The sequence below is a fragment of the Strongyloides ratti genome, scaffold srae_chrx_scaffold0000004 (assembly GCF_001040885.1).
Source record: "Strongyloides ratti genome assembly S_ratti_ED321, scaffold srae_chrx_scaffold0000004".
Classification (NCBI taxonomy): Eukaryota; Metazoa; Nematoda; class Chromadorea; order Rhabditida; family Strongyloididae; genus Strongyloides; species Strongyloides ratti.
In genome coordinates, this window is record NW_020171512.1 from 354321 (window position 1) to 642678 (window position 288358).

Here is a 288358-nt window from a genome sequence, read left to right on the forward strand (position 1 = left end):
AGATATAAAGAAGTAATAAAAGTTTTATAAATACAGTATTAAATAAAATAAAACATTTATTAAAGATAATTGCTTCTTAAAATATAAATAAATCTTTTTATTTAAAAAGGATATTGGTATAATAAAATATTAAGGTATTATGATTGATGTAAGTAGACATCTTTAAAAATGAAATATTTGGTTATCTTTATCTCTTTTTTTAGATTTTTATTTCATTTTTTTTTTATAAAATTTGGAAGTACAAGATATATAAGAACTAAATAAAAATAAAAGATATTGTTAAAAATATAAAATGAATCAACAATTCTATTTTGATAAAGCAAACTTGAAACAAATTCTTTATTCTTATTATTTTTAATGTAAAATTTCTTTGATTTTCAATGAAAATAAAAGAATATTTAATAATGCGCAAAGTTTTCTTTTGCATACCAGCAAAATTTAGTTTAAAAATACATAAACAAAAAAATTCTAGTGAAATTTGAATAATATAATAAAGAAAAACAAAAAATATTCTCAAAATACAACTTTTTTTTAAATAACGTATCACGCAATTTAATGATATTTAGTGGGCAATAACAAACTTTATACTGTAATTTATTATTGTTATTCAAGAAAAATTTTTTAAATCTTTATAAAATGTTTGCAATATAATAATTGTATGATATATATATTTTTTTTATAATTAAATGAAGTTACAATATGTATTTAAGTAAACAATTTATATGTAAATAATGTTAGGTTAGTTTACAACAATCTCTAATTTAAAAAAGGGTAGAAAGATTTTTTATGATTTGTTTTTTTTTTAGAGATAATTCCTGCTTTAAAAATAACTTAAAAAAAATAGTCACCTTTTTATGGATAATTTTGAAGATTTAATTTAATGGTATTGAAAAAAAAAACATCTGCTGTTTATTTTGCTAATGTATTTTAAAGAATTAATCTTATTGGTATTATAAGTTTCATTGTTAAAATTTTTGTTTTGTATAAATACATATATAATTTAAAGAAAAAAAAAGTTTATATTTTATTATAAACAAGAAATTATTTTTAGAATTTTAGCTGTTAAAGTTTTATATTTTAGTTTGAAAGATTTTAAAATATTTGTAACAACTTTATTTAAAATTATCTGTAATGTGAATTAGGAATAATTTTTAAGATATATTATTTATAAATTTTAACAATATAATGTTGCAAACAATTTTCTTTCATGATTGATGTAATAACATATTATATGGTTTTTCTTTATAATATATAATATGTAAAAAATTTGATTAATTATTAATAATAATGTGAAAGTATTATAAATAATAAATATTTTTACTATGTTTTAAAAATATCTTTTCAGATTTAATTATATTAAATATATTAATATTAATGATATTTTACTTTTTATTCTTTATTTTTATAAGATTAAAGGTTATTTATCAATTCATATTTAAAGTTCAATTATTTAGGTATACATATCAGTCGTTATATTATTTTATCATATAAATATAACAGTTGATTAAGTGTTTCATTTATATATTTATAAAATTATTTAATAATATTAAAGTTTTCTTTTTTCTGGGTGGCTAAATTTATTTTAAATATGTAGTTTATAAAAATATTAAAATTATATAGTGAAAAAAATTTTATTAATGAATATTAATTATAGTATAATTTAAAACATTTGGAAATAATTTTTGACCGTAGTTTTAGGTACAACGACAAGTTTCAACAAACATATGATCAATTGCTTTCATAACAACTCCTTTTTCTGTATAAATATAAAAGTATTGTTTTTCAAATGCATCAGGAAAACAACAAGATGTTTTTTGTTTCGTTGAAATACCAGAAATTCTTAATAATTTTGCATTTGGAAATTGATTCTAAAAATATTTTATAAGATAATTAAGTTATTTTAACTTACATCATTTAATATACAACTACCAATACAATTTCCTATATCAACATTGATGGGATTTAAAATAAAATTGAATCCAACAGAATGCAAATTTATTTTTAATTTTTTTTTGCAACAACTTTTTCCATCTTTACCACCGCATTCATTAATAGATCTAATTTTTCTATTATTTTCTAATAAAGTTTTTGTTAAATTAAAATTTGTAATAAGTTTTCCAGGTATTCTTGAAAGTGTCCTATTAAATTCATATAAAAATTGGTTAATTCTAAATTCATCTAAAATTTCTTTAGACAATTTTGATTTGCTACATTCACAAATTAATTTATTTACTAATAAAGATAGAAAAAATATCTAGAAAAATGTATATTTTTATATTGTTGAGGGAAAAAAAACTTACAGATTGAAAACTATAAATTTTTACTTTCATAGTTTTAAAAATTATTTCTTTATTTAATTTTTTACTTTTATTAAATAAAAGAAATATTTTTATAATTTTTTCTACCTCTGACAATAAATTTGCGCTCAAATCACTGGCAGTATATCTATTTTACAAAGTGAAGTTAAAAATGGCCGCCCAATAAAACTTGTTGATATATTCTAGAAAATTTAGTTTGACGGCACATATTGTCATTTGTAAGCGCATAATAGATAAAGTGTATTGATGACTTTATTTTCAAAGTACAAATCATTTATAAACTTCAATCTTTAGATAAATTTAGATCACTCAAGAACGACTAACTTTAATAAATTTCTTAAACGGAATAATAAATGAAAAAAAATTCAAAGTATAATGAATGGACATTAACAATTATGTAAATAATTTTATAAATTCCATATTGTTATAATGTGCTTTTTTTTTATTATCACAATCTAAATTACTACGATACAAATTAATTGTTGTTGATATATATATATATATAATATATAATTATTTTTCCTCTTATAAAAATAAAAAAAATTTATATAAGCATAAAAGAAAATTAATAGATAAAAAGTAATTAATTATATGATTTTAAATTAAAATGCTTATATTCGTATTTTTAATAATAAACTAATTATTAGCTACAAAAATAAAAAATTATATAAATAATTAATTTCAATATTTTTCTTTACAATTATTTTTCATTTATCATATTTATTTTGTTCAAATACAGTTTATTAAAAAATGATGTCATCAATGTTGGTATAAAATCATTTTTTAAATTGATATGTTACAAATATTTGTTTTGAAAATAATCAGTTAATTAATTAAAAAATACATATCATTATAAATCTTTAACTTATTCAAATCCTAAAATATTACACATTAATATTTAAACACGTGTCTGAATTATTTTTTAGACTAAAAGAAAATTAGTTTATCAAAAAACATTTTTTTTACATACCACAATTTTAACAAAATAATTATCACATAAATTTATCTTATATAACTTATACTGGTAAAATTAGTATTTTAATGTTAATAAATATTATTTTATTATTTCATACTAGTAAAAAACGATTAACTTTAATGTGTATTTTAAAAAGAAATTTTCATGATTTATATGATGAATGTTTACAATTTAAAAAAAAAATTTCCATTTTATAGGCATAAAAATATTAAAAAGAAAATCGTTTGTATGTCAAGAAAAACTTATATTTAAAATAAGATAAAAGATAACGATAAAAATAATTTGATAAACATTACCATTATTTTTTAATTATAGTACAATTTCAATAAATTATATTTATATCAGATTTTTTTATTACTTTTAAAAATAATAATATAATAAAAGATTTTACTACTAAATATATTTATATAAAAAAATGTCCATTTGTTTATGAATAGTATTATCTTCCTCAATATTAGAAAAATATTTAAACTTTTCTTTTAAAAAACTTAATAAATTTACAAAATAAATTTTGTTAAATTATAAAATTATATTAAAATTGTAATTTTTATCATAAACAAATTATAATAATTTATTAAAAGAATTTTTTTATTGTATAAAAACATTTGTAATATAATAAAAATATTATATTTATTTTAAAAATGTGATTATATTAAATTAACCATAATATAAAAATATTATTGTGCAGTTTTTTTTTTAAACTCTGAATTTCTTTTTAAATTTTTAATAATTAAAATTGATAAATATATTTATATTGTTAAACATTATATAAAATTTCTTTTATATTAGAAGTATAAATAAATTTCATTTTATAAATAGTAAATTTTTTATTTGTGATTTTTATTCTACTCAAATATTTCCATCTTTTATCTACATCAAAAAAAATTAAATTATGATAAATCTACTGAAACAATCCCAGTTTATAAAAAATAATCAGAATATTATATAACAAATATATATAAATATAAGATTAAATAAGAAGATAAAAACAGCCAAATTGATAATGTAAATGTATAAAAGATTTGTGATATGTGAACAAAAGTAATATCAACTTTCAATTAAAAATATGATAACTTATAATAAAAAAATAAAAAATTTTTTCAATGAAAAGACTTTTAAAAAAAAATTAACTTTATCTATTTTTATCTGCATAAATAACTCAAAAATTCAATTAAAACTTTGACAATATATAACCTAAATATAAAAAAATTAGATTTTTGTTTGTAAAAAATCTATATGATAACTGCGTTAGATTTAATATTGATAAAAACTAAAGAACTTATTTATATTATAATAAATAATTTTTAACATAAAACTATTTTTCTTTATAACAATTTCAAAGATTATTATATTTATTTATTAAAATTTTAAAAAAATGATAAATCTTTATAAAAGTTCATTGTAATTTTTTTATTTATTAGTATAAACTGGATATTCACAATTTAAAAAATTAGAATAGCAAATTAAAGATAAAAACTTTAGTGTTACTTTTTATGTAAAAATAATATATTGCACTTTGCTTTTTTTATTTTTTTTTATATGATAATGATCCTTTAAAAAAATGATAAAAATTTTTTTTTGTTATTTATCAATAAAATATTGCTTCTAATTTGTTTATATTTGATTAACAATCAAAACAAGTTTTTTTTTTTAAATATTATTATAATAAAAGTATGCATGTAAAAAGTAAAACTATTTTTAACTTTTTGTACTGAATAAAGTAAATTTTCTAGAATGTTTTGAAATATAGTTTCATTTAAAGCGAAAAACTTTATTTAAACTAATAATTTATCGATGAAACTGATACACCATAATTGTTATTCAATACATTTTAACTGGATTTTTTGTTTATTAAAATATAAATAAAGATAACAAATATATGATATATTTAAAATTTAATAAAATCAAATTAGAATTTTTTCTTTTCATTCAAATAAATACTAATAAATTATTTAAAAACAATTGTTAAAATATTATATCTTATTCTTTTTTATTATTTAAGTCAACTGAATAGTGTATGTTATTATTTTAAAGTTAACAAAAACAAGCATGAAATATTAGTATATAATAAGTATAAAAAATATTTTAAAATAAAAATTTCAACTATTTAATATGTTTTTATTAGTTTTCAATTCTTCTTATCAAATGATAATAGCATTCTTTAAATTTCAAACTTTGTTATCTTTTTATTTTAAAATAAGATACTTTATAGATTTAATGAGCAGGATAACGTCATAAGTAATAATGTTTTGACAAATTTTTATCAATGATTCAGAAATCTTGACAGTTTTTATAATAATTACGTAATTTTTTTTTGATAATGTTAACGCGTTAAAAAATTTTTATCTTTTAAAATAATGATGTTTTTTTAATTTTTTTTATTAATTCTGTTATCATATTTGCCTTCAAATATTATAATATGAAAAAAATTTTAAATAAAAAAAAATTTTTTATGATTATATTGTTAAATAATTTTAATAAATTTTAACAATTTTAGACAAAATTTAAAAAAATTATTTATCCAGATAATTCTATTTTTTCAAAAGGTCATTAACATGAAAAAAAAAAAATTTAATTGTAAATATCTAACAATTTCTGCTTTTAACATACTTATCCCAATCATGATTACGAATATATAAAGTACAATATTAGTACAAATGAAAATTAAAAGTTTCATGTTTTATTCAATAAATGGAAATTTAAAAAACCAAAGAAGAATTTTTTAATTTTAAATAAGTAACATTTTAATTTAATTAAATTTTAAATGTTTCTAAATTTAGATAGATAAAAATATTTTGTAAATAATTATATTAAAAATTATAATAAAATGTGTTGTTTCTTAAAGCATTTTATATTTTAGATAGTTCAACATTATAAAAATTAATTTAATTCTTTAATAACTAAATAATGTGGAAAATACTATTAGCTTAATTAAATTATTGTAATGGAAAAATAAAATAAAATTCAATAAATTTTGTACAATAATATTTAATGAAATCTTAAATATAATGTTTCAAAATGACAAATTTTATTTAAAAAAAGAACTTATTTGAATTTATAAATTGCTTTACGAAAAAAAATCAAATAAGAACAGAAGATAAAAATTAACAGACAATAAATATATTAAAAGAATTATTAAATTTTTTTAGTTATTTTTTATTGATAATAATGATTATTTTGATTATTTATAACATAACCCAATTGTATTAATTTTTATATATTAGAAATAATATTAAATTTTAAAAGAATAAAGTATAATTTATATATTTTTTTTATATCATATTTAAATATTCTTACATTTTGTACTATGTACAAAAAAATATATTAAAATAATCAAAAATGGTAATACAAAATGTATATTAACACTTACATTATTATTTAAATATATATAACCTGTGTTTTATAGTAATACATTTTCATAATCTTAAATATATAGGAGAATAAAAGTAAAATAAATTCATTATTATCTTTAAGAATAAATTGTATCGCTCTATATACTAAAATATTAAATTTTCATTTTGCGGGACGTTAACATTTAGTTAAAAATTATTTGTAAAATGCAATATATAAACACTTTTACACTGTATATAAATTTTCAAAAAAAAAATTTATACGTTTTATACTATATGATAAAAAAAATTAAACAAATAAAATTTTAAATGATTAATTTTTTTGAATTTTAATATAAAATTAAAATATTTCAATTTTTACAATAAATAAAATTAAACAAGCAATTTATTTAAAATTTATCATTTTATCATTATTTTTTCATATTAATATAAGTATATTTTAAAAAAAATTTATATTTTGTGATAAAAAAAATTACCTTATAATATGTTTTTATTATTTTTAAAAAACTTTTAAAAATTTTACTAATGTATATCTAAACCGATAATATTTTTATTTTTAAGTTAAATATTTATGATTTCAAATTTAATATATTATTTATACATTGAAGAAACTTCGTCATTTTAATACTATATAATATACTTAAACATTTTTTTAAACTTGTTGAGATTTGTTTACAAAATAATGTTACTTCTAAAAATAGATTGATATATAAAGAAAATGTATATAGTACTTGTTTATTTGTTAATTAGCTATTATTTTTGAAAATGGATAAATAAAAATATACTAAAGATAATTTTTTTTTACAATACAAATTTAAGAAGTATATTCATATTTGAAAAATTTTTTAAATACAAAGTTTAAAAAAGATTTTGTATAAAAAAATAATCAAAAATTTTTTTTACTATAACTGGTACTACAATTTTTTAATTTTCATAATTAATTTTAAACTTTTAATTTATTTTTAAAAACAAAATTAGTTACAGAATATTAAGCTTTCATTTAATACCGTAATATTTATATTGAGTGTATATTTAATAATAATATAATATTATACAACAACTGCAAATATTATAAATATAATATTATATTTTAAATGAATTTTAAAAAATGATAATAATTACAAAACTAATTTGTTAAAGCATATTTTATTTTTTTAAATAGCGTACAATGAAGTAAAATGTTATTTAAAATATAACTGTATATATACAGACAATAGTAAAATGGTTTTAAAGCTTCAAATATTTTACTGATAATATTTGACTATATTTAATGTTTTCTGCAACATAATTTATCTGAAGCACAAGAAGTGTAATCAGATGGACATTGACATGAACCTTCATTAGTTGTATATTGACAAGCAGTTATAACAGGTAATGTACATGTATTATTACAAGTTTGTTGACATTGTGGACGACATTCAAGAAATTCTGCTGCAGAAGATTTTGGTTGTTGGAAGCATATTTGTAAGCATGTTGATTGACATTGTGGAACACATGTATTATCTAATGCTGGTTGCATCGTAGTTGTAGTAGTTGTAATAACTTCTGTTGTTGTAGGTTTTACAGTAGTTGTGGTAGTTGTTGTAGGTATTTCTGTTGTTGTAGTTGTTGTAGGAATAGTTGTAGTTGTTGTGAATGGTATAGTAGTTGTAGTTGCTACTGAACATCCAGCGTTACATGATGATAAGCAAACATTTATAGGTATACTTTGATACATACAATTATTTTGGCATAAAGTTTGACAAGGATTTGTTTGTTGAAGAGATATACTTATTTGATATGATAATTGTTCATTACAACTTTCTCTACAAATATTTTTACAATCTGATCCAGTAACAGTACAGAAAGCTTCACATGCTTTTTGACAGAAACAAGATGCTGTTTGTATATTTGATTCACAATTTAGTGTTGAAGAAGGTACTGTTTCAATATTTGAAACTGATGATATATCATTATTATTATTTTGATATATTTGTTCATTTGTTAATGTAGGTTGTGTTGTATATTGAGAAGAAATATTGCATGATGCTTTACATGTTTCTAAACAATTACCATCTACAATATTATTTACAAGACAATTTTTGTTGCATATTTCATAACAATTAGCTTCTTTTAAACAATAATCGTAACATTCATTCTCACTTTTTCCTTTTGATAAACATGTTACTTGACAATCATTATTAGTTTGAATTTGTTCATTAGTAACAGTTTTTTCTACTGTTGAAGCACAATAATTTCCACAATTACTTTTACATGCATAATCACAAATATTATAATCGTGAACTTGAGCTACACAAACATTTTGACAACTATCAGTACATACAGGGAGGCACTCATTTGTCTTTTGAATAATTTGCTCAAAATTTTGAGTTGGTTGTTTTGTTGTTGTAGTTGTTAATGGTATTTCTGTAGTAGTTGTTGTTGTTGTTGCTGTAGTTGTAGAAGGAGTTGTAATAACTTCTATATTAGTATTGGAAATTGGTTCATTATTTAAATTACAAGCACTTTTACATGCTGGAGTACAAGTATTTATTGTTTGATTATATAAAGTAATACATTGATTCTGACAACTATCTTGACATGTACATTCATTGTGGCAAGCTGTTTCACAAGCAATGTCTTTACATTTATTTGAACACCCAGCATCACATGCAAAATGTTGAATTGTTATGATCAATGAATCTGATTTTGATAGATAATTATTGTTAGAATTTTCTGGTACTTGTGTTGATGTCTCATTTCCTGGATTAACATAATTTAAACATGATGATTGACAAGAATTTAAACATGATGGTGAACATGCACCTTTATTTGAAACATTAACTGATGAAACACAATTTTCATTACATACATTTTGGCATGTATTCATACAACTTATAATTGTTATTGGCATTGTATTACTATTAGTATTACAACCACAATCATTATATAATGGAGCCTGAGTAGTGGTAGTAGTAGTAGTTGTTGTTGTTGTTGTTGTTGTTTCTACAATAGGAATAATTGTAGGAATAACAGTTGTTGAAGTTGTTGAATAAGGTGTAGTTGGTGTAAATGTTATTTCAGTTGAAGTTATTGGAGTTTCTGTTGATGAACATCCACATGATATCATAACAGCAGCATTAAATTGAGCCTGATATCCTTGAGAACATTGACAAAATGGAGTAGATTGTTGATAATTATTACAATTGCATTGTTTTTTATATCTTAATAATCCTGCCTGAAAAATGAAATTTAATAAATTATTATATGAATAAATTTATAACTTACATTTATTGAAGATAAAATTATTAATACTAAAAATATGCTATGAGCTGATTTTCTAAAATTAAACATGCTGGTTCAAACTAATGATTAATTCATTGGTGGTAGAACTTTTATAGTTATGGGAAAGTTCTTATCAAGCTTGTTTAATTATTTTATACAACAATAGAAGTACACTTGTTACAGAAGCAACTGGAAACAACTTTTTCCTTAACCAATCAAATTACAAACATCAATGGACAATTTTTTTGAAAAAGTTTCTATATGTTTAATCATAGTGAGAAATACTTGAAAAATTATGCGTTAAATATGATAAACCACAGTTAGGTACTTGCTGCTTTTAATTTAAAGTTAGTATGTCAAATTCTTGTCGGAACAGAGGTTTTAACTTGTTAAAAAGACTAGTGTTATTTATTTATTATTACAATTATATTTGTAGAAATATAATATTTGAATACAACATTTTGATGTATTAAAAATAAACAATAGTAATTTAGTTGAAGGATTTAATGACCTAACTGTCAAGTATAAATTATATTAAATTATTTAAAACAAGATAACTTGTACAATAAAAAAATTTTTAACTTTATTTTAAGAAAACAATAAAAATGATAAAATAAAATAACAAGATTAATTTTTTTTCTCCATATTTTAATTAGTGTATTTGGGCTTTGATAATGCTCTTGGTTTTAAAATACTTTTTGGTGGTTCTTTCTTGAAATCCACAGGAACAAAATCTTTTGGTGTTTCAGAGCGTGGTAATACAATATCATTAGTTTGTCTTGATTTACCATAGTCACGATTCAGAGAAACTTTATCTGGAACTACAAATGCTCCTTTCGAATTAAAACTACTAAAATTTGCTTTATTTCCTTTTTGAACAATATTTTGTTGATTTAAATGCATATCAGGTAAATTAAAGTTTGTAAACATATCATTCTCAATTTTTATTTTTTTAGTATTATTTTTTTTACCAATACCTGATGAAGATTTTTGTCTTGTATTTGTTATAGGTTTTATTGGTATATCTTGAGAAAATACATCTTCAAATATATTACTTTCATCATTCTTTATTATTTGAGTAATTTCAAATGGATCAAAAATTTCCTTACTAATTGGACTTATTCCTTTAGGTTGTTTAGATATTGTATTTTTTTCAGATGATATTTTATTACTTCCACCTTTATTTGTTAATGTAACATGATCATCAATTTTCAATCTAGATTTTTTATCCTCTTTTACAAATGTTTCATTGTCTTTTGAAACTAGATTCTCCTTAAATATAAATTTTTAAAATTTTTATAGAAAATGGCTTTACTTACACTTCTATTATTGTCTTGAATATTTTTTTTATTATCAAACTTTTTATTTTTTAATCCTTCGCTTTCATCGTTATTATGATAAAGAATTTTTGTAGTTTCATTATTAACAGTTTTATCAAAATCTTGATTATCAACTTCCTCATTTTTACTTGTTGAAGTTGTTGGTTTTATTTCATTTGAAATTTTGTTTACTTTATTATTTACTTCATCATTTGTTGGTTTTTCTACCTCAATGTTTTTTTCAATTAAAGTGGCATCTATTGTAGTTGATTGTGGTTTTATTACTAATTTTTCATTTTCATATGCGGACACATCAACATTTTTCATACAATTTAACATTTCATTTTTATTGGAAAATTGAATATCAGTATGTGTAATTGTTAATTTATCATGTTCTAAACATTTTTCAGTAATACACTTAACTGTTTTATCTTTTTCAAAATTTGATTTTTCAATAATAGTATCTAAATTAATTTCTATGCTATTAATTTTTGAAATATTGGAATCTAATTCATCATCATTACAAATATTAGTTGTTTGGTGATCCTTTGAATTATCTTCAATAGATAAATTAGGTGGAGATGATTCAGTTATTGATGTTATGGGTAAATCAATTTGACTACAAAATGCATTTTCTGCTTCATTATTTTCATCAGTAAGTAGTTCCATTTCTTTTTTTTCATGATTTTCCACTTCTGAATTTTTTAAGACTTTTAATGATTGATCACACATACTATTTTCCTCTAGTGACTCCAATTTTTCTTTGTAGTAATCTAAACGATTTTGTAGAAGAACATTTGTATCTGCTATTTCTTTATTTGCTCTTAATAATGCATCATTATCAAGCATCTTTGTACTAAGTTTTGCCGCTAAAATTGAGATTTTCATTTTGATACCGATAGGAATAGATGATAAAACCTCTGGTGCTATAAAAGACAAGCTTCGTAAGGAACTGTTAGGAAAAGACAGCATAAAACAAAACAAAAAAAAAAAAACAAAAAATAATGGACAAGAATGATAACATTAATTAACATGAAGATTTAAAAATTTACAGACACCAAAGTTTGAAATAAAAAACTTACGAATAACAGTAATCGCTGAATCTCCTAGAGTTTTTTGCAATTCGTCTATTCCTCTATCCTCCAATAATTGAATTGTTAAACGACTAATTTGTTCTTCTGCTGCTCGAAGTTTTTCTTCAAATGACATTCTACAATCATGTTCAATTTTATAAAAACTTTCCCAATTTTGATTATTCTCACATAATTTATTTTCAAGTTGACGAATTTTACAATTTAATTCATTAATATGTGGATTAATTGTTGTATTTATAGAGTTACAATTTGTTTCTTTTGATGGAATTAATTCAATTAATTGAACAACTGCCTTTGCAATATTAATCATAGAAGGATAATCAACTTCAGGTAAAGTCGGGAATGGTCTACTCATTAGTGATTCTAAAGTTATAGATACACGATCAACAAAATCACGTAAATCGCTTATCAACATTTGAGAATCACATAAAATTGTTTCATATATTTCTTTAGAAATCATTGAATCACCATCATTTTTATGATCATGTAAATCATTTTTTCTTATTTCTCTCTAAAAATGATATGTTATTATTTTCTTTTTATAAACTTACACTTAATTTTTCTTTTTCAATTTCTAACAATAATAATTGTTCATGATGTCTTGATAATTCTTGATCTTTAACAATAAGTTCTTGATTAACAGAGCATAATTGTTCTTTAAGACAGCCTATTTCTCTAGAAAATAAATTATTATCATTTTCTAATTTTTTAATTTTTTCTCGCATCTCATTTTCACTTGTTTCATGTTCCAATCTTTCATCTTCATAAACTTCAATTTGTTGTTCAAGTTGTTCAATTTTATCAGAATATGATGTAGCTTGAATATTAAGACCATTTATTTGTTTTTGCATGAAACTTATTTGCGAAATTAAATCTTGTGCTTTATAATCCAATGTTGAAATATCTTTTGCTAATTTTTCACAATTTTTACAAACTAATATATTTTTACTATCCTCTTTTAATGTGTCATTTGTTAAATACTGATTTTGTATAGTTTCTTTTTCAATAACAGAAGAATCTTTATCAGATACTTGATTATGATTGTTACAATTATTAAATTCTTTTACTTTTTCTTCAAAAGCATTTATAATTAAATCTTTTTCTTCTAATTTTTTTGTTAGAAAATCCGTATAATTTTTGCCCTCATTGATAATTTTTGCCTGATTATCAAAACTTAATTTAAGTGAATTGTACGCATCTAAAAGTTCATTAGAATACCTTTTATACTCAGATAATTCATGTAAATATTGATCTGAAAGAGTATTATTGTTTTGTTTTTCATTATTTGTAGAAGTTTGTTGCATATTATTATCTCGTTGCATTCTTAAAAATTCAATTTCTCTTTTCTTTTCTTCCAATTCCATTTGTAGACTTGTGTTAAGTGTATATTTCTCAACGTATTGTTCTTCAAGTTTTTTATTTTGTTCAGTAAGTGAATTAATTGTTGGTTCTAGAACAGTTTCTATTTTATTTTTATAATTTGTTATATTTCCTTCTAGCTGTTCAACAAAAGATATATAATTATGCAACTCTTCTTTTGTAAATGACAATGATTTATTTAATTCCGTACATTCATCACATTTTTTATTTAAATTTTTTGTATATATTTCTTCGGCATCTCTAAGTTCCTCCTCTCTACTTATTTTTTCCTCCATTAATTTTTTATTTTCAAGCATTAATTTATTCAATTGAGTTTCATAATCTTTTACCTGACCCTTTAGTTCTTTTATTTTATCTTCTGAACGCCTTGTTGCTGCAATTGCAACAATATCTAATTGTTCATTAAATTGCACTTTCAATGCATCAATTTTCTCTTCATCTTTTTTATGAATTTCGACTATTGCATTTTTATGTTTTTCCTCCATTACCTTCATCATTTCTTCATGGTTTTTGATAAGTGTTTCCCTTTCAATGTAATTTTCTTCTTTAATTTTTTCCAAATGTGCTTTATTTTGATGAATAATGGAAGAAATTTCTTCTTGTAATCTATTTTCATTCGATAAATATATACACTCTTTATTTTTCAATTCCTCATTTAGACGTATATTATCTTCATTTAATTTATTATTTTCAGCTTTTAAAGACATTATTTCTTTTTGTTGTTTTTCTATTAGTTTAACTTGTTCAACTACTTGATCTTGGAAATATTTTAAATCAATTTCTAAATTAAATATTGTACCTTTAAGTTGTTTAACAGTTTTATCAAGATTTGTTTTTTCGTCTTTTATGGCAATTAAATCATTAAGGAGTTCATCATTTTTTTTCTTTAATTGTTTTATTGATGCATTGCATAAATGTAATTCAATATTATTACTATCTGAATTTGTATTTTTAAGAATTTGTTTTTGCAATTCTTTTTGTAAACCCGATAATCTTACTTCTAAAATATCTTTATCTTGAACAAGAACTTTAACCATTTCACCATACTCTTTTATCTTTTCTTCATAAGAATCTAATAAAATAATTGAATCTTTTAATTGAGCATTTTCTTCTTGAACTTTTTCCATTTCTTCTATCAAGTCATCATGTGATTTTAATGTTTCACTAAGTCGTTGTTTTACTTCACTATCATCTTGATCTTTAATTGTCAAGTGTCTTTTTAATAATTTTATCTCTTGTGTTAACTTAACGTGAGAATAGTCTGACATACGAATAGAATTTTTTAAACGAACATTCTCCTCTTCATAAGAATTTGTTACATCGTCAAGTTTTTTTCTAAGTTCTTCTAACTTTTCTAATGCATCTTTATTTTGTGCAGTAGCATAATCATATGCATTTCTTATTTCTTCTATATAAAGTTTAACATTTTCTAATCCCGGTTGATTTAATAACTTTTCCGACACACCTGCTGCAACAATACTTCTATTAGGATCAAATTGTATTGATACTCTTTTATTTGAACGTAATTTTCCTGTTGATGGTGAAGATGACTAAAAAAAAATCATATTTATTTTTTTCATTAAATTTTTTAATCTTACTTTTGATAATGAATTTAAAGATATTTCCAACTCCGTACTATTTGATGTATCATTCATTATTTTGGTTGATTTTATGGAAGCCCAACTTGAACTAAAATAAAATTATAATTAACTAACAATAAAAAAAATGGGATTTTACAGTAGATAATGTATATTACATAAATCACACGTGTCGCAAAATACTAAATGCAAAATGAACATTATTTACTTTTATGAAGAAAAGTGGAATTATGTCTCTGGAGTGATAAAAAATAAATAAATATATACAAATATTTAATAATATTATTTTTTTATAAAAAAAAAAATTGTTGTCATAGTAAATTATTATTTAAATCAAAAAGAAGTCAAAAAATAGGTATTAATAAATATAAAATGATATAAAGAATAACTATGTAAAAAAAAGAACTTCTTAAATAATTTAAAAATATAAAAATATTATTCTCTTATAAGATACATTCATTTACTTAAAATATTAAAAAGTCATTTATATGTAAAGTTATATAAATTTGAATAAAAATATAAAAAAGAATAAATTATTATGTTTAACAATGGCAAATAAGAATTTAGTTTTGTTATATATAATTATAATAAATGTATAAAATAATTCTTTACTTTAAAAAAGTAAAATTTACATATTTTCTAAGAAAAGTCTATAAATTATCATGCTATTTAAAATACAATCTTTGTTTTAATTATAATACTAAAAAACAGTACATATTATAAATATTATTTATGTATCTTAAAAAAAAAATTCTTTATTAAAGAATATCAATTTTTAAGTTTTAGTAGTAAAATATAAAAAAAAATATATATATATAATATTTTTTAATAATATAACAATAACTATTGTCTATTTGTATACATCTAATTTATTAAGATTATTTTAATTATATAATATCTTGAAAAATTTTAATTTATTTTTTTAATTAGAATATAATTTTATTAATAATAATTCATTTATATATTTTTTTTTATTATTAATTAAATAAAATATTTATTTATTCAAAATCTTTGTCTTTTTTATAAAATTATTTTTAAATATAATAATATTAATGCTTGCTTAAAATTATATACATATATATATTAAAATCACTACTAATCTTGAAAGATATTAAGTTAAGGTATATAGTAAAAGAAAAAAAAAAGTTTATAAAATGAAATATAACTGTATGCTATAAATGAAATATTATGCAACATTAAACTTTCAAAACAAACTTTATAATATGCATGTATTTCATATCAACTTTCTTGAGAGTAATTTCTTGTATATAAGATAATTATTAATGTGCTTAAAATAATAACTAACTATTTTTTTATATTATTTAAAACAATAAACAGTATTTTCAATTGAAATAAAGACAATTTATATATATTAATGATTTCAATTCAACTTTTTACTTCCTAAATAACTTATATCCAATTCATCTTTACCATTTATATATGAATGTTTTTTTTTTAAACTTTTAAAAAAAAATCTAAAAAATTTTAAAACATTTATAGTTATTGATTTCATTTTTACAGGTATTTTTATTTTACTATAAAATAATAAAATTTTTTTTATTCATTTATTAATATGATTGCAATAAAAAGGACTTTACAATTAATATTATTTTATTATATTTACTTCTATTTTTAAATTATACCTAAAATTTCTTTCTATATATATTTATAAGATATAAAAAAATTACTCATTAGATTATAGATATTAATTTTACAAAAAAAAAATAAATAAATAAAAGATAAAAAAAAATTTATTAAAAAAAATTGCTATATTGTAAACTAAAACCTATGTCATAATAAATTATATTTTATATAATTTACTTAAGATAAAATTTTAAACAATTCTAATAAATAATTTTAACTAACTTAGTTTTAATTGTATATAAATTAATTAATTATTAATTGTTTTTTCTATAATTCACGCATATTTATCAAAATTATTTTTGAATTATCAATATTTATACAAATTTAATTGTACAATCCTAGATAAATATCTTGTTAAAAAAAATTTAGAAAAATGTTTAATATATTTGTAGGTTAAAAGGTTTTAACAATGTTTAAAGTTTTTTTTTTTTATATTTTAATACATATAATATTTTTATTTTCTTTAATAATACATAAGTTATAAGCTATTAAAACATCTTTTTAAATAATTAATTATACATTTTTTATTTTTATGTAATATTTTATTTTAGTCTTAGTATATTAATAGATTTAAAAGTTTTATCTCAAAAGAAACCAATTTGATTATTAAAATGTTTCTGTTTTATTAAAAAAATTTACATAAAAGGCTATTATTTAAATTATTTTAAAAAAAAAATATTTTTATAAGTATAATATACAAGTATAATGTAAATTGCTGCTTAGTTGAATAACGACTAAGCAAGTTTTATAATGCAAAAATTTTATTAAAAAAAAAAAAAAATTTTTAATTTTTATATGTGAATTCAGATATTAATTATTATATTTCTATATATTAACATTTTTATAATTAAAAAGATAAATAGTTATATAATAATAAGAATAAGAATATAAATTATTATTATTTAAAAGTTAACACATTACATAATGGAACCAGCATATGCATTTCCTGAATGGACTAAAAATAAATATTATGGTGAAAATGACACAAAGGCATTTCAAGATGATGGAGTTTGGTTATTATCCTGTTCATTTACTATATTTACAATGACATCAGGATTTGGATTATTAGAGTCAGGAAGGGTTTCATCAAAAGATGAAGTTAATATTATGGTAAAAAATGTTATAGATGTTGTATTTGGTGGTTTATCATATTGGAGTTTTGGATTTGGATTTACATTTGGTGATCTATGGCCAAATCCTATTATAGGATTAGGAAAATTTTTTTATGATCCTGAAGATGATTATGAACCATCACATCAAGCATGGAGTTATGCTACATTCTTTTTTCAAATGTCATTTGCAACAACAACATCAACAATAGTATCAGGTATATAAAAATTATTATATTTATTATTAAATTATCATTTAATTAATTTATTTTTTTTTATAGCTTCAATGGCTGAAAGGATACGTTTAAGACCATATATTATTGTAACATTTTTTATGACTATAATACATTCTATATCAGCACATTGGGTTTGGTCGGAACATGGTTTTTTAAAAAAATTAGGTGTTGTAGATGCAGCTGGATGTTCTGTAGTACATTTAGCTGGAGGCGTTGCTGGTTTAGTATCAACTATATATTTAAAACCAAGAGTAGGAAGATTTGGTGAAAAAGGAGGGCATAGTATGAGTAATCCTACAAATGCATTATTAGGTACATTTATGTTATGGTGGGGATGGTTAGGTTTTAATACAGGTTCTGCATATGGTATTGCAAATGGTAGATGGAGACTTGCAGCACGTTCTGCCATGGTTACAATATTAAGTTCTATTGGTGGTGGATGTACAGCTTTAGTTGTATCATTACTTACAACAAAAAAATGTAAAGTTGATTTACTTATTGATGGATTATTAGCTTCACTTGTTTCAACTACAGCAAGTTGTTTATGTGTAAGACCAATGCAATCATTATTAATTGGATCAATTGGTAGTGGTCTTGCAGTTTTTTCTTATCCATTAATTGAAAAATTTGAAATTGACGATCCTGTTGGCGTTATTCCAGTTCATGTTATAGGATCAACATGGGGAATGCTATGTGTTGGTATATTTGGACAAAATGATAAATATGTTCCAACAAATACTAATGGTCAATCAGGATTATTATATAATGGCGGGATTAAATTATTAGCTATACAAAGTTTAGCTATAATAGTTATTTTTATTTGGGCTGGTAGTGCAACATTAATAATTTTAATTGTAAATTTATTTATGAAATTTTTTTTTATTTTTATAATAATAATTATATCTTTAGATACTTGATCATACACGTTTAGGTGTTAGATTATCTAAATATGAAGAACAATTAGGAGCTGATTTAGTTGAACATGGATTAGCAGGACACAATATTGCTAAATATAGTGTTGAAAAAAAATTAAGCGCAAAAATGGTTACCATTTTAGTAAGCGTTTTTGTTAGATGGAAAAGATTAGTTAAAAAAAGAAGACTTCAAAGAAATGAAAATAAACAAAATGAATTATCTATTGATATTTATAATGACAATGAAAAATATAATAATGGAGCTCTTCCTACAATGTTAAATTTAACAAATACAATGTCACCTAATTACGATAATAATAATTTAGGTAATTTATCACAAAATACCACGTTAAATGATAATGAACATAGAATAAATGAAGATGGAAAGATAAAAAATAAATATTCAACGAATACTTCTGCATTAAGACATCGTGAAAATGTTGATATGGAATCTCAAAAAAAACACAATGAATTTTTTAGCAATATAATTACAAAAAATAGTAACAATTTAAATCAATTATGCGCAAACAAAGTTTTTCCAGCAAATACGGTGTATTTAAATCCATCATCATCAAAAAGAGATATGTTGGATGATAAAACAGAAATATTTGAATTAAAAATTCATAGTAAAAAATCATAATGAAATAATTATTTAAAATCATGTATAATTAATTAAATTTTTATCAAAAGTATTTTATCACGTAAATTGATATATTAGTTATAATTTTGTAATAAAATTGAATTGTTAATTAAAGTTAACATTTTAATTATAAAAATAAAAACCCGTTTTGTTAGATTTTAAGTATAATTATTATACAATTTGATAATTTTTGTGGAATTTATCTACTTTTGATCTTCTTTCTGATCCACTACTGGGACGACTAGGTCGCCTTCTTAAACTTTTTGAACGTTTCTAAAAAGTAAATTTTAATAAGAATAAAATAAAAGTAAAAAAAAGTTACATACCGCGACTCTTCCAACGGCTTGATATTTTGTCGAATTAGAAACCCAATAATGACATATTATAACGGCTGTTAATATAAAACAAACGCCAACTAAAACTGATCCTAGAAGCATCATCCCACTAAGACCATTAACAATTCCTGTTCGTTCTTTCATTTTACTTAAATGATCCAACCATACTCCAGTTGTAATAACAGCCAATAAATTACCAACAGCTGATATAATACACATTAATAACCACATTATTAACATAGTTTTCCAGCGAAACCTTAAAAATAAATAAAAAATAATAATTTTTTTTATTTATAAAAAATACAATTACCTATGAACTGCACCTAAACCCATTCCACCTGTAAATATTCCAACTAATGCTGCTACAATATTCATATGACATGTACCTTGATAAGCGGCTTCTCTTTCAAATCCAGGACATGTCATTCCATGAACTAAGAAACATGTTGATATAAATATTTCAGCTTTACATAAATGAAGCATTATTTGAACATATTCTGTATGTTGAAAACCTGATCTCTGCATAACTGTATATGTTTTATAACGACGACGCATTGTACTTGATTCCAAGTATATTTCATCTTCATCATCAGAACTCTAATATTTTTAAATATATATATATATACATATATTATATAGATTTTTTTTTATTATTATTAATTTTAACTTACAATTTGGCTACCATTTTTATTTTCTTGAGCCATTATCGAGGTGTTTGAATCATTTGCTGAACGTGTAAAAGTAAACATTTATAAAAAAAAAGAATAATAATTCCTGATTTGATATAATAGAAAAATGAAAATAAAATTTTATCTATAAGTAAAAATATTTTCTATTACATTTATACATAGTAAGTAAAAAAATAATGTGAAAACTTTTGTATATAAAACTTGACTGTATCTTAAATTTATTAATTGTTACAATATTTATTATTTGATAAAATCTTAATTGTCTGGAAGAAAATATATCATATATAGTAACAAAGTGTATATATTAAACTTAAATTACCTAAATATATTTCTTTGTTGTTAATCTTTACTATTTAAGTATATAAATATATTAGAATGAAAATAATTTAATGAAATGACCGATTTACAATGTAAATGTATATATTATATAAAATTTGGCGATTTGTCTTTAACTAGAAAAAAAAAAAATAAAAATTTTATACAGTTTGATATAACATAAGTTGTGCACTTCATTTATCTTTATTTTTAAATAATATTATAAAGAATTTTAAAATGTTTATTTATGAAAATATCATGAACATAGATATATATATATATTGATATATTAAAATTGATCTTTGAAGTAAGGATAATCATTAATGTATTTTATATTAATAATTTTACTATTAATAATTACATACAATAATTTTTTTAAATGTTAGAGATAACTAATAATGTAACAGTTTATGAAGAAAATAATTTTTTTTAACTACATAAATATATATTAATAAATTAAATAAAGGTGGAAAAATTATAAGTTAGGAATATACAGGTATGTGATATTAAAAATAATATATATATATATATATATATAAACATCTAACTATATTTGTTCTATTTACTGTAGTTAAATATGTCCTTGTAGTCCTTTATTACTAAGGTCATATAAATATGAGGTCGAATTATATGCTTGTATATTTTAACATAAATATAGAAAAGAAAGACTTATATATTATTAATTTTCTTGATAATATTTAAAATATCATATTTATTTAAGATACAAATTAAAAAAATTAGATATATTAATAAATAAAAGTGTTTACAAGTAATAATAAAGAAAAAATTTTAATGACATTTCTAATAATAATTTGTTTTTTTTTCATATTATTCTTTGTTTATTTGACACCTAACATTTCTAAAAATATAAACATTATATTTTTTTTTCTAACAACTACAGGCAAAGTTATTATGATCACTTAAATCAAAAAAAAAAAGTTTTTATAAATTTATTGGTAAATTTAAAAAAAAAAGTCATATTGTATTACATTAAACTAATGTTTATATTAAAGATATTTATTATTTCACTACAAATATTATATAGTACAACTTAACTAGATATAAAAAATTGACAGTTATATTTGTATTAAAAAGAATAATTTTCTTAAACATGAATTTTTATGAGTAAAATATAATTTTAGCTAAAGTTATTACATAAATATTAAATCAAAACATGACTTCTTCTAAATCTCAAACATCCAATGATTATAGAATCAAAGAAATATTACTATTTTTGAGTAAAATTACTAATATTTCCCAACTATAAGCTTTATTTTTTAAATATCTTGTAAATAATTAATTATTTTTATAAAAAGTATACCATATATTTTAAGTAAACATAACTTTTTCTGCAATTATTTAATTTAAAAAAAAATTGTAATAATTAGATTTTGTTAAACTGTGAATTTAATATAAAGATAGAATCAAAAAAAAATATGTTTTTAAAAAAATTTTTTTAGATTTTTCAACCCCATTACTTTTCTATGATAACTTATATAGAAAATATATGAGAATAAAATATTTTGACATTTCAATTCGAGTACTTTGACGTCTGAATATATCATGATAGACAAGAGCAGATGATGTTTTGTCAATATCCAAATGATAAGAGGTTGGATATTTTTCATTACTTATAAATATTCAAACTTTTTATATGTATTAATTATGATTATGTCCATAAAATTTTCTCCTATATTTTTTTTGCTATTTATTAACATCAATTATGTATTCTTATATGATGCTAACAGAAATAAAGGTGATATAAAAATCGTAAGTTAAAAAATGGTAAAAGACTTAAAAAAATTTTTTTTCTCATTAGATATATATTTCACAATGGAATATTAAAATAATTAAAGACTTATTTCGTTATAATGATGCTGATCATATGGATATATCTAACAAAATGATACATATACCTTTTCATAATATGGAACGTAGAAATATAAGAAGATATGGCTGTCGTTTTAAGTTTTGTAGAATTATTGAATCTGTATAAAATTTATTTAAAAAAAATTTATTACTTTTTATAAAATTAACATTAAAAGAATTGTTTTTATTTATCATAAATGTTATATGTTAAATAAAAAAGATGTTTTGTTATTTAAAATATTTAATGAATATATAAAGAAGTTATGATTAATGATAATTTTGGTGGTTAAAAATATTATTAAAGCTAATTCAAAATAAAAAAATGTTAAATATTAATTTATTGACATTTTTATTAATCATAATTAATTTATATGACAATTCCATAATTTTTTTTCTTCAAATATAGATAAAACAGGCTTTTTTTAAAAAAAAATATATATATAACTTATTTTTTTTTAATATTTAATGTAGTTAAAATGAATTTTTTATTTGGGATACTATTATTAACTATTTTTAGTCTTGATTATTTTTTATGTTAGATTTTATTATTATAGAATTTTTTCGTGATATTACTTCTTTTTGTTTTGATAACTTTCTAGATATATCATCATCATCATCATCACTAGAATCAGATTTTACAAGGTACTCTCCACTAAATGATCTTTGTAAACGAGATTTTTCTTTAATTGATGTTGTGTCATCTTTTACTTCTCTTTTTTTAATATTTTCATGGTCTTTTTGTAAACCAAAAAGTTTGTCATATTCTTCTGATCTTTCTAATTTTGAAAATTTTCTTAATGCTTTATCCCATTTAATGTCAATATTTTTAATTTCTTCTCTTCTTTTTTCAATACTGATAAAAATCTCCCATAAATTTGAGATTAAATCAACAGTAAGAACAACATCAGCATGTTGTGAAATTAATCTTAATACTAATATTCCATCCCAACCAAGATAACGATTAACAAATTTGTTGACTTTCCTTGAAAATTCATCAGATTTAGAGTCTCTTTTAACATCACCCATGATTAAATTATTAATAATAAAATGAGTTCTTGATGTTTCATTGTATAAAGAAAATATCCAAGCAAACATATTACAAACAGTTATACTAAAGAGAAGAGAAAACCAAAACCATAAAATAATAAAAACTTTTTCTGTAAATATATTTATAACTAATACACATTGAACTGTATGCCTTTGTCGTTGTCCCATTTCACGAACCTCAAAATCACAAATTGATACTCTTGGAAATATACCATGATCTTTCCATGTTATATTAGAATCTAATAATTTTGTTAATGCATCTAAACCAAATGCCTCAGTTGCATCGGGAATTAAATATTTTTGAAGAAGATCTAATTGAAAAATATTATTTAATAAAAATCCAAATTTAGCCAAAAAATATATTAATGTTACATAATATCCTGAATATTTTAAATTTAAAAAACGACATATTTTATGAGGAATTAAATTTCTTTTTTTTAAACGTTTATGAAATCTTAAAGCTCCTTGTAAATGTAATGATAATGATTCAACTGTTGATTTTCTATCTTCAGGATTTGAATTAACAGGATCTGTAGCCATTCTTAAAATTTCACCAACTCTCATACCAGATTGACTTGCAAAATATTTCCAAATAAATGTTGGCATTTTAAAACATGCTGCTTGAAATAATAAAAAAAAAGGCATCCATTGATAATAACTAACTTGTTTTTTTTGTGTATGATTACTTGTATAATTTTCAACATTTTCATTTGTTGGAACAAAATATGTATCCTCTGCCCAACAATATTGTTCAGCATACTGTTCCCAAGCTCCAGAAAATCCCATAGGTAACATACATTCTAATGGTCTACCACCAAATTGGCGATATGATAGTAATACTGCCAATCCAATTAACAGGTTACATGTAAAATAACTATGTAAATTTGCTATTATATCTTTTACAGACTCCCTATTAGTATAGGGGACTGCATGCATAACACGAAATAAAAACATTTTTTAAATTATTAATATTTGATAAGAAATACAAAGTACAAAAGATAAGAAACAAAATTATATTTAAATTATTGAGTATTTTATAAAAAGGTTGTTTACCATTAACTCTTGGTGTAATATCACTTTTATGTTTTTATAAGCATATATACATTTTTGTTGTTATATTAATCAAATAAAAATTTATATATCTTCAAAAGAATAAAATAAAAAATTTTTTTTATATACATTTTTAAAGGTAATATAAATAAAAAAAAAATCATTTACTTACATTTTATTATTTCTTTATAACGTAAAATTATCTTTAACCATTATTATCTTTGTATTTTTAATACTTTTTAGTTAGGCGGTAAGAGAGACATATATACATTAAAGTATAAAGTATATTTATGGGAAAAGTTAGATAAAATAATTTTATTTTATTATTGAAATCAAACCATAATAATTTTTAACTAAAATATCATTAATGATTTCTAATATTTTAAATATAAAATGAACACATCATACTACATTTCTTAATAATTTCTCATGACCTTTAAACAGCATTTTTTTTAACGTTCATAGTTTCACATGAATCATATAGTATAAATAGAATGGTTATTTTACTATTCTATCATTTAAAACAATTTGCCATTAAAAATATTCGTGTTATATTATTTTACATTTTTTTTATATATAATTTTTATACTCTGTTAAAATGATGATATTTATTTTAATATTCTTTAAAATTATATATCTATTAAAAGATATTTTTTTTGTTTTATTTACAATTTGTCAACAGTTATCATCGTTTTTTTTTTCATAAATTTTATTTAAGTATATATTAATAATATGATATATTTTGTCTTGTGATATTTGATTAATCATAGCATACACCATCTTTTTAAGATTATGTAATTATATTTAGTATAATAATATAGTTTAAATACTTTTGTGTGTATAGATAAGAGTAATTTATATTTTATAATATTTTAACAGTTCATAAATAACTATTTTAATGTGTTGAAAACATAAGAATTGTCTATTTTTATAATATTTTTACCAGCGTGATATTATAAATAATCATAAATTTGATCATGCTTTATTTAAAATATCTTATCTGAGAATTTTTTTTTTATAATCATTAGTATTTAAAAACGTAATTCTATACTTATGATTAAAATTTATATCTCTATAAAGCACCATTAGATAAGAATTTATCATCCTTTTAATTTATATAAATATATGTATATACATATATATTCACTTAATTTATTTACATCATTATTTTAATAATACATAATGAAATAATTTAGATATATAGAATTAATTTTTTATATAATATATATATTTCTTATTTTAGAAATGGTTCATTCATGTGGTAATTTACATGACACCTCGTCTGGTTCAAATTATCAAAATTTAACTATTAACAATATCCATCTTGATTGGGAGATTTCTTTTGAAAAAAAAATTATTAATGGAATTGTTAGACTTGACTTCACAGTACTTCAAAATACATCAAAAATTTTATTAGATGATAGAGATCTAAAAATAAAAAGTATTAAATATTTGGATAAGGAGTTAAATTTTACTTTCTCATCTAAAGGAGTTGTAGGTGGTACAATTATCATTGATACACCACTTTTGGAAAAAGGAACAAATGGTTCATTAGTAATTGATTACCACACAGATGAAGATGCTTCCGCTTTACAATTTATGTCAAAAGAACAAACTATTGATAAGAAAGCACCATATTTATATAGTCAATGTCAACCATGCCATGCACGAAGCATTATACCATGTATGGATACTCCATCAGTCAAACAAACCTACACTGCTTCTGTAACTGTTCCTAAAAATTTTACAGTATTAATGAGTGCTCTTAGTAATGGACAAAGTGATGTTGTAAATGATAAGATTACCTATAATTTTTATCAACCTATACCAATACCAAGTTATCTTTTTGCTATTGTTGTTGGTTATTTAGAAAAAAAAGATATCAGTGATAGGTGTGCTGTATGGTCAGAACCAAGCATAATTGAGAAAGCACATTATGAATTTATTGAGACAGAAAAGATGCTTCTTGCTGCTGAAGAAGTTTTAGGACCATATAAATGGGGTCGTTATGATTTAGTTGTCCTTCCTGAATCATTTCCATTTGGAGGAATGGAAAATCCATGTTGTACATTTGTAACACCAACACTTTTGGCTGGTGATCGTTCATTAACTAATGTTATTGCTCATGAAATTGCACATAGTTGGACAGGAAATACTGTCACAAATGCTAATTGGGATCATTTTTGGTTAAATGAAGGATTTACAGTATTTGCAGAAAGAAAAATAATTGGAAGATTATATGGTGAAAAAATGAGACAATTTGAAGCATTATCAGGATGGGAAAGTCGTTTAAAGGTTGCTGTCAATGAAGTATTTGGTCCTCATCATGAATTTACAAAACTTATACCTAATTTAGCTGGTATTGATCCAGATGATGCATTTTCTACTATTCCATATGAAAAAGGTTCTGCTTTTCTTATGTTTTTAGAACAAATTGTAGATGATAACGAACGATTTGAGCAATTTATTCGTGATTATATTAAAAAATTTGAAAATATGTCAATAACTTCATATGATTGGAAAAATTATTTGTTTGAATATTTTGAGGATAAACATATATATTTGAATTTAATTAATTTTGATCAATGGTTTAATGATCCAGGTATGCCACCAAATGAACCACTTTATGATGAAAGTCTTATGACTAAATGTAGAGATTTAGCAGATGTATGGATAAAAGCATCTGAAGAAGATCTTGATAAACCATATTTTACTGAGGCTAACATTTTTAATTCAATGTCATCGGCAGAAAAAGATACAGTTTTAGACTACATTCGTCAATCCAATGAACAAATTACTATTAAAAAAGCTAAAAAAATAACTGAATTATACAAATTGGATGAAACACAAAATTGTGAAATTATTATGTCATGGATACGTATTGGACTTAAAGCTGAATGGGAAGATATAATTGATCCTGCTTTAAAATTTGTCACTAAATATGGACGTATAAAATATGTAAAACCATTATACAAGTAAGTTTTAGAATTAATATAATAATTATTTTAAAATATTTTTAGTATATTATTTTCATGGCCACAAAGTAGAGATAAAGCCATTGAAACTTTTATGAAGAACAAAAATTTCATGCATCCCATTACTGCACATGTCGTAGAACGAATGCTTCCTAAAACTGATGAATCTTGAAATGTCGTTAAATTTTATTAATTGCAATTAATTACGACTTTTATAGCATGTTATACAAATTGTCTTCATTAAGCAATATTTCATTTATTTTTTTTTATCTATAATTTAAAATTATTTCTTAATTATTTGGACAATATTTATTGTACAGATGATTTATTTTACTTTAATTTTTCTTCATATTGACATTTTTAATTTCTTTAAATAAAATTTTTCATTTAAACTTTTGTGCAATTATATATTTTAAAATTTAATATCAAATAATCAACTTAACACATTATTAATCTTTGAAATATTTGTTTTATCATTAAATAATGAGTCACTGAAAGTTCTATTATTAGAAAACATTTATTGAATTGATATCTTTAAAACAATTAAAAAAATAAGTATAAAAGAATGATAAAAGATACATTAGAAAATCATTTTTAGATACTAAGAATATATAATGTTTAAATATTTATTATTTAAAAATTTAATAATTGCCGTCTTAATTTGCTTAACAGGTAACATTTAATATAATATTTTATCATTTATTTTAAAAATAAATTTTAGTAACTTTTAAGTTAAATAACACATTGTATGGGAGTAATATAGAAAGAATAAAAAGAAATACCAATGATACAACAAATAATAGATATATAGGATATAAAGGTGTACTTCCAGTAAATTCGCAAAATTCAAATAATGAAAACACTTATAATAATACAGTTACAATATCTCCTGATGATTATGATAATAGCACTTTAAATTATGGCAATGTAAGTATTTAATAATTTAACAAACAAATTATATTGTATTTTGCAGGATACTATTGAATTGATAGTATATGAAGATTATGACAGTTTCCTTTCACCATTTCTGGGAATACTTCCTGTTGGATTAAATTAACTGTAAAATTAATTAGAAATTTATATTAATACATCATTTATTTTACCTTATCAGATATACTATTTTTGAAAAAAAATCTTTTTTTATATAAATTCATTATTTTTTTCCATTACAATGAACATCCATTATTTTTTTTTTCTAATAAAATTTTGTTAACATAATGAAGTACTATATTATTTTTTGTATAATGAGTTTTAAAATGTTCATTATGAGCAACCATACATTGTAAACCAGAAATTTCTGGGATATCACAACGTATTGGTCCAGGACATAATGTTGGAGTTTTGTCAATACTATAAAATATTCTATTATAACATTTAGCAATTTTTAAATAATAATACATAGTTTTAGGTAAGTATTTTAATTCAGGCATACTTTTATAATTTTTTCTCCAATTATTTTCTATTTTATTTACTACCCTTTTATCTATGATATCATAAATTTGCATATTAAATAATGGTGATTGTGATTTATTAGTTTTTTCAATTAATGTTTCTGTTCCATTAATTAATTCTTTTATTTTCCATTTTCTAAAATGTAACATAACATTTTTTTCATTTGGTATTAATTGCATATGATAACCAAATTTTATTCTACCTGGCCAATGAAGCCATGCAGTATCAACTCTACTTGTATTAACAACATATTTTCCATCTTCCCATTCATTTAATACAATTGATGAAGATAATAAATTATTCATTTTAAAATTTTCGACATTTTTATTTGCAGTAACTTCAGTATTATATCTATCATATATAAAACCTGCAGCTGAAGGATAAATTTTAGAAAAATAAGTAAATTCATCATAATAATTTCTACCCATACGTGGAAATAATACATCATCTATATCTCCTACCATTATAAATTCAGCAGCATTTTTATATTTTAAAAAACAATCAGTATGAGCTGAAGCTTGATTTCTCCAATCTAATTCATGATTAACATCATAACCTAAATCAAATTCATTACCAAAATTAATTTTTGCCCATGGTTCTATTTCAACATAACCTTTTATTTTATATGCATTAAGAGCTTTATATACATCATATACCATAGATTGAATATAATATATTTGTTTATCAACACCAAGTTCTTTAAATATTTCTAATGTTGCAATCATTAATTGCCATCTTTCATTATAAAATAATGGTGAAAAACATGAAAAAACTTTTCCTTTTTTATCATATGCTTTTCTATATGGTAATGATAAAGCATTATTATCTATATCTGATTGCATTGACAATTCAAATTTTTCCATATTTTCAACAACATCACATTTACTTATAAATGCAGTCCATTTACATACATGTATTGGATGAAATGCATGAACAGTTAACGCATAACTTAATTTTTTGCTTGTTTTATTTGTTGATATACATATATATGGATGAAGAGAGTCAAAATTTTTATGTGCATTTAATAATATTGTAACAGTTTTGTCTTCTGGATAATGTGTTGTCGATAGAATTGCAACATGTTGTGGTGCTACAAAATCATCATACATTGATTTTGTATATAATATTGTTAAATATATAAACATATATGTTATCAAAGGATTAGATTGAAAAAAATTACACATTTGTCTAAAATAATATTATAAAATTATTCTATTAAACATACCTTATAACTTTTGATTGCCTTATTTTTAATTTAATATGGTTTAGAAAAAAATAAAATTTCGAATCCATTTCTAACAATTAAGATAAGTTTTTTTTTTAAAAATAATTCAATGTTAAACTTCGATCTTTCAAAATATTAAATTTTTATAGAAATAAAGTAAATTTACCTTAAATAGTTATGGATAATTTGTAAAACAAAAAATTTTTACATCCTCTACGTTCCTTTGATCTTTATCAAGTATTTCTTCACTTGACCCAAAAATTTGAAAGACTTATAAAACGTATCATGACATTATCTAAAAACTTAATTTAAATACCGTTACAATATTTGATAAAAAGATAACAGGATATTAAAATAAAATTTAATTTATGAATAATAGTAATTTGTTATAAAACAAATATTTTAACTAATAAATTTAAGTGAATTTAAATTTAATAAAATGTTTTACATTTTCATAAATATATATTATATATTGTTTAAAAAAAATTTTTTTTTTTACAAATAGTTATTATTTTTATTATTAACTTATAAAACATTTATAAAATATTGATCTTCATACCATATCAATGTTTTATTATAAAGCATTTATTATAGAAAAATATATACAAGTTCATTTTACATTTAATAAAAAAAAGGTACATGTTAAAAAAAAATATATATATATATATAAATATATATATATGTAATTATCAGAAATGTGTGCTAAAACAAAAAAAAAGATCAAAATTTTTTTATAAAAAAAAATGTTGTGTGTTAAAATTTAATAATTCAATGAACCGTGGGAATAATAATTGAATTATTTCTAAGATAAAAATTACTTTAGATAGAATGAAAATTATTCGATATGCTGTAAAATTAATTTTTTTTGCCAATATAATTGATATAGAGAAGAAAAATGGAAGTAATAAAAATGAAAAAAGTAGACAGTTGTTAATAACGGTTAAATAATTTTTTACTATATCTTATTTAATAAATTCATTTACGTTATTATTATTATTATTTTATTGTAATAAGCTTCTTAATTAAATCAAATGTTAATTTATCCAAAAAAATATTTTAGTTTAAAAATGTAATAAAAAATTTATTGGAATTATAAATTATCTGGATTTTATTTTTAAATCTAATTAATATATTTTTTTTTAACTTCAGATTAATTATTCATAAAAATTGCATTCTTTATTTAAATATTCTTCTGAAAAAAAACGTTTTTCAATTATATAATGTAAAGAAAATTACATTTACATTTCTTTTTTGTTTTATCATATGTTCTTTAATTAATTAAAAGAATACCATGTGATAGATATCTTAAATATATATTTTTTTACTATAATAAAATTAAAATATCTTACTGCTATAATAAAACAATTTACTACAAGATCATCAAGGATATTTTGTATATATATTCTACTTTTTTTTTGAAAGGAAGTGATATATTAATAATAAACAATCTATTGGAATTAAAATATAAACAACAAATTTACAAAACATTCCAACATTTTTATATATTTTACTGCTTTTTTTTAAATTTCTGTTATTAAGAAAAGATTGTAAATTCTTATCTTCAGTTTCTCATTGACTGCTTATACTAAAATATTTTTCTCTCATTTGTAAAATCATATTTTCTATACGTTCATCTGATGCATTCTAAATAACATTATTTTCTTCACCAACAATGTAAAAATTAGAATCAGAATTTTTTAATCTTGATCTATTTTCTTTCTCAACTTTTTATCTTCTAAATGCTCCAAAAGTATCTCATTGTTAAAATAAGCTTCATTGTGAATTCTCTTTAATAAAATGTATGTTTCTTTATTATTTTTTAATAGTTTTTCTAAGTTTTTTATTTTATTAACTTTTCAACTTAATAATTCAATTTTTATATTTTTAGTGTTTATATTTTCATTTTACGGTTCTCATAATTTTTTTAAAGATGCAATTCTTTATTTTCTTTTTTTTATTTATGAAATCATTTCATATCTCCATATTATTTTTTTGCTTAATAATTTCACCTGAAAATTGGGAAACATCTGATTTTTCTAGTATTGTTAGTTTGTCTTTAGATTGATCTTTATTTTGTTGATTATTATCATTTAAAATCAAAGATGAGTTAAATTCATTGCATTTTTTCTCTAAATGAGAAAAACATTACAGTTGATTTATTTTCTATAAGATGATATTCTATTTTTCTTTGATGAATTTTTTTTCAAAATCATCTATTATCAACTTATGCTTGAAATTTTTTTCTTCATCTTTCTCTGCCTCTCTTATTAGTTGCATTAAATTCATTAACACTTGTAACACTTTGATCTGAACAAATTTTTTTTGATATTAATCTCTGAATCTACTTCTACCAGAAAATTTATTTCTTTAATTGGTTCCTAAAAAATTGTTGTTTTTTACTTTGATTTTTCATTGTAAGACTATCTTTTGTAAAAAATTATCTTTTAAAAGGGAAAATATTTTAAGAAATGAAATATGTATAAAAACATAAATAAAATTTAGTTTAAAAATATTTTTTAATAAGCATTCACTTTCAATTTGTATTAAAAGATTCAAAAAATCTGTTTTATTAATTATATTAGTTGTCACGCATGAAATGCAGTTTTTTTTAATAAAATTTTTAAACGCTTATAACTCAATGATAAATTAATATTTTTATTTAAAATAAGAACCGTTGGATAGAACATATTGCACTTAACGTGATACAATCTGATTTATTCCATTTTTATAAAAATTAGGTTCTCTAGAAGCAATAAAGTCTTTGAAAGCAGATTTTATACCTTCATCGTTCTTGAAGAATTTATTCTTCAAAAAAAGATCTAGATGCTTGAAGAAAAAAAAGCCCGTTGGGGCAAATTCTGGGGAATATGCTGGATAAAGGAGGGTTTCAAATTTTAGTCCGTTCAGTTTCTGAAGCGTGTTCTTCGAAACGTGCGGCCGGGCGTTGTCGTGGAGAAGAATTGGTCTTTTTCTGTTAACCAAAAAAGGTCTTTTTTTAGACAAATCCTGGTAGACTTTTTCTAAATGTAAACAGTACAGTTGAGAATTTACTGTTTCACCAGGTTTCATAAATTCATAATGTAAAATTCCATCCTAAAACCACCAAACAGATACTATAATCCTTTTTGAAGTTATCTGTGGTTTCAGGAATGGTTTGGGAGATTTTTTTTTGTCCAACCACTACCCATTTCTTTTCCTATTGTCATATAGAATCCATTTTTCATCGCACGTTACAATTCTTTTCAAAAAAAGGGTTGTTTTTGTTCCTTAACAGCAAAGAGAAACAGATTTCAAAACGACGATTTTTTCGATATTCGTCTAATTCAAAGGGTATCTATTGATCTTCCAATCTGTCTCAAATGACGGGAAACGCTAGATTTAGATACTCCCATTACTTTAGACACTTCTCTAACTGCTTGACAAGAATTAGCTTCAATAACGTTCTTCAGCTCGTCATTATTAACAGTTGGAGCTGATCTTTTACAGTTTTCGTTCTCCAGACTTTCATTTTCTTTCTGGATTTTATGAACCAACGTTGTACTGTCGTTGGATTCACCAAATTCTCTCCAAAAGCAGCATTGATATTTCGAGGCGTTTTTGTTGCTTTGGTCCCTCTTTTGAACTTTTAAAGAAATATAATGCGAATATCGTTTAAAAACGGCATTATAAAAATTGATAAAAAAAAAGTTTTTTTTTGTCATTTTTATCACTTTTTATATATTACTTTGTAGAGCAGATTCTGGTGAATCAAACAATATACTTAACTCTTTAAAATTGTCACTAAATTGTTTAAAAAGTTAACTGGCAATTTAGGTATTAAAAAAACTGCATTTTATATGGGACAACCTAATATTATTTCATTAAATACAACATTTCGATTAGAGATGATATAAAAATATTAGATTCTGCATTGTGTAGTAGAAATAAATCTACTAAAAAATTAGAAAATTGAATTCAAAAAATCTTTATTGTTGGGTTTTCTTTTCATACATTTCACATCTCAAAAGGATGAACAGCAACTTTTGTATTTCCAAAAATTGTGGATGATAATATAAAAAAAAGCAATAAATTTAATTTAATAAATAATAATTTTGTCAATTAAAATAGCTCATTGGAAGAAGCATTTTTGATTTTTTTATTAAAACCGACATAATTAATCTTTTTAAAAGATTTTAGCTTATCATTGACAAAATTTGTGTTTCTCTAATTTTTGAACTAACATTGGAATTCATCTTTTTCAAAAAAAAAATTTAAAATTTTTGTTCTATTAATATTAAAACATTTTTGAATAAGATTATTATGTAATTAATGTACTTTTATCTTAAAATTTTTTTGTTAAGAACAGTATTAATGTTTTACAAATGTTTGTCCTTTTGATTCAAAATATGCCAGACTTAATTTTCATACTTTTAACAAAAAAGTTTTTTAAGTATTAAATTTTTTTTGTTTGATTGTAATCATTTTTTATTACTAAATGTAGATTTGTAAATTTCTAACAAAAATATACAAAATAAAAAAAGAATGTAAATTAAAATAAAAAACATGCAAATATTAGTATATAAAAGTGATTAATTTATGCAATCACAAATAATAGCATTAAAATTTATATGTTTTGATTTAATTTATAAAATTATTTTTCTAGTTTCCAATATAAAATTTCTTTTTTTAATTCTTACTTTTTTATTTCAATTAACATTATTATATTTATTTTTTATAGCTTTATATTATTATTAGCTACAATATTAAAAAAGTTATATTGTAATATATAAATAATTAACAAATCTTGTTAGAAAATTGTTGAATGATTTATAGTTACAAAAAAGCATATAAGAAACTTAAAAGATTACGCAGATAAAGAAAGTAAAATTATAAAAGCAATTTTATAGACAAAAAAAAAGATGTTTTTAATAGTGAATCACAATTTATTAAAAATAATAATTTAAAATAATCAGATGTTGAAAAATAAAATTTAAAGTTAAAAAAATAAGTGATGAAAATGATTCTTCATTATTTGAAAATTTAAATATTTCACCAAAATAATTTACTTGTGCATTAATTAAAGATAACGTATTTTATGAAACCAAAATTTAAATTTTTTATTTTTTAAATTGAGAATAATACTTCAGATAAAAAACATGAATCATATTTAAAATAAATATTATTAATTTTTCATCAATAATTTTCAGATTAATACAAAAAAATTATCACAAACCTAAGAAACTTTTGATATTAGTTTGTTACAGATAAAATAAGCTATTTTATATATGTAGCACTTTAAACTGACATTATTAATTAACTAGTAATGATAAAATGATGTCAAGCATCACGTTTGATTCGTCATAATCTCCTCGACAAAATGACATAAGAATCATAAAAAACAACCACATTATCACCATTTTTTTTATCAATTTATTAAAATGCTTTCTACTATAAAAATTCGCACTATTTTTTATATGCATTCAAAAGAGGAACAAGTGCTTCAAAAACAGCACGAAATATAAATGAAGCGTTTGGAGAGAATTTAGTAAGCCGTGCGACTGCGAAAAGATGGTTCAAGAAGTTCAAAAAAAGAAATTATTGCTTGGAGAATGAGGAGCGTGGGAGACTGAATTCAGTAGTGGATAACGAGAATGTGAAGCGCGTAGTGAAATCAAATCCACGTCAAACGGTCAGAGAAATTGCGGGAACATTAGAAGTTTCAAAATCTAGCGTTTCACGCCATTTGCAGCAAATTGAAAAGTTAAAAAGCTAGATCAATAGATACCCCATGAACTGACCGAAAATCAAAATATGTTACGTCTTGAAACCTATTCTTCTCTTCTTTTGAGGAACAAGATAGAATCATTTCTGGATAGAATCGTGATTTGTGATGAAAAATGGATTCTTTACTACAACAGAAAACGAACTGGTCAGTGGTTGGACAAAAATGAAGACCCAAAACAGTTTCCAAAACCACAGTTAACGGTAAAAAAATTATTGGTTACTGTTTGGTGGTCTTCTAAGAAACTTCTTTATTACGAATTTATGAAACCTGGTGAATCTATCAATTTTGAAGTCTGCTGTCAATTATTGGATAAAATTCATCAAAAATTGTCCCAAAAATGACCATCTTTAGTCAATAGAAAAGGGCTAATTCTTCTTCATGACAACGCGCACCCACATGTTTCAAGAATCACGCTTCAGAAGCTGAATAAATTAAAATTTGAAACTCTCCTTCATCCTTCTTATTCTCCTGATCTTTCTTCAACAGACTTTTATTTTTTCATGCAGTTGGATCATTTCTGAAAAAGAAAGTCTTCAAAAACGAAGAAGCAATAAAATCTGTCTTTGAAGACTTTATCGGCTCCAGGAACGACAGTTTCTATTCAAATGAAAAAAGTAATTTACCATTGCGTTAGCAACAATGTGTAGATTCTAATGGTTGTTATTTTAAATAAAAATCTTTATTTATCTTCGAGTTATGCTCGTTTAAAATTTTTTAGTATAAGTGGCTCATTTCATATGGGACAACTCAAAATTTGAATATTTTTATAAATTGTATTGCATTTTTTGTTTATTTTTCACCTTCTCAAGAACATTTCAATTATAAATTTATTTTTCCATAGAAAAAAAAAAAAAATATGTTAACAAACTTTAAAAATTGTTAAGAAAAAAATTAATTTATTAAAAATTTATCAACAAAATAAAAAGTAAAACATTAATTAAAATAGATTTTATAGTTATTTGTTTTAAATGTATTTACTATAAAATAAACGGTACTTTTCGGTTATACCCCCCCCCCAAATTAAAATGAATGAAAACATTTGATAATTGATAAAATTTTCTCAAATAAAAACTTAATCACATAAAGGAAATAGAATGAACCCAATATAATATAAAAAACATAAATAAACTTTTTTAAAAATTAACTAATAATAATAGAAAACATGATGAGATTTGATATTTGAGTCATTTTTTTTTTTTCGTTTCATGATACAAATTAACGGCAATTTTTTAATTTTAAGATAAAAATTAATGATGAATTTAATTTTTTTTAAAATTTTTTTTCCATCTTGTAGAAAAGAGGATGGAGAATCTGATAGACCTATTTATTTTTCGAAAAAAATATTTTTTATATACGTTTCTGTCATTTTAAGCAAAAAAAGGGTTTAACAGAATTGTACCAAGAATAGTACCAAATAAATAATAAATTTATTTTTTTTTTTAATTTTTTTTTATCCATCTTGTAGAAAAGAAGATGGAGAATCTGATAGGCTTTTTTTTTTTCAAAAAAAATATTTTTAAGGCAAGTTTCTATAATTTTAATTTGGGAGAGGGGTATAACCGAAAAGTACCAAATAAACATTTTAAATACGAGTTTTCATAAATAGTAAAGTACAAAATATAAAAATTAATGATAAAAATATGAACTATATTTGAAATAAATAATATACTCATTTGTGTATAAGTGATCAACAATAATTAAAAAATTAAATCAGAATAAATCATAAAAAGAATTAATAATCAGTTTAACAGTTAAGTAAGTCACTTAAATTTATTAATTTAATAAAAAATAAAATTTCTTTTTCATTGGTCATTTAAATTAAATTAAATTAAAATAACTTCAATTTTTGTATTTTTAAAATTTTATTTACTGTCAAAATCATATAAAAAAAATATCGAAACTTTTATTTTTTTAAATCTTTAATTATTTTTTAGTATAACTTTACGATTAAAAAAACTTTTATACAAATCTAGTATAAAAAATATAAAATTATTTTCGCTTTATTTAATTTTATATAAACAATAATAAAATAATAAAAAATACATATTACTAAGTAAATGTTTATGATAAGACAATTGAAAATAAATTCAAAGGTGATGATGATGATATAAGATGGAAAAAAAAATTATACTTTTACAATAATATATATAATTTTTGATTTCTTTTTAATTATAAATGCAACACATTAACTTGAAAAAATTAAAAATATAATATGAAATAACGACAATTATCTCTTAAAATATGATTTTTCAAATAAAATATATTTATTGGAAAAGATAATATAAAATGATTATAATCATTTTTTTAAATTTTGCTTTTTTGCTTAATCAAATTATATCATTTTATGATATTTATTAATTTTATTATTATTACCAATAAAAAACCAATATACTTTTTTACAAGGACAATATCTTTTCTGATACATGAATTCACACAATAACTTTGGATAATATGCGTTATATAATATTTGAAGTAAGATGTATATTGTAATGTTAATTGTATTTTAAAAAGATTGTCTCACATGTTAATATCAAACGCTTTTTTGATATAATATTAAAAAAGAAAATAATTTATACATCTTTTTTATTTTAATTGTATAACTTTGATAAAACTTTATAATAAATGTAAAAACTTAGTGAACCATGTATATAATATTTGAATTATTTTTGACAAAAAAATTTATTTATTATATTTTTGACGTCGGAGAAATTTTATCTATACAAAAAAAAATAATAATCCGATGTCGAAAATATCACAGATATCATGTCACTAATCTGCTAATTAAAAATGATTTGCTATATATTTTTTATACTTTCATTTTACAAAAAAAATTAATAAATACAAAAAAAAAATATTCATATTATCTGGTAATTTACCTTTTACTTTATAAAATAAAAAATCAATATCAAACTAACAAGTAATTAATGAAAATATTTGTATTAAAAACAATTATCTTGTGTGTATTAATAAAATTCTTATTTTGAAATTATTAAAAACTTTAAACTTTTCAAAGTATATAATTTGAATTGAATAATTTGTTTTTAAATAATAGAAATTTAAGTAAACTTGAATTTATAACATTCAGATTGTAAAAGATAAGATAATTAAAATAATAATATTACAAGTTTAATATTTTTCAAGAAAGAGTATCTTTTATTAAATGAGAAAGAATTTGAATATAAAGATTCTTCTTGTTTGATTAATAGTTTACTATTTAGCTTTAAAAACTTTTTTGTATTAATATGGTATTTAAAATATTACAACTATTTTTTATAAAAATAAACATTATATTTTTGATATATGAAACATTTTTGTAAATAATACACTTTTACACAATCTAAAATATATCAAAAAAACTCCTTTGAAATAAACTTCTTTTTTCATAATAAAAGAATTTCAATAACAATTATGTATGTGAAAACTAAATTTAACCATTAATGATACTTTTTAAAGTATATAAGGATTATTATAAATCATTATTAACAAAACTTATCTTTTGCTATTAGGGTTAACTCAGATAAATGTAAAATTAAATTTGTAAGAAAAAATAAGGTACTTTAATGGTATTAAACGCATATATCAATTTTATCATAGCAGACGTGACAAATTTTAATAATATCGTATTTATGTGTATGAAAAAAAATAATTAATAAATTAAAAATATGGTTGTTGTGAAATGTTCCGATTATCTAATGCGATTTAAAGTATTTCTTAAGTCATATTGTTAACAGAAATGCCAAAGATTTTAAAATAAGAATAATGTAATATTTTTTAAATTTATAAAATAAAAAATTCTTTAAAAACAACATAGTATCCTTATTTATTTCGAGAAAAAAAAACATGTAAATATTTATAAAATGTAATTTTTTCGAAGTCATTTTTGAATAGTACAAATTAATAATTAAATTTTAGAATTGTATAAAAAAATTAAGTAAATTAATATTTTGATTATAGACAAATATTTATATAAATTCATTTATAAATTTGCTAGAGATCTATACTTTTATGGTAAGTAACAATGTTTGATATATACTGTAACACATGCATTTATTAGTTATTTTGACATTTACCATATATAATGTTTTGAATAAATAAAAAATATTAACAAAAAATATTGATAAAAATTATTGCTTTATTTTTATTTTTCATCGTCTTCATATATTTCAAAACGCATTAAAATAGATTTTATTAAAATTTTTAAAAACATTTTTTTGATATAGAATCATTTTAAAATATAGTCAAGTTTATAAAAACATTAATTATATTAACATTTATTTATTCTTAAACAATATTTTATAAATTGTTTTTGTAACCAATTAGGCAAATTAAGATTTAATTAATATAAATTTATATATCAATAAAATAATGAATGGAAAATTAAAAGTTAAATAATATACATAAATTTCATTTTTTTTAAAATAATTACGATTTTATATCAATAAATCATTAAAAATAAATAAATCAAATAAAGTTTAAACAATGTCTTTAATATTCTGTAAAAATTTGTTTTTTAAGTTTGAAGTGAAATATTTATACATAAACATGATCACATAAAGCTTATATATTTTACTGTTGTAAGCATAATGAAATAAGAAATGTTAAAAAAAAATATTAAAAACTTGAATATCTTCTGTATGATAAACAGAGAATAGATCAATATATATGTTATTAATTTATTCTTTTATAACTTTAGAAATAAACACCAAATAAGAAGTGATGTAAAATTTAAACGTTAATGATAAATTATTAAGAATAACATATAATTGCAACAAAATTATGTGTCAAAAAGTTAGTTATTGAAATTTTAAATTTGATTTTTTTATCTATTGTCACTTTGTAGGATAGTTTTAACAAAATCAGATAGTTTCATTACAATCAAACGGATAGAAATAAGTTAATAATATGTAGTTTTTTTTGATAATTTACATTTTTTTAGTTATTTTTAAATTTATGTTTTTTATTTACTTTCTATTTGCTTGTAAATTAAAAATTTTTATATATCAACATTTAATTTATAGAAAAATTAATTTTTTCTAGTTTTTATTAATGTAATATCAGATTGATGCTTTAACTATTCTAAGCTGTTTAGGCTTTACAAACAAATGTCAATAATTTATTTTTTTAAATTATTTTTTCTTTATTGATATTATTAATTGTAAATCGTTAAATTTCATCAGTATTAAAAAAGTTAAAATTAATTTTATATTATATTTTTATATAACATCAACTGTTAAATTTATAATTTTTTACCTTCGTTTGTTGTAATTCAATTTTAGTATTAATTAAAAGTTTTATTGTTTTTAAACTATAACTTTATATTACTTTATCAAAAACAAATTAAATTTAAATGAAATTAATTAATATTTTTATAATATAAAGTAAAATGAAAAAAAACGATTTTTGAATTTTAGTAACATGTAAAAAGTTTTTTGATAATATATTTAACCCAAATTGTTATAGTTCATATATTAATATGTTTTACTAATTTGTTCTCATTTTTTATTTTTTTGTGTTTTTTAATGTATCAATTTATCATTAAAAAATCTGTTATTAATATATTATAGACATATTAAAATTTTAAATTTTATAGTTAAATTAATTAAAAAAATAGAAAAATATAACTTTTATAATCTTTATTATAATATTAATAAACTATCCATCTTCTTAAACGTCAATTTTTTTAAAGCTATTAATAATTATCAAGGTATTATATCTGAAATATTATTTGATTCTATAACATAAAGCAGATTTAATGCTTCTTTATATAAAAACTTTAACTTTAGATGTAATCAAATCTTTAATATCCTAAATTTAAATATATAAAAACATTAAATTTAGTTATTATATAGATATTTAATAATAAAACTTTATATTATCCTCTTTCTCTTAAAATATGATGTAAATATAAAAAATTTATATTATAATACAATATTAGTAAAAAAAAACAGTAAAGTATATAAAAATGAAAAAAAAGTGCATGACATAAGATAATATTAGATAATCTTTATTAATGTTAGCCAAATAAAATGATTTGTTTTATTAAAATTCTGCCATTTTCATTTATTATACCATAAAAATAATTCAAATGATCTATTTTTACCTTGTTTTTTTTATTCCAAACATTTATATTAAATGCCTAGAAATTGTAAAATCATCAACTGAACAGCCCTCTTTCAACACCACTATAAAAAATAGTGCTGAAAATAAGATTATTGAATCTTCTACATCATATATAAATAAGATATTAACCAAAAATGTAATATCTAAAAAAAATAATACAAATATTGTTAAAATTGGTTATATTGGATCATCGAATGCAATGCCTGGAGCTGAAGCTATTCTTAAAATGTGTCGTAATGAATTATTAAATGATAAAATTTTAGATCATAATTTTGATATTCAATTTGTTTATTCACATTCTAATTGTAAAAATTATGAAGGTGTAGGTGTAGCTGTTGAAATGTATCATCGTCAAAATGTAAAATTTTTTATTGGACCATTTTGTAATTTAGAAATGGAAGCTGTATCAAAAATGTCTGCATATTGGAATATTCCTGTTGTAGGATATATGACAACATCAAATATTTTTTCTAATAAAAATATTTATAAAACATTAGCAAGAGTTTTAATAAAAACTAATAATAATTTAGCAATTGCTGTAAGTGTTGTATTAAAATATAAAAAATGGAGAAAAGTAATACTTGTTATTGGTAGTGATCCAACATCTTATGAAAGATTAATTCCTTTTGAAAAATATTTTCAACGAGAAAATATTACTATTCTCAAAAAAATAACATTAGATGAAAATTTAAATAGTAATGAAATTTTAAAATCAGGAATATTAAATGAAATTAAAACAAGTGGTCGTATTATTATATGTATTTTTAGTAAAACAAGTAAAACATCTCATAGATTTATGGATGCTGTTTCTCAAGCAAATTTAAAAACAAATGAATTTGTATATATATTTCCATGGCTTCAAAAAGAAGTTAAAGAATCATTACCATGGATAGGAGTAAATGGAGAAACAGATCAAACTGTAAAAGATTTATTTAAAAATACTATTATTGTTGATGATATTTATAGTTTTAATAATACATTAATGTTACATTTTAAAGAAAAAATGTTAAAAAATAATATTGATATTAATGATTTAAATTTGGTAAGATTAAATATTTTTTAATAAAATTACTTTTTTCTAGGATAATATTTTTGGTTATATTAATTTGTATGATTCATTGAAATTATATGTTTTAGTAGTAAAAAAATTACTTCAACAACATAATGGAAATTTTAGTGTAATAAATAATGGAAGTTTAATTTGGAATAAAATGAGAAGATTTAAATTTTCTGGTTTTATATCAACTACTGGAATGGCTTCTGAATTATTAATAATGGATGATTTGGCAGAACGAATGTCATCATATGCAGCTTTTTTTGTTTCACATAAAAAAAATAAAATTATAAAAGTTTTTGAAATGGAACCAATATTGAATGAAAATTGTGATGGTCTTAAATTAGAATCAGGATGTTTTAAAATGAAACTATTTGATGTAGTTACAAATTTCTGGCCATCCAATGATGGTAAATTACCATCAGATGAACCTGAATGTGGATTTAGAAATGAAAAGTGTAACTACACAATTTATATAGTTATTGGTATTGTTGGAATACTTCTTATTGCTATTTTAATTAGTATATTTCTTATTTTAAAAATTCTTGAAAAAAAAGCTTTAGAAAAAACACCATGGAGAGTATGGAGAGATGATATGAGATTAATTTCAGAAGATGAAATGAAATCAATTTTATCAATGGAATCATCTATGACACGAATGTCTAACATGAGTAAATTTATTAAATATCATGCTATTCTAGGAACAAATACACATGCATCTTATCATTTATATCCACAAAAAAATTTTATTCAATTTTCACGTGAAGATATTATTTTATTAACAGAAATGAAACAATTAGTTCATGATAATATTAATCCATTTATAGGAATATCATTTAATGAAAAAAATGAAATGTTAGTTCTTTGGAAATTTTGTTCACGTGGTACTATACAAGATATAATTTATAATGAAAATGTTACATTAGATAGTAAATTTCATGCTGCTTTTATTCGTGATATAACTAATGGTTTAGAATATTTACATTTATCATCGATTGGATATCATGGTTCATTAACACCATGGTGTTGTCTTATCGATAGAAATTGGGCAGTTAAATTAACTGATTATGGTATTGCTAATCCAATAGAAAAATGGATAAGAAAAAAATTAATTGATCCTGAAAAAGTTAGATTAGATAATGATAAATCAGCTGCAACTCAAAAAACAAATGTATTATATTGTGCTCCAGAAGTTTTAAAAACAAGTGAAGAAAATAAAAAAAGAAGAATTGATCAATCATGGATAAAACAAAGTCAAGCTAAAAGACAAGCTGGTGATATTTATGCTTTTGGAATATTAATGTATGAAATATTATTTAGAAAGCTTCCTTTTAATGATGAAGTAGATATATTAGAATTAGTTGATCTTCTTAAAAATGATCATAGTTCTGTTAGACCTATTATTCATGATTATAATTCAATACATTCTGATATAGCTGCATTATTATTAGATTGTTGGCATCTAAATCCTGAAATTAGACCAACAATTCGACGTGTTAAACTTAATACAGAAAATTATTTAAAAGTTAGAGGATCATTAGTTGATCAAATGATGAGAGTAATGGAACAATATGCAAATAATTTAGAAAAATTAGTTCATGAAAGAACTGGAATGTTAGAAGAAGCTAATATTAGAGCTGATAATTTATTATCACAATTATTGCCTAAATATGTTGCTAATGAATTAAAAATGGGAAGAACTGTTCCACCAAAAATGTTTAAAGAAGCAACTGTAATGTTTACTGATATTGTTGAGTTTACTAAGCTTTGTAGTAATTCAACTCCATTAGAAGTTGTAAACTTTTTAAATAGTGTATATTCAGGATTTGATGATATTATTAAAAAATATGATGCATATAAAGTTGAAACAATTGGTGATGCATATATGGTTGTATCAGGAATACCTGAAGAAAATGGAAATAGACATTTGGCTAATCTTGCTGATATAGCACTTGATATAGTATTTTCATTACAAACTTATGTTATTCCACATCGTAAGGATGATAAACTTAAAGTTCGTTTAGGTATTCATTGTGGACAAATAGCATCTGGTGTTGTAGGTTTGACAGCACCTAGATATTGTTTATTTGGTGATACCGTCAATACAGCAAGTAGAATGGAAAGTACTGGAATAGGAAATCAAATACAAGTTACAGAAACTTACAAAGAAACATTATTATTACATTATCCAGAATTTGATTTTTCATTACGTGGATTAACTGAAGTCAAGGGTAAAGGAAAAATTATTACATATTGGTTGATAGGTAAAAATAGTGATGAAATAGCTTCAAAAATCAATAACGTACCATAATTTTTTCTATTTTTGTTAGTTAAATTTAAAAAAAAATAAAGAAAATGATATAAAATAAACATTTCATTAAAAATTTAAAGAATTATTTATGAAACATTTGAATATATAAACATTTTTATCGACTTTTAAAAATATTATAACTAAAAATCTACCATTGGTATTATAGTTTACAATAAAAATTTTTTATTATTATAATATGTTATATATATATATATATTGTGATATCATATTTTCTATTTTAAAAAGAATGAAAAATATATTGATAAATATTTTTCATAATTATGGCAAAAAAAAAGTTTATAAATTTGTAAGATTTTCTTCTGAAAATTTTGCTCTTGATGCCCATTCATCCATTGATTTTATCATAGAATGAACTCTTCTTCTTGGTACTTTAAATTCATCTGATAATATATCGATTAATTCAGAAATTTTTATATGTTTATCACCAAATTGAACAAGGTATTTATCATTACGGATAACCAAATCACCTAAATTATGTATCTAAAATTAAATAAAAAATTTAATTATTTTATAATATTTTATAAATATATATATATACTTTTTCAATTTTTTCAGAAATTGTTGCGACTATCATAGCACTCAATATACATCCCCACATTAAAAAAAGTACAACAGCAATTGAATGTATATATCCATTAAAATGTGGAACCATATCACCAAAACCTATTGTACTGAATGATATCATTTGAAAATATATATTATTTACAACATCCCAATTATTAGGATCATAAACAATATAACTTCCATAAATAAATGTTAAAAAAAATAATACTGACAATGGAAGTATTGGTAATTTTGCCACACCTCTTGGAATTTTTTCAAGCATCTAAAATATTAAAATTTATTAAAACTTTTTAATATAATAATACCATTCCTAAACAAATTAAAACCATCCAATAACATTTCATATTTAATTTTCCAATATTAGCTAATGTAAGCAAACATAAAGGAATTCCAATAAATGTATAGAAAATTGTAAAAATTTTACCACATATTGTAATTGGTGCAATATTTCCATATCCAATAGTTGCTAATGTTGTAAAAACAAAAACAAAAATTTTCCAAAAACCTTCTTCTTTCATTGATGGTTCAATTGACATATAAATATATGTACCAACAATCATATATACAATAAACATTATAAATATAAATAATTGTGGACCAATTATTCTACAAAGCTACAAAAAAAAAATATATATATATATATATATATATATATAAATATATAATAGTCATACCTTTACTAAATTAGAAGAATTATCAATATAATTATCACTTGATACTTGATCTTTTTCAACTTCCATTTAATTTTACTAAAAAATTGTTTTTTAAATTTATTAGAAATTAAAATTAAAACTTAGAAAACATGTAGTTTTTAACTTATTTTTTATTTTTTTCCGACTATAGAAAATTAAAAAAAAAATAATAATTTGATTAAAAAATTAGTGATGACGGAACAAATGTTAATTTATTAAATTATACTAATTAATGTTAAATTAACAATTTTATTATAATGTTAAAGATAAAATAACAAAAACCTGAAATTCTTATAGGTTGGGTTAATTATTAACAAAAAGATAAATCAAAATTTTATATTTTATTAAGAGCAATAAACAAAATTTTTAAAACATACTTTCTTATTAATATTTTAAACATTCTTAATGTTGAAAATGTTGAAAATCAGAAGATGATTGCTTTTTAAGATCGCATTAAGTAATTTTATTATATTGCATGAGTAATCGTTAACAAACAGATTCTTTTTAATATTAGTTTTATTCAATTGAATTTTATTTTTATTTTTTTTAATATTTAATGTTTTATAATAAAAAAAGTTTAAGACCTTTTGTAGATTTTTTTTAATAGTTTATTGCAATAAATAAAAGAAATGTTGATTATATAATCAAACAAAATTTAGGAGTCAAAGTAATAATAATCATGTACCACCAAACAATTTAATACATAATTTAAGATAATAGCATTTTGCAAAGCATAAAAAGAGAATAAGGCAAGAAATTTTTTTATATTTTACTTTTTTCTTCAGATATTATAGTAGATTCTTCCATTTTTAATCTTTTATCTCTAGAATTTGATGAAGATTCTTCTACATTTGATCTTTTTTCTTTATCTGCAGATGTTTCATTTTCTATTCGACTACGTAATTCCTAAAAAAAAAATTAAATTATAAATTAAAAAAAAAAATTTACAGTTGATTTAACTTTTGTATATAAACATGATCCTACTAAAACAATTATATTACTTGCCCACCATAATATTGTTTTTATTTCAGAATACCATATAACTCCAATAACTGTTTGTGCAGCAGCTTTTGCAGTTCCAGATATATTATGTGTAAGTGGTGATGTTACTTGTATTTGCCATCCTGTAACATAACCCATAATAAAACCTAAAAATCCAGATAATGTCATCATTGACCAAAATTTAAATGTCCATAGATATTCAAAATATGGAATTCTACCAAGTTCTCCAGATACAAGTAATAAGGGTAAAAATAATATACATGCATTAATATTATTATGTAATGTTAATAACCAAATAGACTGATTAACTTCAGGTAAACTTTTTTGAACAAAAATTGATTGAAGTGCTACAAATAATGATGCTAATACTCCGCATATAACACCAAATATTGATAATGATCCACTGACACCTTCTTGATTAACACCAAGAAGAAAACCAAATATTATTAATCCACAACATAATAAAGCTTTGTATGATGTTTTTTGCCCTAATATAAGATAACTACATACTACATTAAATACAGTTGTTAATGATCTTCCAACATAGTAGAATGAAACACCAACATATTGAAGACATAAATTATTAAATGTAATCATTGCGACAAATATTATTGATAAAGGTGCTATTTTTCTTGATACACTTATTTTAAAATCCATCAATGGAAATTTGATAATATTTGGAAATAATGATCGTAATAATGCAAAAAAATAACAAAATCCTACAGTACAAATACATTGATACCATGTTATGAATAATGGTGCATCAAGTTTTAATTCAGGGCTACTCAATAAATATTTATTTACAAACACAAGACCAATTGATGTTATCCTTAAAGTATAAAAAATCTTTTTTATTTTTATTTAATTTTTAAAATTAAACTTACCAATATGCAGATACTGCTAATGTTATATTTAAAGCGGCAATAAAAAAATTATTGTCTTTTCCTGATTTTATATGGGACATTATTTTATAATCTATAAAATATCAATAATAAATAATATATTATTAGTTTAAATTAAACAAAATTATCTTTATAAAATTCTTAAAATGTAACACATTTCCACGTATTTATATTGTTTTATTGGGACTACGACTATACTAGCATTATATATATATTCAAATTTTATGCTTTTACATTAATATTTAAAATATTAATAAAAATTAGTATTTATATTTTAATGTTCAATAATAAATATTATAATAATAAATAATTATAAACTTTATTTATATAAATATTTTTAAAATTGTGAAAATATAATTAATTGGAATTATGAACTAGTTTAGTTAAAGTACATGATAATTTATTATAATATCCAGTAAATATAAATATTGTTTTATCATTAAACAAAGAAAATTAATTTGAAATAATCCGTTTATTTTATTGAAATAAAAACATTGATAAATGAAGATGTAGTTTTACTTGTTATTAACCATATAAGAATATTTTATAATAATATATGTATTAAATAAAAAGTATTATTATAATAAATGTTTTAAAAATGTATATATGAATTGGTGAAATAAAATTATAGAAAAAAAAATGTTTTTTTAATATAATTTAATTTTTTTTTTTACTTAACTAGATATTGCGCAAATTAAGTATTTAAAAAAAATAACCCTAATATTGATTTTAAAAATATATTTATATTAGGAACAAAAATTGCCATTTCTATTCTTTTTTTAATTCATCAATTAATGTTTTAAAATCATATACATACCAGTTAGCCAATTTTACAACTGGCTCACGTATAACATTTCCTCCAAAACCTATAAAAGCATCAGCTGGAGGGCACGCCTCGGCATCAGTTGCGCCATCACCAATCATAACTAAATTTTTATATCCATATTTTTTTTTTAACATTTTACATACACCAGCTTTTCCAACATTCTCATTTCCAGAATCACTAGTATATTCATTTTTGTCAAACCCAATATAGTTTCCTTTATCATCAAAAATTATTTCATTAGCATAAATATTTGTTTCATTAATACCTAATAATTTAGCAACAGGTATAATAATTTTTCTAAAACCACCTGAAACTAGATAAACTTTAGCTCCTTTTATTTGTAATGCTTTTATTAAATTTATAATATCTTTTGTTAATAATGGTTCATAATTATCTACATATCTCATAAATTGTTCTTTTGTTGGTTTCATAATATCTAATCGTATTTTTAATGCTTCTCTAAATGTCATTGATCCACTCATTGCATTTTTTGTACAATTTGAAACTTTTTCACCACATCCAAGATATTTAGCAAACTCATCAATAGCTTCATCCTTTATGATAAAAAAAAATATTATATAACATGAAAAAAAATATAATAAAATACCTGGCAAACAGTTGAATCAACATCAAAACAAACAGCATCCACATTACGCCATATCTTTTTGGTGTCCTCTTTAAATGAATCCTCTTCAAATGAAGTTAATTTTATATTTTTTAACTTTTTTTCAATTATAATAGATCCATTGGTATTAGATTTTTCAAAAACCATATTTAAAATTGTTTTATGATAAAGTAAACTAAAAATTATATAATTTTATATAATATTTCAATGAAGAACATATATAAATTTTAATATATTGATATAATGATAATACTATAGATATTTTTGATAAAATAAATTATTCACGTGAATAATTTGTGACATATATATATATTCATTGTATATAGTTAGTAAATTTATTATTTCTTAGAAAATGCTTATAACTTACTATAAATGTTTGTATATAAATGGATAAGATTTATTCGTTGTAAGAATATGTGAAAATAATGTCATTTAATAAAGTTATATATATTGATAACAGTTTTAAATTGAATGTTTTTAAATACCTGAAGACCAGAATAATTTAAAAAAAAAAACATTTTAGTTTAAAACATTTGTTTAGGTAAAAAAAAAACAAATAAATGAAAAAAAATTATTATTATATTTTAACAAAGATAATTGATTTGTTTAAAGAAATATTTATAAGTTAAAAACATTAATTTAAAAAAAAAAAATAAAAATATATAGATAAATTTAATAATTATTATATTAATTTATATAATTTCTAAAATATATATTATAGATTTTTATTTAATATGAATAAAATCATCAAAATATATAATAATTTAACTATTGTCATATAAATATATAAATGTATACTTTACTAAGTTTATTTGTTGACGTTCGTCTATGTCTATAACATATCAATTAAAAACAGATAACAATATAATATAATAAAGTTACAATATCTGTTGTCAAAAAAAAAAATATTTAGAGTAATTTTATATAAAAATTTATAAATAATTCTTAAAAAAAAATTGTTTAAATAGTTAACTAATAATTAAAATTATTAAAATTATAAATAATCTTAAAAATGGTACCATTATTTTTATTTCTAAAAGCTTCTTGTTATATCAAAGTATGTAGTTTGTGTGTTCTTTGATCAAATGTATATCATTTCTAAACATCATTTTATTAAATAAAGAAACTAAGTATTTTTTATATACATATATAAATATAAAAAGAAATGTATTTTAATAAATATTAAAAGTAATTTTATAAATCTTTTTATCTACTACATTATTTTAGTAATTTTTATATAAAAGAAGAAAAAAAATTATAGTAGTTTTACTATTTACATCTTTAAAATCTTTAAAATTATAAGAAAAAAATTTTTTTTATTAATTAAAAAATTGCAACAATTAAAAAGATAATAAACAATAAATTTTTATGTTTTTTTAAAGTTAAAAAAACAAACTTGTTATGAATATACATTTTTGACAAAGAATTTAAATATACATCATAATTCTGAGTTTTAAATAAACAATTTTATTATAAATTATAATGACAAATTTTAAAATTGTTTAACATTTGTTGGCATAAAAATATAATTACAAAAATATTTTAAATTATGAATTAAATAAACAAATAATATATATATATATTTTTTTTTAAGTTCTTGATAATGGATAATTAATCGCGTCATATCACAATAAAGAAAATAAAATTGTTTTTTTTTTTGCGTTTTTAGACTTGTAATCTAGATCCTAAGGGTGCTTTCAATATATTATTTAAGATGTATGAAGAACTTCTTAAATTTGCTGGAGGTTTTGGTGGAATAGTAGTAGCAGCTTTTGATAACATTTGAAGATTAAAATTATCATCTTTTTTTACTTTGTTTAGTTTCATATTTTTATCAATCATTTCCATTTTTTGTTTTAAACGAGCATATAAAAAGTTAAGTTTTAATGAATCTTCAAAGTTAACTGAAATAACAGTATTTTCAAGGCAAATAAATGTAACAATTACTATAATAAAATTAATTAAAAAAATAAAAAATTATAAAACTTACAGAAAAATAATAAAATAGACTTCATGATAATATTAAATTATAAAATAATTTTTTAAATCAAAATTAAGAAGTGCTTCTTTTATATACACAAATTAAATATCTATAAAAACAATAAAATTAATTTTGAAATTGTGACAAAGAGGAAACGCCTTAATTCGTAACTAATCATCTAAAGTTCACAGTAAATTAAAATGTACTTAATGTTGAATGTTAAAAATAACTTATTTTAATATAAATATACATGCAAAATTTTATTCATGTATTAAAAATTATATATTAATTGATAAAAAATATTGCCGCCCTTAGTATTTCGTCATTACATGTTTATGTCATTGTGAAACAATAAATCAAATTAAATTATCAAATATAAACCTAATATAAAATATTAAGAAAAATATTTAAAATTGTGTAATAATTTGAAGTTAATTAGATTATTTTATTAAAGTTAAATTATTTATATCAACATAACATTTACTAAAATGTAATAATAAAAAAAATTATTTTTTTATTGATAATTCTTTGCGCAATAATTATTTTATAATACTAAATCATTTTAAGAATTTTTTATTTAAAAAAAATTTAACAAACTGAATATATTTAGTAACCAAACTATTTTTAAATAATAAAATATTTATTTTAACATCAATAATTTTTGATACTATAATTAAATGTAATTAATAATAATAGACATTTTGTATATTTGTAGAAAAAAAAAATTTTTGTTCTTACCAAAATATCGTAATTTCTGGATGTTTATAAAATTAATTATATTCTAAATTTAAACTTCCGATTACATTGAAATGTTGTCTTACTAAATAGTTGTCGGAAGTAATTCTTTTATATATATTTGATAAATTAAAAATTGACACTAAAATTTTCAATAATAAAAAATATTTTGTAATTTATAATAAAAACAAATTTTCATTTTTTTTTCAGGCTTATTTTTTTTCTTGTTAAGTGTAATATTTTGAGTTATTCAAGCATTTTAATTATACTAATTTTCTTGATATTTATTTATAAATGATAAATAAATCAAAAATTTTTTATCTTTTATAATTTATGTAGTATATAAAAGAAAGCAGCAGATACGATAAATGTAAAAAATGTAGAATATGTTGTTTTGATAGAAGCAGGATTATTAATATTTTCATATTCTAAAGTAAAGCAATATTATAAAAAAATAGTTTAAAAAAAATGATTTTTTTTAATAGAAAAAAGAAAATTATGGTTGAATTTGTTCTTGATTTTGTGATGCCATTTTCATTGCGTCATTTGGATTAAGTTTTATATCACCAATATATTTTGAAATATCAATTGCTGCATTTGATTCAAAATTCATCAATGAAAATAGTTCTTCATTTGTTTTATCAATTTTTTTTTCTAAAAATGTCCAAAGTGCTAATGTTTGAAGGTAATAAGGATGTTGCATACCAAAACAAACTTCAAAAATTGTCATAGCATCAAAAGCATAAGGAATTGCTTCATTACGTTTATCTTGTTCTATAAGAGATTTAACAATATGTAAAAGTTGAAAACCATTATGTCTATCCATAGTTGGAAAACATAATTTATAGTTTTCATAAACTTGCTTTTGAACAAAATCAATATTTCCTTGTAATGTACCATTCATATGTAATAAAGCTGTTGTCAATCGTGATACATAAATATTTTTATTGTGAAGTATATTATTAACTTCATCTAAGTATTTTTGTATTTCATCAACCTTTAAAGTAGGATCAATAGAAGATGGTAAACTTTTCATTAATTCCTGACCTTTTTTTACATATTCACTATCGCATATTTTTTTACATTTTGGGCATTCAATATCTTTAACTTCACCTAATTCATGGGTAATTATTGGTTCATCACAATCCATATTTTTACATTTCAAACTTGTTAATATGTCATCTTTTGGATCAATACAACGTTCACATTTACAATCAAAATACCATTTTGTTTTTAAATCTTCTTGACGACGATATCTTGATCTTCCAACATCAATATAAGATATAAAAGCAGACTTAGGATCATAAGGATTAGCACTTTGAGTTAATGGACGAATATAAACTTTGAATCCATCAAATACTAATGAACAATTAGGACGACATGAATGATCATAAATTGAAACACCAAGATCTAAAGCAATTCCAACTTCACTTCCAGCATTTGTATGAATTGAATGAGAATTAATTGCTGTTCTGCAATAAATCTAAAGAAAAAAAAATAATAAATTTGATTTAAAAAAAATAATAAAAAACTTACATCAAAAAATTTGTCTTCAGGTATCATTTCTTCTTTACGATATATTTCCATTTTTTTAACTAATTTTTTAAAATGTTCAATTTTAAGTTTATCATTTAAAATGTCTTCTTTATGTGACATTATATCAGAAAATTTTCTATAACGTTCCCAACCAAAATGATCACCATGTCTCTCAAGGAATAAAACTTTATCAATTATTCTACTTAAAAATAAAACTTCTGTTAAAGGTAAATTAGGAAAAACAGCTTTTAATCTTCTACATTCAGCTCTATGTGTTTTCCAGGCTAATTTTTGGCACTCTTTATTACAATAGCATGCAAATTCACATGCACCACATCTCATTAATTTTTTTCCATAAATTGGTGGTTGTAAACAGTAAGAACAATAACGATTAACTTCTTTATTTATAACAAGATATGCAAATGGTGAATCAAATAATCTAACTCTATCATAAGTTGATGTTAATTGAGCTAAAGGATTTGGAATATCCTCAGAAATAGAAGAGTTACTAACCATAATTAAATGTTATCTATAGAAAATAAAATAAAAAAAATTATTGTATTATGGGATAAAAATATTATTTATAATATAATAATATTATTTTTAATAAATATTAAAAAGATAACTAAAAATAAAAATATAAAAGTAAGTTAATGTTAAAATCAAAAAGTACTATATGATCTAGATCTAGTGATTATAAATATATATTTACTTATACTTCAATAGTTATAAAATGGTTCTGTTAGACCTCACTACAACAGCTATATCAAAATCTATTTATAAAAAGATATTCATTATACTTTAAAGTTGTATAGTCGTTAGTTAGATATATCTTTAGGAAAAAGGGGACTTTTATTATATACAGTGTAATATCTAAATAATATTAATATATTTTATAAGATGATTCAGTGGATATATAAAAATAAAAGTTAAAGATAATTACTTAACATATTTTTAACCAAAAATTATAAACATTACGTTATTATTATTGTTATTTTATATATCATTAAAAGCATTATCCCAAGTGCAATATTGAACGTCTTATATCATTGTATTTTAATTATATTTAGTATACTTAAAGTACACCATCATTTACTAGTATTTCTTTTTTATTTTTTTTATTATATTTTATTTGTTTTTTTTTCTATCATAATTTTCTTTTTTCCATTAATATATTATATTTTTTTTTGTCAAATATAAACTTACCGTATTTTGTTATATTATCATCATTTAATATTCTTTCCATTGTTATAAAATGTTTCTCTTTTTTTGAATGATTAATATGTTTATTTTTTTTGTTTCCAAAATATTCATCTGAATCATAATCATTATTATCAGGTAAAACATAACTATTTTTGTGAAATCTAAAATTTTCATATAATTTAGAATCATTTATTGTATCTTCAACTTGTCTTTGAGTTTCAAATTTTTTAAATTGTTTTTCTTTAAATAATTGAATATTTTTTTTATCAATGTCAGATAAGACATCAGATTGTTCATTAAATAATAAATCATACTCTTCCGATGTTATAACATCATCATCATCCGAGGGTGGAATTGATTCTACTTCATTATCATTTTTATCAAACTGTTTTTCATTTAAATTTTTATGATGGTTATTATATTCCTCTAATTTCTTATATAAATTGGTATTATAATCTTTTTTTAAGTACATTGTTCCTTTCTTATCAGTCTGCCTAAAGTCAATAATATCATGATTAAATTCTTCTGATTGTCTAATATTACTATTGTAATTTTGTAATTTTATTTTTTGCTTTTCATAGTCCTTTTCGTACTCCGAAATTTCATCAAATGTTGATTCCTTAAAATAAAAAAAATAAAAATAAAATAATAATTTTTAAAAAACAGACTCTTAAAACTCTTAAATGTAAACGTAAATTTTTTGTTTTACAAAGTCCATCTTTTTTATTATGAAATCCATCTATATTTCCTGTACTTGTAGTTATAAAATAAAAATCTCTTAATAATTCAGTTGCATGTCTTGCTGTTATAAAATCAAAATGTTTTTTTTTATTATTATTTATACATTCACCAATTAATTTAGATGATTCAGTTAATTCACATTTTATAAATGACCGTTTTGAAACAGCATATATTTTTGTATATTCATTGAAATAATCTGTTTGATGTTTGCCTAAATTAATTTTGACATCTGATTTTTCATAATTTTTACTTTCCGGACAAATAAACCGAAATATTGTAGATGCATTAATTTTGATTGTTAAATAATTTTCCTTATCTAAAACATTTTCTGTCTCCAGATAATTTTCATTGATAGCTTCTTGCAATCTAAAAAATTTTTTTGATAAAATATATTATAATATAATTAAAATATATCATTATAAAAACATACTTGGGATTTTTAGAATACCATTGGAAATTGAAATAATTACCATTTTCGTCATTTTTAATGTCATATATTTTTTCTGCAATATACTCTTGATAATTACCATCGACATCTTTATCATGCATATTTAGTAATTTTACACTTTCAATATCAATTTTCTGAGGTATGAGATCTTTCTTTGTTATCAAATGATGAGATCTTCTTTCTTGATTTGAATATAAGAAAAAATGACAAAAAAATAGAATAAGTAAAAAATTTTTGTTAACCATATTTTACAGTTACCTTTCTAAAATCAAACGTCTAATGAAACAATAATTTATAATTTATGGTGTTTAATTAAATATTTTACTTAATTAATTAATGATAATTTTTAGAAAATTAATGAAAAAAAAAGAAAATAATTCTTGATAAAATTTAAATGTCACATTTTAGTGAAACAAAATTACCACTTTAAATAAATAAATGAAAAAATAATAAAATAAATTTATAATTAAATTTTTTTAATTTATTAATTAAGTAATCATTTTTTTTTTCTCAAAAGATAAAAGATAAATAAAATTTAAAAAACTGTTGATAATTTATATTTTATAAACAGGTAAGATGATGATAAAAAAACATTTAACTATTAAGATTGCCTCTTTTATAAAACTAACATTATGATCATACAAATGTAATATTTAATACTTTGAACAGAAAATGTTTCGCTAAAGAATCTTAAGATAAAAAGATTAAAAATAAATGTTGGTAAGTGATTGCTTATAATGAAAATATAGGACATAAAATATGACAAAATATTTAGCTTATAGTATACTATAATTAAAAAAAAAAATGATTAAATATTATAATATTTAAGAAAAATTAAGAATTAATATTTGCATAATATTTTCATATTTGTATAAAAATATTTGGTATATGTTTGTCATCTTTACTTTTATTATTAAAAAAATCATTTTAAAATAAAAAAAAGAGAGATGTATGTTGAATAATTTAATATATAAAAATCTCTAAAAAAAAAAAGAGTATTAGTAAAAAAAAAATATTATTTTAATGTTAATAGCTAAACAATAAAAATATTCTTTAATAGACATTAGTTTTATAATTAGGAAATATAATAAATTTTTTATTTATTATAACTTCTATTTTCTTCTCTATTTATATGTGAAAATAAAAATCAAGCAAATTTAAATAAAAAAATTATGTATTAAAAAAAGATAATTATGTTTTAACAAACATATTAAACATTTTATTATAAATAAAAAATAAAAATATTATTTAAACATGTTTTTCTAATTTTTAAATGTAAACGTTGTTTTTGAAAAAAAGAAAAAATAAGTCCGATTTCACTTTCATTACCGATCATATATATATATTTATAAATAATTTTTTTTTAAAATAAAAATACTTGAGAAAATAATAAAAAAAAATTTTTTATATAAATATAAGAAGCATGATTATAATGCCTTTAATAATGTAAAAGAAATAATATTTTTAAATAATTTAAAATGAAAAAATTTTATTACATACTTTTATCTTTTACAATAATTTTATTGGAAAATTTGCTTAAAGTTCAAATATACATTTTATATGTCACTTTGATTTGTAAAGATAACTTTAAATGGTATTGAGAAAGCATATAATGTAAAGACAAATGAATAAATGTAAAATAATCACAAATTTTTTTTTAAAATGAAATAATTTTAATTTATAATATAAATAATTTATTTATTATTTTATATATTAATATATTTAAATAGAAATATTATGGTAAAAATATTTTATAAGATAATAATATTCTATATATACATTTATATACTTCTTTAATAATGTTTTAAATATAAATTATTTTTTAGAAATTTATTAAACTATGAAAAGAATTTACATTACGTTAATTTAAATATGTTAAGTAATTGTTTAAAAATATCCAAAATTTTGCGTAAAAATTGGTAATTTTTTTTTGTCATTTCAATGATGATATTATAATATAGAAACAATTATATATATTTTAATCTCTATAAATCACTAATTGTAAGAGAAAAAAAAAATTTTTTTACATTTTCAAGATTTTTAAAGTAGGTGGACGATTACTTATTAAATTTATAATTAATTATATATCACTCTTTTATTTAATAGTAATGTTACTTTTAAATACCATAATTAAATAAAATATAAATATTCAAAAAAGGTCATTAAAAGAAAATGAATAGAAAATCTAATAATGACAAAAAAATCATATAAGTACTTTTTTTTATATTTAAGAAAAATTATACTCAATAATAATAATATATCATTTAATAAGTCAATTGAAATAATATTCATGAATAATAATTTTATATTACAATAAATTAAGGTATGATACGATGAATAAATTTAACAAAATGCTCTAAACAACAATAAAATATAAGACTGTTTAAGTAAAAAAAAAATAAATTTTATAATAGTAATATTTTTAATATTATATTACATAATCAAAAAAAAGAACCCTTTTATCTCTCCGACACGCTATTATGATATATTTTAAAATAATATCAATATTAACTATAAAGAAATTCTTTGACAAAAATACAAAGGGGTCTATTAATTAAATGAAATGCATGAACATTAAAGCCATAAACATTATAATCTTGAATTTCTTCATTTAAATTGTCACAAAGAATTTGGAGAAATTCTTCCTTTGTACCGGAGACACATCTTAATGATAAATTTCCAATTGTTGGTTTAAAATTTGTTTTCTAAAAATTAACGTCATTAAATACTAATGATAATCATATTTGTAAATTTATTGAACTCTTTAATCTTAAAAAAAAAGAAGAAAGGTCAAGTGACTTAAACATACCTTTATAAAATCAACTATACCCATTGGTGTAAAAATTGCTCCATTACATTGTATAATAACATTACCAATAGTATTATTTCTACTTAAATTTTTTGAAATATAATATAATGATTTATCTGAAAGTTCACAATATGTATCTTCTGTTATAACAATTTCCTGTACATAATTAGATAATGATTTAAAAATCTTATCTCCATATCCAATAATATTTGTATTACATATTTGTAGATATTGACAATTAAAATTGTTTAAAAAATTAATAAGTAAAGAAATTTTTAAATGTTTGATATCCCATATAACTGCACCATTTGCAGATGATATATTATTATATGGTATATATTTTAAAAAATTTAAATCAACATTTTGAGTATATATTACTCCTGTAATATTAATATGTTTGCATATTTCAATGAAATCATCAAAATTCTAGAAAAAAAAAAATAATTTTTTTAATACTATACAATATGAGGAAAAAAAAACATACCTCAATTTTTACGTTTTTATTATTTAATGTAATATTTATATTACATTTTTTTTTTGCGCTTATAATAAAATCAGTTACATTTAATTTACTAAGTTTCTGATGATTGCGTGAAATCATCAAATAAGTACATCTATTTGTTGATTTTAAATTCATTAAATCATTCACTTTTAAAAATGACATTGTATGAATCTTTAAATCAAATGGCATTAATTGCCAATTAAAATTGTCCTTTTTTTGTATGGTAGTTTTACTATCATTTGATTCATCTTCTTCATTATATATATATTTCATCTATCTTGATTAAATTGTTAGTAATCTAAAAAAAAAGTATGAAAAATTTAGAAATATAAAAAATTGTTATAAATCAAAATTTTTATAATAATAATAACATTATATATATATGAATAGTTAAGTGGAGCATTATTAATAATATAATCATATTAAAAATGTTTATGATCTTGAACATGTAACTCATTAATAAAAATCACTATATATTCATTTAAAAATGTAATGATATATAAAAAAAATTTTAAATTATTGGTGTTCTAAGTAGACTAACTCGTTATAATGATGTGTCTTCAGTATGTAGTGGTGATACTTTGAAATTTATTTTTAAATCACCTACAAAAAGTAAATATCATTTTTCTGTCAAAGTACAAAATAACATTAAAATATAACTTTTTATTGTTTAAAAAAAAAACTTTAACATTTATATTTTATCTTACTTAGAAAAGAATTTTTTTTATTAACAATTATTGTATTATAAATATTATTATATTTTTAAAATTTTTATTATAATATATCCATACATTTTGGTAATTAATATTACAATTAATCAACAAAAAAAAATACTTATTTTTATAAAAAAAAAAATGTTTAAATAATGCACGACGAGAAATGATGTTTTCATTGTGTAATATTATTCTTTTAGATCTTTTATTTATTACAACATATAAATAAATATTATTACAATAATAATTAAATTTTAAAGTATATTTTTTATATAAATTTACATATATTTATAAAATAAAAATGAATGTTACTTAGATAAAAATAGATTTAATTCAGGAGGGAGATAAAAAAAAAATCTAATATTTATAGATAGATTAATGTGTTATAATAAACAACAAGTGTTACAAACATAATTTATAACAAAAAAAAAAGTATAGTTTACTGACCCGCAATGTAATAAAATAAAAAAAAAAACTAAAAGTTTTAAAATAAAAAAAAAAAATGTTTGTAGTAGATTTATTATTATATAAGCTTGTATATCTTTTTTATAAGTGTCAAAGGTCATATTAAAAATAAAATATATATCTATAAAATATAATTTATAAATTTTGTTATATTTTATAATTTTAATGATATTTATTAACTAAAAATTAATTTTATTGTCTTGGTAACACAATCTAAATTTAGTTATTATAATATTGAATAACATTATCATATATAAATGTATAAATTTTATCAAAAGTATAAATAACATGATTATTAAAATTATTTTTAATTAATATAATCACTAATTATAATAATATATTTAATTAATATTTTTAAAAATAGAAAAATTTTCATGTTAAAGTTAATTTCTATATTAAAAAGTATGAAAATATTTAAAATTAAAATTTACAATAAATTTAATCTATTTATATACATGTAGTAAAACTTTAGGATTATATTTATCCTTATATAAAATGTTAGATTATAATAAAAACTTCTTATAAAATATGTATATATGAATTATTTGGATGTAAAATTATATTGAAAAATTCTGTAAAATGAGTGTAATCTTTTATTATATGATTTGATCAACATCTTTTAAAATTTTATGTATCAGGTCTTTTTATATTCAAATATATTTAATGAATATTAATATAAATATATATATATATAGGTAGACTAAATATATATTGACGTCAATCATTAATATGTCATCAAGTATTTTAAAAATAAAAAAAAAAATTATTTTTAGTAATCAGGGAAAATAAATTTGTTGACCTTAGTTATTTGAATAAACTTGTTGATTTTTAGCTTTTATTATTTTTAAAAGAAAATAAAAATATATTTCAAGTTGAAACATGTGTTTATAATAGTGTAAAATCAAATTTTAATAAAATTTTTAATTACAAGTTTATAAATAAAACTTTTTAATGTCAAATTATTTTGTCTATCATTTTATAAATATGTTTTTATGGGTTTAAAATTTAATTTTAAAAATAAAAGTCATTTTACAATTTGGTATTTAAAAGTACTATTGATTATTTATTATAATTTTATATCATAGTAAAATAAATTTTCAAAATTGCAGGATGCAAACATTTAGTAAATTTATCATATACATATATTACAAATTTCTTGGTAGAATGGTGATATAATATTATAAAAAGAATTTCTTATAAATTTTAATAACAAGAAAATTTATTAAAAGAATTAATATATTAAATAATTATATATATATTTATTTTATCATTATATCCAATGTTTTATAATTTATTTTTTTGTAATATATTATAAATTTAACAACTAACAATTTTTACAAAAAATTTTTTTTTTTTCATATATTTTATCAAAATAAATGTTTGTTTCTATATATATATATAATATATTGTTAATGTAAGATAAATAGATATCTGGTGACGTGTCTCAAATTTTAGCTTTCTCAAGTAGAATATTTTTTTCATGAATAGTTATGATATATTTTAATTAAAATAAAAATAAAAAAAAAAAACTATTCTATTTTACTATTTATTTTGTCAATTTAAAGGTAAATATATAATATAATTAATGATATATGGCTACACAAGTATTACTTTTTCAACTTTTATTAGTTGGAATATTATGTGGTATATTATTAAATAAATATAGTAATTGGAAGAAACAACATAAAATTGTCCTGTTATTAACATTTATAGGATGGTATACTTCATTTATCATAATTTTTATACTTCCATTAGATATTGGTATTGTAAGTAATAAAATAATATTTATAAAATTTATATTATAAGACATTTTATCATAAATGTGTATCAGAAGTAATATCAGTTAATTTGACTAAAGATAACTGTGAATTACCAAAAGGATTTATTAATGATGATATATTATATAATTTATGGAGAATTGTTTACTGGACATCACAATTTTTGACATGGATTATATTACCATTAATGCAAAAATATTCAACTGCAGCAAATTTTACAACTATGCAAAAATTAAAATCAGCTGTTTATAATAATGCTATATACTATATAACTTATTTTATAATATTTATCTTTTGTTTGCTTTATGCTTTATCTAAAGGACTTTCTCTTAACTGGTATATTAATAATTTTATTATTATTTATCAATCATTTTAGGGAACATTTAAAAACATTAGCAGTCACAGCATCAAATACATGGGGATTATTTCTTTTAGTTGTATTATTAGGGTATGGTTTAGTTGAAATACCAAGAAAATTATGGTTAATATCAGATCCTGATTATCGTTTAAATAAGTTATATTTTGATTTAATGAATATTAATCAAGAAAAAAATGAATCAGAAGAAGTTACAAAAGAAGTTTATAAAGAAGCAAAAGAAGTAATATCACTTCTTCGTAATGATAATGATGCTGTTGTAAAAGCAAAAGAAATTATATCAAAATTTTCTAATGAATTAGTAAAAGAAATTCAAGCATTAAAAAGTCAAACAGATTATGCATCAATGGGAGTTAGTTTAGCTGATAAATCTTTAATTCGAAGTAATCCATATTTAGTATGTTTTATTTTTAAAAAAAAATTAATATATATATATATTTTTATTAATTTATAGATTAAATTAAATGGTAAAGTTATTGAATCTGTTCAAAATTATAATAGAAGTAATGCAATATATAATGCAAAAGTAAAAAAAATTCATTTTTTGGAAGATGTTGAGATGGCTAAAAAAAAAAGATCTTTTGTTAATTGGAAACATAAATATATTTTTAAAAATTATATTAATTTACCACCTAAATTTTTATATATTTGGTATGTTAATGTAAAACCTTGGTTGATAAGATTAATTGCTTTATTATGTACAACAATGACATTAATTATTATATGGTCTGAATGTACATTTTTTATTTCATCCCATAAAATATCATTTGCTGCATTAATATTATCTACAATTGCTGAGGGAAATCATTATAAATATGTTCAATTATTATGTATTATTTTAATATCCTATTTATGTACATGTGCATATTATTCATTATTTAGATTGAAGATTTACAAATATTATCATTTAGATTCTAATCATCAAACAGATGAAAATAGTTTATTATTTAGTGCTACATTACTTTGTAGATTAACACCACCAATATGTTTAAATTTTTTAGGAATGATACATATGGATTCACATGTTATTTTAACAAATAATACTTTTAAAATTGAGACACAATTTACAAAATTAATGGGTCATTTAGATGTTTTACCTTTAATTGGAAAAGGAATAAGTATTTATATGCCATTGACAATTGCATTTTTTTGTGTTGGAACATATTTAAGAATTGTTACAAGATTTTTACATTTTATTGGTATTGATCAATTTATGGAAGATGATGAATTAACTATTGAAATTATTAATACAGGAAGAAGAATTGCAGATTTAGGTAAATTTTATTTATTAAAATTTTAATAAAATTATATATAGAAAGAAGTAAAATACAAAAAAAATATAAAAAAAGAAATATAAAAGAACAAAAAAGTAGTGAAAATGTTTGTGATGAGGAAAAACATAATATTTTTACAAATATTGAAACGAAACCATTAGTAAAAGTTAATGACGATATTTTAATTGAATTAGAAAAACCTGATTCACCATTTTTAATTGAATTTAATGATACAGATAAATCAACAAACACCACTTGTTCACAAAATATATTTGATGATCTCTAAAATTTTATATTATTTTAATCTTTTTTCTTAAAAATAAATTTAATCTAATGAATGGGTATTACATAATTGAAATGTACATTGTTTTAAATTGACTGGTTTGCATTTTTGATTGGATAAAAAATGAATTGGATCAAAGTCAATTTTTGTGTTATAATTGCTTAATGAATCCATTTTAATAACGTGTGTATTTTTAATTGGTGTTTGATTGCTTAAATCTTCATCTGTTATTGTTTCTTCTTTTATTCCATAACCAATTGCAAGAGGTAAAATATAATTCTTAAAAACTTTAATTAATTTATAATTTCGATCTTTTGATTTATAAACACCATATTTTGTACATAATAAATGAAGATAATCAACAACATCTTCACTATCAACTATTTCTAAAAATTTTGCTATAAAGTCATCATATATATAATCTAAAATATATTAATTTTATTTAATTTTTATAGTAATTTATATTTACCTATATCAGTTTTTAGTCTGTAATTGAATAATTGATATGCACACAAATTTCTAAATATGGAAAATAATGGAATATGATCAGTTTTACATAATATAACATCTGGTAATACATCAACATCACTTTTATGTCCAATTGGTACATCTGATACAGATATTTTTACAATTATATTAGACTTATTATTATTTTCAGTATTATTTTCTGTTATATTATAATTACTTGTTTTATTTGAAAGAATAACATTATTTTCTTTATCAAGAAGATTTACAACAATGCTCCCTAAAAATTCATCAATATTTTCATTATTTTGATTTTTACTAATTTCAATAATATTCATTTTTAATACAACCTCTGATTGATTGTAATTTGATCTTAATAAAAATGTAGGGTAATCATTTTTTAACAAAAAAAAATTATTTTTATTATTTATTGAAGAGAAAGATAATTTATGAATATTACTAACAGTTTGCCTTCCAGCTTTTGAACCACAATCATAAAGAAAACATTCTACCATATATTGAATTTTTTGTTTTTCTTTTTGTCTATTAATAATTGAATTAATTCTAATAAATTTGCTTAATTTAACTTCACGTTTACGCATAGTATTATAATGATCTCTCCAAAAAATATCATGAAAATTAAAATTTGATTCAGATAGACGAGGATTTAAATGACAAGCTAAAGAATAATGATTCCTTTTTGGTAGTAATAATTTATCTATATGATTTGAATATAAAAATCCCATTGGTACCCATCCAACATATCCATCTTTAATTCTCCTAACAAGACAATTATTTTGATTAATATCTTTAACTTCAACTATGTCATATTTATTAAGAAGAATGTTACCATTTTCAGTAGAAGTAAAAGATTTAGAAATAATATAATTGTGTTCTATCTGAATATTTGACATTATATTATAGAATGACACTTTATACAAGAAATTAGATATATAACAAGTTAATGAATAATACAAAAGTATTGTTGCTAAGCAACATATTTTATACTTTTAAGTCTTTATTCTATTTAAGCAATCAACCAATGCTTTTTATCTTTTAACAAAAATAAATTTAGATCATTTATTTAAAAAAAAAGTATATAATATCACTATATAATTATTTTAATATAAATTGTTTATATCATCAAATCATTATATAATAATTTGAAAAAAAAGTTAATTGTATTTAAAAGTGAAAAATAAAGGTTCTAAAAGGAATATTTTTGCAAGTTATATAAAAAGATATATTGATTTTAATTATTTTAAAATAAAATGGGTATTTTTCGACAGACTCAATTAAGTTATTTAAAATCATCAACATTAAAAAGACCACGTGCTCTGTTAAGAATACTATCCTAAAAATTAATATAAAAATTAATAAAGTAATTAAAGAGGTATTTTTTTTTACCTTAGATGGATCATATGGCATTTCCTTTGATGGAATTTCTAAAACAGCTGGAATACTTTTAGTGTGATGGTCAATTGCGTAACGAATAAGTTCAGCAACATGTTGATTAATGAGAATAATAGCAATATCCTCTCTTTCAACAAAAGCTTTGAAAGCTTCTTCAATTTCAGTTGGGCTAGTGGTCTTTTCGACAATAAAATAATTTGTCTTTCTAGCTTTATTTAATTCACCAATACCACCAAGTAAAAAGCCGACAACAGTATCTTCATCACCAATAACAGCTAAAACACGTCCTTTTTGTGAAGAATGAGCCATTGTTATACTAAAATTAAATATTTAAAAATTTATTGATAATCGTTAAACATTAATTGAAATAAATATAAAAAAATTTATTATAAAAATTACATATTTTGTTATTACAAATATTTAGGATTGATAAAAAAGAGAGCATGAATTGTAGTTAATATTCATTTTCGATCTTTCAATGCTCACTTGCGATCAAGTATTAATAAAGGAAATCGTTACGAGAGTAGTTGTTAATGCAAGATAATAATTATCATTTAAAAGTTATTTATATTTTTTGTGACACATAATAATAAATTAGTTTTTTCTTTTTTTTTTTTTAACCAATAATAAAAAAAACTATTATTTAAATGCAGATGAAATAATATGTTGTTAGATGTAAATAATTGATTATATATTTTTAAAAATTGGTAAACAAATAGTCGTGTAAACATGGAATATTTGGCAACTATAAATAAAATAGACATCATTATTCCACATCCATAAATTATAAAATATTCTAATTTTATCATTTATATATATATAAGTTATATACTTATTTAATATAAATTTTTTTTTACATATTATAAATAAATTTTAATATAAAATTTTTTTTTATTAATTTTCAGTTATCATTTATTAAATATTTTGTTTAAACAATTTTACTATCTATTTGATTGTATATTACAAGATATGAATATTTTTAAACAATGATATATTTTATTTTAAATGATAATATTAAAATTTTACGCTTATTTCTTAAAAAAAAACATGCATTGTTATCTTTTCATTTGATCATTAATAATTTTTTTCACTAATAATATTTCTTTTATCATTGTGTATACATTTTCTTTACTTAAAACATTCTAAGTAGAAATGATTTTTGAAATTTACATCTTTAAATATTTATTTAACATTTTTTTTTTCTTTTTACCTATTTACATATATAAAATAACTTTTTTAACCATATTTCGCACTTATATGCTTGTTGTTTGTTTATTTTTATTTGATGTTATATATAATACGAAATGAAAAATATATTATAATAAATGTAATATAACAATTTTAAATTATTTATTTGCTGTTGTTCTTGTTAAATTTTGAGAATAGTATAATATTATTTAACTTTATACTATTTTAATTTTATTTTAAAGATTATAATATAAATTTTGACAGCCTTTACAAATCTTATAATAAGAGGAATAAAAATATATCTTTTGTAAACAATTATATTATTGATCATTCATTCAATATCAATAAATTACATTGTAAAATTATATTTATACAACACTTATATAACTATATTAATTAATCACCTATACTATATTGAAATATGATATAAAAAATTTTTCTTTATTAAGAAATATTGTATTAAATAAACATTTTAAATATAATGAACTATATCACATTTTAATATTATTAGTTAAAAAAAAATATTTTGTTCATTATAATAGATATTTTGAATATAATAATGAAAAATTTTTAATTTTTTTGAACATTATTATACTAGGAAACGTATAAATATTGAAAATAATAAGTTTTAAATAAATATTATTAAGTATATTGTTTATTATTATTTTATATATATAAAATATCTATTATGTCATATACTACATTTTTATTTTTTAAATATATATATATATATATATTTTTTTTTATAAAATAGTTGTTAATCATTTTAACGTTAAAAATGTTAATGATATGTGCAATTTTCTATAAAGTATTTTATATGAAGTATTATTTAAAATCTTATTACTCTTATTCAACCTCATTTCAAAGCATAAAACTATTTTGTATCATAATTTTGTTTATATTATACCCAAATATATTCTGTATATTCTTTACAATATAAAATAAAAAATCTATTTAAATATTTTTTCTAGTTTATTTAAGTAACATGATTTTATCACCGTTTTATATTTATCATAAAAATTTTTCTTTTCCTACTATATATAGGTTATATATTATGGTTATTAACATTTAAAAATGATTAAATTAGAATTATTGAAAAAGTAATTATTTTCTTAATATATGTTATAAATAAAATTTAAAAAAAAAAATTTTTATAAAAACAATATATATTAATATGATTTACTTTTATATAAAATATGGACAAATAATCTTTTTTACTCTTATTTTTGTTTTTAACAAAATTTTAAAATTGTATTTTTTTTTTTAAATAAAAAAAGCTATCTTTTCCTTTTTCTTTTGTTCTAAATATATATTTATGTATATCTATCTATTTATTTTCTCATTTTTTTAACTAGAAAAGAGAAAACTTTAGGGTATCGTATATTTCAAGCATGTTAAAATATATTATAAAGTATTATATATAACTTTTGATAACATTTTATGTAAGATGTTTTTAATTATTTTTCGCTACTTATCAATTTTACTAGTTGAATTATTTTTAATTTTAACATATTTTTATAGTTTTTTTTACTATGGTAACTGATGAACTGGGACCAGTGGCTGATGATTCATTATTTGAATTATGTGATTGTCTACTACATTGTAATAATTCTTTTTTAAAACAAAGAAATTTAAAAGGATACATTCCATATGCATCAGTATATGATTCATTGGAAGAAGTTCGCAAAAGAGGTTATTTTATTCCAGGAAAACCTGTTGTAGCTAAAATAATTGATGTTAGTAAAGATGAACAAAGTCATGTTCATGTTATTAATGCTTTTCTGTAAGGTTTTTTTTTATAAATAATTATTATTTAAATATTACTAATTTTTAGATATACAATACAATTAACTCATGGAAAATATGTTTGGACTGTCACAAAACGATTTAGCGACTTTCTGAATCTCCATCGAAGGCTTATGGCTCATCGTGCTGTTGAAAAAGTTAAACAACCCATTTTTAGTAAATCATCAAAATTTGAAGATGTTTTAAAAATTGTTGCTGCAAATAATTACCATCGTCATGATTGTCCATTATATCGATTATTTGATGAACAAACAAATAACATTCAAACATTAAGTTATACTAATGATAATATAACTGATAAACCAAAAAAAAAAGTAGATATTGAAGGTGATATTAAAACTCCTACATTAGCAACACCAGAAAATTTAGATTCACCAGAAATTGCTAAAATTTTAGTTAATTCAAATTTTTCTTTACCAAAAATGCCTAAAATTCCTGAGATTGCATTATCTGAGGAAAGTGTAGAAGAAAGAAGAATTCAACTTGAAAAATGGATTCAAGCAGTTTTAGCAACACCTATTAATAGAAATTATCATGAGACAGCAGAATTTTTAGAAGTTTCAAGATATTCATTTATTAATCAAATGGGAAAATATAAAGAAGGTGAAATGAGAAAAAGACCAGGTGGTGCAAGAGTTTTTTTAGGATGGAAACAAACATGTGTAAGATATTTTCTTAGATGGTCTCATAGATGGCTTATATTAAAAGATACATATGTTTGTTATATGCATCCTGGTAGTAGTAAAATACGATTAGTTTTATTAATTGACAATTCATTTAGTATAAATTGTCCATATCTTGAAATTGCTTATAAACCAAAAGATCTTGTTATATCAAATAAACAACATATACTTCATATGAAATGTAGTTCTGTTGATGAAGTTGAATATTGGAAATCAGAAATTAGAAAAATAATGGAAAATTCTGGAAAAATTTGGCTTGAACGTCATCCTCATCAATCATCATATCCAATAAGAAACGATTGTTATTCTAAATGGTTTGTTGATGGTAAAGAATATTGGGAGTATGCTGCTGATATGATTGAATTAGCTCAAGAAGAAATTTTTATAGCTGATTGGTGGTTATGTCCACATATATATATGAAACGTCCAATGAATGAAGGTAATAAATGGAGATTAGATATTTTATTAAAAAGAAAAGCTGAACAAGGAGTAAAAATATTTATTTTAATTTATAAAGAAATGGAAATGGCTTTAAATTTAAATTCATTATGGATGAAAAAAACAATGCAAGCACTTCATCCTAATATAATGGTAATGCGTCATCCAGATCATTATCCAGGAACTGGAACATTTTTCTGGGCTCATCATGAAAAATTACTTGTAATAGATCAAATAATAGCTTTTGTTGGTGGTTTAGATTTATGTTATGGTCGATGGGATGATAACGTTCATAGATTAACAGATTTAGGTTCTATTCAAATGCCTACATATGGTACTATTAATAGTAATATTGATTGTAATTTAATATCCGGAATGAGACAAGTAGCTGGATTGTCAGCATCATTATGTCCATCTGGTAAAACATGTGAAAAAAATGAAGATTTTGTAGACGAAAATACTAATCAAATTGAATCAGAAGATGATGTAAAGGATGATGATAATGATAATATAAAAAAAGATGGAAAATCAAAATTATTACATAAAAAAAGTAGTAGAATGGCTGCTATAGTCACTAAATTTAAACCATCAAGAAAAAATAAAAAAAGGCATTCATTTCCTGGTAAACCACAAGTTAATTCACATGTTGATGTTAAAATGAATGATGCATCAGGAAAACAAGAATTAAGTGTAACAATAAAAGATGAAGGAAAATATAAAATAGAAATTGATTATGATAATAAAAATAGAAAATCTAAAAGTTTTTCTAGATCTAGATCAAAAAGTCCAATGGAAAATGATGATAGTCGTGATATTCAAAAATTTGATGGTAAAGAAGATGATGAACAAAGAACACTTACGGGAGAAAAAAAAGTATGGGGTAAAGTAACAAGAAATATAAAAGATCAAACACGTTCAAAAGTTGGAAAAATTGTTTCACATTGGGGAACAAATAAAATGAAAAATAGATGGAGAGATGTATTAAATGAAGATAGTACATTAGGTCAATATGAACTTAATTGGATTAAATTAAAATCATCAAATGAAGAAAATAATAGAAATCTTCAAGGTGGTGGTAAATTATGGCCTGGAAAAGATTATGTTAATTATAATAAAAAAGATTTTATTGAAGTAGAAGAACCATTTAAAGATTTTGTTGATAGAAGAAAAGTTCCACGTATGCCTTGGCATGATATTCATTCTGTTACTTTTGGAACTGCAGCAAGAGATGTTGCTAGACATTTTATTCAACGATGGAATGCAACAAAAACTGAGAAACTTAAAGATGAAAAAAAATATCCATATATTTTACCTAAATCATATGATTCTGTAAGAATTCCAAGAATATTTTTACCTATAAGTATTCCAACATCAGTTCAAGTATTAAGATCAGCTGCAACATGGTCTGCTCTGGTAAGTGAAACAGAAGAAAGTATTCAAAACGCTTATATTGAATTAATAAATACTGCAAAACATTATATTTATATAGAAAATCAATTTTTTGTATCAATGGTTAATAGTACAGATGTGTTAAATAAGATTTGTAAAGCACTTGTTGATCGTATTACATTAGCACATGAAAATAAAGAAACATTCCGTGTTTATATATTAATACCACTTTTACCTGGTTTTGAAGGAGAATTATCAAGTAATGCATCACCAACCTCACTTCATACTGTATTACATTGGACAATGGTTTCAATTGATAATTCTGAAATGTCATTATATCATTGTCTAAGAAATAGAGCAATTAATCCTGATGATTATATTTCATTTTGTTCTTTAAGAACACATTCCGTATTATGGGGAAAAATGATTAGTGAATTAGTTTATATCCATTGTAAATGTATGATAATTGATGATGAAAAAGTTATTATTGGTAGTGCAAATATTAATGATAGATCCCAAGTTGGTAATAGAGATTCAGAAGTTTGTTTACTTATTATTGATAATGAATATTCTGATGGAAAGATGAATGGTTTAGAACACAAATCTGGATTATTTGCAAAATCTTTAAGAGTTCAACTAATGAGAGTAAGTTTTTTTTTTCTTAAAAAAATAAATGATAATAATTTTTTTCTTATAGGAACATTTAGGATTACTTAAAGATTCACCATCAAAGACATCACTTTCTATAGATCTTGATGATCCTACAAGTGATAAATTTTGGAATCAATGGAATGATATTGCAAAATCAAATACAGAAATTTATGAAAAAGTATTTCGTTGTTTTCCAACTAATAAAGCTGAAACAATTGAAGAATTAGATAAATGGAATATGCAAATGCCTTTAGCAGAACTTGATCCTAAAGAAGCTAGTGAATTACTTAAAAAACTTTCAGGAAATTTAGTTATATTTCCAAGAAAATTTTTAAGAAGACAAAATCTTCAACCAGCAATAACATCTAAAGAAGGACTTGTTCCAAGTTCTGTTTTTACATAATATAACATTTGCTAGTTTAAATTTTTTTTATTTGTGCATAATAGATAAAAAAAAATTTAAAGCAAAATATACTAGATTAATTACAAAAATAATATTTCTTTTTATAAATTAAATGAATTAAAACATATATAAATTTATAGTATGATAATTAAAATATGAAATAAATAATTTTTTAAAAATCTCCTTTAATATTTGGATTTACTTCTAAATATGATTTAAAACATGTTCTTATTCTATCAAATTGCCCTAAACAAACGAGATATTTTAAATAGTCGGTTGGTACACCATTTGTTGTTTCACAATAAGCCATACAAGCAGGTGGTACTCCAGAAGCTTGACAACATCTTGTATGATCAGCTCGTGATGAAGCGCAATCCCACATTTGTCCTACAGTTGGACCTTTTGATTGGCATGTTGTTAAGTAGGTTAATACAGTACTTGAACTAAGTGCATTAAAGTCACAAAAACGACGTTTACACATAGCATCAGCTTTAGGAAGTTTATTACAACATGCTCTTAATTTTTGATTAGCATTTCTTTTTCCTGGAATACCTTCTGGAAGACGATTATGATTTTTAGGTTTGTTAGAACGTATTTTTTTTGTTTTATTACCTTGCATATTATTTCCTTGTACTGAAGAACTATCTACAACAGGCCAAAGCATATTTTGTGGTTGAACATTATTAAACCATAAACCATCATGTAGATTTTGTGGTTGATGTGTAAAAGCATTATTAGTAAAAACATTACTTGATTGTGGATTATATATATTAGATTGTGATTGTTGTGGATTGCCAATAGGAATTACATTTCCTTGGTTATTCCATTGTGCATTTATTAGTGTTATAAGTGATAAAAGAATAGTAATTGTATAGTTTAAAAATTTCATTTCTATTTTTATATAAAATAATAATATATAGTATAAATAATAATTGAGAATAGAAAAATATATAAATATTATTTTATATTTTAGAAATTTATAATCTTTGGTACTATTAGTATTTAGATTTTTATATGATAATAAAAAGATATTAAAAAGAAATGTTAATAAAATGTATTTCCTATAAGGTATTGTATTTCAATTAAAAGTAAAAATATTTATGATGAATATCTTACTTAAAATCCTGTTTTATATTAAATAATCCAGGTTATCGATAAATTAAATTAATGATAGTTTATTATATTTATAACTTCTTTATTAAATTAAAAATAAATTTTTTTTTTCTTCTTTGTACAAATTTAGTAAATGTTAAATTGTCATGAAAGGACAAATGTAATACGGATTTTAAAGTTTTATATTATAATTTAATTGATCTTTTCTGTAACAAAAAAAAAGTATTTTTGTGAAATCATGTTAAAAGTTAAATTATTATTATTCCATTTTTAAATGATATATGCTTTCAGAATTTTGGAACGAGTTTTTCTTGTTTATAGAAATTTTATTTCTCTGAACATAATTTATTTTATCAGGATAAACTTTTCTTTTAAAAAATAATTTTGAAAAAGCTAATATATTTTTTTTATCAAAACATGTTTACATTATATTTTTTAATATTATTATTTTCGATTATTAAGAGTACAATTTATATTTAGATATTTTATAATTGCTACAAATTATATAATAATTTATTATTCTTCTTTTTTTTTCAAAGAAAATTTATTGTTTACTTTATTTTGTTTCTTCAAATTTTTATATAGAAATAATTTAAAATGATAGGGAAAAATGTTTATGTAAAGATATATTTCCTAAAATAGAGTATTGAATAAAACTAAAATATAGAAAAAAAAAACCAAATTGAACAATTTTATTTTATTACTTTCTCAATAAATAAAAAATTATTCATCATTATATATTATTAGTATCTTGATTATAATTGTTTAATATTAAATACAAATTAATAATTTAATATATTTATATATTTATGTGAGAAAATAATATTCATAAATTAATAATTTAAATAGTCATGCATTGGTTTATCATTTTCATACAGTCATTTTTAAATTTATACAAAAAAAACATATTTTTATTGTATTTAAATTCTATTATTATCACTATATTATATTTAATTACCTTTTTATATATAGTTTTTACAAATGTATATTACATTTAATTATATATTCTTCTTATGAAACTAATTTTTAACTTTATAAAATTACGATATAATTTCTTAAATATTTAATAATGATTTTCTTTATATTGAATTGTTTAGTTATATCTTTATTTTTAATGATTTTTAAAAAAATACATAAATATATGCTAAAGAATAGCATTGTGGAGTGATGTGTCTATAAGGTTTTTATATTCACATATTATTAAATATTAATATTTAGCAAGAAATATAAAATAATTTTTATTTAATCATTTCTTCTTTTGATTTAAATTGTTAGTCTTAGTTAAATTTATAAAATATATATAAATATAATAATTGACTTATTAATAATATTTATTTTCCTAATATATTGAATATTATTTTTATAAAAATATTAACAATATTATAATAGCTAAAAAAATTTTTATATTTTCCTTTTAAAGACTACTACATTTAAATATTAAAAAAAAAAAAGATTTTTTTTTTGTGAGTCTTATTTATGTACTTGTGGTTGTCACAGTCAATCAAAATTGATAAAATTTTCTACATAGTCTTTGATCTTAATGTATTTTATTTACAGCTTATGCTGTCAAATTTCATTAATACATTTTGTCAAAGATAATTATCTTTTAAAAGGTATAGGGTTTCTGTTAATAATTTTTTTTATACTAATTTTAACATTATGTATTACTTAAAATTTTTAATAATAAAATGTTTGAAATATTATTATGTAGTTCATAATTATTGAGTCATTTTATATATTTATATAGTAAAAATTTTATAGTAAGTATTTAATTTTTATAATATATAGCAATCAATTTAATATTATGATCAAAATGTAGACAAAAATTTTTATATATTTTAAATTTTATTTAGTAAAGTTAATTTTAAAAACATTTTAACTATAAGGTTACGATAAAATTTTATATAATTATAAATTCTTTTTAATAAAATATATACATATATAATGTTTTTACTTCCTTTAATAAATTCTTTAGTAACAGTGATCATTACATATTATGCTAGAGATAACGGACAACTTGAACTATTTTTATTACTTCTATATTTCACCATTATAGCAAATGATATTGTAATCGGTGGTATAAACATTTTCTCGAAACTTATCATGATTTAAAGATTTGCTTTATATTTTAACATTTTATATATTTAGTGTCTATATATAAATATATTTTGTTATTTCTCTCGACACTGACTAAAATTCTCTAATACATATGATGCTTCAAATATTTTAGTTGAATTAACGTATTAACATATAATATAATATAAAAATTAGCATACATTTTTCCTCATTTCTTTATATTATAACATAATATTTATTTTAATATGTTATAAAATTTTGATTAATTATATTCTATTTAAATATTTTTATAGATATTACTATTGTTTTTTTTTAAAAAATAAAAATATATTTTAATAAAAAAAATTATATTATTTTTAAATATGTTAAAAAAATATATATTATTTTAGAAAATGGATAATTTCTTGTTAATAACAGCTAATGTTGGATCATTATTTGAGGAGGTATTTTAAAATATTATTTACTTATTTTTTTTTCTTTTATTTAATATAATAATTTTTAGAATTGTAAAATAAAAAATTCATGGAAACAAGGATTATTAAATGTAAGAAAAATTTTTTTAAAATATATAATATATATAATTAATTATAGGTTATTAATTCTCGTGAGGCAAAATTTATTGCTATTCATTTTCAAGAAGCTGGTGGAAAACATTTTAAAGAATATTCAATTCATGTTGAACCATTTATAAAAGAATTATTATCATTATTACCTCAATATTCATCATCTTATGCTTTTTTAGATTTAGAATATGATATTTTTGATAAATATACAGCACTTGGAAGTTTATATTTAATACATTCATCACTTGTAAATTGTACTAAATTGTACAATTTTAATACATTAAATTTTGAAAATGCTCAAAATGGAAAATTTATATATTCAAAAAATCTTACATCTGTTCCATATATGATAAGAGAAAAATTTCCAAAAGAGTTATGGCCAACAATAAAATGGGGCCGTAAAGGTTTTTTACATACTAAATGGAATTTTAGAAATAATGTTGTTAATTTAATTAATGTGCATTTATTTCATGATGATTCTAATATAACTTCTCATGAAAATCCTCATATATATAGCAATAATCGCGCAAATGCTTTAAATTATGTTATTAAATATATAGAAGATAATACTAGTGAAAAAGAAAGTTTCTTCTTATTTGGTGATTTTAATTTTAGACTTAATTTACAAACATTTATAGATGTATGTTAAAAAAATCATTTTTGAATATATTCATTTTAAAAAAAAAATTACTTTTAGAAATTGATTCCAAAAACTGTTAAAAAACAATTTCCATCAAATTATGAATCAGAGACAAATTATAATGATTGTCTTGATAATACAAATATTTTTACAATTGATAGTGGAAATTCAAGTAATAGTAATATTACTGAAACAATAAGTAATGTAGAATGTCCACCATTATCGGCAATTGAATTTCATTCTGAACCAAATCTTTGTACTCCTGAACTTTATACATCCATAACACGAGTATTACGTTTAGAAAAAAAACGTTTTGTTTATCGAGATCCGCAATCACTTATTAAAAATTGGTCATTTTATAAGAGTGATGATCATGAAGTTCAAAATTATTCCTATTTACATGAATTTGAAATAACATTTCCTCCAACATATCCCTGGAGTGAAGATCCAGAAAGTCATAATAAGTTGATGCCAACAAGACCACCAGCATGGTGTGATAGAATTTTGATGAATCAAACTGCTTGGAATTCATTAAAAAATGCCAAAAATATTATTTATGATAGTATTGGAAAAGATGTTTGTATGGGTGATCATAAGGTAAATTAATTTTGATATTTTTTATATATATTATTATTTTTTTTATTTATAGCCTGTATTTTTATGCTTTACAATTTAAATCTTCATATTATATGCAATGTTATTAAATATACTATGCAAAGCATAATCTCATCAATAAATGTTGACTTTATATTGTGAATATTTTTTATTATAAAAACAATTGTTTTAAATAATAATTTAATTTTTTTTTTTTACAAATTATTATTAAAAATTTATTCAAATATTATATTATTTTAAATACTATATAATAATAAAAAAATATATATATATAGCATATTATAATATTTTTGATTATAATTTTATACATAAAATTTTGAAAATTTTTTAAATCCTCTACGATATCTTCCAATTTTATGATTACAATTAGAACAGTAATGAAGATAATCAGCAAAAATTGTACAATGAATAGGAAGTAATGCACACGGCCAAAGAAATAATATAATGAATATTATAGTACAAATAATTGCAAATACTCCTACTATTGGCTTTACTTTAGTCGTCATAAGAGCCTTAAAAATATATATAAAATGTTACATTTTAAAAATATGTAGTTAAAAAAAACATACTCTACATCTGCTACAATATATAAATGTAGGATTATTTCGAAATATAAGTTTTGTTGGATTAATCCTATAATTCTTTCTTCTTAAAACGTCATTTATATATTTTTGACGAGACATTTCATGATAAGACAATATTGTATTTAATGAATGTGAATGTTCTGTAGTGTTAAATTTTTCTTTAAATGATTCTTTTGGTGATAATAAATTGATATTTGAATATTTACATAATGATGTTTCATGTTCTGGATATGTAAAATTACAATTTTTTATCCATTTTTCAGCATATCTTCTAGCTATTTGACTTTGTCTTTGTTCTTTTGTTTTATATTGTCCATATATTGATTCAAATATACATAAAATACAACCAATTAATACACCAATAATAACAAGAATAAAAATATCTCTCATATTTTGAAGACCTAATCTAGCTGGACTAGAACGTTCTCTTGGTTCACAAATAGTTTTACCTGCATTTTCTATCCATTTTCTATATAATTCAGTCATTTTACCATTTTCAGATAATCTTAATATACCCATTGTTATATGTGGTGTCCAGGGTGAATTTTTTTGTAAACCAATACCATAACCATTTCTTCCAAATACTGCACCTCTTGTTCTTAATTCACAATGTTTAGATGCTTCATATTCAAGACGAACAGAATCCCATATAAAAGCATCTAATGTATCATTTAATAATGAATTAATTGCACTTTCTGATGTAATAACATTATGTGTTTCCATTTTTCTAAACATTGTTGATAATTCAACATGTCTTTTAAAATATTGATAAGTATTTGTATCATAAACAGTTGCATATGAATAATTAGCACTTGGATTTCTTAATTTAGGATCATTAATACCTGTTAAACCTCTTTCAGGTTGATCAAGAACTAAAAATGCTGCTAAATTAGCTGTATATGATGCAACAATAATCATACAAAATCCACACCAAACTAATCCTAAAACACGGGCAGAAAAACTTCTTGGTGTTTTTTCACATACACCAGAATTTAATAAAACACCCCAAACAAACCACATTGCTTCACCAAATGTAACATTATTATCTTCATCATCACTTGCTAATACAAATGAATTAGTTCCAAAAATATTTTCATTTTTATCATAAAATTTTTTAAATGGACTTTTATAATCTAATATATATATAGCACATCCTATACCTATAACTATAATACATAAAGCACCCCATAAAGAATTTTTTAATGGTTGTATAAATGATTCCATTGGTGAATCTTTAGGTCTATATTTTTCCATTATATGAATACCATGATATAACCATGGTTCAGTAAAATCAATATATTTTTCTCTTTCAGCATTAATTGATAATGCACCAATAGCAATATCAGCCATATCAGAATCTAATTCACCAATCATTCCTGATAATGTATATCCATTATCTGTTAATATTGGTATGCCATATGTTGTATTTAAATGTAATTCATATGTAAAATTTGTTTTTAATGAAGTATGTGGTTCTGGTTGTGATAAATAATATATAAGATCAATAACCAAACCACTGCAACAAAAAATTTCTTTAAATGTTTCATTAATACGTTTATAACATGGATACCATTCACTTTCTTCAACATCTGTTATTGATGTTGATGTAAAATTAATACAGACATCTTCTGAAGCAACTGGAAATGTATAAACAAATGGTGGATCATGAACAGTGACAACTCTTAAATATTCTGGTAAATGAATTTCTTGTGGTTTATCTTTTTCACCATTAATCCATTCAATTTCTTCTGTTATATAAAGTCGTCCATTATTTGCCTAAAAATATAAAAAAATATATATATATTATTTAATAACATTATTATATTTTATATACAATATTTCCAACTGTTTGCCAACGATTATTTTTTTTATTTAACACTTCATAATCAGCCGTTATTCGATCTCCTTTATCATTAAATTTTATTTCACCTCTTGCACCATGTACTTTTTTTTCAATTATATATTTATAAAAATTATATCCAACACTTTCTATCCACTTAGTATTTTCTTTTATTGAATTACAATCATTTGTTGGTATATCAGTGGCATTTAATGTTAAAAGATACTCTCCAGCATTACGAATAACTAATAATGCATCTTTAAAAGCTGATTTTGGATCTTCACGTAAACGTATTGATAAAAATCCATTAGGAATAGAAGATATATATGATGCTTTTTCATTAATTATCCATACTTTATTTTTTCCAAAAATTTTCATACCAGCTTGTATAATTAATTCAGCTTTTGATGGTTTAGCATATAATATTATTATATTTGATGTTGTCTCTTCAAAATGTGATGCCATATTATTTTCTAATGATTCATTAACATGAAGGGATATATATTTTTGTACATGTATTTTATTTTTTTTACTATTTTCTTCAAAAACAGTTTTAAATTCATCACCATTAACATCACCAAATACTGTTGTTAAAATAACTTGTCTATAGTCTAATTCTTTAAGTAATTTAATAACAACATATGCTTCATGAGAATAAGGTGGAGAAGTTCTTAAAAACATTGGATAAACATTCTAAATGTTAATATTTAAAAAAATTTTTTTTTTAAAAAATAATAATTACTTTTCGTGAATACTCTGCATCTTGAATCATAACACCAATTGTTGGAAGACGATAAAAACTTAATGCATAGGCAATTGCTGCAAACTCATCTCCAGCACTATCCTGATTTTCATAATTTTCATGTACTAAAATAACAGCAACAGCATTTTTTAACATTGAATTACAAATGACACTTTGTGTTATTCTTAGTCTATTACATTGTCTTAAAAAATTTGTATAAACAAGTAATTTAAAAAAAAAAAAACTCTTTTGATTTAAAAATATAGTTAAAAATAATAATAAATATCTAATGGTAACTTAATCATTGATGTTTAGTTAAAAAATATATATATTAAAATATATTACCTTATTTTTTCACCAATTGTGGGAATTTGTTGAAAAAATGATTGTGTTATAATTTCTGCTGTTAAATTGATTTGCGAATCATCTCCAACAATAAAAGTATTAATTGTTGCCTTGATTAAATAAATAATAAGAAGAAAATTCAATAAATAATAACTTACTTGATATTCTGATACAACATTTAATTGATTTTTAAGTGGATTTGTATTAATTATAACGGCAATTTTATAAGGATTAATAGTTAAAGTAAGTACTGTTGAAGATAATCTTAGTAAATAAATTAAAATTCTTAGTTTATCAAAATAAAATTTCATTGTTTATTGACATTTATAAAAAAATTTTTATAAAATGCAAAACATTATTTTTATCAAATATTTGTTAAAAATATTTTTATTCTTTGTTAAAATTTTTGATAATACTATAAATAACTATTTATTATAGTAAAACCATTTATGTACTTTATTTAAAATATATAAATTTATTATTTATTTATTAAATTGTATACAATTCTCCTTTGGGATTAAGAATTCATTTATAAACTATTATTTTCATTACTTTAATCATATATTTTTATTTACTCTTATTTTCTATTTTCTTAATTCAAACTATTATAAGATGATTGTTAGATTAAACTTAATTTTACTTCTGTAATAATATATACTTTTCAATTTAAATTTTTTTTTTTAAATTTAAATTACATAAGGTATTTTTTTAACATGTGTATATTGATATTTTAACCTGTAAAAAAAATGATAATAATGATTTTATTTAAAAATATATTTGTTAGTTAGACTTGTCTGTAATATATATAAAAGATATATTTTTTTTTTATTGTTAATCATATGATTATTTTATCTATATACATTTTTTTATATGATTAAAAAAAATTTATTAACATTATTTATTTTTATAAATTAAAATAAAACTTTTCTTACAAATTGTATTAATAAAAATTGTTAATAAAAATGTTTTTATTATAAATACAATTAAATGTTGTTTGTAATAAACAAAGTATTACACATTTTTGATTTATTAAATTAATGCTTAACATTCCGGAGGAAAAATAGACTGATAATTTTTAATCATATAACTATTTTAATGTAGGAGGGCATATAAATAAAAGTAAGTGTTTATTTGTCAGGATTTTAAAAGATGTTGAAAATATATCTTTAAATATCATTGTCACAAGAATATCAGAAGATATTTAAAAATATAAAGGTGGGGATAAAAATTTTGAGTTAAAACAAAACATATTAATAGATTATAAATTGCCATTTAATATCATTCTAATAATCTTATTAAAATGAAACAACTATTATTTTTTTTTAAAAATAATATATCTATATAATAACACATTTTATTTTATTTTTTAGGTTATTATTAGTAATACTCAAAAATTATCATGGTTTCTGAAGAAGTTCTTGAATTAAAAAAGAAATTTCCCGATGTTGATGAATTTCTTCTTGAAAAGTGGGAAAGAATTTTTACACTTTTTTTTGATAGAAATCATTCACACTCTGTAGATCACAATGATTTTTATCTTGTTATTAGGGTAAATTTGTCACATTTTGCTATTTAATTGACATTTATTAAGCAAATTAGAGATATCTATGGTGCTGAGTCTGTCCAAATGGAGTATGCTCGCAATACAATGGAAGCACTTTTTACAGGACTTTGTGAAATTGCAGATAAAAACAATGATAAATTAGTATCAATTGATGAATGGATTACTTTATTAAGAAATGCTTACAAAAAGTCAAATGAACCATTACCAAAATGGTTTGATAATTATCAACATTTTATGTTCAAATTGTTTGATGTATCTGCTGATGGTGTCCTTGATTTAGCTGAGTACACTGATGGAATGTGTGCATATGGATTCAAATATCAAGATTGTCATAAAGCATTTGAAGCATTTGCTAAAAATGAAAAAGGAGAAGCACTTCATACAATTGATCCAGCACGTTGGAAAAAATATTTTACTCAACTTTTTTTTAGTACTGATAAATCTGTACTTGGAAATCATTTATTTGGATTACAAATTGCATAAATTTTTTTTTTCTAATTCGTCAAAATTAATTCATCTCAATATATAAAATATTTCCTTTTTATACAATTTTGATCTTTTTTTAGATTTATTACAGAAATAAAAATTTTTCTATTTTTATAATTTTAATAATAAAATTTTTTTTAAATTTAATATAAAATATCAATAAAATTATTAAAATCAAATAAAAATTATTTATTTAATAAGTATTCTGGTCAAATAACAAAAGATGTAACTTAAGAATTTAAAATGAATCTTATTTGTCATGTTATCAAACGATCAATTATATTTGTTCCTTTAATTATTTGATAATTATTTTTATTATTATCATTGAAGAATGAAGTAAAATGATTTATTATTTACATTTATAACATTTCTATAGCTTTTTGTTGATAGACATAACAGTATATCTATTAAGTAGACTTTAACATTTATCATTAATTAAAAGTTTAAACTAAAATTTAGAATAGTAATTTTGAAGTTAACTACAAAAAATATTATTTTAAATTTATTTAATATTTTAAAGATTTTTATTCATAATGTCTGTAAAATATACTACACTTTAAAATATAAATAATTATATATAATTAAAAATATTAATATTAATGCTTTAATTAAAACAATTTTAAAATATTGTTCCGGTATGTTAAATCAAATTACATAAGTTTTAATTTTTGATGTCTTATAAATCATCATTTAAAGAAATTTCAATTATGTTTATAAAAAAATTATTAATATAAGATAACTTTTTAGACTCATCTTTATAATCATTTTTTTTATTATTAAAAAAAAGATAAATAGAATATTTATAATTGAATTGATATATTTAATATGTACTTTAGAATAATTTAAATTGTAAACAATTTTTATAGTATTTTTGTAAAATAAATTTAGTATTACTAGTTAGAAGTAATATACTTTATTGATAAAAAAAGATTTTATAAGTACTTTATATAATAAGATTGTTTAGTCGTTTTTTTTATTATATATCAAATAATTATAAGAGAATTTTCATTTAAATAATTTTTTATAAATAATTTTATATAAGAACATATGTATTTTGAAAAAAGTTGATTTTTTTTAGTAAACTTTAACAAAAAATACTACTTATAATACTATTTTTATATATAATAACGTTATTAAAACATAATAAATTCTAATACATATATTTTATAACATTTTAAATTATTTAAATTTTTCTTCACTACATTAATTAGTAATTTTAAAAATACTTTTATACTTTTTTATTTATACTGTTTAAATCGTTTTCTAAAAGCATTGTTTTAACATCATTAATATTTTCTTCTTCAATGATTCTTTCCATAGTATTACAATCGAAAAAAAAAAATATTTTTATATTATAATTAGAAAAATAACTTACTTTGATTCATAAAACCAAAAATAATGAAAGCAAATAAGTGTAAAATTCCATAGGAATAAAACATAATATCTAACCATATTTGAGGAATTATTGTTTTGCTTACAATTGTATCACATCTCTATAAAAATAATATTTATAAATTTTTCTTTTTATAAAGAATAAAATTTTTTTAAATTACCTGAGATTTATGAACTTCTTTATCTTCATCATTTATACAATTATATTTTTCAACAATTGAATCCCACAATGATTCTTCATGGATGGCATTATAATATTTTTCATGAAACAATGCATATGGTTTTGCGCAACTAATCCAAAGATATGTAATCAATGAAAAATTAATAAAAATAAATATAATTAAAAGAATGGCAGAAACAATATTTATCATTTTATGATCCATACAATAAGGATATGTTTTATCAGGATCATTATTATATTCTATTGATATAAATTGACTACTAACATATATCATTGTAAGTAATACTACAAAAACTGAAACAACATATACATAAATTAAACCATTTTGATACTATAAGAATGATAATTATTTGTTTTATTAAAAAAAAATTATCTTTCACTTACAGATAACAATTCATTTTCCATTTCCGGTGTCCATGTAAAATCATTTCTTCCAGCTAAATTATTACTTTTAACTGTATTTTGAAATATTATAAACATTGTTGGAAGAATATTAGCAGATATCGAATAAAATTTCCAACCTATATTTTTTTAAATAAATTTATTTACAAATTTTTAAACATACATATTGTCATTACACATGTTGTAATAAAAAATTCAAAAAATCCAAAAAAAATTACTGCATGTGGCCAGAATGGAGCTTTAAGTCTAAAACCTTTTTCTGAGATTACTTGATTATTCATGCTTCAAAAATTGATTATTATTATGTAGTAATACTACTATAAAAAAATTTTTTTATTACAAAAAAAGGTAAATATTTTAGTTAAAAAAAACGACAAAATAATTCTTTATTATTAATTAAAACAAAAAAAAAGGTACAATAATATTTATTGTTTTGTATAGTTGTTTTTAATAGTATTTATATAAAATATTTTTAAAACTTATGATCATGAATTTTTTCTAATTTTAAAAAATATAATATGATCAATTATATTTTTCATACAACTAGCCATTTTGGACATTATATTATTTTATGTACTTATATAGATCAAACAAAATAAATGACATAGATAAAGTCTTTTAAAATCAATATCAATAAAAGATAAAAAATTTACATTTAGAATGTATAATTTTAATCAGAAGAAAAATGTATGAAATAGAAATTGTGTTTAAATGAAAAATAATTAGTGCTTTGATATTGACTATAATAAGAAAAATTAAAAAAAATTTTATTTAATAAAATTATTTTCAGCATTTTTAAAGAAAAAAAAAGGAAAAAAAAGCAAATATCGAGATAAGAAATGGTTAACGTAATAAAATGATAACAAGTAGCTAAATACATGTTGTCAAGTAAATGAGATATTTAATTTAACTGATACGTCAAGTAAATGTTATAGTCTCAATTTGATAAATTATTGTATGCCTGCGATAACAAAAATTTTTAAAAATACAATTGACCATATTAATAACATATATTAAACGTGTTTTATTTTCGTCAAATTTAGATAAAAATCTATTTAAATTATGAAATTCATGCAAAAATTCATGTTAAAATTTATATAAAATATTTTTAAATATTGTTTTTGAAATACTGGTAACTCATTCATTAATAAATGATAATATATATGTAATATATAATATATTAAAATAATAACTTACATTTAAAATCAAAATGTTATAAAGGTAAAAGATTACATTATTCAGTTTATAGTTATTATCAAAATAAACCATATTCAACAATTTTTAAGTTTGATCATATTATGAGATTATATCTTTAATAAATATAAAATGGTTATAAATTGAATTTAATTATTATTCATTATTAAATATATTTATTAAATACCTTAGTATATATAAAAATTTTATTTAAATACCATTTAGTAATTAAGCATTTATAAGTATATAATTATTATTATATTCATTAAATATATATATATAATTATTAAGATAATTATATTTTTTTTCTAAGGAAAAAAAATACATACAAAATATTTTAGTTTTATCGTTATTTGTAATATTTTTGATCAAATTTATTTTGTTAAATACTTAAACATTAGAATTATAAACTTGTATTTAAAAATTATTTTCTTTTCTTTTATTATATAATATTTTATTTTTCATATTTTTTTAAAAACTAATTATAAAAATTAAATATTATATTTTATATCAAATTATAACATTTTTAATCTTATAAATTTATTTTTTCTTTCAATGTAAATTAAAATAAAAATAATCAGAATAAAACTGATTTAGGCTTATTTTTTTAAGAATAACAAAAATAATATGGTAAAAAAGTTTATGTATAAAAAAAAAGTAATTTAATAAAGTAAAGACAATTTTAAATTAAAATGAGATCGAGGAAAAAAAAATAATTTCTAATTTTGTCCTTTAGATTTTACTTTTAGTTATTTTTAAACTATATATTTGTTAAATTATATTTTTTAAAAATAAGTAATAATAAATGAAACATTATTTCATTGTCATTAATAAATATTTTTAGTGTTAATTATAAAAATGTTTCTATAAATATTAATATTTTTATAATTTTTTCTTATGTAATTACGACCATTAAAAATTAAATGTAATATAATCTTACTCTTGAGGTACTAACAAGTTGATCGTCATCATAAAAACTAGTTTCAATCACAACATTTCCATTTAACAAAACTGCTGGTAACATTTGCCCCTCCGGTGCTGCTTCAATTACATTTTGCCAGGTATTTGTTGATTGTGGTATAACAAATCCAAAATCAAAAAACCATTCCTCAATAATGTTATCTTTTAAAAAGACTTTTTGTTCTAATCTAAATTTTTCAATTTTTTCTTCTGAAGTAAAATTTATTTCACGAGATACTGTTTTACATTTTAGTATACTTTTGGGAATTTTAGCAGTATGCTCTTTAGATGGATCTGCCATATCATCTGTACTTTGCCAAAGAATACGCCCATTTTCTGCATCACGCAAATTCATCCAATTTCTTAAGAAATATGAAAAAAAAAATTATTTTTAAATATTAAATTTAGTATTATATATATGTATATATATTTCAAAAAAAAAAAACATACAATTTAAAGCCATTCATCATTTCGGGTAATGTTTTCATAACAAAAATAGGATTAAATTGAATGATAACTTATTTAACTGTTATTGTAGTTTCTTCAATTAAAATAATATACTCTATTTATAAATAATAATCTAAAAAAAAATAATTTAAATCATGAAATGTTTATACAGTAAAAGTTTGTAAATTTTAAAATTAATAAAACAAAAATATTACGTATTGAAAACGATGATATAAATGTTTATATAATGATTATTAAACACGGAAATTTTAAGTATTTTACTTTTATTAAAAATTTGCACTTTATAATATACATCTTATCAAAAAAAAAGTAAATAAAAAAAAATATACTATAAAAAAAATATATTACATAAATTAAAAGGCTAAAAATTATAGTGTTTTAAATAAAAGAAAATAAACCGATTTTCCTTTTCATGTTATTAACAGATTAAAAATTTTTATAAAATTGATACTAATGATTTTGGTATATTTTATTATTAATAAACCAGTTAAATTCTTCTTTAAAATAGTTTTTTTTTAGAAACTTACTTTTCTTGAGAATATGTTATATAATAAAAAGTAAATATACTAGTTTTGGATACTTAAAAAAAATCAGGAAATTATTTATAAGCAAAAATATGAACTAAAATTAAAAACTTTTTTTTTTAAGAACACTATATGTAATAATATAAGTATAAACAAAAAAAAGTAATAACATAATAAACAAAGATAATACGATTTTTTTATCAAAAAGTAATTTCATAAATTGTATATTAGATAGATGGACAACAAATTTTATTCTCAATGTGGATGTTAATGATAAAAATTTTATTATTTATTCAATTTTATAAATTTTAACTACAAGTATTAAAAAATAGTTTTTTTTTTTTTTAATAATAATAAATTAATTCTTTAAAATTAATATATATAAATATTATATTAATATAAAATAAGACTGTTTTATAGAGAAAATAAAAAAATTTAAAAACTGAAAAATCTTTCAATAATGATTGTACTTTCATTTTTCAATCTTTGCTTTTATCAATACGTAATTATTGACGTAAATATATATATTTATTTAAGCTTATCCCATTTTGTTAAGCTTTATTTTGACATTAGTGCCGTATAATATAATATTTTCGTTAAATTTGGTATTATAAATCGAAAAAAAAAATATTGATTATAATTTATATAAGGCATTTTTGCCATTAAAATTAAATTTTTGAATATTTGTTATTATATAAAATAAGTAAAATAATGTTAAATTTTTTTTTAAAAAGAGATGATTAAAAAGCGATTATAAAAGATTATAAATAATCAAACAATTTATTATTTTTTTTATAAAATTTTGTATAAATATAGATTAATAGAAATAAGCTATTAGTAAATATTCATCTAATTATTTTATATATAATACTTTTTATTTTCGTAGGTGGTATTTATAGATATATATATATATATATAAATGAAGCATTACATAAAATCTTTAATAATATATTTTTAATGAAGTGTTGATGTTAAATATACATACATCTTTACAAAAGCCATCTACTGCTAAATTTGCCTTCCTTTTAAATGTTCCTTTAAATAATTTACATTTTTTTTAATAACAGACTTTTGAATGTCGTGCGATTGATAAATATATGAAAACCTTAAAACCATGGAAACAAATATATTTAACTAAAATTTTTGTCATTAAAATTTATAAAAGTAATATTCGTTTTTAAAAATGATAAAAATAATATTAAAAATTATTAAATGTAATACCAAATTTACTTAAAAATATAGTTTCATATTAATAATAAATTTTTAAATTTATAAATTATTTAAATATTATATGTAATATAAAATTTTATAAATAAATAAAAAAGAAATTTTTATTAAAAAAAAAGTAATTAAAATGGTAAAAATTAAAAAAAATAGAAATTAATAATTTTAAAACTTTTTTTATAATCATTATTTAATTATCATTTTCAATTTAAGCTTATTTTTCTTAATTTTTTAGTATTTTGGTGATGATTTATCTAAAATTTTACATAAGCTTTGCGAACGATTTTTTATACTAATGGTATTACCAATATCAATTTGAAAATCTTCATTTTTTTGTACTTTATTAATAGGTGAATAACTTGAACCATATCTTTCAGCTCTATATTCATTTAACTCAGAATAATCAGTTGTATTTTTAATTGATTTTGGTAAATCTTCATTATTATCGTCATCTTCTTCTCTTGGCATATATAATAATTGTGTATCATAACATGTATAACCTTGAAAACTTTCTTTTTTTTTAACAAAATTTTTAACCTTATCTGTTAACATTAATACAATATTTGTTTCTGGATTTTCTCTTATATTACTATCATCTTTAACAATTGGAAAAAAATTTGTTGTAATATCAACAGCTCCATCAACATGACGATATTTTGGTAATGAAGGTTTTTTATTTTTAATATTATTTTCAAGTATAGAAGTTTCTGATGATGTTGAAATTTTTGATGATGCTGTTGAACTTTTTTTACTAAATATACCAGTGTCTGCACTACTGTATTTTTTGTTTTTACCTAATTCATTAATACTTATTACATCTTTCAACTTAAAAAAAAAAGAAAATAATTTTTATATTAAAAAAATAATAAACAATAATTCTTACATCTTGTGAGGGAAACGATGTTTTTTTATGAGTAACTTTTTTTAATTCTTGTAATGCATTATTACCATTATATGGTTCCCCTGCTATAGATATACTTCTTAATCTAGGAGTTGAAAACAACAATAACTCATTTGAAATTTTGTTATTTTCATTTTCAGCAATTGTTGGTATAAAAGAATCACGTTCAGTTGTTCCAAACATATTTGGTTTAATAATTTCAGGTAATATATTCATATTTTTAATTATTAATTCATCTGTTTGTCCAGTAGAAATTTTAATATTTTCTAATAAAGGATTTATTTTTTTTACTTTTATACCTTCTAAATATTCTTTAATAGCTAAATTACATCCTTCTGAAGCTAATTTTAATGGTGTTTCACCTTTTTTATTAGTTGAATTAAGAAGCTTTAAAAATAAATAATTATTATAATAATAAAAAAAAATTTACCCTTGTAATAGAATTTGTAGTATATGCTTTTTTCATAATATTTTGTACAGCTAATGGCCTATTGTCTTGTATAGCTTTCATTAAGCTTGTATTTCCATCATTGTCTTTATCAAATATGTCTAATGACTTTGATTAAAAAATAAAACAACTTTATGTTAATATAACTTACTATTTCAATTGCTTCAATATTATTATATTTAGTTAAATTATCATTAACCGGAAATGCTGCTATTGAATATCGTTTTCTTGTTGGAGTATTTGAAGTACCAAGAAAAGATAAATCTGAGTTCATTTTATTTTTAATAAATTTACCTATCATTAAATATATCATAAATAAAATATTTTTAATAAAATAAAACATATGGAAATAAATGGTAAAAGAAAATTATTATAATATAATATTTAAAATAAAAAATTGATATATATATATTTCATTATTCATTACTTTAACAATAAAAAGTAATTTGGATAAAAATTAGTCTCATAAAGTATATTATAAAGCCTTAGAATTTTTTAAACATAAAATATAACAGACAGTTTTATTATATTAAAATAAATACATTTGATTTTTAGTCATTTAATGTCATTTTATATCTGTTTTCTTAAAAATAAATTTTTTTAATAAAAATTACATGCTTTAATAACTGTAAATTATTTTATATAGTATTAACACGAGTTAATTACTAAGGCATTTAAACATTTTTCATTTCATAAAAATTATTGTAATTTTTATATATTTTAAGTATTATAAATACACAAGTTTAAAAAAAAATATAAAATTTAAAAAAAAATGAAATAATTGCAACTTATATTTTTTAAATTATGTTTTAATAATTTTTTTATTATTTTATAATGACAAATAAAGACCATAATTTAAATTAACATAAATCTTTGATAATATTTTTAATAAAATAAATCCTATGTGAATTTTAAAAAAAAATATTTTTGCCATTAATAAATTTACTATACTCAAGTAATTTTTATTAAATATAGGAAAAAAAATAAAATTAAAAGAGAAAATATTTTAAATAAATGAATAAAAAAAATTAATGTATAAGTTATTTATTGAATGTAAAAATTGTTTGATATTATTATTATTTTTTTTTATTTTAAATAACAATATTATGTAAAAACAATCAACAATTATGTGACTGTTGAAGGGAATGAAGTTGAATTGTAAATTTTTGCGCAAAAACCATCCCTATCTTCATATCCTTCAGGACATTGATAAACACATTTTTTTTCATATATATATTGACCTTTTGGACAATAACATATCCAATCATAACATTTAGCATTAGAATATATACTTTGACATTGAGTATCACGTTGACAACCAACTTCCCCTGGTTGAAATGATTTAAGTAAAAACAATTTAGCCTGTTTTTCAAATTCTTCTGGAGAATTGAATGTTGTTATTTCAGTAGTTGTACAACAAACATATTGCCAATAATAATTACTATAAAGACATTTAGAATTAGATGGACATGTATTTTGTGATGTTGTTGTGCATATTAATGGTTCATTTGTATTAACTTTTGTTACTAATTTCATTCCTAAAGGACAATATGACATTTCATCCATATTCAACATATTATTAAAAAGATTTAATGAATCAATATTTTTTATAAATTTTTCACAACATTGATATCTTCCCATTTCATCATTATATTCACATTGATACTGTAATGGACATGATAAAAATATATATGGATTACATATTCTAACATTATCATCTTCAATTAATGGACTTGAACCATCTTTACAATTACCTATTATTGATTTTTTTAAATAATTTTTATCAATTTCAATATTTTTATCTTCAGAAGAAAAACCCAATATTCCATTTGTAAAAACTTGAAGTTTATTACTTTTTCCTGTATATTTTGGTTCAAAATATGGTTTATTATATTTTTTAATAATATTTTCTTTTATAGCATTATTATTTTTAGAGGTATCAACTTGACTAATATCTGAACAACAAAAATGTTCATCAAAATATGGATTATGTTTACATATATAACCAAATGGACAACTATTTTGACCATATTTTTCATTACATGTTACTGTAACATCACCATTTAAATTTGATTGAATAAGTGGTCGTGATGGATAAATACATGGTTCAGATAATTCATTTTCTTCACAACATCCATATATACCATTACTTAATTTTAAACATAAATAATTAGTTGGGCAATCATCATTAAAATTAATATTATTTGAACACGTCAAAATATTATTTCTTAAAACATTTTTATTTTCTTTTTTTAAAAGTGGTTTATTACCATTAGGGCATAAAATAGATTCAGAACAACAAAATCCAATACTATTATTAGTATATAAATCTATTTTTTTATCTAAATTACATGTATATCCATTTGGACATGTATTTTGATATTTACTACATGAAATAGGTAAATATGTTGTTGTATCACGATATGGTGTACTATCTTTGGGACACATTTCTTCATCAGAAATACAAAAATTATCACATTTTTCTTTACTTATAAATGTTTTTTGTAGTTCTAAAGTATTATTAATAATAACATTAACACATTTATCTATTGTTTCATCAAATTTATATCTATGTTGTGGATTAATAAGATCATTTATATTAGATTCTTTAAATAAACAATAATTTTCTGGTTTAGGACAACAGACATTCTCATTAACATTTCCAAAAGTAGTACTTATACATATATGATTATCATCACAACTTGTACTATTATTACAATATAATAATTGACCATTTTCAATTTGTGGAAGTCCAGCAGGACATAAATTAACAAGACAACTTTTAATACATTGTTCTTGTGATATAAATTTATTAAAATTACCACCACATCCTCTATATTCAAATGGTAAACAACTCATTTCTAAAATATTATAATACCACATTAATATTGGTTCATTAGTATTTTCAAAATCTTTTGAACCATCACAATTTTCACCATGATCAACTGGTAAACTACATATCATATCTTCTCTTGGACAACAATAATTTCTTTTAGTTGTTTTTATACAATTATAACCTGATAAACATGGATTACTATCAGAACATGATTTTATTTCACCAGTTAAATCAATTAATGGATAACCAATGTTACAAGTTTCAAATAAACTACATTTTTTCATACATTCATCTTTATTTTCAAATTTATTATCATTTCCAGAACATCCAGTATATGTAAATTTTTTACAAGTTTTAGTTTCAATATTATAATAATATTGTTGACTTGGTGGTGCTATTTCACATAGTAATCCTTTAACTAATGGTAATGAACAGATATGTTCTGGTGCTGGACAACATAATGATATATTAAATCTTTCTTGACAAAAATATCCTTTAGGACAATTATTATTATTACATAATATTGCTTTACCATCATTATTTCTTAATCCAATACCATGATCACAAAGTGATATAATTGGATCCTCACTACAACATGTACCATTATTTATTTTCTTTTTTTTTATACTATTAAATATATAATTATTTGATGAATTTTTATTTTTTTCATAACAAAAGAAATTATTTGGGCAACCTTCTGTTTTACTACACATAACAGGTAAATTGGTAACTGGTGATATAAGTGCACCTGAATTATTTGGACAAACTGATATTACACCACAACATTGATGACGTTTTTTTGATACTGATTTGTAGCATTTAAAACCTGGTGGACATGTATTTATTATATCTGGATTACAAAATAATATATTATTTTTATTTAAAATATCCAAAAAAGTTCTTTCCATTAATTTACAACCATCTTCATTTTCTTCAATAATTTTTATTTTTTCTGTTGATGTTTTAATTTCTATTGACAATTTTGTTATTTCTGTTACATTTTCAAAAATATTTTCTGTTGATGATACATTTTTAATAATTACCTGTGTCTCTACATTATTAATTTTTTCTAAAATATTATTTTTTGACCAATTATTAAATGAGTATCCTTTTTTTGTTGTATGAGTTGTTTCAGAAACAATTTGTGGTACATTATCAAATGATTCACAACAATGATAATTACCATATATTTCATCAAATATACATACAGCTTTATTTGTTTCATCATTTTTTGTATCATTTTTTTTAATTAATGAACAAAAATTTTCAATTAATGGTGAACAACGATATGGTGTTAATGAATATTCATTTGTTTCTTCTAATAATGATGATGGAAGATATGGATGCATACCACTAGGACAACGATGATCACTATAATTTATATTAGTACAACATAATCCTATATCACTATTAACATTTCTAAATGCACAAGAATGTAATTTACTACCACCACATGATTGATGTGTTTTGATAGAATTTAAATCATCTTCAATTGTACATAAAACGGCTTTACCATCTTTATCTAATAATGGTATACGATTTGCTGGACATATAATATTTTCATGTTTTGGTGATGTAATAGTTGAAATAATTTTTTCATTTGTTATAGGAATTTTAGTTACTGTTGATATTAATGTTGGATAATCTTTTGTTATATTTTCTGTTATTATATTATCTGGTCTTTTAGTTGTAAATTTATAATTTTCTCTTGAATGAGGTAATTTTAAAAATTTTGATCTTTCAATATTATTATTTGTAACATAATTATTATTTTTTGTTTTATTATAATAAATCTCTCTACAACAATATCCATAATTATTATTTTTTCCAATATTATTCGTTGTATGACATCCATATGAACTTGGACAATCATCATCATTAAGACATTGAACAGGATAATTATTTCCATACTTCTTTTCTTTTTCCATTAATACTTCATAATTTGAATTTTTACACATTCTTTTTTTTGATGGGCAACATATTTTATTTTTACATGTATATCCATGTTTACAATTATTTTCTATACTACAAGTAACAATTTTACTATTTTGTGTCAAAGCATAATCACCATCACAAATTAATGGTGAACAGAAATGTTGACAATGATCTAATGTCATGAATTGATTTAAATTACCACCTTCACCTTGATATAAAAATGATTTACATCTTTTTTCAGTAGGTGAATAATAATAACGAAAAGCAGGATAAAATGTATTACTTTCATATGTTGGAATACCACCAACATCAAATTCATCAATTTTTTCTCTTATATTATTATATTCTCTTCCACCGTATGCTGAACATATATATGAAATAGATGGACAACATATTCCATAATCATTTATTTCATTTTTATGACATGAATATTTTGGTGAACATTCTGAATTACTATTACATAATTTTGGCATTCCATCAGATGTTATTTCTTCAAAACCACGTGGACAACTGTTTTGACAATATGTTTCACAATCAGTTTTTGTATAAAAAACATTAGAATTAACCATATCACCACCTTTATAAACAAAGCTCATACATAAACTTAATTCTGAATTATAATAATATCTTAAATATTTTCCATGTCCATTTCCAGACATAACGGGTTGCATACAGGTAAGTACTTTATTAGGGCAACATATAGGATTCATGTTATCATTTACTATACAATCATATAAATGACCTAAATATGTTTTATCACTACATCCACCTTTATAAGAACAATTTGATGAATCAAGTAGTTTTTTTGATTTATATCCTAATGGACATTCTCCTGGAACAGTACAAACTAAACCATGTGATGTTTCAACCATAACTTGTGGTGATGTACAAATACATTTATTACCAAAACATCTTGCAGTTGGCCATATAGAAGAACATTGTTTATCAAAATAACATTTCTTTTCAGAATTAAGTGGTATTTTTTCCCAACATTCAGATTCTATTTGAACATAATTTTTTTTACAATTACAATAACCATTACTTGAACAATACCATTTTTCATTTGGACAATGATGTTGTAAGTTACATCTACTTAATGTTATCATTGGATACATTAAAGTATTTTGTAAAGGTGGTAGTTTTTTTTCTATTGAAAATGGATGAATACATTTATAGTGTTTTGGACTAAATACTAGTCTAATACCATCCTCAAGAGCACATTGATCTTTTGTATATCTTCCAGTTAATGGATTACAAAAAATAAAATGATGTGGTGAATTTGGTACAGCATATGATGAAATATCATTAGTATTACATTTATCACCTTCATTTCCAAAATTTAAAGTGCATTTTATTTTCTATAAAAAAAAAACAAAAATTTAATATTGTTTTAAAAAAAATAAATAAACTTACATTTAGAAAATTAAAAAATATAAAAATAAAAAAAATATGATTCACAAAAAAACTTTTGGACCACTGTAGCATTATATATCTACTATATTAAAGAATAAAATGGAAATGAAGAATAATTTTAACTTATACTTTTTATTTTTTGTATACATTTACTATTAATAAAATAAAGTATATTTACATAATTAACATTAAAAAGTTAAAGAAAACAATCTTGAAATAATAAATCTTATTGTAAATACACATAATGCCGTTTTAAAAAGTGCCTTTTACAGGAATGATCAAATAGTTGCTATTGTGTAATTTAAAAAAAAAAGTTCACTGGAAAAAGATATTAAGCAAATATTCTTTTATTTTATTTAACTTTTAAAATAACTTTTCTTTCTATATTAAGAAATTTCTATTAATTTAAATAGTCTCATATTCCTTTTAAAAAAACAAATAAAATTTTTGATGTACTATTGTAATTTTATTTTGATAATAATATTGTTATTTTAATATTAAATTTACATTCTTATCATTATTAATTCTTTATATTTAAAAAAAAAAAACTTTTTATTTTAAAAATGTATTTCCCTATTAATAAATATGATATTTCATTATCATCTGTTTCATTTTATTTCTATTGTTAATATATTTGTAATGATAACAAATTTTAAATAACTACCATTAATATTTATTGCTTATGTAAGGATAATTTTTTTTTAAGTTTTATTTTTTCTATAATCAAATAAATTAACAATGTCTTATCATGGTAATAAAACTGCAAAATATTGCAATATATTATTACCTTTTTAAGATTTAATGATTTTACTTATTTTAAAACAATTAGGTGTATTTTTCGGTACATTAGATTGTTTTAATAATATACAAACATTAATAGAATTTCGAATGTTTATTATATAATTATGATGCTGGTAATAAAGAATAACTTATAGTGAAACAACAATAGATGATTTTATCTTATCTTAAATGATTTCAATGAAATATTGGTAAGCGATTTCCTTCTTATATGTCAACATTTTAAATATTTAATAATATATAATTGCTTTAACAACAAAAATTCATTTTTTTTTATCTATTAATTTTTAATTAGAAAATAAGAAAAAAAGAATATCTTTCAAATACATAAGTTCACCTATATATTTTTAATGTTTTAAAAAAAAATTTTATATAAAACATATTTGATAAAGTACATTTAATACAATAAAAATAAGGTAAAAATCATTATTATGTAAAGAAAAAATGTTAAAAAGTATTTAAATCAAATTTATTTATTTATTTAGAGAATATTATTTTTTATTAAAAATGACACCAACACAAATGAACATGTAATTAAAAAAAAAGAATGATACTGCTATTTAAAAGATAATACAAAGATGATATTATCATAATATTAAAAAAATAATTAAAATAATTAAACAATGAAACAATGAAATAATTGGATATGAAAATTATTCTAAGACTATTGTTTATTTTAAATACAATATATGTTTTACCATTTTGTTGGAGTTTTCAAATTACAATTTAGTACATAATAACTTCCACTTGGAGAATTTTTATTATTTAATTTGTAGACAATTTTTTCATTATTTGGAAATTCAGCACTCCATTTAATATTCATTTCACGGTGTTCTCCTGGTGCAAGGATAGTATTCCATTCAAGAATAGCATCTTCTGTAATTCTTATACATTCCTTTGAATTCTTAATATCTGGTGATAGAAGAGAAATTTTAACTCTTTCATCATGAGATTTAGGAATATTTTCTCTAATAACAATGTTAACTGTTTGCGAGGGTTTTGCATTTCGTACAACCAATGTTTGTTCATGTGTATATAAATTATTTTTTGTAATAATACCAACTGTTTCAAGTTTTTTTATTGGTGATCTATGTTCAACTTTTATTGATGGATCTAATCCAAGATTACATTTTATTGATTTATTTTCATATAAATGTCCTACATCCGTTACACCAACATAATTACCGTTAAAATATACAGAAGCATTTCCTGGTAAAATTATATTTTGACTATTATTTGTAATTGATGCTACTAAAAATGCAGAAGTACTATTTGATGGATGAATTTCATGTTTATAAATAGCTTCCATTGTAAAAGAACTAATTTTAACTTTATTTTTGTCACTATTTTTGTAAATAGTTACTGGATCTTCAACAGAATAATATACAGGAGGAATACCTGGCCATGTCTAAAAAAAATAAATAATATTATTATTAAATAAAAAAAAGATATATTTAAAAACATACTAAACGATTTACTGATCCATCACAAACAGTTATTTCTTTGGGACGATGATACATACAAAATGCATCTGAAATTTCATTATAATCAAATGATTCAAATCCTGTATCATCGGAATTTGGTGGGCTATAACCTTTGGTATGTCTAGTAGTGTTATGTCTTCCCTCACCTGATGAAGCCCTTACAGCACTAACAGTTGTTCTTGATAATGGAGGTGCTGAACCACTAATAGATGGATTTGCTGTTGATAAATATATTTTAGCATCAATCCAATCCTCATCAACTTGTTGTTCAATTATACCAAAAAAATCAACATTAACTAAATTATCAAGATTAGCTGATGTTTCTAAGATTGAGGCACGAATATCATAATATGGTTTCCAACTAATTCCATATACTTGATAAATTAAATAAAATCTTAAATTAGCAATATCATTTGACTTTATTGTTATTATAATTGATCTATTAAATGGATCATATTCATTTTCACATCTTAAACGATTAATTTTATCATTTATGTCTTCTAATTCATTTCTATATTTTATTAATTCTACACGTTTGGTATTCATTTTTACTTTCATTTCTGAATATTTTTGACAATAAGATTCAAGAAATGACATAAATTCTTTTAAATTTTCTCCTTTTGGAAAATCACCAAATTCATTAGGTGTTGTTGGTTGTAAACTATTAATATTCTCTAAATCACTTATTTTATCAATTTTTTTTGAACCATCACAATTAAAATTATTTTGTGAAATAGTTTTTATTTTTTTCTTACTATTATTTTGATTTTTAGCATTATTAGCAACACTTTGTAATACCTCAATTCCATTTCCTAAACTTTCAATATCACCTTCTAATGTTTTTATAATATATTCTAATTTTTCTTTTTCTTTCTCTTTTTCAAGTATCTATAATAAATTATTATAAATATTAAAAAAAAAAAAAATTTTGCCATACCTCAGTATTATTATAATCATCTATATTTTTAGTTTCTTCTTCATATTCAACATCTTGAATAAGACCTTCTCCTATTACTTCAACACGAATACTATTTCTATCTAAAACTGGTGAAACATTTTTTATATAAATTACATTACTTCCAGTAATACAATCAACATCAATTGCCTTTTTAACCTCAGCTTTATCCTTGAATATGACAACTGTTTTTACTGGTAAATCTTTACACTCAACATCAATTCTATTTTTATGGGTAATATCACCTTTCATTGTCATTTAAATTCTACAATAAATTAATATTATTTACAACATTTATATAAAAATATAATATATTATGCTTAACTATTTTAATTTAAACATTTATAATTATTTTAATAATATAAGATAACTAACTAAATAACTTATTTCTATCTAGATATACTTTTATACTTTAATATAAATAAATATAATGAATAAAAGAATAATAATATAATAATAATTAAATATAAAAAAAAATAAATATAATGTATCACGTATAAATTTTTATATTATTATAAATGAATAAAAGTACAATAATTAGTATGTTTTTTTTTTGTATTAATAAATAAATATCTAAAAACTAAGAATTATATTATCTAAAGTTGATTAAATAAAATTTTTAAAGATATTTAATTTTTATCTGTCAAACAATGCAAACTTAATGTTATGCTGGTAATCAAAAATTTAGTCTGTTTTCCAATAACTTATCAATCATTTTCTCTTCATTTATCGTGAACTATATCTTGTCTATTTAATAGGGAAAAACCTTTTTAGATAATATAATCATGCCTGATTATTATTGTAAAAGTATACTAAAATGTTTACTACTTTATTTAACCAGAAATAATATGTATAAAAAAAAAAATTTATAATTTATATTAATAATTATAAAAATTTATAACTATATGAATTATTAATATAATAAATAAACTTATATTTTTATACCTTTTAGGTAAATAAAAACTAAATATGTATATATCTTAAATAAAAGAAGATTAAAAAAGTATTAAAATGAATGATCGATGAGATATTTAGAACATTAGCATTTAATGAATCTAATGAAATGACATGATAGTTTATTTTTTTTTTTAGATACTCTTTATTCTTTGAATAAAACCGCCTATCTATCTATCTATTTAATTACAAAGTAATATAAAGTTTGATAATATTGTATCGTATTGTAATAGATTTATACACGTGCCATACTTTTTATTAAATATATGTGTATATACATTTATATTAATATACAAGCTAAAATATCTGTTACATAAAAATGATACATTAAATATATAAGTATCTAAAAAAGAAATAAATGTTTAACGATGAAAAAGAATATAAACGATAAAATAAGCTAACGACCTTTCACTACTTTATTTTGACCATAACTATTTTATCATATATAATGATAATAATTTTAATACATATAATGTCCTATCAAAAATTTTCCAACCCCTAATTTGTTTATGTTTTTGGAGAAACTGATAAGAGGTAAAAGTCAATATACTTATCATATCATTCATTAATTGTATGTAAAAATTAAATCTTCTTAGATAAAAATGATGATTATACATCATATAATCAAGGACTATTGTCTCTGTTACTTTATGTAATATCTTTATCGAATATTACTCTAAAAATGTATCGTAATGTCAATTAATTTAAGAAAAAAAAAAAAAAAAGATCTGGATTCTAATAAATATATATGTATATATACATATATATATATATATATATATGTTCATAGGTCATCATAATTTTTATAAGATAGTATTTAATCGGTATCTAATACTTTTTCATTATTTATTAAAATTTATAAGATAATAATTGTTAATAATTTAATATACCTTTTTCTTTAAAATTTTATGAAGAATGAAATAAAAAAAATGACTGAAAACATTTTATTTAATTTTCTATCAATATTTATAAAAGAAAATATTATAAACTCTATATCATTAAGATAACTTTCTTATCATATTTAAAAAAGATTAAATTGTTGTTTCCATTTGTATCATTTAACAATTCATTGAAAATCATCATTTTATACATGATAATTAAAAAAAAATAATAATAATAATAAACAAAAAATAATATTTTTTTTTATCAAATTATTATTATTGTCAAAGATCTTGTTTTCATTTTTTTAAAAAAAAAGAAGAAAGTATTTTAAACAATGTTTACAATTATTAAACATTTCAATAAAATGTTTATATAAACAGACATATAACTATCTTTTATAATAATGATGTTTTCAACAATCTAATTTTTGCCAGATTCATATATGTATATATTATATTGTAAATCAACATTAAATAATCTGTCAGGAATACTTGTATTATTATAAAATATAATAAATTAACAATGATTTTGCGGTTACCGCGAATGGATTTTATCTTAAAGCTGGAACATAAGTTAAAATAACTTTTCATTATATCATATGCTAAATGATGAATTTACATGATATTACTTAACAAAGACCCGAAATATTTTTTACTCCATATGTCTTTTTCTTTAATATTAAAAGACTGTCACATACATATATATTACCAATGATATTTAATAACAGCCGATGTATAAAGAAAAAGATTAAACAGTAAGATTCTTGATAAATTAAGAAATATTATGTCATACTTATTTTATAATAATAAATTGTAACTGTAAAAAAAAATATACATATATATAAATATTATCCAGTAAAAGATGTATAAGAAAATACGGTAATCATAAATAGATATTTCCTTTTCTAATAATTTTTACAATTTATCATTTCTTTAAAGTATATAAAAGATAAAAGAATTAAATAACATTTCAAGTATTTTCTTTTTTTTTTAAGTTAATTTTATTAACAAATGATAAATTTTTATTACCATTACATCATTATATCTTAGTATTATACACATTTGTTTACTATAAATAGATATTAATTTATAACAGCTCTTTTTTATCATATATAGAATTTTACTTATTTTTAAAATTATAACTCTGAAAATGACAGAAAAGAAACGTTAAATTTATCAAAAAATTTGTTATTTAGTGCTTTTTATTAATTCTATTTAATCTTCTTTATATCTTACTTAATCATAGGGATCAACTTTATTTCTTTTTATTATAATATTTTATATACGGTGCCAAAAAGAAAAATATATATAAACTCCTCCTCTTACCAAATGGTTATTCTATCTAAAATTGAATCCCAATAAAAAGTAAAACTGTTAACTAAAAATGATACATACTAATAAGCCAACCAATTGCCTTTTCCTAATTCAGTAACTTTTAATATTTATAACATCTTCCTTAGTTGTAAAGCTTTGAGCTTAAATTTTAAACCTGATTGTTTTAAATTAAATTTATATTACGTTTATTGTTTGGTGGTTCTGTTAAGTAGACATATTATTTTTTTTTATAAACCTATATCTAATATAATTCCATCTTGATCCATATACCTCTTTTATACTAATACTTATAGATTGTAACAAAACCTTTGAACAGATTTTTGATAACTTCATTCTAATCCAACATGGATTTGGTAAACGGTAGTGGAGAGTCTCCAATAAACAATCATTCTGATAATATGACTAATAATATAAATAATGGAATCACAACATTCAATTCACATACTAATTCTCATAATGATGAAAGTAGAGTTCATCAATATTTAATGAATTTAACTGGAAATGATGGTTCACAAAATTTTTTACCAACATTTACTAATTATGGTACATTAGAACCTTTTCAATCTATAGATACACTTTCAACAATAACACATTTAGATAATGAAGAAAAAAAACATGAAAATAATAAGAAAGAATTAGTTGAAATAACAAATGATAAAAATCAAAAAATGATAAAAATTAAAGATGATGATGAAAATCATAGTCTTCCAAATGATGGATCTTTATCACCATCAGATCACTCATTAACATTACCTCAAAAACCTAGAAGGCAAAGAACACATTTTACAAGTCATCAGGTAAATTTTATAAATATTTATTATTATTTTTATATGATAATATATTATTTTATCTTTCTACAAATATATTACTTTTTATTTTTTCTTATAGTTAACAGAACTTGAAAATTGGTTTTCACGTAATAGATATCCTGATATGGCAACAAGAGAAGAAATTGCTAGTTGGATCAATTTAACAGAACCAAGAGTACGAGTAAGTAATAATATAATGCCTTTTATAACAATCATTTATTTTAATAAGAATACTATATTACATTTTATTATGTATTGACAAATTTCATTATCGTAAAATATATATATATATATATATGTATATATTATATTATATATAGTTAATTAACACATTTATTTTAATTTTAATAGAAAATTATTTTTATACTATAGTAAATTAATTACTTTATATTTTATCTTCTTAATTTTATTTTTAATTTATTTTTAGGTATGGTTCAAAAATAGAAGAGCTAAATGGCGTAAAAGAGAAAGGCATCATTTACCACCAGATTTTAAGACATTTCATACTACAACAACAAATGGAAATTATCTTAATCAACCATTGTTACGTGGTACTGAGACATTTGAAGATAATTCATCTTTTTATGGTGTTAATAGTTGGCAACATAATTATAATACTATTAGAAATCCATCATCAACATCCTCAGCATTAGGTTGGAGTTTAAAAACACCAAATGTTAATATTCCATCAAATAATACATCAATTAATAATTCAAATGTTTCAAATACAATGGTATCATTTTCAACATTACTACCTTCATCAACATTAAATCATGCTATAAATTCTTCACGTATACCAAATATACCAATTGATTCATCCTTCTCATCAACAGCAGCAGCAACAAATTTATTGTATGGGCAAAATCAAAATATAAGAAATACACAAAATACTTCTCTTTGTAATTCATCAAATAATAATGATGGTAAAATAAAGAATGCTTTTATATCACCACTTACAAATTCTGTAACTAGTGATTATGTCACAAATCCATGTTCTACCAGTGGCTACTCAGCATTCCACCTCAATCCATATTCAAATTATAATACAAATTTGTAATTTTTAGTATATAAATGAATATTGCAATTATAAATTGGCTTAGTCACTTGTAATAAAAATGATATCTCAAAAATATTAAATATAATAATTTTGTTAATATTAAAATTACGCAATAGTATAATGAAAAAATTAATAAAATACCTTTTATATTTAATAGATTATAAAAAAAAATGAATAGAAAAATATTAAAAGATAAAAATAAAGTAATATTTTACTAATATTTTTTGTCATATTTTTTTCTATAGCTTTAAATTTTTTTTTTTTAAATTTATATTAAATATCTCATTTTATTTATATACACTTTTATACACTTGTATATTTGCTATAATAAATATTAATATATAATCTCTTTCAAGTTTTTTTCTTTTCAAATACAATTATATATATTTTGAATACAAAATCTATAATATTTATAAAACTTTTTTTTCTATTTCATGATTTTTATGAGTGAATAATCAAAATTACAAAAAAAAAAATTTTTTTTCATTTTTTACATTATCAATAAATTTAGTGAAGTAATAAAAAATATTAACAATTTAATATTATTATAATATTATTAATTATTTCTTTTTTTATTTTGTTGTCAATAGCAACATTTTAATTTCATTTACTATATGTATTTATATTTTAAGGTATAAATACTTTTATATATTAGAATATATTTAATAAATATTTTTACATAACTTTCAATGTAAATGAAGTATCTATACTTATTATATACCTATCTTTTGATAATTTTTAAGAATCTTCTTAAAATATTTAATTGTATTAGTAAATATAAAGGTTAATAATAAACAAAATTTACTATTATAAAGTTTACATAAATGTTTTAATAATGTACAATAGTATTATTTTAACAAAAATTTGATGCTTTAAAGTTAAGATATATTTACATTATTAAGTGAAAAACTATATTATAAAAATAAGTTAGTATCTCTTCATTATTATTGTATTTTAATATAACGTTCTTTATATTATTAAAATATATAATTATTATTTATAAAAATTAATTTATACTAGAAACTTTTATTCATACTATTTATAATAAATTCATTTTCTTAATATATTATTTAAAATTTTTTAATGAAAAATGTTTAAATATTTTTTATAATATTAAATAAAAATTGCTCTTTAAGTCGTTACACTTCAATAAATTTTTTTTTTTTTTTGAAAATGGATTAATTTATCATTTAAATTTATATCATAATAATTTTTATATACTAATATTTGTTTTTAATTTTCTAATAGTACATTTATGTTATATTAATTTTAAAGTATATTTTTAACCAAAAAAAAATATCTAAAATAAAATAAAAATATTTATAAAATAAAAAATCTCCGTTACTGATAAAATTGTTACATTATTACGTATATATTTTCCAATAAAGCCTAGGGGTAAAAGATTCAGTGAAACATTTTTTGTATAAAACATGTTATGTAATTAAATATATTCAAAGTATTTATTTTACTACAAACAAGTCATAATTAGGAAAGGAAATAAAGCTGGTAAATATTAAAAATACACGTTAGATATGACAATTGTATCAAAGTAAGAATAAAAAAAAAAAAGATATGTGATTTTAAATGTTAAACATTGAATTTTTAAAATTAACTGTTAATTTTATTAGTTAAAATATACTTATTTAGAAAAATTTTAAACTAGTTTGAGGAACATATTGTATAATATAATTTTATTAAGTAAGGTATTGTTCTTTTATATAAAAAGAAAATATATTCAAATAAGAAAATGATTATTTCAAAGTATTTGAACAGTATAAAAATTAATAAAATAAAATATTCTTAATAATATATATTTGATTTTATATCTTAAATTTACAGTTTATAAAGTTTATCTACATATGAATTATAGTATAAAATAATAATTATTTTTATAAAATTTGTATAATTATATTTATATTTATTAATATATTTTTTTTTTATTAACATTCATTAAATAATTTTTATCTTTCATTTAAATCTTTTATAATTTGATTTTTTTAACATTTTTTTTTATTCAAAGAAGGATATCATTATCTGCCATGATAAAAATTAATGATAAAATGAAACATAATACTTACTAAAATTTCATATAAAATGACATTTTCTTTTTAATAAATAAAAGTGTTTCTTCACTATAATAAACTGTTAATTCATATACATAAATTTTTTATTATCAAAAAATATTTTATAATCTTTAAAAATAAAGTATTATAATATTTATTAATTTTATATTTTAATTTACTTGTAAAAGTAAGTTTTTATATTTTTATAATATTTCATAGATCATAATTATTTTATATGCATAAATAATTTAATTATTATAATTTATAAATATATTAATTATAATATTAATAGTGCTTTTTATTATCTTTATACACTATTTTATCTTAAGAATACCTTTTTATGGATAAGAAAAATTATGGTTTCAGAAATATATTTAAATATGTAATTAATTATCTTTAATCTACGTATAAATTTAATATATAGTAGATGAACTATTATTTAAGATTAATTTACTATATCTGAGTGCATATAAATATAATATTAAAATTTTATATAAAATAAATATTAATTATTTTAAGATAAAAAAAGTTATTTTTTTTTATTTCTTAATATTTTTATAAAATTTATTTATTTTTCTCATTAAAAGAGTTTTTTTTTCTCAATATTTCTGTATAATTAATTTTTTTTCTTTTTTCTAAGAAAAATTATTTTATTATAATTTTTATAGATAAAAAATGTTTGACGAATGGTTTAAATATGAATCTGGACATGCTTGGTGTGAAAGTGCATATAAATATCAAACATCACCAATGGTTGCTGAATTTACTAATACTATAACAAATTTACCTATTATGGTACTACCAATGGTTAATGCAATGTTATTAAGAAAATATATTAAAGAAATTAATTCAATGATTTTTTGGCCACATTTACTTTTAACAATTAATGGTATTGCATCAACTTATTACCATGCTACAATAAATCTTTTTGGTCAGTTAGTTGATGAACTTTCATTAGTATGGCTTCTTACAATATGTTTATTCTCATATTTACCAATTATGAAGTGTTTTCCTGAAAAATGGCATAAATATATACCCCAAATACGTTTATATCTTGGAATTTTTACAATTATTGTAAGTATTTTATGTTTTGTTGAACCATCATTAAATGCAATTGCATTAATGATTTTCTCAATTCCTGGTTGTTTTGTAATATATTATGAAGGTAAACATAGTGGTATTGAAGAGACATCAAAATGTGTTGATAGAATATCTGTATTATGGGGATTAGCAGCAACATTTTGGGTTTCAGATCGTATATTTTGTGATTTTTGGTTATATTTAGGTACTCCTTATTTACATGCTATGTTCCATATTTTTGCATCATGGGCTGGATATACATGCTTTCTTATGTTTTCTTTAATTGATATTCATAAAAAATCGCAAAAACATAAGTATATAGCAAAAGTTAAATACATTCCATCAAATAATAAGGGTATATTTTGTATTCCATATATAACACTTCTTGATAAAAGAATTGAATAGATATAAAAAAAAAATAATAAAAAAAAATTTTTTTTTTATTAAAAAAAATTTGCTTTACAAATTACAAAAATACCTATATTAACTACTAAATATATTATTATTATTATTGATCTAATTATTTATATATATATATATATTTTTTTCCACTATATATGACTTTCTTTTGATGTATTTATAAAATTATTGTAATATTATTTCTATAACTATTTAATAACAAAATGTAAGAAAAAAATTGTATTAATTTTATAAATCAATTAGATGGTGCTTTAACAATACATCTAGTTGATTCAAAACCAGTTTGGCAATCCGTGTACTTTTCAACACATAACCAAACTGCATCACATACAACTGACATATAACTTCTATGTGGTACAGTATTTTTGGTAATTTTATTTTTTAATACTTTATAATAGTCTTTTTCATATCTAACTAAGTACCATCCTTTTGTTTCAGGATTTATAATATAGATATCAGATGAATTAACATTAAGTGTTAAACGATTTTGCAACCATTCCAATTTTTGAAGTACACCGTTAACTGTATACCATATAGGAATATTCCATGTACATCTAAATTTTTCATTAAATGGTTTATATCCTAATTCATTATTTTCACGAACATCAAATGGTTGTTGAGTTAATTCTAATGTATTATTATCAATTCTTTTAACATCAACAAGTGGAATACCTTTTTGAAGAACCCATTCTTTTCTCATTAAATTAAAATTAACTTGATTACCAAAACCACTTTCATTAGCAATTTTTTGAAATCTTTGAAAAAGTATTGTACTATCAACATTTGAAAATTTATTTTTTTTAACATATAATCTCATTGCTTCACGAAATAAATCATAACCTAAAATAAGATATACCATTTTTGTAATACCATATCCTTTTGAATAAGCAATATCAAAATGATGTTTATAATTATGAATATCATCAAAATTATCTTCAAGTGTTAAGTCATATGTTTTATTAAAATCATTAAACATTCCTTTTCTGGTTCTATTAAATATTTGATATGACAAATTTTCATGATATATTTTTTCAATAACAATTTCTGTTAATAATTGTGTTACTCCTTCAGCAAGCCATATATGTTGCCACCATTCAGGTGTAATTAAATTACCAATCCATTGATGAATTAATTCATGTGTTATTGTAATTAATATATCCTCTTGTCTTGTTTTATCATTTTCATTATCTTCAAAAAGAATTTTACTCCTAAACATTATAAGACCCCAATTTTCCATTGCATCAACATTTAAATGTGGTATTGCGACAATATCTAGATGGTTCATTTGATAAGCATAGTCAAAATAATGTTCTAAAAATATTAAAATTTGTTCATTTAAATATAATATTATTTCTGCTTTATCATGATATATTGAATCAAACCATAAACGTATATTTGTATGAGTCACCTCTTTTTCAATATATTTAAATTCAGAAACAAATAATGCAAATAAATATGAACTCATTTTATAAGTTGGTGAAAATGTTGTTTTTTTCCATTTATCATCTATATCTTCTTCTAATAAAGGTGAACCATTTCCTACTGCTTTTGTTGGTTTTGGATGTATTACACTAACATTCCAAACACTTTTATAATTTGGTTCATCTAAACATGGAATAAATCGACGAGCAAATCCTGGTTGATTATGTGTACCAACATAAAGTTTTGTATCATTACTTGATCTTGTTTTATTAATAAAAATTCCTAAATTTTCATATTTATTTATATATCCTTTATAATCAAATGAAAATATAATTACTTCATCTACTTTTAATGATCTATTTAAAAAAAAATACATTATTTCTTTTTTACCATCATATTCAATATTTTTTATTATAATAATATCTTTTTTCATTGATAATGAATCAGTTATTGATATATTTTCAAAATTAGGATTAATATAAGAAGCATTTGCAACATTTAAAGCAATAATATCTGTTGGATTTTTTGTTTTTAAACGAATTGATATTTTTCCTTCAAATAAAATATCATCATTCAATGAAAATTCATCTTGATTTGGCATAAAAATTTTTAATTGTAAATTATATTTACTTGGTATAAGATTATTTGGTAGACGATTACTAGAACGTGTAATATTTTTTGATTTTTCATTACAATAGCAAATATTTATAAATAAAAATATACTAAAAATGATATTTATAATATTCCAATTCATATTAAGAAAAATAAAAATACACAAAATAATGACTGATAAATTTTATACTTTATAACGACTTTAAACTTAAATCTTTATTTAAGATTTCTGTCTATATTTTTATAATAAATCAATCAAAATGATAAATTAAATATAAAAAAAAAAAAATTTTAGTATATCAATTGCTTTTGCCAATAGAGTATATATCTCGTATTTTGTTAATTTTAATAAGTAATAGTATTATGTATTATTGAATTATAAATTTACTATTATATCTAACTTTTATGATAATACATTTATCTTCAAACTTTTAAACTTTCTTCTTTATAACAATAGAATAATTTGTTATTTTAAAATTAAAATTTCTTCATATAAACAATATATCTATTCATTAAAAATTTTAACATTTAATTGAGTATTTCTGGTAAAATAAAATACAATGTAAAGTGTTATATATTATATTGAATGATAAACATATACAAATGTCTGAAGAAGTGTCTACAAAATTTTTTAGACTAAAATTTAAAAAAAAAAAATTTTAAAGAATATGCAATATTTAATATTAAAGATATAAAGAATAAATAAATAATAATGTATTGTTATTTTTCTTTAAAAATTATTTATAAATAATAACTATTAAATATTTGATATTAAAAGTTTTATTTCATTGTTTTGTTCAATGATTTTTTAAAAAGACAGTGACAAGTTATCTTTCGATTATATAATTTTATTGATTATCTTTTATTTTTAAAAAAAATTGTTTTTAAAAATAAAAGAAAAAAAAAGTATTTTATAGTTATTTATAATATTTATGTATACGTGATGGTAATTTATCATTATTAAAATTATGTAATTAAATAATTTAATATAATAAAAAACAAATATTGTTATAATTTATTTAATTAAACATCAATCATATAGCTGTTTTTAAAACATTTAAGGGTACTCAAACACTATAAAAATAAAATTTTTGTCATAAAAATATCTAACTTTTATAAACGTATAAGTAAATTTATGTTTTTAGTTTATTTTCTTATATATAAAATAATATTTTTTAATATATATATTTATATAATTTGCTAGTAAATATTACATTTTCTACCTTATATTATTACTACAACTTATTTTACTAAATCGATAGTTTATCCTTTTATTATTTTTAATTGTCAAAAAACTATTTTAACAAGTAATATTTAAAAATATATATTATTTTATATTTTTAAAAATATTAAAAATAATAATATTAGTAGTACTAAAAAAAAAATATTTACTAGTAAAATAATAAATTATAAAATTAATGTATTTGCCATAAACAAGCATTTATTACATCACTTTTTTTATATACAAGTTTTTTATATATCTTGATTTTTTTTTATTTTACATCTATTCAGCAAGTTAAATGATATTTTATATTTTTAAATATGAGACAAAATATAGAAATAATATAAGATATTATTTATTATATATTAATATCATAATATTATATCTTTTTTTATATATATATTTTAATAAAATATGTCAATAAATAACTTTGTATTCGTCAATTTAAATGCGCATAAAAATGATATTTCTAATATTTACATTCTTTAGGTCATCTTAATACAATCTCATTTTATTAAAAACTTTTTAATTGTTAAATATAAAAATTAAACTAATAAATTATTATATCTTATCCATTTATATTAATGCTTGTCGAGAAAAGTAAAATAAATGTCTATATATGTGTTATCTATATATTTATAGATAATCAAATATTAATACAAATAAAAGTACATTTATGATAAGAAACATCTTATTAATAAATATGTTATCTTAACAAATATGTGATTTGATAAAAAATAATTAAGATATTATTTTAAAATATATAAAATAAATTGTTTTATCAATAAATTATTATATTATTTGTTTCATTTATTAAAATTATACTTGGTAACTCTTAACTTTATAGATATTTACTATTACAAATTAATTATGGATTTTCTTCATAAAGGGTGGTTTTCTGAATTTTCACCTGATGATTTAGAAAAAATGAAAAATGGAATTTGTGATGACTCAAAATTAATTACATCTGATGGCCAAAAAATGGGTGGTGCATGGCCAGGACAATGTTTTTCACTAAAAGTGGATACAGTTTTATTTCATGAAAAATCATTATATCAAGATGTTTTGGTTTTTAAAAGTGAAACATATGGAAATGTTCTTGTTTTAGATGGAATAATTCAATGTACTGAAAGAGATGAATTTTCATATCAAGAAATGTTATGTCATCTTCCAATGTTTGCTCATCCAAATCCTGAAAAGGTACTTATAATAGGTGGAGGAGATGGTGGAATTCTTAGAGAAGTTTTAAAACATGATTGTGTTAAAGAAGTAACAATGTGTGAAATTGACCAAATGGTTATTGATGTTTCAAAAAAATATCTTCCTCATATGAGTTGTCAATTTGATAATCCAAAATTAAAATTATTTGTTGGTGATGGATTTGAATTTTTAGCTGGTCACAAAAATGAATTTGATGTTATTATAACTGATTCTTCTGATCCAATTGGACCTGCAGAATCACTTTTTGGACAAGGATATTATTCACTTCTTAATGATGCACTTAGAGATGGTGGTGTATTAAGTTCACAAGGTAAGTTATATTAAAAATTTTGATACCTATTGAATTTGGAAATGCATAGGTGAGTGTCCATGGTTAGATTTGATATTGGTTACTGATCTAACCGTCATTTGCAAAAGACTTTTTAATCAGGTACGATACGCAATTGGCTCTGTCCCAACATACACCTCAGGTACAATGGGATATATATTATGTTCAAAAAATAAAAAAGAGGTATATTATTTTGTATTAGAGCACACAAAACTAACCACATTTAGTAATATTATTGTAATATTATTTTTAACAAATCACATATATTTTATTCTTAACATTTCTAACAATTTTTTTACTAACTTTAGGTGAATGTTTTTGGTTGCACTTGGATCTTATAAAACACTTGTTGAAATTTAATAAAACTATTTACCCATCCGTAGCTTATGCTTCACATTCTGTAAGCACATATCCATCGGGAAATATGGGGTATTTGCTTTGTTGTAAATCTGTAAGGCACTATTTTTTTTTATATATTTTTTTTTTGCATGTTTTGTTTTCATAGCAATACTTTACAACAAAAATTTTGATTATAATTTTTTTTAGGATCGTGATTTGTCAATACCAGCACGTATAATTACAGATGAAGAATGTGATAAAATGGGACTTAAGTTTTACAACTCGGAGATACACAAAGCCTCATTTGTTCTACCACAATTTGTTAAAAAGGCTTTGAAAGGAATTTAATCAGCTAACCAAAATACCTTACAAAATCACTTTTTATTTGACAAATATACTTTTAATGAAATAAGCTGTCACTTTTAGAAGTGCAATAAATTAAAGTAATGTGTCATTAATGTTTAAAATTAAATTTTTTTTTGTGTCATTTTTTTTTATCCATTCAATAAAAATTTAAATTAATGATTTTTCTTCAAATGATTTATTGTCTTTTTTTTCAATACCAGAAGATGATCCTTCATCTTTATCTGACTCATTACTTTGTAATAATTTAACATTCTCTGAATTCTCATTAGGTTTCATATTTTTATATCTTTCAAATTTTTCAAATGATTCAGTTATTTCATCATTAATTGATAAAAGTTCAGAAAATACAGTTTCATTTTGAATTACTTGTATTAAAGCAACAATTCTTTTATGCATTTCTTGTAATGTTTCATATAACTCATTCAAGAATTCTTTTTCATCATTGTTAGCTGATTGGGGTGGTAATTGACTTAATAAATCTTGGAAAACATTTACATTTCCTTTGACAACATCCAATTCAGAACGTAATTTAGCTAAACTATCTGAACTTACTTCTATACCACTCTCATAATTTTGTATTGTAGATTGTAAAAACATTGGTGGTATATTTGGATTACTAATTGGTATTATTGGTTGTGTTGGTTTATCTTGAGAAAATATTTTTGGAACAGACTAAATAGAATACATCAATAAAAATTTTTTTTGTTGATATATTTTAAAAACTTACCGCAACCGGAGTATCGATTGGTGGAATTTGATTAATATCAATATCAGTAAATTGAACTCCTTTACTTTTTAAGTCATTATAGATGTCAACTACATCATGAAGTTCTGGAATATCTTTAAAAGCGACAGCCCAACTTTGAATTAAAGTAAGTATTCTTTCTTGAATAATTTGTGGTGCATCAAATTTTGGTCCAATTAATTTGATAAGTTCATTTACAAACTCTTTGCTACATACCAGAGTACGAAAATGAATACCACAATTTTTAACACATGTCTCAAGAACTGTCAAAGTATACATGACAATTGCATTGTTTTTAGACATTTCATTATTTAAACGTTTTCTTATAGCACGAAGAGCATCTTTAGCACCATCAGATGTAGTATTAATAATATCACAAATTTCAATATTTAAACCCCAATTTTCAGTTGATAAAACAGTGGCATCTGTTGCCATTTCAACTTTTTTTCCAACATAAGTTTCAAATGGATCACCATGAAAAAAATCAGTAATTTTTTCTAAACCTGAACTAGCAGCTTCTTTTGCTGATTCAACAGCATTTAAAAGTGATTCTTGAATTTTATCTTGCTATAATGATAAAAAATCAGTAATATATGGTTTATAAATAAATCATTAATACCTGCATATTTTAATAATTTTTTTAAAAAACAAGTTTAATTTATATATTGAAAAGTTATTTTTATAGAATTTTTTTTTCTTAATAATATATAAGTAAATAAAATTTTTAATCTAAAATTAAAATAATTTATTAGAAATTTTAAATTAATTTAAAAATAAAAAAACGTGACATGAAGTTGCAAACAAGTAATGGTTGATGGTTGTTGTTTGTATAGAGCATTCGCGTCAATATAAAATAAAATTGTTGAAGTACACATATAGTTGTTGTGCATTACTGTTTATATCGTGATATTCTTTTTTTTTTTCTACAAATTCATGACAATTGTAGAAAATAATGGTAGTCAATAAATGAAATGTATAGGAGAATTTAAAGTAAGAGGATAAAGATGGCAAAAAAATAATTGTGAAAAGATATAATAAATTATTTTATTATATTTGACATTAATGGAATATATATATTTGTAGGGTGGAAGAAAATAGTAATAAAATATAGAATATAAAATGAAAAAGAAAAGAAAATTGATAACATTTAGTTAAAGGCATTATTTTTTTACATATATATACTATATGTATTAAGAATATACATGAATATGCAAAAATAAAATTAAAATAAATTCAAAAACAAAAATACGATCAATATCACTGGGTTTATTTATAAAAAAAATATTATATTATTTTTTATTTATTAACAAATAACTCTTTGTACACAAGCATTTTTAAGACATTGTAAAGCTTTATCACTAAATTTTGGTCTTCCTGAATAATCTGAGTATGCAATCCACTCAATTTCTGGACAAAATTGAGCTAATAAGTATATTGACTTATCAGTACATGATGTTGCTCTAATACGAACTTCAGTTAGTTTACAATTTCTTGCCAAAGCACTTAACCCTCTATCTGTTACCCATCTGCAGCCATTAAAATTAATTGTTTTTAAAAAACGACAATTTTGTGCAAGAATTATTAAAAATCGATCATCTACACATAACATATGTGATGCTTCAAATTCTTCCAAACATTTTGCATTACGAGCAATTGCAAAAAGTGCTCTATATGATATTTTTAGACGACATAACTTAAGAGAACGAAGTTTAAAAATTATTGCTCTATTACTTGTACCAAAATATCTTTGTAAATGATATGAATTAATATGTTTGACATTTAATGCCAAATGTGTCATATTTGGAATATTATTGGTAATAAGTAATAAGACTTCATCAATAATTCTATTACAAGATATATGAAGATTAATAATTTTTTTACCAAGACCACCAATAAATATTTTTAAAAATTCATTACATCTTTCAATTGCAGAATTACTAATTTCTTCACAATTTAATTGTAAATGAATTGTTGATAAAAATGGTAAATTAAGTAATTTTGAAACAAGATTTGTTGCATTTTCTTCCCCTGATACAGATAAACTTAATTTTGTTACGGATAATGGTAAATTAGGAAGTGTAAAGAAATAATTTCCATATAAATCAACTTCTCTTAATTCCATTCCTTCAATTGTACATTCCTGTTGATTATCTTCATCAGAAAATTCAAAAAAACGGCATAATGATAATTGTGATATGTGTGGGCATCTTTGCGATAAATTTAAAAGTGATTTTGCAGGATCTTCCATATTCTGCAAAAAATTTAATTCTAATACTTGAAGATTTTCTCCTATACCATATGCTATATCGTAAAGTGCCTGATCATCAATTGAACGACAATCATTAAGATAAAATTTTGTAATATTTGGATTATTAAATGCCAAATGAAATATTCCATCGCTGGTGATCTAAAAAAAAAATGTTTTATTATAATAATATAATATTTTCATTGTACCTTTGTACATCCACTTAAATTAACAGTATAAAGACTTTGTGATTTAACATTCTTCAAACCGTCACTAGTAAGATTATTAAGACATTTCAATTCAAGACATTCTAATTTACCTTGATTTGTTGTTAATGATAATATACCCTTAAAAATTAAATTATTATATTTTTTTTTTTAATAACATACTTTATCAGTAATATTTTGACATAATGTTATACTTATTTTTGTTAAATTATTATTCATTTGAACTAAATTTTCTAATAACATATCATTAACTTGTTCACTTAAATAAAAATTAATTTCTGTTAAATTGCTTCCAAAATATGGGGATGATATTAATTTGGCACAGTCATCATGATAAAACTAAAAATTAATATATATATTTTGTTAAATAAAATTTTTTTATTTTACCTGATCATGTGAACAAAAAAATTCAATTAAACGTTGTTTACAATTTTCTGGAAGTAATGTTAAATCACCATTAATATATGTCCTACACATTGTGCTAAGACTAATATCAAATAATGTTCGTACCATTTTAGTATAATAAATATTTATATTTTCGATTTAATGAATCTTTAAATATCATTAATTTCTATTCAACTATTTTTTTTAAACTAAAAAATAAAAAAAAGTTAACTTTTTTTTTAATTTATGTACTCAAAATTTATTGTTTGAAATGGAAGAATATCTTTATTGTAAAATTTTAACAGCTGACGTTTATCCTTTATATCAAGAAAGTTAAAGTATTGTGTCTTTTTGTTACATAGCAGTTAGTAAAAATGATCTAATTTTTGTTATACGTTTTAAATAACATTTATTGAGAATAAATATATATATCAACGCACAATATTGAAAGAATAACTTTTTGAAAAATTTAAGATAATAGTTAAGCAAACGAAAAAGTTAGTTAAGATATATTAATAACATATAACAAGATGAGTGCATAAAAATGAATAAAATAAAGCTTAGAAGAAAAAGAAGAATAAAATAAATGATTTACCATTTTTCAATATCAAAAATTTTAAAAGGACAATATTGGGTTGGTAAAATATTAAAAACTTTGATATAACTTACTTTCATACTAACATTTTTCAAAAAAAAAAAAAAAAATAATATAAAAAAATAAGAAAAAATGACAACAAAAGAAGTAAATAATATTTTTTTTATTTTATATTTTGAAAATTATTCAAGTACTGAAATATTAGTATTATATTGAAATATAATAAAATAAAATTATTTTTTTATTTGAATAAGGTGATTTAAACAAGATAATAGTTTGAAATAAAAATATTTATCTATAATATTCTTAATAAAAGTTCTTAAAATGAATTATATATTTTACTAATAAAAAAATATTTTAATAGCTTAACTTTAAAAAAAACAAATAAACACTTATCAAAATAAAAAAAATATTTTCAATATACCAATAATATATATTATCAAATTTTAAAAAGAAAATTATTATTAATATAAAGAAAATAATATTTATATTTCTTAAAATAATCTTATGATAAGTGAATTTAAAATTTGAATATTAAAAAATAGAGATAAGATAAATTGGTTAGATAATTTTTGATCACTTTTAAAAATATATTAAAATGTGACATTTTTTATACTTTTATTGTTTTTTGATTATTAACTTATAATATAGTTTTTTATATTTCCATTAAATAAACAATGTGATAAGTTATAAGAAAAAAGATGCATAATTAAACTTCTCTTGGTATAAATAAAAAAAATCATATGCATTGTTAACATATGACTATTTGATATTCAATAAAACCATAATCCGTTACTCTAAATATTTTCATTACAAACATCTTTTAGATTATTAGTAACATTTTGTCTTTATAATACATACATAAAATAAAATAACTATTATCATTAAAAGAAAAAATCATATAAAAATTAATAAAATATTTTTTAATATTATTTATAAATCATAACATATCTTAAATAATAAGTAGATTTTAAATATTATGAAATATAGAAATATATTATTTGTATAAATGTAGTTATGTTATAATATCGAAAAATTGTATATCAAATTTTAATAACATTTTTTCGAGATCTAAAGTTACATTTAATGGTGTTTTATATTACAACAGTCATAATACACAAAAAAAAAATTCTCTTTTATTTTTATACAAAAGATTTAAAAAAAAATGTTTTACAAGTAAAGACAATAGATGTTAAGTGAAATTTTTATACTCTTTCAAAGATTAAATAGCATATTTTAAATTTTTTTTATAATGAATACAATGTTACTGTTTATTTATACCTATTATATTTATTTTGTTATAATGTGTTAGGTTAAATTTTAGATAAATAAAATATGTAATTATCTATGTAAAATAATCAATCTTATTGTTTTTATTAAAAAAAAATAAAAACAGATACATTTAGTTTTAAAAATTTCTTTTTTTTTTCATTATTGTCTAAGTAAAACAAACATAGTATAATTTTAAAATTGAATTATTTTATTCAAGACAAAATATTTTTTTAAAAAGTTTTATTATATTTTTTAGAATGTTAAAATATATGTTTCAAGTGATAAAACATTCATATGTATTTAATATATTGTTTTTATTTTAAATCAATAAAAATATGATCCTTCTTTTTTATTTTTTAAAATTTTGAAAGTGTTTCAATAAAAACAGGAAAATTATATGATACTGTAAATTTTCTAATCTTGTGATAATAATTTGAGTTAAAGATAAAAAATTATTTGTATATTGAGGGTATAATAAAAAATTAACTTTAATAATATTAAATGTCTAATATAAATTCAAAGCAAAACAACTTTCAAAAATATCAAATTTTAATTTTTAAAACTACATTTACCATTAATGCCGTTTCACTAGTAACATCATAGTAAATTACCATTACCTCAATTAATAATTTCTATTAATTTTTAATAACATTTAAAATTTAATATGAATCTATTAATTTCTTATTAATTTGATGAAAAAAAAAACAATATTTCTTATGTATGACATCATATAATTAGGCAAGAAACTTAATGATATTTGCTAATTAATATTCATATGTCTAAAAAAAATTTGTTTATATAAATGTTTGAAAAGTTCTAGTAGAATTGTTTAAAATTTAAATAATTAATTTGTATTAATAAAATTGCTGTTCAAAAAAGTTGAAAAAATTTCAAATATATATTTATTTATTATCAATAAATTTGATTATCAAAAATTTAGTTTTTATTTATATATTTTCAAAATTTATATTTTTAAATATTTTAATAGATATAGATTAAGTTTATATATGTTTAAATTTACAAAGCATTCTACTTATATAATTCAATAATCTATCATTTAGTCAAATAAGGAAGTAAAAAATAATAAATTGAAGTATGAGAAAGTTTGAAATAATAAGTTGCTTAATTAAACAAAAAAATATCGTAATCTTAAGGATATATTTGAAAAATATTATCATTTGATACAAAAATTCATATAACCATATAATTGCAAAAACAAATAGCATTTTATATATTGTAAAAATACCTTAACAACCTATCTTTATTTTATTTCTCAAATTCTTATTGACATATTTAATTGATTTTAAAATATTTATCTTACCTTTTTCAAAACATAAAAAAAAATTATAATTTTTTGAAGTAATACTTTTTGGAAGTATATTGTTACCACTTCAAAATATAAAAATTGTTATTTTTTACATCTTTTATCATTAAACAAAATTTTAATATTAGTTTATTACATATCCATTTTGTTAATATTTTTACTCAACTATGACCTATTTTATTTATTAAGTTTATCACTTATTTTGTCTACAATATTTTTAAGATTGTTATTTTTTTTAAAATTATTTTATTTTTCATGCACCAATAATTAATTTTATATTATTTTACTTAATAATTATTCTTTATATATGTTGTTAACATATGAAATAATTTTAGTACATAATTAATATTTTAAAAAAATTTCGCAATAAATAAATTTATTTTATCATTTATTTTAACATTAATAAAGGAATATTTGAAATCTGGAAAAAAATTTTAATGTATATTCAGGTTTTAATATATATAACTTTTTTCAATGACAAGAAGATATCTTTATTGTTTAATTAAAAAAAATTTTTTATCAAATTTGTATGAAGATAAATTAATCAAGTAAATGATACTAATTACTAATTTTTTTTTCAATCTAACTTGTTTAAAAGCATTTTTTTGATAAATCATCATTTCAAATGTTTACAAATTTAATTAAATTTAAAAAAATGTACCAATATAAATATTATTTAAAGATAATATTTAAATTAGAAAAGTTTTTATTAGCTAAAATGAGACTATAAAATATAATACTATACTATTATTACAAAAATAAAAGCAAATTTCATACCAAAACAAGAAAATTTTTAAAAAGCCTGTTGACACATAAACAAATATATTTTTTTTACCAAAATATTGTAAAAAGTATAGAATGATTCAAAAGGTATGCGGTAAAAAAAATTGGCTTGCTATAGTTATTAAATTGTGATTTCTTTAAAAAAAGTTGTTCAAAAATATAATCTTTTCTATAACTAATTGTTTTTGCATTATAATAATTTTAAAATAGTAGAATTATTAACTACTTTTTTAATAAATTATCTATGAATATAAATATAAACTTTTTAAAAATTAATATGACTAGTTTAAATAATTATCAATATATAATTTTGTTTTGATAAATTTTTTACATATCAAAATAAGAAATAAAGCCTGATAATTTTATAAATTCAAATGTAATCAAATAATGCATCATTAAATAGTATGTTTTTTTAAAAAAATATAACTTTTTAAATTAGCTGTTTCTTAATTAGCTAATTTTTTTTTAATAATTTTAAATTTAATATTACTATGGAACAATATATGACTTTATTTATGATTTTAAAAATGGTTTTTTTTCTTGTTATCACTTTTTAATATTAATAAAATAACAATTTGATATTGTAGTTTTGCTAATTTAAAACTATGAAAATGATAATTGTTTTAGAAAAAAATTGATAGATTAGAAGAAACACAAGATGCTATTAGTAATAAATGTAGTGTTACTTTGCAAAGATATAAAAATTGTATTATTGTGAATAATTATTTATGATAACATAATCCTTTTCAATTCCAAACTATCAAAAGATTTGACAAATATTTTTAAATATACTGTTTTACCTTATATTTTTAAAAAATATGATAATATATTATTTACCTCATTACTTTGACTAAGAATATACGATAACATTATTAATTTTGAATAAAATTTTTCTTATCTAACTTTTAATTATTATTTTAAAAAGTTATTTTAAGGTAAAATAATTTTTTATATATCATTTAATAACTTTAAAACATTTTTAAAAATAATTTTTAAAAGTTTATATAAAATAAATGTAATAAGACTATCTAATTGAGCCAATTTTAAATTTATTTATTATTGTAAGATTATAATTTTCTTTAGACTTTCTTATATCAGTCTTAAAATAATAAAATGAATTGCTTTTATTAATTTATAAAAAGAAGTCTAAACTTGTCATTATTATAATCAATTAAAGCATAATATCAAAACAATCAGAAATAACAATTTAATATTATAAATGAAAAATTGTAACAGGTGCAGAAATGATATGAACCTCATCATTGATATAATTAACTTTTTGAACATATGTAAAGTGGTAGGTACATATTAATTGATGGTAGTTTTTAAATAAGGTCAAAAGATGTTACAATACGCCAATTTTTAATCGGTTCCCTGAAATAATAAATATATTTATATCCCGTTAACTATCATTTACCTTATCTTAATTACCTTTCCTTATAAGACATATATCTTTTCTTGTTTAATCTTTATCCTCATCAAGAAATTTATTTATTTCTTTATATATATACATAAATATATTATATTTGACTTCTTTTTTCAATTCTCATGAAACAATACTATCCATTAACAATCACACTTAAATATACTTCCAATGTATCTAAATATAATGTTATTAATTATTAAGGACATTCTTGATCTGTTAAATAAACAAATAAGTGAGCATCCATAAGTAATATTATTAATAAAGAAAGAGTATTAATATAATGAACTATACATAGATAAATAAGATATTATAAATTTCAATAAAGAAATGCTAAGTAGTACTTAAACAGGTATAAAATTAAGTTAAGTAGGAAGATTTAAATAAGAAAGTGTTATAATAATTAATAATAATATCAATACTACAAAATATATTAAAATCAAAAAGTTATCAATAAAGACAAAAATAATATTATATTAAAAAAAAAAATTTTTTTTTTCATATATTATTCATTAAATTATGGTATTTTTTTATCAATACAAATATTTATCAACTTATAATTTTTTTTTAAAACAAATTATTTTATCAATACAATTTCTTTATACTTTATAAAATAAAAAAAAATTACTATAAATGTATAAACATATTTTTCTTTTTTTTTTTTAATTATTATATTATTATCTTTGGTCTATAAAAAATAACATTACATTAAATATATAAAAGAATGATAAATAAATATATATGAAGTTATAATTTATTTCACTATTCATTACAAACAATATCTTTTGAAAAGATTCAATAAAAGAGTACATGACATCAAACTGTTCTTCTACTAATCATCCTTTTTTCTTATTCATTTTTATAAAAAGTATTATTTCTTCATTTTCATTTATCTTTAATGGACCTGTATTACAAAGAATTTTAAACAAAAATTGTTATATTGTTATATATTGCCATTCTAAGACAATCTTTTAGAAGTAAATTAAAACATAACGTATCTATATATATATTCATTCAAATTATTTCAAAAGAAGTAAGTTGACAAAGACTCATAATCATACAACATGAACTTTATATTTACTTTTTATAAAAGTTTGTTTAAATTTTAATAGAAGTATTATATAGAAATTGTAAGATATGATCAAAATCGGCAGGTTTTTATCAATAAAATAATTTTAAAGAAGAATGTATTTATTTACAAATATATATTATTAATAATGATACAAAATATAATTTTATCACTTTTTTCTATTGTTATAATCTTTTATTCTATAATTATAATAATTTATACTTCATTATATATATATATTTATATAGTTTGTAATGTATATATACATATATTAACAGTATCATTCACTTAAATATGTATTATTCTTTTTATCAGTATCTTTAACTTTATATATATATATATATATATATATATATATTATATGTATGTATATAAATTTAGGTAAAATAATATCAGCAAAAGCATGTCCCTAACATCTTTAAACACTTTTATTTTCATCTTAACTCCATATGCTTTTAAAAAGGTACTGTTGATTAAATGGTGAAATGAAATAATACTAAATAAATTTATATTCCAGATGCACACGGCTCACTTGTTGTTAAGTCATACTGTAGTATCCTGATGTAACGAAAAATGTAGAATATATTATTTTAATATATCCTACCGATGATACATATTTTATAGGAAAAAAAAAGAAAAAAAATAATAATAATATAATGTATAAAATTTTTTATTTTACTAAAAATATAAAATATAGTGTGATTTATGTTTACGATTCTATTTCCTTAACAAAGTTCTTCCAATTTGTAATATTGAATTAGAATAATAAAATCATTATATCATATTATGTTACATGCTAAGTAGTCATAAAAGTATTTGCTTTTTAAAATCAAAAATTCAAAAAATAAATTATGCATGATGAGAAGAAAAAGAAAGGTTACAAATATAACTTTTATATACATATATATTTTTCATAAATCTTATTGTTCAATGTGCTATCTTAAAAATTTTTATATTATATATATATAATTATTATCAATAATATATATATATATATAAATGTACTTTTAATAATAATAATTTATAATAAAATATTTTTAAATTTTACTAAAAAAAATCATATATTATAAGAAACACAGATTATTAATAAAAAAAATTAAAAAAAAAAAACTTTATTTAATAATTAATAAATGTAATAAAAATAATCATTAACATTATTAATAAAAAAAATAAAAATACAATTTTTCTTTTTTGATACTTTTGTTAAAAAAAAAATTTATTTTTATATCTGATCATATATCTTTTATCATTCTTGAAATAATAATATTTACATAATTATAAAAATTTATAAGAATAATCTTTTTAATCAACCATTTCTTTGATTTCAATTTATAATTATCAATACTTTCATGCGCATTATATCTATTTATACCACTCAAGTTCTATAAAATAGGTTCTTTTACTTTTCATAAATTGACTTTCTTTTAATAATATTTGTTGTTTGAAATTGTTACTTATTTATCATCTTTAACGATTATTCATGCAACCATCCATCCATCCAACCATTCATTCATTCATTTTATCAAAAATTTTTACCTTTTTTAAGAACATGAAAAAGTTCACGTGAATGGCTAATTGATATCATTGTATATTATGGCTAAGAAGAGTAATATACATTTATAAATCTCCCATTGGCGGTATGATGTTTTTGTTTATCATTTTCCTTTTTCACTTCTTCACATAACAAATTATATATTTTCATATTTATGATTCTTAATTTCATTTTATAAAGGTAGGTACCTTAATTATGTCGGTACCTCTCATTCAACTATTTGATGCATGAATAAGAAAGCAATTTCAAAATAAAATGGTCTTAGTAAAATCTTTATTTTATATAAAGTTGTGAAGACTATCTAGAAAAGATAGGCTGATAAAATAAAGGTAGTTATATATTGCCGCCTGCTTTACCTACCTTATATTGGATAAAAGATAAAAATTTATTACTTTATACAATTGTGAAGTACATAACATATTACTGGGAAAATAAAGTCATGATTGGGTAAAGAAAATAAGATGGCTAAGAAGAAGCTGGTTGGTATTAAAATAGAATATTGTAAACGACTTAATTTATTTTCTTAGAAGGAAATCATAAATCTATAGATGGTGTTTAATTGCTTAGAACTAAAAATGCCTTAGACATATTATTATAATAATTAGCTTATTAATTCACCTGTCTTATAGAAGGTATCTTTTATTAATTACCATTACATGATAAAATCATTAAGAAATATGCTTTTATAAGATGTAATATTTTACCACAAATAATATCACTAGATAATATATTAATTAAAATTTATATTAATATACTGTAATTTTTATGATTTTTAACTGCTATTTTATGGTATTTATTTTCTAAAATAAGTACGAAATTCTCATTAAATTAAACATTCATTAAAATAATAGTTTAATTTTTTATTCATAAACAACTATATTACTAAAAGTAGTAGCATCTTTGATAAATGATACACTGGTGACAGATTTAACCATATTATATTTTTGTTATTACATTGTCATAAAAGAAAATTATTTTTGAAAATTATTATATATTAACATAGTAGCATATCCATTTTTAAAAAGTTAATTACGATGTCTCATACAAAATAAAATATATAAAATCATATTCCTAATGCATCACTTTATCAAGTCGTCATAATAAGGTATTCATAGATTTTATTTTTATATTTATATTCAACACCAATTATGTCACAAAACATTATTTTCAATAATATTTTTATATATATATGTATATCTGGTATATGATAGAAAAAAAAAATTTTTTTTTTCGTTCTTAAAATAAGAGATGAAATATGAATAATACAAAATATAATATATATTGATGGTGTTTCTTTCTTATTCATAAACCTTTATTTATAATTTAATAAAAAAAAAAAAGAGTATCACTGTAATTTTTTTTTATAAAGTAAAAAAATTTTTTATTGTTTATTAAAATATCTCACTTCCGTTTATATCACAATGGTGGAATAAAAAAAATTAAATAGTTTAAGTAATTCTCATACTTTTAATTATTAAAATATATCATAATTTCACAACAAAAAAAAAGATGGTATTTTTTTTTTATAATGAATTATACATTTTACATAATGAGAATAAATAATTTTATTTAATATTTTTTTACATTAGAAAATTAAAATATCTACCACTCCTTTAAAAAAAAATTTTTTTAATATTTAATATTAAAGAAATAATAAAGTTTGTAGATTTATATCTAATAAAATATTTTATTTATTTTTATTTTTATAATCTTCTAGAGAAGAACGATTTTTTTTTTATAATAAATTATTAAAAAAATTTTTTATTACATTTTAAAATATATTTATATTACATTATTATTATTTCATTTGATCTTTTTCATATTAAAGCTTTAAAATTAATTAAATTGTACAGAGTTGTCTTTCATTATTAATAAAAAAAAAATTATTTTTTTTTATTTTTTTATTGTCATTGATATTGTCTTACGTATTTTAATGTACATAATATATGTATGTATATAATTTAATGCACCTCAATTTCTTTACCTACTATATCCAATTTATTTTGCCATTTAAGGTTTAAATATAACTTTGGGTATCATTTATCTTTTAATATATAACAAACATCTTATAGGTATCTCTTTTCATTTAACTATCTTTACTTTCATTAAACAATATTTAAAGATTTTCTTTAATATGATACATTATATTTATAATCATTATCATAAGAAAAAAAATATTTTTAAAGAAGTTTATTATTCTTTTATGCCATCATATAATTATATTTATAATATTCTCATAATATAATAATATATTTTTTTTGTTAATACAAATGTTACTTCTAATTACTTTTTACAACATAGTCCAAGATACAAATATATAATATAAGAATGCAAAATGATTTTTTATTATTCAAAGCATCTCTGATTTTTATTTATATGTAGGCATATAAGATAATATTGTGGTATGATTTTTTTTTCTTCTTATTTTATATACCTTTTTTTTATATTGTTAAATAAGTTGCTAATATTTTAAAAAGAAAAGTATTTATTTACAAAAAAAAAAATCATTCTTTTATATATATATATATATAGAAGAAGTTGAATCACTTATTCAAAAATTTGTCAATCTTTTTTAGACTTGCCTATTTATGTTATAAATTATTTTTCTTCTATAAATAACAACCATCTTTTTTAAAAGAGTGGAGTTTATCAATGAGATTATTATGCATGTCTTTGTATATCTGTATATTGAAATGATGACACCTCTTTTCTCAATTGGTGAAAGTAAATACTTAGGCGGGGTATTGTGTGCCAAACTTTTCTTATCATTCTATTTTATTTTGATGAGTTTAAGTACACAGTTATCGTCTATTTCTCAATATAATTTATTTTATTTTATAATATATTATATTTTACCTTTCTTGATATTTTCAATAATTATCTACATTCAATTATAATATATGAATAAAATAGTTTTTTTTTTTTATTTATAACATTTTATGTAAAATAGTATTAATAATTATTAGTTTTAATAATAAAATAGAAAAATTGTAATATAACAATATATATCAAATAATTTTATCCACCTTTTAACAAATTTTTTTTTTTTTTAATTTTAATTTTTTTTCTATTTTTCTTTGTAATCTTCTTAAACAAAAATTTTCTTATTCTCATAAAAGAATATTCTGGAATATATGTATAGAAGAAAATTTTAGATAGACTAAGTTTTATTATTTTCATAGTTTCCTGTCTCTTCACTTCCCTCCTTACTATCTGTTTCCATATAATTTTCTATCTTTATTAACTGAAGAAAAGTATCTTGAATAGTGCCTCACCATATAAATATACCTATAAAATACTTTATAAACTCCTCCTTGTCTTTATTTGATTCTTTTGAATTAGTTTACATGTATGTATATGTGTAAAAGTCTTAACAACTACTCTCCTAACTACACATGGGACACATCCATTATATTATTACTTTTTCTTCTTCACTATTTTTCTAACACCTTATAACTACCAATGCTCCTCTTCAAACTTTTTTTTTACCTATTATTTTATATTGACATTATATTACATCTATACATATTCATATTCATATATATGTATATTAATCGTTTCTTCTTAATCTATTTTTTTTTATAAAAAAAAACTATCAATCTTATGTAGTTAATATTAATAAACTAAATATTACAGTAATTATTGTTTCAACAAAACATATTTTTTTATAATTTTGTTTTAGTAAAAAAAAAATTATGAATATCTTTTATTTATCATTAATATTTTTTTTTACCCCAACTACTTTTATATAAATTATAATTGTCATTACTTTTTGTATTCAATCCAAAAAAATTTTTTTTTCTCAATAATAAGAATAATAATTTTTTTTTATAAACTCTACCTATCATCATGTCAAATTACACTACAAACTTCCTAAAGCAATTATTTTTTTTTCATCAAAGATGATTTTATTTTTTTTTTATTTTTTCTAGGTTTTACACTTTTATCAAATTTGCCTTAAATTTATAATAATATTGTACGATTTATATTTACAAGTAACATTATTATACATTTAATAATGAGTATAAACGGAGATTTTTTAAAGTGTGTTGAAATAAGATCAAACAAAGATAATTTAAGCTCTTTATGGACTAAAGAAAAGTTGAATAAAGATCAAATAATTGGAGTTATTGATAAAGTAAGTTTGAAGACATATGTTAACAATGTACCAATAATTTCTTTCTTTTAACAAAAAAAAAACATATAAATAGTTTTATTAAAATTGTAATTATTTTGAAAAACAAAAAAAAATTATTTTTAAAATAATAGTTAAAGTTTTAGTATGTAACAAAATATTCTATTAACAATATACATATATATATTTTTTTTTAATCATTAAAGAAATATTTATTTTAAAGAAAATTATAAAAGGTTGTGATAACCTTAAACATCCTATACTTTTCCTTTCTGTCTTAAAATAATAAAAGAATATAACTGTCAATAGGTAGATTATTTTGTTAAAATATATAACAAAGAATAAAATTATTTATATTTATGTTGTATTGAAGATTTTACAAGAAATGGTACTTGTTACAAATAAGTATATAGTAACTTTTTCAAACAGTAAAAATTCAATTAAAAAAAGTATAATTTTTTTTTTCAAATGTTTTATAATGAAATCATATGAAAAGATAATATAAAGAAATATTTTGATATATTATTTTAAATAGATAAATATTACTATACATAAGTTTAAAAAAAAAATTTCTCAAATATTTTTATAATTATTAAAAAAAATACACATATATATGCACATAGTTGTATAATATTATGTTAACTTCACACATTTATATATTATAAGTATAGATAAATAACAAATATTCATACTGTATAATAATTATATAAAATTAAAAATTTAATAAAAAGATAAATATTATAATTATTCATTCTAGTCATCTCTTTCTACCGTATTTTTTAAGTGAGTTATATTAAAATGGTTAATTGTCATCATCTAGTTTATTAAATATATCATACGCTTTTTGTTTCATCGTAACTGAATGTCTTCAATAGTTTATTGTGAAGAAGATTAACAGCTTTACTTTTTATAATATCATCTTTAAAAGTGATTCTTCTTTACAACAAATACTGTCTTTATATTTTGACATGTCAAAATATAGAAGCTTGGTCTTGTCAAATACGCTTACTAACAATATGATACTTTTTATTTAGATTTCAATTTAATTATTTACTGAAGAGTCGCAAATGATAGATGTTGGTTAAATTGATGAGACTTTAGGTATAAAATATTAAAGAATCACCGAGATGAAACTATTTTTTTGATAGATTTAATATAATTTATATATATTAATATAATATAATATCAAAAATTTATTTCTTTTTTTTATAATATTGGTAAAATGAATATTATAAATAAATATTAATATCAAAAGAAAAAAAAATATATTAAAAAAGTAGATAAAGTTTAAAATAAGTTAATTCTATGAATCATATATTTTAATATTGTACTTAAATGCTATTTTAATATTTTATTTAGAATATATAGATATTTATACATATATATATATATTATTACACCTTTTTTAGTATTATTAAATTTCTTAATATTAAATATATATAATATAAAATTACTGGATATAAACTTTTTAATAAATTTATTATTTACCTTATTAATTTATCATTATTATAAATTGATAGTATATACTGAAAAAATAATTTGCTAATAACATTTCACTTACACCTCTTTATATATATATTTTTTCTCTTTTTTTTTGCTTATAAAAAAAATTTAAATACATAATATATATCTTATTTCTACTACTCTTTTATATTTTACTTTTAAATCTTAAAAATTATTTCAAAAAAACATTATAATTCTTTAGAAAAAATTTTATCATTTTTATTTTATCAATATATTACCTTCCTAACAGTCATTTATTTTTAACATTTATTTTAAAAAAAAATTATAATTTTATGTTATATTATATATTTTTTAATAAAAATATAAAATATTGAAATATTAGTAATATATCTTTTTATATTAAATATTTAATTAATTATCTACAATAATTTAAAATATTATCAATTATCAAAGATATTATTATAGAAGTATACTATACTTTTACTCATCATAACTATACATTTATTTTTATTTTTATCCAAATTTTTAAATATATTATTATCATTTTTTTTTACCATATATAAAAAATATAAAAAAATTATAATAATATAAGACTAACTTTATATCTTTTATAAAATTTCAAATGATAAATCTAGTTTGTCATATTTTTATTCTTTATATCTTTTGGTAAGAAAAAATACATTTATATATCTAAACAAAATATTCTAATAAATTTAAGATGGTTGTTATGATGTCTAGAAAAATAAGGGAGGAGATATGTTTTTTTATATTATTTTGTTTTTTTATACTTATTTATTCATGATAGTTATAGGAATATCAAACTTTTATCACATTTTGTCAATTATTTTTTTTTTAAAATATATATAATTAAAAATTACAGTATATATATTAGTATAATAGAGATGATATAAATATAATATATATATGTAATCATACAATATGGATAAATAAAGGTTACGATAAAATTTTACTCATCATTTATAACAAATATATATCTTTAAAGAAAGATTGTTACAGTATATTATTTTAACGACTTCCCTATTAATGTCAATTTTTTGAAATGTCATATATAATATGTATTATATGATGAATATCTTTAAAACAAAATTATTAGGAAAAAATGATGGCATTGTTTTTTAACATTTACACAAAATTATATATCTGATGAATGATCATAGATATATTTTTTAGATAAGAAATATTTATTTCAGGAACTTGAATAGCATAGATAAGGATGTATATTTTGTAAAAATGATAAACTATCATCTTTAATAAATATGATAAAAAAGTATCATCAATGACGATACCAAATTATCATTAACTACCTAATAACCCATCATTTTATATTTGTTCTATTATTCTACTATACTTCAAATTTCTATTCACCTGTTTAAATATTGTTCTTTTAATTATCAATTATTAAGAAAAGTAAAAGTAGGAAGTATCATGAAAATGATATACTTGCAAATAAGCATGGTCAACTTAAAAATATTCATTTATCATTTTAAGTTATTTCTTTTTACCATTAAAAATGATATATAACTATAAAAGGTAATGTACTTTTTGTTAAGAAAATATTATGCCAATTTTCAAATCAAATAGTAATGCATCATGAAAGATAAATGGTTGTTGACGATTTTCTTTTAATAGATATTCTTACAAATAAAAATTTCTTTATAAATATTACTTCTCTAAAGCTTTTATTCATCTTTTAGTAGCTTATTTTAATTAATTACCACTTTATTTATATGATTTTTTTTTTCTTTTATTTATCTTATATTAACTTTTTATATTTTTTAGAAAAATGAAATATATTAATGCTTATAAAATATTTTAATGTTAAAATTTTTAAAAGATGTTTTAATATGTAAAATATATTAAAATTACCATTTTTTAAAAATAATATTTTACTAGAAAAATAAACTTTTTTTAAATATATAACAAATGAAACATGTTTCATTTTAAACTAGATTCACTTTTTTTTCTTACTTTTTAATTTTATTTAGTTATTGTGTATAATAAATATATTAATCTTATTCACTGTTTACTTAAAAAGATAAGCTTTTTAAAAATGATAATTACCATATTCTATTTCATATATTTATATATTAATTTCACTTACCTCTTTACCTTAGTATCATACATATCCAACATTATACAAAGAATAAAAGTTAGATATATAAAGATAGAATATTTTAAAAATAAAAAAATTATTAAAATTATGTGTAAAAATTTTTTTTATCAATATTACTTATCATTAAAAATAATATAATTTAAAGAAAAAAAAAGAAAGAAAGTGATATCAAAATTGAAATAAAACAATAAGTAATAATTTTTATATTTATGGACTTGATAAATAAATAGGAACAAATAAATTTATTGTTTTTTTTTTTAATATATAATAAGAAAAAAGCCTTGTTACTTATTTAATACTTTTTTTATTTTTTTTTTAGAATTCTGTAAACGATCCTAACGCTATACTATTATTTGGATTAATTCGTCCAGAGCCAACAGCAATTATGGATGCAATTAATGTTACTGTAAAAACTCTTGATAATAAAGTAATTGAATAAAAATTATAGAATTAATTAATTATGTCATTTTTTTTTATAGATATATGTTCAAACAAAAAGAGAAATAGAAGAAAATGAAAAATTAATTAGTAATAAATGGATTAATAATATTGAAAAAGATGAAGAAAATATATCTGTATCGGATGAAGATAAAGTTAATATTGTAAATAACAAAGATAAAGAAATAATTGATGATGATAAAAATTCTCCAACATTGGATTATGACGATTCAAGCACCAATGAAGATAAATCGTAAGTTTTAAAAAATAATATATAAATTTATGTATTTTAATAATAAATAAATTATATTAAAAAAATGTCCAAAATAGTTTACAATTTTATCTTTATGTTGTATAACTTTTATTAATAATGTTAATTATGTCCTATAATTCTTTTTTATAATTTACTAATTATATGTTTAATATTGATAACAATTAATAAATTTAAAAAAAAAAAATTTAATTATTTACCAGCTAAATGGGACAATCATTTTTACATGTTTATATATTATGTATATATATATTATAAAAAGACAATATTCTAATTTAGATCGAAAGTGAACATTAGAATACTATTTTTTTACTTGATAAATAATCTTACACAACCAAATGATTTGTGTCACCTATAAAAACAAAAACTTTTAAGATATATTAATATTTATATTATTTAAATTTTTATATATTATATATATATTTTTTTTTATATATTTCTATTCGTTATTATTTTTATATTTGATACAAATTAACATACATATATCATTTTTGATTATGTAAATGATGTATAATATAATATTAATAGTATAAAACAAATATATCTATATAAAATATTTCTTTTTTTTTTGCCATACTAATATATTAGATTAACATTTAACTTTTTTTTTAATAATATATTATTATAAATTATATAAAAATATGTTTATTCTTTATTTTCTATTAAAATATTAAGATTTATAGAAAATGATAACATATTTTAGGTTTTTAATTAAGATAAAAACAACTAAACATTACAAAAATATTTTATATACATAAGACAATCTGATGACAAATTAGATAATTTGTTTTTATTCTTTTTTAGTATTTTATAGTTTAGTTATTTTTTTTTTTATTTCATTAAATATCATTAATTATCTAATACGATATGCAACATTTTAAAATAAAAAATCTTTAAACGTATTTAAATACAAGTTTTTTTGTTTCATGAATGGTTCAATGTATTTTGACCACAAATTTCATTAGTGAAGATAGATATAAATATTTACATATTATATATATATATTCCGTAATCGTTATCACTTTTCATAATCCTTACGACCCACTGACCCATATTATAACATACTTTCAAAAAACGAAAGCGAAATTTTTAATTTTTTAATTTACAGGCAAACTTCCTCTCAACCAATAAAAGAATCATATTCTTTTAATTGCAGTGAAGACAACGATCCTAACGGTCAACATCGGTGCCATCTTTGCTCCAAAAGTTTTTCCTCTGCTAGGTAGGCTCATTCTAAATTAATAATTTTAATGAGTTGACAATTCTTTATCAATTTTATTATTTTAAAAAAAAAAAATTTTTGTGTTTTTTAATCTTATATATGTTATATATTTTTTTTTGTTAGTGTTTGTTTTTAAAATAATTTAATTATCCTTCTAAATTATTTTTTTTTATTTTATTTTTAGTGGTCTTAAACAACACAGTCATATTCATTGTAGTTCAAAGCCATTTAGATGCCATATATGCAATAAATCTTATACACAATTTTCAAATCTTTGCCGACATCGCCGTGTTCATTTGGATGGTTGGACTTGTAATAATTGTAATTTATCATTACCAAATCATTCAAGCTTAATAAAACATCGTTCTCTTTGTGAAATGGCCTCAACATTATATAAACCAATAGCAAATCCACATAGTTTATTAAATGTCTCAAATTATTGGCCACCATTTTTGAATATTAATTCTAATGTACCTTTTCCATTCCCAAATCCATTGTTTCCAGCTATTGGCTTTCCGGATTTAAGAAACAATTTAATTAATAATACTGGTTTTGTTGATAATTCTAGTGAGAGTGAAACTAACAATAATTCTTCAAATAATTCAGAAACAGATTTAATACCATCACTATTGTAAGCATTATATTAATTTTTTAACAAAAACTTTATTTATTATTTTTAGTAAAAATTTTGATATAGGTTCACCATCAGAATCACGTAATATATCAATACCATCTCAGTCAAATAATTCTACACCCCAAAATAATGATATAAATCCACTAGATCTTTCTATTAATAAAAATAATGATAAAAATATAAATGATGGTATGGAGGTAGATGAAAAAGAAATTGATTCATCAAGTGATAAAGATAAAAATGATACAGAAACACCAAAAACTTTTAATCTTTTTCAACCACAATTAAATATTGTTCCTACTGTAACACCACCGGTTACTAAATTGCAAGAGTCAAATCCATTAATGTCATTACTAGAACAATCTGTAAAAAATAATTCAAAAAAATTAAGTGATATAACACCAACAATCAATCCATTTTCACCATCAACATTTTTTAGTATGCTTCAAAGACCATTTCCTTATCCTAATTTATTGTCACAAGGAAATTTACAAACTCAGCATACAATAAATAATATTAATAATGGTAATATTAATGGCTTACGTACTTCACACAAAGGAACATCAAATGGTTTATCATTAATATCAACACCACATTTTAAAAATAATAAAGATCGATATACGTGCAAATTTTGTAATAAAGTCTTTCCTCGTAGTGCAAATTTAACAAGGCATCTTAGAACTCATACTGGAGAACAACCATATAAATGTCAATATTGTGAAAGAAGTTTTAGTATTAGTTCAAATCTTCAAAGACATGTTAGAAATATTCATAATAAAGAAAAACCATTTAAATGTGATCAATGTGATCGTTGTTTTGGTCAACAAACAAATCTTGATCGTCATATAAAGAAACATGAAAATGGTAGTGTAGGATGCTTATCAGGAAAACAATCAACTAGTCCACCAACAATTCATAATAAAACAACTAATGGAATTGATTTTACAACACAATCTATTTTTGCAGCAACCAAAAATGTTCTATTTAATAGACCTTTAATATAAATAGTATATTATATACATATTTTTTTTCTTTTTTTTTTGATATACAAAGGAATAATGGATTGAAATTAATTAATATTGTTCAAAATGTAACTTTCATTTACCTTCTGTCTTTAGATGTCCCAATGGTATGACATTAAAATTTTTTTTCTTATAAGTAATTTTTATTTTTTAGAATCATTATATATTTTATAATACAATCATATTAATTAAAAATTTAACATTTATGTATTTTTAAAAGTAATTTTTTAAAAAAAAAGTGGTTCTTACCATCATTTTTTTATAAATAATATTACATAAAAATTTAATGACTTTATATTAGATAATTAAATAAAAGATATTTAAAATATTGTTATTATATTTAATTATTTATTTGTATAAACATTATAATGTAACATAAACAATTTTTAATTAGAGAAAAAAACTTTTTGATATTTAACAAATATTTATCATATATAATAATTATTGTAAATATATAATAATATATTAAAATGTAAAATTATAATATTATTATATTAGGAAGTTTTAAAAATAAAAATTAAATTTAAGGTATTATTAGATTTGCGTAATCATTTATACATATATATTCAATTATTTATTAAATTTTAAAAATTTTCTTTCATATTTTTCTAAACAATTTTGATTATTTTCCGTAATTTTAGCTGTAAGGTAAATTATTCTCCTTTCTTCTTTAATATTATTCATACTTTTTCGACATTCCTCATACTCTGTACAACATTTACTCATTTGATAACATTTATTTTGTAATTTATTTACATCAGAAAAACATTTACCTAATTCAAGTTGTGATTCTTGATCATTAATAATTTCTTTTGTTATTGAAATTAAATTATTACTTTTAATACTACAAATATCTGTACTACCACCAGTATCATCATGTTTTTTAAGGCAACTTCTTAAATTCATATTTCTTTTAATATATAATCCATATAATTCATTTAGTAGTGGTGTATTTAAATCACCACACATATTTAAATTAGAAAGTAAAATAGATTCAGTACTTGGAATTACTGGTCTTTCATATATCAAAGATGAACATTTATCAAGAAGTAAATTAATATGACTACGACACTTTACATAATGATCACAGGATGTAAAGAATCTTGTTTCATTAGGTATTTTAAAATTATATGCAATTGAATGAGCTTTTTTAAATTTTTCTATTGATTCTTTATAATTAGAATTATTAATTGTATGAACAATATCTTCATCTTCTTCATCAATAAATGTTTTTGTATTATAATAATTATCATCATGTGTTAATGGTTGACATATTATATCATCAAATAATGAATCATTATCAATTTCATCATATTCATTATTTTCATTAATACTAACTAATTTAGCAATTTCATTTGTTTCATTTTCAATTGTATTATAAAATTTATTAAATTCCTCAATATTTATAGTTTTATCTTCCTTTACTTTTGTCAACCTTTCATCTAATGTTTTTTTCCAATTAATAAAAGAATTTTTTAAACATAATGGTTTTGTATTATTATCTAAAATTTTAACAGCACCAGCATAACGTGATTTACAATTTTTAACAATTTCAGCTATACGTTTCAACTTTGAGTTGTCCTTTAATATAATTTCATTATTTTTTTTGAACATATCTTCATTATTGTTTATTTCTGTCATTTCTACTAGTTCTTCATTCCTCTCTTCATGTGATGTTTTTCTTGCTCCATTTAATTTAAAGAATGAATTTTTTTCTTCATCTTTTTTTAATGTTATAATTTTTTGTAAATGATCTTGATATTCTTTTCTCATTATATCTAATCCATCAATTTCATGAAGTTTACTTTTAATATTTTTTTGATTTTTTTCTGAATGTTTATTATTATGCTCTTCTTTCTTATTATCAATATTTATTATATTTGTATATTCTGATTTTTCATAATTATCTTCATATTTTTGTTCTTTTGATGAATTATGAGAAAAATAGTTATCTTCAATAAAAGTTTTGTTTATCAACTCTTCATTAATAAATTTATCATAATCAATGGTATTTTTGATAACATTTTTTTTTGAATTATCAGTTGATTCATTATTATTATTACTTTTTTTTAATTCTTTGTAAATTTTATTGTGCTTTTCATAGCTTTTATCATTATTATTACTATCAAAATGTTCAAAGTTTACATTGTCATTTTTTAGTAATGTCTTTTTTGATGTCACATTTTCAAATGTTAAATGTGTGTCTTTTGTAACCATTTCTAAATGTGGAGGGAATTCCGTTGTAAAATTAAGTTTTGGAAATTGAATTTTTTGAAATTTATTTAATAATAATAAAAATGGATTACTTACTTCACCTTTTTCTTCTTTATCAATTGATAAATTTTTGTTTAAGTGTTTTTCAATTTCTAAATTTCTTTCATTAATGACTTCTTTTTGTTTAGAATTTTCTTCAATATTATTTTTTTTTAAAAATGTTTTCTCTTTTGATTCTTCTTTTACATTGTTTTCAGTCATAACTTTTTTTTGTTCTGAATTCTTTATAACATCATTTTCTTCTACAACTTTTTTATCTTCCAGTTTTTCTTCAATGTTTGTTTTATTTTCCTCTGACATTTTTATTTTACTATTATAAGTTTTATTTACAATATTTTGTAAACTACTGGTTAAATTTTTTTCATGAATATTTTGTGTTTCCTGATTTGATGATTTTTTATTAAACCACTCATCTTTTAGATTATCATTTATGTTTTTTACTACATGTGTTGTTATAAGTTCTTCGTTTGTTTTAGGGCATAATATTTTTTTAGTTATATTATATGAATCATCATTGTCTTTATCATCAATTGTTTCAGATTCATTGGTAATATTTACAAAAATTTTTGATGAAGAAGATTCTTTTTCATTTTTGTCAATAATTTTAATATCTTTATGATTATTTAATGTTATATTATTAGATATTAATTTTTTTTCTTCCACAAAATTTAAAATTTTACTTTCCTTATTATTTCTATCCCCAAAAACATTGTTTTCATTTATTGTTTCTACATCATTTTTAACTTCAACATATTTTTTACCCTCTTTTGGAGCTTGTTTTAAATTTGACAGTAATTCATTTTCATCAAACTCAGGTAAACTATTTCCAATACGTATATTTAACCTACCTTTATTATTTTTATTTAGTTGATTATTGTAATCTGGTTTATGTGGACGCCTTCTTTTATTTTTTGTAGAAGTCTAAAATTTTATAATTAAAAAGATAATTTATAAATTTACTTTGCATATTGCTATTTGACTCTTAAGTTGTTTATGTAAATCTAATATTTTATTAATAATATTTGAATTTCGCCTTTTTCTTGAACATTTTGAAACAGATGGACAACACATTTTTAAATCACCACATTGTTGTTCAATTCTTAATTTTCCAATAAAACAACTTATAGGTGGATCTACAGTTTTAGTATAATTTCTATTTGAAAAATCAGTACTATTACAATATCTAAGAATATCATTTTTATTTAAATTTTGATTAAGACATTCTTTATACTCTTCATACATCTCATTTTCTAATCTTTCAATCTAAAAATAAATATTAAAATTGTTGTTTTTTCTAATTTATAATATGTTTAAAAAAATATAATTTAAAAAAAAAGTTAATGTTATCAAATAACTAACCGCATCAAATTCAGGTTTTAATGTTACATAACATTTAGATTTATTTGTTATAATAGTTGGAAATGAAGGCATTAAAAATGTTGGTTTTCTCCATTCATGACCTACACAAAGTTGTTCCTCATATCGTGCTCTTGCCTCACATTGTGAATACAATAAACATGCTATATTTTCATTTTTTACTTTATTTATTAAAATACTTATTAGAAAGAATGGTAAAATTTTAAAAAATTTCCACATTAATACTTATATCTAAAATATTTAACAATTAATATATATATATATATTTATTATAATATAATTATTATTGAAAATTTAAATATTACTAATGATCAAGATTTACATGCTTTTCATTATATAATTATTTTTATGACCACACATAGTAATATTCTAAATAGTATATAAAATTCTAAGTAATAAAAAGGTTAAACATTATATAATACAAACAATATTTTTTTTATAGAAATATAAAAATTTAACAAAAAAAAAATTTTAAAAAATAGTTTAAATAACAAACTATTGAATATATTTTTATAACCAATTCTAGTATTTATAACATAATTTAAGGAAAAAAAAATAGTAAATATAAAAACTCTAATTTACATAAATAAAATAAAATATCTTTTTAATCATTCTTTAAATATCTTACTAAAATTAGTATTTTTTTTTAAATCAGTTCAATAATGTTTTATGGGATTCTTAACTCTTTGACATAATTATATCACTTAATATATTCTTTATAATATGTTGAGTCATTCCAAACATTTAAATACGTAAATATTTACAAAGCTAATTGTAAAGATATTTTATCTCTTACCAATTTTAAAAATCAATCTTTAAGATGGTTGACCTATATGAAGACATTGAAGGAAATAATTTTATACTAAATTGAGAAATTTGAGATATTAATATATTATTTAAAGTACGTTGTTTAAAAAAAACCTTTTTTTGAATTATTTTATTGTGAAACAATTTAATTGTTGTTTTATAAAAATAATTTGAATATTTAAAAATGAAATAATTGTTAATGTCAAATAATAAAAAAAAATATTTATGTCGTAAATGGATATATATAGTAATTTTTTTTTAAAAAATCATTTTTTTTAATAGCAGTTTATATCTTTTATAATTAATAGTAATTATTGGAAAAAATTTTTTATTCACAAATTTTTTGATTCTTTGTAATACTTCTTTAAATGTTATACTACTTGAAACAAGTGATTTAGTTTTGTAAGTTTAATAATCTTGAATAATAGTCTTATAATATTATTTTCATAAGACTATTCTGAATGTCAAGGTATACATTGATCATGAATTTTAAAATTAGGACAAATGAAACTAGATTTTTTTGTGTTATCATTCAAACATTCTTATTTTTAGAAAAATTCTATACATATTCATTGAATTATATCTTATAGTATTAATAAATTCAAACCTTTTTAGTACAAATGACAAATTCAAGTGATTAATATAATCATTTCTATCATTAATAATTAAACTAAAATTCAAAGGTGTAAATACTTCTTTGTATTTTTAAATTTAGATACATGATATCTAACTATTTAATATAATTTTCCAAAAATTTATTTTCCTCAAAAATCACGAATAAAATTTTAATTTTAATCTTAAACAAAAAGTTTTAAATTATTTAATTAATGAATTTATTAATACCAATGTAAAAAATATTTTATTAGTGTATCATTTTATTGATGTAAATAAAATGTTATTAAACTATTATTTTTTAAATAACATTTAACTGTAAAAATTTGTAAAATTAAATAAAAAATGATATTTGTAATAAATAAATTATTTACAATAAAATGAATAGAAAGTTATTACAAATAAATTAAAATATCGTAATACATCTTTTCTTGGATTACAAATATCATTTTTCAAAATAACATAAAATTATTACAAAGTTACACTAAAACGAAACATTGTGTTTATATAAAGTAACTTAGTGAATATATTAATTGTGTAACAAATAGTTTCACACAAATTATAAGAATATAATAACATTGAAGAAATATTACATAGTATAATATAAAAAAAAAAACATTAAACAGTTTTTTTTTCAAAATAATTTTTTATTTTAAATTATAAAAAGCATGCACAAAAATTTAATCTTGTCTTTTATACAGACCACACTTATAATAATACAAATTACATTGATATTGTTTCTTTATATAATCATTATAAAACAACATGATTACAACAAAAAAAAATTTTATTTCTTGATCAAAAATATTTAAAAAAAAAAAACCGAAACTGGATAAAAAACAATTTACTTAACAATTATTGTACTTTTTAAAAAAGTTAAAAGAAGAAAACTTTTTATCAAAGGAATGTTTTTAAATTATTTCTAAAATATTTTAACAAAATAACCGTTATTATTGTAAAAGTTAAAATTTTAAAAGTTTGTGATAATTAAAATTCAAAGAAATTAAATTTGATGATTATTGTATAATTTGAAAACTATAGTTTCTTTTTATAATTATAATAGATATACAAAAATTTGTAACCTTCATTATAATAAGGTGAAAGTTAGTTTACAAAAATAGAAAATGTACATTATATTTTTCCTAAAAATTAATGGTCAGATAAACATGTTTTCAATTTGTGTACATAAATATTTTACTCTATTTTTTTTTATAAAAAGATTTTTTGTTTTTTTTTGGAATTTAAAATATTTTTTATCAAAATAGTTTTAAAAGAAATGTATTAATAAGTTAATTTCATTAAGCAAAAATTTAATTTTTTAATTTCATTTAATTTTTTCTTTTTTTTTTAATTGACAAAATAATTAACATTTAGTAATAAATATATTATAAAAAAAAGATGTATTATCAATGTGTATCATTATTTTAAAAACAATTTTCTCACAAATAGAATAATTTTACCTATGGTTTTAATGGATCCACTAATAATATATGTATTGAAACAGATAATTAATTTTATTATACATAAAAAAAATTAAAAAGAAAATATTTAAAAAAAAAAAAATTTAACAACACTTATATTTACAATTAAAATTTATTTTGTTTCTGTTTTTTTTTTGGACATTCCCTCTTTTCAAGTATATATAAATATATATATATTCATATAGATACATATTTATATATCATTATGATATTTTCTTAAATCTAGTAAATCTATCCACGAAACATAATAATTAAGATATTCGCTAATGCTTTCACACATCTATAATTTAAAATTAAAATAATATTATTAAAATAATTAATTATTGTTTCAAAATCAAGTTATTTCAAAAAATTATGCATATATTTATTAACACTAGCCTTTTTATTAGATATAATTTTTATTTCTCTTTTTATTACTGATAAAATTGTTAATTTTTGAAATATTAATTATATTTTAGTATTTAAATTTTTGCTAATGACCTTTTAATAAAAATAAAATCTAGTTATAACAAAAGAATAGATATATCACAAACATCCTATATACATATATATATATATGTCTACAAGAATACTTTAAAAAAAAATTTATTAAACCAAAGTTGGTAGACTTAATAACTATGATTATAAATTGTAATCTTTCGTTGCAGTTACACTACCTGATTAATACCTTAAAATTATCTTTACAATCCTTATAAATTACATTTAAAATATACTTTCATAAATTCATTTTTTCCTATCAAATTTATCTTAAATAACATCTCTCTTTTTTCAAGTATTTTTTTTACTATAAATAAATAATGACAAGTTCCTATTTAAAATTCTTTATTAATGATATATTTTATCACTATCAGCTTTTAACATAATTTTATTTACTTAATGAACTAAATATCTATGGTTTTCATCAATTTTTATTTTTTTTTTTAAACTAAAAACTCAACAGTATAATAAAAAATGTAAATCAGAAAAACAATAATAATATCTTTCAGGTATTATTATTATTATTATATTAATATCAACTGGATAAGTGAATCATAGAATTTTTTTTTTTAAAAAACAAATTTTATTCAAATTCATTTTAATAATAGTTTTAAAGTCTACTAATCTTTTTAATATTATATATAAGTACTTTTAAATTAAAAACTTTTTTTTTTTAATTGTCAAAAGAAATTTTAATATTGGAAAGGTTGAAAAGCTCGAATGATTTGTAGTATTTATCCTCAATGTTAAGAAATTAATACGATGAATATTTCTTTTGAATACAATTTAATTGTATCTCAAAATCATATTCATCTTTGTATAAATTTTTAAATTTCTATATTCTTCTTTATAATAATAATAATAATGTTTTATATATGCTAAATCCACCGCATCTAGTTTAACTTACCTTTTTCGTATATTTAATTTAAAATAAGTTATATTTGTTTAATAATCAGAACATGAATATATTATTTATAAAAATCTATATAGAAATTAACTTAATATTAATCTATCATACCATTAATAAGTTAAAATTTATTTTTATTTTATCTGAAAGTTTATTTATAATATTAAGAAATAATGTAATATATGCTAGTTTTATTTCTTATATTTTAATTTCTTTTAAATTAACTTTTTTTTTTACCAAATTAATGATTAAAATTAAATCATCAAATAGGTAATATCTTGTATAAAAATTGTCGTTGTTTTGAAGGTTTTAACCATATCTATCATTAAAATCTTATATCAATAGATCAATGTGAGGTATATAAGATTACTAGGAAGAAGGTTTAACATTTATTAAATACGTTAAAATAAAAAGAAAATTTTATAAGGTATTTAGAAAAATGATGCAACTAAAAACCTGATTTAAAGCCGCCCACAGGCAATTATTTACTAAGTGAAAGGCTAACAAAGCGCTTCAAATACTTATTGAAAATTATATGATTTTAGATATAAAAATTATGTCATTTTAAATTAATAGTAATTTTATGATAACCAAAAAGATCTTAATTTATCTATAAAATTATTTTTATTAAATATTATTATAAAAAAAATATCTTTTTTTTTTTAGTTAAAAATATTTTACTCATTCTATAATTTATTATTATAAATTTAATACAGTAAAATCAATTATTAATCAAGATAAATGAGACCATTAGAAAAAATATTTTATAAATATGGAATATTTATTTCAAAATATCCTGTATGGTTTTTAGTAAGTTAAAATTAATTATATTTAATAAATATTTATATATATTAATTTATAGTTAATTCCATCAATTATAACACTTGTAACAGCATTTGGTTTTTTGAAATTTCATACACAAGATGATATTTGGGATATTTATGCTCCAATAAATGCATTAAGTAGAATTGAAGAAAAAAGCTTAAAACAATTTGAATATCCTTCTGGTAGTCATCATTATAGAATACAAGTTCTTATACAACATAAAAATGAAAATGAATATATTTTTAATAAACGTTTTTTAAATGAAATTCAAAATTTAAATAAAATTATAACAGAAAATATGACTATATCTGATGGATATAAAAATTATTTTTATCCACAATTATGTGGTGTATATTGTGAAGATTCTAATGATTTATTTTTAACATATTTACAAACAATTCTTCAAACAGATGGTAAAACATTAAATTTTAAACTATCATATCCTATTGGTCAAGCATTACAAAAACAAATATTTTTAGGATATTCATTAGGTTTTGTTAATTATTCAAGTATTCATACAAATGATATTAATAATTTTAAATTATTAATACTTCATTATATGATTGATCAAAATTTACCTAATGGTAAAATTTTATCTATTGAATTAGAAAACAAGTTACATGGTATATTTTCTTTAGCAACTGGAGTTTCTAAATATTTAAAATATAATGTTCATAGTAAAAGAAGAGAATTAGAGGAACAAAGAAAAATTACACTTAAATCATTACCATATCTTGCTATTACTGGCGGATTATTATTATTATTTATGATTGTAACATTAGTTGATATACCAGTATATAATAGTCAACATGTTGAAGCATTTTTTGGTATAATTTCACCCCTTATGGCTATTATAACAGCATTTGGTATATTATGTCAATTAGGTTTTCCATTTTCAAATATTCTTACTGTTGTTCCATTTCTTGTTTTAACAATAGGAATTGATGATGCATTTCTTATATTAGCTGGTTGGAGACAAGGCTCACCAACATTATCTTTTACTGAACGTATGGGTGAGGCATTATCAAAATCAGGAGCATCAGTTACTGTAACATCAATAACAGATGTATTATGTTTTGCTGTTGGTTTATTTTCTAATATACCAGTAGTTCAATTATTTTGTTTATATACATCCATTGCATTAGCAATAGATTTTATATATCAATTAACATTTTTTACAGCAATTGTTGTTTATTGTGGAAAGAAACAATTTAAATATAAAAATGATGAAAGATCAAAAAGTATTAAAAGTAATAATAGTAGTACATCATCATCATCATCATCTTCAACATCAGATGGTCAAACATCTATATATAAAGGAAGTTTTTTAGAATTATTAAAAATAAAACCAAAAAAAAATGAAAGTAAATTAAATATATTTATGAAAAAATTTGTTGTCTTTCTTCATTGGCCTTGTACAAAATATTCTATAATGATAATATTTTTATTTCATCTTGCATTAACAACATATCTTTGTACACAAGTTACAACTGAATTTGATATGGAAAATTTATACTTAAAAGAATCACCATTAACACATATATCAAGGACAATGCAAAAATTTATATTAAATGAATCATTTGTCGTTAATTTTGGTATTGATAAAACACCTGATTTTTATATACCAGAAATAAAATCATTATTTGATGAAATGATACATAATTTAGAAACATTACCTAAATTTTCTATGGGAAATATAGGAACACTTATATGGACAAGAGATTATGATTTATTAGCAGAAATATTAGAAGAAGAAGATAATTTATGGTCACCAACAAATATAATGAAAAATTTTAATGATTTTAAATTAGATAAAAAATATATAAAAACAAATATTAATGAAAAAGGTGAAGAATATATTTATAATTTTTGGTGGCAAATATCATATCATAATATGGAAAATTTTATGGAAGTTGAAGAATTATTAAAATATAGACGTGAAATATTAAATAAATATTCTAATATATTTAATGTTACATCACATCATCCATTAGAAAAAGTACCTACTGAATCAGCTGCCAGTGCACCAATTAATTTTATTCAAACTGCCGTTTCAGCTGTAATATTAATGTCATTATTAGTATTATTATTTGTTTATGATATTGGTGCAATTATATCTGTTGTTTTATCAATTATTTCAATAAGTGGTGGTACTGTTGCATATTTACATCTTTGGAATGTCCATTTAGATGCTGTTTCTTTAATAAGTATATTACTTAGTATTGGTTTTAGTGTTGATTATAGTGCTCATATTTGTTATCATTATTTTACTCATAATGATGAAAATTCTTTTGTAAGTTTTTTTTTTCATCTTAAAAAATATTTATATATGTAATTTTTTTTTTATAGGAAAAAAATATGAAAGATAATAAAACACAAATAAATGGTATATGTAAAAATGTTGAAAAAAAATATAAATTAACAGAGAAATATTTTATTCATAATAAAAAAAATAATTTACATAATAAAACATCCACTTATAAAAAAATTGAAGATACTTTTACAAGTGTTGGTTGGCCTGTAATTCAATCAGGATTAAGTACAGTTCTTGGAATGATACCATTAGTCTTTGTTGGTGCATATGTTGTTGATGTTTTTTGGAAAACTATTGTCTTGGTGACGGCTTTAGGCCTATTTCATGCCTTATTTTTATTGCCTGTTTTATTTTTAATTGTTGAAGATATATTAAAATGTAGAAGATCAAATAAAGTTAATATTCTTCAATTAAATGGAAATAAACATTAAGTAATAATAAGGATCTCCTTTACGGGTTTGATATTTCTCAAAAAAATATTTTTATTATTGCAAATCATTTTTTTTATTATGTTAAATAAAAACACAAAAATGTTATCAATTATAATTTGAAATAAACAGTAATTATGTATAATAATTTAATGATTGTTAGATTATAAATTAACTATATAAAATAAAATTAACATATTAAATTTAAACTTTTATTTATTTATTTATTTATAATATTCCATTTCTTCTATTTTCAAATTTTTTTTCCATAGCAAACCATCCATCTAACATAGGATTACCTTCAGGTGACTTTTTATATGCATCTAAAATTTTATAAATTTCAAGTCTAAAACTAAGTAATTGAAAATTTTCTGTTATAAATCTATTTGAATTATGCCAAATAGATATTAACAAATTATCGTATTTGTTGCGTAAAGAGTCAGAACTAATATAATATTTGACTACCTCATTAAAAGCAGGATTTTGCGTACCCCTAACAATTTTGGTTTTTGTTTTTAAATCTTTGAGACTTTGACCTTCTAGATATATTTTTACATATGGTGATGGTAATTGATATCCATTAATTAATGGTAAATTTTGAGCATGACCAACAAAAACTTGAAGAGCTTCTTCCTCTTCTAAATAAGTAATTCTAAGATAAAGTTGAGGTTTTAAATAAGTAGATTGATTTGTATATTCCATATGATCATATCCTTTTATTTGTTCAGATTCAACATCACGCCATATACTATGAAAAAATGTATAAACAATATTACTCTATAAAAAAATTTTAATTATTATTAATATTTTAAAAATACCTCAGATATTTCAGGTGATCTTTTAAAAAGACCATCAACAAAATCTATGACATATCCATGTCTTTGATTTGCAGTAATTGCTGTATTAGATTGTCTTCCAAATGTTTCTTTATGAAGATGTGGTATTTGGCGTTTGGAAAATTGTTTTACTAATTTTGTATGTAATTCATGAAATTCACTAAAACTTCGATAAATATATGTTGGTACATTCTCATTTTCTCTTTCAATTTTAAGTTTAAACATCTAAAAAAAAATATTAATATAAAACTAACAAAAAAGTTTTTTTTTAAACATACATAAACTTTTTCTTTTGGTGATTTTTTCCATTTTTCTGGTCCTAATACAATAACACTTTTTATTTTACCATCTTGTTCAATTGTATTAACATCAGCCGAAAAACTATAAGCATCATTTTTTTCAGGACTTTTTGATTTACTTCTAACTAAAAATGTTGTTTTAATTTTACATGCTACAGAATGAGCAACAAAATTAAGTCGAGGGAAACAACTTTCTAGAGAAGTTTCAATTAATTTTGTAAAATGAGCAATAGCTTCTTCTTCAGAAAGATGTAATTGTAATGTTGATTTGACAAATTCAATTGATTTATCGTTTAATCCAGATATTCCAGCCATTTTCATTATTCGTAATGAGGTTAAAAATATACCATAATTTTGCCTAATTAAAATATAAGCACGACAACATTCATTTATAAAATGTTGATAACTAGATGAATTATCACCACTAGGTGATTTTTCAATAGCATATCTCATATCTTCTGTAAAAAGAAATGGTACTCTATCACGCCTAATTCCAACAGCCATTTGCCAATCTCCTAAGTATTTTCCAAAATCAATATGAAAAACACAACCATATTTTGTTATCATAACATTATTATTGTGACGATCACCAATTCCAAGTATGTGTGTTGCAACACACCATCCTGCACAACTTTTTCTAAAATTTTCTAATGCAATTTTAAATGCAAAATATTCAGGATTATGTTTTTGTAGCCAGTTAAATAGTATTTTATTTTCAAATATACCAGATGTTCCATGAGGTGCTTGAATTTGAAATAAAGAATGACAATTTGGTACCATTTCAATATATCCTTTATTAACATCAAATGGTAAAACTTCATATAATATCATTCTTAAGTCTAATCCATTTCTAAGCCAAATATGATTCATAAAATGTATACATTGAAGAACAAGAGCATCCTGTCTTAAATCATCACCAGCTTTATAAATTATAGGATATTTTAAATTATTGCTTTTTAAAGCAAGTTTTATTGGTTTACTATTTGATTGAAAGACTGTACAATCATTAACAATTAAACCATTACTAAGAAATGAGGGACGTAAATGACATCTTGTTGGATGATTTACTAAATGATTATCTAATATATCCATCATTGTTGAGAATTTTCTTAATTCATATCCAGATTTTATATCATTTATATATTCATTTAAATATTGGTTTATTTTTTGTTGTCTTAATACATCTTGTGAAAAATTTGTAATATCTAAATATTTTGTCATGTTATATATTATTGTTTCTAATCTTAATTTAAATGTAAGAAATTCACAATGACATAATGTACAAATAATATTCCAATATATTTCATATGCTAATTTTTTACTTTCCATACATTTATCAATTAAAAATTGAATTAATTCACAATCATTAAATGATTCATAACGTATACATTGTATTAATAATGGTATCATTCTAAAAATAACTTCACTTGATGTACCTCTAAGTACATTAATGGCAAATTTTCTAACCTCAATATTTGGATAATATGGCATTAAAAGTTCTAAAGCAATTGATGAAGATATTGGTTTCCATAATTCTAATAAAGGTAAAACTTGAGACATATGTGCAGCATCCCAACTAACATTAGATCTTAATACAATTGGTAAAGCTTCTGGTTTACCCATTAAATAATACCTCTTACACCATATCATTTCTTTTTCATTTACAGTTAATTCATGTGAATGTTGATATTTTTGTATAATTTTTGTTAAATATTCTTTGTTATCAGATGATAATGTATTAAAATTTCTTGATATAATATCTTGTGAATCTAATATTTCAAAAACAATATCATGATCAAATGTTTGCATTTCAATATAAAGAATTGCTTCAGATTCAGGTATAAGATAACTTTGTAAACCCCATGGTTCGGTCATACCTTCTCTTGATATACTTTGTCCAAAAAAACTTAAAAATACAGGACCTTGTTTAAAATAACCATCTTTATCAAAAATACTATAAACACATGTTCCTAAAAGTTCATCATCCAATAATTGATAATCATTTCCAAATTTTGAATCAACAACATTTTCACTATAACCACTTGATAGTCTTCCTGTTATATCTGAATTATTAAAATCACTTGAATCATATTCATTAGTTATTCCAACACCAAAAAGTACAAAAAAAAGTAATGAATTTCTTGGTATATGTGAAATATCTAAATTAAATTCTATAACATTACTTATATTAACATAAGGTGAAAATTGGAATGTATTTAATTGTTTTGCGCCACTAATCCATTTTCCAATACGATCAGTACCATGTACAATCATTGCAACAACTTTATATCCTATATATTTTTCACTCCATGCTATTGGAATATTATGAATAGAATTTATTGTTAAAATAAATTTATTGTTCATTTCATATACTGGAACAATTGGTTTTTTTAATTCATTATCAAAATTAAATGATAATGTAAAGGGTGAAAGTGTTGAATCAAGATATGTTTTAACTAATGAAATATATGTATCTAAAAATTTGATTTTTAATTGTTCAGATGGTTTTTCTTTACACTCAAGAAGTCTTGACATAACATTATCTGCTTCTGGTGTTATTATATTATTACATAAATAACCAATATGATAGACAGCACTTCTTATTGCTCTCATTGAATTTGAACATTCATGATCATATGCATTAAGTAAATCTTTTAATTTCTCTATTCCAATTGAAAAATCTTCTTCTTTTGTTTTAAAATAATATTGTGATAAATCGTCATATGACATTTCACATTCATCAGATGATCCTTTATTATTTATAGGCATATTAATACAACAAATTTCCATACTTAAATCTTCACGTTCATTAATTTGGCGTGCTATACATGGAATACTTCCTAGTGTTGCTTCATTAGGTAAATATTCAATTGTATTAATTAAACGTATTCCAATACTATCTTTAATATTATCTAATATTTCAATTTCATATGGAGCACATAAATTTGCAATAGCTAACTCAATAATATTAATAATTTTTTCACTTGCTAAAACAGTTTGAGAAAATTTATCACATTCTGTATAACTTTTAGTATCATAATTACTATAAGGCCAATCATCACTTTTTTTAACAATAATTTTAAGACTTTGTATTGATGTTGCTGGATAGTCTAATTCTGTTACATAATATACATAACGATTTTCTATAGCTTTTTTTCTTTTAAATAAATTTTTATAAAATAACCAATGTTCATTTTTTTTAGGATGAAAACTTATTTTATTTGGACCAGTGTTGTCTAATGTTAAAGAAATTGTATTTGATTGATTTAATAATGATTCATCATTTAAATTAGAAGAATTATCTATTTTTAATATTTTTATTGTTTCATTATTTTTATTATTATATTCTTCTTCTATATTGAATGTTTTTTCATGACTTGTACCATTTTGATCACTACGTTTAAGAGGATCAAATTCTTGAATAATCTATAAATATATATTTATAATATATATATATATATAATATATAAATAATAATATTAAATACAAACCTTTTCATATGTTGATGGTAATAAATTATCAGAATCATTATCAAAAACTAACTCATTTTCCATTTTTGAAGAATTATAAAGTAGTTTTTCAAATTCTATATCGGCTAATGTTAATTTTTCGTTTTTTATTGATTTGTCTGCTTCAGGAGACTTATTAGTATTAGTACGTGAATTTTTACTACTAGGTATATTATTCGGTAGTGATGACGAGCCGTAATTTAATGCATTATTAAGCAATTGATGTTGTAAGTTATTGGTAAGTATAGTATTACTAAAAAATATCTATATGTTTTAAAAATATTTTAATGATTACTTACGTATTATTTAATCCACAAATTTGAGGGAGTGATATTGTTGGTTGTAATCCTGATAAATGAAAATGATTATTCATTTTACTATAATGATTATTTATATTATTTACATTATTCATTGTATGATGTGAATATTGATAAAAGTTATTAATTTGTCCACCCTGATTTAAAATTGATACTTGTTGTGTGTTATAATTTTGAATTTGCTTACTAAATTCTTGTAAATTTTTTATTTTTTCCATTTTTTTTACTTCTTCTGGATCCATATGAAGATTTATAAGATCATCACTACTGCGATTTTGTTTTTTTTTTTGTTCTTCTAAATAACTTTTTCTATAATAATTTTAATATATTTGTAATAATAATAACTTACTCACTAGCTGCAATAGCTAATTTTAATTCAATATCTTCATTTGTTTCCATCATTTACTTATTTATTATTTTTATTGATATAGTTAATAATATTAGTATATAAAAAAAAATTACAATATAAATAAATGATAGTCTATATAATTACTTCAAAATTTAACCTTAAATAATGTTTATAATAAGAAGAAATGGATTATAATAAATTAAACATTGGAAAAATGTTTATAAATAAATAATACTTTTAAAGTTTTCTTTTTAATAAAAACGATCAAATAGTTTTAGTTTTGTGATGATATCTCAAAACAGAACATGTCTTATACTATATGGCTAATAAAATTGTTTAGTAAAAAAAAATTTGTTCTATATAACTTATATACATTAAGGTGGTTAAAAAATATATTTAAAATAATAGTTTAGATTATTAATTCTTTACATTTTAAAAATATATTATTTGTTTTAATAAATATATAATAATATCATAAATAAAATTAAAAAAAAATAATATATATATACATAATAATTGCGCATTATTCAAGATAGTTAGTTATATAATATAAATAATAATTTTTAATAGCTCTGTTTTTAAAATGACAAAAAAAAAGTTTATTCTCCATTTTGTCATTTGTTTGTTAGAAAAATATTTTTTTATATGGCAACGTATAATGTAACTTGACTTCAATTATTTAGATCATAATAACTTTCCTAATATTTCTTTTGTAAATAAATGGTGTGATAACAAATTTGAAATAAATTTATTGAGTCATATGTGAATTTGATATCTTCATGATAAGATAAATATTTAATATATTAAACTTTTATATGTGAAAGATATTAAATTTTTTTTGTCTTCCTTAATTAAAATAAAAAAATATTTATACATTTTTTTTTGTTTTAACTGTATAACTAAAATTCTTGAAACGAATTTATGTTAATTTGTACAAAGTCCATCTATTCAAACAAAATACACGTGTTCAAATTTATAATTGCTTAATATTCATTAATACTATAATCTATAAAAAAAAATTTTCATCATTTATACAATTTTATGTCAATATTTTTATTAAATATATTTTCTTTAAAATACAATATATTTTCTTTATTTCAAAAGTATGTAGAAAAATACCAACGAAATTTTAAAATGTCATTTATATAATAATTCATAAAATCTTACTAATTTTTTCTTTATTTGGATATATATTTAACTAGTGTTTTAACGTATCTAGGATAAAATGTAATTTTAATGTTAATATATAATAGTATCTAACTTTTTAATTGTATTATTATATTTTAAATGAAAAATATTACATTTATTTTAAGAAATATGTCTAATTAGTTTTATGATATGCATTCAACACTTATAACTTTATGAAATACCTGAATATTTATATTTACAATTATCATTTATATAAATAAATGTTGACGTATTATAAAAAAAAATTTTTAATCATATAATCTTTTTTTATCTTTCATTTTAATTATTTTTAGGATTAAAAAAAAATACACTTTTATTATAGATGATTATTAACGGGTATATATTAATTAGTTTGCTTTTTGCATTTGGTGTCATTCTTGGAAACGGACCACCATCTGAAGATGGTGAACACGATGAAATTGTTGGATCTCCTAGTCAAGAATGGAGAGGATATTATAAAAGAGAACATTCATTAACTAAACCATATCAATCAGCATCAATGGATATACCATATTGGGATATAATTGGTTCAACAATTGTTAGTAATACAGAAGTTCGTTTAACAACTGATGATAAAAGTAGAAGAGGAGGTATATTTAACAAAATGCCTACACATGCAAGAGATTGGGAAGTTCATTTAACATTTAAAGTTACCGGTTCAACAGGAAGTCTTTTTGGTGATGGTATGGCATTTTGGTATGTTAAAGAACCTCAACTTGGTGAAGTATTTGGATTTAAAGATTATTTTCATGGACTTGCTGTATTTTTAGATACCTATAGTAATCATAATGGTGCACATAGCCATAAACATCCTTATATTAGTGCAATGGTTAATAATGGTAAATTACATTATGATCATGATAGAGATGGAACACATACACAATTAGGTGGTGAAGATACAGGTTGTTCCGCATTTTTTAGAAATCAAGATTTTGATACTCACCTTCTTATTAGATATGTTGGTGATATTCTTTCTGTTTATACGGATGTTGAAGGTGAAGGTGTATGGCAAAAATGTTTTAGTGTTGGTGGTGTACATCTTCCAACTGGATATCATTTTGGTGTATCAGCTGCAACTGGTGATCTTTCAGATAATCATGATGTTATATCAATAAAAGTTTTTGAACAAGAATTTCAACGTGTTGAAAAGGAAGCAGAAATTTTAACTGATCAAATTGAACCACGTGCTGAAATATTTACAGCTCCAAGAGATCATGTTAAAGATCCAAAACCTTCCAAACTAGGATGGATTGGAACTATTTTCCTTATTTTGATTGCTGTCGCATTCATTGGTGTTGTACTAATATTTGGTGTTAATTTTTGGCAGGCAAGGCAATTAAAACAAAATAAAAGATTTTATTAACTATAAAATTTATCTTGGATAAACATTTGATGCCGCAATAAGTTATGGCAATTTATTTGTTTTTAATAAACATCTATAAATAACATTTATTTATTTTTATTTCTTGTTATTTGTTATTTAATTAAAAAATTTCTATCTATTTATAATACATCTTTACATATTTGTAATTTTTTTTCTTAAATAAATGGAATTGTTTATTATTATACATAAAAAAAAAAGTATTACAAAATATTTCTATTATAACAAAAATTAGAATACAACAAAAAATATTATTTCAAATTATCACGATTTTTCACAGTCAATATGTGTTGATTTTATTTTCTAATATCTATGTAAATAATTATCTTTAGAATAACGTATTTAAAAAAAAATTGTACTTGATTAATAGTTAATTATTCTATTTAAAATGCTTTTCACTATTATTTATAAGTCATCTATAGATATACCTTTATCTATTATTCAGTATTAATGTATTGAATTTATATTTATATTTTCAATTTATTGTACTTATTTTGTTAGAAATTACAATTTAATCACAAAAAAGTCATTCATCTAAAATTTTTTTTTTTGTAATATAAATGTTTAGTAACTGGTAAAAATTAATAAAAAATTATCATTATTTTATAAAAACTGTTTTCAATAATTAGTAAAATTTATTTACAAATGTCATGGTTATACGTTCAATGATGAATCATAAAATTTTTTTTTTATATAATTAAATATTAGTAGTAATTTTATAATCTATACATGCAAGGTAAATATTTTTAAGTATGTAAAACAAAAGCCACTTGAAAAAGTTAGTTAAAATAATTATTTAATGTTTTTATATTTCTGGTATGATTATTTAAATGTATTTATGAATCATATTGTGACATAAAAATAAAGCAAATATATTATTTTATATTTTAACAAGAATATCCAAAGAATCTATAAAATTTTATCTAAGATCAAGTAAAAGCTAGATTCATTTAAATACTATTTTGTGATATAGCAAAAACTAACACACTACATAGTACACTTATTACAATAACTTTGGTTTTAACTATTATATTTTATGTGATAGATCTTACTTTTAACAAAAGAATTTATTGATATACAAAAGTCTTTTTAATTATCACACTTACTATATTTATAAACTTTTAGAAAGATCCTGATCTAAAATACTATTATTTTAAACCAGAAAACATTTTTAACATTATCTATATATTTATATGCTAAAAATTTTTTTTTTTTTGTTAATATTATATAACATTTACTATTAGTTAATATTTATTATCTGATAATATAAATTCTACAATTTAAATTATTTCCAAATTTATAATTATTTATTTACTAAAATATTTTTAAATTTAAATACATTATTTCATTATATTAGAAAAAATTTTTACCTATTAACCGGAAAGAATTTTAACGTAAACAAAATTATAATTAAATTTATACCTATATTTTCACTTTAATACAATGATTATTTATTTGACTTTGAAATTACAATGATATAAATTGATTTTCTTTAGATTTTAATAAAAATCTCTATACAATTAGTGTTAATATATTAAGAAAAAAAGATTTTTTTTTATTTTCCACTTATAAATTAAAAATCAGATAAAATATAGTTTGTTATATAAAAAGTGAAAGTTTTATTGCAATATGTTTCATATAAAACAAAAGAATTTTTAGAAAATTTAATAATAATTGCATTTTTTTAATTTAATAAAATTTTTTATTCTATTTTTTTTTTCCTTATATAATAAATAATAATATATATAAATTGTAATGTTATAGCAAAAAAAAATTAATAAGAATAATGTCATCTATTATTTGTTGTTTCGGACAACAAAGAGAAGAAATAAAAAATAATGGATCAGGTAAAGTAATATCTAAAGAATCAAAAAATAATAAAAAAGTTGTAAGTTAATTAAAAGAAAAAATTTTCATTTTTTTTAAAATTTTAAAATAGATAAAAGTTTTGTTATTGGGATCAGGTGAATCAGGAAAATCAACATTTATTAAACAAATGGTCTTAATACACGGAGCAGGAGAATTTAGTGAAGAAGAAATAAAAGAATATCAAAAACAAATATATCAAGTAAGTTTTCTATTTCAAATATATATAAAAATATTTATTTCTACTTTTAAAATGTAAATAATTATTTAAATTTAAAAAATAATTATTAATATATCATCAAATATATATATTTTTTTTAAGAATGTTGTTATGGCAATGCGTATATTAATTAGTGCCAAGGAGAAACTAGAAATTGAATGGGGAAACAATATAAATAAAAAATATGTTGAATCTGTAATAAGGTAAATATACTTTTATCTTTATAATAATTGAATTTTTGTATATTTAGACTTGCAACAGATAACATTGAAAGAACAATTAAAATTAATGATTTCTTAGAAATATGTCCAAAGATTAAAAAACTATGGAATGATAGTGGTATTAAAGAGACATTTAATAAAAGAAATAGATTTCAATTAACAGAAAGTTGTAAATATTTCTTTGATAATTTAGATAGAATAGGAAGTAAAGAGTACCTTCCCACAAATCAAGATATTTTGTATTGTAGAAAAGCATCAAGAGGAATAACAGAACATTATTTTGAAATAAAAAAAATACCATTTATGTAATTTGCAAAATGTATTTTAAAATTTATTGTAATAATTTTTTTTTTGATAGGTTTATTGATGTTGGTGGTCAGCGATCACAAAGACAAAAATGGTTTCAATGTTTTCAAGATATTACAGCAATGTTATTTATGGTGGCATCATCAGAATATGATCAGGTAATTTATGAGGATCGACGAACTAACAGACTTGTGGAATCAAGAAGTATATTTGAAACAGTTGTTAACAATAAATGTTTAAAAAATGCTGGAGTTATATTATTTTTAAATAAAACTGATATTTTAAAAGGTAATTTATCAAATATTAAACTTCATTTAATGACCTTCATTAAAAAGTTTCTAATATATGATAATGTTTTTTAATTAAAAATAATTAATTAAATATTCATTTCATTGCACCTAACTGAATAAAAACATTAAAACTTTAATTGTAAAAATACTTTTTATAAAGTAGTTTTATTAATTAAATATAATTTTAGAGAAGTTACCTCAAAGTAATATAAAGAATTATTTTGCTGATTTTAAAGGAGATCCATTAAAATTAAATGATGTACAATGTTTTATAATTGAAAAGTTTGAGAAAACACGTCAAGATAAGTATCGACCTTTTTTTTATCATTTTACAACAGCAATTGATACAGAAAATATTCGTCGTGTTTTTAAAGATTGTCGAGAAACAATTTTAGAAATGAATTTAAAAATGCTTAATATGCAATAATAAAGTGATGTTAGTATTAATTATTAAAGTAAAAAATTTAAATATAGAAGAAAAAAATATAATTTTGTTTTTATTTACACTATTTAATAAACTAAATTTGTAGTTATTTCGTAATATTAAAACTAATCTTTATAACTAATTAATAAAAAAAGAACCAGCCTTTAAATTTATATAAACATTTAATTATATTTATGTGATATAATTATATGCAACTTAAAGCTGAAACTTATATTTAAAATATTGATCATAACTTTAAATATTAAACTAATAAAACCAAATAAAGATTATTTTTAATTTTATAAGTATAATTTTCGTCGATATTATGTTTACAATTTTGATTTATTTTTAATCTATTATGAAATAAAATATTATCGTTCTATAAATTTTTGCCTTTATTGTAATATTAATATAATGATGTATTTTATTCCGTTTTCCTTATGTACATAATAGCGATTCCTTTATCTGGTTTAGCTTTTATGAATCCAATAAATTTATTTTCAAGTATCTATTCAATTTAAAAATAAAATAAAAAAATCATTATATTTTAATTTTATCCTTCTATTTAGTCCACACCTTAAGGGTGTAAACAAATTTCTATTGTCAAAATGAAGTATAAAAAGTAAAATTTTTATTCATTTTAATATCTCATATAATTTATTATATATTTTTATTATTATATGTATATATAATTAACTTTTTTTTTTATAACAAAAATATTAATATTTTGAAAACAAATAAATTTTTAAATAAAATTATATCTAAAAACGTGTATAATTAAAAAAAAATATAAAGTATAAAGTATTTATAATAAATTATCAAAACAATTTATATTTATATTTTGTTTATTAATTAATAATTATATTTTGATAATTAAATTTAGCTTAATATTATCATAAAAATAGCTATAATAAGCTACTTTTAAAGTAATGTTAGAAAATATTCAACTGATCTATAATAAAGATAATGTATTATTTTACTTATTCAAAATTTTATATGTATTAAAGTATATATAAAACTAACCTTGCACATAAAATAATTCCTTTTAATTTCGCACTTGGATAAAACTTTAATAATAATTTTTCTGATTTTTTGATTTCCAGTCATTTGATGATCATTATTGTTATGTATGTGGTTGTTTAGTTTTGTTATTAATCAAATTATACTATTGATCTTGATAAAAAATACTAAAAATTATATACGCCCATTTTTAATGCACCTTTATTAATATTGTAAATAATAAATCAACAATTATTCTAAGGGTCATAGTTCGGTGACTTAAAAAATTATTTAAGTATAATATATTTAATTTTTATTAATAATTATAATTTATTATAGATAATCATTTCAATAATCGTGAAAAAAAATTTAAAAAATGATTTTTACTACAAGAATACTTTATTTATCTTTTTTGATATTATTTTTTATTGAATATTCATACACTATAACAGTAGAAGATGTATACAAACGTATATTAGAACGTGAACGTAATGTTCAAAATACATTTACAGCTCAATTTGTTAAACCAATTGGATCTGTAGGAGGAGAATTAATATGGCCAAGAACATATTCAAAACCATCACAATTATTTTTTGATGAAAATGGTGCAACATATAATATACCAAATAAAAGACCAACATTAAGACAACTGTTCCAAAGAACACCATTTGGTTATAAATATAATGATATAGATGAAGACACAGATAATATGGATTAAGTTAAACAATACTTTGTGTCAAAATTTACTTTAATACAATTTTTTTTTGTTATCAACTTTTGCCTTATTTAAGCTATTCTATATGTAAAGCTGGTGTCGCATCAAATACCAATTTTTAATGTATAAAGTTTCAGTACTTTTTTTTTAACAAAACAAAAAGTAATTTTTTTTTTTGCACAAATGTTAAAACACCAACATATTCAACAACATTTAATTATATCTTTCTTTTTTAAAGAATGTGAAATTTTTTAATATTTGAAGTATACATGTTTTTTTTTAACTAATTTCTCAAATAACCAATCAATTAAAAATGAAAAAGAGCAAAAAAAATATACAGAAAAAAAAAAATGATTGAAAAATTGAACAGAAATGAAATAGATCTAGGATACTTTAAAAATATTTTTAATTGATACATATCTTTTTTACATTTTGATTTCTGTTTTTCCATTAAATACAGTATTAACGTAAATATATAATTTATTTTACATTAATAGTTGTAGTATGATATATCAAACATCTTATCAGCTAATGTATCTTTTATTTTATAAAATTTGTTTTTATATCCATATGATTAATTTTATATAAAAGAAAATTTTTGACCAAAAGTTTCATTTTTCATTGACTAATTAGCGACAAAATATTTTATTAAAATAACTATAAAGTGATAAATAATATAATATATTCAATAAATCATGATTTTTTTTTGAAAATTGATAAAATCTTCAAATGTAAATATTTTATAAAAAGATAAAATTCTTTCTAAAGATTTTATCATTAATTTATAAGATATTAGTAGAAGAAATTTTAAATAATCACGTGAAATAATTACTTTAATATATTTAGGTAAAAATCAAATGATCTTTGTAGAAAAAATGTGTATTATTTTTCTTCAATCACTATCAAATTTAAGCTGACATTATTATTAATATTTTTACAAAAGCTGTTTTTAACGTTAATTTTTAACGCCAAATTATAAAAATATTTATATAATTGAAATTAATAGACGATTTTTTGATTTTTAATCAAAACTGTTTAGTAAAAATATGCCATATTACTAAAGATAAATTGGGAGAAATATTTTAAAAGTATAACATTTTTATTTAAAGACTTAAAGAATGTGTTTAATAATTTAATTGAAAAAGTTGCTTTTTTTTATTGAAATTTTTTGTAACAAAAATTATCTAATTTTGGTAACAGGTTTTTAAACATATATACATATCAAGTGATTTTTAACAAGAATAATAGTTATAATAAAGAACTAATAATTATAACTAAAAATTTTTTAGACAATAATATATTTAGTCATTTTTTTTTCCTATTTCTTGAATTACGTCATGAAAAATAAATTTTTTTTATTGACAAATTAAATATGATATTGAAAAATAATAGATATAAATAGATATAAGTTTGTTTTTTTAAAAAGATAACTTGTTTTAAAAGATACAAATGCTTTTTGAAAATGTAAAAAGTTTTAATTTTTTTAAAAAAAAATAATTTTAAAAAGAACAAAGCTTTTTTTGCATTAAAAAATTGTTGTTCATTTTTGCAAAAATGTTTTGAGTAAGTTATAATAAAGAATTATTTATATATTTGAATCTAATATAAATTAAGGTAAACTAAAAATATCTATACTTAATATGATTATTAAGTATTTCCAAGTATAAATAAAAATTGAAATGGATGATGTTTGTTCATTTTTCAAAACAAAATTTATAAAAATAAAAAGATTTTTCATTCTATAAAACATATAATAATATTTGATATATAAAAGTAATAAAATTAATTTATCATTAAAATTTTTAATTATTAAAAAAAAACAATTGAATATATTGCTTTTATTAAGGTATTATAATAATTTTTAAAAATAAATTAAATTTAGATAAATGCTTTTTGTATAAAGTTTATGAAAAATATAATTTTTATCATTTATTTTTAATAACCATGTTAAATTTATGTAAGGTGCAATTTTTTAATTCCAACAAACATCTATTTTTTTATAGAGTATGGAAGATATTTTTTTTAGAATAAATTAAATTAAATTAACTATGCCATTAATATTTTTATTTTTTTTTGAATAATAATTTCATTTAAAATGGTGTTATTTTATTTTTAAATATCACATTATAAAAATTAAAGTAAATAAAGTAATATTTTTTAAGTAAAAACTATACTTAGACATTACTATAATAAGTCTCACTTATCTATTTATACTATTTAATATTTTACATTAAACAAATTAAACCTTATTAAAATTTTTCTCATAAAAAATATGTGTAACACTTATATAAAGTATACAATTAATTAAACTATAAATGTATTAAAAATATGCTTTCTTATAATAAATCAAGAATATATCACTTGAGTAGTATTAGATGTTGACTAATAAGGTCTTTCAATACAATTTTTTAATTTTCTATGATTAATTATATAAATTCATGTCATTTACTGATAAACTTTTTTTTTGTTTTTATACTTAATACAAGTAAATAATTTTGATGTTTTCTTTGTTCTAATGATACTTTTTAAAAAAAGTATCTAATTTAAGAAGATAGTATTTTATAATAGAATTTTTTATAGCTTTTTTTCTCTTTTTTTTTAGCTTTTATATTAAAAAAAAATAAAAAGAATTTAAATGACATTACAATTTTTTTATATTAAATTGATGCTATTGTTTTTACAAAATTGATATATGTTGTTGTTATTTTTTTTACTAAAAAAACAACTTATTTAACAAGCAAAAAAAATTTTTTTCATGTTAAGTTGAGATAATTTATTTTTGATATTAATACTAGTCAAAATATTTTTACTTAAACGACAAAATCAAAATATTTATTTTGTTGCCTTTTTATAATTTGAATATTTATAATCTATTTATTAAACATTCTTTTTGCAACATTTGTTTCAATATAATTTAACAGTTATTAAATTTTCTAAAGTTTTATTAAAGCCATATTTGATTATAAATTTAAATAAGTTTTCTTTATCATTTAAAATAAAAACTAAATTTTAATTGTTTTTTTAAATTTGATTATAGAATAATATAAATATTTTTTTATTAACTTTTTTTTTTTTAAATTGGAATAACATAAAATAAAAATTAATTGCAATGATTTATACATTTGACATTGCTTAATTTTTATAACATTTTAACTTAAAAATGTAAAATATTTCATTAAAAGATAGTTTAAGTATAAAATCAAGAATATTTTTTACCCTTTTTCTACATAATATTATTTAAATACTATAAACAGCATTTGGTGTTTTTTTTTCTATATAATATCATTCTAATTTCAAAAAGTTAAAAAAAATTCTATAATATATCTATAAAATCTTTTTTATTAAAAAGTGTTTTGTATTACTAAACTGTATCATGAAATACCTCGTTTAATTTAAATGATGTTTTACTTTTTTAAAACTTTTATCATTGTATATATTTATATTTATTTAATAAATATCTAATCATTCATTAAAATATTATTTATTATTTATATTTTTCAAAGATAGTATTAATTTTAAACAGTAATTTTTTTATACAAAATTTTATTATTTTTTAAGAAATTAACTTTTTATTTTAATTTAATACTTTTAAAAAAAGTTTAATTTAGTTAAATTAAGAAATAAAATTTAACTATTTAACGGAAAAATAAATAATAAATAATTAATGTAATTTAATAAATTATTATAAAAAGAATCTAAGATTTAATAAAATATATTTTTATTTAACTTTTTTTTATACATGTTTTAAGTTATATTTAAATTTACCATATTAAAAATAACTTTTAACGTATGTTACTTATTGGATAAAAATTCATTATATAACAATTATTAAAAATTATAAAATTAAAAGCTTTTAAAATATAAAAAGAAATTTAATTTTTAGTATATTTAAAGTATTAATTGGTTCTTTATAATACTTGTTACAGTTGAAAAGATAAATTTTTTTTTTAACAAATATAATATATCTAACAAAATTGTGAAGGTTAAAAATCTTATGGTTCTTTTTAAAAATGTCCTTCTTTCATAATACATAATAAAAGATTATAATACATAAATGTAAAGAACATATGATAAAATATATATACTAAATTTATTAATATAAAAAAAATATTTTTTTTTTCAATAAATTATTTTATTTTATATTTAAGAAAACTTATTTTATATAAAATATTAATTATGAATTTTATATATATATGATAATATAAAAATAAATTTTTTATTTTTAAAATAGTTTAAGCATCTCTCTTGTTTTGTTTAAAAGGCATTATAATTCTTGTTTTAAATATCCATAAATTTGTTAAAAAAATGTTCAAATTAATCAGATAAATCACTAAAAAATTATATAGATATAAGTGTAAATTAATTATTTAATGCTTTGTATTTAAAATGCTAGTTAATTTTCTATACTATATAGTTTATTACAACAATCCTAAACAGATGTTGTTAAGATGTATTTAAGTTTACTATCCTTAATTTTTATTTCACATTATTTGCTTTCTTCTAGATATATCTTCAAATGATTATTTTACATATTATTGGTTCATTAGCCATTTTTATTTTTTTACTAATATCAAATTCATTTCAAAATTCAACTTTTTTATTAGATAAAAAATATAATTTATCATTACAAAACTTAGAAAAACGTTTTAAGAATTCTATAATTTATTTAAAAAAGATAGAAAAACCAAATACATGTAAATTTGAAAATTTTACATTATGGCCTAATTTTCATGAGTTAAAAAATCCTTTTAAACCGGCAAAATGTAAAACAAATTTTACCAATAATTATGTTAACTTTTCTGATGGTATATTAAATTATAAAGAAAAAAATGATTTTATCAAATGTCAATATCAGTGTAATTATGCAAAGAATGATTACGAATTAACAACAGGTAACTGGTTAGATATTGAAAAAGCAAAACCTCAATGTGATGTATTTGAAGTACTTTGTAATGATATCTCAAAAAATAAAACTGTATTTCAAGATATATATTTACATGTAAGTAATCATAAAGGAATTTCTTATGAACCATTAACATTTTTGGAAGAATCATATCGTAATAATACATTAAATCATAAATATAATGTTCATTTAATTGTTATTGATTCAATATCATATTTTAATGCTTTACGTGGATTACCAAAAACATTAGAATATCTGAAAAATGAATATAATGGTACATTATTTAAATATCTTAATAAAGTTGGTCTTAATTCTTTACCTAATGCAAATTCATTTCTACTAAATATTCGTGTTCCAAAATTAATTGATATTATTAATTTACGTCCAACATTAAATTCAGAATATTGGGGAACTCGTGGTGGATATTGTAGTGCTGTCTTAGATGATAAACCATTTATTGTAAAATATTATCGTGAATTAAATTTTACAACAATGAATGGTGAAGAGTCACCAGTAACAGCATTTAACTGGCCTGATTGTACAGGATTTACAAAACCAATTACTCACCATACAACAAGACCCTATGAATTAAGACTTCATAATAAAAATTTTAAAAAGGATGGAATATTTTTAAAAAATTTTAAGAAAAAATGTTATCGTGATTATGATTATCAGATGAAATATTTATCACAATTTATTAAAAAATATAAGAATGAAAAACATTTTACATATACATGGTTAACAAATTTAGCACATGATGATTTGACAGGATTTTATCATTTAGATGATTATTTTAAAAATTTTTTTATTAAAAACAAAAAATATCTTGATAATGGATTTTTAATTTTTATGGCTGATCATGGTTTTAGAATTGGATCTTTTCGTAATACTAAACAAGGTGAATATGAAGATGCAAATCCATTTTTATTAATAGCACCACCTAAAAATTTACAAAATGAGGAAAGTGAAGTAATGAAAAATTTGAAGGATAATTCAGAAAAACATATATCACATTTTGATGTTTATGCTACTATGCTTGATATCGCAACTGAAGGTACCAGAACAAATTTTAAAAATATGAAAAATTTTAATTTTACAAAAATTATTAAAAACAATAAAATTAAAGGTCATAGTTTATTAAGAGAAATAAATATTAAACGAGATTGTTACAATATGGAGATAACATCAGAATACTGTTTATGTCAGATAGAATTTAAAACATTTAATGAAACAATATTTAAAAAACATAACAAAAGAGATGACAAATTATTAACTGTTGACTTTTCAGCAACACCAAAATTTTTAACAAAAAGATTTATAGAAGAGTTAAATGGTCAATTAGATAAAGGAAAATTATTGGATAAATGTGAATTAATGTATGAAAAAGATAATGGAATATTAAATTTAGAGTATTCACTTAATAAAAGTAATAAATTAATATTTAAAATGAAATTAGAAGTATTACCAAAAGGTATATTTGAAGGAATATTTGATGAAAATGGAACTTTAATATCAGATGATATTAATAGAGTTGATAGATATGCACCATATGCAGAAGTTTGTGTTCCACGTCATAATTATCGAAAATATTGTTTTTGTAAAAGTTTGTTAAAGAAAACTAAAAAAAGTGATTTTAAATTGTAAGATATTAACAAAATATTAATGACTTATGGTAATGGAATTTTTTCAAGTGTATGTGATTAATATTTGCATTCTTATTTTTTTAAGTATTTTATATTTAAATTTGTACAAAAATAAATAACTATTCTATGAAAACAAAAAACGTTTGTTAATTTTATATAATATTGTTTTTCAAGAAAAATAGATAATTTTTAGACATAGTTAACTTCTTTTATTTTAATTTTATACTAATATGTATATACTTATGACATCAAAATTGATACTTCTAATCTAAAAATTGTTAAAAATTCATTTAAAAACATTTAATAACTATTAAAATGAATAAAAGCTATAATAATATTTTATAAAAAAAAAAGATAGTATTTGCAGTAAAATAAATTAAATTTAAAATTTAAAACAATTGTAACAAAGATGCATTTTTGTAACAAAATATTCTATTATACCAAATTTTTTTATAATTGCTTTTAAAATTGAGTTTTTTTTATAAAAACAACATTTTTAAAATAACGTTCCTTAAGAAGTTTGAGCAACTTAGAAAAAGCAAATTTCTGACCAGTTTTTTTTTAATTCCTTAAATAATGTATTTAGGTAAGATATAGCTCTATCTTTCATAGCTGTAAATTTTAATTTTCTTTAAAATATCAATTTTGTTTACCAATTGTATTTCAATAGTGCATGTTTAAAAATATGACATTATATTAAATTTTTTACTATTTTACGTGATCTTTTCAACAAGGATATATAAAATTAAAAAATTATGATCTATGTAAAAGTAACGTTTAAAACCCATAATCATGAAAATATTTAAAATAGATTCAGCGTGCTTGAAAGTTTCTAATCACACTTCCACTTTATCAAATTTTCCACGCAGAAAAAAAATTATATATAAAAAACTTTTTAAATAAAACATTTTATTCTTTATAATATATAAGTAAATAATAAGTTGTGAACATGTTTTTTTATTTTAAAATTTAAATAAACTTTCCTGATGAAAAAAATCACTGATAACAAAAGCTACATTCATTTTTTCAAAAAATTGCGCTTTTATAAAAATATCGCCGCAAAAATAGTATAAGCTGCAAGGCGATACTTCTATAAGATTTTTAAGTAAATATAAATTTAGAGATAAAAAACAACAAAAAAATGTTTCTGATGTCGTCTTTTGGATAAAATAAATTTTAAAGATATATAACGATTTTTGAAAATTTCAAAAACTCATAATTTGTTTAAAAACAGATTTATCAACAAAATTAAATAGATTTCTCTGAAAATTATTTTCTTTACATTTTGAGTACTTATTCATTTGAATATCAGTACTATACTGTTATATCCCTCTCCCAAATTAAGGTGATAGAAACATACATTAAAAATAATAAGCCTATTAGATTCTCCATCTTGTTTTCTACAAGATGGATAAAAAAAAATAAAAAAATTTATTAAAATTAAAAATAAAAAATTTAAAAAAAAAAAATTTATTAAAATTAAAAATAAAAAATTTAAAAAAAAAAAATTTTTTATTCATTTAAAAAAGAATTAAATGATGCAATATCTCTCAATATTGCATCGAATTCTTTTCCCTTATTTCTTTTCTCCATGTAAATTCATACATGTACCCATTTAGCATGCTACGGTGGGTTCCGTTGTGGCGTCGGTTTCTTTCTTTCACCGATCTCCAGACCCGTTTGACGCTCTGAGTATAAGCATTTGTAAGTGGATCTACAAAATGATATTTGTGGTTCACTTGCAAATGCTGAAACCCAGAATCTCCTACTTGGAAATACCCCTTCCACATATCGGAAATTATAAGGGTTTCTGGAGTCACTCTTCTTTTCAGCACCTCCAGAAGCGTTGCCGAGCTTCTATTTAGAACGGCCTCCACGAAGCAGTGCTTCGTTTCTTTGCAGATTCCCCCAAAACACCACTGTTGCTGAAGCAAGTGGCCACAGTGGTTCTTCCGCCTGACGAATAAAGTTTCGTCCACTTCCACTGCCTTTCCCTTCTCTCCAATAGGATTCTAGTCCTTCCCTTCCATAAACAGACATACCTCTCGGAGGTAGTTGTTCCAGTCCACAGTCGTGCAGTGGCCCATTTTAAGCTCCTTCTTGCAGAAATTCACAGAAGTCCGTTCTTCCTCCCAGTTAAAAATAAATAAGGCAGCTGTTCGAAAGGGGAGCCTGGTATCTTGAAACCAGGTGCCAATTCTTATTCCGCATTCTTCTCTACATTCTTTAATGTAGCATCTCCAACGAAAATACTTTCCAAACTGCATTTTCATTTGATGCCCATTGCTGCATTTTTTTTCTTCAGGAATTATTCCATTACTTTGGAAAAATTTGATGGCAGCTTTTTCATCAACAAGTTTATCGGTTAAAGTCAAAAAATTCATTATTATGATCTAAAAATAAAAAATTTAAATTTATCATAATTTTTTATCATAAATTAAAAAAAAAATGACTCAAATATCAAATCCCATCATGTTTTTAATTTTATCAGTTAATGTTTTATTCTCATCATTATCAGTTGATATGTGAAAAATTTATTTATGATATATACTTTATTAAAGTCCATTATGTTTCCTTTATGTTGTTAAGATTTTTTTTGAGAAAATTTTGTTAATTATCAAATACTTTCTATCATTTTTATTTGGAGGAGGATATAACAGAATTGTACCCAGAATTTTTAGTAAATGTATCTGAAGTTTGTCTAAATATAAAAATTTAACTGATAATATCTTTAAATTAAAATAAAGATGTTTAACTGATTTTTCTGTCCTAACTTTATACATGTTTTTTTTTTCAGTATAAAATGTTGAGTCAAACAAAGATTTACTTTGTGCTTATGTGTTTTTTGATATATCGTTAATATATACTGTGATACATGATTATAAAGCAAGCAACTTTTTTAAAATTCATGTGCATCCAGTTTTTGTAATTTATTTTATGATCTGTTTTATTGCTCGAAAATATTTTTTATATTATCTTTAAAGCTTTATCAAATTTTTTACTTAAAGAATATTTTTACAGGTGTTTATAATAAGTTGTTTACCAACATTTACTATTACATTAGAAATTGTTTCAATGATACATTTCTGTAAGAAATGTTGCGAAGCTGAGAGCGATGATGAGTTTAGCAGTGGAAAAGTGATTTTTACTATTTTTAAGAAAAGTCACGGCGATAGTAAAATAAAAACTAAAGTAAATGACGTCTAAAGAGAATTTTTTTTAAATATTAATGCGTGTAGATCATTAATAAGTGAATCTTCTTGGAAAAAGATAAGTACTCCAAAGCTACGTGAAAAGGTTACAAAGTTTAAGATACTTCAATGGAAATAAGATTGAAATAATGAGTCAGATAAAAGTAACAATGAGTTACAATAAAATCTATTATTTTTAAGCGTGTGAACATTTTAATTTTATATTTTTCTATTGTAATCTCTAATTATAATTTTTTTTTCAATAAACTTCCTAGAGTTCAATTTTTATTTAAATTTTAATAGGAAGCTATATTTTTAGCAGTATATTAAGTATAATTATGATTTAGTAAATTTATTCAATCTGTGTAATTTTTTTTTTCATATTTTGTTGATACTTTATTAATTTAATTTTTATCTAGCTTTTTTATTTTAAGTGAATAGATGATAAATTATTCGTCGGATAAATTTTTTATAATTTCTATCTTAATTGTTGGGGATATTTAATTTTACAAATATAATTTTTTGTGAAATTTTTGATAATAAATAAAATAAATATTGAATATTGAGAAAATTATTTGTTCGCATTATCAATTTCCATATTATCTAAAGTATTAAAAGTTGTCAAGTTTAATGTTGAATCCATTTTTGATGGCATTACAAAAAAAGATGAAAAAGTATTTATTGTTTTTTAATGTATTTTTCTTCATTTCTAAAAGTAAATTTCAATTGCAAATATTTACAAAAAAGTAGCAGATAAAGTACGCTTTAATTATATTAGCTACAATGCCCTGGACGTAACAACATTTTATATTTTTTTAAATTTTTTTACGCATGTTTAAATTCATACGCTTAGTTACTATTTTTTTTACAGAATTCATGTAAACCAAAAATAATTATTGGAACATTATAACGAAAAACAGAATCTTTTCTAAAGAAAATTTTTTTTACATGACAATAACTTTTCTTATCATAATCACCTAAAGATTCTTTAACATATCCTTCACATGCAAACAATTCTTTTTATATTTCAGAAAATCTTTTGCTTCAATTAATAATAAAATTTTCATCTTTTTGCATTTACAAATCTACTTTATTTTGTGCTCCAAACAAATCATTAACTTTTGTTAATGTTTCTACTTTTTGAAGACTAAGAATTTATCTATATATTGAAACCAATTTATTTATGCAATTTATTATTTCTTTTTTGACATTTAATTGAAATTATTGAAGCATTTAATTGTTTTGAACCATCTTCAAATAGTGATAAACATTCAAAAATAAAATAACATTTTATTAAAACAGAAAGATTATTACAAAAATTTTTAGATAAAATTTAAATATTTGACATGTTTATATTTTTTTACAAAGTTATCATAAACTAAGTTTTGTTTTAATTAATCAGTTATTTCTAGAAATTGTTTTTAATTAATGTTTTTATCTTAGAAAAAAATTACAGTTTTAATATTATAGAGAAACAATTACTAATAAAATGAACTTTTATTTAATATTATATATAAAAAATCCATTTTTGTATTTATATTTTAAAGAATATTTTTTCACAAAATCGTTAAATATTTTTTGTTATTATTAAATTAAAATGAAAAATAGTTTAATGTTACTATTATTTTATCAAAAAAAAAATATTAATTCATTACATCTTTTTATACTTTTGAAAAAAAAATATTTAAGCACATCTTATATGTTAATGTCAACAAAATGTTATCAATATTCATATTTTTTTGATTTAATTAATATAAACCTCTAATGAAATATTTTACAATTTTAAACAACTTTCTAATTAATCATATAATTGTAATCAACAATTTTGCTTTTATAAGCGATTATGTCAAAAAAGAAAAAAAGTTAAATAAATCAAAATAATGTAAAACATAAACATACAAAATATTATTATCTTGGTTAATGATAATTGAACATTGTTACTTAAATATAATTATTTTTTAAAATATTTTATTAACTATAAAATTATGTATTTTAAAGAATAACTTTATGACAAAGTGTAAAAATGTATAAGAACACAATGCTAAAACTTTTTGTTTAAAAAACTATGCACATACAAGTGTTATTTAAAAATTGTTCCCCACATAACTTTTTTTTTGCATGGAAAATCTGATAAGATGAAAATGTAACTAGAGGTTTTTCAAGCATGGAAAATCTTTTTTTATAATTTCAAGATTGGAAGTTTTAATAATTATAAGTTTTAAACGTTAATTTATACATAATAAAAACTTTTAAATTTTATATGTCTAGTTGAAGAGATCTAAAAAAATGGTGAAAAATAATATATATGTATATTGTAAAATTTTCATACACACACTAATAAGATACAATTAATTAATGAAATTGGTACTTTAAAAAAAATGAAGCTTCAAAATTGTATAAAATTGAACTATGAAGCTAATATTATACTTGAAGCTTGATCTCACTGAGGTACATAATTTAAGCAATTAATAAGAAGTGTCACAAATTTACCTGTTCAAAATTGCTTGAACTTTTTAAGGAATACATTTAAACAATTTATTTATTTATAATATTTTTGTTTCAACTGAAATATTTACATAACTACTTTATAAAATTACATTTTTTAATTAAGAAATGAAAATAATTATTATATTTTCTGTAATCCAAATAAAATGAAAAAGTTATTGTTTTTATATTAATACCATTGTATCATTGTTACTTTAATGATAAAAAATAAAGTTTCATAATTATTTCTTATTTTCTAAAAACAGTATTTAAATTTTAAAAAGGTTTTTTCGGTTTATATTCAAATATATTCTATTAAACAAATAATAGTTATATATAATAAAACATTTTCTAATATTAAATGGTATTATTTTATATTCAAAAGTCTTACATTAATCAAGTATATTTATGTATATTATAGAACAGTTCACAATATTAAATAGTATTCATTTTATTTTTTGGAAAGATCTTATTAATTTTTCTTTCTTTCATCTTTACCTGAGTATCAAATTAATTATTATAGTATCATTTATTTAATTCATTTTTAAATTTTATTCCACAGAATCTTTTGAATAATACTTGTTTTAAATATACCATTATTACAAAAAAAAGTATCTTTAGTTATTTCATAATTTTTTTAAAAATATTTTTAATTATCCCAAAAAAAAGGTACAGTGTATCTGGGATGAATTAATATATTTCATTTTTTCTTAATCAATCTCATATAATTTCGTGTTTTGTTTTCCTTTTTTTTACACAATATAAACAATTTATTTATAGCATATAAATACCATCAAAATGGATGACAATATAGAAGAAGCAAAAATTGTAGAAAAGAATTGCTTATATTGTGGTATATTAGCTTTTTTTGAAGAACAACTTATTGAAATTTTCTACATTAATAATGTTAAATATTTTTTTTACGTATGTGATAATTGTATAAAATCTGGTATAGAAAATATGGATAACACAAGTGATGTAAAAGAGAAAGAACAAATAAGTTTTCAATATGTAGTAGAAAACAAATCACAACCAATTAATCGTCTTGCAACAAATTTTACTCATTATACTAGTGATAATGTTAAGATTCAACATATATGTCATGGTTCACGTGCTTATAAAAAATTAAGATCTACTTTTGTTGATAGACTTTTAAGTATAAAATTATCAATTCAGGAAATGAAACTATTAAAATTGGCACTAGAAAATGAGCAAAACGAAAATCTTTTTGACAAATATATAATCACGAAAACTCAGGCACGTAAAGAATTAAAAGAATCTGGTGTTAAAAAAATAATTCAAGTTCAAGAATGTACAAAAACTGTTTTTAAAGCTATGTTAAAACAAATATCATCACACACAAAAAAAATTAAAAAAATGTCAGGAGAATATCGTTTAGACATAAAAAAATTAGGTTCTGAAACATATAGAAGAGTATTTAATTTTACTAGTGAATGTAACATTTGTAAGTTCAATTGCACTACACCAAAAAAAATGATAGAACATGTCCTCTCCATTCATTTATCTATTAAAAATTGTGCTTTATTAAAATGTGTTACCTGCATTAAGCATTTCTCATTTTCAAAATCTTTTTTGGATTTTTATACGATTAATCGACATTATGCAAATTGTAATTATCATGGTGGTGAGAGGTTTAAAAACAATTTAATACAATCAACATCAGATGAACGTGAAATTTTTATCTATATTGATAAAAGCTATGGTTTTAATATTTTGGTTGATTATGAAAAGACATTTGATTTATGTTTTAGTATTCCTGATTTTATCCCCATAAAACCTTAAACAATGGGTTAAAAAAAACAATATTATAATATAAATAAGTCAATAAATTTTTACAAGAATAAAATAAGACTTAATGACATATATTTGATAAGAAAAAAATTGCTTATTTATTCTATAATGTATTCTTTATAATATATGTTTTTAATAATAATAAATATATTTAAATACAAGTAAAAATTTTGTGAATGTTTATTTTTCTCCTTATTTAAAGTTTTTTTTTTAATTTTCAATATAATAAAAACTTCTACAAGCTATTTGCATGTCTAAAGTTAATATTATAAAGATTCAAAAAATTTTCCAAGTAAATTTAGTAATTTTTTTATTATTCATTATTTATAAAGTATAATATATTATATTATATATTGTTAATAATATCTATTTTTTATTAATTTCTAGTTTTATATAATTGTATTATTTATATTTTAAATGTAAAAAACAACTAACATACATTAAAGTTTTCTTCATAATTAGTTGATAAAACGTACTAAAAAAAAGTTTTATGCAGTATTCTATTATTTTTTTAAAACTATTCCTATTTCAAAAAATTTTTTTTAATATATTATTTTAAAAGATGTTTTTGTTAAATTATTTCAGTCATATAATTTAAATTTTACTAATTAGTTTGTATATTTAATGTTAGTGCCATCATCCTAATAATTTATTATAGATTTGAAAATAGGCTATATATATGAGATTACTATGTTATACTGATAATTTAAGTAAAAAAACTATTTTTTATTATAATAATGATTGTTAAATTAAGATTTTAAATACCAATAATGACCAAATAAAACGTCAAAAACGTATACTTATATTTCAATATAATTCTTTAATAAAATCATTTAAGTATAATAAAAACTTTAAAAGATTTTTTTGACAATACAACTATCTTATATATAATATTAGTTTTTGTCATAATTTCTATTTTACAACATTTTTAATTTTTAAAAACTTCCTTTCTAGTTCTAAGACATTTTATAATAATTTTATTTAACTATTTAAATATTCTATTTTTCTATATATATTTTTTTTCTTTTTTAAAAATATTTTATAAATAACTAATAATAAAAACTAGGAAAAATTATTTACATAAAACTATTTAATATTTAGTTAAAATGAATATATAAATATATATAGAGCTAATAGTACATAGTGATAAAATAAATTTTGTTTATCCTTTTTACAAAAATTTCCAATTATTGATGATAACTTTTTTTTAATACAAATAATAAAAAAAATATTTTTAATTTTTTTCTATTTTTTTTTTTAAATTAACTATAACATTTTAAATAAAATTATATTTTATTTTTATTTTACTATTAATCTTAACATACATTATCAACCAACCATTATTTGTACATAAGGTTCTTTATTTGTAAAGATATACTTTTTATTATATGACCCTTTTCTTCGGCAAACTATAAATATATATTAAAGTATGGCATAAGCATATTTCTTTAATAAATTTAATATATGTCATAATCACACTTTGAATGTTAAAAGAACAATCTATTTAACCAATAAATTCTTTTTATAAATTTTCTGTTAATCTGGTGACTTGTAATAATGTAATAATTTTCCAAACTGTAAAAGCATATGGTTAAAATGATTCTCAAAAACATGCTTCAATGAATATTTTATCTTTGACATTATATATTATCTTTTTATATTAATTTTATTATTAATATTTAAATATATAATTTTATACATTTATTAGTTTATTATCTTTAAAAAGTATAAATTACTTTTTATAATCAATTACATAATATTTAATTTTATAATATTTATTAATAAGTATTCTTTTTTTTTTAAAAAAATATATATTAATATTTTGATTTAAACAAATCATCTAATTGTTTTATATCAAAAATATAAAGGATAATTGTTAAAAAAAATGTTGTAAGATAAATGTGAATGACCTCCAGTAAATTTGCTTTTATAAATATATTAAATGATTAGTAAGATTACATTTTATAAAATTGGTATAATAAATGAATAGATTTATATATTAGCACAACATAAATATTTTATTATAAATTACACAAGTTTGTGAAAAAATCTTATAATAAAAGAGATATCAATATATATATTGTTTGTGGCCATGTTTTATACTAAATTATTATTTATAATTTAAAATATATCCTATAGAATTAATTTAATTTTTTTTTAATCATATATACAATATAACTGTATTCTATAAATTATTCTAAAATCATTTTGTCATTTTAGTTATATTAGTTTAACAATTTCAATTACTATTAAACATATTTTATATACCTTTTACAATTGCATATATTAAATTTATAAAAAAAAATTTTTTTTTAATCTTTTTTTTTCAAAAATAAAAAAAAAATGTATAAATAGATTAGGCATTCAAAGTAATACTTTGTTCACATATACCTCTTTTTGTACATTTTTAATGTTTAAAATAAACCTATTTGATCATTTAATTTCTTTTTACTACCATTTATTTATTAAATCATTTTTGTATAATTAAAATTGTATTTCTTTTATACCAAAGACAAAGCATATATCTTTTATAGGAGCAATTTTTATAGAAATAATTTTAACATTTTTCTTTTTTATTAACACATAATTTTCTTTTTTAAATTTTACAGACAAATAAATTGTCTTTTTTGTTTAGTTTTCATTCAGCCAGAACGTCTTTTTTTTTAAATCAAATGTTATAAAATTATTGGGAATGTTGTTTAATTATAAAAGAAGTATTATAATTTAAAATAAAATTATTTTTGAACTTTAATTAGTTTTTATCTTATTTTTTTTTGGTTAGATATATGTACTTTATACTTTAAAGATTTTAATTAATGAAATTTATACATTTACTAAGTATAAGAATATATTTTTTTTTTTTTTTTCATAATTAATATATCAAATTTATAAAGATTAACTTCAATCATAAAAATATTTAAATGTAGGATATAATTTATCTTTTTAAATACAAATTTAAGCTTATAATATATTTTTGTTTTGGAATGTATTAATAATAAAAAGTACAAAATTTTAAATTCATAGAAATTTTAAGCAACTGTTCATATTTTATTTTAAGGAAATACAAGTATATTGAATACCTTAATATCTAATAAAGCTTAATGATATATTGTAATATTATATAATTGTAAAATAATGTCATTTTGTATGACACAATAATGAGACAACATAATGTATTGAAATTTCTTTTTTTAATGGATAAATAGAAATCTTTTAAAACAATTTAAATATATAATTTTATATTATATGAATAGAATATATATATATAGAGAACTAATTATTATAATTTGATCTAACATATATATTTTTATTACATATCATCATGATATATATTATATATAGGGATAAAATTAAAAATTATTTTTCCCGCGTCATATAGCATTTTAATGGCCTTCCTAATACCTCCTATTCAAATTACATTTAATATAGTATAATTTTTATAAAAGGCGCCATACACCCTTAATACCTCTCATATAAAGTATCACTTATTTTAACTATACTTTCTCTTAATACTAAATATGTATACTTTTCTCTCTCTCTCTTTCACTCTATTTTGATTTAAATGTTCTTTTTTATATATCATTATACATTGTCTTTTTTTTGTCATTTTATTCTTTTATACTAACTATAAATAAAATAATAATTTATTTTTACTGTTTATTTCAAATAAAATATATTTATATAATAATAAATTTACTTTTTTTTAAACAACTTTTTTATTATTCACATTTATATAAATCTTTATAAGGAAAAAAAAAATCATTATTTTATGGATTAGTATTTCAATTTTAATAACCCTTATTATTATTTTACTATAATTTAATATATCATTTTAATATTATTATCTATAATTAACGGGAGAAATTTAAGTTTAACGTTCTAATTATATTTATTATATCCAATTATTCTTTAATTTAACATTTGAAAAGTGTAATATCAGAATAAACAACAAAATATATAATAAACTCCATCTGTTTTAACTTTTAAATTATTTTTCTAATAATATTATTATTTAATTATTCTTGAAAAGTTTTGAAATATGTATATTATATACTATTATAATAGTTTTTTTTTGTTCTAACATTATAATCTCAACTTAAAGTATTTTTTTTTTTTCATTAATCAATTGATGTCATGAATAAAATATATAAAAATGTAAAATAATAAAAAAAAGCATTCCTATTTTAATCATTAATCTTACATTTCTTATTTTCTTTTCATTTTTATATTTTTTTTTTCTTAAACTTTTAAAATAATTATCTCTTCTTTTATTATTTATAAACCTAGGATTATAAATATAAGACATAATCCTATAAAAATGTATATCAATACTAATATTTTTAAAATATATTACTTTCTTCAAAAGTTAATAACTATATTTTTTTTTAAAGTAACATCATAATGAATGATAAAGATACATTATAATAATAAGATTTTTACAAAAAGAAGAAAAATTTTGAATCTATTATAATGGTTTACTATATTCTATTATTATTTAATAATTTTCAGTTCAACCAATTACATATTTAAAAGTTCTTTTAACTGCTAGAATATGATTAAAAAGAAAATTATAATTCATACTCAAATATAATGATGTAGAAGAAAATTAAAATATGAAATTGTTGTTACAATTCAATTTGTAAAATTATTACTTATGTTATAGTTAACTTTTTATCACCCCATCAATATTTTCTGATCTTTTTTTCTATCTTTTTAGATAGAAAAAAAATTGAAATACTTTTGTAAATTAAATAGTATTTAATATATTATAATTTAATCATTATTAAATATATAATAATTTATTATTATAAAATTATAGTACAAACATTATTATAATGTAAAAATAATTTAAAATTTAAAAATGAAATAAAAATTATCATAAATGTTAGCTTAATATTTTCTTCATACTTTAAGATGACAGCACTTTTAACTTTGTACAAAAGTACATATAAATCCAATCATGATCATTTTGTCGATAAATAATATACAACAGCTAAGCATTTTGCAAAATATGTATTTAGCTTTTTTATTCTTCATATATAATAATTTTTTTTCCTTTTTTTATATTATTTCTAAAAAATATATTATTATTTTTTTCATTTTAAATAAAAATTTGTATTGTTTTATTATATTAAAAACTTATTTAATATACATATTTTTTCATGTTTTAATAATTAAATATTATTAAAAATTTTTTCTATACATTATATTTTAAGTACATGTATTTTAAATACATTTATTAATCAAAATGTAATACTAGAATATGAAAATTTATTTTTGATTACAATAAAACATTTGTCTTTACTTACAATAAATTTTATAATATTATATTCTTTTATTATACATTATTGTTATTATATTGAATAAATAAGAATAGTAAAAAGAGTACCAAAATATTCAGCTTCTTAAATATAATGGTTTTATTTATTAAAAAGCTACTAGATATTATGTGGTAGCGTTAATTGTAAGTATCTTTTATTTTATATAGTTCAATTAATTGACTTTTTAAAATTTACATAATATGTTTATGATAGTATAACATTAGATCACTAAAATTTGGATAAATATTATGTTTCTTTATTTTAGTATTACATTGACCATACTTTAATTTTACAATAAAAGTAGAATATTTTAATTGTATTTTACTAACTTTTTATATTATTGATATAACTTCTATCTATTTATGTTATCATTTTACAATATCAATGAAAGATTATACAAATTTATATATTTATTTGTATTGTTTAAATCTTTACATATTTTTTTTTGATAATATAGTTTAAGATTATGTATAAAAAAAATTTTTTTTTTATGTATAAAAATTAACGAATTAGCATACAAATGTATATTCTAACACATTTTACATATTATACAAAAATCACCATTTGTTTTTATTTTTCATATCAAGATGTCAATTGAGATATTTGTCATATATTCACTTCAAATTTGTTTTCATTATAATATAAGCAAATACATTCTTTAAATATAAAAATTTTATTAACAATTTTTATTATAAAATCCATTAAGTTATTTAATATAAATATTGTCCTTGTTTATAAACCTTTTCTATAACTGATTTTACAATGTGAGAAAAAAAAAATTTTTTTGTTTAAACTTTATTATCTCATCACATTTATAATTATTTAAATTTAAATGTTTATAAATAAATAAAAAAAAAAAAGAATTTTAAACATTATTTTAGATTATTAAAAAATAATATAAGTGAAATTATATTATTATATTGTATATTTTTAACAATCAAATTTTATATTTAAATTTGTTAATTTAAAAAGAATATTATAAAATTTTCATATGATAATGTAATGTTAATAACACTTTATTTACTTTATTAATTTTAAATAAGCATTTTACAGTTAAATAAATTTATAATAATATATAATATTAAGAAAAAATTTAATATATTATACTTTATAAACTATTTTAAAATATAATCGTTTTATATTTTTTTTTAAATTTAAAAAGGTATAAGAGGACATTTATTGTTAACTTTTAAAATGTGCTTTTTTCTTTAAGTTTTCTCTTATAAACAAGTGTATTAAAATAATAGTATAGTGAAAGATAAATTAAATGTTAAAATATTTGTTTGAAATATTTATCTTATCCATAATCTTTTATTTCCTTATGACATTTTAGATATATGTTAATGTGACGTTCGGGATATATATTATTTCAGTAGGCCCTAATATATATATATATATATTAACAATGATAAATTTATTGTTTTCTCTTTTATTTATAAAATTTTATTTATATTTATTGTTTTCTTTGATTTTAGACATAGTCAATACAGTAAATGCTATGTTTTAAGACATAATATCAACAGAAGAAGTACAAACTGAATTTCATTTACTTATCAATTGCCTATTTTTCAATTTTATGAAATAAAAAAAATATTATTTGGATAAGTTAATAATTAAAAATGATTACTATTATAAAAATTATTGCTAATTTTTTACACAACATACCACATATTAATTTTGCTATGAAATATGTCAATCCAGTTTTTGATGTTGATTTTTATGGAGATTACCTTCAAAGTTTAGTACTTTATTGTTTAACAATCCTAGTCGTAGCACTTTGTTTTCTTTTTATTATTGGTGTTGTTTGGGTATGTGCATGTGTTACTCGCAAAAAAGAACATGGAAGAACAAGCAAAAAAGCTATGAATTTAGCTATCTTATTATTCTTTATTGCTATAGTATGTTTTGGTCTTCTTGGAACATCATTAACAGGAAATGAACTTATTAATAGAGGTATTAGACAATCATCATCAGGAATGGCTAATATTAATCGAAACTTTAAACAAGCAACTAATAATGTAAATTTATTTTTTATTTATTATAAAAAAATTATTAATATTTTTATTTATTTAGATAATTGAAATAAATTCAACAAAGGCAATTGCTTATCAAAATGTTGATCATTTAATAGCTTTAGTTCATAAAAAAATTAATGATAAACATCTTTCTAATGATACTGTAAGTTATAATATATAAAAATTGCACAATATAATATAATTTTTTTTTAAGGAAATTGAAAGAATTGATAAATTGTTAACAAATCTTTCTGATGGAATAGAACGAATAACAGAATTTTCAACAAAATTGACTAAAACATTAAAAAATGTAAAATTTTTAGAAAAAGTTAAATTATATGGTGATAGAATTGAATTTGAGCGTTGGATAATTTTTATTGTACTATTAATAATTATGGTTTTTGTTTTATTCTTAGGAATAATATCATTTTGTAGAAAGTCAAAGAAAGGAGCTGTTGCTTTCAGTGCAATGGGAATTATAATATTTTTACTTACATTTATTCTTCTTTCAATTGTTTTCCCAGCTACAATTGCATATGCTGATTTTTGTTTAGATGGTAATGCTTATATTAATGAACATGTTACATCAGACATGATATCAGCTATCAATTTTTATTCAAAATGTGAAAAAGAACCTGAAAAAGGAAATTATCCAAAAGTTTTTGAATTAGATAAAATAACAGAAGTAATTGATAAATTACGTGATTCACAATTTAATTTATTTACAATACTTTCAAATAATTTTCCTGATGATATTGAAATTGAAGAAAAAGGAAAATTAATTAATAATGATTTTAGTTCTATTGTACAAAATGTCGGTAGTCTTGAAACTTCTCTTTCATGTCATACATTTTCAAATAGTGTTGCTGATTTGAAACAAGGTTTTTGTGAGGATGGATTATTTGGTTCATTTATACTATTATTTGGACTAGTATTATTATCTATAATGCTTTGGATATTATTATTAGTTATATCTAAATCATGGAATATATTTTCTAGACTTGGAACAGATTATGTTGAAGTTGATGAAGATGATCCATTTTTTCCCCGTACAAATGACAATATTCCCGTAGATATATATGGTACACATGTTTTTAATCCTCGTACAAGATTTGCTAATTCAATGTAAGTAATAATATTTTTAAAAATAAATTTTATATAAAAAAAATATATTTTCTAGGGATCATGAAGAACCAAGTACAGGAACAACAACAGCAACAGGAAATGTCCCAATAAATGGTGGTAATGCCACAACTCCACTTTTAGATGGAACAGAAAGAGCAAATGCGCACTGGCAACGAAATTTAACTACAACATCAAGTCTTTTAGCATCAGCTCCACCTGCAACAATAGGTAGAGACACTTCAAGGTATAGATAAAACTATTAAAAATTACTTTTTTTAATAGAATTTTAATAGAACAAATTTTTAATAATTAAAAATTTTTTTTTTATAATTTTTTTATTATCAGTAATTTTTTTTTTCAGTCATGCTCGTGTTACTAATTATTCTAATAATGATGCAACGTATCATCAATATGATAAATACCAAGAACAATTTGATGTTTAACTTGCCTTATGATGCTATGAATTCTTTTTACTAACCAGATGTAGCATTTAAAGAAAAAAATTTTTTTTTCGTATTTTTTTTATGATCTTAACGATAATTTAACAAAACTAAGAAAAAAAATTTAAAAATACTTTATGGTAAAAAGTCTTTAAAAATTAATATGTCATTTAATATTGTAATATTTTTTTGAGGCACTTATACATGACACATATATCAAATGTTCGTATTTATGTAACATTTTTATTTTAAACCAAACTTTGGTAATAAAAACATTTTTTTTTCTAATACATTGAAGGTTTTTTATTTTAAATATTCAAGGCTATTAATTTTTTACAAATTTTTTTAATATAATTTTACTTCTCATATTATGTAACAGATTGTCCAATTATTTACTACTTAACTATAAAATAAAATTAACAAACCAACTTATACAAAAAAAAATTGAAAATATTTCTTTTTAATCTAACTTATGTTGTAATCAGGATTTTAAATAAAAAATAGCAAACAAAATCATTTCTTGTTACTTTTCATCTTTATTTATAAAAAAATTTTATTTTTTTTTAGATGTTTATGAACTGGAACAATATTTAAATTCCTGAATGCAAATAATCAACGTATTTATTTTTCTAGGCTCAAATTTAGTTTAAAAAAATCCATTTGTATAATATCCTTTTATTTACTTTATTTTTTAAAAAAAAGAAAAAACAAAAAAAAACCCTTTTTTATTTATCAACTTTTTATAATAAACTTCCACTATTTAAATTGTTAACTTATTAATATTTTATAAAAATTATTAAAATAAAAAACCTGCAATTAAAAAAAATGTTTTATCATAATGCTATGATTTAACTTTTTCTTTCTTTTTTTGTTAGTTCAAATATCATTGCTTGTATACTATTTAAAAAAAAAACAATTATAATTTGTTAATTGCAAATTGTTATTCCTTAAGCTTTATGATCATTTCAATTTATTTATCATTATTTATTAAGTAATTATTATTAATAAACTTAAATTGTTATTTTTATTTTTTTTAATTAGTTCAATTAATTTAATAAAAATATTTAATATTATAATTTTGAAATATTTAATTAATTATTATACTATAAAAATACATTTTTCATTAAATTAACAAGAACTCTTCAAAGTACTTAATTTTAAAAATAAAAATTTATAAAAAGAAAAATTTATTTTTAAATGAGATATAAGGCGTAAATTACTACTACAAAAAGTGTCTGGTAATAAATTGAAAGATAAAGAATGTTATTACTCATATAATAAAATGAATAACAAGAAGTACTACAGTGGTTAATTATACTTCATTTTTGTCTTAAGAATTTTAATTAATTCAAAAAATTAAAATCAAATGTCAATAAAAGATATTATTAATTTATTTATTAATTATAAACAACTTTTAGTATAATAAATATTTAATATATTTTATTTTGATGAATAAAATAAAAATTTTATAACTTAATAAAATGGTATTAAATATGATTTATATAAATTTTATATCAAAATATGTTAGAATTTTTTATTTAATATAAGTTATTTAAAAGATGAATACTAAGAGGCTTAATTATTCATTTCAATGTTGTAAGGTTTTTAAAATAAATGAGTTTGATAAAGTAATTTTCTAACTCATCAAATGTCAGTAATTTGTTGTTAATTATCTTTTAACCATTAATAAATAGAAAAACCACCCCATCATGAAAGAAGAAATTATCTAGATATACTTTTAGCCATAAAATGTTAAATAAAAAATGTATAATATTTTTACATAATTTTTGTTATAAAAAAATCCTTTTGTTTTTTATAATAATTGAAAAAAAAAAAACTTTTTTATTTTTTTATTATTATTTATAGAATATTTATTTATATCCATTTTTGTACTCATATTCTATGAATGTGCATTGCACTATTTTTTGATAATATTTTTTTTTCTTTCATTATGTAAATTTATTTTTTTATATAAATATAATAAAAGTAAAAAAGACGCATAAAAAGATTAAGTTTAAAAAAGTTTTACTATTTGATATATTACATGTTTTAAAACTTTTAAAACCATATAAAAATCAAATGATATGATAATAATTTTAGTTAAATTTATTTCTGTTATATTGTTTCTTCATTATGGTATCTAGTATCATTTTAACTTCCGTAATAAAATTTATTTATCTCATAGAAGTAACTCTAAAATTACACTTGTTATCCATCACCATTCAAAAAGCATATACAAGAATTTTTCACAAAACTTTTTTCTTTAAGTAAAAATAAATTTAAAATAATAGGTTTAAAAAGTTATTTAAATTTGTCCTGTAATAAAAATGTTTTTCTTTTTTTTTATATATATTAATGTAAAAAAGAAGATATTTCAATAAAAAAAAACCTTAAATTAAGATATCAATTTGGGTAATTTTTTTTTTCTTACTTAAAATAATAATATTAATTATAGTATAATATATTTGTTTCTATTTTTCTCTTTAAATTTTTTACTTATATTTTAATAATTTGATAATATAATAAGAAAAAAAAGAAAAATATACTGTATCTAGTTATATTAATTTAATATGTTGTCATAAATTTTTCATTCCAGGGGGTACTTCTATTAAAATATTATTAATTTATAGATATACAAAATTTTTAAAATTTCTCATAGTTATATATATAAATATTTTAAATAAAAAAAAAAATTAATATCACAAAAGTTATGCTATGTGTTATATTTATATGAGTATGATTTTTTGTTGAAACATCATATTTTAAAAGACATTTAAGATTCAAATAAATCCACGAACATTAATCTTTTATGCTTATAAACTTATACTTTTATAATATAAAAATAATAAATATTTTGTGGAGAAATAATTTAATATTACATTAAAGATTATATTCCATTTGTGTAAGGATAAAAAGTATATTTATAAGGGTATTTTGTGAATATAAAAGGAACTAATTTAAAGATTTTAATCTCGTAATATATCGCATATTTTTTTCTATTAAGATAATTTTCTTTACTTTCCATCATTTTTCATAATGTCATATTTAATTTTTTTAAATCATTTTATAGATATTTTTGTTAAATAATTATATTAAAATCATTTTATATATCCATAAATTTATATATATATAAATATTTTTTTTATATCATAAATTGTTATTCCAAAAAATAATATATTAAATTATGATACAAAATACTTTTAAAACATCATTTTTTAATTAAGGTTTTTTTTACATTTCTAAAAATTTATTATATTTAAAATTTTTAGGTACTTTTCAGTTTCGGTAGGGACAAATTTTGTTTAAAAAAAAGAGTACGAAAAAATTGAAAAATTAAAAATTTTATTTTTTTTTTGAGTAGAGGAGATTCTTTTGCATATATAATAATTAAAAAATTTTTAAATTTTGTTAATTTTCTCTTTTTTTTACGTGTTTTCTTTCGACTACCAGAAGGTTGCTATATCTCGCACAATTTGGATGAAAGGATTTTCTTGCTCATTTCTCTACTTCTACACGAATTCAGCGAAGTAACTGTCTGGCATATTTTTAAAAGTACCTCTCTGCTTCTTGTTTCTTCATTTGGCACTTTCCCACATTCTTTCAATAGTCTGGGTATGAGCTTCAGACTCAGGATTCACAAAAAAGGAGTACTTGTGATCAACCTTCAAGTGAGTGAATCTCTAGTTTCTTCTTACATAATTTGACCAAAACTAGTTTCTTGCTTTATAAAAAAACAACGGCTTTTTTCTTGTTAGCTAGTAAACTAAAAAACTCTATTTCTGCAAAAAAACACTTAATTTGGAAAAAAAATTTTGTGAAAAAATGACTGTTAGAAAAAGTTAAATTTCTTGATGATTTTTTTATCAATTGATCTAATTCTTTCATTATTGTTTTCCTGACAAGTCAATTATCAAACATCAATTACCTTTGAATTAAATTTATCACTTTTTTTGATAAGAATTATCATTTAAAATTTGTCCCTACCGAAACTGAAAAGTACCAATTTTTATTATGATAAAATAAAAATTAAGCTAAGGTTTTTAGATTTTTTTTTGATTATCTTAAAAATAAAATATGTACTTATAAAATATTTTTAATAAACGAGTTTATTTTCAAAAACTATATAAGGTTTAGTTAATAAAAATTTGTTAATTTTGTAAATTGTAAAATATTTTGGTGGTTTTTTTTTTATAAGATAATAAAGATTTAATGTAAATAATAAAAAGTTGAGTTAAGACTTTCAGCTAATGATGCAAAATTATTTTCTTTTACAGTGTTTATTTTATTTAACAATTCTTATTTGTAAAACAAAATCTTTTTACTCCATAATTATATTATTATTATATTTAAAAACAAGGATTACGCCTTAATTTCATGTGTATATTCTTTTAATAATATTTCTAATGTTATTAAGAACAAACTATTTTTTTTCTATTTTTTTTTTATTTAAATTAACATTGAGCTGTTTAATACTTTAATATTGTAAATTATAATTTATTAATATATATAAATATATTAATTAAAGATAAATATATTATATTTATCCATTTTTTTTATATAAATATAACATTATATATTAAGATATTTTAAATATTTTTGGAAAAAATAATTTTGCAAAAAGTTCAATTATCTTTCTTGAAATGTATAATAAAATAAAAAAAATATTTGCTATATAATATGTTTTTTATAGATTATGGTTATTGGATCTGAATAATTTAACATAATATCATTTAAAGTATTAAAAAAAATGTACAACTTTATTTTATATATAGTAAATTGAAAGATTATGTATAAATTGTATACTATTAAAAAAAAAAGAAATACATTTAATTTTATAAATAAACATAATTACTAAATAAGTTTTTCCATATCAATAAGGATCAAATTGAAAATTCGATTATCTTTAATTTCTTTAGTTACTTTAATTTCCTTTATTTAACAATACTTTTCTTTCCAATATTTTATATAAAAGTAGTCCTTTTTTAATGATCTTTATAAATAATTGTGTTGGCAAATTTTTTATTTCTGTATATTATATACTATGATAAAAAAAAATTTCCCCAAATTTATATAAAATATATATATATTTTTCCTTCTTTTTTTTTAAATATTTCTGCAATATAATATTTTTTTTTATTATATAGATATATTAATATTAATATTCATCAAACAAACTGCACCCAACATTTATACTTTATAATATCATTACTTGTATATTATTCGTTTACCGGACTGATATCTTATAGCAGTATTTCAGTCTGAAGATAATATATTTCTTTAAAGAATGCATTATTAGATGAACAAATTTATTTCAGTATCTGGAGGCATAATGTTGACTAAATAAGTTTTGATTTTATGTTGTTTATTATCCATCAAAGTAACAAGATGGGGTAAAAAAATTTCTAAAGATGGAAATAAAAAGCTTCATTTTAAATATAAGTTATGATAAAAATTCTATGATTAAAATTTCTACTATAAATTATCATAAGGTTCAAGTAGATAAAATTATTATTGAAAAAAAAAATTAAGTTAACTTATATTATGTGACTACATCTTCTTTAATAATAATTGTCATTCAACATTATTCAATGGGAATAAAAATTAAGTAAAAGTAATAATCTTTTATTAAAAATTTTTCAACTTTAAAAAAAGTGTAATTAATATGATAAAATCAGAAAAAAAAAACTTGTGTCATGTTTTTATATATATATTTTTTTAAATGTTAAGTGACACTTTATTTAAGATGATATCTAGTTATTTTATTACACTATATTATTCATTAAAAATCGTTTTTAATTGTTTAATTTTAAATATTACATTGCATTTAGTTCTAAAAATTAAATGTAGAAAATTTTTTTTTATGTAATTAACTTCTTATTTAAGAATCCCAATTTTAATACATATTCTTAATTTATATCTTTTAACATTATTTCTTGCATACATAATTTTAGAATAAATCTCAAAATATACTCCTTTAATATATTAAAAAAATTTTTTATATACATTACTTTAATAACATATTAAAATAAATCTTAAAGGATTATCAACAAATAAACATGAAGATAGTTAATACTACTATTATAAATTGGCCTTCTTGTTCAATTTTTAATGTTTCAACAACCCAAAAGTATGGTGTGAGGTGTATTGAAAATGGTGGAATGTATTATGATATTTGCAAAAATGAATGTCTTCAAGATTTTACTAAACTTAATTTAGGGGATGGTCTTCCATTAGAAACATTTGTATATGGATCTGTAAGTGATAACATTTAAATAATTAGTTTTTTTTTTTTTAATCTTAAATTAATTTTTTTTAGGTTTTTCCTTTTTTAATATTTATTGTTGTAATAGCAAATTTTTTAATTGCACTTGTTTTATCGCAACGACATATGATAACACCAACAAATGTGGTTTTAAGATATATGGCCATAGCTGATTTATGTGTTGGTTTGGTATCATTTCCATGGACATTTTTTTATTACACTTTACGGTAAATAAATATTTAAATATAAAAAAATTTTTATTTTATAATATTTTAGGTTTTCAGATCAACCTGAAAAAGTAGATCTTTGGTGGTGTTATATGTATAAATATACAATGGATGGTTTACCACCAATATTTCATAATAGTGCAATGTGGTTAACAGTTCTCTTAGCTGGTCAAAGGTAATAATATAATAAAAAAAATATATTATTATTATTATTTTTAGATATATTTCTATTGAATATCCAATTAAATCACGATTAATATGTTCTGTAAAAAATGTTAGATTATGTTCTATTGTTATTGTAATTGTAACAATAATATGTGGTTTACCAAAATTTTTTGATAGCCATATTTCACTTTATGATGGTTGGGTTTATCATAATGATGGTTATATTTCACATATTCGAACATGTCGTAGTGAATTTACAATATTGGTTAATGAACTTGGACCAAATACATATTTTAATCTCTATTTCTGGACACGAATTATATTTTTTATTTTAATTCCTAGTATATTATTAACTTTTCTTAACTTTAGTTTAATACGTGGAATTCGAAAAGCTGAAAAAAGAAAAGAAAAGTTATTAAGAGAAAAAAGAGCAAGGGAAGCAGAAAAACAACGTGATAGTAATTCAACATCAATGATGCTTGTTATAATTGCTAGTATATTTTTGATAGTTAATTTACCTCAGGCAATTTTTATTAGTATTGTATGTTTTTGTAATACATTTGATATTGATCTTCAATTAATGAGTAATGATACTGGAATTATATTTAAACTTTTTAATAATATGATGGTTATGGTAAGTAAGATAGAAACAAAATATATTTAAAATATTATTACTATTTAGGCTACATATCCAATAAACTTTGGAATTTATTGTTTTATGTCAAGTGCTTTTAGAAAATCATTTAAAGCATTATTATGTTCAAAAAATTGGAAATCATCACTTCTTAGTACAGGTAGTACTAAAACAAGATTATTTTCTACAATAAATTCAAATCATACAGAATCAACACTTGGAAAACTTATCTCTCCTTCTGTTATAGTAGAAAATTATGAAGAAGAAATGAAACCAACTGAAATATTATTAAAACTTAAGAATGATAGTTTAATAGATGAAAACAGATGTATGGATACAATTTATCTATAAAATTATTCTAATTTTTTTATCCCTGTTGCAAATTATTAGTTTTTTTTTTGATCTCCAGAATATGAATTGTTCAATTCATTAATTTTTTAAATTTATCAAGAAAAAAAAAACATTAAAAAGTATTATTAAATATAATTTTACCCAAAATCTACTTACGTAATTTTTAGATTTAATAAAATTAATTATATAAAATACATAATTTTATTAGATAATATAATGCTTTTACTCTCTATTTCATTTTAACAATTATTAAAATTAAAAGATATATGTTTTATTAATTTATAAAGTAAATTAACATAATTTTAAATTCATACTACTTGTTCTATTTTTAACAATATATTTCTAATTTTTTAAAATAATATAATAATTTTGAGAAAATTTTTTTTATTATTTTAAATTTTAATATGGTAGAATTTGTATTTCCAAATAATTGTTAATAAAATACAGTATCTAAGTCGTTATAATAAACTGTGTTAAAGTGCAAATGTTATTTAAATTTAACTATTTTACTACATTCAATTAAATAATTTATTAAATAAAATTTAAAAAAAATATTAGTGTAAAAAAAATAAGCATAGTAACTTATTTAAATAATCTTTTTCTTAAAATAAATTTGTTTTCAAATAAAAAAAGCATCAATAATGAGTGTTAAATTAAATGTGTTAAAAAAGTTTTATTTTTACACTTTAATACAGTTAAATTTTATTGAATGATAAAACTTTATAACACTACATTTGTTCTATTTTTTTATTAAAATACAGGTATTTTTAGTAGAAAAGATATTTAAAGTATATAAATAGTATCTACACAATATTAAAAGTATTTAAAGTTAATCTATTTTTCATGGAATTATTTTTTATAATTTATAAAGTTTTAACAAAAGCATAAAAATATTAAATGTGTTGGTGGAAATTACTAGAATTTTAAAATAATGCATATTTAAATCACAAATTTTAACATTACAATGCTTTCTAATAATAAAAAGTAATTCTTTGGTTTAGAAAAAAACGTATCAGAAAAAAATGATGAAAAAAACTCATTTTTTTAATCTGATATCATTTTATGTAACTAATAATGCAAATAAAATAAAAATTTAACTTTTTAAACTTAATTTTTAAAATAGAATTTTTTTAATTAATATGTTATAAAAAATAATACTAAATACAATTTATTTTTTGTACATTTATATAATTATTATATATTAACATTCATAAAGATTTATATACTTTTAAACATAAATTATTTGCGGTGCGGTCACAATTTATAAAATTTTAAATTTAACAATTTTTATAAATGTTAACAACCCGCAAAGTTGAAAAAGAAAAGAATATATTTTAAAAGAGAAAATTTTTAGTAACACTTTTTATGTAACTATGTTTAATTTATATGTAATAATGATTAATCTCAAATAATGTATAAAATTAATAAAAAAATGGTTTTTTTTTAATATATTTTTTAAATAAAAAAAATTGGCTAATTATTATTATTTTTGTAAAAAAAATTTTATTGTTTTTTATATATGTATATATTTTAAAAGTTTTTTTATAACTTATAATTTATCTTTTATAAATTTATACATTTTAATTATTTTTAATATTAATTAAAAACACTTTTTTTATTGTATATAAAAGTAATAAAATTTATTTTAACATTTATGTTCTTTGATCTTTAATTATCTTATCTTCAAATAAATTTCTTAAAATGGTGTAAATAAAAATCTATATAACAACATGAATAACATTTAGCTACGATGATTTCTTTGAATTTTCGTTTGATTTGGTAAATTGTTTGACGTTTGATATATCAAAAAAGATTACATTCATTTCTTGAAGATTGTTAAGAAATATATAAAAGTCATATATAACCATATGAAAATAAAACAATGATAAATTCAATGATTTTATTTTTTCTTAGAAGTATTTGTATTTTTAGTATTATTATACAATTTGTAATCTAAAATTATGAAAATTAATTATTTTTTATTTTTAGCAAAATGTCAACAAAATCTTCCAGAAGTAATGTTGGTAGAAGAAAAAATAAGCAAGAAGTACCAAACAAATTTTTGGATAAATTATCAAGTGATGAATTTATACTTAATCCAACTTCAACCACATTCGAAAACATAATTAATACTGATTATGAGGAACTAAAGGAAAAAATGATTGAAATTGAGCATTATTATAATATAAATACTTTGAAAATTTTAGAAGATACTTATAAACTTCTTGAGGAACGAAGAGAAGTTTTAAAAAAAATAGCTAAGGAATCAAATCCTGATATCAAGGTTTGTTTTTTTATTAATTGATTTAATTATTTTAACTTTTTAGTTGCCAAGAACTTCCTCAAAAATTAAAAAACTACTTGAAGTAATTAACGAGAGAAAAGAAAAATTGCTTAGATATGGAATTTCGATTGACAGTTGTAGCTCAAACAATAATGTTGCTCGTAGACCAAAACGCGATAAAATTACTGACAATAATCAAAAAATTGAAAATATAAAGTTACCATTAACAAAGGAAGATCGCGTTTTGGTAGATTCTAAGAAAAAAAAGGATAAAACTAATTGTCCAAAATTACCTACTGAAAAAAATGATGGCCTCCAGAAAATGGACGTAGAGGAAAAAAAATTGGCCAATGAAGAGATTGAAGAGTATGTTTTATTTTTAACCTTTATATATTTTTATTTATTTTTTTAGAAAACAGGAAATACCAAAACGTCCTAGAAGAGGCCGTAAACCAAAAGAAAATAAAATGTGAAGCTATGATTTAAAAAATAATGACTATATTATAAATTTCTAAAAGTTAAAAATAAAACTTAAATATCTAAATATTTATTGTAGTGTTTTGGTCAATAAAATGTCTAGAAAATTTTAATAATTATTAAAATTTATAAAAAAAAACAAAATTTAATGATAACAAAAAATATAGTTTATTAATACAACGAAATAAAAATGTGATGACAATATTTATAAAATATAATGATAGTTTTAAGAAAAAAAATTCAAAGCAAAAAGTTGCATTAATATAATAATAAAAAAAAAAGTTCTAATTACTACTGAAAAATAAGTATAAAATGAACATAAATTAAAAACTATGGTTATTACAAAAATATTATAGTTAGTATGACTTTTGGAAAATTATATAATAATAATATTATTATTTTTAATAGCATTTTTTTTTGTTTTTTGTATATAGTGTTTTTTTTATTTTCTAAAATAACATTAATATCACCAGTTCATATTAAGAATTTCTAGTAAAAATATTAATTATAAATTTTATTAATCTATAATAAAACTATTTTTACCAAAAAACATATGATATTTTTAAAAAATTATATCAATATTTGAATATTGATATAAATATAATAAAAACTCAATTACAAAAGTTTTATTTGATAGATAATTTTGCATAAGAAATGTTTTTTTTTATCTAGTGATTTTTATTAAAAAAAATTTATGCATAAAAATTGTTAGAATTAAACCTAAAAATGTAAAATTATAATCTTCTTTTTAGTAAATTGAAATAAATTTGTACATATAGCTGACCATAAAAACTATTAAATATTACTATCTATATTAAAAATTCATGTATATTATTTGAGATATATATGATATAATTTTAAAAAACAATTGAGATATTTTTATTAAAAAAGGGATATGTTCATTTTAATGAATACAATCGGTTGTTGTAGTGTTATAATATTATATTTATGTCATTAAACCTTTTTTAATTTGATTATAATGCTTTAAGTAAATAAACTTTAAGGTCAAAGTTACCAAAAACAAAAAATTTAATAAATTATTGACAATTAAAAAAATATTGGTATATAAATTTAATTTATTTTAAATTTTATTAAGCAAAAAAAAAATTCTTTACTTATTATAATATCAATATCAACTCACATTTCAAAAAATATCAAATATTTAATCTGAAAAAATTTGATATAATAAATTAAACTTAAAGATTTGATATAAAGAGTAAAATAAAGCTAAAAGGTCATTTTTTTATTTCTATATTTAAAAAACTTAGTTAACTAATTAATATTCGAAGTTTAGATTATTTTTATTTTTAACAACTTAACACAAGTATTTTAAAATTAATGTCAAAAAATATTTTTAAATAGTAATTTTAGATAAAAAACAATTTAATATCTTAATTTTATATCCTTAAATTCTACTTAATTAAAAATAATTGCCATTAACGTATTATCAAACAAATATTTCTTTTTTGTTTATAAATAAATTATGATAGTTTTATTTTATAAGTATAACCATAAATATATTTTCCATTAACATAACTTTTTCTAACACCTTGTTTTTAAAAAGTATTTTTTAATAGATGAATTTGTAATTTTTAATATTTTATGTATTATTTATTTTGCAAGAATATTTTAATTGTTTTTATTAAAATTTAAAAAAAAAGCTATAACAAATGAGTTTTTAATTTTATTTGCATTTTTCACAATTTTTTTTAGATAGATTTCAATTGACTCCATAAAATGTATTATTTCTATTCTAATATTTTGTGGAAAATCATTTATAAATTGAATTTGAATGATTCAGTTAATTGTATAATATTTATTTAAAATATGTTTATATTTCTTTCATTTTATTAAGAAACATATTAAGATCTTTGTTATCAACAGCCTCTATTAAATTGGAATCAATTTTAGGTAATCTTATAACAGCAGTTCTTAATGTACTCCAAATTGGAGATGATTGAGGATTTTTTTGTAATTGTATAGCTGAAACTAAATGTTCTATAGCTTGTTCATAACTATTTAGATGCATACAAGATATACCAAGATTATAACGTGCTCTGACATATGTTGGAAATAAATTTAATGCCTGTCTATATGCACTTATTGCTTCGGTTGTTTTGTCATCATTAGCAAGTGTTGCACCTAATCTATTCCATAGTCTTGGGTCATCTGGTCTATTTGTAACAGCTAATTTTAAAGAATCAATTGCTCTTGGATAATTGTTACCAATATTGTATAATATACCCAAAGCATTTTGTAATTCAACATCAATTTGTCCTGAATTTTTTCTAACTACATTTAAAAATTCTTTTTCAACATTTTCAAATTTATCTCTATTAAGAAATGATGATTTATAACGAATGTCATCGGTTACTGGAGAAATTTGCTGTTTAGTATGAGCTTGTAACCATCTTTCTAAATATTCAACAGCTTCATTTTCTCTAAATTCATTAGATAATGAAACTGAATATCCAAGTAAAGCTATTTCGTTGGTAGGATTAAGTAATAATGATTTGTTGAAAGCTTTAATTGCGCTAACATCATCTTCATTTTCAGCATGACAAAGTGCCAAAGAACACCAAACATTTGAGTCTTCTGGTGTTTGTTGAACTGCTGCTTCATAATATAATATAGCATCAGATAAATTTCCATTTTTCATTAATGTTTTTGCCATATTCAAAGAATTTTCTGTGTTCAAAAATGGATTATTCTTTAAAATGTATAAAAATTAGAATTAAAAAAAAAGATAATTAGTAACTTACTTGTGCAAATTCATAAATTGTTTCATCTTGAGTTAATTGTGAGAAATATGAATTATTATCAAATAATTCATCCCATTCATTCTCATAATCTTCAGTTTGATTTGTAAAAATATTATTTGAAGTAGAATCCATTTTTTCATCTGAATTAATTTGTGATGGCACATTATTCATAAATTCATCGAGCCATTCATTTGCCAAATTATCTGATGTTTCATCAAACTTTTCTAAATATTCTGATGACCACATATTATTTTTTGGAATATTTTGCATAATTTCTTCCTTTTTATTATTTTGACTTTGTTGCGTATATGAGGTTATCCATGAAGATACATTTGATACTTGATTTGATAAAATCGGTGGCTGAACTTGTGAAAACGTTTGATTCCAAATTGTATTAAAATCGACTGTTTTTGGTTTAGATAAAAATTCATTGGTCCATACATTCGTTAATTTTGAGCTATTTTTAATATTACTATGTTGTTGTGGTATTGCACCAATAAGACTTCTCATGTCAAATGTATTTGCTGGAATAACATTTATATTTTTTGACATATATTCTTGAGCAAACTAATAAAAAGTTATTTATTAAACATGTGACTGTAAACATACCTCTTCACCCTTAGATAATGAAGGTAATAATGAATTAATTGCTTCATTTCTTTGGTTTTGTAATTTAGAATTATTTTGAGCAAAATTATTAGAAAGTTCTACCAAACTATTTGTTCCACCACATTCTTGCTCTAATAAAGCATTTTTCCAAGACATATTAAGATAATTAAAATAGTTATATCTATAAAAAAAAATTACATATAATTTATGAAAAAAACTCAAAATAATTATTTATTTAAGTTTATATAATTCATATTTATAGATCTTTAAAATTATATTAAAGTTTTTTTTTGGAACATAGAATAATTTATATATTAGGCAATTCAGAATTAATGAGGTTTTTTTAATACGCAATGTTTGTAGCTGACTTAATTAAATAACCAGCAATTTTTTAAATACCTATGAATCCCTCTCACAAAATAACATAAAAATCATGCAAAAATAAATAACTAATTTTTTTTCAATTTAAATTTTAAAAATAAAGATAGTTGACGATTGGCTATTTTATTTAATACATAATTAACATTTTAAAAAATTTTCTATAAAAATTTAAAATAATATTATAAATACACGCAATTGCTTTTAATTATTTTAAGTAATATTTTTAATTTATAAATAAACTAAATCAATAAAAAATAAATATATATTTTATAATATTATAGGTAAAAAAATAATTAAGTTATTGAATGACAGATTTTATAAATCAAATCAAGTGATTATATAATAATTTTATTAAAACTCTTATTTTTACATTTAAAAATAGTTGTATTATTTTAAGAATAATTATTTTTTAATAGAAAAAACGTTTTCTAAACATATAATTTCATGAAATATATTTTTCAAAATAAATTGTACAAAAATATAAATAATTAAAAGTAGATTGTTTAGGCATATATTCAATAAATAAAATTAAAACTTTAAAATTTTTAGATGTTTTTACATTATAATTTACTAATATTATTTTTTTGTGACTTTTTTAAGTAATGTAAAACAAATAATAAATATAAAGTTAAACTTCTACTGATTGTAGTTATAAATTTTTTCTTTATATAATCTAATAAAATTACAAAAGAAAAGTAGGTTTTTTTTTATTTAAAATTAATTTATTATATTTGGTAAAAAAAATTATATTATATAGGAATGCAAAAACAGTTGTTAATATCAACAAGACTACATTTTGTTGTATTTCTTTATTAATAATAATTTATAAATATATAACTAAGGTCATTTAACTAATTTTATGCAATATTATATCATTTTCTAAATACTATTTAAAGTTATAAAATAATAAATTTTATAATTATATTATAATTATGTTTATAAAAATTTGAAATATTTTATAAAATTACAATAATTTACTTTTTTTTTAGAAAAATTAAAGTATTAAAATAAGAAAATTAATTGTTAATATTGTTGTTAAAAATAAATAAAAATTGATTAAAAAAAAAAGCTATAAAATTATGTAGTAAGATAGTTTTAATAAAATTAAATTGTAGATTTTAATTTCTGTGTATGCTGTCTTATCAAATAACCTTCTTTTTAAGTGTTGTATTTAACTACAATGTATACCTAATCATGGTTTTGATTAAAAGTAAAATTATTCTACATTCTTATGATAAACGCGTGATTGACATTTTATAGTTTATAGTTATATTCTTAATTTATTCAAATATAACATAATAAAAATATTTTAAAAAACTAAGAATTTTGTTCAAAATATTTTCTAGTTAAAACAATATTATTTATAATATATGTTATATATATATATATGAAAAGATAATAACATTTTATATATTATTCAACGAAAATAACAATTATACTTAAATATATTAATTAATTTCATGATTTTGTTGTCAATCAAACATAACATTAATAAAATTTTGAATTATCAAAAAAAAGATAGCAATATTTCTTCTTTCTTTTTTTAAATTTACCCTTTTTATGAAGATGACCTTTTTGGTTTAATATTAAACAAAAACAACAGAAGACATTACATTTTCCAATAAATCTACAGATATATATATATATATATATATAATTATGTATATATATATATAAATATATAATATATTATTGCTACTGATTAGAATCTTTTTACTCATTGAAGTGCCTGCTATTATCCTACAACAAAAGTTAACGTAAACATACATGACATTGCCTATGACGACTTCAATAATTTTTTTTTAATGGTACAAGTTAAATGACATAAACTATTTTAAGATTATTTAATCTGCCCAACAAATTGGTATTTATCTTAAACTAAAATTTTTTTTACTTTTTTAACAGATGCTATTTAAAATATTAAAAAAAATGTACTATATTAGAAGTAGAAAAATTCTTGCAAATGTGCACCATTTGGAATTTATTAATTTCTTTAACTTTACTCCATAACTTTAATAATTAAATCAATTTTCGCATCATTGATGCGTAATAATTGACAATAACTATACTTTTTTTTATTTTTTTTATTTATTTTTTTAATTTTTAAATATAATATTGTTATAAAATATATTTATCAAAAATTTAAAGATGAGTTTATATGTATACATATACATGTATGTAAAAGATAAACTTCTAAAATATAAAAACAACATAATTGAATGCTTTATTTTAAATATTATTTTTTTAAAAAAAATAACTTTTAAAAATGTGAAACATTTCTTATATATATAATAATAAAATAACAATAAAAATTTTTTTTTAATTACTATAAAAATATTTGTTACTTTAAATTTTAATATTTTTTTTCTAAGGTTATTTATTATTTGATCAACAATTCAATTATTAACTATAATATATTTTGCACTTTAATATTATTATTTTAACATTTATTTTAATTATAATTATACCATCAAATGACAGAATTAATTAATTTAAATTGTATTTTTTTAACTAAAAAATGTATATATATATGTATATATATATTAGACAGAGAAAGAAAAAATATATAGTAGAACAAGTTTAAATAATTTTTTTCCAATCATTTATTTTTGTTTTCGTTTATTGTTATATTCACTATAATAATATAATAAAAAAAACCATACTATTAATGTATTTATGATAAGGGAAAATTGTATTTATGGCAAAAAGATGTTTATATATAATTTATATAAATATATTATTCTTTATGTGAACATTATATTCATTTTTAGTGATTTTAAGCATCTAATTAATGTGTAAGATAAGGTGTATCATCTTTCTAACATTAATCATAATATAACCATATATTTTTATATCAATCAATTCTTAATAATATGCCTTGTATTATTTGCACATATATTAAGCATGTATATTTAGAAATAGATAGATTTGTACATTTAGATATTATTAGTTTTACAAAAAGGGAAACATTCTTTTTAACAGAAGATAACCTTGAATTTTAATGTTTTTTGTATAGTCCAAACTTTCTGTACTATATTGTTTAATATGCAGTTTTTAGTGATCGGTCATTGTTAACATAATTTATTTTTCTTATTTTAACTATAATATTAAAAACTATATAAATGCTGCATTTTTATAATAATAATTTATATCAAAGTTTGTTCCTTTTAACATTCTTAAAAATATTATATATAATCATGATTTTATACATTTTTTGTTTTAAAAAATATTTCATAAATTTATTTATAGATATCTTTCTTTAAAATATATTTATTATATTATTATTTATTTTCTTTTTTTTTTTTATTAACGAACAATAAACATTTAATTTTTTATTTTTTCAATTTACATTGACTATAGTTAAAATTTTTAATAATAAGTTGTTCGTTTTATTTTATTTCTTTAATCAAAATGCTCAACTATGGATAGTCGTATAATAATATAATATCTAGAGAAAATATTTATATAACATTTCTTTTTAAACGAAATTTTTAGATAACATTTTGTAATCAATTGATCATGAATTAATGAAGAATTATTTTAAAATAGTTCAGTATTTTATTTTATACTACAATCTTTTTACTTTTCTTAATATATTATAGTATTACTATTACAAATGAGAAATAAAATTTTTTATTTTATATCATGAAAAGATGTTAATATTATATGTATATATATAAGATAGAATACAATTGTATTATAAATCAATCCAATATATAACTATTTTCTTGACATCTAAAAGAGTTGATTTATTGTTACAAAAGTTCATTTCCTTTTTTTTTTATTCTTTTAAATGTTGGGAAAAAAAAAGTAAATTTTTTTATTATATCTATTACATAAGATGCTCCTATTTTATAATAAAATAAAAATGTACCTTATCGTTGTTCATTATATTTTTTTATATAATTATTAAATAATATAAAATTCAAAAAAAAAAATAACGATAAATGAAATCATAGGGTTGCTTTTCACATTTATTCTATAAATATTTCTTAGTTATAAATTCTATTCTCAAATAATATCTTTTTTCTTCATTTTCATATAATAAGTAATCTTATCTATAACCATAAGATCACTGTTGTTTCTCTTGACATTTCGGCACTACCTCTACTAATAGTTATATTTTAGATCTGCTGCCCATTAATTTTCTTTTTATCCTTGTCATTTATCTTTATTCTCACTATTTTATAAGCATTATTCTATTTTCTATTTGTTAAAAGTGTTCATTTCCACGACATCCATTATATTAGTCCCATTATACTTTTATATTTTTAAAATATTTATCTTAAGTTTTCATATATTTTATAAAGATAAAATACTATAAATGTACATTTATTATATATAAACAAGAAAAAAACTAATAAAATTATATATATTAGTTATTTTTGTAACATAATCATATATCTTTTGAATTGATAATATAAATTAATTTCTTATTAATTAACTTTAAAAAAGTAGCACTTTAAAAAAAAATAAATAAAAATTAATAATATTAAATTTATTTAAAAAAATAAACTTATTTTTTTTAGTAAATTTAAATAAATGTTTATTAATACTATAATTAAAATATATTATTTATCATTGTCTCATTATAATTCAAAAAAACTTTTTTTTTATTTTTAATATTATAAAATATTACTCTAAAAATTTGAATAAAACTTACTATATTATTTCTCCAAGTTTGTCTACTTAAGTTATAAATAAATGAGGTACCAATATAATAGAAAAAAAAATTTTTTTTCCTTATAAATTACTGTCATATCTAATAGGCATTATTTTAATTTTATAGATTTTTTATTCTACTTCGTTAACCATCTTCTATAAACAATAAATAAATTTTTTTTTTCCTAAAATACTTTAAAATATATTTTATGTTAAATCAAAAATGTATTATATATTATATTACCATTTTTTTATATCATAAATTTTTCATTACTTTTATAAGTAATATATATATATATAAATATATATATATATTTATTAGTGATTATTATTTTATTTTTTCTTTTAACTATTATTTATACGTTTATTCTTAGCCTGTTTATTTTTACTAATCCTATATTAATAATATTCTGTTCGTAAGTATAATGAATACGATAAATAATGGATCTGATCAAAATTCTGTTGACGGGGATATTATAAAAAGTGAAAACATTACTATAACAACATCATCATCAACAACAGATATTGCTAGAGTTCCAGATAAAGATTATATTAAAATGTTTGTTGGGCAAATTCCACGTGAATGGAATGAAAATGATTGTAGAAAATTATTTGAAGAATTTGGAGATGTTTATCAAGTTAATGTATTAAGAGATAAATCTTCACAACAAAGTAGAGGATGTTGTTTTGTAACATATTATACCAGAGCTGATGCACTAAAAGCACAAGGCTCTTTACATAATGTAAGAAAACTTCCTGGTATGCAATTTAAAGTTCAAATGAAACCTGCTGATGGTGATAATAGAAATGGTAATTTTTTTTAGTGTTATTAACTTACTTATCTATTAATTAATTAATTTTTTAAGATCGCAAAATATTTGTTGGAATGGTGCCAAAATTTATTGAAGCTGATGAAATTCGTGAACATTTTACTAAATTTGGCATTATTGAAGATTGTTCTATATTAAAAGATACATGTGGTAATAGTAGAGGTAAGTTTATTAGAAAAACATAAAATGTTAAAGATATGCTGATTTATGCACATCAAATTAATTTTCAAATTGTCTATCTTCAAAGTCTCAAAGGAATTTACACCCTAACCCTTTTTGTTGCTTCAAGTGTATATTTTTTTACACAGTTATATGTCAACTTCTTCAGCAATAGGAAATTTTTGTACGCTTCATAAAAAAAAATAAAATAAAATAATGGATTTAGAAGGAAATGTACTTTGAAAAATGTTATACAAAAATAATGAGACACAACAATATTTTATCAATTTGATGGGTGCATAAGTATCATATATTATTAAAAACAAAATATAAAAAATTTTATGTCCATGTTATTATTGTCTGCGTTTTGTTTCCAGGATGTTGTTTTGTTACGTTTAGCACTCGTGCTAGTGCCGCTGCGGCCATCAAAGCCATGAATGGCGTTAAATTGCAAGAGGTACATTTTTGTTTTCAATTAAAAAAAAAAGATTAATTTATTATTATCATTATTTTATACAAATATGTTGCTTTTTGTATATTAGTATATAAGTCCAATATCAGTAAGGAATTTTATAATATGTTTATTAATTATTTTTTTAGACATGGCCAAATTTGGTTGTAAAGTTTGCTGATGTTCAAAAAGATAAACAAAAAGGAACAAAAAGACCTGCTAGTAGAAATACTATTTCACCAATTGATAATAAAAGATTTAATAATACTAGTAATCTTTTGATAAATAATATGGTTACTCAACAGCTTCTTCAAAATCAAATTCAAGCTATTTGTCAACAAACATTATTAACAAGTCCATTACTTGCACAAGCTCAACCATTATTATTATCACAGCAGGCAAATTTACTTCAAAATCAGTCATCTTTAAATCAATCTAATAAAGATTCTATAAGTCCACCAATAAAGAATTCATCAAATATATCAAGTAATAATTCTTTAAATGCATTAGCTATGCTTCAACGTCAAATTAATCCACTTCTTTTATCTGGTGCTAATCAATTACTTCTAGGAATGCCACAACTAGGAAATCTTTCAAATTCAGCAAATTATGCTGGTGTATTAAATGCTTTATCAGTACCAAAAAGTGATGTTGCAGGAAGTACAAATAAAGGTGATGATGGATGTAATCTTTTTATATATCATTTACCTCAAGAATTTAATGATGAAAATTTAGTTCAAATTTTTTCTAAGTTTGGTAATTTAGTTTCTGCTAAAGTATTTGTTGATAAGACAACTAATTTAAGTAAATGCTTTGGTTTTGTGTCATATAATAATCCAATATCTGCTCAAAATGCTATTCAAGCAATGAATGGTTTCCAAATTGGTAATAAAAAATTGAAAGTTCAATTAAAAAAATCAAAAGGAAATACTGGTCAACATAACTCGCAGAATATGACTATTAATCAAGAAGCAAATATAGGATATTAAAAATGTAAACTACTTAGTCAATTTAAATATATTATAAATTTTTATAAGTTTGTATTATTATAGATTAATTTTTTAGTTGTTTTTTTTTACATAACAACATTGCATTTTTATTTTAATAAAATACATTTATAAATATAGATGGAAAAATATTTGAAAATTTATTTTATAAAAGAATACTAGAAATAAAAGTATTGTTTTTTTTTATTTTAAAATAATAATAACGTTATTAAAAATTTATAATGTTAATAATGAATTATCGTCCACCAGCTTTTTAATTGCGAGTTATATTTGATATGAGAGATGGCACTGTAGTTATTTCAGAAGTAATAGCAGATGTAATATTTATAACTACCATTCTCTTAGTATTCAAAATTTTATCAGATAAATTTTCACTATTATTTAAAAATTTATTAGTGGTTTCAGATATCAACTTCACACTTGTTTTTATAGTTGTAGATATTTCCGTAGTATTAACAATATTAGATACGTTATTTTCTTTTAAAATATTTGGTTTATCTATATTTAAACCTTTAACTAAATTTGATCCTTGTGTATATGGATAAATTACCTGTGAATTATCATTTGGTATTTTGATTGGTGATAAAGTATCTAAATAATATACTTTTAATAATGTTATAACAGCAAATTGTAAAATTAAAATTAATGCCATAACTATTAATGCTTCATTTTTTTTTTCAAAATTTTTTAATGCAGGCCAAAATGTACCATATAAAATGGTAAATGTTATAACAACACTAATAATAATTAATGATATCCTCCAAAATGAAAAATTAAAATGATATAAAATTGAAATAGGTACCAAAATTGTAAGATTATATCCATATGTACATAAAATTTCCATATATGTATAATTAATTGATGCACTATTATAACTCAAATAAAAATAAAGACCTAATGGAATTAAAGAAATATACATAGAAAATAATGTAAAGACAGCCGATACCATTCCAAAATCTACTTCAGCTGACTGTTCACCATAACTATTAAAAAAATGAACAAGACTATTAGTAACACCAATACAAAGAACTAATGTTAAAAGTATCCACAATGGTCCATAAATATCAGGACTATTTTCAATTACATCCACAATAAAATTTGATTTTTTAAATGGAAAAACAGAACAATATAATCGATTTAAAAACTATAACTAATAAAATTATATATATTATAAAACATACCATATTTGTATCAATATTAAAATAATTTTGAATTGCATCTAAATATGTTGTCTTTTTTCCTTTATCATCAATATTAAAACCATTATTTTGTGATGATGGTATATTTGTATTTCTAGAATTTCCAGAAATATTTGATGTAAGAATATCATTTGAAGGAGGATCATTAAAATTTAAAAAATTTAAAGTAGTATTGTTATCCATAACAAATAATCTTTAAATTTAACTAAAATAATAAAATAAAAGAAAGAAAGAAATATGTTAACTATATTTGAAACGTAAGCATAAACGTTCTACCAATTGATACTATCTATAAAAAAAAATTTCACAATTCTATGATTACTAATATGAAAGTTAACACGTTGTATAAAACAAATATTTTTAGCTATATGAATATTATATTGTAAAAAGATGATAAAAGTATAAAGAATAAAGTTAATTTACTATTAACAATAGGCATACATGTATAATTTATAATAATAATAAAATATCTAAAATATATGTTAATAATATATCTCAAACAATTAGTAACTGGATTTGTTTAAAAAAATATAATGGAAATACTAAGAGTAATATAATTACAATTTATTTAAAAAAATGAAGGGTTATATAGTAAGATATACATTCATTTATAATCAAATTTTTATGTTGCATATAATTTTTTTTTAATAAAAATTACAATCAAAAATTTTTCTTAAATTTTGAATACAAATAATAAAGATTTATTATATTTAAAAGAGCAGTAAATGTTTAAAGATTTATGAATTTTTTTACAAGTTAAAAATTGTTGATATACAATTTAGTTTTATTGTTAAATTTGCAATATGAAAGACCTTTTTATTAAATCTACATCAATTAGTTTAATAATGAAATATGTATAAAAAGGGAAACAAACTACACTACAATATACAATAATAATAAGATAGTGTTGTTAGTAGTGATAAAATCAATTTATAAAATTTATATTACTATATTAAAGTATAACATATATTACTTGATTTCTTAATTATTACTAACAAATTATGGATCCATCTCTTGCTACAAAACATAAAGGAGAACCTGTAGAATTTTCATATGATTCTCGTGATGCTATTATTTATGCACTTGGTATTGGTGCTACAACAACAAGTGATTTAAAATTTATCTATGAAAATCATGAAGATTTTCAAGTATTTCCAACATTTATTGTATCACCAGGTTTTTCTGCTAATTCTCAAATGACTGATTGGCCAGGAGTTATATTTGATCTTCAGTCAATTCTTCATGGTGAACATTACATTGAAGTTTTTAAACCATTGCCATGTGAAGGTACATTAAAAAATATTCCCAAAGTTATTGATATAATTGATAAAGGAAAAGTTGCAATTGTTTTAAGTGAAGGTATTATAAAATATATAAATATATTAATATATTTTTTTAGTTGATTCATATGATGTAGATACAGGGGAAAAAATTGCAACACAACAATTTTCTACTGTTTACCGTGGACATGGGAATTTTGGTGGAAATCGTAAATCTATACATGAAAAAGCAACATGTACAATGCCAGATACTTTACCAGATATGGTATATGAAGAAAAAACATCTCCATATCAAGCATCATTATATCGTCAAGGTGGTGGTGATCTTAATCCATTACATATTGATCCAATGTTTGCTAAAATGTCTGGTTTTGATAAACCAATTCTTCATGGTTTATGCACTTTAGGTTTTGCAACAAGACATATAATTAAATGTTTTGCCAATAATGATGCTTCCCTTTTCAAAGCCATTAAAGTTCGTTTTGTAAATCCTGTAATGCCTGGTGATACATTAGTCACCAGTATGTGGCAAAAAGGAAATCGCATTATTTTTAAAGTAACTACCATAGAAAATGGAAAAGATGTTATTTTAAATTCTTATGTTGATTTAAAAGAAGTTAAAAAATGTGACAAAAAAAACATTAGTAAACTTTAATCTTTAAACTTAAATAATATATATTTATGAATAAAAATTTATTCATAATCTCTAAACTTTATTATTTAATTTTAGTAAATAAATTTTCTATATTATGTATAAAACATTCCTTTATAAAGATAAAAAAAATTTACTATTATTTATATACATATATTTTTAAATTTTTTATATAAATATTTGAACAAAATTTATTCCAAATGATATTGTTTTGAAGTCTTTTTTAATTATTATACTAAGAAACATTTTAAAACATTATTTAATGATTTTTATATTTATTTTAAAAGTCAATTTTATATCTCAAGATGATGTTTAAAATAAGAAAAAATTTTATAATATTAAATACTTTATATCTTTAGTTAACTATTCATTTATAAAACATAATTTTTTAAATAATTTTTGCAATTAAGGGAAAAATGATCAAAGAGAGGTTATAATATAAAATAATTTATTTGAACATATATGATTTAAGTTTAAATGTGCTTACAATTATTAAAACCATATGTTTAATAGATTAAAAAATTGTGTAAAACCTTTTTATCAATTTAAAGAATTATAAAAATGAAGTATCAACTGATTATGAAATGATATTTTAAGGTTTATTTTATTTATTTAAATTATAAAAATATTTAATTTAATTATTTTGAGTAATATTAATATAATATTGAATGAAAGATGGACATGTATTTTATGTACATCAAAGTGGCAAAATTATCTTTTTTCTTTATGTTATAAAATAAATTTTTTTTTAAAATATATTTTGTTTTTAAACAATGTTATAACATTCATCTAAAATATATATTTTTATATATTTTTTTTGTTAATAAGGATTGAAACATAATTACTATTATTTAATGGATTACTTTCTTTATAAGTAAATTAATAAATGCTTTAAAAATTAATTAAATACTTTAAAATTTAATTTATTGTTTCAAAATAAACTTTGATTTCTTTTGATAAAGATATTATTTATCTCTTAGTAATATTCCTTTTCTAAACATTCATCATTGTGTTTATTAGTGAGAAAAAAAATTTTTTTATTTTAAATTGAATAGATGGATAAGAATTATAATATTAAAATGATTAGATCACATAAATAGGAAATAATATAAACTTTATTATAGACCTATTGTTTTTGTTTTTTTTTATTTAAAAATTTTTCAAATAATAAAATTGTATTGTTTGTATTATAAAAAAATTTTTTTTTAACTTATTATTTATATTTTATGACAACCTTATACTATTTTAATAAAAATAAATTGTTATTAAATTGATTATTTGATTTTATTGTTTTATATTAGTAATGCCGTAAATTGTGTTCATAATGTGTTATTGGTATATCAATTGTATTTATTAAATATCTAACTACAATTATATCATTAATCTAAGATTCAATGGCTCCACATTTAGTATAAAAAGTTTTATTACTTATTGAAAATGATTTATGTAAAAATTTACTACATATATTATATTATTTTTAATATGTTATTATTAATGTTTAATAAATTATTTTAATAAACAAATATTTAAAATATAAAAATTAATTTGTCAGTATTCATTTTTTTTTATAGAAATGATAAAAATATTAAATTTTTTGGTATGTTTTCTATTAATAGATTTTCTCAATACAATAGTATGTACTGGTGCAGGACAAAATGAGGTAAATTAACTTGGTAATATTTCATTAATTATAATTTAGATTACGGCTATGAATATTCAGAGAACAAAACATAAAAATAGAATGGTAGCAAAAGGATTAATTTCAGGAATGGACGATTATTATGATGAAAGTGAACAAGAAAGTGAATCATTTAATTTTTTTGATAAAGAAAAAAATGACTTTGAAAAAGAACTCAACTCTAAACAATTAAGTGTTAGTAAAGATGCTATTTTTGAACAAGGGTATGTTAAAAATTTTAAAATTAATATAATAAAAAAAAAGCAATATATAAAATATTTATCAACATGCTTTTTGTAAAGAGTATTTATGTTTATATCAATCTCTTTCATATATTATTATTTTTTTAGAAACAACATAAAAAATATGAATGGGTAAGAAAATTTTTATCTTTCTTATATCTATCTTTATACTAATTAAAATTTTTAAAACTACTAATCATATCTTATAATGAGTGACATAAAAATATATATTTATTTTTTATTTTATTTTTAGAGAAACAAGAGATTTTCTTCAATTTTTAAAACGTATAAAATATGATCATCGTCAATGTCCATATAATGAAGGTGGTAAGATTTATATAATATAAATTAAAATTTTTTATATATAAATTATTTTTAGAACCAGTGTTTGTAGATGTATCAGTTGTCGTCTCAAATATAAGAGCTGTTTCAGAAGTTACAATGGATTATGCATTAGAATTATTTTATAGAGAAGCATGGTTTGATAAAAGATTAGATTTTGATAAAAATATTTTTAATAATAAAACAGAATTAGCATTACATGAAAGTTATACTAATTTTTTATGGCATCCAGATACATTTATGCCTAATGCAATTGCATCAAAAAATCCACAAAAACAATCAATATCACATAGATCATTACTAAGATTGAATGAAAAAGGACAAGTATTATACAGTAGAAGAATATCAATTGTTGCTGAATGCCCTATGGATCTTACTTTATTTCCATTTGATTCACAAATATGCAAATTGGGAATTGAAAGTTGTATGTTTATTGAAATATTTAAAAAAAATAAATAAATTTTTCTATTTTTTTAAGATGGATATACAGCAGACCAAGTGAGATATAGATGGTCAACTGGACAAAGAGAAGCATTAAAATTGGCAAAAATAAGACTTCCGGATTTTCAAATAAAAGAAGCATATGTGACAAGTCAATTAGAAAGTTATGCTACGGGTGATTATAGTAGATTGTATGTTTGTTTTATATTTACACGCTCATCTGGATTTTGTTTCCTTCAACTTATTATTCCATCAACTGCTGTTGTAATTACATCATGGGTTTCTTTATGGATGGAAAGTGAAACAGAATTTCAGGATATGATATCGATTATATTAGCAATAACTTTTTTAATATTTTCATATAATGAAATGATGCCAAGAGTTAGTTATATTAAAGCAATGGATGTCTATTTGGGTGTGTGTTTTATGATTGTCTTTCTTTCTTTAATAAAATTAGCTTTTGTTAAATATTTACGTCAAAAGTTGGAAAAAAAGCATACAAAATCAGTTCTTCATAATATGTTACCATTTGTACAAAAAAATAGTATTGAAAATAGAGTGATAGAAAATCATTTAGGTAATAATTCTGAATCATCACGTAATGAATCTGTTAATTATCAAACTATAACAATGCCAATATCAATTAATAGTAATGTAAATCAAGTTGATACATATGTTGAATTTTTTGGTAATAGAAATCGGTATAAATATTTTGGAAGATTTATTCCAAAATTTACATTTAATGAAAGATCTGTTAAAAGATTTCATTTTGTATCACAAGTAAGTAAAAAAAAATATATATATAATTATATTTATATTTTTAGATGGTTTTTTTTGCTGGATTTGTTTTGTTTTGCCTTTTTTATTTTCTTATTTATCCAAATTTACACAATACAGCAATAGATCCAGCTTGTTTAAAAGAACACGCAGAATGGTATGCCGATATATCGTAAAAAAAACATTTCCTTGAAATTTCTCAAATAATCTAATTTCAATATACTAACTATTTACGTGTACATAAAAAAAAATAGTTGATTATCTATCAAAATCAGTAAAACAAATTTTTTAAATTTTTTTTAAAAATCTTTCGGAAAATTAAAATATTTTATATTTTATAAAAAAATTTTATATTATTTATCTTTCATAAATTTTTTTTCTTAATATAAACAATAGTAATATTTAATTTGTAATAGTAAAATTTTAAAAAATAAAAAAAAATATATATATAATTCAAAATTGTCCCAAAAGACATAACTTTACTAAAATATTCATTTTATTTTTATAAAATAATATTTGATCTTTTTTTTATTTGAAAACATAATTTAATAAATAAATAAGTAAAGAAATAATTTATTTTTTAGTTCAAAAAAAATATGACTAACATTAATGTCACTGCTAATTTTTCAATCATATTAAATATCTTTTATTATATTGTTATATAATAATATAAACATTTTCTTTATAGCATACACTTTAAAAATTAATATCCCTCCCAATGATGAATGATTTGTATTAAGTATAATATAGTAATAAAAAATTGAAAGATTTGTAAAATAGGAACAATTTATGTTTAGATATTAAATTTACAATCTTTAAATGATGGTCTACTAAAAGATATTATGAAATATATAAAAAAAGTTTTAAAATGTTTATTTAATATTTCTTTAACATATTTATACTTCTTCAAATACATAGTACCTCTTTATTTTCATTTCCTTTGTTTCAATAGTTCATTAAAGAAATAGTAATATTTTTTTTATATCAAATTTTTATAATATCTTTATAGTTTTATAAAATTAAAAGAACAAAAAATAATTTTTGTAGATATGCTGTATAAAAAAGTTATATTTATTGGAATAATATTGTTTACTCCTACTGTATGTATCTTATATCACTGTATAAAATATTATTTATATTTCATATTTTTATTTTTTTAGATATTAACAATGAGAACAAATAAACTTAAATCAAAAAAAATAAATTTAGCATTAAAAATGGAAAATGATATGGAGGAAGAAGAGGAAGAGTATATAAATGATAGAAAAATAATTTATCATGGGTTTGTTACAATAAATATAACATTTTTTTTGTTTAATATTATTTTATTATTAAGGCAATCATTACATTTTTTAAATTTTTTACGCAAAATTCATTATGATCATCGTGAATTTCCAAAAAATAATAGTAATTCTGAACCTGTAACTGTTTTTGTGTCTGTTGTTGTTAATAATGTAAGAGCAGTATCAGAAGTTACAATGGATTATTCATTAGAATTAATATATAGAGAAATGTGGACTGATCCTAGATTAGCTTTTAATAAAAAAGATTTTCAAAATAAAAAAACATTAGAATTACATGAAAGTTATGTTGATAATATATGGCATGCTGATACATTTTTTCCAAATTCTATTCAATCTAAAAATCCTAAAGAAAGATCAATTTCACATCGTTCATTATTACGTTTACGTAATGATGGTTTTGTTTTATATAGTAGAAGAATATCTGTTGTTGCTGAATGTCTTATGGATTTGACATTATTTCCATTTGATTCACAATTATGTAAATTAGATATTGAAAGTTGTAAGTTGTTTTTTATTATATTTAATGATTTCAAAGTAAAATTTAATTATTTATTTATTTTTTTACAGATGGTCATACTATAGATCTTCTTCAATATAATTGGTCTAGGCATAATGAAAGAAAAGCTTTAAAACTTGGAAATATAAGATTACCAGATTTTCAAATAATTGAAGCATATGTGACAAAAAGAAATGAAACATATGCAACTGGAACTTATAGTAGACTATATATATGTTTTATTTTTAAACGTTCAATAGGTTATTGTTTTCTTCAATTAATTATTCCATCAACTGCTATTGTTATAACATCATGGGTTTCATTATGGATGGATAATCAAACATCATTTCATGATATGATATCAATTATACTAGCAATAACATTTTTATTATTTTCATATAATGAAGTTATGCCAAGAGTTAGTTATATAAAAGCAATGGATGTATATTTAGGTGTTTGTTTTTGTATTGTATTTTTTTCTCTTATAAAATTATCAATATTAAGATTTATGAGAGAACGTACATATATACCTAGTGAAAAGTTTAATTTTTTACCAAATTTTTGTAAAATGATACTGGCTACATCAAATGCTACTACATTAGTTAAAAAAAATGAATTAAAAAGAAATAATATAGAAGAAGGATTAATTAATAATAAAGAGGAAGAATTAATTGATGGATATAATGTTACATTAAATACATTATTAAATAAGGAAACTTCTAATAATATTCAATTTCCGAAAGTTAATAATACAAAAAATTCCTCCTTTTTTCATCTTACATTTAAAAAAAGAACAATCTGGATATTTCATTGTCTAACACAATTAGGTTTTTTAATAGGTTTTATATTATTTCAAATATTTTATTTTGGTATATATCCATACATTCATCCACTAAAAATTGATTCAGCATGTCGAAAGGAAGATGCTGAATTTTTTGCAAAAATTAATTTTTAAATATTAAAATTATTTTATTATGATTATTCTTTTTTTAAAGTTTATACTTTGAATATTTATGTAAAGTAAAAAAAATTGCATTGTTATACATTCATTTTATGTTAAAACAAATTATACTATAAACGATAATATTTTTCATTACTTTTTTTTTTCATTTAATTAAAAAAAAATATCTACGACGTAATATTTTTATTTATAAGTGAGTTTCTTTTTGATCGCTATTTAAAACAAGACGTAAAGCCTCATTTAATGAATGTTCAGTTGTACTTGGTTTTTTTTCATAGTCACTAAAAAAAATATTATTTATGTAATAATATTAAAAAAAAAATAATTAATAAAACTAACATTGATGGTGTAAATGCTAAATCATTTCCAATTACTTGAGCACGTTCTGTTAACGATGGAAAAGAGTCATCAAGAATAACTATACAATCGTCAACATTACAAATATCCGCTACTGTTTGAGATATTTCATAATGTTTAGAAACTTTAAAAGTTCCTTCTTCAGAATTTGAGACATCTAAAGTATTATTTATTTATATATATAATATTAATATTTTTAATAACTTACAATCCAAAAAGCTCCAATCTTTTTCAGGTTCATATGGTAAAGCTGGATGATCAGATAATAATTTTTGTACTTGAATTCTTACTTGTTCTAATTCTAATTCTGCTTCTACATTAATTATTCCTAATTCAAATGCAGTATCTTTAAGTCTATCAAATGAATCTCTATACATGTCAAAATCTTCTTTTCCAACAACTATTACAGGTATTTTAACATTAACAAGTGTAATTGTATTTGTTTGTGATACACTTAATTTATTTTTATTTTTTTTTATTAATCCTGGTGTTGTATTAGATTTTTTTTCTTTTTTAAGCATTGGTACTTTATTATGAAATGATATAAAAATTGTTGATGGTGCTAAAAGACATGGTTCACCATCAACTTGCATTGGTATTGCTTTAGTTGTTGTTATTTTTGCTGATGAACATTGAGCAATTCTTTCACCTTTACCACCCATTTGTAATGCAGCTAATGTTGCTGTTGTAAAACCTAAAACTTCTATTTTACCATCACAACAAGATTGTTTTTGCATTGTTTCTGTTTCTTCATTACCCCATGGTGTTGTACCACCACCATAATATGTAATATTATGAAATAAAATACAATGAAATTTACTATCTTTAAGACGTTGTGTTATACTTATACCATCACATTCAACATTTATATATTCAGTTAAATCTTTCCATGCTCTTTTAAATAAATCAATTGTTCCAAGTCCACCATATGCAATACGATTTTTAAAACGACTATTTAACATTTGAGGATTTGCACTACGTGAATGATGAAATTGTAATGCAACATGAGCATCAGCACCAATACTAAAATAATTATTCATTACAGTTAAAGGAAGAGAGCTTTGAAGAGCATCATTAATTTCCTCTCCATTATCTAATGAAACATTTGCATTTGGTTGGACATTTAATTTCCATCTATCTAGGTATGTAATACTTGTATCATTAACAATTGCTTTTAATAACTGTGATAAAGGTTCATCATTAAATACACCACCCCATCCCATACATCTAGATAAGTCATTTCCTGTTCCTAATGGCATAACAGCCATAGGAGGATAAATAGGCCAATTTAATGAATCTAATGTACTAAGTACCCATCCAACTGTACCATCACCACCACATATTAATATTCTTAATCTTGAACCAATTTTACGAAATACTTCTAACCCAAATTTAGGACCTTTTAATGCTGTTATATCAAAAACTTGTCGTGGATTTAATAACCAACAAAATGTTTGTAAAGCTTTAGCACCTTTATTACCACCACTTTTTGGATTAACAAAAACTAATAAAGGATGTTTTTGTATACCATAATCACAATCAATTGGTTTAACAATAAAACGAAATGTTTTTCTTTTATCTTTATTTTTTAATCCTGATGTATTTGGTGGTTGACGATGTTTTTTCTTATTATTTGGTAATTTTAATAACCATGAAGGAGGAAGTATTAAAGATCCAAGTTGACCAAAATCACAATCTTCTTCTAATCTTTCAATATTAAAACATGGTTTTTTACTGTGTATTGTTAATTTACACCAAGAACATGTTAATGCTATTATATCTTTTTCACGGAATCTTTTTTGCTGAAATGATTTACCACAATGTGCACATCTACCTTCACATCTCCATCTATGAACCCAATGATGTTTTTGAATATTTTCAATCTGACATTTTAATAATTTGTTTTTTTTATCAGTCATATCATAATAACTTGGTTTACAACCCATTTCATTCTAAAGTAAAAAAAAAAGATAATTTAGTTATTAATAAAAAATATTTTTTTTTTAAAAATTAAATATTACCCTTGATAGTAATGGTGTACAATTATTATGAATTACGATATGACATGCTAGACAACGACGTTTATCTCCGGCATGATAGCATCCTTTATCAGCCGCATAACATTCTGTATCAATAGTACTTGATGAGGTTAATCCTGTTGATTTAGTCCATATATGATCAGTAGATAATATATCATTTGAAAACCAATAATTGGATGTTCTATTAATTGTAATAGTTTTTGCTATAGGATCTTCAACAACAGCTCTTTTTGCAACTGGAGATTTTGCTAATGCTTTTCTAAAATTTTAATTAAATATAAATATGCAATTACAAATTATAGAAAAAAAAAAATTAAAAAAAAAAAAAAAAAATTTTTTTAAACATAAAAACATTGAAATGCTTTGAAAAAAATTTTTTTTTTTACCTAAACATTTCTGAAAGATGATCAATTCTACTACCACGTCTAAGAACTTCAGTGGCTGTACTAGAAGGATCATATGATTTTGAACGTATAGTACGAATACTTTCAGCTGGTGTAGGACAGTAGTCACTTTCAAAATCTGAGATTCCTCCACCACATTCACTATCATTAGAACTAACACTATACATCTCAATATCACGACGTAATGTTGAAAGATCAATACTATTAGAACGAGGAGGAGAACCTGAATCAGAATGAGTGGATGATGTTAACGAATTACTAGGCAATTTTAAACAATCCATTTGTTGAAAATTTGTTTTATCTTTTTCAATCTTTTTTTCATTAATAATATTTAATGTTGTTTGTTCATTCATAATTAATCCATCAGAATGATTATTTATTGTATTTTCATGAATAGATGTAATTCCTTCAATATGAGAATTAATCTCTGGATATGTTATATATTTATGATTAACTGTATTATATAATTGTATTGTCGTTGATGGAGAATTACATATAATTGGTGAACTAAAAATTTAATTTAATTATTATAATATATTTTTAAATAAAAATAATAATTTAACTAACTTTGGAGAACTATTTGCTATACTACTTCCATTCTCACTATTTTTATTTGTTATATCATTATCATCATCTTCAGAGCAAATAGATGATACAACAATATCAGGTGTACTACGTGCATGTGCATTAATTGCATTTGCGATTGGTGAATCTCCAGTGTTAGTAGAAGTATTTGTTGTTTGTGTATTATTTGCGAATTTTTTTTTGCTTTCATTTATATAGTCATGATATAACCATGGTTTATGTGAATAACCACATGAAGAATCCTTTAAATTGTTTGCAAGTTTTATAACAGCATTTTCAAGTTCTGTTTTAAGTAAAAATGCATGACAATCTTCAATTAGTTGACAATGATAACATTTTACAATTGACTTTGTATTACATTTATCAATTAATGTATCATCTACTAAATTTATACTTAAATGTTGAATTGATTCAATACTATGTCTTCTTTTATCATTTTTAATTTTTATTGATTCATCTCTTATTAATTTATTTGGATCCAATGACATACTAGGACCTAGACTTCTTTTTCTTTTACTATATGAATATTTTTTTTTAATTCCTGAATTTTTAAATGCACCATAAAAAAGTTTATATTTTTTAATATATTCATCATCATTAGAATTATTATGAGTATCTAGAACATTATTAGAATATTGTTCAATACTATCTGATATTGATGGAGATTCATTTTCATCTAAAATTTTTAATAAAAATTTTTATTATAATATAATTATTTTTATACAAACCTGTATATAAACATTGAACTGGATAATTTGTTTCGTGATTTAAACATACTTTTTCATTTTTTTTTATATATGAAAATTTCTTTAGGGCAAATCGTGCAAGAGAAAATCTTCTTTTATTATTATCAATAGATGTTATATCTTTTCTTTCATATGAAAATGTTGGTGTATCTTTCTTGATATCAATAGAATTTTTATTATTCTCATTAGATAAATTAGACATATTTTTATCATGACAATATTCATTACCATCTTTATTTATATTAGTAGAAGTACTTGGGCAGGTTAATTGTGAATTTATTTTAGATTCTTGATTATTTGACTTTCGATTATTAAATATAAAATGTATTGGACGACTATACCATGGATAAGTTTGATTTCTTCTTGACATATTAGATATAGGCATTGAAGTAGTACTATATTTTGAACGACATTTAGAAATTTTTTCAACATTTACAGATTTTGTTGATGATCTTGTAACTCTAGTAGGCGTTGTTGAAATTCCTATTTTATCATTTTCCATACTGTGCCAGAGAAGAAAACAACGTTCATAAAAATATTATTTCTAATAAGGTATGAAAATAAAATACTACCAATAAATGAAGACGTTGTTCATTTAACTGATAAAAATACTTAACAAGCAGATTTTAATCCGGATTAAAGTACCCCAATAAGATGTAATAGTTTATCTTAAGTGATAATTATAGCTATATTTCCTGATTATCTCGCTCACAAACGACTTTTATATACTGTGAAAAATATAGAGTCAAATATATTATAATAAATATTTAAAAAAAAAAAATGATAAAAAAATGTATATGTATAAATATATTTTCTAAAATGTTCAATTTTAAAAATTAAATAAAAATATATTTAAAAAGAAGACAATAAAATAACATATATTATTAGGATGTATGAAACCATTAATAACTAATTGAAATATATAATAATAATAATAATAATAATAAATATATAGATAAATAAGATATTAACTTTTGAGCTAATGTTAGTTTGCGCATACAATGTATAAGAAATCGTACAATTTTAACATAATCCTTTAATCATATAATCATGTCTTCATATTTTTAAAATTAAAAAATAAACTTATATAATGAAATTTAACAAAATAGTCTGTTATTACATGTCAATTTATAATAAATGAAATTATATTTACTTTTTTTTTAATTTGTTTTTTTTTTTAATTTTTTGTATTATTTATAATTATTAATACATCTTTAAAAATATAATGATAAATATATTTATTAACGCATCATAAATGGTAAAAGGATATGTATATATATAAGAAATAAAATTTAGCAACATACAAGTAGTAGCTTAGCGTTAAAGATTAACTATATCGTTAAATGAATACCTTTAAAATAACATTATATAAATATGACAGTAACAATATTTTAATCTTAACACAAAAAAAAAGTAATGATGAAAAAATAAAATAAATTATTAATGACAAGTAAAATGGCAGCAGAAAAGTCAAATTGTTTATTATTTGATGACAATCATTAAAATTCGAATTATTGATACATAAACAAAAAAAAAAAACTATATCGGATTGTCAGATGACCTTAGTTAAGTCTTTTTAAATGATTACGTATTTTTCTTAAAGAATTACAACATTTTATCATTAATAACTAAATTTCTTTTTTTTTTGGCTTAAAATAAAATATTATGCAAAAAAGTTTGTGCGCTTAAGTGTATGATTTTTATGTATAAAGGTAGAATTATTAATTTAAAATCTTTATAATTTATATCAACAAAAATTATAATTAAGTATGGAAAAAAAATTATGAATATTGATAAGAATATTTTGTCTATCATTTTAACATAATAAATTTTTAAATTATTAAATATCATTAGATGAAACAAAATAATTTTTAATACAAAAAGATATAAATTGCTAATAAATAACATTATTAAATGTTAATGGTGGTTTTAAATAATTATAAAATATATATATATATATATATATATATCTATAATATATTAGTAAAATTTAAGTACAAATTGGTAAAAACTAATATTTTATGATAAAATTATGTAAGTCAATTATTTACTTTAATAGATATAAATATATAAAAAAATCTATACATTCCAATAAATATTAAAAATTGTTAATAATTATAAAAAGTGTTTCATAATAGTTTTATCTATGTTATAAAAATGTTAGTATGGTAAGAGAGTGAAGAAAAAAAATTATATTAAAAAGAGGTATTTAAATAAAGATTAATTTGTTCTTAAGTGACTTTTAAAAAGCAATGATATAATAGTATAATATTACATTTTATAAGGCAATAAAACAATGAGATAAATTTTAAAAATTGAATGATCCATAAAAATTTATCATTAAATTAAAATATATATAATAACTTTAATAAACTATAATAATTAATAATATTTACTATACTTATATTTCATATTAATGTCAAATGGATCGTAACTTATATTCTAAAAATTTTTTAAATAAATCATTAATTTAAGAACCTATTAATATTTCAATGATATTCTATTTATAAAATATTTTTAAAATTATATAATAATTTAATTCTCTCAAAACATTTCAATCAATGTTGTTATATTAATATAAATATTTGGATCACATAACCAAGATTTCACAGTTTAATTATAGTTTATAGTGACACCTACCGCCAATGATCAGATAACTCTGGAATTGTCGTTTTCATTTGTTCTTTTGTTACTGAAGAGTTTAATACATTTTGCCTTTCCCATTCTTCTTCTTCTGTATTGATAACTTGCACTGATAATGAATTAATACATTCATTGTCATCAAAAACATTAGCATCATTATTAAATGAAGATATATTTTTATTTATATTTGATAATGTTACATCATCTTTATTTTCACTTGAATCAGAAAATGACATATCGGAAATTGAATCATACGATAAACTTTCAATAGATAAACTATCATCAAAATTACGATTATATGAAACACATGTATCAGATTGTACATATTCAGAAATATCAGATTGAATTGAAAGTTTTGTGTTACTTCTTGCTTTTCTAATATTAAGTTGTATTAAATTAGAATGTATATCATGCCATATATTTATAGCATTAACTAATCTTGTTGTAACCATATGATCCATCAAAAATGATGTTGTTGGTTGGTGTTCTATAATAAAAAAAAAAAGAAATAAAACATTATATAAAAATAAAAAAAATAATAAATAAATTAACCTTTTTGAAACCATTTTCTTCTTTGAGGAGCACTTTTAGATCTTTGAGTTATTAATTTTTGCTCTATATCATTATCAAGAGATAATTGTTTTCCGCTAATATTTTGCATTTCAATATAATTTATAAACTAAATATATATTAAATTATATATATTTACATATATGCACAAAAGATAAAATATTTTTAATTTCTATACAACAATTTTAACAACATAATAGGGAATACAAATAATAATCTTTTTTTTTTCAAATAAAATTTATCATTTATATAATATATTGACATAAAAAAGTATTATAAAATATACTTTTTAAAAAAAACAATTTTATTAGTTATGCATCAACATTTTAACATATTTACAAAATATGATTTTATTTTTTTTATTATATATATATATTATATTCAAATATATACAATAATATTTTTTAAAATCTTCATTAACTCTTAAAAATACATTTTATATGACTTTTACATAAATCATATCAACAAAGTTTATCAAGAAAAAAAAAATCAAAAATATATTTAAACATTTTTAAAAAAATATTTATATTAACATAAATTTTTATAAAATCAAACTTTTAACTATATTTAGTTTAAAGTTATTAACGTAAAAGATTTATTTTAAAATAGTCTATAAGAAACTAAAGTTTTGTCTTTAACAATTTAATTTTAAATTTTACTTAATTAAAAATTGTCAACATTAATTTATCAAAGTTTATTAATTTAAAATTTTTTAATGGATTTTTAAATATAAAAATTCAATAAAATGATTACTTCTTTTTTTATTTTAAAATAAAAAGCTTTGTCAAAACACAATGTTAATAAAGTAGAAAAAAAATTAATTTGTTAATTAATTATTTTGTTTTTAACGGAAAAATTTGAAGAAATTGTTAATAAATTTCCATTATTGCTAATAATAATAAAAATTTTCTTCTTTTTTTATAATAAATTTCTTTACCTTTTATAATTATGTAAATATTCAGTAAATAAAGCTCCGTCAAAAAGCGTTTTTAATTATTTCAATTGATTTGAATTAAAGAATAAAATGTAAAGCGGATGCAAAAAGATTAATATCAGAACGGAGTTGATTAATAGCAAGTGTTAAAGATCTATTGTTATTTAATACTTCAATTGATTCTGTATAAGCATTATAACGAACAATAAATGGTCTATTCATACTATTTGTAAACATTCTAAATATATATAAAAATGTATTATAAATTATTATATTTATTAATTACCTTAATTTTTGTTGAGCTTCTTCAAAATTTTTAGTATAAAAATATGCTGTTTGGAAACATGTTATCATACATTCTTGTTTAACAACACGATCTGGATCAAATCTTAAGATGTTTGCTTTATCACTAACAGCATGTAATAATTCACCTGCACTAGAAAGTAATCCAGCACCATAAACTTTAAGTTCTTTTTTTTTAAATGATATATTTTCTTCATTATCATCAAATTCTTCACCATCTTCAGGATTAGATGAATAACAACCACACATACCAAATTCAATTGAAAAAAAGTATAATGTAGCTAAATTTGTTAAATCTTGTTCTGAAGCTCCAAGTGATGCAAGTCCAATTTCTTGAGAAAATTGTGCAAAATCTGGGTCAGCAAATAAAGCCATATGTCCCATTAATTCATGAACAGTATCAGGTTCAGGAGTATAAAATGGATCAGCATGATGTCTAACATATTGAGTACAATTAAAAACTCTAAATGCAAGTCCAGCCAAAAAATCTCTGGCACTTAAATATCCTGCAACAGGTCTTACTCTAAATCCTGTTTTAGCTTTAAATTAAAATATGTTAATTTTTTTCTTATTTAATTAACTTACATTTTAAAAAATTATTAATATCCTCAAGTTGTGGTATATTATTTTCAGAATATCCACAATATCTTTCTAATAATTCAAAATTATCTAAAAATTCTTTACATGCATGTTTTTTGTGAAGTTCACGTAATTTTTTATATATTATTCCCCTTAAAAAAATATTATTTAAATTGATAAAATTAAAATATAAAATTTACCAAGTTTTTTTTTCACTTTCAGTATATTCAATACGTGGAATAGGTTCACCTCTATTAAAAGAAATTTTTTTATAATATATTAATACCCAAGAGAAACATACTGTTTATAATTTAAAGCAATTTCAGCAAACATCATACGACGTTGTCTATATTCTTTATCTTTAAATCCTGGATGATCAGCATCTAAACCATCACCATACATTATAACACGTTTAGAACAAAGATCAAGATCATAAATAGTTTTTGGAAACCATTGTGAACCACTTAATGCATCTTCAGATCCAGGATCTTCAATAATGTAAGCACCTTTTGGATTAATAGTACTTGATACTTCTTCAACATCTAAATTGTTATTTTTTAACTCATTAATAATATCAAATGCTGTTATATTATCTTCCCATTCTAATTCAAGAAATACTTCAATTTCTGATTGATTACCAGAATGTGGATCTCTTGTTTCTATATGTTTAATTCTGGTATTATTCTAAAAAGTAAATTTATTTATTGAAAAATAATAAAATTAACTAACAGGAATTGATGCCATTAGTTTGGATAATGTATCACCACTACGTTGAGATTTAATAATTACAGTTAATACTTGTAAACCTTCTTCATAACAACCATCTAATGACATTTCTTTTTTAACTGATTTTATATCTTTTTCAGATACAAATGGCATACCAATACTTCCACTTCTACGAAATTTCATTTTAAATGAATTTAAACGTTTTTCAGCTGTACTAAAAATATACAAAATTAAAATATTTTATCACTTAAAAAATTGTAATCTACACTTCTGATACATCAGGTGAAGTAACAACAGATTTTTGTTTGTAGTAGTGAAATTTCATTCCAGATGCCATAGTGATTGTAATTGAATCTAAAAATAAATTAAATATAAATGTACTTTAATTATTATTTTAAATATTTATATTAATAAAATAACATAGTTAGATTACTAATATAGTATCTAAATTTACAGTTATTAACAAAAAAGAAATAACTGTTCTTATTGAAAGCTAGTAATTTAAAAATTTTCTTCATTTAGAAGATAATGAAGTAAGAATTTAAATGATGTGAAATAAACTAGTTTCAATATTTTGAAGAAGAATATTTAATGAGGTAAAGAAATATATCTATTAAAAAATTTATTTTATGGTCTTTATATATATAAATTTAACACTAGTAATTTGTTATGCGTGAAATGGGAAATAAGATTTTTAATATAGTATTTTAAAAGATTGATATTGATATATTAACCTTTTTTTTTATATTAATTTAGTAGTAAAATTAAACTATACAAATGGGTCTTAAATTTCAAAAATACATTGCAAATATTGACAAATTAAAAATTACTTGATTACTTACTTGGTTAAAATTTATTAAATAAAATATATTTTCAATATTTGATGGTAAAATTATTTACTATGAAAGAGTATTTTCTCATTAATGCCATACAAATTATTATAATATGTTTGTGAGAAAAATGAATATTTAATATGCTATTTGTACTTTTTAAACTACCAATAACTATTTTAAATATTTGAAAATAATTAACTTAAAAAATATCACTTTATCATTAAGGATTTCTTTATTATTATATCTTTTTTCTAAAATTAAGAGGTTGATACTATATAAAATAATAAAAATTTTTTTTAAAAATCACTATAAATTATAACTTTTTTGCTCCTTGTATTTTTCAATTTTGTATTTGTTACATTTTATCATAAAATATATAATTGTACAAGAAAACATTTTTTTTTGTTTGTTTATATTTTTTGTAAATTGATTAAAAAAAACCATAAAATAACTTATTTTACATTTAAGAAAACTATAGTATTTTTATTATGACAAACAAATATTAATAAATACATTTTTTCTTTTACCGCTGTTTTTAATAATATTTTTAAGTAAAAAAAAAATAAAACATTATAAAGGTTATTTTTTTTTTCTATAGATTTATATTTATTTATTTTAATTAATTGAAAAGGATAATTTATATTAAAAGTTTCTATATCATTTTTTTAATAAAAGAAATTAATAAAAAACTTTTTTTAAGAACAAAAATTATCTGCATCACAGGCAGGTTCTTCACAGATGTAATTTGAAGCATGTTCAAAATCATTACAACTAACCATTTCCCATTTTCCTTTTGAATTAATTTGAACACAATTACCATTTTTTAAATTAGGCTCATTAACATCCCAATTTTTGTAATTCCCTAGAGAAGTATCAGAACTCCATACAAATTTTCCAGGTGCTTGTAAATATAAACCTATATAATAAGGATAAGAATTATAAGTGTTAAGTTGTTGAACTAAAAATTCATTTTTTTCTTGTGAAAAATCATTTGCTAATGTAGCATTTTTACCATCTAATGGACATATAATTTTTGCTGTATTCCATGTTGATGGTGTCTCATGAACATATATACATTCAGCTGTTTTAAGACACTTTGTATCATCTTTAAATTGTATTAATGGTTGTGGGCAAAAACAATTTACATACAAAGCACTTGTTATCATATCTTCAATTATTGTTTCATCATTAAAGAAATTAAAACAATTAGAACCAATATCTTTCATTAAATTAACATTATTATTATTATCATATTTTAAAGCAAATGTAACTATTGTAATACCTTTTTCTTTTAATGAAGCAGCTAAACGACAAGGATCCTGATCAGTAGAACTACTTCTAACAACTGAATTACATTCAATATTTGTTTTAGAACTAAATAAATAAATTACTTGTTTTCTATTTGGATTTCCTGTTGAACGATTTAATATTGTTTCTGCTTTTTTTAATCCATCATATATATTTGGTTCTTCATCATTATTAAAAGGTATTTTAAATAACTCATCAGTAAATTGTAAACTATTATAATATTTATCAAGATTTGCAATAATATTAGCTGATGTTCCCATACTAACAATACCAGCTCTACTGTATCTCATATTATTTCTACCAATTGTAAAGTTTGTACTAACAAAACCAGCAATTGCTCCTTCAATTCCCAATAGTCCTAATTTACCAACACCTTTACTTGTATCTACTACAAATACCATATCAACCCAAAGATTTTTAATATTTTTTGAACATGAAGAATCAGAAATATCATCTGGTTTTGGAGTATTATTTTGTACATTCTTACAAAATGAATTTAATACATTTTCTAAACTTGTATAATTTTCAGCACTAAAAACTCTTGAAGCATTTCCAGCTGCAGCTAAAAGTTCACTATATTTATAATTTTTTCCTACACCAATTGCATATATAGATATATTTTTTTTTGTAGCTTCAAAATTTAATGTTTTTAATAAATTTTCACTACCATCTTGGCCATCAGTCATAAGTAATATAACATTAGGACTAGATGCTCTATCCCCATCTTTTCCAAAAACATTTTCAATAGCATATTTTAAACCTAAATAGATACTTGTACCACCTCCACTATATGGAGCATTTTTAATTGCTTGAATAACAGCCCCATTACTAGTATATTTATTTAAATCAAATAATAAATGTGGTAAGTGATTAAATAATACCATACCAACATGTGAATCCTAAAAAAAAATATTTAATTTACTAACTATTTTCTTACAGAGACACTTTGTCCAATTGTTAAACTATTATTTACCATATTTGCAATTGAGTTCATAGATTTTTCATAATTTGTTTTTCCAATTGATCCACTTTCATCAATAACAAATACTAAGTCAAGAGAAGTTAAAGTACATTTTGATGTAGAAGGTGTTGTTTTTACATTTTGTGTAAAAACACTACTGACTTTAAAAAAAAAAATTAAACTTAGAATTTTTAGTAAAAGTAACATTATTTTATATTAATTAACCAATTATTCAAAAGTTATATATTTTATTTTTTTGATAAGGTTATCATCGTTATCACATTTATTTATGTTATTCCTTCAAAATTATTATATAATTTGTTTGGATTAAAATTTATTTATAATTATTATCAATGTTAAAATAGTTAATCAACTTTTTATGCAAAATCTATAAATATAATTTGTAATCATCCTAATTATATAATTATTTTTATGGAAATGTAAACACATCAAACTTTTTTCCAATTAAAAAGATTTTTTTTTATCAATATAAAAGTTTGATTTTTCTTTTGATTAAGAATAATTGATAAAGATAAAAAAATAATCATATTATATACACAGTAAACCAATTATGATATCATTTTAGAAAATTGTTAATATTAAAAATTTCAGTTAATAATTTGAAATAAAAATTATAATGATAAAAGTGAATTTAAAAATAATTAATTTTAATTTTTCATTCAAATTATGTTAAAACTTTATCATTTTCTAGAAAAAGTTTATTCTTAAGTTAATATTAATTGGAAATGTATATTATCACGATGTTTCAGATAAATTTACTATTTTTCTAATAAAAGTTTATTTGTATATCTAAAATACAGTTTTCTATTATTTCATCATAAAGATCGATAAAATTTGATAAAAGGTATATGAAAATTACTTTTTTTTATTTTAAAATCGTTAAGCTTTTTTATTATCTCATATTGTATTTAAGAAATTTATACATTTTCAAATAAAATGGTTAAAATATCGTTAAATTTGCTTATCAATTTGTGTAAAAAAATATATAAGTAAAAATTGTTAAAAATTATATTTTGTTTTTTTATAGAATTTAAAGTTTAATTATTTTCATTTAAAAGGTGTATTTTAAAAATATTTTTTAAAAATTTGCTTTTAACTTTTTTAATTGAAGGTTATTTTTTAATTACAAAATATATATTTTATGAATAATATAATATATTTAAAAATAATCTTTAATTATATCTCAAAACATGATTCAGAAATAAAAAATGTACTTTAAAAGTAGGAATAATATTTTTGATGTTAATAATACTTCACTTTTTAAAATTGTTTTATTTTTAAAAATTATTATTATAATGATACTAAAAAAAGTTGGAATTTTTAAATAATAAAAAAAAAGTTTATAATGATAAATATTTTTTTTATTTTTATATAAAATAAATAATTTAGAAAAGAATATTCTAGCAAATATTTAAACATTTTAACTTTTTTTAAAAAATGATGTTTTTAAAAAATATTTGATATTTTGTTGATCAATTATTAGTCAGAAATGTTCTGTTAAAAAATTTGTAATCATGTAAAATTTAATTTAATTTTTGTCTTTTAAAATATAAATTTTTAAATTAATATAAAAATTAAAAATATAAAGTATATTATTGTTTAAAAATAATGGTATATTCCAGTTATAGTAGAAGTAATATAAATTTTAAAAAATTTAGCTTTTGTAATTATTAATACATAAAAAAAATATTATTAATTCAGAATATATTTAAATGAAAAATAAATAAACAGTTAATTAAGATATTTGAAGTTTGATGTTGACATTTAATAAAAATTTTCTGATAGTAATAATATATAATTTATCATAATACTTAATATATAAAAAAACATTTTTCTTACATAAATAATTTTTTTTCCTATTAAAATCAATTTACTTAGCCTTTCAAATACTGAAAGTGAAACTATTAACTTCCTTAAAAAAATGGCATTCTCTCAACAATAAAATATTGTACCTAGATGATTACAAAATAAAGCTATTTATGAATAGAAAAAACCAATAAAAATTTCACCAAGAATATATGTCTCAAAAAAATAGTATTAAAAAAACACATGGTTTTTCGATCTTAAGCTAAACTTTGTAGTTTCTCTGCAGTTTTTTTCTGTTGATTCAATAAACTAGTTTTCATTAAAGTTTGTAAAAATGAATCACAATATCATTGATAATTGATGTAGCTACATGAAAGAGAAAGTTTAAGAAAGAACAATAGTTGAAAGATTCTGCTACAGATGTGGATTTTTTGAAAGATCTGTAGAGAAACAAGTAAATGCTTTACAGTCACTGTCTTGAATCATGGTAAAGCTATTCTTTCAAAAAGAATAAAAAAAGCAAATTACTAAGGAAACCACAGTCTATTTATATAGCTGGAGGTATTACTAGACTAGTAAGCTCGAAGTTCAGAAATTTACACACTTTAAAGTGAATTACAAATTAAACTTTTTAAAATCTAAGTTTTAACTTCATACCCAGACTATTGAGAGAATGTAAGAGTAACGAGGAATAAAAGAACAAGAAGTAGGAAAAGATTACTAGAAGCATGTTAGGCAGCTACCTCACTGAATTTATGTAAGAACAGAAGAGTAAGAAGGCAGATTTTTTTCTAAAAATGTCTCAAGATGTAGCATTTTTATTAGTCTTTGAAAGTAGAATCTTAAGATAATGAGGGAAAATAAAAAAAATGTTTTTGCATATTATTTCATAATTTATACTATTTCTACTGAAACTGAAATATTCTAAAAATTATAAATTGAAGTAAAAAAATTTTTATCTGTTGAATTAACTTTTTTTTAAATATACTTATTAATATGGTAAAATTTTTTTTAATTGTAACTTGATTAAATAATGTTAAATTTTACATTAAAAAGAAATAAAAAAATAAATTGTATATTTTATTATAACAACTTCTATTTTTCGTCATTAAATGAAATTATATTCACAATTTATAAATATAAATATGCTTAAGCTTAATATTATCTTCTAATGTTATACAATGTAGTACATTTATATCTAACAAAAATTACACTTGTTTTTTTTTTTTTTTTAATATTAAAAAAAACTTTTTCAAGTATTACTGTGCTAATTTAAAAGAATAAATATAGATTGTGAAATTTGAATAAAGCATATTTATAATGTTTATATCATATTTCTTATCAATATAAAATTTCAATTATATACAAAAAAATTGTATATTATACTATTATTATATTTAAATTTTATTGTTTATTTATAATAAATGTAATTATACATTAAAATAAAATTTATCAATAAAATATATTTATATTGTATTTACAAATGATCAAGTGCAAATTGAGTAAAAATGTTAAGAATTTAAATAAAATGTCTGGAAAAAGAAATAAACAAAAAAATATATTTTTTGGTAAAGAATTAGAGAAAAGTCTATCATTAACAGTATAACAAATATGTGTATTCTATAAAAAAGTGTGTATTTTGTGTATAATTTAAATGTAAGTTAATTAATGTTTTATTTAAAAAATATCATTTTTATGTTTTTATACTTTAATAAATAAAAAAAATTATTATATTGTAAAAAGTGATATTTTATCAAAGTGAAAATGTTTTAAGTTTGTTTATGATATTTTATACATGTCTGAAGATAGTATATTGGATATCATTAAATTTTAAATTAAAAGTATTTATGCCATTAATTGTTTAAAACATTTTATAACAAGTTAATAAAGTTTTACGCCTCCTCCATTAGTAAATGATTATATAAAGGTTAGGACTTGAAAATTTTTTATCATAAATTTACTAATTTACGTCTTCGCAAATTATAGTACTTTTTAAAACTTATTATTTGTCCAATCATTATGGTAAGCATTTTTTTTTATTAAAAGCATTAATTCTTAATTTTTTTTTGTTTAGATTAATGTTAATTCTCCACAATTTAATATTGAAAACAATATTGCAACATCATATTTTAAATACAAAAAAAATATTTTTAATGAAAAGAATGGAGAGTTAACAATAACACCTCAATCTTTTAACTATACTTTTAGAACAAAACTTAATCCTTCAAAAACTGGATTAATGTTAGTTGGACTTGGAGGAAATAATGGAAGTACTTTACTTGGATCAATTATTGCTAACAAACATAAGTTAACATGGAATACTCGGTAAGTTAATAATTATTTTTTATTTTTTATTATATTAAAAAAAAAAATTTTTAGTTCTGGAGAAAAGCAAGCAAATTATTATGGATCAATTACTCAAGCAACAACTGTTCATTTAGGATGGGATGGTGAAAAACAAATTTATGTTCCATTCAAAAATATTCTTCCAATGGTTGATCCAAATGATTTAGTAATTGATGGATGGGATATTAATAATGCCAATATGTATGAAGCTATGAAAAGAGCACAAGTTTTTGAACCTGAATTAATTGAAAAACTTCGTCCACATATGGAACATATTGTACCAAAACCATCAGTATATTATCCTGATTTTATTGCAAGTAACCAAGAACAACGTGCTAATAATGTTATTACTGGAGGTGAACAAAACAAATTAGAACAATTAAATAAGATTCGTTCTGATATTCGTGAATTTAAGAAAAAAAATGGTTTAAACTGTGTTATTGTTCTTTGGACAGCAAATACAGAAAGATATACTATGGTAAAAGAAGGTCTTAATATGACCTCTACTGAAGTAATAGATTCCATTACTAATAATGCACATGAAATTTCACCCTCAAATATATTTGCTGTTGCATCTATTTTAGAAGGTGCTCATTACATTAATGGATCTCCACAAAATACTTTAGTACCTGGAATCATTCAACTTGCCAGAGAGCATAAAACATTTGTAGGTGGAGATGATTTTAAGTCTGGACAAACAAAATTTAAATCAGCTTTAGTTGATTTCCTTGTTAATTCAGGATTAAAACCAGAAAGTATTGTTTCATACAATCATCTTGGAAATAATGATGGAAAAAATTTGAGTGAAGCAAAACAATTTCGTTCAAAAGAAATTTCTAAAGCTTCTGTTGTTGATGATATGGTTGAAGCAAACAAAATTCTTTATCCTGATGGTAAAAAACCTGACCATTGTATTGTTATCAAATATGTACCATATGTTGGTGATAGTAAACGTGCTATGGATGAATATATAAGTAGCATTTTTATGGGAGGACAACAAACACTTGTTATTCATAATACATGTGAAGACTCACTTTTAGCTGTTCCACTTATTTTAGATTTAACAGTTATAACTGAACTTTGTACTAGAATTACTTATTCTACTGCTGGAACTGGTTTTCAGTTGGAATCATTTGATAGTGTTTTATCATTACTTTCATTGATGCTTAAGGCTCCTGTAGTACCAGAAGGAAGTCCAGTTATCAATGCATTTATGAAACAATTTAATGCTGTTACAAAACTTTTAACCATTTGCGCTGGAATTGATTCTGATGTTGATTGTCAACTTGAATTCTTTACCAAACTAAATGTTGATTAAAAAGTCACTACTTTGACAAATATAATTTAAAATAATTTTTTACATTTTTTCTTAAATTTAAAAATATCGTTGATATAACATCATAACATTTAAAATTTGTTTTGTGACACGTTTTTTTTTTTGATAAATTACTTTAATTGCATTTATATATAAATATTTTACCACAAAAAAGTGTGTTTCGCTACAAGACAAATCATTTTTGTTGATTTATTTTTCTGTATAATTCGATATACCTTTTAAATTTATTACATTGATATAGCAATTATTTTTGATATCAAAAGATAACAAATTATAATATTAAAATATATATTTGTTATTAATATGAATTAATATACTATATTATTATTATTAAATACACGTGTAAAAAGTTATATTCATATTTATTTATATATATTTAGTCTAAACATGGGAGGAACAGTAAGTTGTAATAGACCTTCTCAAGAAATGTCTATTTTACTTGAAAAATTATCATCTACTGAAAGTATAAGTCCAAATGATCCATTTTGGAACAAATTACTTAATTTTGAATATCAAGTTGATGAATGTTTAACGTAAGCTTACTATTCAAATCATATTATAATTATTATTTAGTGAAAAGGTCCATCAATTTATTGATTATATCAAAGAACCATGTAGTAAACTTTTTAAGAATTGTGAAAAAAGTGGTAATATTGGAACATTAATTAAGGTATTTTTAAGGAGAGCAAATAATTTATATGATATGGATTTATCTTCTGACAAATATTATTTGTTACTTACATCAAATTGTTTGCTAATAATACGTCATATTTTTGGATATTTTATAAATGAAACAACAGATATATTGCTTCATGAAATAATTAATTTTGACGACTATAATAAGGAAGAAAAATATGAAAGTGATTTTTGTGATGATATTAATTATAGTAATTTATCAGATGAATTGATATCAAATTTGATCAATATTTTAATTAAAGTTCCTGTAAATAATTATAGTATTTCATTACATGTTGAGTCAATTCGTGTACTTTTAGTACTTCTTAGCGCAGAATTATTTACACCAGATGTTCAAAAACCATCAATTTTTGCTAACTATTTATTTACAACTAGTAATTTAGAAAAAGCAAGTACTCTTATTTATTATCTTTTTCGCAATTTTTTATCATATACGGAACATTTGCCTTTTTCAGAAAATGCACGTAGAGCACATGAAACCGAAAGTGGTGGTAGTTATGTTTTATCAATTGGATATTCATTATTTAAATCAGTTAAAAATACATTTTTAGAAAATAGTGATGGAATTGATAGTTCCAATGATCCATTTTCATCCTCAGATATTGAAGATAAAGAAATATCATTGTCATCACTCAGTTGTAATTTATTATTATATTTAGTATGCAGAAATAACAATATATTTTGTAATAGTCCATTTTTAAATGCTTTAGAAAAATTCGGTAATGCACAGGAGATATCTAATAATGATTTTAACAATGTAATATTTACAATTGATTATACACACCTCTATAATCATTTATGTAAATATGTTCATAAACAATCAGTTATGTTGTTATTTTACATGTTGATTCATAAAAATGAAGGATTTAAAAATTTTATATTATCAAGAATCAATCTTGAAAATTTAGTTGTCCCTGTTTTAAAAGTTTTAAATGGTGCTGATTATGAAAATAAACGTTTATTATTTGAAAATAATTTGGATGAAGTATCAACACATAGTGTTGATGAACCAATATCAGTTTTACGTAAAAGTCATCATATTTATTTGTCACTTATAAATATTTTAATATTGACAGAAGATGACTTTTTTGGTAAAATAATTCATGAAACAATAATAAAAGATATTAATTGGTATTTACCATCTAAACATATAAGAGAAATTTCATTAGGAGGATTAATTGCACTTGTTATTATGAAAGTTATACACATGAATACTATCAAAACAAGAGATCGTTATCTTCATACAAATTGTTTAGCAGCATTAGCAAATATTTCCAGTAATTTTAAAAATTTAGACCCTTATGTTTGTCACAAATTAACATCACTTCTAATTTTAATGATGAAAAAACATGTAAGATTAATTCAAAATATTAGAAATATTGAAGATGAAGTAGGTGAAAAAGCAGGAGATGATTGTGACAATAGTAGTATATACCATTATGATATTATTGCATTAGAAGAAGGGATAAGAACAATTTTAGAAATGATAAATTCATGTTTATGTAATAATTTACGAAGTAATCCACATTTAATATATTATATGTTATATAGAAGAGAAATATTTGATTCTTTTCGTGATCATCCAATGTTTCAGGATTTATCAGATAATGTTTTTGCTGTTATTAATCATTTTTCATTAAAACTTGGTAATATTAATGATAAATCAGTTGAAGATATATTAAGTGGTATTGAGGAACATTCTCTTACATGGCCAACTGATCGTTTAAAAAAGTTTCCTGAACTTAAATTTAAATATGTTGAAGATGAAAATACTGCTGAATTTTTTGTACCATATATTTGGAGATTAATAGCATCATATTCTGGTATTTATTACAAAAATAGTTCAATTCAATTATATAATGCATTACAATAATTAATTTTTTACAAAATATTTTTATAAATTTATCTAGTGAATTATTTAATTTATATATATTAAAAATAAATCTTGTTATAAAATTAAAATTTTATTTATGCCACAAAATTAATTACAAACATGTTAAAGTAATATATGAAAAAATTACTATCTCAATAACATTTAAATAAAATGTTTGCGTTTTTTCTTTTTAAGAGTCATCAACTTCTTCTGCAACTTCTTCATTTTGTTCTTCAATAATAGCTTTATTAACAGCTTGATAGAAACATTGTTTTATATTTTCAAATCTATCATAACATGGCATATAACTAAAATCAAGTTTAGTAATATTTCCTGGACGTTGATCACAAAATGTAAGACATTTTGGTCCAGCAAGAGTTGTTGTAATACCATTTCTATAACAACAATCACGATGATCTTTACCTTCAGCAGCACAATATTGAATATCAGCAGCAGCTTGCATTGGACAACTATCAGTACGGAAATACATATTTTGAAGTGCTTGACGTGTATATGTTGCATATGTACATTTACCAATACATGAATCTGGAAGATTTCTTGCTTGACAACAAGCCATAAATCTTTGATCTGGATTTAATATTTTTCTATCACCATCTTCATCAATTTTTAATGTTTTAGATGATGCAACACGTGCACGAACTCTATAACATCCATATTGACCACATGCATATCCTGTACCACATCCTGAAGAACAAACAGGTGCTGGAGGTGGTACACCACAACCTCCACCACATACTCCAGATGAAAAACATGCTTCAGATATTGATAAATATAATACACTTATAAGTAAAAAAACAGTAAATGTATAAAATTTTGACATTTTGTAAATTTGAATAATCTAAAAAAAAAAATTAAAATATTTAATTATTAATTTAACATAAAATATAACTATTAAAAATAAATTTAAAAAAGTAAAAATGAATATTATTTTTGAAATATGACATCTATTTGGCAATAGATGCTCCTTTATATGGAGTCCAAATGATAATAATCTAGTCTTTGATACACTTCCATTCAAAAAGATATTAAAATTAGAGGTGGAATCAAAATAAAAATGAGAAAAGGATGAGTAATAAAAGGTAACCAAACAACTTTTTTCTTATAATTTTTATAGAAAATCATGCAGCTTCTTTCTAATAATTTACTTTTACCTTTTTTAAATATGCTAAATAACTATTACTGAGAAAAATTTTTTAATTTGAAGGATGAATGAGTCATAAAAAAAGTTATAACAAATTTTGTATCTTAATGAACGTTATTTTTATGTAGATAGTAAAGGTTTTTGTATTGTATTTTATTATAAAATTAATATTTATTTTAAGATGTAGTTTAATATATTAATCTTTTAATTGAAGGTGTATAATAAAAAAAAAATATAATCTTTATTCAGAAAGAAGATTTTTTGAATTAAATTGTATATGTAGTTTATTTTCTTTTATTTAACTGTAACAAAAAATTAGAATATAATATAACATATTTTAATTAAAAAGAAATGATATTTAAATTAATCTTTTAATATTTAGATAAATTTTAATATAAGGAATTGAAAGATTATTCAAAAAAAAATGCACTTTTTTAAAAAAGAGGTAATTTTTCTTGATTCAATGAAATTCATGTTTTCAATACTTTAATAAACTGGATATTATTATAATATAAATGATATTTGTCACTTATCATAGTCAAATAATATAAATTTTTGTTATTGTATCTATTTTATTTAAAATGCATTTTGATTATTTTTATAATTATTATATTCAAAACTAGATGCCATTTATTTTAATTTTGTTTTTGCATATAAAGTAAAGTCTGAGTTTTTTTTTTGTTAACTGTTTATAAATATAATATTTTTAAACGTATTAGCAAGTATTTTTTTTAACAATCATATTTGGGTAAATATTACTGGAACTTACAAAAAAAAAATTGTAAATAATTAAATGATATAAAAAAAAGTTTATTGGCATATAAAACAACCAACATATTAATTATACCCGGTAAGAATAGTATGATCATTTTATGTTAGCTATAATTAACCACATAATCATTCTATGGTTCTTCTGAAAAGCCCTTAAGGTATATTATTGAATGACTCATAAAGTCATACATATAACTATAAATTGCTTAAATTGATCAATGTAGTAGTATTTCTCAGTTCACATATTCTTAAATAACATAACTATTTATGTCTGTTGAATAGTTTATTCTATTTTGTGATAAACGTCATTATAGAACCAGTTTTTAGAATAAAAATTTATTAGCATACTTTAGATTAATAAGTATATATTTTTTAGTTCTTTTTTTTATACAATTTCTTTTACTTTTTATTTTAATTTTTTAATAAAATTTTGTAAATTGTTAAAGATAAATAATTTTACATAATTGAATTTTTTTTTCAAAATAAATTTTAATTAATTCAATATTCTTTGAAAAATTTTTTAAAGTAAAATATTTTAAAAATTTTATTTATTATCATGATATTATGGTACTTAATAATGACTAAAAAAGAATAAAAAAATTATACAATTTAATAAGATTTTCAATCTATTTATTTGAAATTCTCACACATAGTTTATATATCAATCATTTAAAAAAATATATATATCCTTAAAAAGAATTAACTTAATACATTGATAAAATAATAAATAGTTGATAATTAATTAAATTGTTAATGATTGTATTTTAAATTACGGAATTTTATGACAAAATTAATCATTTAAAATATTCCTGAACAGTTGGTATTAAAAATTGCATTCAATTTATTCACAAAACAAATTTAAAAATAATTTAAGATAAAAGTATACAATTATTTAATACTAGAGATATGTAAAAAGATAATCATTTAAATAAAAAATATAACAAATAATATAATATTTAACAAGTAAATGTAATGAAAAATATGATAAACTTTTATTATAATTATAAACTATATATCTTTATTTTTGATTATATAACAAGAAAACAAAGAAAAATGATTAAAAAGTAAGTGAGAATATGTATTAGTGAATATAAATTAAGAAAGACAAATTAACTCAATTTTATTACTAGTTACTTTTATATATCATTTACATCATAGCAGGGAGCATTTTTGAAGGTCCAAGAAACAAAATTAAAACAAATGTAACTATATTTGATATTAACAACTTATAGAATAAAAATAAAAAATAAAAGTTATTGTTTTATGTTAATTTAATATTCTTTTATTTAAAAATTCAATTTTATTTCATGATTAAATATTTAATAAACATTTTTTTTTTAGTTATAATGATTTTTATATATTTTCTTATCTTTATATCATATTAAATTAATCTATTAAATTTCTAAACAAATATATTTTATCTATCATTTCAAATCTTTTATTTTAAAAATAATATTGTCTTATTTTTGGTAAATTAATTTAAATTTAAACTTTGTAATATTATACAATTAAATGTGAATCATTGTAACTTTATACAAATAATTAAATTAAAATTAAATTGCCAATATTAAATCAAAATTTTATATCATTGTTTCTTTTATATATATATATATGTAATTCAGATATCCTTTAATGAGTTCATTAATTATTTGTCAACACATTTGTCCTCATATTTTGATTTTTGTCAGTAAAACCTTTATTACAATATACACTATTTTTAATGACTATGACAGATTTTAAAAAGTTATTCTTTTTAAATTGCCGAATTTGATATGAGTTTAATATAAAAGAGTATGATTACTTTTAAGTATTAATATATTTTCTGTTTACATTTAACATCCTCAATTTATTATTGTAACAATAAGATTTATTTAAATTTATAATTATTTCCAAATAATTTATTCAAATTTTATATCAAGTATAATCTTATTTTTATTTGTCTTTAAATTTCTATTCTTAATAATATATTACTAATATATATATATATTAAAATTATTATAAATTTATTATTATTTATAGATATATAAATTTTTTTTTATTTATTAATTATGATTTTAACAAAACTAATTATTTCTATTATAAATAAAAATATTAAAAAAATCTTTAAATTATATAATATATATATTATTTATATAATATTTTTATTAATAATATTTACTATTTTACTATTTTTTTATTTAATACAATTGAATATATTAATTTATTATATAAAATCATCTAAAATTGATTTGGATAATATATTTGATGGAAATTTTAATACAAATGCAAACACCGATCGTGTATTGGAACAATTAAATTTTATACCTAATAAAAGTTTTGAAAGAACAATATTATTTTATGATCATACAAATACAAACAATGGTAGTGGTCCTTTTTTTCAAAGCAATTGCCCTTACAAAAACTGTTTTATAACAAATTCAAAAGATTTTTTAAATAAATCAAATTATATTATATTCGCACCTGATGAAATAGATGATGTTACATTAACAAAGTTACATAATAAAAGGTTTATCAATCAAATATGGGTATTAAAATTATTTGAAAATCCAGAAAATACAGAAAATTTGAGTAAATTTAATAATTTAATCAATTATACATCTAGTTATCGTTGGGATTCCGATATTGTTGTTCCATATGGTAAATTTGTAACAAATAACAATGATAAATATATAAATAAAAAGAATAAATATACTAAAAGATATATACAAAAAAAAGAACTAACAATTAAATTGAAGAATAAAGAGAATCGAATAGCTATGTTTGTATCAAATTGCTTTACAAAAAATTTTAGACTTAATTATACTTATCAAATAGGAAAATATTATCCAGTTGATATATATGGTAAATGTGGTGATAAAACAATTAATAGATCTGATGGTTATAAAATATTAAAAAATAAATATAAATATTATTTAGCATTTGAAAATGGAAATTGTAAAGAATATGTAACTGAAAAATTTTTTATTAATGCTTTACAAAATTATGTTATACCAATTGTTTTAGGACCATCTAAAAAATATTATGAAAATATTGCTCCAAAAAATTCATTTATTCATGTTAATGATTTTAAAAATGCTAAACAATTGTCATTGTAAGTTTATATCTATTTAATTAATAATTTTATTATTTTTAGATATCTTAAATTTTTGGATGACAATCCTTCTGAATATCTTAAATATTTTGAATGGATAAATGATGGAAAATTTATTGATACACAATTTTGGTGTAGATTATGTATTTTTGCTCAAAATCCAAAGAAAAAAATTTACCATGATATTAATAAATGGTGGAAAGGAAAGAAGACTTGTGATAACGAAAAATCTCAATGGAAAACGTAAAAAATTATTATGCTTTCATTTTATTGCTTTTTATAAACTATTCTATTTTTTTTTTATTTAAAAATATATATTTTTATGTCCCTGAAGTCTCTATTTATTTATTTATTTTTTTTTAGTAAGTAAAATTTCTTTTTTTTTATAAATAACCAACATTTTGAATGACTTTAAATATATACATTTTAAAGTAATGCAATTATACAATATCCTAAATAAAACAATTAGTATAAAGCATTTTATCTAAAAATATAAATTTATATTTTTCTTATTTTATATCCATTAAATGATGAATAAACAAATATAATCTTGTGTTAATACACTATTTACTATTATAATTATTTTTAAAATTAATGTTATATAAAATTAATTATAATAAATTTAAATAATAAATTTTTATGTTTTAAAGATTAACAAACTTTTAAACAATTATTTAATGAATAAATAATATGATAAAACAGGAACTAGAAAACTTTCTTTAAATAATAGATATAAATTAACAGAATATTATCACTTGAATTGTCACATTTTACAATATTTTTAAAAATTATATTTAAGAAATTTTAAAAAAAAAAATTATTTTACTTTTACTCCAATATTTTTGATTTAATTTATTTTGACCAAATATTCAATATTAAATCTTTTATAATATTTTAAAATATTTTCTATAACTTAAATTTAGAAACTTTATTTAATAGTTCCATTTTGAAGTTAAATTAACTTTAAATACATTTTATTAAGAGGAGCATCCTAAAATTTATATTACTGTTAAAAACTTTTTGAAAAGATAGATAATAAAATATACTACAATAAATTAACTTTAACAAACAACAATTATATTTAATTTCTTTGTAACTTCATTTGTTACTAGCTATATCTATTATGAATTTAAAAATCATATATATTAAGAATTTTTCAATATATTACTAATACTTTTTCCTCATATATATATATATATACATATAATTTTTAACTTTATATCTATTATTTATATATATATTTATTTGTAAAAAAATAATGTTTAACATTGTCCCAAGGAACATCAAATTTAGGAATAAAAAAATTGTCACATTATAAATATTTTTCTTTCTTTTAATATTTAAATTGTCTATGTTTATTGGAAAATTTGTAAAGTTTTCTTATTAATATATTATTTATATATTTTTTTTTATCTTCTATTCTTCAATTTATTAAAATTTTAGAAAAGAAAAAAATAATAAAATTATGATTTGAAAATATATTTGAAGGCTTAATAATTGTACAACCAGTCATTCTTTCATCGTGTTTTTAACGTTTTTCAAAATTTTAAAGGAAAAAAAAGTATCGAATTACTTTTTTAGAGAATAACTATTGAAAAGCTTTAAAATTGTTACTTATTGAAAATAACAAACAAAAATTTAATATATTTCTATTGTTTAAAACAAATTAATTCAAATAATATAGTTTTATATAAATTTTCTAATATCATAATATACATATATATATATATATATAAATATATATTTTAATATTTATATTCTATTCAAATTACAATGAAAAAATTACAATTTAAATTTTTTTTATATATTTTAATATGGAAATTGATTGATATTTTATGCCAATATGATGATTACAAATATTGTTCTAATGAAACAGATATAATAGATCATTTATTAATGGATACATCGCAACATTATAATCGTCATCAATTACCATCATTTCCTGTAACTGTTAAAATTGAACTTTGGATTCAAGAAGTAACATCAGTTTCAGAAATGTCAGAAGATTTTGAAATAGGTATGTAAAATTTTTAATAATTTATTTATATATTTAATTATATTTTATAGATTTATATGTTAATGAATATTGGGAAGATCCCGCTTTACAATATGATTATATGAGACCTTGTAAAGGAAATTTAACATTTGATTATAATATGTGGGATGAAATATGGATTCCAAATACATGTTTTATTAATACAAAAAGTGCAGAAATTCATAGTTCTCCATTTCGAAATGTTTTTTTAATGGTATTCCCTAATGGTATGTTTTTTTTTAAAAAAAATTACGAATACTTAAAAAAGTATAGATTTAAAAAAAAATATTTTTAAAAAAAATATGTACTTTAAATTTAATTTTAACATTCAAATAATTTTCATTTAGTAAAATAACTTTATTTTTAATTTAGGATCTCTTTGGTCAAATTGGAGAATTAAAAGTAGAGGACCATGTGAAGTAGACTTAAGACACTTTCCTCTTGATTCAATTTCTTGTTATTTAACTTTTGAATCATATAATTATAATCAAAAAGAAGTTCATATGGTATGGCATCCAGAAGTCCCTGTTTCTTTATCAAAAAATATAACACTTCCTGATTTTGATTTGGTTCATTTTAATCATGTCGCAATAACAAAACAATATGCGGCTGGGAATTGGGATGAATTGACGGTGTCTTTCATGTTTAGAAGACGATACGGGTGGTATTTACTACAAGGATATATTCCCACATACATGACAGTTTTTATTAGTTGGATTCCATTTTATTTAGGACCAAAAGCTATACCTGCAAGAACAATGATTGGTGTAAATGCATTATTAGCAATAACATTTCAATTTGGTAATGTTATTAGAAATTTACCTAGAGTTAATTATGTTAAAGCAATAGATGTTTGGATGTTATCAGGAATTGGTTTTGTATTTGCTTCACTTGTTGAATTAGCAATTGTTGGATATGTTACACGAAATGATGAAAAAATATGTAAAATGAATAATGTAACAAAGAAAAAAAAGGTAAATTTTATATCATACAAAAAAATTTTAATTTTATAATTAATAATTTATAGAAAAAAATTACAAATAAAATCAATTGTGAACAATTAGATTTATTATCTAGAATACTATTTCCTGCTGTTTTTACATTTTTTAATTTAATATATTGGGGAGTTTACATGAAAGGACTGAGAAATAATTTTTAATTAATCCATATTATATAGGTGAATTTTGCAAATTATTCCTGTGCCTTATTACAAATTTTTTTTTTTACATAAATTAATTAACAATAAAAATAAATTATTATTATTTTTTATATAGTAAATTATTCATTAAAAAAAAATATTTTTACGAGCATGAAAAAACTTAAAAAATTAAGATATATCTTTTTACTAAATTTATTAAGATAAAAACAAAAAAATTGTTCTTCTATCGTTGAAAAAGGTCTACAAAGTCGCTTGGGCACCAACCACTTCTTGATGTATCAAGATCACGACAAAATATCCATCCACGATTACCACCTTTCATAAAGAAATATTTCTTTCCTGCTTCTAGTCCTAATTCAGCTCTTGATCGTGGTGAATAATATATTTTAGCTACAACTAAATTTCCATACTCCCATGTATTATATTTAAAAATTGGTATAGGTTGATTATCATAATCAGGTGCAGGAATTGGAATTCTATCTTGATACATATCTCTTTCAGCATATGATGTACTATGATGTTTTACATGTGTTTCTTTATGTATTGGTAGGTAAGATGATATATGATGATGTGAATGATGATGTTCTGTTGTTTCTTTCTCAATATCTTTTTTTGATTTTGTTGTTATTTTTGGGTTTATTGGTGAAGAATTTGTTTGCTTAGATTCTTTTATTTTTCTTTCAAATTCCTCAACAACATCTTTTTGCTTTGAAATATTATTTTCATAATCATGAGTAATTTTAATTTCTTTCTTTTCATTAACAATTGGAGTAGATTTAAAATCTTCAATAACTGTAGAATGACTTTTTAAAGAAGTTGAATCTTTAGTAAAAGGCATTTCAGGAAGTTCTTCATGATAAAGTTGACATAAAGTTGAATTTACATGTGAAGGTATACTTTCAGTATCAGTTGTATTTATTTCTTGAATATTAATAACGTTATTATTATGTTCCTCCTGAACTATATTTTTAATTTCTTCTGCAGCATCCATTAATTGTTTATCAAGATTTTCATCTTCTTTATTACTTTCATTTTTTATAGCAACCTTATCTTCTTTTGATAATGTATTGTGTCTTGTATTTGTACAACTAGGATCAATAAGTTGTATAGCATTTTTATAAAATTCACATTGCTTTACTGTTATTTCTTTGTTAAATCTTTTTACAAATTCATATCTTATTCTTGCAATATTTCTATGATCTTCTAATGATGCATCTAAAAATTCTTGAACATCATCATTAGTAATTTTTTTCTTCTTCAATAAAGCATTCTTTTTTTTAACCTGTTGATCAAATGTTTCTTTCATTGTTGCTATATGACCTTTTTCTCTCTTAGATTGTGCTTGAAGTTTAGAAACAAATTTTTTGATACACTCAATCTATATATTAAAAAAAAATTAATATAAATATAATAAAAAAATAATAAATAATAACATACGCTTTCAGTGTATTCTTTTAAAACAAGATCAAAATTTCTTGCAATTTCTTTTGTTTGATTAGATGAGATTTTTGCATCATCACAATTATCTGGGCTAGTTTTAGAAAATTCATTGAGTGTTGATAGATAACCTTTAGTTGCAGTATTCATTTCTAAAAAAAGAGTAGAATTTATTAATAATAACATTTATTATTTTATTAACACAAAAAAAAAATCTAACCTTCAATTGTTTTTAACCATTTCTCTCCTGCACTAGTAAGTGATAAAAGTTGAGGATAAAATTTTTCTTCTAATTGTTGTTGAATATTTTTAACAATCTTGTATTTTGGATCGTTATTTATTTTAATATGAGATGCCATTTTCTAAAATAAATATGAAGAATAAAAAATAATAAAAAAAAATTGGTAGAAGTAATATTAAAAGGTTATAGTAAAATAAGACGTGAAAAGTATTAAATTTTAAATATTTACTTTAATAATATTTGGTAATGTAAATAAAATGTGATTTTTAGTGAGGCAAACAAAGTAAAGATAGAATGATGATTATTCAAATCAGATTAAATTTGAATGCCTTTTCTAATTATGATCATATTTAATGGTATAATAAAGAAAAAATATTACAATGTTTAAAAATAAATGGTATATATATAATGAAAAAAAAATTATATTGCATATAATGTATAAAAGAAACAATTAAATATTTCTATTAATAAATGAATAACTTTATAATCATACTTTCTATTAAAACAATATTCTACAATAAAAAGAATATATAGATAATAAATTTTGATAACAGGTATAAAAATCATAGAAAAATGGATAAAAGGTTAACGTTAAATTTTTATTCTTACGGTAATCTACGTCTTAATGAAATAATATAATGATTAAAATGATAAGTTATATATTTAATATTAAAAATGTATTAAATAAGAAACTTCAATGCGGGTATGTAATGTTATATGAAATAATAAATTTTCATATACAAACCAAAATAATGATAAGATGTTATGAATGAATAAACTGTACTTAAGTAAGTAATCAAAATTTCTACTAAACACCTTTATTTATACAGATATATTACCTTTAATGTACATAATAATTTACATTTTTGTGGTTATCAAATAAGACAGAATATATCTTTTAGTGAAAATTTAATCAGTTATAAATTCTAAATTTTATAAATAGTGATAACACTTAAATAACTGATATAGTTTAAATTTATATAATTCCTTGATATACTATTTAATGTGCTAAAACATTTTTAACATGTTACTTTCAAGTATACCGACATAAATAAATTTTCTAAGTTGTCAATACTTTTAAAGATTCTTTAAAGATTAGTGGACCATCATGTAAGTAAATAATTTTAATTAAAGAAATAAAATGATAAATTAAAATGTGTTTTATTGCTCCAAAATATTGCAGTATATTTTAATAGCTTTACAATAAAAAAAATAATGATAACACTAAAATAATACAAAAAAAAATCATACAAATGATGACAAATTAAAAGAAAACATTTAATAAAAATTAAATTGTTGAGTATGATCAATATAAAAGATAATTGTTGTGACCACTTCATGAATATTTGATTATTTAATTTAAAAAAAAAAGATTATAATCTTGTAAAATTGAACAGCATACAAATGTTAAAGCTTAATTTGATAATTATTTTTTTTCAAAATAAAATATTACATTTTTTAAAATTTTTTTATTCACCTTTTCTTTTAGGTTTTTTTGGATTTTTTGATCTACTTTTACTTTTACACATAGGACATATAGGAGCATTACGATGAATTTGTTGTAAACAAGATTGACATGTCTTCATCGGTGGTGATTGATGGCTATTATCTTTTCCAATAGAGTGCATACCAGGAGTCATCATTCTTATATTTGAATGAAATCTAGCAGCATTATTTAAAGCACTTGGTAACCCATTTCCTAATCCTAAATTTTGCATCGGTGTTTGAAATTGTGGTGCTGAATTATTACTCATTAGATATGAAGATGGATCAAAATTAAACATTATATTTGGTAATTTAAATGGTGTTAAAAATGGATTTGGTAACTGTCCTTGGGTTATATTTGGTGTTGAAGTTGAGTTGCTATTAGGTGGTGTAATATTAGAATTAACGTTCTCTGATTCTTCTTCTTTAATTTTTAATTTAAATTCATTTAATCCAGAAGGAAGTGATGTTATAGGAATAACATCAGTCTCTTTTATACAACCAGATTCTAACCCAAGTTTATTAGCATTTTCTAAAAGTTTAAATACCTCTGAATATTTTTGTGATAATTTCAATTCAAGTGTTTTTCTATCTGTTTTTATTTCTAAAAGTACCTTTTCTAATGATTCTTTGTCATTATTTATTTGACGAAGTATATCTTCTTGTTCCTGTTTTTCTTTTAAGATTGCTTCTAATGTTACTTGTGTTTCACTAAAGAAATCTCCTGCTCTTTGATATTCTTCATATTCACCTAATAATTCTGAACGTTTAAGACCAAAATCTTCAATTGCTTTTCTAAAAATTTATTTTATAAATAAAAATATGTAATTTATCTTTTAATATTATGTATATATAAATTTTTTTTTTATTGTATTGTAAAATTTTATAAAATATTAATCAAAAGTAACAAAATAAATATATTACATATTCTTCTTATTGTTATTTTTACATGGGAATAATATATTTTCACAAATTTGACCAATAACTTTTAATTCTAAAGTATAGACTATTTAAAAGTCAAAGAATACCGAAAATAAAAGTTTTAGTTATTTAATTTATTGACATGTTATATTGGAGAAATTCATTTATGTGGTGTAAAAATAAATATAAAAGTTATGGTATAGGGTCATTAAATATGACATGAGGGCAAGATAAAAAAGAAGAAATGTTTTCAATTATTAGTGAATAGAAATAAAATAAATATTAATCACAAGAGAATTGATTAATCAATTTATATTTTTTGTTTTTTTAACTTATACAAATAAAGTATTTTTATTATAAATGATTAGTCATGTAGAAATTTTTGAATAAATAATATTATCTCATAACATATTTTAGTGAGTCATTGTAAATGACAAATTGGAACTAAAGAAGATGACATTAAAAAGTAATTTTTAGACTATCAAGATAACTTAAAATATTTTATCAAAATATTTAATATCAAATGTTATTACTTTGCTAATGTTGTTATCTAATCTTAATAAAAATTCTTAGTCTTTTTTTTCCTCTTTTTTTTTTAAGTATTATTAGAAAGTACAAAATATTCTATTTACATAGTTAAATTACAAATAAATTTTTTTTTGTATATATAAAAGAATTTAAAATTGTAAATATCTAATTGAAAAAAAATTCTTTTTCAATAAACTTACTTTGCAATTGCAATTTTTGATAATTCAATTTTGACATCATCAAGTGAAACAGTAGACATATCATAGTTTTCCTCAACTGTTGACATGATAAATTTTCTACAAAAAAAAATAATATTTTTTAGTACAACAAATGTATTAAATAATTTAAATATTATAAAAATTAGATATTAATATAATAATTTAGAAACTAGAAAAATTTAAATAAATTTAAAAAAAAAAATTAAAAATCTTTTATTAGTAAAATAAAAAATATAGGTAATATAATTAAATATATATTACTTAAAATTAAAAAAAATTGTAATATTTTTTATATAAATATTCAATATAAGAAATATATATAGAGATTTTTAATTGTTAAGTTTGAATAGATATAATTTTTAACCAAGAAAATATATTGTTTATGCTATTTGATTGTTGAAAATGTTGTAAATAATAATGAAAACTTTAGAAATGCATGTAACATTTAAAAAGTATAACAAAGTTTGAGGGAGGGATGAATAGTAAAAGATGATTGGTTAAATATGATTGGTCATATAATTGAGGTAAGTATCGGCACAACTAAAGATGAGAACCTTTTAGAGTTCTAAACATTATATTCTTTATACATCTATCTTATTATTAAAAGACTTTTTTTTTTTTAACAAATATATTTAAAAGCATAATATATGTATAATTCGGTAAAATAAGAAGAATCTTATAATTTTAATATTATTAAATTTATATATAATTTATTTTATGTATTACAAAATAATTTAATATTGTATTAAAATTATAAACCATATAATAACAAAAAAAAATTAATCATTTTTATTACCTATAAATCAATTCAAAATAATTTAATATAAATTGATATTATACTTTTGTAATAAATATCAAATTTAACTGCTTTATATATTATACTTAAAAAGAACGTAAAAATTATTAAGAAATATAATAAATTTTTTATTTTTTGAAATATTATATCTAAAGTTTATTTTATATAATAATTTTACATTTTTTTATATATTATGCTAATAATCAATTGATATAAAAAAAAATAAAATATAACATATTTAAAAATAAGAAAAGTTATCAATCATTGTAGTGTTTTTTTATAATATATTGTTAAAACAACATTCTTAAATAAGGCGTGGTGAATAAAAAAAAATAATGTTACAAAACAATTGGACTAATACTATAATAAACATCTCTTATAATAATTCTTTTTTCTCATAATTAAATATATATCTTTTTTATAATAATATAAAGTATTATAAAAAGTAAAAGTTTTGAAAAATTAAAATTCTCTAAAGATTTAAAGATGATACATTTGTAAAATATACTATTATATTTGTAATAAAATTTTTGCCTCAATAAAATTTAATAATGAATAAAAAGAATCCAAGAACTGATGAAATAACCTACTCATCATTTAATGTGTATGATCACAATTTTATTATACTTTTTTTACGACACAAAAGTGAGAAATTAAAAGAATACAAATAGATATAATTAAAATTAATTATAACATGTTAATGTTATCAAAAATAGTGTTCTTTTAATATAAAAAAATGTATAAATAAAAATATTGTTTGGTAGTCTAATACTAATAAAAGTTTATTTTAGACAAACAATTAAAATGTTTAAAAATGTTATAATATATGTAGTATTTCATTAAAATACAAATATATACTGTAACGTTATTTGTATTTAACCTCATTAAATAAAGCATCTTTTAAGTTAAATGTGATAAAATATTTAAATACTGTAATTATATTGTTTAACAAAATTAAACAAATAATATTATAGTTTTTCTAAATTAAAATAAAAGATATTTTTATAAAATAATTTTTTTTTTATAAAATAATATATAACAAAATAACTTTTAATTATTAAAATAAATTTAATTATATAAATATAAATTATTGTTATTATTTAATAAAAATTTAAATAAGGAGTATCATTGTTAAATAATAATTTAATATGATCAATCTATAGTTATAATAAATTATTGTTAATATTTCTAAAAATGATGATATTAATGAGTCATTAGCTATTAATTAAATCATGTAAATAGTATCAATACTTCTTTTCAAATAAGATATGATATTAAGTAATATTAGACATAAATTAAATAGTAATTTTAGAATTAATAAAAATGTCTCAAATATATAATAAAAAAAATGTTAAATTTCTTTAAAATAATAACTAATTAGTAAAATGATTCATTTTACTATGGATAGAATTAATTCATTATAAGATTAAATAATCTAATTCTTATAATATTTTATGTATAAAAATTAATTTTAACAGCATGATACTAAAATTTTTAGTTGAAAAAAAAAAAGATTTATAAATTTAATACATTTAAACTTTTATATAAATTATAAAAGAACACTTTAATTTTTTTTTTTTCTAAAAGTTTTAATTGTCTGATTTGTCAAGGATATAGAAAAAAATAGAACATATATTAATGGTATTTAACACTTAAAGTATTACCTTTTATTAATGATGATTGTAATGTATATTAAAAAAAATTAATTTTAATGTATGATATAAAAAAAAAATAACATTTTATCTTTTTAAATAACTTTTTAATAAAATAAAGACATTTAAAAGTATCAAACCATACTTCCTCTTCTTTATTATATACATAAATAAAATTTCTTATTTCGCATCTCATTAAACGTTGACATTTACATGTATCTTTTATAGTCCAATCACCCTCTTCTATTTAATGATGATGGGAAATTTGATTTGTCTATTGTTAAATAAAGAAACAAATCTGTCCATACTAAAAAGTAACAGAAGCTTAGATTCAAATGGCAGTTTGATATATATATTTACCATTTATATATGATCATTCATAGTTTAAATGTTATTAAACTTACCATGAATATAATCCATAAGGTTGTAAAAACATTACATATATGACAGTTGGCGAATGATATAAGACCTATTTTATTTATATATATATATATATATTAAAAAAAAAACAGATTTTTTTAATTATCATTTTAGTTTTATTAACTATTTTATTGTTTTTTTTTTTATATTATTATTATATTTTTTATTTCAAATTTTTATTGTTAAATAATATATTCAATTGAAATACAAAAAGAAAGAATATTATATATGATTTATAGAATTTCATAAATAATAATTTATTTAAATTATTACTAACTATATAAAATATTATCAATTTATTATTAAAGTAAACAATATTTAAACAAATTTATTTTATTTTACTTCTTAAATCATGAATAAAAATTTTTTCTTTAAATAACAATAACATACAGGTTTATTTGATTTATTTTATTTTTTAATAGCCAGCAATAATTTCTTATTTAATTGTTAAATGTCTTGGTTCAATTTGAATGAGGTTATAATAATATGACTTTTATTTATTATACTAACAAATATTATATTTATAATATAAACCCCCTATTAAATATATAAAGTTTGTTTTATCAAATATTTCAAATAAGATAATATATGCCAAGAGCGGATTTTTCTTTATATTACCTAGCACACTACAAAAGATTTATTATTCCAACGTAATATAAACATCTGTCTTTAATTTGCCACATAGCTTAATTTTCTACTTTATATAATAATATGATCTTCAATAGTTTCAATATCAGAATGACAAAAAGTTGAAAAGAGGCAATTTAAGATGATTAATGAGTGGCCTGGTATTTAAATATATATATTTATTAAATCTCTTTTAAAAGTCTAATCAAGTGCCAATATCTTGACATGATATATTCTTTAACACTTTCGGCACAACCACTTAATTCATTACAATTGCATCAGAACACTCAAGATACTTCTTTACATCTCCTTTTAATGACCAGATTAGAATATGATATATAGAGAAATTTTCATAACCACAATCTTAATCATATAAAAAAGAATAGATACTTAATTGGATAAAAGTTATTAATAAACACTTAATTTAATTATAAAATAAGCCGTCAAAAGAAACCGAAAAAATTTTAGACAGGTCATAACATTAATATAAACAGTTTTTTTTTATTTACACGTAACAAATAAAAAGAAAGTAATATTATTAAGAAAGTGCGATAAATAACACCTTGTGTAAGGTACATTCTATGTCATAAAAACAAATTATATAGTTTTTTAAAAGAAGTTTAAATTTAATTTTTTTTAACATTTATATTTTATATAAAATATTTTTATAAATAAAAAAAAAATAAAAAAATTTTTTTTTTGCATCTCATTACCCTTTCTTTAACATTTATTTACATATTAATAAAATGCTTATAATTTATATGTAAATTATAAACAAATAAAAAAATAAACCATTCTTATGTTCTATATATTTTTTAATGACACAAGATGAAAAACATATCATAATACAATGAAATAAATTGTATTCAGTAGTATGAAATTGGAGATATTTTTGTTAAAAAATAAATAATATCTATAATGTATAGTACATTTAAAAAAAAAAAAATTTTTTTTTATAAATCTGTTACAACAGAAATTTATTTTAGAAAAAATATAAAGAAAAATAATATATATTTTTTTTTAAAAATTTATTATTAAAAAAAATATAACTTTCAAGAATTATGCATTTGAAAAGACTATTCATTTATAATTTATGATTGATATTGTTTATAATCAAAGTCAATTACATCTTTTATCCAATCTTTAAAGTTTTTTTTTTTTTTTTATTTTTTTCAAAAATATATAGCAAGATTAAGTGGAAGAAGATGTATTTATATATCTTAAATTATCACAACTATTTTTGTTAATTTTTGTTAATATTTTTATAATAATCGAAAAGAAAAATAAATTTAATTTATAAGTGAATATCTACACATATTTGTAAATATTTTTCTTTTTACACTATAATAATTAAAAAATATATATATGTCTATCTTTTTTTTTTCTTTATTTTGTTATCTTTCTTTAATTATTTTTTTTTTCTAAATTTTTATTTAAAATTATTTTCTTGATTATATATAAGTTTTCTTTTATCAAAATACCAAAATAAACTAATGAGAAGTTTGTATTTAAAAATAAAATAATCAAATTTCAAACTTTAGTGTTAATGTATTATTCTATTTTATCAGTACACTCTTCTATTTGAATAACTTTTGTAAAACTTGTCAATAGTATTATATTTACGGAGCCTTATATATCTAATTCGTATTTTCACAATAATTTATATATCTTTACACAAATGTCTAATGCATGCTTTTAACGCTATTTATTTTTCAAACTTTATTAAAATTTATTAAAAATATCAAGTAGATAAATGTTTTTAAAGAAAGTAAAAATATTTTTATATCCATTATTATACCACTTTTCAATTTGTCAAGAAACGTCTTTTTGGTAATATAAATGATTAATAAAAACGACAAAAAATTTTTATGTCAAAAACACCGTTTTCTCTTTCTTTTTAATAAGACTAAAAATTATATATAAAAAAAAAGAAAATAAATGATATTCATATTCTTTTTAGATTTCTTTTTATAATACTTTTTTTTTGTGAGTTTAAAATTTTAAACATAATATATTAAAATAAAATGGAATATTTAGAATTATTTCTTATAAAATATATATATATTTTTTTATATAATATTTATGCTCTTCTATCTTTTACTTATAAAAGATAATATTTTAAAATTAAGAAAAAATTTTCTTTTTATATAAAATATTACATTTTTAAAAGTAAATCAAAATGATTAATTTTGTTTTTAAAAGATTTCTTTTACTTTACAAATTATCTTCTCAATAAATATAATATTTAAAATTTTATTTTATGTTTAGGACATTTTTGAAGTTTGATGAAATTTTATATCAATTTACCATAAAATATTTAATATCTTAGAATATTTAAGTTTAATCAAATAGGCTTAATTAATATTTTTAAGTATATAAATATATATATATATATATAAATTTTCATTACTCAAATATATTAATTAAAAATTTTGATGAATTAAATTTTATAAAATGTTAATATATTTTTTTTTCTATAATAATATGCTGAAAGATAAAGAATATTTTAAAAATGTATAAATTTATTTTGTCAAATTATACCAAAATTTATATATAATTTAATAAAGTAAATTTAACTTTTTGAATGATTAAAATTATTTAAATGCAAGAAAAAGTATATTATTTGAGTAATAAGTATTTTCGTATTAGATATCAAAAAAGTAAAAATAAAAAAAAAAAAAAGAAAATTGAAAATAATACTTGTATTGTTATAAAAATATAACCTAAAGATAATAAAGCCAATGACCATTTATCTAAATGGCAATCTTTAACCATAAGATATAATGCTTTTACTTATATAATAGTGGGATTTGAACCTAACCGTCCATTATTCTTATCACCGGCTCTTTTATTTTACTTCATCCTTTAATATCAAGTTAGCCATGTAGAATAATAGAATAAGATAAGAAAGAGGGAAAAGTGAATTTTACTGGGAGCTCTTGTTAATGTTGCTTATAAAAGAGGATAGTGCTAGAACCAGTGGACATTGCTTAGTGTAAGTAACGTACCAAAGATATTAACTCTACCAAACATATAAATAAGTATTCCCTGGAACCAATATCATTTATCTGTAATGACTCGTACCAATTGTTACTTATGCAAAATAAAAATAAAAATTTTTAATTTACCATGTTTATTCATTAACGTTTATCTGTTATTTTATATTTTTACTACCATTAAAAAAAAACATATTATAAGAATAAATAACTTAATGCTCTTTTATTGTAACAAATCATATATGCATTAAAACATTAAATTTTCTTGTAATAATAAATATATATATATATATATTTTTCTTTTATAATAAGTAATGTGCAATATATTAAAAATAATATTTTTTTTATTAGCGTAAAAACTTTTAACTAAACACCATATATAATAGAAGGTATAAATGATAAAATTAAAAGATATACCTTTTTATAAATGAAAACATGTTTTTTTCCATTTTTAATAACAAAACTTTCTTTTATCATTTTAGCGTTTATTTTTTTTTACAATCTAACAATATGATTAAACTTTATTAATTTATAAAAGATATTATATCTTTTTTTTTGTTACATATTTCTCTTATAAATGAAATTTTTTTTTTGACTAATAATCAAATTATTTATTTATTATATTAATTTATATCATTTCACAACATATTTATTTAATAAATTATTAAAAGTTATAAAAGTTATAGATAAGTATTTAAATTTTTTCATTATTATTGAAGTGTTAGTTAGAAAAATAAAATATTTTATAACACATTAAAACAATTTAAAATACTTATAAAATAAAGTAGCATGAATGTTCAAAAATCTTTTTTAATAAATTATTCTTATTCATAATATTTTTCTCCTACAACTATTGGTAATAAAAAGTGCAAAATATTGTGTAATATTAGTATGAGGTACAATTTAAAATATAACTTATATTTAATTATAATATACATGTTTTCTACAAATAATCATATATAAAGGTCATTGTTAGTCCATCTTTATGATAAATATTCCTTTTTTTATACAACATACAACGTAAAACTTTTTTTTTTTCTTTTTCATCTTTTGACAATTCTTATATTCACTATTTGTTATTTTAAATTTAATATTCTTTTAATCTACGAAATATTTAAGTGATCCTTGGAAAATAGTAATTTTTAACATATATATTGTGTGCTTTCAGTTATAGTTTGTGCCATCTTATTTATTAAAAGTTATTTAAAATTTTCTATAAAACTTTACATCTACCAATTCAAATATTTATAGAATATTAGTAATAATATTATTAAAATTATTACAATAAAAACTATAATAAAAATATATTTTTTAGCATTTTTAATTTTATTGCGATTATATTATTTTTTTTTCATTTGCCATAAAATAGCTTAAAATGTTTTAAAGAGTAATATTTTATTGAATAATTATCAATATATATAATATATTTTTAGATAGGACTATATATATAAATATATTTTACTTTAGCATAAATTTATATATACCCACATTTTTATCTTTTAAATATTTTTTTTTTTAAATTAGTCTATTTCTATATTTTTTGTCGATGTGGTTATTGTTAAAAGATATTTATAATTATTGAAACGTTAATCTTTTTTTTTTTACTTTCTCTAAATATATATATATATATATATATATATATACTGATATATTTTATTTTAAATTCTTAGTCATTATTTTTAAGGTTTTCTCCATGAAAATATACTAATATTAAATATTCATAGAGTAGTATAAAAAAGTAAATAAAAAAGTGATAATAAATAAAAGATGGCGGATATGTATTATCAAGGTGGTGGTGTAGGAAATACGGGATCAAAAGGTTTCTCGGCTGGTCCTTATGGGTATCCTATGATGGGTTGTAATATATCAAGAAACTTTCAAGATATTACAGAAGATGAACGAAAGTGCCTTGAACAAAGAAAGTATTGGTGTTTTTTATTATCTAGGTATGTTAAAAAAATTGTATAATATAATTCTTTTAAATAACTAAAAAAAAATTATAATGTTACGTTATATATGTATACTTTTTTTTTTATAATTATTCTTCAATTTAACTTATATATTTTGTTTAAAACTAATATTTTTTAAAATTAATTTTATCATACAAACAAAAATATTTTTTTCTTAATAACATATACAATAATTATTTTTAGTATATAAATTTTAAGTAAAAGATATACATTATTTTTTCTTTATTTTTGAAACAAAAAAAGAATGTTAAAATAATTTTCATTTACCTAGAAATTTTAAAAGAAATTCTTTTGTCAAAAAGGAATTCATTAAAATTAATTAGTCGTTCCTACTAACTAAAGCTTTTTAAAAATGAAAACTTATAATTATTTAAAAGAAATAATTATTAAATATTTAATGATACATTTATCTTTTTAAGAATAAATTAAAAATATCTTTTCTCATTAATATCAAAGAAGACTGTTAATTAATATTTTATAGTATAAAGTAAAAAAAGATAATATATTTATAATTAACTTTACATGTTAAATTATGTCATTAAAAATAATTTCATTTTTTATTATAGCATAGTAACTTTTTGTGTCTCAATGTTCTTTGTTGTCATATGGAGAGTTGTAGCACATTTATTTTTTCAACGCCCAGAAAGAGAGGTTATTGAACCGGTACCAGAGGAGGAAGTTAGTGAAACATTAAAAGGTATTGTAAATAATAAAGAACTTGAAAGATTAAATATGAAAGAAGAACAAGTACAATTAGGATGGGTAACAGAAGCAAAAGATTGGGCTGGTGAATTAATATCAGGACAAAGTATGACAGGAAGAATTCTTGTTGTATTAGTATTTGTTTTATCAGTCGGATCATTAGGAATATATTTCTATGATACATCACATCCAAACTTTCAAGTTGAAACATGTGTCTCATGGTTAGAATCACCTTCACAACAAATTGATTTGGGATTTAATATATTTTTTCTCATCTATTTTTTTATTAGATTTATAGCTGCATCAGACAAAGTTTGGTTTTTATTAGAAGTATACTCATTTGTTGATTATCTTACAATTCCACCAAGTTTTGTAGCAATATATTTAGAAAGAAATTGGCTTGGTCTTCGTTTTTGTCGTGCTCTTAGATTAATGACTATTCCAGATATTCTTCAATACTTAAATGTTTTAAAAACATCATCATCAATTAGATTAACACAATTATTATCAATTTTTATTTCTGTTTGTTTGACAGGTGCTGGATTTATTCATGTTCTTGAAAATAGTGGTGATCCATTTAAAAATTTTGTCAATACACATAGAATAACATACTGGGATTGTGTTTATTTCTTACTTGTAACAATGTCAACAGTTGGGTAAGTTATTTTTAAAAATATAATTTAATTTTACACAATATATAAAAATATATATATATTAAAGAATAATAATTTAAAAATTTAATTCAATGAAACTTCAATTCTAAATTAAAAAATTTTTTATTTATTTATTATACATAAGAGAAATAACAATGAAAAAAAATTTAATTTTACTTAGTAATATTAAATATTATATATAAAAATTAAATTAATATAATAAAGAAATAATATTTTATAAAAACTAATTTTTTTTTTATAGATATGGTGACATTTATTGTACAACAATACTGGGAAGAATTTTTATGGTATTTTTCATTCTTGGTGGTCTTGCTATGTTTGCAAGTTATGTACCAGAAATAGCAGATCTTATAGGATCAAGGCAAAAATATGGTGGAGAATATAAAGGAGAACATGGAAAAAAGTAATTTTTTTTTTAAATTATATACTCTATATTAAAGAAATATCTTAATAGGAAAAATTTAAAAATTAGGTGGTATAGGGTGTATATTATAAGTATTAAAACATTAGAAAAAAATTTTCTTTTAATTAAAATTAATGTCTAATTGTATTATAAAAGGGCAATTTTTTTTAATATATTTACTTATAAGTTTTTATATTACAATAATTTAGTTATTTTTTTTAGATTTAAAAAAAAGAAGCTTTTATAGACATGACGTTTTAAGTTTTAAGTTTATTAAAAAATTTTATAATATGTATTTTTAAAAAGTAATAGAAAGTAAAAGTTATAGGTAATAGAAAGAAAATAAAATACTTATAATTAATAATTAATTTATTATAAAAGAAAATTTCTTTAATATAGAGTTTTATTTTTTTATGATAAGAAAATAATTATTTATTTATTATAGGCATATTGTTGTATGTGGTTATATTACTTATGAATCGGTTTCTCATTTTCTACAAGATTTTCTTCACGAAGATCGTGAAGATGTTGATGTTGAAGTAGTTTTTCTACATAGAGTTCCTCCGGATCTCGAATTAGAAGGTCTTTTTAAAAGACATTTTACTAAAGTTGAATTTTTTACCGGTACAGTAATGGATTCAATAGATTTATCACGTGTTAAAGTTGATGAAGCTGATGCATGTCTTGTATTAGCTAATAAATATTCTAGTGATCCAGATGCTGAAGATGCAGCAAATATAATGCGAGTAATTTCAATAAAAAATTATTCATCTGATATTCGTGTTATTGTTCAATTAATGCAATATCATAACAAAGCATATTTATTAAATATTCCATCATGGGATTGGAGGAGAGGTGATGATGTTATTTGTTTAGCAGAATTAAAATTAGGTTTTATTGCTCAATCATGTTTAGCACCAGGTTTTTCTACAATGATGGCAAATTTATTTGCAATGCGTTCATTTAAAACAGTAAGTTTATATTTATTTTAATGAATGTTTGTATGTTTATGTGGTTTTGAAATGCAAAGTGTTTTTGATATTATTAATAAATTGAAAGCATGAATAAAATCAAAAGTTTTAGTCTCCTCACACACCGTCTTGGTTAAATGATTATTTAAGAGGAGCTGGTATGGAAATGTATACAGAAACACTTTCGCATGCATATGTTGGAATGGGCTTTCAGGAAGCCTCTGAGTAAGTTAAAAAACATATATATAAATATATATATATAAAAATTTGTTATAAAAATAAGTCCAGTCTAATATATAAATATATATATTATATATAATTGATGTTAAAAAAATTGAAACAAATGGATGAGAAGATATCTTTTTATGTTTTTATGAAATATATATTTTGAAAAAAAAATAAAAATTTTAGTCTAAACATACACCAGATTGGTTAAATTTATATCTTTGTGGAGCTGGAATGGAAATGTATACAGATACTTTATCACACAGTTTTGCAGGATTATCTTTTTCTGAGGCGGCACAGTAAGATTTATAAAAATTTTAAAAAAAATTAAAAATTATATTTAAATTTTTTATAAATATAATTATCTTTTTTTTAGTCTTCTTTTCACTCGATTAGGATTATTACTATTAGCAATAGAACTTAAGGATGATGAAAAAAAAGAATGTAATATAGCTATTAATCCTGGTCCTGGAACAATAATTCAACCACAAACACAGGGATTTTTTATTGCACAATCTGCAGATGAAGTAAAAAGAGCTTTCTATTGGTGTAAACAATGTCATGCAGATATCATTGATGCATCATTAATAAAAAAGTGTAAATGTAGAAATTGTAAGTATAATAAAAATTTATTTAGATTATATTAATTATTTTTTTTTTTTTGTATAGTTTCATTATTCCGTAAAGGAGCAAGACAAGTACAATTAGCAAAAAAAGTTGGAAAAAATATGGTTAATGTTACTGATACACCAAGGCCGGGTATGGCAATTAATAGTGGAAAACCAATAATTGATTTAATGATGTCTAAAGGACCTAAATATAGTGTATATGATAAGACAGGTTCACCAGATATAAGAGATTTTGATATAACAAGAGAATTTGAACAACAAGATATGAAATATGATTCTACAGGAATGTTTCATTGGTGCCCACCAAGACCAATTGAAGAATGTATTCTTGATAGACATCAAGCTGCTATGACAGTATTAAATGGACATGTTGTAGTATGCTTATTTGCTGATAAAGATAGCCCATTAATTGGTTTAAGAAATTTTGTAATGCCATTAAGAGCTTCTAATTTTCATTATCATGAATTAAAACATGTTGTTATAGTAGGTGATGTAGAATATTTAAAAAGAGAATGGAAAACATTACATAATCTTCCAAAAATATCAATATTAAATGGTTCACCATTATCAAGAGCTGATTTAAGATCAGTTAATATAAATTTATGTGATATGTGTGTTATAATATCAGCTAGAATACCAAATCCTAATGAAGATCCAACATTAGCTGATAAAGAATCAATTTTAGCTTCATTAAATATTAAAGCAATGCAATTTGATGATACATTAGGATTTGGTCATGCTAGAATAAATAATGGAAGTGTTTCACCATTAGGTAGTCCAATATCTATACATAGAAAAGGTGTTCGTTTTGGTACAAGTGTTCCAATGATAACAGAACTTGTTAATGATTCAAATGTTCAATTTTTAGATCAAGACGATGATGATGATCCTGATACTGAATTATATCTTACACAACCATTTGCTTGTGGTACTGCATTTGCAATATCAGTTTTAGATTCACTAATGAGTACTGTATGTTATTTAATTTAATTTAAAAAATATATTTATAACATTTTAGACATATTTTAATGATTCAGCATTAACATTAATAAGAACATTAGTAACTGGTGGTGCAACACCAGAACTTGAATTAATACTAGCTGAAGGGGCAGGTTTAAGAGGTGGTTATAGTACTCAAGAAACATTAGCAAATAGAGATCGTTGTCGAATATCACAAATAGCACTAGCTGATCAACCATATGAAGGCATTGGTACTGCAAGTACTTATGGTCAAATGTTTTCATTAGCATTAAAACGTTATGGTCAGTTATGTATTGGACTTTATCGTTTACATGATCAAGCATCACCAGATAGTAATAAAAGATATGTTATAACAAATCCACCAGCAGAATTACGTCTTCTTTCAAGTGATAATGTTTACGTTCTTGAACAGTTTGATCCTGGTTTAGAGTATGAACCTGGAAAACAATTATTACATTAAACAATAAATTTATTACATAATTAATAATAATTAGATTTATATGTAGGAATATAAAGTTAATCAATTAGGATCTCTTTAAACAAAAAAATTATATAATTTTTTTTACTTATCGCAAAAATCTTTAATTTTAATGCATATTTGTGTTTTAAAATTTTCTTTCAAAACTTTTATACCAAACAATATAAATTTACCATTATTGTAATGTATAATTATTAAAAAAATATATATATTTTTATCATTTTAAAGAAACAAACAAAATTTCTAATTTATGGGCATTTAAAAAAAAGAAAAGATTTTATATTATATATAATAATTGCTAATATTTTTTCTAGTAAATTACAATTTATATTCATTGTACTTTGTCAATAATGATAACATTTAAAAATAATAAATTGTTTTTTATTTTATATATATATATTAATCATAAAATTAATCAATTTTTATATATTGTATATATTGGTAAAATTATAAAAAAAAATTGTTAAGTATTAGAATTTGATATATCATTTTATTATGTGTTATGTTTCCAAAAATGATATAGTGAAGATTATTTTTACACAATTAATAAGAAAATCAAATAAAATTGCAAATGTTTGTTTAAATAATAAAAAAGAGATCCTCATTAAATTACTCGCACAAATATCCATTTCCAAAAGGTCTTTTTTTAGGAATACGTTCACAGACATCAAATGTTAATCTTAAACAAGACATTTCATTTTCATATAATAACCATGGTAAATATTCATCCTTATGCCATACATTTTTTCTATAATTAATATACCATTGTTGAAATTTTTCAAATTGTCCCTTATTTACATCCCAATTTCTTTTTCTTTCTTCAAGTTCTTTTAATACTGTCTTTTCGATTTGAGCTTCTTTGATAGCTTTCTTTTCAGCAATATCATAAGTAGCGTTAAGAGCAAGTTTTATTTTTGCGACAACAGTTCCCTAAATAGTAATTAAATAAAATATTTCACTTTAAAAAATATTACACTTACATAACCGATTTGTTGAAGTGACGACAATACTGATTTGTAGTCTGATTTATCATTTTGCATAAAATCCATCTGACAATCACCATCAGCATCAAATGCTGACCAATCATTAAAACAAAATTCTTTTCTAAATGTGTAATAACCAGGAGTTTGGGGACAATTTAAACCTTTTAATTGTTCTGATAATTGTGATTGTTTTTTATTTCCATTTTTATCTAATTCTTGGAGACTTTCACATACATCACAATAATAACAATTATTACCATAACCATCACAACCATTATTTGAAGCATTTTGACATTTTAAATTACCAAATTCTCTTACATTCAACCATTGATATTCAGTTTTAGCAAAAAATGAGTGACCGAGATAACGTTGATTGTCAAGTACTTTGATATTTTTAATTTCAACAGTAAAACATCCAGGAAATCTTACAACAGCAGGAGAAATATGAACATGTTTTGTATCAATTTCAATTAATTTTTTTGCTCCAGGTCTTGCTATTAATAAGATTTTTAGATAATATTTATTAATATTTTAAACTTACTACAATATGAATCTGCTTTTCCTGGAATAAGCCAAATATCTTGATGATTACATGATTTAGATCTACAATAACCAATTTCAATTAAAGTGTTAATTACAAAAATGATCAAAAAAATGATCTTGTTAATGTTCAATTTTCCCAGAAATATCATTTTTTTTTTCTAAAAAAAAAACATTAAATTTAAAAAAAAAATAGTTATTTTGATTGAAATCAATATGTGAATATACATGAATAATAGTTTTTAATTATTATATTATCAATAAAATATCTTGACAATATAATATTAAACAAAAATAATAAAAAAGATCATAATTTATACTAGCTAAACAAGGTTACATTATAAATGTTTCAAAGTAAAATAAAAAGTTGTTAAATTAAATTCAATTAAAAGAACGCCTATTTAAAAAAATATTATAAATAATTGTATTTTACTTAACACATATAGATGGAGTTTAAACATAATAAAAAAAAATTTATAGTGTGTAATAAGGTGAAGATAATAATTGTTATTGAAATTTGATTGAAAGTTTTTAAATAAAAAATTATTAAAAAAAAATTTTGATAAAATAACAAATGTACTTAAATATAGTACTTCTTATTTAATAAATACATTAAATTTTTACAACATAACATTAATTGAATGAATAATATAAAGTATAAATTTTTAATCAAAATTTGAATCCAATTATACAATGTACATATATGACATTGATCAAAAGAATTATAGTGAAATTGAATTGATTTTAATGTAAGTAACTTTTTAAATAATATTTAATGGAATAAATTTATTACAAAGGCAATGATGACGTAGGTAGGCATGATAATAGTTTATCTATTGAATTGGGGTATTAATAAAATATAAGTAATCCATACAGACAAAATTTTCTAGTACATCAATGTCAAATTTTTAAAATAAACTTTACTTAAATCTTACTTTTGCGAAAATATAAGAAGACTATGGATAAATCAATCTGTCATCCAAAATTTTTAAAACTGGCTTTCTCTTTAACTGCCTTTTTAAATAATTTATAATATATTAATAACAATTAATTAATTTTGTTATAAAAATATTTTACCACAGTTTACAATTCATAAAACTACATTTGCATAAAATATTTTAATAATGTAAAGATTCTTTTCAATTATTTAATACACATTTTATGGTAAAAATAACAATAAATAAAATTTTAAAGTAACAAAATAATTTCCATTAAAAATTATTTTTATGTATTTTTTTTCTTTCAATAAATGTATAATATATTTTTTTTAAGTAAATAATAAAAAAATGTCATATAATTTTTAAATTTAAAATTTTATATTTAAAATATTTTTTTAAAACTCTTTTTTAAATTATAATACTCTATTGAAAAGTATTTAATTTATTATTGTCAAAAACCATAATTTTTTTTTTGAGCATTTTACATGTTTTAACAGTTGATAAAATGTGTTTATTGTATAAAATTTTAAAACTAGTGTTTGATTTTAGACTGGTTCAATAATTTTTTAATAATAATGTTAAGTAAAAAATAAGTATTTTACTTTAAAGATTAATGCGCTGTATGATAGATTGAAGAATATTTTATTTTCTTAATAATTTTCTATTGAAAAAAAAAAGTAGACGCATCTTTTATTTTAAGCATTTTTAATATACATTTATATGTATATATAAATATTCGTTAAAATAAAGTAATTTTATCATTGAAGCATGAATATTATTTATAATATATTAGAAATCTGTTATAACATGTAAAACAAACAATTTAAACGCCAACAAATAAGATCATCCATATGGCTATTGTTGTTAATTAAAGTGATAGAAATATGTACTCATTTAAAGAAGATAATATTATTACTTTACTTTTTACAAGATTGGATCGAATTAGAGTTTATAATAAATATCACAATTCATCCCATGATATGTTTGTTTAAACAATTTAGCGATTATCATAAAGTCAATATAATATTTTGATATAATAATCTTTAAAAGATTGATATTCACAGATTTTTATATATATTATAAAAAAGAAAATGTGGAAATAAATGAATTATGTTATCATAATATAGAGTGTTCTTTTTAAATTATCAAAATCATTAAAATAAACAAATATTACTATATACTTGTGAGTGTTGTAATATTATTGATATTATATTATATACTTTTTCTAATATTATTACATTGTTGACATTATATAAAAGTTATGAACTTTACTTAATATTAACTTTTTACCGTAAAAAAGTACTTATAATACTTTTTAAATTATACAATTAGCACACATATAAAATGATATGATAAATAATTTAAATTTATAATTTAAAATATATAACAAATAAATATATTACAGTAACATTATCATAAAAATTTACAATTGTAAGGTCTTTTTAATATTTTAAATTATATGCATATTTTAATATGATATCTAGCTAATATTGTTTATATAATTTAGCAACAAAAATATATAAAATTTATTTAAAGTTACTAAAAATAATTTAGATAAAGAGACAAAATATTCAATAAAATATACCAGGAAATTAGTCATTCGATCACCTTTTTCCGTTTTTATCCTAAATATGATACATTTTTAATATAAATAACTATTAAAAATTCTATAGTTAAAGAAAAACAGATAAAATTTTTTTAATAAAATATATAATTTAATATGTTATTATTAAAATACTTTAAAAGTATCATTTACAATACTTGTAAAATATATAAAATATTATTTTGGATTTATATATTTATTTTGCGAAAATATATATTAAAAAAAAATTTATGAAAAAAAAAAATGAATTAATAACAAAAAAAAAAGACAATTTAAATTTAATAATTCATTCTACAGTACTACTAGTAGGAGAAGGAGATTTGATAACACTTTCATCAGATGAACAACTATGTTCTAGGTTGAATTTATTTTGATGATCTAATAAAAGATTCCAATTTTGCGGGACAACTGATAACATTACATGAGGATTTTTTAAATTTTTTTCAATTGTTGATATACAAAAATTTGATGTTGGTGAGTTATTATTTAATAAACGTGACATTGAAAAATTTTGTGAATTATTTTTTGAGTAATATTTTGTTTCATCCAACATATAATCTTTTGATGATATATCTATATTTTGATTAATTGTTTCTTGATTTACTTCATTTTTTCTATTTTCTTTATATTGACGTATTGATACCTATAAAATAAAAGTTTTTTTTTTAAATAATAACATAATATATGTAATAAACATACAAAATGTTCTATAGCTAATAAAACATCTCCATTACATCCTTCTAATATTAACTCAAGTACTTGTTTTTCTTGATCTTCAAATAATTTTGATAATAATTGAAGTGGTGGAATTCTTTTTTGAAAATCAAAAAGTGTTTTTGATTGATTTATTGTTATTTTATTTTTGTAAGAATCTTTTATATTATCAAAATTTTTTTCTATATCTGATTCTTTTTTAGTATTTTGACATATTTCATTATTTTCATCTGAATTTTTTAATATTGGACTTGTTACAATTGCTTCATCTTTTGTAAAATTCCATACTGGTCCTTGTGGAAGACGATTAATACTTTGTCCTGATACAACACGAAGTCCTAGTGCAATAGCATCTTCTGCAGCCTGTTTTCTTTTTAAAGCAACTTGTGCTGCCATTACTTTTTGTCTTTCAGCAATCAAGTTACATTTTTCACAAATACAGTTTCTGAAAAAAAGAAGTTAATAATTTGTAAATCATTTTTTTTTGTACATACTTATATTTACAATGTCTCTTATGGCCTTTTAACCATGAAACCATTCCATGATTTCTACAACGAGCACATTTAGGTTTTCTTTCTTTTTCTGAACTACATTCTCTTCCAATTCTATATTGTCTATTTAACAAATTTTGTTTATTATTAAAATCAAAATGATTTATATTATTAATTGGATTTCCCATAAATGAAATATTTTCAAACATTTCAATTTTTAACAAAAAAAAAAAGAAATACGCGTAATTACTAGAAAAAAAATAAGTCGAATATAAAAATATTAGATTTTTAAAAATGACTATTTTATTAATATTACTAAATTAATAATAATAAAATACATTAATAAACTTATTAATTTATCAATTATAACCACGCCTTTTTAATACAAAATATAACCAATGAAATAGTGATACCTTTATACAATATTATATTGCATATATATAACTCGTAATAGGCGGTCTAAGCTAATATTTATATTAAGAAAATATGCAAGCTTACACGCAATATCTCTTAAGTAAATAGAAACTTTTTTATTTACCAGTATAAATTTCATCACACTTTTCTTAATATATAAAAATTTTCTATTGTGATTGACTTTTTATCTATTAATAAAGATTAAAGAATTAATTTATTAATATAATAGATGTGTTAAGTTTCATATATTAAAAACACTTATTAATAAACATCATCTGATTAATAAATATTAATCTTTCCAAATAAAGGATAAACTTGAACACTTCATATTTATTATGTAATATATTTATTAGTTTATAACATTGTTAATTTAATACAAAATATACTATTAAAAAAAAAATTGAATTAATAAATATAAAATTAATTTAAAAAATTATAAAAATAATAATAATTTTTTTTTTCGTTCAAAAACACCCGTTATATGGGTTGTTGCGTAAAATATACCGGAAACGGGAATGCATGAAAATTGAAACATTCTATAAAAATCTAAAAATATTTTCTTTTTTTTATTGGTAATTGATAATTTAATAACCATCTAAACAAGATCACCATCTGATACTAAATAATCATTTCCCATAACAAGAGTTGTTGTCGTTGATGGTTGACCAAATGTACTTAAAACTTGTGGAGATCTTGGTATATAACGTCTATTATTATTTAAAGTTCCGCTATTGTATTGATATGATTGATATTCATCATTTTGTATGCCTCCTTGAGAACGATACGTATTTACATCATGAGGTAGTGTAGAATGTTGTTGATAAGTTCTTCTTACTTGACCAGGTGATTCAAAAGCTTTTTTAATATCACGATAACTTTCTGTAGCCATTTGATTATTAACTAAATTTGATATATCACCATTATTATTATATATACTAAGCGGAACATATGATGGTGTCATTAATCGCGGAATTGAAGCATCAAAGTCAACATCATATTGTGATTGTGGTACATGTGATAAAATAGTTGGAGAATTTCTTCTCATCATATCAGCATATACATTTGAATCAATGTCATATTGAACCATGACATGATCATCCATATAATTTGGTTGACTAATATGTACATAATTACCATTATGTTGAGGATTTTCTATCATTGTTCTTACAGATGTTTCATCTTCACTACCCATATCCTGTAATATTTCTTGTGAATTAGGATATCCTAAATTTCCTAGTGGTTTTCGTATTGTACATGGAGTCATAGTTCCATATTTTTGCATTCCATTAATTATTCCTCCATCAGAATTTTGTAAATTACGCATCATTTTAGTTTTTTCTTCAATTTTCTTTTTAGCATCATTTCTTTTATGACGACATATTAAAATTAAATTTATAAATAGACAAAATATAACAGCAAAAATAATTGTAATTATTATCCATTTTGGTACTTCAGCTATTGAAAATGTATAAGGTTTAATTTCATTTATTGATCTATCATATGATATTGTATGAAATATTTTAGGTAATGAATAATCTGATACACCACCATGTTTATTATGTGATCTAACTTGAAATTGATAACCTTGTAATGGTTGAAGATTTGTAAGATTAATATTTGTTGATGATGTATTAAGTGTATATGATTCTTTTGTTGAAATACTTTGATATCTTATTTCAAAATGTTGTTGCGATCCACCATTAAATCCAGGTGTCCAACCAATACTTAATGTATCATTTGTAACATCAATCAAATTAATATCACTTGGTATATCAGGAAATGTAAGTGGACCTAATGATATATCTACTTTATCTTCACCCATTTGATTAGCCACAATACATATAATTTTTTTTTTATAATCACTTTCATCAACATTTTGAATATATAAATTTGATTCAAATGTTGTATAATCTAATTGACGATCATAAAATGAATATTTTGTTGAATTATCATTAATAGGTCTTTTATTTTCTTCAATAATCCATTTAAAATATGCAAATGGTACAGCAGTTGCTTTACATTTTATTGAAGCTGTTGTACCAATATCTGCTGCAGCTCTTCTTGATATATTATCTTTAAATGTAACAGGAGAACGTTTTACTAATAAATATGCATCTTGACTATGTGGTTTACCAATACCATTATCAGCAACACATGTATATTTTCCATCACTACTTTCTGATGCATTAAGTCTTAATACAGCTCTTTTTTGTTCACGCATCATAGAACTAACAACTTTTCCATTACGATACCATTTAATCATTTCATCTGTTCTAGGTTCACCTTCTCCTTCACATTCAAATACAACACTTTCACCTTCATTTGCAAAAATAGGTGATGTTAAATGACCAATACGTGCAGGATATTGAACAGTTAATATTACAGTAGTATTTGCATTACCAATAATATTTGATGCAACAAGTGTATAAACACCAGAATCTTTTTTAGAAATTCTTTGACCTGATATTGTATTACCATGAGCATATATACCACCAATTCTACCAGCAAATGGAACACCACCTTTTTTCCATAACCATGATGATACAGGAGGATTAGAATTTATAGTTATATTTTCACGAAAATCTTCTCCCTCTCTTATTTGAAGACTAATTTTATCTTGATAATAATTAATTTTTGGTTTATAATAAACATTTAATATATATTTTGCAACAATTGGTTCTTTCCAATTAGAATGACTTGCAATACATTGAACAGATAAACCATTCATTTCTTCTGTAGGTGTAAATGTTAATCTATTTTCAATAAACCAATCACCATAATCTGATTCATTACGTTTTAAATATTCACCATGCATTACTTTTGGTTGAACATCTTTTGGTAAATTAATTTCCCATGTTATATGTGGTGCAGGATTTGAAAGGATTGATGTACAAATTAAGTATGATGCTTCACCTGCTCTTACATAATTTTTTGTCGGATCAGCCACTCTTATATTTAAATAACGTGGAGGATAAACAACATGTAGTGTTTTTGATACCTCATATGGTATAGATAATGCTTCATTTTCTGCCTCACATCTAATAGGTCGCCTATTCATTGTACGATCAATTTTTAATGAAATAAAACTTTGTGATATATCACCAGCAATTAATGTTTGTGAACCATTAAGCTAAAAAAAAATACATATATAATTAGAAATTAAAAGTAATAGCAAAAATATATATATAATACAATAACAAAAATCACAATATATAACACTTTAACAAAAAAATATAGATGTACAATTGATTTGTATAATCTAACCTTTTTCCATCGAATTTTAGATTTGTGATTATGGTGTTTAACAATTTTCTAAATATTATTTTGTAAAAAAAAATATATATATTTTTTTATAAAGTCCCTCATATATGTATTAACTTTTTTAAAATTTTTAATTTTTTCTCAATATTATTTATTTTTATATTTTTATATTCAAATAATAAATAAATTAAGATTTTATAATATTAATCAATTTAAAAAAAATTTACATTAGTATTTTTAATCATCTTTAATAGAAAAAGAATTATTCACATTTTTTTTATATTTATTTGTTGAATCATTATTATTCAGTTAATATCACTTAAATTAAAATGCTTATTAATTTAATCTATACACTTTATAATTTATTTCAATTATGTTGATTATTAAGTAAATATACCATTCTCAAAACCTTATAAAAACTCTATTCAATCTTTAAAAGAAAACAATAAGTATATATGTTTATCAAAGGTTATATTTGATATAATTTTAATTTTTAGTGCCAAATTTTATACAAGATACATTTTAATAATTTTTATATTCATATAATTAAATTTTTAAAAACTCTTTTAGTTGTTTTATACAAAAATTTTAAAACGACCACTTTAAAAGTGTTTTTTTTTACCAAAAAAAAATGAGTAATTTTTTTATTTATTCTATAATTGTTTTTTCCTAAAGTATGACCATGTGATTAAACAAAAAGAGTAACTCTATTATATCTTATTTAAATATTATCAATAAATAGTCATTTTATATTAATTTGGTATTCTCTGTTGAATATAATAAAGATTTTTTTTCTAATAATTAATTATGAAGAGATATTTAGGCAAACAAATAAATAACTAAAAAAATTAAATATAGCAAAAAAATTCAAAATAATTTATTTTTATTTACACATTATTTTTTTTTGTTTTTATCATAATTAATTGGTATTATATAAAAATTCAATTTATTTTTAAAAGGGCCTTTAGAATTGTAAATAAACTTCATAATTGATGTTCATTAAAGAATAAGTTAGTTGAAAAAAAAGTAAAAAAATAATGGGAATAAAATAGATTAGTAATTTTGACTAAATTTATATACAATATTGACAAAACTATAGTTAATTGAATAACAGTTGTTGAAAATTATTTAATAACTTAAATTAAATTTATTGAAAATTTGGGAAAGATGTTATAATTGAAAAATTAGTTTTCATTTGTAAAAAGTAAAATAAATGTTTTAAAGTTAGTTTTTTTTTAAACAATTATATTACCAAACACTAATTATTATATAATTAACTATAACGTTATAAAATTCTATTATAAGTAAAAAATATTATAAATGTTATAAAATGGTAAAACATATATGAGATACACTTTATAACTTTTTTTTTTATATTATACTTACCTTTTCAATGCCTCTAAACCATGATAATGAAGCTAATGGAGTACCTCCTCTTGATTCACAAGTAAGATTAAGATGTTCACCTTCATTATAATGATTTTCATTAATACCAAATATTTCTGGTTTACTTGGTGGTGATAAAATTCTAATTAATTGTTGTTCTTCTAATGAACCCATAATATTTTTGGCAAAACATTTTACAATAACTTCACCATTACTATTATATATATCATCATATTTAAGTGAAATATTTGATATTGTTTCTTGAGTATTACCAACTAAATTTCCACTTATAGAATTATCTGATTTTACCTCTTTTCCATTAACATACCATGTTATAACAGCAGGTGGATTAGATTTACGAGAAATACATTGAAGAGGTAATTGTTCTCCTGGTTTAATAGTAGGTTTACCAAGTAACTCTACTTTTAATGGCTTATACATAACAGATAATTCTATTTTTTGTGAAGAATATTCAATTCCAATACCATTACTTCCACGACATTCATATATAGCATTATTATCAACAGCTTCTGCTGTAAAAGAATATACAGATTGTGTTTCTTTAGTACTTTCATTATACTCATATTCACTTTCAATTTTAATACCATTAGAATACCATGATACAATTGGTTTAGGATTACCACCTTTAACAATACATAATAAACTAACTTTATCACCAGCACGAATTTTTTCTTTATTACCACTATTACTTCTAAATATAATATTTGGTTTTTCTGGTGGATATAATACATTTATTGTAACATTAACCCGTTTTTTTATATTTGTTTTAAAATAATTTCCTTCACACGTTACAAGTTTATAAGCATCTTCTCTTGTTGGTCTCCATACAATTGATGAAAATGATGATATAGTTTTATTACTATATTTTTCATTCCATATTTGTACATCATCACTCTCAAATGATTGCCCATTAACATACCATTTAATATCAGTTATGGGTTTAGATAATGATGATGCACAAGTAATATTTAAATTAGTACCCTCTCGGATATCTAATGTTGTTCCAGAAGCATAATTTACAAAATAAACATGAGTTGGTGGAACTAAAAATTATAAAAATATATTTAATGAGAAATTTATAATTATATATTATATACCTAAAACTTCTAAATAAGCTGGTGTCTTTTGGGGTTTACGACCAGAACGAACTAATTGGCATTCAAATAAACCATCATCTGATAATTTTACATTTTTAATATTAAGATTAAGTTCATCTTTTGAGTTACGTATATAAGAATAACGACCATCATGACCAGGAAGTGTTCCTGGTGTTTGTGTACCAAGTAAAAAATTTGAGCTATCTTTCCATTGTATTTGTGTAAGTTGTGCTGTAGGATCAGGAATAGCAGAACATTTTAATGTAACATCTGATCCAATTAATGCAGAAACATTTTGTGGAAAATCTTGTATAATATTTAATTGACATAATATATGTGATAAGAATAATATTAATAAAAATACCGACTTATATAATATTAGCGGCATTATAGTAAACATCATATCATACCCAAAATATTCTAAATAAATTTTATTATATTAATATATATTATAATAAAAAAGATATAAAATGTACTTAATATAAAAAGAAACAGAACCGATTGAGTAATCATAATATAAGAAATGAATTATTTGTAATTAATAAGAATAACACTTAATAAATAGCATAAATTAATTTGTCTATGATTTTATACAAATCTGTTAGCGCATCAACTGCTGCTGGCACCAGATCCACTTGATTAAAGTAGATAAGCTGACTTTATTTGTTCTTATAAATTAAATCTAATCATAAATTGGTAGTAGATTGTCTTTATTAAAAAGAATATATATAGTTATATATTTCTTATATAAACATGAAATAATAATGACTTGTTTTTATAAACCCTAAATTATTATATCAAACATGGTAAATTAAGTAATAATAAGGATGTACAGAGTTGATTAATAGCAAATGCCAAATGTAAATAATGATATATATATATATTTTAATTAATATAATTTGTTATATAATAAATATATTGTCAAGAAAATAAATAAAAAAAAAAAAGATGGAAAGAAAAATGTAAAGTTATTTAAATTACTTAAGTTATAATATTTAAAAGTAAAAGTAAAATATAAAAATAGTAGTTATTTATCAAAATGTAATGAATACTAATTATAAATGAATACTATTTTAAATAGTAATTTAAGGAAGTATGAGAAAATCAATGTGAGGATAATTCATGCTGAGATTTTATTTCAAATGAAAAGCAAACTGTATTTTTTCTTTTAAAGTATTTATAATATAAATTGTTTTTATTTTGATAAAAAAAAAATTGTATATTTACCTTGTTGAAAATTAATGGTTAAAAATTAATCAAAATTAATAATTATTATTAGTTATTTAAAATATTGTTAATTATTAAAATTTTTAGTAAATACTTTAAACAAAAATTTATTATAATATCCTTTTATTTTTTTTTTGTATTAAAAAAAAAAATAAAAAGTTTTTTGATAAGTAAATTATTATATATTAGATAAAAAAAAATAAGAAAGATTAATTATAATACTAATGTAAAAGAGTATAAATCTAATATGATTAAAAAGTATTTAGTAATTGGGGTATTTGGATTTGTAAGATTGAGTTAAAAGTTAAATATTATATATTTATACAGTTTTAATATAAATGATGAAAAATATATAAAGAAACAGAGAAAATAAGAAAAATAATATTATGATTAAAAATTAGGTGATAAACATTTAGTTAAAAGAGAAAATTAGAATAATTAAGATAGAAAAAGATTTAATATTTAATGAGATTTAAGTAAATTCACTTTTCCATGAAGATATCACAAACAAACTGCCATTACAATTAATATATTGAAATTATAAGATAAGTCCTTATAACTAAACAAGGTTTCAATATATAATCTTACCAAGGTTTATTTTTAGGATCCGTTTTATAACAAGAGTACTTAAATTTTAAAAAGAATAAGGATTTTTAAGATAGAAGAAGTATAGACTATTATTAAGTACCAACAACTTTTCTTATTTTTATTATATATCTTAATTATTATAGTCCTTTTAGTTCCAAATAAATTTTTAAAAATTTCAAAAATTATGTATTTGAAATGTAGAGAATTACAAACATTTGGACAGGAGAATAAAATGTCAAAACCAATATAAACTTAAAAACTATTTAAAAGTAAATGTTTATAATAATTAAAAAGATATAATATTTTTAAAGTAGTAAATGATAAGTTTTGATAATAAAATTACTTAAAATATACATAAAAAGAATAATCATTTTAAGTTGAATATATATATATAAATAATTTTTTTTTTTTTCAATAAATTTATAGTATATTATAAGAAGCTTTACATAATGATAAATAGAAACAACTATTTTAAAATATAAATGAAAAAATATTATAAAGAAGTAAATTGTTCAATTTTTAATACTTAACATGCAATTTTTTTATAAAGATTTTTAGATATATTTAAAATTTTACAAAATTATTCTAAAATAATGATAAATTTTTTTTTTCTTTTTAATATAAATATTTTTTTTTAATTTTAAATATAGAAAATAAATAATTTATAAAATGTTCATAAAAAGTAAGATTAAAAAAGAGGTAAAGATAAAAGAATTATAAGTATAAAAATTTTAGGATTATTATAACGATTAAAACAATTAGGGAACAGTTGGCAAATCATTTTTGGCCAGTCTTTTATTATTTGTCAAAGGTTAACCCACCTTTGAATTTGATGGTTAACATAATGAATGAAAGGTCTATAAACTTCTGGTCGGATGAAATAAATAAAAATATATATATATATATATATATATATAAATCTATGTGTTAAGTAAATGCCGTAAATCACAAAGTCGTTTATAATATCAAATAAAAGGTAGAAAAAGTTTTGAATAAGAGAAGGTCATAATGAGGAGAATAGTAGATGCCGTTAGTTAAATTAATATAAATAATGTATATTTATTTAACTATATAATAAGTAAGGTAGTATGTGATTGGCATATTTTATATATATATATATTTTTAATGTTAAAAGTGATAAGTTCTTATAATTTTAATGAAAATGATAGGGTACCATTTTTATGACCAATTGAAAAATTATAATATTAATAATAAAATTGATAAATAATAGTAAAATATTTCCTGAAATATGTTTTATTTAAACCAATAAAATGAATAAATTAAATGTTAAAGTTATCACAATTAAATGATAATTGTATTATATTATTTATATACAAAGTGACTTTTAAAAGAATTTTAAATATTTTAAATATATAATCATAATTTTTATTTTAATTACTTTAACTGTAAAAAAAGTTATTGGTTTACTATTAATGTTCAAATTAATTGGGTGATTATTGATATTTGACACTACAATTGTAAAATAATATGTCAATTTTAAAGACTGTTTGGGTTATTTTAATAGTTGGCATTTTCCTTTTCAACAACTGTGATATTTAACATATAAAATTTTATAAATTTTTGTATGAAAGGATTTTTAAAACAGATGTACTTAATATTATACAATCCTCCCATGAAGTTTTGGTAATCGGAAACTAATAATAGTTGTTTTGATAATATATTTTAAATGTCTTAAATTATATGGGAAGTTGATATATAATCGGTCTCTATAAACTATTTTATATCTTTATAAATAAAGATTCTATTAACAATATTATTTTAAAAAGTAGGTATATTATATTAAACAATCGTTACTTAAATTTTAATTGAGGTAGTGTCAAAATAATAAATGTCTTTAATTTTAATAAACCAAAAATAGTTATTATATTTAATCTTTAAATATATTTACAATAATAAATAATAAAAGTGGTAAATCAAAATATATTAATAAAAAAAAAATAATTTTATATATTTATTTTACAAAAAAAAAAATTTTTTTTTAATAATAATTTAAAAAATATTAAGTAGCTTTTAATTCTATATAATATAATATTCCAAGTACCTGACAATTCAAAACCAATATGATAGAAAGAAGTTATATAAAAACAACCTTATGATTTAAGATTTATGTAAAACATTATAATATCTAATTTCTTATAACATATTAAAAAAAAATATAAATATCTAAAAGTTGATTTTATTTAAGTGATATGATTGAAAACAATAAAATCTAGCATATTTAAAGTAAAATAATAAAAAAAACTGATAAGAAATTATTTAATAGTAGTAATTTTTTAAAACATATTTTTGATGAAATATTAATTGAAATATGTAGTGATAAATCAAATTATTACAACTTTAATGATTTTTTTTTATTTGTTTTATTCAAAAAAAAAAAAATAGTTAAAGATACATTTTAAAATATATAAAATTAAAATAATTTATAATAATAAAAATATGTCTAATTCATTAAAAGTGTAATAATAAATAAAAATTTATAATTATGATTATAATAAAATATTGTTATTTATATTTAGATAAATTTTGACGATACAATATTTAATATCCATTATTTTTTTTTAATGAATCATAAAACCATTAAAAAGAAAAATATATATTCATGATTTTAAGGTACTTTTATTCATTTATTGGTAAAAAAAATTTAAAATGTTAATTAGAGAAAAAAGATTTGGTTTTAATAATAATATATAAAGATATAAAAATTATGTCTCTTCAAATATTATATTCTTATCCTAAGTATATTTAAAATTTTTAAAAGAAAAACATAGAATTTAGAAATTACATATCAATTGCTATATAACTTTATAAAGTAAGAGAAGCCTTGATATAAAATAAAAATTTTTACTAATGTTAGCAAATATAACTAAGAATCATTCACCATCAGATTTTGTAAAGTAAAAATTTTTGAGATGCAACATGCAAGACAAAGAATAAATTGGGTCTCAAGGGATATTTTAATATTATATTGCCATAACTTAAACAATTGATATTATACTATTTCTCAAATTTACAATAAATTTTTATAATATATATATATATATATATATATATATATATATATATATATATATATATATATATATATTTATATTTATATCATATCAATACTGTTATATAAATAGTTTTTTTTTATGTATAATATATATAAATTTTATTAAGATATTATAAATAAAAGTTCAAAAAATATCACTTCTTTTACTTATTTTTATCATATTACTTAGTTAAAAATTTTTTTTGTTAAAAAGATATAAGAAAACGTAAAAATGTTATAAATAATTATTAAATAAATTGAGCAATCTAAAGAAGAATATTTATTTAGTACTTAACTAATCCTCTTTTTAACAATTTATATTATATCCGGCATAAGAAGCAACAAAATACTGTGGCAATTGATTTTAAAAACTTTTAAAGAATGTAGTAATAAGATAGGCTTCATTAATTAATTAATAGAATCATATATTATCCTAAGAATATTTTATTTTAATACATAAAAATTAAATTAGTAAAAATATATTTATATTAAATATTTTTAAAAATATTATATGTTAAAGAAAAAAAGAATATTTATTTTATAATTATAATAATTTTTGATATCATATTTAAATACTTATTAATAATTTTATTATTTATCAATAAAAAGTTTGCTTTTATAAATTTGAATCATAATTAAATGACATTGACATTTAGGAATCACTTAAAATTTTTTTTTTATTTAATATTAAAAATATATATATATATATGGCATACTTTTTACTTGTCATATCAAAATGAATAAAATATACTTTTTAGCTATAAGTATGAAATACATAACAATGACAGTTTATGGTAAATGATGACAAAAATTACAATTAATCATGAAAATATTTTATCATTGAATAGTTATATATAAATATATATAAAGATAGAAAAAAAAAATTAATAAAGAAGAGGAACGGATAAATAAAATATAAATTTTGTTAAAGTTAAGATATATGCTAACATTAAGGAAGAAATATATAACTAGATTAGTTAATTAATTAGATTACCAAATATCAGAATGATTACATATAATTTATATTGAACTTTGTTATATCAATATCTATGCTATTTATAAATATGTATTTCAAAACAAAGAAGGATATAACAAATATTTAGTTTAATAATACATAAAAATCAAATTAAATGTTTATAAATTGAATGAAGTGTTATGTAATTAGGAAAAGAAAAGAAAATAATAAATTTATTTTAAAGTTTAACTTTATATTACAAAACTTTTATTAGCTTGTTATGTAATAGTATATGTCTAAAATATGTATATCTTTATTAAATGAATACTTTTTTCATTACATAAATAATTTCTATTTGATTTTATGTATATATGTATCTTTTATATTTTAGTTTTTATTTTCCAACTTCATTAATAATGAACAATGCTCTGCATATTGTAAAACTTCACTACATGTTAAATCAGGATAATAATTTTTTATTACTTTACAATTCTGTTCTGCCATCTCAACAATATTATTAATTCCAACATTTTTTGACAATTCTTTAATCATTTGACAAAATGTAGTTGCTAAAAATGGTTGAGATGTTTTCTAAAAATAATTATAAATTTTTTTTAACTTAATTTAATTATATATCTCTTACATTTATTCTATTTCTTGTAAATAATTGTCGACTTTGATATGCTAAAATTCTTCTTTGTTCATTAAAACTTTTTCTTAATAATTCAATTCTATCTTCAGTAGTTTCAAGTGGTTTTGTTATTTCTTCAACTTTTTCATTACTTTTGATTATATGACTAGAAATTTTTGTTATTCCTTTTTTGGGAGCATTTTCTAATTTACGAATATTAATTGGTCCTATTGTACTAGTACTTTTAGTATCATCTTCTTTAGAAAATGATAAATTATCATCTACAACAGGTTTTCTTTCTTTTAACATTAATTTTTTTTCTTCATCTTTTTTATTTTCTTTTTTTAATTGTTCCATTAATAAATTTTCAAGACTTTTTGGTAACACAGTTGCCGTTTGTGGATAATTTTCTGTTGGTTTAACTATTTCAGATTGAACAAAACTTCCGGAATCAGAAACAATTGTTCTAGTAATAGAATCACCATTTAAAGTAGATTCATTACTGTTGTCTGATGATATTGTTACATATTTTTTATCATCATCAAAATTTTTACTTTTTTTTTCGTTTGAACTACTACTATCGTCAGAGATATTTTCATTATTCAATACTTTTTGTTCTATTAATTTTTCAACGTTATTTGTTGTATCAGAACTAGACAAATTAACTTCTTCTTTTGATAAATTATTTTTTAATTCTACATTATTTTTTACAAAATCTGGTCTTGTTAAAATGTATTTTTTTCCATTAAGAATTATTTCTTGTCCCTGAAGATCAAAAGTATCACTAGATACATTTATAATATTAGTTGTTGTTTCCGGTTGTTGAATAAAAGAAGAAATTGATGTATTTGATGAAGTAATTTCAGTGGTATTACTATTGTTTACAATATTTAATTTTTGTTCATTTTCTTTATTTGAAGATTGTAAAGTAAATTTTTGTGATGAAGTATTAAAGCTATTATTATTAACGTAAGTAGGATTAATTTTATCTTCATTTATCATTTCTTTTTCAGATTTTGTTTTGTTATCAATAGTAGTTATTGGAGTTGTTATTATTGGCTCAATTTGAACATTATTTTGTACCTTATTTGGTGATGTTTGTGATTGGAATGCTTGTGCTTGAAGTTGTTGAATGATTTCTTCCATCGTCTGTTGTTTACCATTCTCATTTGCAAAATTAAAATTAAAACCACCCATTGTAGGATTGGAATTTTTAACCATTTGAGGATTTTCTTTGTAATTGTATTGTCGTGGTGGTTCTTTTATATATCCGGCATCACTGGCAAGTTTCTCAAAAATATCTGCCGGTAGATGAAAAAGTTTATCAACATCATTTTTTGATGGTGGAGCAAAAACTGATGGTCCTACAGGAATATTTTGTCCATTAACAACAGGTAAAAGTTGTGGTTGCTGTTGGAGTACTGGATTGTAAATCATATTTTTGAATGGTTCTGGTGCAGGTACTGTTCGAACATAATCTAATGTATCCTTTAATTAAAAAAAAATTTCTTTTTTAATATAAAATGAAACATTTATAACTTACTTTTACAATTTGTCTAATATCAATAAATCTTCCATTATCTTGAGCATTAATAGATACATTAATGGTTAGCAAAAATATAATAAAAACCAAAACAATTGGTGTAAATATTAATTTTCTCATTATCCTAAATATTTTATTTATTATAAGTATTATAAAAAATATTAACAACTTTATTTAAATAACTATATTTAAAAATTGTAATTTTAAATTTGTGTGGTTTATAATTTATCCTTAGAAACAAAATAACATTTAAAGAGAAATTGAAAATAAAAATTGTTTCACTTCTTTCTTTTGAAAATCGAGGTTGATTAAACATATACCATTTTTACAATTAAACATTATTATGTAATTGCTCCAGGGCTGAATTTTATCCAATAATTTTAATTTCATTTACAATATTATAAGAAGAAAATTCTTATTTTAAACTGCATATTGTATATAATAAAGACATCTTATGACCTAATATTTTTCAAAAGATTAGAATATAGAATGTTATACATTATTTAAAGAAAATAATATTTTATATAATTAAAAGAAAATATTGGATATATCAATTAGATGAAAGTAACAAAAGAAAAAATTTTTGAAAATTTCTCCTAAAAAAGATAACAATAAAATTACACATATTTGTTTGTATAATATTTAAATATAAAAACAAATTTTTCTTAAAATAACAATAATTATACTAAGATAATTAAAAAAAAAATGAATATAATACGAATAATTATAATGGTTAAAAATAGACAAATAATTATTATTTTTTTAACTAAAAAAACTAGTGATCATAAATGCCATAAAATTTATAATTATCAGTTTCTTGTAACCAATTTGTTTTTGGCCATTGTAAATTTTTATTTCTATCAACAACATGGAATGCATAGACATTGCGACTTGTATCACTTTCATTTTGTTTACTTTTATGAACAACATCTCCATGAATAATGATTAATGAACCTTTTTTAACTGGTGCATATGTATAACATTCTTTACCAAATTCAGGTTTTACACCTCTATGTATTAATTTTTCATTTGGATCAGATAAGTCTCTTTCAAAACGATATGTAACTTTGATATCATTATTAGAAGATGGATAAAAATCAAGACAACCATTTTGAAATGTAACATCTTCTAAAGCAATCCAAAAACCTATAAGTTTTTCACCATCATTTGTATGAAGGTATGAGGAATCAACATGTTCTGTAACAACACCACCAATTTTTGGATTTTTAAAGATGTACATTGATTGAACAATTGTTGGATTTTGTAAATTTATTGTTTTACAAATAACTTTAACCTTATCAGAAAATGTAAAATTTTTAAATTTATCATTTTTAACATGAAGAGCATGACCAACTTTATTGAGCGATGTAAATTTATCAACTACTAGTTCTCCCTTATTATTAAATGCACCTTCTTCAAAGAAAAAACTTATTTTGTCAACACTATCAATAAAATATTTATCAGATAAATGCTAAAAAAATAATGATTTGAAAATATAAAAGAAAATAAATATTACCTTCTCCTGATTTTTTGTAGTAAAAATTGATTTTGGATGATCATCCATCTTCATTTCATTTACAATCTTTTTCATTTCATCTCTCAATTCATCACACTCTTTGTCACTTGCAAAATTTTGAATAATAGCAAAACCATTTTTTTCAAAACAATAGTTAAATTCACTATCACGATCAAAATCATTAAATTCCCAAGTAGATTTCATCATAAAATAATAATATGTTAAAGTAATATAATAACAAATAACTTCGTTAATATAAGTATATATAATTTAGTTATTAATCAAAATATACTCTATGATAAAATTATATATATATTATTATCAATGTTAGTTTTAGATAACTTTAAAAAGAATATTATTATGTATTATATAACAAATATTCATATCAAATTATAAATAACTTTTTTACATATATTATTAAAAATGAACATTTTATTATTGACAAAAAAAATTGATTATAAGATTAATTTATTAGATAAAATGTTACAAAGAAACATGTTTATGATAAAGATATGATAGCGTGACTTTTAATATTTTTTTATTCATATAAATTGTACAAAAATGTTTCAAAGAAAAAATAAAATTGCAAATTCATCTTATCTATAATTGTTATATAAAAAAATTTTTATTAAAATAGATCAACATGCGACATCGCCATTTACAAAAAAAATGTGTTTTATGGTTAACGACTAAAACAACATGTCTAATTAAATTGTTATAATTTTTTTTGATTAATTATTATAAAAAAAATGATATTAAGGTATTATTTTTTAACATATAATAATCTTAATTTTATAATTAATGATGTTATTTCCTGAATTCTAATGAAGAGTAATAAACAATAAAAATAAAAAAAAATCTGGTTAGCCTATCATTTGGTTTTTTAACATCTTCTCGTTCTTATTTTAAATCTTGAAATATTATTTTTTTTTATATATACATATTTACTTTAATATTATTTGGCATGCAAAGGTGTATCAATGAATTGCAAAGAAAAGTCTTTTCAAAATAAAACATAATTTTTCATTAATTATTAAAAAAAAAAACGAATTTGTTGTAGTAGGCACAAGATTTGTGAAAATGCCCAATATTTTTTTTTGGTAGTGAAATGCTCCTAGATATATTATTGAGTTGAATGAGAATGTGATGTTGATATTGTATTATCTGATGAACAATCATCTGAATAATCACTGCTTTCTTTAATATCATTATTATTATTTGAGTGTAACATATTTTTTGAATTTTTGCTATTTGGGAAAAGCGTTTTAACTGCATGTTTAGTTGGACTTGTTTTAGGCGTAACTTCAGGATCCTCATCATCTCTCTTTAATAATCGTCATAATAAATTTTGATTAAAAAAAGATTTAGGATTAAAGTTTACACCTACCTTGATTTCAACACGTTTACCGTTTATTATATGTTCATCTTCAAATTCTAAAGCTTTATCAGCACTATCTTTTTCTTCGAAAACAACAAAACCCATTCCACGAGGATTTCCAAGAATCTCAACTTGCTCAACAGCACCGAATCTATCAAAGTATGTGCGAATACCATCAACAGTATGAAAATCCCAATGAATACCTAAAAAAAATAATTTTTTTTTAAATAAATTGTAAAAAAATATATTTTTAAAATTAATAACATACCCGAAATAGTTATTTTACATCCCGTAGAAGGAGCACACTCTAAAAAGTGTGGTGGATTGGACGAAGTCAATGGTAACATTTGCTCTCTTGGAATAGCACGTTTAGGATCAACTACTTTTCCATTGATTGTATGTGGTCTTTCATTCATTGCAATTTCTGCCATTTGTATTGTTTGATATGTAACAAAACCAAAACCACGAGAATGTTTTGTAGCAGGGTCTCGTATTACAATACAATCAACAACATTACCCCACTGTGAATAATAATCTCGTAACTAAAAATTATTTAAAAAAAAAAATAAATAATATTTAATATAAAATTATTAAAAAAAAAATTAACATACCTGTTCATCAGTCGTTTCATGATTAAGGCCACCTATAAATAATTTACGCATTTGAGCAGGACCTTCACTTTGCAAATATGTTACATTTTGATTTGGATACTGCGGACCTGCTATCGTACCTTGTGGTATAAAGGAAGCAGCATTAACATTAAACCCCATAGACGGATATCCTCTAAAAATGTTTGATGGATTTGGTGATTGACGTGGATAATTAGCAAACATAATTATAAATTCCAAGAATAATAACTCCTAAAATTAACAATAAAAAAATAAATGTGATAACATTAAAGGTTATTGAAATAATTTTTCTATATAAATAATATTAGATACATATATTAAATTGTTTAAACAAAACATTAAGCATTAAAGATGTTTTAAAATTGGCTATTTGTTTGAAATAACATCTTAATATGTCAGCAAATAGAGTATATCAAACTTCCTGAATATGGCCTTTAACTATTCTAGAAATACATTATTATATTATCTGTTGAATATAATAAAGTGCGCGCTTAATAACAAATATCTTCTGTAGATATATCTATTTATACCTTCTGTTCTAATAAATAGTACTAAGATCTACCTTAATGTTAAATATAATTTGTGTGAGCATATATTATGAACCACTTATTGATTATGAAGTGTAAGTATTGTTTCTTGTTTTATTATTAATTTCAATACTTATAATAACCTTTTTCAACACTTTAAATAAATAAGATTAGATCTATTGTTTTTATAATAAAAAAAAGAAGTATTTTAAAAGTATATAAATTAATAAAAAAAAAAAAATAATTATTACATTCATATAATAATTACCTATAACACTACTATCATAAAAATTTTAAAGGACTAAAATAATAGAAGAAAAAAAATTTTAATAATGTTGGTATAACGTTGAATATTTATAAAAAAAAAAAATTAGCTAATACTGCACATAATATCAGATAAGAATAATTAAATATTTATGAATTTTAAATACAATTAATTAACATATATTTTTTTTAACTAAATGTAAGACTATAATAATGAAACAATATATAAAAATATAAAAAAAATAGGTAGTCATTATATTAATGGACATTACATTAGTAACA

At 20.1% G+C, this 288358-nt stretch overlaps 76 protein-coding genes across 76 annotated transcripts; 32 read left to right on the forward strand and 44 right to left on the reverse strand.

Moving 5' to 3' along the window:
- Positions 1-1694: 1694 nt before the first annotated feature.
- SRAE_X000207700 (Transforming growth factor-beta, C-terminal domain-containing protein) lies at positions 1695-2330 on the reverse strand (the record flags this gene model as incomplete). The annotated part of the gene is made up of 3 exons (XM_024643707.1): positions 1695-1868; positions 1910-2254; positions 2301-2330. The coding sequence occupies 3 exons, from the start codon at positions 2328-2330 to the stop codon at positions 1695-1697; spliced, it is 549 nt and encodes a 182-aa protein (XP_024499548.1).
- Positions 2331-7911: 5581 nt separating this feature from the next.
- Positions 7912-9977, reverse strand: SRAE_X000207800 (Hypothetical protein; the record flags this gene model as incomplete). The annotated part of the gene is made up of 2 exons (XM_024643718.1): positions 7912-9861; positions 9912-9977. The coding sequence occupies 2 exons, from the start codon at positions 9975-9977 to the stop codon at positions 7912-7914; spliced, it is 2016 nt and encodes a 671-aa protein (XP_024499549.1).
- Positions 9978-10556: 579 nt separating this feature from the next.
- SRAE_X000207900 (Hypothetical protein) lies at positions 10557-15356 on the reverse strand (the record flags this gene model as incomplete). The annotated part of the gene is made up of 5 exons (XM_024643729.1): positions 10557-11180; positions 11228-12153; positions 12310-12832; positions 12873-15251; positions 15300-15356. 5 exons carry the CDS (start codon positions 15354-15356, stop codon positions 10557-10559), a joined length of 4509 nt encoding a protein of 1502 aa, XP_024499550.1.
- A 2511-nt stretch (positions 15357-17867) lies between these two features.
- Positions 17868-19842, forward strand: SRAE_X000208000 (Ammonium transporter family and Ammonium transporter AmtB-like domain-containing protein; the record flags this gene model as incomplete). The annotated part of the gene is made up of 3 exons (XM_024643740.1): positions 17868-18270; positions 18334-19142; positions 19198-19842. 3 exons carry the CDS (start codon positions 17868-17870, stop codon positions 19840-19842), a joined length of 1857 nt encoding a protein of 618 aa, XP_024499551.1.
- Positions 19843-20013: 171 nt separating this feature from the next.
- On the reverse strand, positions 20014-20926 carry SRAE_X000208100 (Hypothetical protein; the record flags this gene model as incomplete). Its single annotated transcript, XM_024643751.1, has 4 exons — positions 20014-20115; positions 20169-20433; positions 20488-20774; positions 20849-20926. The coding sequence occupies 4 exons, from the start codon at positions 20924-20926 to the stop codon at positions 20014-20016; spliced, it is 732 nt and encodes a 243-aa protein (XP_024499552.1).
- A 1920-nt stretch (positions 20927-22846) lies between these two features.
- On the forward strand, positions 22847-23177 carry SRAE_X000208200 (Hypothetical protein; the record flags this gene model as incomplete). The annotated part of the gene is made up of 2 exons (XM_024643762.1): positions 22847-22951; positions 23001-23177. The coding sequence occupies 2 exons, from the start codon at positions 22847-22849 to the stop codon at positions 23175-23177; spliced, it is 282 nt and encodes a 93-aa protein (XP_024499553.1).
- A 386-nt stretch (positions 23178-23563) lies between these two features.
- SRAE_X000208300 (Innexin family-containing protein) lies at positions 23564-25051 on the reverse strand (the record flags this gene model as incomplete). The annotated part of the gene is made up of 1 exon (XM_024643773.1): positions 23564-25051. One exon carries the CDS (start codon positions 25049-25051, stop codon positions 23564-23566), a length of 1488 nt encoding a protein of 495 aa, XP_024499554.1.
- A 1341-nt stretch (positions 25052-26392) lies between these two features.
- SRAE_X000208400 (Leukotriene A-4 hydrolase) lies at positions 26393-28294 on the forward strand (the record flags this gene model as incomplete). Its single annotated transcript, XM_024643784.1, has 2 exons — positions 26393-28122; positions 28168-28294. 2 exons carry the CDS (start codon positions 26393-26395, stop codon positions 28292-28294), a joined length of 1857 nt encoding a protein of 618 aa, XP_024499555.1.
- Positions 28295-28736: 442 nt separating this feature from the next.
- SRAE_X000208500 (Hypothetical protein) lies at positions 28737-29179 on the forward strand (the record flags this gene model as incomplete). The annotated part of the gene is made up of 3 exons (XM_024643795.1): positions 28737-28794; positions 28844-29049; positions 29096-29179. 3 exons carry the CDS (start codon positions 28737-28739, stop codon positions 29177-29179), a joined length of 348 nt encoding a protein of 115 aa, XP_024499556.1.
- A 109-nt stretch (positions 29180-29288) lies between these two features.
- SRAE_X000208600 (Domain of unknown function DUF23 domain-containing protein) lies at positions 29289-30867 on the reverse strand (the record flags this gene model as incomplete). The annotated part of the gene is made up of 2 exons (XM_024643808.1): positions 29289-30762; positions 30800-30867. 2 exons carry the CDS (start codon positions 30865-30867, stop codon positions 29289-29291), a joined length of 1542 nt encoding a protein of 513 aa, XP_024499557.1.
- A 2626-nt stretch (positions 30868-33493) lies between these two features.
- Positions 33494-33868, reverse strand: SRAE_X000208700 (Transposase, type 1 family-containing protein; the record flags this gene model as incomplete). The annotated part of the gene is made up of 1 exon (XM_024643819.1): positions 33494-33868. One exon carries the CDS (start codon positions 33866-33868, stop codon positions 33494-33496), a length of 375 nt encoding a protein of 124 aa, XP_024499558.1.
- Positions 33869-34122: 254 nt separating this feature from the next.
- Positions 34123-34500, reverse strand: SRAE_X000208800 (Transposase, Synechocystis PCC 6803 domain and Lambda repressor-like, DNA-binding domain-containing protein; the record flags this gene model as incomplete). Its single annotated transcript, XM_024643830.1, has 1 exon — positions 34123-34500. The coding sequence occupies one exon, from the start codon at positions 34498-34500 to the stop codon at positions 34123-34125; it is 378 nt and encodes a 125-aa protein (XP_024499559.1).
- A 2089-nt stretch (positions 34501-36589) lies between these two features.
- Positions 36590-36904, forward strand: SRAE_X000208900 (Histone-lysine N-methyltransferase SETMAR; the record flags this gene model as incomplete). The annotated part of the gene is made up of 1 exon (XM_024643841.1): positions 36590-36904. One exon carries the CDS (start codon positions 36590-36592, stop codon positions 36902-36904), a length of 315 nt encoding a protein of 104 aa, XP_024499560.1.
- Positions 36905-42648: 5744 nt separating this feature from the next.
- On the forward strand, positions 42649-46048 carry SRAE_X000209000 (Guanylate cyclase; the record flags this gene model as incomplete). Its single annotated transcript, XM_024643852.1, has 2 exons — positions 42649-43725; positions 43766-46048. The coding sequence occupies 2 exons, from the start codon at positions 42649-42651 to the stop codon at positions 46046-46048; spliced, it is 3360 nt and encodes a 1119-aa protein (XP_024499561.1).
- Positions 46049-46345: 297 nt separating this feature from the next.
- On the reverse strand, positions 46346-47373 carry SRAE_X000209100 (Two pore domain potassium channel family and Two pore domain potassium channel domain-containing protein; the record flags this gene model as incomplete). Its single annotated transcript, XM_024643863.1, has 4 exons — positions 46346-46549; positions 46608-46895; positions 46939-47247; positions 47308-47373. The coding sequence occupies 4 exons, from the start codon at positions 47371-47373 to the stop codon at positions 46346-46348; spliced, it is 867 nt and encodes a 288-aa protein (XP_024499562.1).
- A 714-nt stretch (positions 47374-48087) lies between these two features.
- SRAE_X000209200 (GDP-fucose transporter 1) lies at positions 48088-49291 on the reverse strand (the record flags this gene model as incomplete). Its single annotated transcript, XM_024643874.1, has 3 exons — positions 48088-48231; positions 48274-49156; positions 49212-49291. 3 exons carry the CDS (start codon positions 49289-49291, stop codon positions 48088-48090), a joined length of 1107 nt encoding a protein of 368 aa, XP_024499563.1.
- A 706-nt stretch (positions 49292-49997) lies between these two features.
- On the reverse strand, positions 49998-51112 carry SRAE_X000209300 (Phosphoserine phosphatase; the record flags this gene model as incomplete). Its single annotated transcript, XM_024643885.1, has 3 exons — positions 49998-50609; positions 50663-50855; positions 51048-51112. The coding sequence occupies 3 exons, from the start codon at positions 51110-51112 to the stop codon at positions 49998-50000; spliced, it is 870 nt and encodes a 289-aa protein (XP_024499564.1).
- Positions 51113-52345: 1233 nt separating this feature from the next.
- SRAE_X000209400 (Hypothetical protein) lies at positions 52346-52695 on the reverse strand (the record flags this gene model as incomplete). Its single annotated transcript, XM_024643896.1, has 2 exons — positions 52346-52626; positions 52671-52695. The coding sequence occupies 2 exons, from the start codon at positions 52693-52695 to the stop codon at positions 52346-52348; spliced, it is 306 nt and encodes a 101-aa protein (XP_024499565.1).
- A 1197-nt stretch (positions 52696-53892) lies between these two features.
- Positions 53893-57425, reverse strand: SRAE_X000209500 (Buzidau; the record flags this gene model as incomplete). Its single annotated transcript, XM_024643907.1, has 5 exons — positions 53893-54879; positions 54933-55402; positions 56139-56754; positions 56804-57242; positions 57307-57425. The coding sequence occupies 5 exons, from the start codon at positions 57423-57425 to the stop codon at positions 53893-53895; spliced, it is 2631 nt and encodes an 876-aa protein (XP_024499566.1).
- A 2406-nt stretch (positions 57426-59831) lies between these two features.
- SRAE_X000209600 (Hypothetical protein) lies at positions 59832-60824 on the reverse strand (the record flags this gene model as incomplete). The annotated part of the gene is made up of 3 exons (XM_024643919.1): positions 59832-60029; positions 60134-60559; positions 60618-60824. The coding sequence occupies 3 exons, from the start codon at positions 60822-60824 to the stop codon at positions 59832-59834; spliced, it is 831 nt and encodes a 276-aa protein (XP_024499567.1).
- A 2581-nt stretch (positions 60825-63405) lies between these two features.
- On the forward strand, positions 63406-65527 carry SRAE_X000209700 (LMBR1-like membrane protein domain-containing protein; the record flags this gene model as incomplete). The annotated part of the gene is made up of 5 exons (XM_024643930.1): positions 63406-63579; positions 63620-63927; positions 63968-64364; positions 64422-65241; positions 65283-65527. The coding sequence occupies 5 exons, from the start codon at positions 63406-63408 to the stop codon at positions 65525-65527; spliced, it is 1944 nt and encodes a 647-aa protein (XP_024499568.1).
- Positions 65528-65566: 39 nt separating this feature from the next.
- Positions 65567-66903, reverse strand: SRAE_X000209800 (SH3 domain-containing protein; the record flags this gene model as incomplete). Its single annotated transcript, XM_024643941.1, has 2 exons — positions 65567-65946; positions 65994-66903. The coding sequence occupies 2 exons, from the start codon at positions 66901-66903 to the stop codon at positions 65567-65569; spliced, it is 1290 nt and encodes a 429-aa protein (XP_024499569.1).
- A 386-nt stretch (positions 66904-67289) lies between these two features.
- SRAE_X000209900 (V-type proton ATPase subunit F) lies at positions 67290-67711 on the reverse strand (the record flags this gene model as incomplete). The annotated part of the gene is made up of 2 exons (XM_024643952.1): positions 67290-67343; positions 67397-67711. The coding sequence occupies 2 exons, from the start codon at positions 67709-67711 to the stop codon at positions 67290-67292; spliced, it is 369 nt and encodes a 122-aa protein (XP_024499570.1).
- A 2411-nt stretch (positions 67712-70122) lies between these two features.
- SRAE_X000210000 (Phospholipase D) lies at positions 70123-73960 on the forward strand (the record flags this gene model as incomplete). Its single annotated transcript, XM_024643963.1, has 3 exons — positions 70123-70373; positions 70425-73551; positions 73604-73960. 3 exons carry the CDS (start codon positions 70123-70125, stop codon positions 73958-73960), a joined length of 3735 nt encoding a protein of 1244 aa, XP_024499571.1.
- A 172-nt stretch (positions 73961-74132) lies between these two features.
- SRAE_X000210100 (Domain of unknown function DB domain-containing protein) lies at positions 74133-74849 on the reverse strand (the record flags this gene model as incomplete). The annotated part of the gene is made up of 2 exons (XM_024643974.1): positions 74133-74515; positions 74573-74849. The coding sequence occupies 2 exons, from the start codon at positions 74847-74849 to the stop codon at positions 74133-74135; spliced, it is 660 nt and encodes a 219-aa protein (XP_024499572.1).
- Positions 74850-77541: 2692 nt separating this feature from the next.
- On the forward strand, positions 77542-79028 carry SRAE_X000210200 (Type I inositol 1,4,5-trisphosphate 5-phosphatase; the record flags this gene model as incomplete). Its single annotated transcript, XM_024643985.1, has 5 exons — positions 77542-77592; positions 77652-77693; positions 77741-78352; positions 78410-78949; positions 79002-79028. 5 exons carry the CDS (start codon positions 77542-77544, stop codon positions 79026-79028), a joined length of 1272 nt encoding a protein of 423 aa, XP_024499573.1.
- A 241-nt stretch (positions 79029-79269) lies between these two features.
- Positions 79270-82789, reverse strand: SRAE_X000210300 (Ionotropic glutamate receptor domain and Extracellular solute-binding protein, family 3 domain and Extracellular ligand-binding receptor domain and LPS-induced tumor necrosis factor alpha factor domain and Periplasmic binding protein-like I domain-containing protein; the record flags this gene model as incomplete). Its single annotated transcript, XM_024643996.1, has 6 exons — positions 79270-79479; positions 79537-81327; positions 81386-82084; positions 82134-82335; positions 82479-82588; positions 82637-82789. The coding sequence occupies 6 exons, from the start codon at positions 82787-82789 to the stop codon at positions 79270-79272; spliced, it is 3165 nt and encodes a 1054-aa protein (XP_024499574.1).
- Positions 82790-83877: 1088 nt separating this feature from the next.
- On the forward strand, positions 83878-84525 carry SRAE_X000210400 (Calcium-binding protein; the record flags this gene model as incomplete). The annotated part of the gene is made up of 2 exons (XM_024644007.1): positions 83878-84027; positions 84070-84525. The coding sequence occupies 2 exons, from the start codon at positions 83878-83880 to the stop codon at positions 84523-84525; spliced, it is 606 nt and encodes a 201-aa protein (XP_024499575.1).
- A 1361-nt stretch (positions 84526-85886) lies between these two features.
- Positions 85887-86784, reverse strand: SRAE_X000210500 (Hypothetical protein; the record flags this gene model as incomplete). The annotated part of the gene is made up of 4 exons (XM_024644018.1): positions 85887-86021; positions 86082-86432; positions 86486-86622; positions 86667-86784. The coding sequence occupies 4 exons, from the start codon at positions 86782-86784 to the stop codon at positions 85887-85889; spliced, it is 741 nt and encodes a 246-aa protein (XP_024499576.1).
- Positions 86785-88616: 1832 nt separating this feature from the next.
- SRAE_X000210600 (Retinal rod rhodopsin-sensitive cGMP 3',5'-cyclic phosphodiesterase subunit delta) lies at positions 88617-89145 on the reverse strand (the record flags this gene model as incomplete). Its single annotated transcript, XM_024644030.1, has 2 exons — positions 88617-89019; positions 89108-89145. The coding sequence occupies 2 exons, from the start codon at positions 89143-89145 to the stop codon at positions 88617-88619; spliced, it is 441 nt and encodes a 146-aa protein (XP_024499577.1).
- Positions 89146-91104: 1959 nt separating this feature from the next.
- On the reverse strand, positions 91105-92496 carry SRAE_X000210700 (Ankyrin repeat-containing domain-containing protein; the record flags this gene model as incomplete). The annotated part of the gene is made up of 4 exons (XM_024644041.1): positions 91105-91698; positions 91757-92161; positions 92205-92330; positions 92374-92496. 4 exons carry the CDS (start codon positions 92494-92496, stop codon positions 91105-91107), a joined length of 1248 nt encoding a protein of 415 aa, XP_024499578.1.
- An 851-nt stretch (positions 92497-93347) lies between these two features.
- On the reverse strand, positions 93348-98478 carry SRAE_X000210800 (Proteinase inhibitor I2, Kunitz metazoa domain and EB domain and Cysteine-rich repeat and Lustrin, cysteine-rich repeated domain-containing protein; the record flags this gene model as incomplete). Its single annotated transcript, XM_024644052.1, has 2 exons — positions 93348-98351; positions 98407-98478. The coding sequence occupies 2 exons, from the start codon at positions 98476-98478 to the stop codon at positions 93348-93350; spliced, it is 5076 nt and encodes a 1691-aa protein (XP_024499579.1).
- Positions 98479-99898: 1420 nt separating this feature from the next.
- Positions 99899-101901, reverse strand: SRAE_X000210900 (Conserved hypothetical protein CHP02231 family and Domain of unknown function DUF4140 domain-containing protein; the record flags this gene model as incomplete). Its single annotated transcript, XM_024644063.1, has 3 exons — positions 99899-100612; positions 100671-101576; positions 101626-101901. 3 exons carry the CDS (start codon positions 101899-101901, stop codon positions 99899-99901), a joined length of 1896 nt encoding a protein of 631 aa, XP_024499580.1.
- A 3256-nt stretch (positions 101902-105157) lies between these two features.
- Positions 105158-106679, forward strand: SRAE_X000211000 (Pituitary homeobox homolog Ptx1; the record flags this gene model as incomplete). The annotated part of the gene is made up of 3 exons (XM_024644074.1): positions 105158-105610; positions 105702-105803; positions 106050-106679. The coding sequence occupies 3 exons, from the start codon at positions 105158-105160 to the stop codon at positions 106677-106679; spliced, it is 1185 nt and encodes a 394-aa protein (XP_024499581.1).
- Positions 106680-109417: 2738 nt separating this feature from the next.
- Positions 109418-110227, forward strand: SRAE_X000211100 (Alkaline ceramidase 1; the record flags this gene model as incomplete). Its single annotated transcript, XM_024644085.1, has 1 exon — positions 109418-110227. One exon carries the CDS (start codon positions 109418-109420, stop codon positions 110225-110227), a length of 810 nt encoding a protein of 269 aa, XP_024499582.1.
- A 250-nt stretch (positions 110228-110477) lies between these two features.
- Positions 110478-112265, reverse strand: SRAE_X000211200 (Peptidase M1, membrane alanine aminopeptidase, N-terminal domain-containing protein; the record flags this gene model as incomplete). The annotated part of the gene is made up of 1 exon (XM_024644096.1): positions 110478-112265. The coding sequence occupies one exon, from the start codon at positions 112263-112265 to the stop codon at positions 110478-110480; it is 1788 nt and encodes a 595-aa protein (XP_024499583.1).
- Positions 112266-114368: 2103 nt separating this feature from the next.
- Positions 114369-115734, forward strand: SRAE_X000211300 (Spermidine synthase; the record flags this gene model as incomplete). The annotated part of the gene is made up of 4 exons (XM_024644107.1): positions 114369-115029; positions 115079-115189; positions 115356-115498; positions 115594-115734. 4 exons carry the CDS (start codon positions 114369-114371, stop codon positions 115732-115734), a joined length of 1056 nt encoding a protein of 351 aa, XP_024499584.1.
- A 165-nt stretch (positions 115735-115899) lies between these two features.
- Positions 115900-117122, reverse strand: SRAE_X000211400 (VHS domain and GAT domain and ENTH/VHS domain and VHS subgroup domain-containing protein; the record flags this gene model as incomplete). Its single annotated transcript, XM_024644118.1, has 3 exons — positions 115900-116424; positions 116480-117064; positions 117117-117122. The coding sequence occupies 3 exons, from the start codon at positions 117120-117122 to the stop codon at positions 115900-115902; spliced, it is 1116 nt and encodes a 371-aa protein (XP_024499585.1).
- A 678-nt stretch (positions 117123-117800) lies between these two features.
- Positions 117801-119482, reverse strand: SRAE_X000211500 (Leucine-rich repeat, cysteine-containing subtype-containing protein; the record flags this gene model as incomplete). The annotated part of the gene is made up of 4 exons (XM_024644129.1): positions 117801-118904; positions 118952-119089; positions 119132-119308; positions 119357-119482. 4 exons carry the CDS (start codon positions 119480-119482, stop codon positions 117801-117803), a joined length of 1545 nt encoding a protein of 514 aa, XP_024499586.1.
- An 11907-nt stretch (positions 119483-131389) lies between these two features.
- Positions 131390-138673, forward strand: SRAE_X000211600 (Zinc finger, C2H2 domain and Zinc finger C2H2-type/integrase DNA-binding domain and Zinc finger, C2H2-like domain-containing protein; the record flags this gene model as incomplete). Its single annotated transcript, XM_024644141.1, has 6 exons — positions 131390-131509; positions 135424-135531; positions 135584-135795; positions 136922-137035; positions 137220-137666; positions 137716-138673. The coding sequence occupies 6 exons, from the start codon at positions 131390-131392 to the stop codon at positions 138671-138673; spliced, it is 1959 nt and encodes a 652-aa protein (XP_024499587.1).
- Positions 138674-139261: 588 nt separating this feature from the next.
- On the reverse strand, positions 139262-142561 carry SRAE_X000211700 (Hypothetical protein; the record flags this gene model as incomplete). The annotated part of the gene is made up of 3 exons (XM_024644152.1): positions 139262-141886; positions 141926-142228; positions 142325-142561. The coding sequence occupies 3 exons, from the start codon at positions 142559-142561 to the stop codon at positions 139262-139264; spliced, it is 3165 nt and encodes a 1054-aa protein (XP_024499588.1).
- Positions 142562-147367: 4806 nt separating this feature from the next.
- Positions 147368-150196, forward strand: SRAE_X000211800 (Sterol-sensing domain and Patched family-containing protein; the record flags this gene model as incomplete). The annotated part of the gene is made up of 3 exons (XM_024644163.1): positions 147368-147436; positions 147489-149744; positions 149801-150196. 3 exons carry the CDS (start codon positions 147368-147370, stop codon positions 150194-150196), a joined length of 2721 nt encoding a protein of 906 aa, XP_024499589.1.
- A 225-nt stretch (positions 150197-150421) lies between these two features.
- On the reverse strand, positions 150422-155556 carry SRAE_X000211900 (LD28067p; the record flags this gene model as incomplete). Its single annotated transcript, XM_024644174.1, has 7 exons — positions 150422-150516; positions 150685-150970; positions 151012-151254; positions 151308-154754; positions 154820-155090; positions 155137-155463; positions 155504-155556. 7 exons carry the CDS (start codon positions 155554-155556, stop codon positions 150422-150424), a joined length of 4722 nt encoding a protein of 1573 aa, XP_024499590.1.
- A 1457-nt stretch (positions 155557-157013) lies between these two features.
- Positions 157014-158054, forward strand: SRAE_X000212000 (Legume-like lectin family and Concanavalin A-like lectin/glucanases superfamily domain and Concanavalin A-like lectin/glucanase, subgroup domain-containing protein; the record flags this gene model as incomplete). Its single annotated transcript, XM_024644185.1, has 1 exon — positions 157014-158054. The coding sequence occupies one exon, from the start codon at positions 157014-157016 to the stop codon at positions 158052-158054; it is 1041 nt and encodes a 346-aa protein (XP_024499591.1).
- A 1804-nt stretch (positions 158055-159858) lies between these two features.
- Positions 159859-161402, forward strand: SRAE_X000212100 (G-protein alpha subunit, group 12 family and Guanine nucleotide binding protein (G-protein), alpha subunit family and G protein alpha subunit, helical insertion domain and P-loop containing nucleoside triphosphate hydrolase domain-containing protein; the record flags this gene model as incomplete). The annotated part of the gene is made up of 6 exons (XM_024644196.1): positions 159859-159960; positions 160012-160140; positions 160261-160361; positions 160409-160684; positions 160738-160973; positions 161164-161402. 6 exons carry the CDS (start codon positions 159859-159861, stop codon positions 161400-161402), a joined length of 1083 nt encoding a protein of 360 aa, XP_024499592.1.
- Positions 161403-162774: 1372 nt separating this feature from the next.
- Positions 162775-163116, forward strand: SRAE_X000212200 (Hypothetical protein; the record flags this gene model as incomplete). The annotated part of the gene is made up of 1 exon (XM_024644207.1): positions 162775-163116. The coding sequence occupies one exon, from the start codon at positions 162775-162777 to the stop codon at positions 163114-163116; it is 342 nt and encodes a 113-aa protein (XP_024499593.1).
- Positions 163117-167629: 4513 nt separating this feature from the next.
- Positions 167630-169660, forward strand: SRAE_X000212300 (Protein of unknown function DUF229 family and Alkaline phosphatase-like, alpha/beta/alpha domain and Alkaline-phosphatase-like, core domain-containing protein; the record flags this gene model as incomplete). The annotated part of the gene is made up of 1 exon (XM_024644218.1): positions 167630-169660. One exon carries the CDS (start codon positions 167630-167632, stop codon positions 169658-169660), a length of 2031 nt encoding a protein of 676 aa, XP_024499594.1.
- A 1622-nt stretch (positions 169661-171282) lies between these two features.
- Positions 171283-172043, reverse strand: SRAE_X000212400 (Hypothetical protein; the record flags this gene model as incomplete). Its single annotated transcript, XM_024644229.1, has 2 exons — positions 171283-171516; positions 171702-172043. The coding sequence occupies 2 exons, from the start codon at positions 172041-172043 to the stop codon at positions 171283-171285; spliced, it is 576 nt and encodes a 191-aa protein (XP_024499595.1).
- A 4089-nt stretch (positions 172044-176132) lies between these two features.
- SRAE_X000212500 (Hypothetical protein) lies at positions 176133-177137 on the forward strand (the record flags this gene model as incomplete). The annotated part of the gene is made up of 1 exon (XM_024644240.1): positions 176133-177137. One exon carries the CDS (start codon positions 176133-176135, stop codon positions 177135-177137), a length of 1005 nt encoding a protein of 334 aa, XP_024499596.1.
- Positions 177138-184149: 7012 nt separating this feature from the next.
- SRAE_X000212600 (Tweety family-containing protein) lies at positions 184150-186050 on the forward strand (the record flags this gene model as incomplete). The annotated part of the gene is made up of 6 exons (XM_024644252.1): positions 184150-184485; positions 184541-184645; positions 184697-184844; positions 184899-185607; positions 185663-185851; positions 185969-186050. 6 exons carry the CDS (start codon positions 184150-184152, stop codon positions 186048-186050), a joined length of 1569 nt encoding a protein of 522 aa, XP_024499597.1.
- A 6053-nt stretch (positions 186051-192103) lies between these two features.
- Positions 192104-193686, forward strand: SRAE_X000212700 (G-protein coupled receptor; the record flags this gene model as incomplete). The annotated part of the gene is made up of 5 exons (XM_024644263.1): positions 192104-192301; positions 192364-192536; positions 192586-192711; positions 192756-193335; positions 193384-193686. The coding sequence occupies 5 exons, from the start codon at positions 192104-192106 to the stop codon at positions 193684-193686; spliced, it is 1380 nt and encodes a 459-aa protein (XP_024499598.1).
- A 1993-nt stretch (positions 193687-195679) lies between these two features.
- Positions 195680-196443, forward strand: SRAE_X000212800 (Hypothetical protein; the record flags this gene model as incomplete). Its single annotated transcript, XM_024644274.1, has 3 exons — positions 195680-195970; positions 196014-196336; positions 196383-196443. The coding sequence occupies 3 exons, from the start codon at positions 195680-195682 to the stop codon at positions 196441-196443; spliced, it is 675 nt and encodes a 224-aa protein (XP_024499599.1).
- Positions 196444-198278: 1835 nt separating this feature from the next.
- On the reverse strand, positions 198279-199974 carry SRAE_X000212900 (GH08708p; the record flags this gene model as incomplete). The annotated part of the gene is made up of 3 exons (XM_024644285.1): positions 198279-199157; positions 199210-199776; positions 199819-199974. 3 exons carry the CDS (start codon positions 199972-199974, stop codon positions 198279-198281), a joined length of 1602 nt encoding a protein of 533 aa, XP_024499600.1.
- A 5312-nt stretch (positions 199975-205286) lies between these two features.
- Positions 205287-207290, forward strand: SRAE_X000213000 (RNA recognition motif domain and Nucleotide-binding, alpha-beta plait domain-containing protein; the record flags this gene model as incomplete). The annotated part of the gene is made up of 4 exons (XM_024644296.1): positions 205287-205671; positions 205728-205853; positions 206228-206307; positions 206451-207290. The coding sequence occupies 4 exons, from the start codon at positions 205287-205289 to the stop codon at positions 207288-207290; spliced, it is 1431 nt and encodes a 476-aa protein (XP_024499601.1).
- Positions 207291-207788: 498 nt separating this feature from the next.
- Positions 207789-208690, reverse strand: SRAE_X000213100 (Hypothetical protein; the record flags this gene model as incomplete). Its single annotated transcript, XM_024644307.1, has 4 exons — positions 207789-207806; positions 207859-208183; positions 208226-208452; positions 208490-208690. The coding sequence occupies 4 exons, from the start codon at positions 208688-208690 to the stop codon at positions 207789-207791; spliced, it is 771 nt and encodes a 256-aa protein (XP_024499602.1).
- An 818-nt stretch (positions 208691-209508) lies between these two features.
- On the forward strand, positions 209509-210442 carry SRAE_X000213200 (Peroxisomal multifunctional enzyme type 2; the record flags this gene model as incomplete). Its single annotated transcript, XM_024644318.1, has 2 exons — positions 209509-209866; positions 209907-210442. 2 exons carry the CDS (start codon positions 209509-209511, stop codon positions 210440-210442), a joined length of 894 nt encoding a protein of 297 aa, XP_024499603.1.
- A 1570-nt stretch (positions 210443-212012) lies between these two features.
- On the forward strand, positions 212013-214095 carry SRAE_X000213300 (Gamma-aminobutyric acid A receptor/Glycine receptor alpha family and Neurotransmitter-gated ion-channel transmembrane domain and Neurotransmitter-gated ion-channel family and Neurotransmitter-gated ion-channel ligand-binding domain-containing protein; the record flags this gene model as incomplete). The annotated part of the gene is made up of 6 exons (XM_024644329.1): positions 212013-212099; positions 212139-212341; positions 212613-212686; positions 212739-213125; positions 213180-213922; positions 213967-214095. The coding sequence occupies 6 exons, from the start codon at positions 212013-212015 to the stop codon at positions 214093-214095; spliced, it is 1623 nt and encodes a 540-aa protein (XP_024499604.1).
- Positions 214096-214968: 873 nt separating this feature from the next.
- On the forward strand, positions 214969-216674 carry SRAE_X000213400 (Gamma-aminobutyric acid A receptor/Glycine receptor alpha family and Neurotransmitter-gated ion-channel transmembrane domain and Neurotransmitter-gated ion-channel family and Neurotransmitter-gated ion-channel ligand-binding domain-containing protein; the record flags this gene model as incomplete). Its single annotated transcript, XM_024644340.1, has 4 exons — positions 214969-215019; positions 215080-215201; positions 215256-215722; positions 215791-216674. 4 exons carry the CDS (start codon positions 214969-214971, stop codon positions 216672-216674), a joined length of 1524 nt encoding a protein of 507 aa, XP_024499605.1.
- A 193-nt stretch (positions 216675-216867) lies between these two features.
- SRAE_X000213500 (Diacylglycerol kinase) lies at positions 216868-221313 on the reverse strand (the record flags this gene model as incomplete). The annotated part of the gene is made up of 7 exons (XM_024644351.1): positions 216868-216961; positions 217020-217194; positions 217246-218989; positions 219059-219335; positions 219463-219987; positions 220048-220741; positions 220794-221313. The coding sequence occupies 7 exons, from the start codon at positions 221311-221313 to the stop codon at positions 216868-216870; spliced, it is 4029 nt and encodes a 1342-aa protein (XP_024499606.1).
- A 2134-nt stretch (positions 221314-223447) lies between these two features.
- Positions 223448-224115, reverse strand: SRAE_X000213600 (Hypothetical protein; the record flags this gene model as incomplete). Its single annotated transcript, XM_024644363.1, has 2 exons — positions 223448-223941; positions 224007-224115. 2 exons carry the CDS (start codon positions 224113-224115, stop codon positions 223448-223450), a joined length of 603 nt encoding a protein of 200 aa, XP_024499607.1.
- Positions 224116-225036: 921 nt separating this feature from the next.
- Positions 225037-226903, reverse strand: SRAE_X000213700 (Aromatic amino acid hydroxylase family and Tyrosine 3-monooxygenase-like family and Aromatic amino acid hydroxylase, C-terminal domain-containing protein; the record flags this gene model as incomplete). The annotated part of the gene is made up of 7 exons (XM_024644374.1): positions 225037-225196; positions 225245-225800; positions 225847-225992; positions 226041-226091; positions 226142-226524; positions 226570-226780; positions 226833-226903. The coding sequence occupies 7 exons, from the start codon at positions 226901-226903 to the stop codon at positions 225037-225039; spliced, it is 1578 nt and encodes a 525-aa protein (XP_024499608.1).
- A 1191-nt stretch (positions 226904-228094) lies between these two features.
- SRAE_X000213800 (C-type lectin domain and von Willebrand factor, type A domain and C-type lectin-like domain and C-type lectin fold domain-containing protein) lies at positions 228095-229875 on the reverse strand (the record flags this gene model as incomplete). The annotated part of the gene is made up of 2 exons (XM_024644385.1): positions 228095-229606; positions 229645-229875. 2 exons carry the CDS (start codon positions 229873-229875, stop codon positions 228095-228097), a joined length of 1743 nt encoding a protein of 580 aa, XP_024499609.1.
- A 2348-nt stretch (positions 229876-232223) lies between these two features.
- On the forward strand, positions 232224-235159 carry SRAE_X000213900 (Inositol-3-phosphate synthase 1; the record flags this gene model as incomplete). Its single annotated transcript, XM_024644396.1, has 5 exons — positions 232224-232252; positions 233386-233422; positions 233482-233517; positions 233570-233820; positions 233875-235159. The coding sequence occupies 5 exons, from the start codon at positions 232224-232226 to the stop codon at positions 235157-235159; spliced, it is 1638 nt and encodes a 545-aa protein (XP_024499610.1).
- Positions 235160-235564: 405 nt separating this feature from the next.
- On the forward strand, positions 235565-237746 carry SRAE_X000214000 (Dymeclin; the record flags this gene model as incomplete). Its single annotated transcript, XM_024644407.1, has 5 exons — positions 235565-235710; positions 235751-236120; positions 236173-236204; positions 236257-236261; positions 236329-237746. 5 exons carry the CDS (start codon positions 235565-235567, stop codon positions 237744-237746), a joined length of 1971 nt encoding a protein of 656 aa, XP_024499611.1.
- A 190-nt stretch (positions 237747-237936) lies between these two features.
- On the reverse strand, positions 237937-238587 carry SRAE_X000214100 (Domain of unknown function DB domain-containing protein; the record flags this gene model as incomplete). The annotated part of the gene is made up of 1 exon (XM_024644418.1): positions 237937-238587. The coding sequence occupies one exon, from the start codon at positions 238585-238587 to the stop codon at positions 237937-237939; it is 651 nt and encodes a 216-aa protein (XP_024499612.1).
- A 3848-nt stretch (positions 238588-242435) lies between these two features.
- On the forward strand, positions 242436-243017 carry SRAE_X000214200 (Glycoprotein 3-alpha-L-fucosyltransferase A; the record flags this gene model as incomplete). The annotated part of the gene is made up of 2 exons (XM_024644429.1): positions 242436-242770; positions 242813-243017. 2 exons carry the CDS (start codon positions 242436-242438, stop codon positions 243015-243017), a joined length of 540 nt encoding a protein of 179 aa, XP_024499613.1.
- A 1649-nt stretch (positions 243018-244666) lies between these two features.
- Positions 244667-245964, forward strand: SRAE_X000214300 (Gamma-aminobutyric acid A receptor/Glycine receptor alpha family and Neurotransmitter-gated ion-channel transmembrane domain and Neurotransmitter-gated ion-channel family and Neurotransmitter-gated ion-channel ligand-binding domain-containing protein; the record flags this gene model as incomplete). Its single annotated transcript, XM_024644440.1, has 4 exons — positions 244667-244787; positions 244838-245032; positions 245178-245779; positions 245833-245964. 4 exons carry the CDS (start codon positions 244667-244669, stop codon positions 245962-245964), a joined length of 1050 nt encoding a protein of 349 aa, XP_024499614.1.
- A 223-nt stretch (positions 245965-246187) lies between these two features.
- On the reverse strand, positions 246188-247760 carry SRAE_X000214400 (SH3 domain-containing protein; the record flags this gene model as incomplete). The annotated part of the gene is made up of 3 exons (XM_024644451.1): positions 246188-247342; positions 247402-247553; positions 247622-247760. 3 exons carry the CDS (start codon positions 247758-247760, stop codon positions 246188-246190), a joined length of 1446 nt encoding a protein of 481 aa, XP_024499615.1.
- Positions 247761-249111: 1351 nt separating this feature from the next.
- On the reverse strand, positions 249112-250862 carry SRAE_X000214500 (Zinc finger, RING/FYVE/PHD-type domain and Zinc finger, C4H2-type family-containing protein; the record flags this gene model as incomplete). The annotated part of the gene is made up of 2 exons (XM_024644462.1): positions 249112-249922; positions 250777-250862. The coding sequence occupies 2 exons, from the start codon at positions 250860-250862 to the stop codon at positions 249112-249114; spliced, it is 897 nt and encodes a 298-aa protein (XP_024499616.1).
- An 8190-nt stretch (positions 250863-259052) lies between these two features.
- On the forward strand, positions 259053-264300 carry SRAE_X000214600 (Calcium-activated potassium channel subunit alpha-1; the record flags this gene model as incomplete). Its single annotated transcript, XM_024644474.1, has 8 exons — positions 259053-259231; positions 259822-260613; positions 260873-261034; positions 261480-262005; positions 262118-262230; positions 262607-262842; positions 262900-263831; positions 263878-264300. 8 exons carry the CDS (start codon positions 259053-259055, stop codon positions 264298-264300), a joined length of 3363 nt encoding a protein of 1120 aa, XP_024499617.1.
- A 627-nt stretch (positions 264301-264927) lies between these two features.
- On the reverse strand, positions 264928-265993 carry SRAE_X000214700 (Hypothetical protein; the record flags this gene model as incomplete). The annotated part of the gene is made up of 3 exons (XM_024644485.1): positions 264928-265248; positions 265299-265795; positions 265843-265993. 3 exons carry the CDS (start codon positions 265991-265993, stop codon positions 264928-264930), a joined length of 969 nt encoding a protein of 322 aa, XP_024499618.1.
- Positions 265994-268668: 2675 nt separating this feature from the next.
- On the reverse strand, positions 268669-269796 carry SRAE_X000214800 (Doublesex-and mab-3-related transcription factor 3; the record flags this gene model as incomplete). The annotated part of the gene is made up of 3 exons (XM_024644496.1): positions 268669-269025; positions 269082-269541; positions 269591-269796. 3 exons carry the CDS (start codon positions 269794-269796, stop codon positions 268669-268671), a joined length of 1023 nt encoding a protein of 340 aa, XP_024499619.1.
- Positions 269797-270596: 800 nt separating this feature from the next.
- SRAE_X000214900 (Nephrin) lies at positions 270597-276166 on the reverse strand (the record flags this gene model as incomplete). The annotated part of the gene is made up of 3 exons (XM_024644507.1): positions 270597-273131; positions 274649-275712; positions 275767-276166. The coding sequence occupies 3 exons, from the start codon at positions 276164-276166 to the stop codon at positions 270597-270599; spliced, it is 3999 nt and encodes a 1332-aa protein (XP_024499620.1).
- Positions 276167-281975: 5809 nt separating this feature from the next.
- SRAE_X000215000 (Hypothetical protein) lies at positions 281976-283882 on the reverse strand (the record flags this gene model as incomplete). The annotated part of the gene is made up of 3 exons (XM_024644518.1): positions 281976-282179; positions 282232-283707; positions 283763-283882. 3 exons carry the CDS (start codon positions 283880-283882, stop codon positions 281976-281978), a joined length of 1800 nt encoding a protein of 599 aa, XP_024499621.1.
- A 655-nt stretch (positions 283883-284537) lies between these two features.
- SRAE_X000215100 (Phytanoyl-CoA dioxygenase family-containing protein) lies at positions 284538-285485 on the reverse strand (the record flags this gene model as incomplete). The annotated part of the gene is made up of 2 exons (XM_024644529.1): positions 284538-285233; positions 285279-285485. 2 exons carry the CDS (start codon positions 285483-285485, stop codon positions 284538-284540), a joined length of 903 nt encoding a protein of 300 aa, XP_024499622.1.
- A 916-nt stretch (positions 285486-286401) lies between these two features.
- On the reverse strand, positions 286402-287877 carry SRAE_X000215200 (RNA recognition motif domain and Nucleotide-binding, alpha-beta plait domain-containing protein; the record flags this gene model as incomplete). Its single annotated transcript, XM_024644540.1, has 5 exons — positions 286402-286602; positions 286666-286859; positions 286925-287198; positions 287268-287516; positions 287848-287877. The coding sequence occupies 5 exons, from the start codon at positions 287875-287877 to the stop codon at positions 286402-286404; spliced, it is 948 nt and encodes a 315-aa protein (XP_024499623.1).
- Between the last annotated feature and the right edge of the window lie 481 nt (positions 287878-288358).